Source organism: Notolepis coatsorum, assembly GCF_963971535.1.
Source record: "Notolepis coatsorum genome assembly, chromosome: 7".
Lineage (NCBI taxonomy): Eukaryota > Metazoa > Chordata > Actinopteri > Aulopiformes > Paralepididae > Notolepis > Notolepis coatsorum.
In genome coordinates, this window is record NC_140171.1 from 138,452,876 (window position 1) to 138,741,233 (window position 288,358).

Here is a 288,358-nt window from a genome sequence, read left to right on the forward strand (position 1 = left end):
TGATAGGAGGTGATAAAGTCCCCAGGGAACCGGGGGGGGAAAAACACAATCCTCCTATTTTACCCTCAACACGGCCAGTTAAAACAGGAAAACCTGTTAATGTGTGAACTCACTGTCCATTGTCATTACAGTCTGAGAAAGAACATTCTTTTACTCACTCGTCACCAAGCATAGCTTCATAGGTTAGTTGCCTTAGTAGTGAGTACACGGTACACATAAACACCATGATGTTTCTCACACAACAACCAGATCAATACATCACGACCTGCACGGAGAAGCTACTGCCAGTGACAAAAACAGCTCACACACAACCCGCAACGTATCTCAAATGCATTGCAACAACACACGTTTTGGGAAAAAACACCGTCATTCACAATACATTTAGCAAGGTAAAACCAGAAGACGTGTTATGAGGGTCTGGCCAACCCCGTACCTGCCCGGAACGCAGATCAGCGAAGTGCAGTCATAAGCCACCGTAGAACACAGCCCTCTTTGTTGACGCAATCCCCGTCTAGGCTCAGGCAGGGTTGACGAACATCCCCTGTCAAAGATGACGTCGTGGTCAAGAGTGTAAAACATGTTAAAAATCAAAGCACGTTCAACAGAATAGCATCAAGCTAACGGCTGCTCCAACCGTTCTGGTGCTATCGCTTCCGCTCGCGAGACGCCGATCTACGACGACGCACGCGATCAGGAGCGAGCTCCCGGCGGCGCGCGAGAAGCCTAAGCTACCCCGCGCCAGGCCACCGACCGGCTAACCGTAAGCTATGAACATGTAAACAATGACATAACACTCACCCAGACAGGCCGCCGTTCTGAACCCTCCTCACTTTTTAAGAGAAAAGAGAAAACAAGACGTCAACACCGCTTCACAACGGTGACATTAACACGTCCGGCGGAATCAGCACAGTACCAACTGGCCTGTATAGCTGACTTTGAACATGAATCTGCCGCTATCGCACATTACATGCACATATCCCCTCGTGAAGGAATACTCTCATTTGGATATGAAAGATGGGGTCTTAACACGGTGACAGAGAGAATCCACTCGTCCAGAACACACAGGGATCACCAGTGTCAATGGTCGCGGCCCACTAGTTAAAACTATAATGGTCGCCAGACCAAGGCCTTCTGTCGCCTAGACGGCTAAACAAAGGACCCTAGCCTGGGGCCGGTTTCCATAAACTTTGTCTAGTAGCCCCCATAGCACTAACAGACAAGTGGAGCCCGCCAGCAAACACTACTCACCCAACCTGGGACGCACCGCTCCTCACAACAGCGGCATGTCCGACAGTTCAGCTGTGGCCTGACAGGTTTCACCCCAACAAACACAGCAAGGAACTGCAGTTGAGAAGCATGCAGCGGCGTGCTCCCAATACGAAAACCGGTGGAGGGTTTGTAGAATGATCATCATCTTCTAGACACTCCAGTACGAAGACAATATCGCCGTATTTTCTCGAAAATAGTGAGAGAGAAAATAAAGATATGATGTCAACGTATCCTTGTTTCCCAAGCTGTTCCTAATCCAATTTCTTCCATCATGGTGTCAAGTGTGGGGATCTACCGAGGCACCTCTTCCTTGTGGTGAAAGCGAGAAGGAGGAGAGCAGGTGACCACACACCTGCTTATGAAGGTAAGCTGATGAGGGGTGTGGTCAGACTAATACTGGTATTAGAGGTACATTTGTGGTTTATTCAGTACGCGTGCACGTACGCGAGATAGTGCAGAAGGCGAAGCCAAGCTAAGCCACTAACGATACAGAACTGTCAATCCCTGGTCTCTGTGGTTAATTGCCTCATGGGTCGGCAGATTGCACCTGATTCAGTGCAGCTGTGCCTATGGCAATGCTGAGTCTATTTAAGTTTGGATCTTGCAGTGTCAACTGCTTATTCATTTCCTTGTGTGCATATAGACTCCCTTGGTGGAGGTTTATTGTTTTATGTTTTCAATATAAACTCTGTTTTTAGGAGTTGCCTTTGTGGCTTATTTATTTTTCTACAATACCTCTTTAATGAGTGTCGTCCTGTTTTTTGGACTTTACTTATTTTCTTAAATACCGACTATAAGGTGCACCTGAATATAAGCCGCTGCACCTAAATTGAATCATGTGTACATATAAGCCACACTGGACTATAAGCCGCAGGTGTTTTAATGGTTAATTACCATATGTAAGGGTTCGTGCACAGAGGGGATTGTCGGGAAAGAGATGGCTGTTTGAGGAAGCTCCCATTTATTAACATTTCAACATTCAACAAACAAGTTGCATATTTGTGTAGCACTTGTGTCACTTACTTGTAACAGCTGTTCGCTATGGGCACAGTTCTAGGTACGAATGAGGAGAGGAGTAATATGCACAATTAAAGAATAGTGGACCAGAGACAGAATTATAACAATAACGGTGTTTTATTCAATAAATGCGCGCTAGCTAGACATACAGACATACAGACGTAAAGTACTAAGTACTAGTTGAAGTATCCCTTTTAGGTTCTTTCTGTAACCTCTCCTTTAAGGAGGGTTGGTTTGATATCAAGTCCTAGATTGATTGGATCAACATATTAGGTTTGGTTCAGACGTCTCTGAGGTTATCTCTAGCTAAAAGCTAGGTTCAAGGTTGGATATTGGATGTATCCTTTTATCATCAGTAAACTCTATATCAGTTTATCATTTCAATAGGTAAATGTTTAAACATATTAATTAAAACTTTTAAATGTGCAGGGAACGCAAATACCTTATTAGGTGAAATGCTCCTTTAAACTCTTCCTTTGAAGGTGTAACACAACAAAAGTACCAAATGGAATATTCTAGGTTAGGGGAATGCACATACCTTATTAGGTGAAATTACCCTTTAAACCTTCTTTCTTTACAGGAGAACCATCAGTGATTCAACTATAATCAATGTCATCAATGGGTACACTTGACTCCCATTAACTTGTCCTGTTTACAAGAGAACATCAGTAGTTCAAATATCTTACTGGGTGTAATTACCCTTTAAGTCTCCCTTCTTATAGGAGAATTATCAGTACCCATATATCAAATTAAATCAAATCAAATACAAAACACAATATCAAAATAACAAAAGGTGAATGGGGTCGAAGCCCTTGGAATGTCCTTGTATTCTCGTTCAATCAGTTCAATCCGTGAAGACTCTGGAATAGTGACTGGATTATCGTTACTAGTGGGTTTCCTAGTCGGGGATAAGTCAGGACTTTTGGAGGTTCTCTGTGTCTTGTCGACCTTCTCGGGGGTTCATCTCTGACATCTCTTTCCTTTCCTTTTTCCACATCGTCTTGGACATTCTCCTGTCCATCTCTGACATCTCTTTCCTCTTCTCTTTCCACATTGTCTTGGACATTCTCCTGTCCATCTGGTTCGGTTTCTGGTTCATTCATGTTAGTATTGTTCTCCTCTGAACTCATAACTGGTCTTTTCAGGTAGGTTGTTCTCTTCCTGATCCATGTCAGGTAAGTATTTTCCCCGATCCGCTGTATCTGGGTCAGGTAAACTGCCTTCCGTAGGTCTCACTGCAGATGGGATAGTCTTGTTCAGTGTCGTCGGGTCATCAGTTGTCCCTGGAGCTCCCTCAGGAAGAATGACTGCGTCTGAGGGGTCTTCCTCGACAGTGGGCACTGGAAAGGGTTGTGTTTCCACCACTAGACCTCCATGGTCATAGTGATAAGTGAGATCAAGATAGTCATTTTGGGCCAATAGAATCGCTTTCGGACGAGGTCTAGGGTTCGGTCCACGCCCATGTGGCTCATGTCATCGTGAAGGCTCTTTAAGACCATAGGTCTCAGGTCTTCAGGCAGCACAAGTTGATGATGGGTCTGTGCGCCTTCTTGTCTCTTCCGGTACAGGACTCCGTCCAATACTTCTAACCGGTTCCACTCTCTTAGTAGAAGGTACAGTTCGGGGATTTCCTTTCTGAGTGTCGGTGGAGGTTTCTCCCCTGACTCCACAAGCTGTAGTACTTGACGGATACAGGTGTCGGCTCTTTGTTTTTCTCTCATTTCGGAGTTATCAGCGGAACTACGGGTAGGCCACCCAGCTGATCTTCTCCTTGGAAGCTGTCTGGGATTGCACTTGGGTGGAGGCAAAGTGATACCACCGATGCAATGCTGGATGGTGTCTCTTTAGAGCCGTTGTCGATCACTTCGCAAACTAAGTGTCTTTCGCAGATGGCTCTAATGATGTCTTCACTCATGTTTGCGTGCTCTGGTTCAGGGAGGTGTCTTTTCGCAAACTGTTGTATTCTTTCCATCTCTTTTCTCGATATTGGGTCATCAGCTGGTCTGCTGTGTGGTCGTCTGGACAGCCCATCAGCATCTTGATTCTGTTTTCCAGCTCTGTATTGCAGTTGGAAATCGAAGGTTGATAGATTGGATAACCATCTGTAGCTTGCGGCATCAAGCTTTGCAGTGGTAAGGACATATGTCAGTGGGTTGCTATCAGTGACAGCAAGAAATGGTCTTCCATAGAGGTAATCCTGGAACTTCTCAGTTACCAACCATTTTAAGGCAAGGAACTCCAATTTATGGGCAGGATACCTGGTTTCACATCTTGACAATCCGCGGCTTGCATAAGCGATGACCTGTCCTTGCTGCTCCTGGTAGAGGGTGCCGCCGAGACCTAGTGTGCTTGCATCTGTGTGCAATATGTAGGACTGTTTGGGGTCGGCGAAACCGAGAACAGGGGCAGTTGTTAGCTTTTCTATAATAGCGCTGAAAGCTGTCTGGCAAGCGGGGGTCCATCTGTCATTGAAGGGATCTTTAGGGTCGTAATACTTCTCGTTGTTCACTGTAGCTTTTCCTTGCTTCTTCGTTGGAGGGTATCCGGCAGTAAGTGCGTTGAGGTGTTTCACTATCTTTGAATAGTGTTTGACGAATCTACGGTAGTAACCGCAGAATCCTAGAAATGCTCTCAGTTCTTTCAGTTTGGTTGGCTTTGGCCAGGTTTTGAGTGTGGTTGTCTTTTCTGGGTCTGTTTCGACTCCTTTCTCAGACACTATGTGGCCTAGATACCTTACGGAGGTCTGGAAGAATTTGCACTTTTCGGGTGATAGTTTTAGCCCATACTCTTTCAGATGGCTCAGGACTCGCATGAGTCTCTCCTCGTGTTCCTCTAGCGTTGAAGAGAAAACGATCAGATCGTGCAGGAAAATGAGGGCTTGCTTCAAGTTCAGTTCTCCCACGCACCGCTCCATAAGCCTCTGGAACGTGCTTGGGGCATTTGTTTTTTTGAGGCATCCTATTAAACTCAAAGAATCCATACGGGCAGACAAATGCTGTCTTGTGCTTGTCCTTTCTTCCATTTCGATCTGGTAAAACCCAGATTTGAGATCTAGCACTGAGAACCATTTGGATCCAGTCAGTGCTGAAAAGGAATCCTCCAGGTTGGGCAGGGCGTATGAGTCCTTTACTGTCTGGAGGTTCAGTTTCCTGTAGTCTATGCACAGTCTGACATCGCTGTTCTTCTTCCTGACGACTACAATTGGCGACGAGAAGGGTGATTCAGATTCTCGGATGACTTCAGTGTCGAGGAGCTGTTGAATGTGGTTGCGCACAGCTTCTATATCTTGAGGGTGTATAGGTCTTGCCCGATGTTTGAATGGCGTCTTGTCATTGAGATTTATGTGATGCTTTATCTTGTCAGTGCATCTGAAGTCGAGATCGTCGTTCAGTTATCCTCTCTTTCCACTCTTGGGGTACTGGAGAGTCTCCAAAGTCAAACTTGAGCTTTGATTTTTGGTTAGGGTCTGTCAATAGTTCTGCGTTAAGTGTCTTGATGGACTGGACACTCATGACTGCATGTATCTCGGCTATCACAACCTTCGGAGACAGGGTGATATTGTGGTCGGACTCGTTCTTGAGGATGACTGGTATACAATGTGGCAGCTTTCGTGGTAGCTCTGCTAAGCCATCTGATACCAGTATTCCACCTGGCAAGGCTGTTGACCTTGGGGACTCTATCATCACCCATCTCCCTGCGTTGGTTGCTCTGCAACTCACTAATCCCTCAAGGACTTTGGTCTGACCTGGAGCGATAGTTTCAGGGTATTTGCTATGTAGTTTCACTTCGCCCATGCTGGAATCCGCAGACTGTTTATGTCTGGCTCCAAGGGTTTTCAAGACTACCTTGTAGCCGTATGGTAGGGAATGGTAGTTCTGAGATGTGGTGTCTGCGTACTGCTTGTACAGGATATCTAGGGTGTTTGTGCCTATCAGCGCTGATGACAGAGAGGAGCGCATATCAGGCACAATCAGCGCTAGGGTGGGCGCTTCGATGTCTACTCCGAACATGCTCTTGGGAAACTTGATTGTAGTTTCGACGTAGCCGAGGTAGGGAATTTCCTGACCGTTGGCTCTTTCCACTTCAAGCAGGTCGTATAAGGAGTGGATGGGTAGATGAGACATGTTCTCTTGATAGAAGGAATTCGGGATCGTTGTCACTTGGGAGCCTGTATCGAGTAAGCAGCTGCACTCTTTACCTTCAATGGTTACTTGTGCAGTGCATTTAGCTCCAACCAGTCCTTTTGGTAGGGCTACTTCTTTGGTATGGGAGGCCAAGCACATATTGGAGGCTCGCCCTTCCGTCTGGGACGTCTCTCTCGTGACTCAGTTCCCGCCTGTCCCTCAGCAGAAACTGTCTTTAGTTTAAATCAGGCTTGGAGGCTTTGTTTTCAGCGTCCCATGCATGCTGTTTCTCCTCTAGTAATTTCTTTTTCGAGACCACCAGAGAGGGGTTTGGTTCACTCTCGCAGTGGGGTCTTATGTGTCCATCTTCTCCACATCTGAAGCAATACCAGGGTCTTGGTCTATTGCTTGTGTAGTTCTTTGGGTTTGGAGTCTCTGACTTTTGGGACTTGGGAGTACCTCTGTCAGTCGTCGGCTTCGGTTTAACTGATGCCGGGGCTTCTTGCTTGGGAGCTGGCCTCGCTTGTCTTCTCTTGTTGTCGTTCGGTATTCTTGAGAGCTGTGTCTGTAGGTCTGCAACTAGAGCCTTTAAACTTTGGACTTCGGAGCTGGTGTCCGGAATCGGCTGTGAAGTGCATTCCTCTTCGCATTGGTTCCAGATGCCCTGGTAGTTACTCGATACCCTTGGCTTTGAAACGTTGAGGTGCTGTCTCATGCGGCATTATTTGGAAGAGCGCTTGTCTTCTGCTTTGCGGAGTAACAGGAGGAACTCTGCAAAGGTAGGTGGGTTTCTCTTTCTCTGTTCTAGCTGCAGCTCAGTTATCATGGAGTTGTCCCAGCAGCCTCTGATGAATTGTCTTAGAAATTGCTGATCAAGGTTGGTTGCAGCGCCTCCTCCTCTTCTGTAGGTGGTGTTCAGCATCACCTGTAGTCGTGGAAGGTAAGCTGAAGGTTTATCTCCATTGTTTTGCATTGTATGGAGGTACTTTGCAAAAAGGTCATCTCCATCTTCGACGGTTCCGAAGGCGGAGTCGAGGATCTCCAGGTACATTCCTGGGGGACATTCAGGTGTCAAGTGCCTTATGATGTCAATGGCCATGAGGCTATCTAGGAGTTTCCGGGACTTGTGTAGATCAGACAATTTTGTGTCTTTGAGAAGAAGCCCCACATTGGAATGCCATGTCTCGTAGTCTACTTCTCTGTCGGGCCGAGGTCTTCGCCCAGAGAAGAGTCTGAGTCTCAGTGATGCTTGGCTGTGCATGGCTGAGTCTTTGCTTCGCACTATGTGCTCCACAATCATCTTTTGCACCTCCGGTGGGTTGACATCGGAGAGTCTCAGAGCAGGTCGCGCATTCTCTTAAGAGCGCGCTGGTGAAGGAGACCGGCTGTGCTCTTGTCGGACTTGCTGCTCTGGGATTGTTCTGGGTGAGGGGCTAGCTTGTGGAACATGTTGGTCTGCCATTTCGAATAATTCCCCACCTGTTTCTTCGTCGAATAATTCCCCACCTGTTTCTTCGTCAGTTTGGGGTTCAGGATTGTTCAGGGTGAGGACGTCGCCGATGGTGGAGAGTTCTCTCCTGAGGACTTCCGCAAGGTCTTCGCCACTCAGTTTCGCTATCTCTTTTAGGTCTGAGAGATAAGTCTGTGTAGCCGTCTTGCTGACTACAGGTACATAAACGCTGGCTAAGTCTCTAATGAGGTAACTAGCGTTGGCCGTGTTTAGTCGGTAATTGGAAAGTGCTTGCACGGCTTCGCCACTGTCGTATTCTATAATAACACGTGGTTCTGGCTCTAACTCGGAAGGGTCTACGAGGAGCTTTCTCCGAATGGAGCCATGTTTCATCAGAAAGTCATTCAGTTCATCGTCAGTGGTAATATCGATTGTACCGCTGACTATGACCGAATTAGGGATTTTCACGCTGCTAGTTTGAACTACGTCCATCGCTACACGCTATTTAAGTTTCTGCCCTAAAGACTGGTCCAGTTAACTGTGATATACTCCTCCTGGCTGGCTCACCAAATTTATGTAGCACTTGTGTCACTTACTTGTAACAGCTGTTCGCCACGGGCACAGTTCTAGGTACGAATGAGGAGAGGAGTAATATGCACAATTAAAGAATAGTGGACCAGAGACAGAATTATAACAATAACCGGTGTTTTATTCAATAAATGCGCGCTAGCTAGACATACAGACATACAGACGTAAAGTACTAAGTACTAGTTGAAGTATCCCTTTTAGGTTCTTTCTGTAACCTCTCCTTTAAGGAGGGTTGGTTTGATATCAAGTCCTAGATTGATTGGATCAACATATTAGGTTTGGTTCAGACGTCTCTGAGGTTATCTCTAGCTAAAAGCTAGGTTCAAGGTTGGATATTGGATGTATCCTTTTATCATCGGTAAACTCTATATCAGTTTATAATTTCAATAGGTAAATGTTTAAACATATTAATTTAAACCTTTAAATGTGCAGGGAACGCAAATACCTTATTAGGTGAAATGCTCCTTTAAACTCTTCCTTTGAAGGTGTAACACAACAAAAGTACCAAATGGAATATTCTAGGTTAGGGGAATGCAAATACCTTATTAGGTGAAATTACCCTTTAAACCTTCTTTCTTTACAGGAGAACCATCAGTGACTCAACTATAATCAATGTCATCAATGGGTACACTTGAATCCCATTAACTCGTCCTCTTTACAAGAGAACATCAGTAGTTCAAATATCTTACTGGGTGTAATTACCCTTTAAGTCTCCCTTCTTATAGGAGAATTATCAGTACCCATATATCAAATTAAATCAAATCAAATACAAAAAATTTATATTCTAGACGGTATTTTCGTATGAATCTATGAATGAAAAAGTATAACGTTCCTATATCCTTATCGATTGCAGTTTATTCGTGATACACGCTATATTAAAAAATCCAACTGAATACGATCCTAAATGTTATGACTCATCATGCGCGGATGAACGGGGGGGGGTCGTTTATAATTCCGTGATCGTCAGTAAATGCTTTATGTAGTATGGGTGATATATTGATCAGAGTAGTTTGCATTAATAATAATAAACAATCACGCTGAAAGTAACGTTACTGTCCTCTTACCGTTCGCCGATGAGACTGGAGGAAAAAGATCCCACTTATTTGACGTAGATCGACTAGATCCATTTCCGGTTTGTATGGCGAAATAAACGCCCAAATCATATCGATTATTGAGTTATGGCAGCGATCCATATACACGGATGTGTGTCTAGAGTCCCGCAACAATATGTGACTGCCGGACGCATATCCCAGATGCACGGATATCACCAGAGATCCATTTCCGGTTGTAACTGGCCCGATCATCCAGCAGGCGGCGGTATTGAAGCGGTGCACGGTTGTGCCGAGACCCACTGTCTCAGCCAAGGCTGGGTGAGGGAATTATGAATACCATGGCGAAAAAATTTAATATGATCTCAATAACGTTGCACGCCGTGGAATGGCGGAATTCGCATAACCTTGAAACCCGTCGTAAGCCGTTTTTGCCGGTGGATGTGTTAATGTCTGCATAAGCAGTTTAGTCGTTATTCATACACGGATAACTTAGAGAGTCCCTATTATCTGCTCGTGACCCACACACACACGCAGCCCTTACACTTCCAACTGGACTCTAGAATCTTTCTCTCTGGTACCGTAATACTTTTTCTCCTCATCTGTCCTCATTCTCGAACGGACATACGTGAAAGTTACGAAGGAATTCCTTCGTAACTCGATTTACAAACTTATTTGGCATTCTCGAACGTCTTTGTATTTGATGATTTGTTGATTCGATATGTTATTTTGGACAAATGGGGGCCACTTGACCGCAAATTCCCGGGGCGGCTTTTTGTTGCCAGTCCGCCCCTGAGCTTAATTCAGTTATTTTGATCAGCAACAATGAAAACATTTTGAAATGTGCAAAGTGTTGATAACATCGAGTGCTCTTGGTTCACATGTCCAACTTTTTCTGGCCTGCTGGAGCATCAAGACGGTTTCATTATTGGCGAGTGGCGACTCATGTACCGGTAAGTGTGATTGTGATTTTAATTTAAAACCATAATAGTTAAAAATGTCACATTACGGCTGCTGATGTTGTAGAATAAATCCACCCCCCCTGCCTCTCCATGGCTGAATGGATGTAATGACTCAGGTCATGGTTGTAAATATTCATGAGTTGTGAGCTAAGGAGTACAAGCTTTGTTTATCAATGTTTGTTTTTCATAAAGGAGAGTTGGCCGTCCATTCCCCTTAGTATTCCTTCCTTTATTGAAATTATAGGAAGGCTGAGTGTAACATACTGTCTATAAGGGGAGTCAGGAGGGAAGCTTCTGGCAGGTTTTCAATACTAGCCCAGCAGGAGTATGAGTGGTTTCTGAGGCAGGAAATTCCACTACAATAATACTAATAATAATAACTTTATTTGTATAGCACCTTTCATACAGCGGCACGGTGGCGTAGTGATAACTCTGTCGCTTCACAGCAAGAAGGTCCAGGGTTCGATTCTCGCTTGGGGACCAGGTTTCCGCAATGCCAGGTACCCAGGTGGGTGATCTCCCAGGCCTTTCTGTGTGGAGTTTGCATGTTCTCCCAGTGCCCCCCCCCCCCCCCCCCCCCCCCCCCCGATAAGAGAAACCCAATGGAAAAACATGCATAACAACAGATCGCTAACGCTGTCGCCTCTGTGACGAAGATGGGCAGGAGCACTTGGATGGTCCCCGGGCGTGGGTCACGCCACAGCCCTCGTCTGCTCCTGGCTGCCCTTGAGGGGAAGGACGATAGTGGGGCATAGACATCCCAACAGGCCACCTTGTTTGTGGTTTGATTCAGTTTTAGTAGAATAGAAAAAACATGAATGATGAAATGAGCACATAAAGTGCAGACATACTATAAAATTACAGTTTTTTTTACAGTGCAATAAAATAGTTCTGGTTTATTGTTCAACAGTTCAAAGTCGTCTTTACTTTCTCTGTTTGGTATCCACAGTTTAAAACTACACAGGTTCACTCAGTGATGTACCTGAACGCGTTCAATGAACGATCGTTCGTGAACGCGTTCGTATTTTGGGCGAACGTGAACTGAACGGATCTTTTCCCCCCTAAATGAACCTAATTGAGAACACGTTAATTCTCAGCGCTGTATAACGGCGTTCAAAAGTGCGTTCATTCTCAGCACTATATTATAACGGCGTTCAAAAGTGTGCCAGATTTCATATGCCTTTCAGCCGAAAACCCAGTTAAAACACACCGTAAACAGGCTTTAAAATAATGCTGAAAACCACACAATCTGGCAACCGCTCTGGGTTGGGCTTCGGGGAGTCTGGTAGTAGAGCAGCAGCACTCGCACTTGGCTCTGCACTCGCTCAGAGTCAGACTCTACGACGTCGGTGTATAATATGAGCATTTAAAAGAGTTTTAGTTAAAGTCAGTAAATGTTTTGCACTTTTAATATTGAACTTTGAGGTACAACCTTAGTTTCATACCTCAGCCGATTCCTACCTTGTGTTGTGTTAGTACAGAGTTATGTCGGCACATGTTTATATGTTATATGTTTGCACAATGACTACTTTCACTTTTGGTACTTTAAGTATATTTAGATTATTATACTTAATAAAGACCATTCAAGCAGCAGGTTTTTCTTCATGTTTTTGAAAATATACTGTAGAGATGAAATCTGCAGCTGCTACAGTGTGGACTGAATGGGCGGCAGCAAAGCGTTATGGAAATGCCAGTATTCTGTGGTTCTATTATGGGTTGTGGCAATACATTTGAAAAATAATAGCTTGCAGCAACGTATTGAAAAAAGAACTATAAACTATACATTTGTTCATTTTTGAAACCATGAACTTTAGTTCAACATTTAGAATTTTGAACTATGAACTGAACTAGTTAATTTTAAAATTTGTGAACTGTGAACTGAACTAGTTCATGTAGAAAGTGAACTTTCCCAACGCTGGGTTCACTGCTCAGAGCCTCAGGTAATCAGCTCTCTGGCCCCTATTTATAACATGGACATGCCATAGTGAACCTATTGTTGTTGATATACCTATATGCATTAAAAGCCTTTATGCATAATGTCCATCATTGTCCATTGAAATAAGCTCAGCCCCCTTTCAAATGTCATGAATGGGGAGGTGTCAATGAACTCAGTACAGACTACTACTTGCATTGGTCTAGGCCAGGGGTGTCAAACTCAATTACCAAGCGGGCTGAAATGAAAAACACAGATGATTTTGCGGGTCGGAAACATAATAATAAAAAGGTGCATTTTTCTGAGGTCACTAGCTGAATTGGTCATTTTGTTTATCTATTCGTTTGTGCACCAGTTCAATGTTAGTATAAATGCACTTCCGTTCATTCTCTGGTGCCTCAGTGAATACAAGGAAGGCTGTTTCACCATGTGGTAGTGTGGTAGTGAAAGGGTTAAAAGGTGGGTAAGGAGGCATCATTTACGGATAATGATTTATTATAGATGTATTTCTTTATAGATTTGAATGACATATTGGAGAACAAAGTAGAATACTCTCGCATGCAGATTTCAGAGTAGGTACTATATGTCAAATTAATTAAAATAATGATGCATTTGCAAGCTAATCATACCTATTGGGTTTCAATTAATTAGTCCACCCACAAGTGGAGTTTGGAAGATTAGCAATTCTAGGTTAAACTGGTCCTGGACTTGGAGAACTAAGTGGAGCACGCATTCACACACACACACACACACACACACACACACACACACACACACACACACACACACACACACACACACACACACACACACACACACACACACACACACACACACACACACACACACACACACATACACACATACACACATACACACTCACTCACACTCACACACAAACACAAAATATATCTACATTTACATTTACATTTAGTCATTTAGCTGACGCTTTTATCCAAAGCGACTTACAAGTTCTGTGCGACAAGACAGCAAGAAGGGTATAACTCTATCAGCTGAGTAACAATGTTCATCAAAGTGTTGCGTGTTACAGTGTAGGTTAGTTTATTAGGACAAGTGCATGACATTAAAGTTAGTCGGGGTTAGATTTTTTTTTATTTTTTATTTTTTTATCATCATATCATATTTTTTATATCTCTCACCTCGGCATCTCTGCTTTCACTTACCTTGCACAGAACCAATTATTTCCATGCTTTTGATTTCAGAGTGGGTATGCTGAATCAGCAATAATTCCCTTGATAAAGTAAAATCATATGCAACCGAATAATACCGTCCCGAGACGAGTGAAAGCGGATGACTGAAACATGAAAGCAAATAAAAACACAAGGTACAACTGAAGGCTACAGTAAATACTCTGTCCTCCTCCAATGGCCCAAGGAAGCAGGGTCAGGCTATTGACTAAAAACACCACGCTCTGTGTGTTTGCTTGAAAAGTCGAGACATTTACAGTATTGTTTGTTGTGCAGAGAGACAGTTTAATTTGTATCACAGGCCAGTTGAATTGCCGCTAGGAGGCAGATGGGCCCTTTACCTTCCTTGGCACAAAGTCATTCTTTAATGATTCACAGAGTGACAGTCACCACACACACACGCACACGCACCAGCACACACACACACACGCACGCACGAAAAACGCACCCCGAGTACAGTGCCCAGAGCCCCTCCTCTCTGCATATCTTGCCCAATGCATGGAGCATTCCCCGGTAACGGATCTCTCGATATTTGAAGTCCCCAACTTGGCCTTGGACTTGCAGTCGAGTCTTGGTCACATCGATCGGGAACGTACCTGTAAGCAACACATTTGCGGAAGGAAACATACAACATCACAGACGATTCAGGTTTCAGGTGATGATATTAATAAACCACGCAGGCCTCTTAATGTATCACAGTAAGCCGCGCCACCTCCACACACTCACTCACCGCATTCCGCCGTCATAGAGGCCATTCCCCCGAAAACAAACGGTTTCCAGTTAGCGTTAGACATCCTCCTATCCCTGATTGATTACGCTACTATGATGATCAATATCTACCGGTGAAGTAGTATAGTAGCGCGCCGCAGGGTGATCAGTTTGAAAGGTTTGGACCAAAGACTCTATAGTCTCTTGCGTCAGTGGCTCCTCCTATGTTCAGTTGCTATTGCATGCACTCATCTGTGTTTCACTACACACTTGAGTGCATGCTTACCAACTGTTAGTCTGCGACACTACTATCACCGACATTTAAGAAGGGAGATCCCCCCTTGAATAGCCCTTCTAAGGTTTCTCTCCTCCACACTGCCTGTGGAGCATTTTTCCCTATTGTTAGGTTTTAGTGAGTTTTTCTTTACCTTCGCGTGGGGTATGTCTGGGAGTGCTTGCATTCTTTAATTTATTTGCATTTATTTTAAATTTGTTGGACCTTATGGTGTTCTTGTTCTGTTCTTGACTTATTGTTATGTTTTCTTCTTGACTTGTTTAAAGAAGACTTGTACGGCCCATGGGGACATTAACGTGTGTTGTCGGGCCTTATAAATAAATTTGATTTGATCCTCCCTCCTCCGCTTTTTCTTGTGTCAGCCTCGCGACACGCCCACAAGCCGGTTCTGACTCCTCCCATCTCTAGTTGCTAGGTAACCGTGCCAAAGAAAAGAGGGTCCCCCCCCCCCTCCCCTCCCCGTCTCTGAGCGCGTGCTTCCTGTAACTGAACTGAGCAGGCGGTAGTACGCGACAGCGCGGGAAAAAGACATTCAACGGGAGGTGTAGTGGTGACGTCATTGCCGTTTTTCTGTGTTCCACCCTCTGTCCAACGCAATATATTCCCCCATTGCCCATTTCTAAATCGTCTCGTTTAAAACAAATAAAGCATTAACATTTGCATGGTGTACCTTTCTGTGCTTATTCATCCACAATCTATAGCTCGACATGAAAATATTCGCAATTAATCATAAAAAAACACATTTTATTTCAACCAAAAATGCTTAAACAATAATGTTAGTGATAGAAGGGAACTCGTTTTGTGCAAAAATGGAAACTTTCCAATGTTCATGAGGCAGAATTGTTACAATAGCCGATAATCCATTTTCCCAATGGTAAATCCCTATACGGGTGGAACAACCAGTGACGTCAGACTACACCTATAAAGACTGTCACCCATACAAGAAATTCCTTCTGTAATGTACTGATTTCTTTTGATTTCTCTGTTTGATTGTTTTGTTTTGTTTGGCTTTGGCAATGTAAACGTATGTTTCCCATGTCAATAAAGCCCATTTTAATTGAATTTAAAAGAAGCAGAGAGCACACATCGGCGAATCACAAACTCCTATACAGTGTGCAGAGCTATTTTCGGCGCCTGTATGTCACACAGCCTACCATAAAGGTGTCGAATTTCGGGCATCCGCGGCCAAAATTTTTGAAAGAAAATGCGGTAATAATACTCTTGAGAAGGGGCAAGTGTAGCCTTCAAAAAGCACTATGGCCCTACCTACATGTCCTTTTTGAAAACAGGGAACTCAAGAGAAACTGTGTGTATATTCTGAGGAAGTGGCCTACATCAAAATGTATACGTTCATAGGCATGTAATAACAGGGCAACTAAATAGCACAAGGCCAATGAAACTCATAAAATGATACAATGTATGGGTTGCAAACATTTTGTTGGTATATGAAGAGACATCTGATTGTGCTGTGAGCAGGTACCCATGTACATGTCGAAATACTTCCCAAAGGTCAGTGAATACCATGCCCACAACACAAAAGGAAGTTCCACAAATCATGTGCAACCCAGATTCAGCACAAACAAGGGACTAAACATGTTTCGCAATTATGCCACATCAATGTGGAACGCCCTACCCACAGCTGTAAAGGAATGTGAATCACTACCCACTTTTAAAACCACTCTCAAGGAGCACCTACGGGAGACTGCAATTCGAAAACTGGCCCCTGTAAATGTCCTAACCCAACCCCCTCCAATGTACAGTAAATGTCCTAACCCAGTAATACACAAGACCCTCTTCTTGGGACCAAGTAAGGTTTCATCAATAATCCAATGTACAGTCCCCCCCCCCCCCTCCATCTGTCTAACGTTAGCGAATATTGTGAGATTGATGAATAGGACATAACTTTGCTGGACTATCCGACCTAGTATAATATTCCTCAGCGGTCCCTGCATCCCTAGGCTTTTGATTCAATGCTAATTTCGCTTGCTGACTGGCGTTACATTAGCCCATATCGTGACTGTGCTGCACGCCAACAGGGTTTGGACGAGTGAATCCACACTTGTGGTATTATTATTAGTCTTTTATTATGTAATGCTAGCCCGCTTCATGACTGTGATGCACGCCAACAGGGTTTGGACGAGTCAGCGTTACATAATAAACGAGACTACATTAGGCTACTCGTAAATTGGCTAACCTATTTTGTTTACTCATGCAGGAGTTCAGGTCATATGAACAGGTCTATGATCAAAAGAGCATAAAAGCGTCTTCATTGTTTAGCCACAGTTTTTATGGGCTACTATCACCAAGCCTTTCACCCCAGGCATTACAGAGCACTGCTCGATATAGCTAGCTAACGTTATACCAAGATGCCAACCGAATTTGCCTGGTGCCATTACCTTTCCTTTATTCTACTTTATGTAGCAGCCTGAATATTCTACAAAGTATTCAGTAGTGCTAACCAATGTTCCCTCTAATTATTTTTTGGTCTGAGCAAACACTCAAACCTCCTGAGCAGACATCAGCAACTACTGAGCAACATACGTCACCTGCCGATTAACCGGTTAGTTGATAAGTGGCGGTTTGTAAAAGATCTGAGAATCTTAATTTCCCTTAATGTCTAACATAAAAATATATACATTTTGCTGATACACAGAGAAATAATACAAAAAGGCATATTATATTCCTTAATCAAATATTTATTTGACCATTGATTGACGATACAGAGCATAGTCCTTACTTTGGCTGGGTTGGCGGCGGCGGTGTGAGTCGTGTCACTAACTTTTGTCTTTTTAGGAGGCTGACTCGTCATTATTTTATTAAGTGAATTATAATGCGACTTCAAGGGTGACCATATTGTGATTTCTTTTTAAAGAGGACACTCTGCCTTCAGCCTCAAGATACTTAATCAAAGTTTACTCAAAGATCCCTTATCATTATAATATATTTAAAGTATACCTCCTCTGTATGGATATAAAATTATTGTTTATATTATTTTATATAACAAAATAATATCTCTCTATAACCAAAGTTACTCAACATGCTGTATTATGCCTAAAGTAATCTATCTCTAATCTACCTATGACAAAATAATATATATTTTCAAGTCTTACTGGACAAAATAAATAACAAGAAAAATATGATGTAATGTTCTAAATAATACCTCTTCTGTATTAGAAAATCCAGCTTTAAAAAATATATCTTCATCTTTTCAATGTAATGTAAATTATAAAACAGTAACCTCACAAATATACTAATTTAAAAGTGTACTATGCAGTTTCAGATGTGTTGCAATTAGTGTACTAAACTAATTTATTACACACATAATCCTTAGAATGATTGTATCATAAGCATCTTATCAAACCAAAACATCATTTTGAGGCATCAAAATAGTTTTCAATAATTTTCTTTCTCTCTGTATAGCTGCATTCTTCAATCAATTCGGTCAACTTTGCCATCAAACTCTCGCCTTGCACTGCTTTGTTTGTAATGTTTTGCTGTGTCCATGTGAGCTTTGAGATCGCCAGAACCTTTATTAGACACATAAACATATGGTCAAGCTTTGCACGCGTTGCACTCCGCTTCCAATTAGTCTCGACTGGGATGATAAATTGGACATTTTCTCTGCAGTTCATCTGTAATGTACATTTTCGCGTTTGCATTGTGAGGAGCCAGCAATGCTGGTCGGATCTGTCCACTTCCTCATCTGTTGTGTGTCTGTGTGAGCGTGCAGTAGCGCTGCCCACAAAGCACTGAAAGCGGGGCTTCTCTTGGTAACGTCACACGCAACAGGTTACCGTTAGGGATGTCCCAATCAAATTTTTTTGCTCCCGATCCGATCCCGATCATGTGATTTGAGTATCTACCGATACCGATCTTTCCCGATGAGATCAAAAAAAATATATATATATTCCCAATTTCTCACATTACATTTACCCTGAATGTTGACGTTATCCAGGTGAAAAGTTAACTTCATTCAAGCGAGGCATTGCAATCCTTGACATAAATCATTTGATGTATAATTAAATCGTTAAAGCGTTTGGGTCTGAGATTGTGGCTGGTCTGCCATTTTGCAGCTGGATACTATTGGTTTGTTTTGGCAAAATTCTTCTGCTTTGTGTGACAATAAATAAATGAATGATGATATGCAATTTAAACCCAAAACTAAGGCCTCAGTATGAGTTTAAGACGTGAACATGGTCATGTTTGTTGAATAAAAAGAAAATGGAAAAAAAGAAAGAAAATTTTTTTTTTTCTTTTTGCGACCTATTTCAGATGTGCGCGGGAGCGTTTTGCCATGTGCGTGCGCACGGGCGCACCTTAGGGGGAACATTGGTGCTAACTAACTGTTACTTTCCCTGTGTGTGTATAACGTGTGATTTACAGTGTTCCTTTGGATAGACTAACAGTGTTCCTTTGGATAGCTCGCCCAGTCTAACGACGAGGTGAGGTGCTACTCCTCTCCAGATGCAGTATGGATTACTAGCAATAACATTGAGCCTTTGTTTCCCTTTCTGGAGCGGTCTTTGTGTGGGACCGGTGGAGGTTGCCAGCAGAGGGCGGAGTGCAGTGGTAGCAGGTGGAGCAGTGGAGAGAAGCAAGCAACGAGGAAGAGGGAATCACCTGGAGGTGAGGGGAACAGGAAGTTCTCTTCGGCGTTGGATGTAGCCGTGAACGGTTGCAGCTACAACGGGAGGTGCTTTGGAATAGCCCCGTTGAAGAAGTGAAGCCAGAGAGCCCCGCCGGAGCGAGCGACGGGTGATGAGACATACTTGCTAGTGACGGGTTATCCTAGAAGTATCCGTGATAGTGTCTGAGTAAGAGAAACCGAACCCAAGGACTAACGTCTAAGCTAACGAGACTAACATCTAACGTTATCGGGTTATAGTAGTTACTGTGTGCGGTATATTAGCATGCCGCTAACGGCTCCGTCTGACTTGAGTAGACTACCGGGCGCAAGGCGCTGAAGAGACTGGTGGTGTAGCCAGCCACGTTGCGTTAACAGTATAACCGAATAGCAGGAGGGTGCGCCGAGACCCAAAGCTTAGCTGTGTTTAAGGTAGCACCAAGTATTAGCTTGCGCGACGGAAGCAAGTCAGCAACAGCAGCGGTGGACGGTTCCCAGACGGTATAGAGGACGCCTCTTCCCACCAGCAGAGGACGCCATACAGCACGCTCTGCCCGCTAACCACTGCCTGCTGTTCGCCCAACCTGCTGGCCGTGCTTGCGGATTGCCGACGCCATCTTGTCATCCGGACTAGCGGTGACAAGAGTGGGTCCGCCATCTTGGCTAAGTACTAACAGTACCACGTGTGTATCAACAGCAACGTCCATTGAAGTGAACGCTAATCACCAGTGTCTAAGGGGTACCCCAAACAATTTAAGCCGGCTTAGGTTAGGTTTTCTTTGATAACGTTGGCCCACATTTATTGGTTATTTTTGTTATTGATTTATTGACTGTTTGATTCTGAGACTCCCAAAGTGTTTATGTTCTATGCCTGGGTTCCCCCAGTACAAGCGGGGTGGTTTAATGTATTGAGCACTCTGTGCCTATGGTGGGAAGAGCTTCCCCTACATTGGTTACAAGAGCACCCGGTGCCATATGAGTAGACATTAACGTTGTAATGTATAATCTGCCCAGGCTTCACTAAACATAGATTTAATTGGGATCATTGTGTGTGTCTCTTTCTTTGAGTTCCATTTGCTATTTTATTCTCTGGGTAAATATTGTGACGGCATAATTATTTAACCCTTACACCCCATTTACAGAATAGCATTTGAAGGGTCTATACAGGTGGTCAAGGAAGGGTACTGCTTAAAGGGAAGCCCAATAATACTATTGAACTGACAGTCACTGGGTGTGGGAGGGCTGTCGGAGGTACTGAGGGAGTGAGGGTGTGTGGGGAGCTACTGCTGACCGCCTTGGAAGGCGAGGGAGACCAGAGTACCAGTCCCCAGGTTAGTAATTCCTGGGGCCCATCCACTCCAGCTGCAAGCCCTCCAGTACGACGTTCCGGGCCAAAGACGGGGGTACTTATAGGTCCAATACTATAGTATCCTACTACCCAGTGTCTGTGTACTACTACTCCCACAAGCAGGGATAATCCACCCTTCTACATGTATTTCAATAATATGATCTAATATGGTATTGTTTTCATATGCCGTTGAATATGTTGGATCAGATGTAATGCATTGCATTACAAATATATTGCCTTCATGTATGTATTATGAATAATAATTTTCTTTTTTCATGTTCTCATTTATCAATTATGGTGAAGTGAGTGACGTCCAGCAGGATCTACCAGAAGTCTACCACAGTCAACACCTCAGAAGAGAGTACTGCAGCCACCCGCAGAAACCCTGGCACCCAGCTGGACACCCAAAGTGCCTTCCACACTTTTTCAACTCATACGTGGGGAATAATTGTGTTTTGTTGCACCGCTTATTATAAAATAAATGACAGCATTTATCAGTTTGAGTTCTCTTATTTATGCTAATCTTCCATGTGTAGGCCTATTGATTGATTGATTGAAAAGTTTATTAACAGATTGCAGAATGGGTACAGTACAGTACAGCTCAATACATACAATTGTTAAGGGGATGCAGACCAGAGAAAGACTTTCGTCTTGTTTACATCAGGGTCCCCCATTTTCAATTCATCATAACATATATGACATACATGACATACAGATAGACAGTACTGCTACATCTATACATTTATGACATATCAGATTTGCAAATACAGTACTGTTTGTGATACAAAAGTGTCCAGAAAAGGAGTGTATATACATTTGGCATAGAAACTGTACATTGGAGGAGGTTGGTTGGGTGGGGTTGGGTGGGTTGGGTGAGGGCTGTACATTGGAGGTGGGGGGGGGGGGGGGGGGGGGGGTTGGGAAGGGGACACACACACATTTTACACTGTACATTGGAATATTGACAAAGCCTTACTTGGTCATTTACTGTACAACTAGGTTAGGACATTTGTAGGGGCCAGTTTCGAATTGCAGTATCACGTAGGTGTTTTTTGAGAGTGTTTTTGAAGGTGGGTAGTGATTCACATTCCTTTACAGCTTTAGGTAGGGCGTTCCACATTGATGTGGCATAATTGCGAAACGTGTTTAGTCCCTTGTTTGAGTCGAATCTGGGTTTTACATGATTTGTGGAGCTCCCTCTGGTGTTGTGATCGTGGTATTCACTGACCTTTGGGAAGTATTTTGACATGTACATGGGTACCTTGGTCGCGTAGTGTATCTTGTAGACCAGGCCCATTGCAAGTTGCTGTACTCTGTCGTCTACTCTAAGCCATCCTAGGTTGTCAAAGTGGGCAGGGGTGAGGTGGGTTCTAGGAGTCAGGTCAAGTAGTAGTCTGACTAGCTTGTTTTGAGATGTTTGTAATTTGTTTTTTAGTGCCTTTGAGGTGCTTTGGTACCATGAGGTGCAAGCATAGTCGTAGTACCCTTGAATGAGTGCTCCTGCTAGAGTCTTCAGGGTCTAATCATTTGAGTTGTACAGTGAAATGTATAATCACAGATAATGACTACACAGCGTATGGTCATAAAACAAATTGAACATTTATATAAATTATCTAGAAGGTATTGTACTAAACTGCCATGTGTATTACAAGTTCTGAGGTCACATGTAACGTTCTGTGAAGTACAAAGAGGTAAGAACACAACAAAACATGTATTTGTGTGATTAGGTCTCTCTAGGCCAGGATGTGTTACACAAGCTTAGTATGTATCCACAAGTGTGTGACCAAGACTAATGGTAAGTATCAACAAATAAGATAAGATATTTCTTTATTGATCCCCTTGGGGAAATGCAGGCATCATAGCAGCATGGGGGGGGGTACAGGTACATGGTGAAAGTAGAAGACGTGATATACAGGTCATAAAATTATAGTGCAGTGGGGAAGTAAAAAAAGAAAATAGGCAGTGTAAATAATATCATCAAATCAAATCAAATGTATTTGTAAGGCCCAACAGCGTGAATATTTTAGGCAACCAACTTGTGTTTAGCGTTTCTCTGATTGGCCACTACGCCCATGTGACCGCGGCAGCGCGAGAGAGCTGCAGCGCGGAAATAGGCTGTCTATTGCCATTCTCTAAGACAAACTCTAACCTTAACCAGCTCCTTAACAGCGCCTAAACTTAACCCTTCTAACCATAACCAACTCCGAAACAATGCCTAACCTTAACCTTAACCTTAACCAACTCCGAAACAATGCCTAACCTTAACCTTAACCATAACCAACTCCGAAAGAATATTGCCATTCTCTAAGACAAACTCTAACCTTAACCAGCTCCTTAACAGCGCCTAAACTTAACCCTTCTAACCTTAACCAACTCCGAAACAATGCCTAACCTTAACCTTAACCAACTTCGAAACAATGCTTAAAGTTAACATGCCTAAACTTAACCGGTGAAAGAATGCATGATAAAAAAAGAAGAAAAAAAAAATTGAAGGGAATCGAACTTGTCACCAACAGACCACAGGATCCACGGCAAGGCAGCGCTACCAATTGAGCTAGTTCTCAATATGAAAAAAGGGGGGATTACTGCTACATAATGCTGCCGCGACAGAGCGCCGCGACGCTCTGCTGCTGCCGCGTCGCCGCGGGGGCGTGGCTAGACGCAAGTTGGGCGTGGCTAGACACAAGTTGGTTGCCTTTAATATTTAGGCGGCCCGACAACACACGTTAATGTCCCCATGGGCCGTACACGTCGTTACACGTCGTCTTTAAACAAGTCAAGAAGAAACATCACAATAAGTCAAGAACAAAACAAGAACACCATAAGGTCCAACAAATTTAAAATAAATGCAAAATAAATTAATGCAACCCTCCCAGACATACCCCACGCGAAGGTAAGGAAAAACTCACTAAAACCTAGCAATAGGAAAAAATGCACCACAGGCAATGTGGAGGAGAGAAACCTTAGAAGGGCCATTCAAGGGGGGATCTCCCTTCTTAGATGTCGGTGATAGTAGTTGTAGGAGCCAATTTAGAAATGTCATGTGACTACTTATGTTAGCTGGGTAGAAGGCAGCTCCAGTTTTGTTAATGGAACCAGGGTTCTTAGTATCGTCATAGGCGGCGGGTGAGATTAAGATCTGGGTAGGCAATATCGCGTGGAGCGCGCAACATTTTTCCTTTTTTGTCACACACCCACTAGGCTATGCGAGGCGAGCCCCACTCATTTAATATATAGTGCAAATTAAGTGTTCAAATGAAGGTATCCAATAATAGATTAACCATTGTCTTACCTTAATGCAGCAAAATTTGATGAACTCTGACTCTCATCATGTCCTCTTAGACTTAGAGCAAGCTCTTGTATGCCAAGATAACGCAACATACAGCCTCTGGTGATCCGTAGTTATGCCCAGGGGCAGCCCGGTGCAGCTTCTAAATTACTTTGTTTATATGCCTTGGAAAAATACCGTATATCCATTTAGCTTTTTGAAATTTGACTCAAAATAGTGCGCTGGTGTTCGCTACAAAGCGATTTTACTTTACTCTGCCTGCGGGATCAGGATGATCATGTGAATGATGTGATTGGCTACATTATTTAACCTAAGCCTATGCGTGATTGGTTAATGCCTGTTGTGAAGGATCAGATTAAACCAAATATGTATATTTATTTATATATATATATTTAATTGTATTTGTATATCGTTTGATATCCCCTGTATATTCCTTGTACAATATGCATTGAATATCCCTTTAGTCTACTAAACAGCCCATAATAGTTTCATTCTACCATTGGACGAGAACCTGGCGCCAGGTTGCCATACCTCTAGGTCCAAGTTCAATCGTGCCGCCTAACATGTCGAGGCAAGCCCCGGTTCCGCGCAGGAATATGTCGGGCGAAATACGTATGGTACTATTTGTTCATAGCGCATATATATATGGCGCAAGTAAAGTAGAACTTCCTCTTTTAGTCCAGTTCTTTACCCTCCAACAGAGTGACAGACGCAAAGCCTCCCCACGACGCACGTGCGGTGTAGTAAGGCCTACTTGGCCCAGAATAGGCATTGAGATATCGTGTAGATTAATAGTTGAATAGTCATAGTTTGGCACTATACCGTCGAGTTGGACGTATTCTATTAAGCTAATAATAGTCTATTTATGTATGGTGCATCGTTCGGTTAGAGTTCTAAAGTTATCAGTACCCCCATCGTTCCTGACGTTATCTGGACGCTTAACCAGGCTGGTCAGACCCCTAGTGGTGATTGCATCCGAGGAGCTCCGGGCCAAGAGCGACTGGACCTGTATATTGGATTACTCTACCCGGACGACGGCGAGCCTTCCACGGCTTGGATTATGCTTTGTGTGCTTTGATTATTCCATGGATAAAGGCCAACACTGCGGAGTGTTGGAATTACCCCCCGGAGAGGACTCCAGGTGAGACGGCGCTCTACACGTGAGGTCGCCTCACGTCTCTCCGTTGTGGACCGGCAGATACCGTCCACAGAGGGTCCAGCTGTATTCGTCTGCGGCCCGAGGTTCTGTGGGCACCGTGTCCAAGACTTTGGATTCTCCCAAGACACCGTCGGCCAGATGGGATACCGCCAGCGGCTTCTCTAACCCCCCCCTCCTACTGTCTTACAACCAGCGGGACCCCCCCCCCCCTTAGTGTATCCAGCTATAATCATTTAAGTACCATCGCTATCGTTTTCCTAAATATTCCAGGTTGTATACTTACTCCCTGCGCAACCAGAGATTGGACATTCAATGTTGATTTACCTACGAATACTCATTTGCCATAAAAGTGCATATTTCATATTTCAAATCATAAATGTAATTAAGTGATCGTTGTATACACCCTTTGCTGTATTAAACCTTCGATTTGGTACATTTGTGTGGATTCGTTTCATCAGGTGGGAAAGTGTTCATCATACTTATATCTTGTACTGGGTGGCCAGAAGTTAAAGTACATGAGGTAGTGGTATTAAATATCATATCTAACAATACAGTCAGGGAATTGTACCCCTCAGTTACAATGCCTGTACCTGGAATGTTAAACACCGCCACCTAGCCGATTGACATCTTGGCCAGCGGGCTGCAGCACAAGACACACACAATAGCCAGCAGCCTGCGCACATTATATATACATTTCAAGATTCCCAGCATAACGATTTGGGTAGGCCTAGCCCTGGTAGGCCTAGCCCTTATATACCCGCCGCCTATGAGTAGCGTTATAGTTTTTTGACCGTGCAAACAGCGATTTAACATGTTATGTTTTTCTTTTATTTATTAAATTGTAAACGGTACACTGTGGTCCGGTTGTGCGCGTTCAGACTCCCGTTATTGACCTACTCTGCTTCAATGGTGTGCGAAACTCAAAGACCTTCGGATGTGCCATTACCGGCTTCAACATGGACGGTCGCATTTTACCCAGCTCCCATAACCAACGCAACAGAACAACAACAAAAAAGTATTTTGCGCATTTTCTACTTTCCCTCCTGTGGATTATGGACTTACCTGAATTCACAACTCAAGCAACAACTCCAGACAGAAGTGGAGGGTAGCGAAAACGCAAATTAGCATTCCCATTGCGACTTCTACTTGTTAACGGGCATGGAGAGGAAACATCCAGCCTTCGGAGCCACGACTATCCACACAGTACTTACTGCGAATCCGGAACGAAAGAAATTACCCCCCAACAGGCAAGTGTAATAAGAAATCAATGTTTTTATTATATCTGCTCATGTCGGGTGACATACACCAGAACCCTGGACCCGTAATGACACGGAACCAGAGACTACAGTTAGATCTGCTGACCCAAGAAGCGGCGGCCAGCTTCGCCAGCACAACAGAACAACTGCTACCCACACAGACGGCGGCTAACGACATGATCAACAGCAACATTCCTCCTCTACCACCTCTGCAAATGAACCCACAAGAGGCCACAGCGAGAGGGAAGGAACCAGGGTTCATAATCGAGGCGCTCAGCACGTCGCGGGGCCAAAACAGCGAGGCATCGCTCCTCACACCGGCCGTCGAGATCAACAGCATCCACGTAACTGACGCTACAGCCAGCAGTTGCACCAGCCGACCAGCAAGCGGCGACATACCCTCACCGAAGCCCCTGCAGACGAGGCGAGAGGCGAGAGGGAGATGTCGAGCTCACCAAGGACCCGCCGGTTAGCTCGGCTGGCCCTACCCGGGCCAGGACAAAATGCACCCCCCCTCCCCCACAATGGAGGACTAACAGACACATCTGTAAACAACCAGCCCCCCCCCCACATCGCGGGCTTTCACACAGAGGAATACAGACTCCAGCAAAGGACAAAGGATCACCCCCTCCCCCCCTCCCCACTCACGGCACAAACAACAACGCCCCCCCTCCCCCCACCACAGGACAGGACACAAATGAACAGAGTGGGGCGGCGTGGCTCAGGGGTAGAGCGGGTCGTCCAATGATCGAAGGGTTGGTGGTTCAGATCCCGCTCAAGCCCATGTCCATCCCACTGCCGTTGTGTCCTTGGGCAAGACACTTAACCTACTTGCCTCGTATGAATGTGTATGCATGTGAATGAATGTTGGTGGTGGTCGGAGGGGCCGTAGGCGATGATTATTCGCCACGCTTCCGTGAGTCTGCCTCAGGGCAGCTCTGGCTGCAATTGTAGCTTACCACCACCGGTATGACTGTGTATGAACGAATAATGGACTCTGTAAGCGCTCTGGGGTCTCTGGGGTGTCACGAAGAGCGCTATATAAATCCAATCCATTATTATTTATTATTATCCAGTGTGACGACATCAATCAGATTACCAACAAAAATGGACTTCATATATTCCACCTTAATACAAACAGCCTGAGACCCAAACTGGCTGAAATCAAACAATTGTTTTTAAACGGTAAGGCTAACATATTGTGTTTCACAGAAACAAAATTAGACTCATCTGTACAGGATCCAGAGATTGAAATAGAAAACTACTCAATAGTCAGGAGGGATAGAAACCAGTATGGAGGTGGCGTCTGTGTGTATATACACAAAGATACCAAATTCATCAACCGTACTGACCTTAACCATGACGAAATTGAAACTGTTTGGATTGAAATCTTATTAGATAGGGCGAAACCAGTACTAGTAGGCACAATCTATAGACCGCCAGAACAGAATGGCTTCTATGACACACTTGATGGGTGTTTAGCTGGGGTGGAGGGGGTAGAAAAAATTCTTATTGGGGACTGGAACACGGATATGCTGCGTAAAGCAGCACCCGTCTTCAAGGCCTTCAGTAGATTTTCTGATCTACACGGTTTCAGCCAGCTAATCACCCAACCCACAAGGGTATGTGATTTGACACAAACCACCATTGACCTCATTTTGACCTCTGACAAGTCCATGATCTCCAATAAAGGGGTGATAGCATGAGGGTTAAGTGATCATTATATGATTTTCTGTAGCCGCAAAAAGCTAAAACAGAAGGCCGGCTGTCACAAAACAGTCACATCTAGAGACCTCAAAACTTACTCTAGAGAGGCCTTTAACCTAGAACTGGGGAGCTTGGACTGGTCAGATGAACTCAGTGGTACACAGGTTGAAGAAACATGGCTTGGATTCAAAACCAAATTCACAACAATACTCAACAACATGGCACCCCTAAGAACCACCAGGGTTAAAAATCGCGCTGAGCCATGGATGCACACTGAAATACTGGCCGCTATGAAAACCAGAGACAAAAAATGCTCTGAACTTCATAAAAGTCAGACAAAGCTTTCCAAAAGCTCAAACAGTGAACTCCAAGCCCACGTGGTTGAACAAAATTTCAAAGAAACAGAGTAAGAAATGACGTAAACACCATGATCAAAACCGCAAAAAGAAATTTCATCAACGACAAAACTGAGGAAAACAAAAACAAACCCGCGAACTTTGGAAATTACTCAATAATCAACTAGGCTGCAGTAAAAAACTTAAAACCAGATTCTCAAACATAAACATAAAGACGGACAAAACGCTCATCACAGACAAGCTGGATGTAGCCAATTACTTAAACATCTTCTTCACAAACATAGCCACAACACTGGTAAACAAACTACCCTCCCACTCCGGGCATTATGGGGTAGAACACATAGTAGCATACTACAAAAACCTAGGGGTCCACAAAGACGACTTCAAACTTGAAATGGTAACAACCGATGAGGTACTCAAAAAATTGAGTGCCCTCCAACCTAACAAGGCCACTGGCCATGACAACATCCCCTCCAAATTCCTCAGAGACGCAGCAGCCGCCATCACCCCAGTCATCACACACATAATAAACCTCTCTATAAAACAGGGGCACGTCCCCAAGGACTTCAAAATTGCGAGAGCGACCCCTCTGCACAAAAAGGGCAGCAAATTAGACCCAGGCAACTACCGCCCTGTTTCTATTCTTACCTCCATCTCGAAAGTCATGGAGAAAATAGTCTACGAACAGGTCGAAAAGTACCTGGCGGAAAAAAATCTAATCTACGAATTCCAATCTGGCTTCAGAACGTCCCACTCCACTGACACATGCCTCCTCTATTTGAACGACCACATCAAACAAGAGGTGGACACGGGCAAATACTGCGGCATGGTCATGCTGGACCTACAAAAGGCCTTCGACACTGTCAATCACTCCATTCTGATGGACAAGCTAAAAGCAATTGGTTTTGATAGCTTATCAGTGAGCTGGATGCAATCCTACCTGGAGGGGAGAGAACAGATGGTAGAGGTAAACGGTACTCTATCCCCCCCCTCACAGTGAGCTGTGGTGTTCCACAAGGAAGCATACTAGGACCGCTACTCTTCCTAATTTATGCAAATGACATGTCGTCAGCCTGTGACTGCAACTTGTTCCTGTTTGCGGACGACTCAGCCCTGCTGGTCTCTGACAAGAACAAGTTGCAGGTTGAAAAAACCCTCAGCTCAGAACTAGGCAAAATCTGCATATGGCTCGCTGATAACAAACTATCATTACACATGGGCAAAACAGAGTCCATTCTCTTCGGTTCAAATAACAAACTCAGCAAGACCGACGGCTTCTCAGTTACAGTGGGTGACAATATTGTCACAAGGAAAGACGAAATTACCTACCTGGGTTCCATCCTAGAGGCAAATCTTTCCTGTGACAAGATGGCATCCAATGTAATAAAAAAAGTCAACCAACGAACTAGATTCTTGTACCGGATCTCCTCTCTGATAAACAAGAATACCCTGAAGACTCTGGCAGGAGCACTCATTCAAGGGTACTATGACTATGCGTGCACCTCATGGTACCAAAGCACCTCAAAGGTGCTTAAAACAAAATTACAAACAAACTGGTCAGACTACTACTTGACCTGAACCCCAGAACCCACCTCACCCCTGCCCACTTTGACAACCTAGGATGGCTTAGAGTAGACGACAGAGTACAGCAACTTGCAATGGGCCTGGTCTACAAGATACACTATACGACCGGGGTGCCCATGTACATGTCAAAATACTTCCCAGGTCAGTGAATACCACAACCACTACACCAGAGGAAGCTCAACAAATCATGTTAAACCCAGATTCGGCTCAAACAAGGGACTAAACACGTTTCGCAATTATGCCACAACAATGTGGAATGCCCTACCCAAAGCTGTAAAGGAATGTGAATCCCTGCCCACATTCAAAACCGCTCTTAAAGAGCACCTACGGGAGGCTGCAATTTGAAACTGGCCACCGTAAATGCCCAAAACCCCCACCACCTCCTAATAGACAGTCTCCTCCCCACCGCATGTATATATTCCCTCCCCGCCGTATGTATATTTCTTTCCCACCCACCCACCCCCTCCTAATGTACAGTCCCCTCCCCATCATATGTATATACTCTGTCAGGTTCTAGGGGTAACAGTACTGTATATTTGAATACCGTTTATGTCACAAATGTATCAGTACTAAATACCTATATGTCCCTATGCCATAAATGTCATGTATGTTGTGTATGTCATAAATGTCATTATGAATTGAAAATGGGGGACCCTGATGGAAACAAGACAAACGTCTTTCTCAGGTCTGCATCCCCTTAACAATTGTATGTATTGAGCCGTACTGTATTGTACCCATTCTGCAATCTGTTAAATAAAGTTTTCATTCATTCATTCAATATGTGAACATGCTGTTCATTGTCATCACAGGCTGAGAAAAAGATTCATTCCTCAATCACATGTCACTAAGCATAGCTTCACAGGTTAATTAACCCTCTTAGTTGTGAGTTCACCCACGTTACAAACGTTACATGAACACACATGTTCTCATCACAATTAACCAGTTAATTTTTACACATGTAAAAAACAACACAGATTTTCTATGGAGAGAGAAGCTATACCAGTGACAAGACAATTCACACACAACACGCGTCGTATCCTCAATGTATTGCAGCAACACACGTTTTGGAAACATCGTTATTACAAAACATTTAGAAGGGAAGAAAATAAGAAGTGTTTAAAGTCCGGTCAGGACTCCTACCTTCACCCTGAGCGCAGGCCGAGAGGACTGCAACACTGGTCAACGGGACACCGAGTCGAACCCAGCATCTCCTGCGTTGGTGACGAGGGTAATGTCCGCTACGCCACCCAGCCGCCATTCTCCATGTTGACGAAGTCCTCGCTGGCAGGGCACCCGGGTGTAAGGTCGACTAACATCCTCTGTCAAAGATGACGTCGTAGTCAGAGTGTTTAAGGCATGTTATAGTCACAGTAACGTTCAACAGTGTAGCATTAAGCTAACAGCTGCCCGACTGATAGCAACAAGCTAACATTCACTAGCCTAGTGAACACAACGAGCTAGCGCTGCAGCTAACAGCTGACTGGCTAACAACAGTAGGCCACAAACTAGCACGCCAGCTAAGCACCAAAACCCCTGAACTGTACACAACAACATAACAAGCCACACTTCAGACAGGCCGCCGCCTGAGTCCCTCCCCATCCTTAGAGGGAAGAGAAAAAGAAATGTCAAACACGGTTTTCAACTGTGATTTACCAGACATACAGCGGAGCCGGCACAATTCCCATCCGGGCTGCAGCCGACTTGAGCATGGATCTTCCGATAACGAAGATCCATGCCCACATTTCCTCGTTTAGGGTGTACTTCCACATTCATGTGAAAGATGGGGCCTGCACGGGACAGAGAAGCATCCGCTTGTCCAGAGAATCCTGGGTTCAACCAGGTCTCGGTCGCGGCCCACTAGGTTGACCATCATGGGCGTCAGACCAAGATCCTCCGTCCGCCGTTTAAGAAGCCGAGCAGAGGACCCCAATCCGGGGCCGGCCTTTGTAAAATTGTCAGCTAACCCCCATAGCGTTAACAGACAACTAGTGCTCGCAAGCAAAACAGTACTCACCCAGCTCGGAAGCAAACCGGTTTCTCACAACAGCCAGTGCCTCCCACAGTCCAGCTGTATAACCGGAGGTTCAATACCTATCCAGCCGCAGCAAGGAGGACTGCAGGTGGGGAGTATATCAGCGGCGCGAGCCCCTAATACGAAAAAGCCGGTGGAGGTCAGAATGATCATCATCTTCCAGACACTCCAGTGACGAAGACAATATCGCCGTATTTTCTCGAAAATAGTGAGAGAGAAAATAAAGATATAATGTCAACGTATCTCCTTGTCTTCTGTTTTCCTCTCAACTTTCTTCAGCTTAACAACCTCGTCAAGTGATGTATATAACAGGCACTTCCTTGTGGTAAAAGTGAAGAAGGAGGCGAGTGTGTGGCCACACACCTGCTTATGAAGGTAGCGGATGGGGGTGTGGCCAGACGAATGTTGGTATGTAAAGGTACATTGTGGATTTTGATTCAGTGCATATGCACGAAGTGAGGTTAGTGCAGATGACACTGAGCGGAAGCTAGTATGATATAGAACAATCAGATGCTTTTGGCCCGCTAAGTGGTGTTCCCGCGGTCACATCGGAAAATGAAAACCACTACCGCGTTCCTTTTCAAAAAGTATGCACAATGTGCAAAACCACCTGGCGATCAGAGGCTAGGAAATATTTAGTATTCTTTTTATTACTCTTCTGTCTGTGGAAAATGCATGGGCTTGAAAAGTGATGCAGAGCTCATTCTATTTCTGCTGGGCAGGTAAACTCACTCTTGTGATTTTTTTCTGATGTTGCCTATTGCAGCTTTAATTTTGCATCATCACAAATAACAACATTGACATTGCCTTTATCAGCATGAGTTAGCTGAACCCTTTCACTACCACACTACCAAAGGGTTAACCCTTTCACTGCAACAGTACAGAAGGTTTCACTGCCACACGACAAAGGGTTAACCCTTTCGCAACCACACTACAGAAGGTTCTATTTCATTCTGGCCTCCGCTCAGCGTTAGTCTGCACTGACTTCACTTCGTGCACGTGCACTGAATAAAAAATTCCACAATGTACCTTTACATACCAACATTCGTCTGGCCACACCCCTATCCGCTTACCTACATAAGCAGGTGTGTGGTCACCTACTCGCCTCCTTCTTCACTTTCACCACAAGGAAGTGGGACGACCAATCAGAGGCCACGTTTCAGGACGCACTGGATGACGCCGACTGGGGAATGTTCAGGAGGAGTAACAGTGACGTCAGCGATTTCACAGACGCTGTGGTGTCATTCATAACAACACTGGCTGATAGTATCGTCCCCACAAAAAAGGCGAGGGTGTTCCCAAACCAGAAACCATGGGTGGACAGTACTATCAGAGCAGCCCTGAACTCTCGCACCACTGCTTATAACCGGGGCAGAGAGTCAGGAAACATGGAAGAGTACAAGACAACAGTCTACACTCTGCGCAAGGCTGTCAAGCTTGCTAAGAGGACGTATGCCGACAAGATGGAGGCACAAATGGCACAGAATGACACAAGAGGATTATGGCAAGGACTGAGGGCTATAACTGACTACAAAGTCAGCGCCCCCTCAATGGGGAGCGACGACGCCTCCCTTGCGGACAAGCTCAACACCTTTTACGCTCGGTTTGGTGCAAACAGTGGCACTGCTAGCCCAACGGCTAGTGACGTCACTGGTGCGCCGGCTGCTGTGGAGGGGGGGGGGCATCCGCGGGGGGGCGGGGACGCTCTCTCATTGACGGTACACAGTGTGAGAAGAGCATTTATGCAGGTGAACACCAGGAAGGCTGCTGGCCCAGATGGAATAACAGGACGCATACTTAAGTCCTGTGCCAACCAGCTAGCCCCTGTGTTCACCCCCATATTTAATCAATCCCTGGCGGAGTCGGTGGTCCCTGCCTGCTTCAAGATGTCTACCATCATCCCTGTACCGAAGAAACCCTCCCCAACATGTCCAAATGACTACAGACCGGTGGCACTCACCTCTGTGGTCATGAAATGTTTTGAGAGGCTGGTCAAGGACCACATTTGTGCCTCCCTCCCCAGTGATATGGACCCTATGCAATTTGCATACAGGACAAACAGGTCCACTGACGACGCGGTCTCCCAGGTACTGCACAGCACCCTCTCCCACCTTGACCGTCAGAAGGGGGGCTATGTGAGACTGTTGTTCATTGACTACAGCTCAGCGTTCAACACCATAGTCCCCACCAGACTGGTGGACAAGCTGATCGAGCTGGGTCTGAGCTCCGCCCTGAGCGCCTGGGTACTGGACTTTCTGAGTGAAAGACCCCAGGTGGTCAGGGTGGGGGGTCAGACCTCCAACACCATCACCCTGAGCATCGGGTCCCCCCAGGGCTGTGTTCTAAGCCCCCTGCTGTACTCACTCTACACACACGACTGTGTGGCCAAGTTCAGCTCCAACTCCATAGTGAAGTTCGCAGACGACACGGTGGTGGTGGGGCTGATCTCGGACAACGACGAGAAAGCCTACCGGGAGGAGGTTGAGGTACTGGAACGCTGGTGCCAGGACAACAGCCTGCTCCTGAACATTGGTAAAACCAAGGAGCTGATCGTGGATTATAGGAGAGGACAGCAGGAGACACACACACCACTGATAATTAACGGGGCTACCGTGGACAGGGTGAGCAGCTTTAAGTACCTGGGGGTCCACATCTCAGAGGATCTGACATGGTCAACACACATAGACACAGTAGTAAAGAAGGCGAAACAGCGCCTCTACCACCTGAGACAGTTAAGGAAGTTCAGAGTATCGGGGAAGATACTCCAGTATCTCAATACCTTCTATGCGGGGTTTGATGCTGGTAATAACAACACCAGCCCACAAGCCACGGCAATGGGGGGGGGGGTCGGCTGCTGATGGAGACGCAGTGTTCAGGGTAACAGAGCATGAGGTGAGGCGGACCTTGAAAAAAGTGAATATCAGGAAGGCAGCAGGTCCGGACGGCATCCCCGGCCGCGTCCTAAAAGTCTGTGCCGACCAACTGGCCCCAGTATTCACTGACATATTTAACCTGTCCTTAGAACAGGCTGTCATCCCCACCTGCCTGAAGAAGTCCACTATTATCCCTGTACCCAAAAAATCCAAGCCTGCTTGCCTCAACGACTACCGCCCTGTAGCTCTCACCTCCATAGCCATGAAGTGCTTTGAGAAGCTAGTAAAGGGCTACATCTGCTCCTCCCTCCCCATCAACATGGACCCCCTGCAATTTGCATACCGCCCCAACAGGTCCACGGAGGACGCCATAGCCCATGTGCTGCACACAGCAGCATCACACCTGGACAAGAGGCAGGGGAACTATGTGAGAATGCTATTCATCGACTACAGCTCGGCATTCAATACCATAGTCCCCTCCATACTCATAGCCAAGCTCAGGGACCTGGGCTTGAACTATGACCTCTGCCAGTGGGTCTTGGACTTCCTGACTGGCAGACCCCAGGTGGTGAGAGCAGGCAACTGCACCTCCTCATCCATCACCCTCAACATAGGGGCCCCCCAGGGCTGTGTTCTGAGTCCCCTCCTCTACTCCCTGTACACACACGACTGTGTGGCTCAGCGGAGTAGCAATACAATCATCAAATTTGCTGACGACACAGTGGTGGTGGGCCTGATCTCTGCCAACGACGAGAGGGCCTACCTGGAAGAGGTCAAGGTCCTGGCGGGATGGTGCCAGGAAAACAGCCTCTCCCTGAACGTCAGCAAAACAAAGGAGATGATTGTGGACTTCAGGAGGTCGGGGGTCAAGGACTACAGCCCCCTCAGCATCGACGGGGCACCGGTTGAGAGAGTCAACAGCTTTAAGTACCTCGGAGCCTACATATCCGAGGACTTGACATGGACCACACACATTGACAGTGTTGTGAAGAAGGCACGACAACGCCTCTACTTCCTCAGGCGCCTAAGGAAGTTCCAAGTCAGTCAGAAGATCCTTAAGAACTTCTACTCATGTACAATAGAGAGCATCTTGACTGGCAACATCACCTCCTGGTTTGGGAATAGCACTGCACAAGACCGAAGCAGACTACAAAGAGCGACACGTTCAGCCGAACGCACAATTGGAGGGGGGCTCCCCACCCTCCAGAACATTTACAACAAGCGTTGCAAGGGCAAGGCTAAGAGAATCATTAAAGACTCCAGTCACCCGAACAACTGCCTCTTTGAACTGCTGCGGTCAGGCAAGCGATACCGGAGTCTCAAGGCGAGCACAGAAAGACTCAGAAGAAGCTTCTATCCCCAGGCCATCAGGCTGCTAAACGAACAATGAACACTACACAACAACAACCACCAAACGCACATAGCACACACATCCACACGCACACACTCACTTTAAACAAACACACTGTAGCACCCACTCCACACACTTTATAGCACACACCCACTTTAAACAAACACACTGTAGCACCCACTCCCCACACTTTATATTTATTGATGAAGGATTGCACTACAACTCGTACACCTTACTGTAAATTGTACCTAAATTGTACCTCATCCCATTTCTGCTTTGCACTATATAGTACTGTACATTAGTACACTGCATAGTATTGTATATTATATGGTAACTCAGAACATTGTACATATGTCTATACCGAACACTGTGACCTCATTTTCTTCTTCTAAATTACATGCTATACTATGTTATTTGATACTATCTTGTCTTAGCACAGTCTCTGGAGTCAAGTCAAGTCAAGTCAAGTCAAGAGTTTTAATTGTCACGGCATACAGGTATACAATGAAATGCGGCTGGTCTTGCCCGCGACGATGTGCAATACAGTGGTACAACATATAATAGAATCCAATAAAATACAGTGGTACAACATATTAATAGAATCCAATAAAACAGTGCAATAAACAGGTACATGTTGTGCCATCTCGGTATCTGTACATTAGTATTTACAGAGCATATAGGACATGCTAGGTAGCTTTAGTAGTGCAATACACTGTTCCTGATGCTATACTACTTTAAGTGGCCTTTCCTCTGGCCATAAGTGTGCGTGTGTGCGGCATGAGTGTTAAAGTGGCTGCTAGTGTGTGAGCGTGCTCAGCGTGCGTGTCGTGTATGAGCGTAACAGTAAGAAGCATTTTGTATGAAAGTATTCTGTACTTCTGTATGACAACTATTAAAGAAACTTGAAACAGTCCTTCTACTCAGGAGCTGTAGAGAGCATCTTGACCGGAAACATCACTGCCTGGTATGGAAACAGCACGGCACAAGACAAGAAGGCCCTACAGAGAGTGGTGCGCTCAGCCGAGCCTACCACGGGTATTGCACTACCTCCCCTGCAGGTTCTATACAACAAGAGGTGCAAATCCAGAGCCTGCAGGATAATGAAAGACCCTCATCACCCCAATAACAGCCTGTTCCAGCTGCTGAGGTCAGGCAGACGCCTGCGAACCCCAGCTACTAGGACAGAGCGGCTTAGGCTCAGCTTCTTCCCCCAGGCCATCAGAGTCCTGAACAATGAACATTGAGTACCACTGTAACACTTTAGCATGAGCGGGCACACACTCAGGCCGCACGCACCCTCACTTATTGCCAAAAGGAAAGGCCACTTTAAATTAGTATTAGCAACAGTAACAGTGTATTGCACTACTATTACTACTACTGTTAACTGTCAACTGTTACCCGTCATTGCACAATTTTATTGCACACATTTTTTGTATTGGATTCTATTATATGTTATATGTTGTACCAATTGCACATCGTTGCGGGCAAGACCACCCGCATTTCATTGTATATCCGTATGCCGTGACAAATAAAACTCTTGACTTGACTTGACTTGAAGTGCCTTCGGTAGATACCCACACTTGACGAGGTTGTTAGTTGAAGAAAGTTGATACGTGTTTAAATTTTTCTTGCTTTTTTCTTCTCTCATATATTTCAAAAAGAAAAAAGCTAAGTCATAATGTCTACCTCGGAGGGTCGCGCTTGCAACACCACCCTTCACCAGCGGTTCTCCATTGCCGCCTCTGTTGTACGTCTTGGAGCGGGGTTGAGGCCTCTCTCGTGGTCGGCAGCCACGCCCGGTAGGCGTCCGATGGGTAGTTTGCCTCTCCAAGGAGCTGGTGCACCAGCGCCGTCTCCTGTGCGATGGCCTGGTTCCGGCTCTGGTTCCTCTGCTTCCGGGGAGTCGTCCGCTGTTGGACGGCCGGCGCCTTTGGTTGCGGGGGATTTGAGACGCAAACCTTTTGCGTCAGCTCGCTCCCATCGCAAGATGGTGGCTTGCAGACGCGAACGGCCTGGTTTTGGTGAGTTGCTGGAGCCGGAGGAGGATGCGTCTGTCTCTACATGGCCGATGGAAACAGAGGACTACATGATAGAGGCGGACGGGTTCTTGTTCGAAGGCCCGGTGGAGACATGTCTCCCGCCCGTCCAGGTAACGCTGGAGGGGGGTGAGATGTCTCCTTGGGGTTCCTCGTCCGCAGATGTTGGGTTAGAACCTCCGACTCGGCGGCGGGATGCCCTGCTATCAGCCACATCAGAATGTGGCTCCTTAACCAGTGGTCTGCTGCATGTGAGGGACGCGGGCTCGGAGGGGGAGAGTATGCAGGGGCAACTGCGTGCTTTGTTCCCCAAGCTCATGGCGGCGGCAGTCGCAAACGGCATGCCGCTGCCGCAGCCACTACCTGTTCCTGTCCCTGACGATCTCATAGGTCATCTATGGCAACGTCGCCCAGTGAGAGGGGTGGATGTTGTCTACCCATTTTTCCCTTCAATGGCGGCCTACGTCCGTCAGGGGCAGGTGGTCTCCCACATCATGGGCCTTACTACCGCCTACGTGGGTTTGGTAGACGGCATGAAGGAGGGCGTGCCTCGGCTTGATAGGCCGATGGCGGCGCTCCTTTGTCCTGAGGTGGTGTGGGAGCCGTTACGGAAGCCGGTTCCTCAAGGGAAATCGGCGAGGCGGTTGGCTTACTGGAGTGACCAGTCATTTATCTCCGCGACGCAATCTCTGGCTGCCACTTCCAACATCGCGCAGATGGCGAGATTCATGTCCGGGATACTGACGGGCGGCACGGAGCTGACTGATTTACAGCATGATCAGCTCGCCCAGGCGGCAGGAGCCATCCTGCATCTGATTCAGCCGCAGGCCATAGCCGCTGGGAAAGTGCGTGCCCTGGCCACTCTGATCCAGCGCCACCTTTGGCTGGATCAGGCGCGTGTGCCGGAGAAGAAGAGGACTCCACTTCTGACGGCACCCCTCTCCGAGGCTGGACTATTCGGGTCGGCACTGCAGCTGATGACCTCAACCTGCAGGGAGATGCAGGAGGAGCGCTCCGTGCTCCAGCCTCATTTCCCCCCGCCCGATGTTGCCGGTGGAGTCAGACGGCCGCCGCGTCGTCGAGGTTCCTCCGCAGTGGCCGCCGCTGCTACCACCGCCACTGCTGGGCCTTCGGCGAAGAAGGCCAGGAGGAGAGAGGGCGCCTCTGCCACTGCAGCCGGCCCATCTACGCCTGGAGGTGACAGTAGGGATCGTCGAGACCAGCCGCAGATCGTTTACCGTCCCTCCGGGGCTCCACGGGGTGGAAAACCCCGAGCGGCTCGTGGCAGGCGTCGCTAAGTTAATTGACTTTTTCCCTCTGTGGTCCCCCCCTGTTCCCTTCCCGGCCCCACTATGATTTTGTTGAAAAATAAAGTGTCCCTCCTAAGGAGGGACTGTATTTTTTGTTAACAAACTGTGTGTTTATTCACCAAACATATGATGGGGATGCAACGTGTGAATCTTTCGCTAGTATGGCTTTGATAGGAGGGCTAAACGTTACTTTCATGTTAGAGCTTAAGCTAGGCCTGCAGCCTACACTCGGTTGAAAAAGGGTTTTTTCTGCCTCGACCTGAATCTTCACATAAAGGTAGAGGTTAGTTGTGTACTCTGTTGCTTAAACAGTGATATTGAGCTGCAACACTTTTGTGTTGGTTTGCAGTAATGCTATCAGATTTTTCTGTGTCTTACAACATAGGGGTGTCGGGTTCACACATACACAACTTGGCCTTGCTATAAACCCTGTTCACAGATGTGTCTGTGGCTAGCGTGCATTGAATTAGCTTGCGCTATTCATTAGCATTGCTACTGAAGGTATCATATGGCTGTTGTTGTTGTCGTATGCAAGGGTTGGGCTTGCGAGGGGGTACCGGATAAACACCTCCTTCCCTCTTCTGATTGGTCAGGGGGTTTCTGGGACTCTCTTTTCATTCGGTCATGGCCAAGCTGTTAGGCAGCTTGGCACGGGGGGGGGGGGGGGGGGGAGGGTTTCCCGGACTCCGCACCTATCACAGGCGACTGAGTCTTGGGTTTCCCCCCGTCATAGCAAATGTCACTAGGCACGTTTCTATTGGACGGCGGCTTCCGTGAGTTTAGACCCATAGGGTCTGTTGTTGTCAAGTTGTTGGGGCAGAGCGTAGGAACTTACTGTTCTACTACGCTCGATATACGTGTAACTTGAGTCGGTTGGTCACATGACTCAATGTTACCGTGACTTTTCAATCTATGGCTCACGTGGGAAGTCTCTCAGAGGAGTTCCGTCTCTCCTCTGTGGTGAGGGTGGCGGGATGTAAAAATGTAAAAAAAATTACCCTCGGCTGCGTCACGTGGGATTCATGTCAGTCGGTGTTTTTTTCTTTTTTAATAAAAAAGAGTGGAGAATATGAAGCACGACAAAATTCTTGTCGTTCTCCCAGGCGACTTGAAGGATCAATGTGGGGTCTGGTTAGACTGTCCATTGTATGTTTGGGTCCCGACGCATACATAGTGCTGGCTCGGGGTGTTTCTGTTAAGAATCATGCGGGAGGCTGGTACACCTTGGTTGCTTGTTATTAAAACAGCGCTTTTATAGGGCAACTGGGATGGGGGATTTTTTCCTCTTCCGAGAGCCTGTTACTGGGTCTCGACGGATTATCGTTCATATCTGAGGGATGTTAACGGAATAGATCAGAACATAGGTAGAGGGGTCTCACGCCCTTGGGGTGGGCCTCTGAGCGCGGTATAAATAGGACCGTCTGGGTGGCGCCCTCTTTTCATGTTTTAGATCAACACGCATACCTACCCCCTCTCCTGGAGTGGGCATGTCGGCGTGGTTAGGGCACGGGACTGGTTCTGGTCGCGCTGGTCCAGGTCAGTTAACCCGTTGTCCGCCGGGGATGCAGATCTGCTGTTCTGGTACCCTGAGGGACTTGTGCTTTTTTCGGGGGGAAAAATTCCGGGTCGGCCCGAGTGTCACAGGGTTAGGCGTTATGGAGACCCTTTGTTGGGTACATGTTGTACCTGGCACTATTATAAGGGGCTGGTTCTCCTTTCTTTCGCTCCTCTCTCACGCATGGCGAAGAGGGGGCTGTTGGGGTGGTCTTCTGGACCTCCTCTGGTAACCCTGTGTGGTTCCCGAGCCGCCGGGCCCGGTCCGAAGTAATGTTTTGTTGAAACCGTAGGCCTGGGATAACTCTTTTTTCTTGAGGGATTATAGGAACAACCACCGTATGGGGTACCAAGAGGGTGGTTGATTCCCTGGTGTGTTGGAGCAGAGTCAACTCCCGGGTTACCTGGTCGAGTGTGCCCCTGCACGTTCATGACGTCTACCAATCGTGTCAGCCTTCTCTGCCTCGACCCCTCTGGTGGGTTTTTTTTTATGGAGGCTTTGTCATGGTGCGCAACAACGCCAGCATACGCCCCTTCCGCCGGGGGGGCTGTTTTCAGTTGACCCCTTTGGCACCTGTCTCGTCCGCAGTGCTCCAGGCTCGGTTCTACAGCCTGATGCCTGGTTTTCCCTGGTGCGCTGCCTGCTTCCGTTGGTTAACCTTTTGAATGCTTTATGGCCATGCTGACTGCCTGTGTTGCAGGGTCAGTGTGCCAGGCGGTGTACTAATGGGGGGAAAGGGCCCGCTCTTGGAGGGGCCCTGTCCGAATACGCTGGCGATGTGGGGGGCGGTGTCACTGAGTGACCGCCTGGTGGACCTCTCCGGGCCCCCCTTTTTCCAGGGGATCCAGTCCCTTCAGTGGGTCTGGGTCTTCCTTCACGCTCCGCTGCTACGGCCTTGCCACGGGGTTGAGTTTGCTCTTGACCCCATGATTTTGGGGGCAGTAACGAGGGTTGTTCCTTCCATTCGTTCCCTGGTGGCATGCGGGTTGTGCGTGTGCGTTGTCGTGGGGTCAAGCCACGATCTGCTCACCCTGTGCATTGAGTTGCTTGAGTTCCTCTTCGCACGGTCGGATCCGTCTCCCTCCCGTCCTCCAATAGGTCTGATGGTTGTGGGGGGCCTCAGCGGGGTACATTTGTCGAGCTTCTGGCTTCCGCTCAGCTCCTCTTGTGCAGACTGACGCTGAGCGGAGGCCAGAATGAAATAGAACGTAAGGTTATGTATATAAACAAGTTCTATGAATTCTGGTGACGCTCAGCGTCAGGACGGCGCTGCGGCCCTTGATCTCGCCTTGTGGTGAAAGTTTGGTAAGGAGGCGAGTAGGTGACCACACACCTGCTTATGAAGGTAAGCGGATAGGGGTGTGGCCAGTCGAATGTTGGTATGTAAAGGTACATTGTGGAATTTTTTATTCAGTGCACGTGCACGAAGTGAAGTCAGTGCAGACTGATGCTGAGCGTCACCAGAATTCATAGAACTTGGTTATATACATAACCTTACGTTAACCCTTGCACTACCACACTACAGAAAGGGTTAACCGTCTGTAGTGTGGTAGTGAAAGGGTTAACCTTCTGTAGTGTGGTAGTGAAAGGGTTAACCTTCTGTAGTGTGGTTGCGAAAGTGTTAACCCTAACATGAGTGTGCAAGGAGAGTGTGGAAAGGTGTTGTTTGTAAAGAGCACAGACCCTTTACATTCCTTGGCACAAAGTCATTCTTTAATGATTCAGTCACCACACACACACACACACAAACACACACACACACACACATGCACACACACACACACACACACACACACACACACACACACACACACACACACACACACACACACACACACACACACACACACGTACACACTCACTCACACTCACACACAAACACAAAATATATCTCTCACCTCGGCATCTCTGCTTTCACTTACCTTGCACAGAACCAATTATTTCCATGCTTTTGATTTCAGAGTGGGTATGCTGAATTAGCAATAATTCCCTTGATAAAGTAAAATCATATGCAACCGAATAATACCGTCCCGAGACGAGTGAAAGCAGATGACTGATGAGCTTTTAATAAAATGTGAAAGCAAATAAAAACACAAGGTAAAACTGAAGGCTACAGTAAATACTCTGTCCTCCTCCAATGGCCCAAGGAAGCAGGGTCAGGCTATTGACAAAAAACACCACACTGTGTGTTTGCTTGAAAAGTCGAGACATTTACAGTATATTGTTTGTTGTGCAGAGAGACAGTTTAATTTGTTTCACAGGCCAGCTGAATTGCCGCTAGGAGGCAGATGGGCCGTATTTGGCCCACAGGACTTAAGTCTGACATTATGTGATGAATGAATGAATGAATGAATGATGAATGAATGAATGAATGAATGAATGAATGAATGAATGAATGAATGAATGAATGAATGAATGAATGAATGAATGAATGAATGAATGAATGAGTGAATACTTTATTTAACAGATTGCAGAATGGGTACAATACAGTACGGCTCAATACACACAATTGTTAATCCCCACCCACCAGCTTCCCACCCATAACACTGCCAATTGCGTTAGTATGAACGACAAACCAAGCTGGTAGCAATGCCGATAGCTGGGCTCGAACCCAGCATCTCCTGCATTAGTGGCGAGCGCCTTGCCCACTGCGCCACTTAGCCGCCCCTGTTTTGAGTTATTTTCAGGTTTATTTTGCAACACTAGTCATTTGTTTAGGTTAGTTTAAACACAGAGTTTATGTTATGCTTTGCTTTTTCCACTCTGCAAGCGAAAATAAAACTTTTAAATGCTCTCAACACGAGAAGACCTGATTTACTATCAACAAGCACCACGCGTTGGAAAGAGCTTCGTACCATATTCCCTCACTGGCATCTTTTTGTTGTTCGGTTGCCCTTATATATTCTCTCCCCACGTATGTATATTTCTCTCCCACCCACCCACCCACCACCTCCTAATGTACAGTCTCCTCCCCATCATATATACTCTCTGTCAGGATCTATGGGTAACAGTACTGTATAATTGCATATCATATATGTCACAAATGTAACAGTACTATATACCTGTATGTCATGTATCTCCCTATGCCATAAATGTCATGATGTCATGTATGTTGTGTATGTCATAAATGTCATTATGAATTGAAAATGGGGGACCCTGATGTAAACAAGACGAACGTCTTTCTCTGGTCTGCATCCCCTTAACAATTGTGTGTATTGAGCCGTACTGTATTGTACCCATTCTGCAATCTGTTAAATAAAGTTTTCATTCATTTATAAGTGTAGTCTCCTCTGCATCTCGCCCTACAGCCGCTGCTTAGACACTCCACAAACTGGAAATGGTAACAACAGATGAGGTACTCAAAAAAACTGAGCGCCCTCCAACCTAACAAGGCCACTGGCCATGACAACATCCCCTCCAAATTCCTCAGAGACTCAGCAGCCGCCATCACCCCAGTCATCACACACATAATAAACCTCTCCATAAAACAGGGACACGTCCCCAAGGACTTCAAAATTGCGAGAGTAACACCCCTGCACAAAAAAGGCAGTAAATTAGACCCAGGCAACTACCGCCCTGTTTCTATCCTTACCTCCATCTCGAAAGTCATGGAAAAATTTTTATACGAACAGGTCGAAAAATATCTTGCGGAAAAAAATCTAATCTACGAATTCCAATCTGGCTTCAGAATATCCCACTCCACTGACACATGCCTTCTCTATTTAAACGACCACATCAAACAAGAAGTGGACGCGGGCAAATACTGCGGCATGGTCATGCTGGACCTACAAAAGGCCTTCGACACTGTCAATCACACCATTCTGATTGACAAGCTAAAAGCAATTGGTTTTGATAGTCTATCAGTGAGCTGGATGCAATCCTACCTGGAGGGGAGAGAGCAGATGGTGGAGGTAAACGGTACCCTATCCCCCCCCCTCACAGTAAGCTGTGGTGTTCCACAAGGAAGCATACTAGGTCCGCTACTGTTCCTAATTTATGCAAATGACATGTCGTCAGCTTGTGACTGCAACTTGTTCCTGTTTGCGGACAACTCAGCCCTGCTGGTCTCTGACAAGAACAAGTTACAGGATGAAAAAACCCTCAGCTCGGAACTAGGCAAAATCTGCATATGGCTCGCTGATAACAAACTATCATTACACATGGGCAAAACAGAGTCAATTCTCTTCGGTTCAAATAACAAACTCAGCAAGACCGACGGCTTCTCAGTTACAGTGGGTGACAATATTGTCACAAGGAAAGAAGATATTACCTACCTGGGTTCAATCCTAGAGGCAAATCTTTCCTGTGACAAAATGGCATCCAATGTAATAAAAAAAAGTCAACCAACGAACTCGATTCTTGTACCGGATCTCCTCACTGGTAAACAAGAATACCCTGAAGACTCTGGCAGGAGCACTCATTCAAGGGTACTACGACTATGCTTGCACCTCATGGTATCAAAACAAAATTACAAACATCTCAAAACAAACTGGTCAGACTACTGCTTGACCTTACTCCTAGAACCCACCTCACCCCTGCCCACTTTGACAACCTAGGATGGCTTAGAGTAGACGACAGAGTACAGCAACTTGCAATGGGCCTGGTCTACAAGATACACTACACGACCAAGGTACAGGGTGCAATCCACGGGGGAGCTGGGGGAGCCATGGCTCCCTTAGATCAGACATCAGCTCCCCTGAAAACATGATTTGTGATTTTTTGGGGGGTCTCTAAATTACTGAAAATAAATGCTACTTTTGCCATGCATTTCTCATTTTTCTGTAATTTTCTGTATCATCATCGTGTATAATAATAAACGTATGCTATTTTGGATGTATGATTAATGATTTGCGCACTAATTCACACACGTATTATGGCAACATGCATGCTATTCTTGCAATTACCATTCGGAGCGCGGCGGCGCTGCAGCCTGCACGCACGGCACAAATCAAACTTGACCCGCACGTTGTAACCTGTGACTTGTTGACTTGACAGTGATAGTTTTGACAGGTAAATAAGGTCATTCAGGAATGGATCATGTCTAAACGAAAAATGCAACAAGTAAGCCTAACCAATTTTGGTTTCACGATGAAAGTGAAGCAGCAGGAGGCGGGATCATCTACAGGCGACACCGTTACACCTGCTGCTGCTGCGGTGGTGGGGACTGCTGGCAGCAGAATTCGAGGAAGAGTAGAATTTTGCAGAACACCGGCGCCTGCTGCGGTCGTATCAGAACAGGAGTCTGAGAGATAATCACGAGATACTTGTAGAAATAATTGTAGACAGTGTTGGATCTATCATCTATCTAACTAAATGGATACTTTTTTTTATCATGGAATGTGCTGTGCAGACGGCCGGACCACAACTACATCAACAAGTGAGTTGTCTTATGTGTTCTGTAGCCTTGGTGGGCTCTAGGTCAACTCCTGAAAAGGGGGTCAATGTCAGACCTTGCAATCAAAAGTTAGGGGTGCACTGAAATTATGGCAAGGGTTATTAGCCCCCTAACTTTTGATTGCAAAGTCTGACATTGACCCCCTTTTCAGGAGTTGACCTAGAGCCCACCAAGGTCATGCATATCAAGTTTGGTCAATGTCAGACCTTGCAATACACTGTAAGGCACTGTAAGGCTCTAACCCTCCCCCACTTCCAGTGATGAAGCTAAGCTATGCTAACGGAGCGTCTATTCCTTAGGCTAAAATGCACGCACAGAGACAAAAAAGGTATGTATCTTCTTGTCTAACTCCAGGGAAGATGTTAAATAAGCTAATTTCCCAAAATGTTGGAGTTCCCCTTTAACAATTGTATGTATTGAGCTGTACTGTACTGTACCCATTCTGCAATCTGTTAATAAAGTTTTCATTCATTCATTATCGCCGAGTTTCACACACAAGAAGCTCTGCTTAGGACACGTCGGAGATTGAACCCGGGTCACTATAGAAGAGGAAGCCCAGGTGCAACCGAGAGGAGGAGGCGCAGAGGAGAAAACACTTGATCTGAGCCAAAAGGCCAAGAAAGCAATCGCCACAAACTGTCGGGCAGAACGAGGTGGTTCCCAGACAGCTCCCTCTCGACCGTGGTTTTTATGCAGAGAGACGATGTATAATGTCTCGTGTGTACGAGGGGCCATGCTAATCTTCTCTGTATCGTTCCAATTTAAAGTATATGTCTAGCCGAAGCTTCGACAAAGAGACCATGAAGCGCTGAGATATATATACCGTCAACCACAAGCTCCACGCTGAAGGACTGGAGAGGAAGTCTGGGAAATATGTAGATGAGGCTGCGTCCGCCTTGTTGTAGCCACCGGGTAAATCGCGATTTTTTTATTGGTTTGTCATGACAAACCAATTACATAATCCAACATATGTGTAAAGGCACAACATATTCCAGTTAACGGTATATTTTTTCAATGATTCGTTACGGCGCAATCAATACTTCCATTTGTATAAATTGCGTTCGGGACCTCCATGTTTTGGGGGTATTCATCAGAAAAATCGGATCCGGGATTCGGCTCCCATCAGTCGGGCAAGAACTGCAGGTTTTCAGCCTCTCTCCTCTCTCCTGGGCCCTCATTCATCAACGTGTCTTACGCACAGATATGTGCTTAACCTGTGCGTACAACCATTTCTAAGCAAAGAGTGGGATTTATCAATTTCAACTTGAACTTGACTTCGTGCTTATGTGTACGCACAGCTCGGAGCACACTTAGCTGACGCCCAGTGGTAGAATATATTATTACAACAAGGAAATGAGCTTCTGTGCATTAGTTTCAACACTGGCATGTTCTGTATGAACCGTAATTCATTATAGTTCATTGTAAAATAGCAACAGTAGTGTAATTATGGTCAAAACCCTATAAATAGCATTTGGAATAATAGATCTTTCTCTCAGAATGAATGCAGCATGGTTTATTTTGATTTGATTTGATTTGAAGTCTTTATTTCGAACATGCAATGAATACAACAAACAATAACAAAAAAGAAAAACAACTCAATCTGCATGTTCGAAAAGGAGTAGGAAGAAGTATACACTTATTTAATCCTACCCCTTTTCCACTACTCAAATGAGTGTACTATTTTAAACATAAAAAAGAAAAGAAAAGAAAAAAAAAAAATATATATATATATATATATATGCAAAACAAAAAACAAAAACGATATATGTATAAAATAAAATAAAATAGAAAACAAAATAAAAATGTAAACACCCGTGAATATCAAGTCCCTTCTTCATCCCTGTACCTTGTGAACATAATTTCCTTATACATCAGTTTGAATTGTCTCATGTTTGGACATTGCTTTAGCACCACATTTAGACTGTTCCACAGTTTCACTCCACATATTGAGATGCAGTGTTTTCTCATGGTAGTGCGTACGTTTAGCACCTTTAAATTGTGTTCACCCCTCAGATTATAACCCCCCTCCCTATCAAAGAACAATTCTTGAATGTTTCTTGGAAGTGCATGACTTTTTGCTTTATACATTAATTGTGCCGTTTTAAATTCCACAAGATCATTTAACTTCAATGTCTTTGACTCCAGAAACAATATGTTAGTGTGATCACGATGAATTGTGAACTATCCTTATGGCCCTTTTTTGGAGTATAAAAAGTGGTTGTAGTGTAGACTTATAATTGTTTCCCCAGACTTCAGCACAGTAATTTAAATATGGTAAAACTAGTGAACAGTAGAGAATGTAGAGTGATTTTCTATCCAGGATGTGCTTTACTTTACTCATGACTGAAATGCTTCGTGAGAGTTTAGATTGGACATGTTTTATGTGAGGTTTCCAACAGATTTTATGGTCTATTATTACACCTAGGAATTTATTTTCATAAACTCTTTCAATAATCACATCATTTATTTTTACTTGTACCTGAGTATCCAATCTACAGTTTCCAAACAACATAATTTTAGTTTTGCTCAAGTTCAATGATAATTTGTTTCTATCAAACCATTCCTTCAATTTCTTCATTTCAGATGTGATGACCTCTAAAAGCTGCTGGACATTCTCACCAGAAAAAAAAAAAGATTAGTGTCATCCGCAAATAAAATACATTTAAATATATTGGATACTTTACATATCTCGTTAATGTACAAGATGAACAGTTTTGGACCCAACACTGACCCCTGGGGGACACCACAAGCAATGTCCAAACATTCAGATTTATAATCTCTCATTGTCACAAATTGTTGTCTTTTATTTAGATAGCTTCTTACCCAGTCCAATACTACCCCCCTGATCCCATATCTCTCCAATTTCCTGATTAATATATCATGATTAATAGTATCAAATGCTTTTTTTAGGTCAATGAATACTCCAGCTACATGTTTTTTTTGATCTATGGAATTTGTGATTTTTTCAATGAGTTCTATTAACGCTAGTGATGTTGACCGGTGTGTTCTGAATCCATACTGGCTATCGGTGAGTAAATTATGTTTATCAATGAATTTATCTAATCTGTTGTTGAAGAGTTTTTCTAATATTTTTGAAAACTGAGGAAGTAGAGAAACAGGCCTATAATTTGTGAAGTGGTGTTTATCTCCAGTCTTGAACAGAGGTATGACTTTTGCTATTTTCATTTTATTCGGAAATCGACCAGTTTTGAATGATAAATTGCAGATGTGCGTGAGTGGTTTTGAAATCCCAATAATGACATTTTTTACTATTTTCATATCTATTTCATTACTGTCTGTAGATGTCTTGTTTTTACATTTATTAGTAGTTTCTATAATTTCATTTTCATCTACCGCTTCCAGAAACATTGAACTAGGATTTCTTTCAATGTAATTGTCTTTTATGTCTTCAGGAGTCACTGGATCTGGGATTTTTCCCGCTAATTCTGGTCCAATATTTACAAAAAATGTATTAAAGTTGTTAACCACATCATCCATATTGCTAATAGTTTGATCCTTTTCCATAAAATACTGAGGATAGTTTATTTGTCTTGATCCATTCCTGATAATACCATTTAATATCTTCCAAACACCTTTAATATTATATTTGTTGTTATCTAATATTCTACTATAATGATCCTTCTTACATCTTCTCATAATATTAGTCAACTTGTTTTTATATTTCTTATATTTATTTTCTGCCTCTTTAGTTCTATGTTTTATAAATTCTCTATATAGTGTATTTTTCTTTTTACATGCATTCTGTAATCCCCTTGTGATCCATGGGCTGTCTGAGTGTTTATGTTTACTGCTATATTCTTTTATTGGACAATGTTTGTGATATAGTAAGTTAAATATAGATAAGAATGTTTCATATGCTTTATCAGTGTCATCCTCTTTATATACTATCTCCCAATTTTGTAGTAGCAAATCATTTTTGAAAGCGTTCATTGATTCTTCAGTCCTTACTCGTTTAAATTGTAGTTTATTGTCCTGCTTGTTTTCTGTGTAGTTGTTGTCATAAACTGTAAAAACTGGTAAATGGTCGCTGATGTCATTTATTAGTAATCCACTCACTGTATTGTTTTCTATAATGTTCATAAATATATTGTCTATCAGAGTGGCACAATGGGATGTGATTCGGCTGGGTCTTGTGATTTTTGGATAAAGGCTCAAACTATACAATGTGTTGATGAATTCCTCAGTCATTTTATGTTTGTTTGGATTTAAAAGATCAATGTTAAAATCCCCACAGATGAAAATAGCCTTTTGATTATTGTTTATATACATTTCTTCCATCCATTAGTTTCCACACTGGCATGTTCTGTATGAACCGTAATTCATTATAGTTCATTGTAAAATAGCAACAGTAGTGTAATTATGGTCAAAACCCTATAAATAGCATTTGGAATAATAGATCTTTCTCTCAGAATGAATGCAGCATGGTTTATATAGCGTTATCGGAATATACGGGGTGTACTGACTGACTGCGCTCCGCGTAGCTCAACTCGTTATTATTTTGCGCACAGACCGCAGAAACACGGAACGTTTTGATTATATTTAAAAGGCTTTACGTTAAACGAAACAAGTGGAATTTCGAAGCTGTAAGCAGAATACAAGTCATATGAACACCCACGATATAGTGTTCTTCCCCCTTTTTACTGTATAAGAAAGAATAAAAAACGCATTGCAATGACACCAGGGTGTATGTGTATTACAAAACCCTTGCAATAATGTGTCTTAAATGAATGAAAAGCATACATGCTCTGGACACAGAGCATATCGTGTGGGTGATATGACTTGTATTATGCTTACAGAATTCCACGTATTTAGTTTTACAATGTCAAAGCCTTTTAATGTAAATCAAAACGTTCCCGTATTTCTGCAATCTATGTGCAAAATAATAACGAGTTGAGTTCTAACAAAGAACATATTACATGCTGGTATGCTGATAGAGTAAACTATTATATGAATATGATATGATATAAGGTATACACTGGTCCGTCGCATACACTGGTATGCGCAAGTTACTGTTGCATAATGTAGGCTATGGCTGCTATTATATGTAATTCATATAGGTTACCTAATAGTATATGATTTTTAGAGGCATCTATTTTGTTGTCGGTAATACCGACAACAAAATAGATGCCTCTAAAAATCATATAGCCAATCGAACACAACTAATAAAGGCATTCATATTACAGCACGGTTATAATGACACACAACCAACGCCAAACAGTGGTCAACGAACGGTCTTTATTAGTATTTTGAGCTGTCCAGGCAGAATTGCAGCAATGGTCTTAGGTAGCCGTTGATATCTGACATCACCGTTTACAAGTCCGCCTTTTATTTATCCCATAACACGCGTTGTGTCTTCTTGGTTCGACAGCAGTGAACAATCTCCGTGAAGTTTCTCAGAGTTCCGCTCGGGTCAGTCCATTATTTCACATCCCATGGGGGGTGTTTCATCATTTTCATGACCATATATGGATAATCATGCACGAGCATTGACGGTAGAACAAAGAGGTATTTAGCAACACGGAGGAGCATAGGACCTGTGTACGCACGGTTGATGAATCCCAATATTTCTGTGCGTGCACTGATTCTAAATTCTGTTCTTACGTGTGGAAATAGAACATTTTCTACGCCACGTTGATGAATGAGGGCCCTGGAGCTTATGGGGGAGCTTAGTATTCCTGCCTCTGAGGAGCGCGTCGCGGCTCATGCGCATGCGCGCGCTCGGCCAATCAGAGCAATTCAGAGCAACGCGGAAGGGCATGTTGGTTGCCGAAAGTGTTCACGCGTACCTGCAGGACAGAGGAAAGCTAGAGTCCAGGGCCCTCATTTATCAAATTTTCTTAGAAAGTATTCTACTTCCGTTTGTAAGCACAGAATTTAGAATGTGTGCACGCACAAAAAAAACTGGATTTATCACACGTGCGTACACAGGTCCTACGCACAGTTGTCTTGATAAATATCACCTTGCTCCTAAGCTGGAGCTCGTGCACTGTTTTAAGTATTTGCATACCAGAACCGCCCCGATTAACCATATACGGTAATGGAACACCCCCATGAAATGTGGAAAAGTGGACTAACCCGAGCGAACTCTGAGAGACTTCACTGAGAGCGAGATTGATCACCGAGGTCCAACCAACAAATTGAACGTATACAGCATTTCCCGTTGTGAACAATCTTATTTGGAAACATGACAGAATAATAGTATTTAGCGTTTTATTTTAAACAATATTTAATCGTATGATTATAGATATTTTTAGAGAATAAATAAATCCAATGAAGTTGCCAAGTTCACAGACAACTCCGCTGAGGAGGGAGCGTGCAGACTGCAGACTATCTTCGGTGCGCCAGCCAAGGATGTTGACTGACCCAGTCCTGCTACAGAACCAGCACATTGACAGAAATAAATGACAAGCTGACCCGAAATTAAGCACTGTAATGACTGAAATGAAATCAATTTCAGCACGCCAACTCTGCGCTCTACAATGCCTATTATGTGCGCTCGTCATGAGCCTGTGGTTCTGGTCAGAGTCATTATGGCTTCAGTGGATAACCCTGATCTGCATTTAAGGGATGTTTTAGATACCCCAGTAATAACATTACAATTGAATTAAATACAATTAGGCCTGAATGAGACTCCGGCCACCGGCACATTATCAGCCAAAATGCGCATCGCAGATTATCTGTACATTGACCGAGTGGAATCCCGTTCACATTACTGGATTTGTTTATTGATGGAGAAAACTCTGAGAGATTGTTCACAGAGGCGCTGCCGAACAAAGATATAATATGATGTGTATAATATAATGTGTGTAGAGGCATATGATACAATCTATTTTGTTGTTGGTATTAGGTAGTGAAGTGTATCTTCTTAATTCATGTATCTTTTATCTAAGTTCATTGATCGTATAGTGTTCTATTTCACCCTTTCCTCTGCATGGTTTTAGGTATTTTCAGATGTTCGGTTTCAAGTAAGAGGAGACTGACGATATGGTCAAAATCAACGGGCGGCGGTGTTTATTAATAAAACAGCTTTAGGAATTAAAACAGTACATCGTCTCTTTCATTTGGCTGTTGTCGTTTTCTCGGTGCTGTTCGCTGTCTTAAGTGGTCCCTGGCCAACACCGAGTCCTCTCTTGTGGTTCGCTGGTCTGGTTGTCAAGACAACCTGGTCTCCTCAGTCTCAGCGCTCAAGCAAGGAGCTCTTGATTTCATCTCTCTCCGTGGCAGGATCTCCTGCTGCGAAGCGATCTTCTGTCATTGGGTGTCAGTGGCTCTGAGTCTCCGGCTCGGCTCTCAAGCTCCGGTTGGTGATCCTCTCTCCGTCGGTGGAGGTTCTCAGTGCTCCAGTTGCGATGCGATCTCTGTCATCGTCTGTCCCCATGTCTCTGGGTCTTCAGGTCCTTTCTGGTGTGTCAGCGCTTCTCCTGATGCGAAGCGATTTCGTCTGTCATCGGGTCTCAGTCCCTCTGTGTCACGGCTTGGCTCTGCAGGGATCCTTCTCCGTCTCCTCTGAGTGTCACCGGGTGTGTGTGTCGCTCCAGGTCTGTCTGTCTCTCCAGGTCCCCTTTTGGTGTGAGTCCTCTGTCTCATGAGTCGCCATTCGCCCTTTTTATTAGCGGGGAGAGAGAGAGGGGGAGACAGAGAGAGAGAGAGGGGGGGGAGACCCTGCCTATTCCTGTCACATTCCAGCAGAACTTGTCTGAGGGTATCCTGTGACCACATGTTACACAATTTCCTGGGTCTTCTGACAACGGTTTTCACAGTTTGAATCTGCTGACACTTTAATCATTACTTAATGAGAGGGTAGTTTTCACTGAGTAATACAACATCATACTTGTGACTAAAAGGTTTACATAGTCTAGATAAGAACCAGACTACTTTTCCAGACAGTGCCCAGATAACAAACCCTATATATCCGTTCTTTAATAGAACACCTTATTTTCCTGATGAACATTTGACCAATACGGTATAGTTTTACCTTCTAGCTTTAAGAGTTTCTTTTCTTTATTGTGACTAAGTTATTCTAATAGTTTCTAAAAGTTTATGCCTACATGTAACCTTATTAGTTTTCTCTATATCCTGGATGCATTTTGAACATTTGGCCTTACTTGAGTGCTGCTGACTCGTCTATCTGAGAGGCTCTTTTTACCACTCCTTTTACTCTGTCCCCTAACCATTCTGCCATGTCGTAACTTGAAAGTCCTTACTTAGGGTAAATATGACCTTTTGATCTCCCTGTTATTTTCAGTTTGTTTTAGTTCCTTCCTTCTGTCTGTTATTACCAAATAGGTTCGACCGGTGGGGGCAAATGGGTCATTCTTGAGTAAGCTTTTGTTCCTCTTTTAGCTAGAGTCCTTCCTGCCTTATCTTAATATAGCCTGGAGGGCCCAGTAATTATCTTAAGGTCAGCCATCTGTTGGGGTGATGGGAGAGTCGACTTGGCTCTACCCTCTTTCTACCAACATGGTGTTTTTCCGGCTCTTTCTTATAACTCAATATTTTGGTACATTTATAGTTTGCTTTATTCATGTTTTCATTTAGAAATATACGACAATCCACCCTTAGGGGGTTTAATAACCTCCTATACAACATTAATATTCTAAATTAAACATGTTTAAAATCATTCTCATAATTTTTGCTAATATTTTCTAAAATTTTCAAAAAAATCCAAGATTTCCCCAAATCGAACTACAAAACCCTTTCCATCTGTACAGTTACAAAATCATCATTTCACCTACCTTTTCCTCCTTTCACAGTTTATACACATTATCAGTTATTATTATGACATCCAGTCTAGGTCCGTCTCTCTATGCAAAGAGATGATCGTACCATTCTCAGCTTCTTTTTGTTTAAGACTATATTTATCCATGTACTTAGCTTAAATGTCTATTTTGTGTAATGGACTCTGCAAGAAAAGATTAATACATCACACCACTAAAAGATTAACTCTCTAAACATTTGAGGGAAATTCAAACAAGCAACATAAATCATTTTTACTCCTTAAAAAGACCACTGAGGCCTCAATTATCCTTTGCTTTCATCCCTGTCAGTTATCCCTGTTTAAACCTCCTAAGGCCTTTACTGCTAACTCGTTTTTGACCGTTTTGTTTCTTCTTGTTGTATTTTGTGCTAATCACCGCCTTTTTCTTCGTTGTATGCAGGTCTCTGGTACTGCTCCGATTTTCCACAGAAGGAATCGATTTTCCCTCTGTCCTTTTTGCATTTTGGATTATTATTTACAAAACACACAATAGATTGGAAACATTTATTTTCACAGATACATCTTTACTGTTCTGCATTTTGACAATACATTTTTCTCCAATTCATTATCTATGTATTTCACAGCTTCTTACGTTAACATTCAATCAAATCATCTTTGTCTCATTTCTTTTTGTGCTGTACTGTTTTACTAGATTCAATATCTCAAGATCAACACAACTACCTCCACCCTTGACAGTGGAATAACTATTATTTCACTTCCAAATACCTCGTTTCCCGACAGCTCCTCGGTCCGGACAGTCAGCTCTAGACGAGGCCAATCACCAACAGATCCTATGTGCATGGTCAACAAACCACAGTCCCTTTAAACACACATCACACACACTCCACCAGCTTTCAACAAGCCGGTGCAGAGTCTTCCATAAGTCAATCATCAAATTCACATGTCTGCACCCTACATGAACACTAACTGGCCAAATTGCGACCAACAACCTACAGAGCTTTCTTATAGACAGAGAAATATGTTCCCCCAACACTTACCATAACCCAAAAAGTGACACAACCCTCCAGATTCTACATCTGGAGTCTTAATGAGCGGAAAACAACCCATGAACCAGCCCCCGTCCATTTCCAGTTTCCAGCTCATTATCTCAGACTTCCTACCAGTCCCGCTGTGTCACCACCACCTGCTATCCCTGACCGGCGAGAGAACTCCCCTCAGCCAGCCAGTTCCTAAAAAAATATAGTCAAACAAAAACAAAGAAAATCGTAAATAAACAAAAAATTGTGAGTGCCTACATGCTACACACCCATCCAACAGAATTAAACTATCATCTAGAGGCATAAATACCCCCGCAAAACTAAGACAGCAAAATTAAAAATCCAAAAAGAAATAAAATAAGTAATGAAATAATAATATTGTTTTTTTTTTTTTTTTTTTTTTTTTTTTTTTTAATTCAACCTTGACCACCCTTTGATCAAGTATTGTAATCACTACTATAAATAGTCCTTTGTTTCTAACTCTGTCTAATATTATGTGTTCCATTGTTCCTGTCTAAAACCAACTGTTTAACCCTTCTCTGACACCGTCTGGTTCAGAGTTCACATGACCACAAGAGCCATTGCGGTGACCATTTATCTCTCTCTCTCCAATCTGTGCAGCTGGGCCAGGCTGCACAGGTGGGAGATACCAAAAATCGTCCACCATACCATTCTCCCTTACGTTTTCCTCACTGCCACAGCAAGAGTTGATCAGACACACTGTAGCAAAAAGGAAAACCCATGATTTGTCTATTAATTAACTGTTAGTACGATTGGCTCATGCATCTGTCAGTCATCTCACCTCTCCCTGTTAGTTGCACATCCATCTTAGTCGCTTCCACTCATAATCTAATGTATCAACGCTTCTATATATTTTTTATTCTATTTTTATTCCAATCAGTCCTTCTTCCCATTTTAATTTATTAATAACTCTATTTTCCCGAGCACCTAAAAGACTTTGTTGGTGCATTTCCGCTTTGCTCTTAATTAACCTATGACCTATGCAGACACCCCCTCTGACAATGTCCCAACTCTCCACATCTTTCTGGACGTTCGCTGAGGCCTCCACCCTTTGTAACATGACCGAGCGAAATGGCCAACCTCCCCACAACCCCAGCACACAGCCGACGCCGGCCATCCCAGGGGTTCCAGTTCACCCAGTTTACCACGACTCCCACAGTCTCTCGGCTGGCCTCCCACCGTCCTCGCCAGGTCCACCCCTCTCCTGTCCTCTGGTCGCATGTCCTGTTGCCTGGAGGAGAGAGGGGCATACCTGTCCTTTTCTGCTGCCTCTCCTCGGGCCTTCTCTTGTTGGGAGGGGCCTGGAAACTCACCCCTCCTGCGGTCCTGTTCACCCTGTTGCGGCCCAGTTCCCTGTCCGGGCAACAGAGCACAGGGCATTCTTTGATCACAGCGGCCTAGGTCAGACGCCCGAAGCATGATCTCAACAGCTGTCGCTTCTAGTAGCACAGTCTTTCTCGCCAGTTCTCGTCCCAGTCTCTGAGTCTCGTGTGCGGCATGACCGATCTCCAGCTGTATCTTCATCAGATCTCGATGAACTGCCTCGTTTTGTTCGAACGCTGTCACAAACGCTCTCTGTTGTCTATAGTATGCTGCCTCTTCCCCCATCTCAGCACCGGCGGCTTGCCGTCCCTGGGTGGGCTGTAGAAACTGTTCGTGTATTCCATACCTGCTGTCGGTCTCAGTTCCAGCCCTCCGGCCAGAGTGGACTTCGTGGGACGGCTGTAACCTCAGTCTCTTTTTCTGCCCCTTGGTTAAACCGCAGTCGCCTGCAATGGACACTCCAGCTTGAATCGGTTCTGGTTGGAGTAACACCGTTGTCACTGGTTCACTCCCCTGTGTTGGAATCAAAGTCATCATTCCAAGTCCTTCTGTCGTACTGGTCACATGAGAGAAGTCCATATTCAAATCAATCAGATCATCACTGGTATAGTCTATCTGGGAAATGTCTGCAGAGGCCCTCGGCCTACTCCCCCCAATGGCCCGATCATTAAGGCCCTCTTCCATATTGTCGTTGTTGTTATTCTATTGTTATTGCATCTAACGCTTCAGTTGTTCCTATCAAATGTCCCACTAAAGTGAACTTCCTATGTTACTGTCATTCATTCCACTTTCAACACTCTCTTGTAATCACCGTTTGAAAAAACAAATTTCTCCGTCTTACACTATTTTCTACTTACTTGAGTTAAAACACTCACACTGTCAAATTTTTACTGTGCAGACAAGGATTGATAACTGGCTTATCATTCATACTTATACCAAGGCGCATTAAAGCCGTTTTCCCTAGATGGTTGTGGAAGTCGTTAGAGCATCTGTCCGGCCGAGCATCTGTATAGAAAGAAAGCAGAAATACACAACTAATACAGTGGCATTTCCCTTATTATTTCCACTCTTCGTTACGCATTGGAAATGTCGGGCAACACTATACTAATATTTTAAAGAGACACAGTGTGATTTGCTTGAAAAAATAACGATACAGCTTATCTTGTTTTTTGTCCGTTCCTTCAACAGGAACACTGGAGTTTTCCAATCCCCTGTGTGCTCTCTCCTCCTAGTTTCCTGGGAAATATAATCATTAATCCCCTTCCTATCCATTGTCTAATAATCCTTTGTAAACCTGGTCCTTCATCTGATTCTAATCTCTCTTTGCTTGATGAATCTGTTCATCCTAATCTTATTTCTTACTTTTAAATGCCCGATTAGCGTATCGACTAAATGTATTATTCGCTTTCGCTTCACTTCTCATACTACCGCTTTGACCCTTTTAACCTCCTTCCAGTTAAGAGTACCCTCCTCCCGTTCGGATGCACTCCTTCCCCTACTTAGATGCACCTCTCCCCGTAAGGTTTAGGCAGTCCGCTACGACGGTACAACCAGCTCCTTTCTTAGGACTGCTTGTCCGACGCCGGCCCCTCTCCCCCAACAGAGATGCAGGTCTCCACTTCCGGCGGTAAGGTCTCCTCACATGAACGGAAGAAGTCCCCTTATTTTACCTTCAGGTGCAGTTTAAGGCTGGGCCCCTTTCCAATCTTAGGAGAGACAATCCAGATTCCTCTGAATTGACACCCCTCATCCCTCTGCTTCCCAGCATTTTCTTTTCAAAAACACTGATCACAGAAGCACAACTCGCCTACTAACCCTGTATCGGCTAGTAAGGTTACTGTGGCCTGACTGTACATTGAGCCAGGTGCATTTATGGTCTCTGCCATAACGCTCTCCCAACCGGCTGACGACCCAGTCGATAGCGACCTCATAGTCCGTCATCAAGTCAGGACCCCAAGCGGCTGACTGTCCGTAGTACCTATCAGCCACTCAGTTTAGAAACCGACGGTCTTGTCCCCACCCCGCTTGCTCTGGGCATGGAAATATTGACCGTTTTCGCCAGCCTAGCCTGTTCACGGCAGGAGCTGTGCCCCCTCCGGTGCACCGCCCTGCTCCTAGGTGTGGACTGTCGCCCACGTACCACCCAGTGCCAACATTTACCTTACATGCGACATCAGGGCCGACTAGACGGTACCACAGTGGTATGTTATTTCATACCTCGTTACGCACGAGGGCCTTCAGTAACTCCCCAGCACTATAGTATGTGTTTAACGTGCGCCCAGACTCTTGCGAGCCCACTGCCGCCTGTTAAGGACTAGAGGTTCGGGGTGCCTAATCCCCTCCCTAATCCTTACACACAACCATTACCCCCCACAACACTTAATAAAAATTAATCAGTGTTGCTACTGCTACCAACCACCTAATCAGGGAAAACAATAAACTTTTAGCAACTTAGATCACTAAAACCCTGACCGACACATAGTACAGCTGGCCACGTTAATAATTTCATGGACACCCGCACTATGCCACCGCAATATCCTCCCAGTTCTCCGAATACACAAAGAACCGTCAACCCACAGCCCAAAGCGTCCTCCCTTCAGTTTCGAACCTGAACGGAATCACCCCAAGCTTCTACCACACCAAGAATATCACAAATCATCCTACCACCACCTGCACCTAGACAGGCCAGCGCCCATCCGGTACCTACTTCACATACATAATACCAACGCAGTACAAATAAATCTACAACCAAATGCCCACAACACGCCGAAATCTAGGGATGGCGAAATACAAGGAGAGACAGGGAAGGGAAAAGAAAAAAGGAGGGAGGGATACAGGGATCCAGGGACTAAGGGGAGGAAAGGGGGGGGGGGGGGGGGGGGGTCACACAATGCAACATTAACTACTACCACAACCGTCTAAATCAACCTTAACTTTAATCAGACCAAAAAAATGACCATGAATATTCCATCTATCCTTAGGTAATCCTATTTTAGCAAGTAACACTATATTAATATAACCAATACTCCAAACCCATGATGAATTGAAAATGGGGGACCCTGATGTAAACAAGACGAAAGTCTTTCTCCGGTCTGCATCCCCTTAACAATTGTGTGTATTGAGCTGTACCGTATCGTACCCATTAAACAATCCGTCAATAAAAATGTTCAATCAATCAATCAATCAGGCAATCTATACTAAACAAAAACTCCCTTTGTGCACCTGTCCCCTCACAAAGTTAAGCCGGGAGACAGGGATGGAGCGGAGGGGGGCGGGGGGGGGAGGGAGGAGGGAGGGAGGGAGGGAGGGAGGGAGGGAAGGAGGGAGAGAGGGAGGGAGGGAGGGAAGGAGGGAGGGAGGGAGGGAAGGAGGGAGTGTGAACGAGGGAGGAAGAGACAGAGGAAAAAGGGGGGGGGGGGGTTTCACGCCAATCCCACCAGCGCCATTACACCTGGCCCATAACAAATACATACCTATAATCAAACCAGTAAACACCCCCATCATCAACAACAGAAAAAACCGAACATAAAGAATTTATAAATCCCCACAAATGATCGCTTACTCAAAACCTATAATAATCACAAAACCCTTCTCTACTGCCTACTGCACCCCGTTTTACCTGTATAGGTGAAACTATAAAAGAGGCAACAGCGCCCTCCACTGGACCGTACGCTCATCACCACCAACGCACTACAGCACTCACCACTTCCTGTAGGAGGCGCCCACGCCTCCCCCGCAAGTGCGTCATCACGTAAACCACCCCAAGACGGGAACTCGACGTTCCACCTTAACCACAAAACTACAATTCCCAGAACCCTCTACACCGGAAGTACCTGTCCATCGCCTCTCTAAGATCCCGCACTAGCAAAGAGTAGCAACACGCGAGATTCCCCGAGAGTTCAATCATGCTATATTGTTAGCACAGGTAGCTTAGCATCTTAGCTTCGTTAGCTCAGTGCCGCTAGCACCAGCTTAGCTTAGCATCCAACATCACTTCTCCTAAACGGCCCAGTCCTGTTGACTCGAGCGGCACAACACATCGCGACGTTTACACAACCCCAGCTATACCCCCGCAACATAACTTTAATCCTATTAAGCCCCCGTTCACAGAACCTATATTATTATCCTTATTCTAGCATGCTCGCCCGCTTGGCCCCGCCTGACCGAAACACACAGTATCAAACGCACCCCAAGCTCCGACGCTTCCAGTGACGTCATCGGCTCTAAAATCCCCGTTTTCTTTGATCTTTACCACATTACTTTTAAACTTCTACAGCCCCGATTTGAAAAATTTCAACGCACATTTCATATCTCCTAGGTTCCATCTCACATGCCATTCATTCAATTCACTCGACAACGCAACACAGCGTCCACACGTTAGTCGCGTCGCGCTCAGCTAATGCTGGCAGGACAGGGGTGTGGTTTCTCCGTTGCAGCCTTGGCCACCAGCTGGTTCATAATAATACAAAAAATACCTTGACATTTACTCAGAGCTCCTAACATCCATCCATTCAAACACATATACTTAGCAAATCAATTTCCCATTCATAAGCACCCCATCCATTTGTACGCATTCCTTCCAAACGCATTCGCTTGCTTCATTTCACATAATATTCTTCCTATTGTTCTAATCCCCTGTGCAGTTACCCCACGCATTTCTCCCACAAGTGCATTATCTCCAAAGGTTACTTTCCCCCCCCCCCATCATTCCTCTTCTCAGCCTCTCAATCTTCATATTCAGCGCCGTTTGGGGAGCTTTTACCTGTCTCACCCCCAAATCGACCAAATACCTTCTCAAAAATCCGTACCAAAGGCGAATTTTTTAAGCAGATTCCGTCGGGTCACACTACAACAGATCTGTATGAAAACGTCTTTCTAAACTCGTCTGTTATACGTGCCGATTCTAAGAGTGAAGTCCGCGAATGATGGCGCGGAAAAAAAGCAACCAATTACCTCCCTGTTCTCTATTTCTCTTCGCGGAACCAGGCTATCCCTGAACTTCACCACGGTTATCCTATACTACTCTACACTCCGTTTTCTGTTCTCTTTTCTCTTCGTGGAACCAGGCTGCCCTGTGCTACCCCGGTTCTCCCATTAAACTCTCTATTCTCTTTTCTCTTCGTGGAACCCGGCTACCCCCGTACTACCACGGTTCATTTATTCTACTCTACCTTAAAATCTGACTACTCCTCTTTACCCTTCTTATGAACCACTACGTCACGCACAGTCCCACTTCCCGCTATCTGTGACTAATCTCCGTTCTACTGCTCCTACGCCGGTACCCTCAAATAATTTACCTAATCCCAAGCCTATCCCCTAAACTGATATAACTAAATACAGACATCTATTTCCTCTCCTCACTTGGCCTTGTACCAATTATAGGTATCCTAACCGAACATAAGTGCAGCGCCGGTGTGTGGCTGAGACCAGAGCCAGGTTGTGAAACCTGGACCCCGGTACCCCTCCAACACCAACTTTATCCTGGTCCATTTACAACTCATTTCTACCTAATGCAACAGCAACCCCAAAATGCGAGACTGCTTCGACCATTTACCAATCTTAAACACATTAGTACTACTTACCTATTCCCACTGGCCTCGGTCGCAACGGTGACGATCCTCAGTCCTCAGTCGTAGAGAGCATCGATGAGGGGGAGAGAACCTCTCCGCGTCCTTGAGAAGTGGCTGCTGTCGTTTTTCAACCGGTTTCTGGTCGAAATGCAGGACGGGTCATGGCACCAATTGAAGTGTATCTTCTTAATTCATGTATCTTTTATCTAAGTTCATTGATCGTATAGTGTTCTATTTCACCCTTTCCTCTGCATGGTTTTAGGTATTTTCAGATGTTCGGTTTCAAGTAAGAGGAGACTGACGATATGGTCAAAATCAACGGGCGGCGGTGTTTATTAATAAAACAGCTTTAGGAATTAAAACAGTACATCGTCTCTTTCATTTGGCTGTTGTCGTTTTCTCGGTGCTGTTCGCTGTCTTAAGTGGTCCCTGGCCAACACCGAGTCCTCTCTTGTGGTTCGCTGGTCTGGTTGTCAAGACAACCTGGTCTCCTCAGTCTCAGCGCTCAAGCAAGGAGCTCTTGATTTCATCTCTCTCCGTGGCAGGATCTCCTGCTGCGAAGCGATCTTCTGTCATTGGGTGTCAGTGGCTCTGAGTCTCCGGCTCGGCTCTCAAGCTCCGGTTGGTGATCCTCTCTCCGTCGGTGGAGGTTCTCAGTGCTCCAGTTGCGATGCGATCTCTGTCATCGTCTGTCCCCATGTCTCTGGGTCTTCAGGTCCTTTCTGGTGTGTCAGCGCTTCTCCTGATGCGAAGCGATTTCGTCTGTCATCGGGTCTCAGTCCCTCTGTGTCACGGCTTGGCTCTGCAGGGATCCTTCTCCGTCTCCTCTGAGTGTCACCGGGTGTGTGTGTCGCTCCAGGTCTGTCTGTCTCTCCAGGTCCCCTTTTGGTGTGAGTCCTCTGTCTCATGAGTCGCCATTCGCCCTTTTTATTAGCGGGGAGAGAGAGAGGGGGAGACAGAGAGAGAGAGAGGGGGGGGAGACCCTGCCTATTCCTGTCACATTCCAGCAGAACTTGTCTGAGGGTATCCTGTGACCACATGTTACACAATTTCCTGGGTCTTCTGACAACGGTTTTCACAGTTTGAATCTGCTGACACTTTAATCATTACTTAATGAGAGGGTAGTTTTCACTGAGTAATACAACATCATACTTGTGACTAAAAGGTTTACATAGTCTAGATAAGAACCAGACTACTTTTCCAGACAGTGCCCAGATAACAAACCCTATATATCCGTTCTTTAATAGAACACCTTATTTTCCTGATGAACATTTGACCAATACGGTATAGTTTTACCTTCTAGCTTTAAGAGTTTCTTTTCTTTATTGTGACTAAGTTATTCTAATAGTTTCTAAAAGTTTATGCCTACATGTAACCTTATTAGTTTTCTCTATATCCTGGATGCATTTTGAACATTTGGCCTTACTTGAGTGCTGCTGACTCGTCTATCTGAGAGGCTCTTTTTACCACTCCTTTTACTCTGTCCCCTAACCATTCTGCCATGTCGTAACTTGAAAGTCCTTACTTAGGGTAAATATGACCTTTTGATCTCCCTGTTATTTTCAGTTTGTTTTAGTTCCTTCCTTCTGTCTGTTATTACCAAATAGGTTCGACCGGTGGGGGCAAATGGGTCATTCTTGAGTAAGCTTTTGTTCCTCTTTTAGCTAGAGTCCTTCCTGCCTTATCTTAATATAGCCTGGAGGGCCCAGTAATTATCTTAAGGTCAGCCATCTGTTGGGGTGATGGGAGAGTCGACTTGGCTCTACCCTCTTTCTACCAACATGGTGTTTTTCCGGCTCTTTCTTATAACTCAATATTTTGGTACATTTATAGTTTGCTTTATTCATGTTTTCATTTAGAAATATACGACAGTAGCCTATATGAATTACATATAATAGCAGCCAGCCTACATTATGCAACAGTAACTTGCGCATATATAATAACACACAGCCCTGCGAAGCCTGCATACAGTAAACTAACTTGATCATTAATCTAGCTGTTGTATCTTTACGCTTATGAAAACATTAAATAATATGTATAGGCTATAGGCCGTCGCTTTAGCCTATATTCTCAAATTGCATTTAATGGCTATCCGAGTCCTCGATATCCTCGCGGACGGACCAGTATACCTTTATATCATATCATATTCATATTCATATAATAGTTTACTCTATCAGCATACCGTTAGGTTATGTATATAACCAAGTTCTGTGAATGCTAGTGACGCTCAGCGTCATATTGCATAAATCTCGCTTCAGTGGATTTACACTAAATACATTTCAAAATGTACCTTTACATGCCAGCATTCATCTGACCACACCCCCATCCGCTTACCTACATAAGCGGGGGTGGGACCACACACTCATCTCCTTACCAACAAATTTCACCACAATGAAAAATCGCGTCACTAGCATTCACAGAACTTGGTTATATACATAACCTAACGTTCTGTTTCATGCTAGCTGCCGCTCAGCGTCATATTGCATAGCAGGAGCTGAGCGGGAGCTAGAAGCTCGACAAATGAACCCCGCTGAGGCCCCCCACAACCATCAGACCGGGGAGGACCGAGCCCCCCGACCCTCCCTAATGGAGGATACCCCCCCTATTGGAGGTTCACGGGAGGGCGACGGATCCGACCGTGCGAAGAGGCACTCAAGCAACTCAACGCACAGGGTGAGCAGACCGTGGCTTGACCCCACGACTACACACACGCACAACCCGAATGCCACCCGGGAACGAACGGAAGGAACAACCTCGTTACTGCCCCCAGAAATCACGGGGTCAAGAGCAAACCCAACCCTGTGGCAAGGCCGTAGCAGCGGAGCGCGAAGGAAGACCCAGACCCACTGAAGGGACTGGATCCCCTGGAAAACGGGGGCCCGGAGAGGTCAATGACGCCAGGCATCAAGACCCCACCAGGTGGTCATATAGTGACACCGCCCCCCACATCGCCAGCGTATTCGGATAAGGCCCCTCTAAGAGCGGGCCCTTTCCCCCCAATAGCACACCGCCTGGCACACTGACCCTGCAGAACAGGCAGTCAGCATGGCCGTAAGCACACAAAAAAGGTTAACCAACCTTTATGCTGGCGTTGTTGCGTGACAAAGCCTCCATTAAAAAAAAACCACCCAGAGGGGTCGAGGCAGAGAAGGCTGACATGATTGGCAGACGTCATGAACGTGCAGGGGCACACTCAACCGGGTAACCCGGGAGTTGACTCTGCTCCAACACACCAGGGAACCAACCACCCTGTCGTTACCAGATGCGGTGGTTGTTCCTATAACCCCTCAAGAAAAAACTTTAAAACACACCTGCGGGCATACACTGGCTATACCGCAGTACAAGTGTTTCAGTTTTCAAAAAAGGGTTATTACAGGCCTACGGGTCGACAAAACATTACTTCCGACCGGGCCCGGCGGCACGGGAAGCACAGGGTTACCAGAGGAGGTCCAAGACCACCCCAACAGCCCCCTCTTCGCCACGTGTGAGAGAGGAGCGAAAAGAATGGAGAACCAGCCCTAAGCACACCGCACTTGGTATTCCCAGGCGGTCTCCCAACCAAGTACTAACCAGGACCGAACCTGCGTAGCGTCCGAGATCGGACGAGATCGGGCGTGTACAGGTTGGTATGGCCGTAAGCCATTACGATAGTGCAGAGTACAACATGTACCCAACAAAGGGTCTCCATAGCGCCTAACCCTGTGACACCCGGACCGACCTGGCATTTTCCCCCCCGAAAAAAGCACAAGTCCCTCAGGGTACCAGAACAGCAGATCTGCATCCCCGGCAGACAACGGGTTAACTGACCTGGACCAGCGTGACCAGACCATCCGGCGGAGCCAGCACAAGTCCCATCTGGGTTGCAGCCGACTTGAACATGGATCTTCCGATAACGAACATCCATGCCCACATTTCCTCGTTAGGGTATACTCTCATTTGTATATGAAAGATGGGGCCTACACGGTGACAGAGAAGCATCCATTCGTCTAGAGAATCCTGGGATCACCAGTTACTGGTCGTGGCCCACTAGTTGACTATAATGGGCTTTAAACCAAGATCCTCCGCCGTCGCCTAAAAGGCTGAACAGAGGACCCTAATCTGGGGCCGGTTTTCGTAAACATTGTCAGCTAGCCCCCATAGCACTAACAGACAAGTGGTGCTCGCAAGCAAACATTACTCACCCAACCTGGAACTCACCGCTTCTCACAACAGTCGGTGCGTCCTACAGTCCAGCTGTGTTGCTGGAGGGTCTTACCCCATCCAGCCGCAGCAAGGAGGATTATAGTTGGGAAGCATGTCAGCGGCGTGAGCTCCTAATACGAAAAAACCGGTGGAGGTGTAGAATGACCATCATCTTCCAGACACTCCAGTAACGAAGACAATATCGCCGTATTTTCTCGAAAATAGTGAGAGAGAAAATAAAGATATGATGTCAACGTATCTCTTCTGTTTTCCTTTCTCCAGCTAATACTTTATTCCTCGCCAAGTGATTGGTATACAGGCACTATCTTGTGGATGAAATTTGAGAAGGAGATGAGTGTGTGGTCCCACCCCCGCTTATGTAGGTAAGCGGATGGGGGTGTGGCCAGATGAATGCTGGCATGTAAAGGTACATTTTGAAATGTATTCAGTGTAAATCCACTGAAGCGAGATTTATGCAATATGACGCTGAGTGGCAGCTAGCATGAAACAGAACAGCATGTAATACGTTCTTTGTTAGAACTCAACTCGTTATTATTCTGTGCATAGATTGCAGAAATACGGGAACGTTTTGATTTAGGCTTTGACATTGTAAAACGAAATAAGTGAAATTCTGTAAGCAGAATACAAGTCATGATATCACCCACACGATATATGCTCTGTGTCCAGAGCATGTATGCTTTTCATTCATTTAAGACACATTTATTGCAAGGGTTTTGTATACACATACACTCAACAAATAACCTCAGTCTGTTCTCGTTGCAATGCATTTTTTATTCTTTCTTATAGGAAGGGGGAAGAACACTATATCGTGGGTGTTCATATGACTTGTATTCTGCTTACAGCTTCGGGGTTCCACTTATTACGTTTAACAATGGCAAAGCCTTTTAAATATAATCAAAACGTTCCCGTATTTCTGCAATATATGCGCAAAATAATAACGAGTTGAGTTACGCAGAGCGCAGTCAGTGCTTATTTCCGCGTTGTAAAAATATTCTACCACCGGTGCCAGCTACGCATGGTCCGACCTGTGCTTAAATATACGCACAAAGTCAAGCACAAGTTCAAATTGATAAATCCCACACTTTGCTTAGAAATGATCGTACGCACGGGTTACGCACATATCTGTGCGTACGCCACATTGATAAATGAGGGCCCAGGTGTGTAAAAGGGCTCTTTGTAGGGGACGACAAGGGAAGTCCCGCTTTCCTGGTTTATTATCCCGGTAAAGGGATAGTGCAGAAACACAGGCTAGTCAAGTTAGTCACAAAGACAACATGTGAGGGCGAGACACAGACAGAGGAGCCAGAGCTGGACTCCAGAGTAAGGTGTGTAGAAACCAAGACACATCAGCCCAGTGTACTTGGCACGGTTGTGGAGGCAGACAGTCAGCCACCCCCAGAGGGTGATGCCGAGTGCCCCAAGCAGTGGGAGGTACCCCTCGAGGGAACACAGACCCCCAAAGTATCTGACAGACTATGCTCGGAAAGGGAGTGACGAGGAGGACAGTACACCCATCACCGTTGATTACTGCTACAGGGTAGTCAGTGGGGTCCCTCAGACCTTTAAAGAGGCCATAGCGTCCCCTGAAGCAAGTAAATGGGAGAGAGCGATGGACGAGGAGATGAGGTCCCTAGAGGACAACCACACCATCACTCTGACCAAATTACCAGAGGGCAGACAGACAGTGGGAGGAAAATGGGTGTATTCAATCAAGGGAATTGAAGGCCACGATAAATACAATGCTAGGTTTGTAGCTAAGGGTTTCAGTCAGAGGGAGGGGATAGACTATGGTGAAACATTCTCCCCCACAGCCAATCTGACCAGTGTAAGGGTAGTGGTTCAGAAAGCAGCTGAGGACAATCTGATTCTACATCAGATGGATGTGAAGACAGCCTATCTGCACACACCCATAGATAGGGAGATCTATATGGAACAACCCGAGGGTTACGAAAAGGAAGGAGAGAAGTTAGTGTGTAAGCTGGAAAAATCAATTTACGGCCTAAAACAGTATGGGCGAAATTGGAACGAGATGCTTCATACATGCCTTATCAAAGATCACTTCCTACAGACCCTGGTAGACCCCTGTGATTACTCGAGGGAATCAAAGGAATCGGGGAAAGTGATCATCGTCATCTGGGTAGACGATTTGATCATAGCAGTGGACAACACCAGGAGCCTAGCTCAGGTGAAAGAGATGCTCTCCAATAGATTTAAGATGAAATACCTTGGGAGGTTAAAACACTTTCTAGGTATGGATTTTGATAAGTCTACCAATTGTGTAACAGTAGAACAAGGGATACACCATGTGATCAAAAGTTGGACTACCAGGAGGATGCTCAGAAACTGACAGATGTAAAAATTTACAGGGAAGCAGTGGGTAGCCTCATCTATTTGACGACATGTACTCGCCCTGACCTATGTTTTGTAGTGAGTAAGTTGTCCCAGCATTTTGCTGATCCCACAGAGGAGCACTGGATTACGGTAAAACATGTTTTTCGTTATCTTAAAGGACAGACAACTGTGTTTCAGAAAGAGCAGCGAGGGCCTAGGGCTTAAAGCCTACAGTGATGCAGACTGGGCAGCTGACACCACAGATAGAAGGAGCACCACCGGATATTGTGTGAGTTTGAACGCAGACAGCTCATTGGTTTCGTGGAAAACAAATAAACAGCCCACCATGGCTTTATCAACTTGTGAAGCTGAATATATGGCTCTAGCTATGACCATACAGGAGTGTATTTACCTGGAACAACTGCTCGAAGGGATGGATACCTATGTATATAAGAAGACTGTTGTTTATGAGGACAACCAGGGAACCATTGCGATTGCTAGAAACCCTGTGTGTCGGCAGAGATGTAAACATGTCGATATAAAATATCATTTCATTAGATCTGTCATCAGAGAAGAAAGGATGACACTGATGTATTGTCCCACGGACGACATGGTAGCAGACGCTATGACGAAACCTGCCACCAAAATGAAATTGAAGAGATTTGCATAGGCCATGTTTGGTGTGTAGATATTGACTGCCATGTTCTGTTGATGTTTTTGTGATTATATTATTTCCTTTGTAAAATGTTTTTCCAAGGAGTCAGCCAGTGTGCTAATACAAACCTAAGTGGGGGTGTTGAAGTCAGAGATTCTGTGTAGGATTGTTAGTAACTGTCTAACTGCACATATGTCTGTTTACACTAGTAACTGTTTAGTTGCATATATATCTGTTTCCACTAGAGCGTGCTCTAGGCGGAGCCACTCAGGTACACCACCTCGTGGTGAGTATAAAAGAAAATGTATCCACCCACTTCTTTCTCTCCCCCATGTCTCTCAGTAAGAGAATACCTATTGTGACGGCTGCTTAACATGTGATTAAATAAACCATGCCAGTTTGGGCTCAAGATAGAAACCATGCCTCTTGACCACATTAATGTCGCCCTATAGCCAAATTCTGTTAACAGTCTCATCTGAACCTCATCTTTCGCTCTGTCATCTTTCTCTCCCATTACAGACACTGACGTTGAACCTTCCCACTACATGCCAGCTGCACCCGATACCTTCACCACTCCTCCAGACCCAAATTTATTTTTTAAACACTAACCTTCATAATGTCTTTTACTATTATGCACTTTGATACTTAGGAATTTACTTCGCCTATACTACTACCTACTATGCCGCGTACTATGCCGCGTCCTAAAAGTCTGTGCCGACCAACTATCCCCGGTATTCACTGACATATTTAACCTGTCCTTAGAACAGGCTGTCATCCCCACCTGCCTGAAGAAGTCCACTATTATCCCTGTACCCAAAAAATCCAAGCCTGCTTGCCTCAACGACTACCGCCCTGTAGCTCTCACCTCCATAGCCATGACGTGCTTTGAGAAGCTAGTAAAGGGCTACATCTGCTCCTCCCTCCCCATCAACATGGACCCCCTGCAATTTGCATACCGCCCAACAGGTCCACGGAGGACGCCATAGCCCATGTGCTGCACACAGCAGCATCACACCTGGACAAGAGGCAGGGGAACTATGTGAGAATGCTATTCATCGACTACAGCTCGGCATTCAATACCATAGTCCCCTCCATACTCATAGCCAAGCTCAGGGACCTGGGCTTGAACTATGACCTCTGCCAGTGGGTCCTGGACTTCCTGACGGGCAGACCCCAGGTGGTGAGAGCAGGCAACTGCACCTCCTCATCCATCACCCTCAACATAGGGGCACCCCAGGGCTGTGTTCTGTGTCCCCTCCTCTACTCCCTGTACACACACGACTGTGTGGCTCAGCGGAGTAGCAATACAATCATCAAATTTGCTGACGACACAGTGGTGGTGGGCCTGATCTCTGCCAACGACGAGAGGGCCTACCTGGAAGAGGTCAAGGTCCTGGCGGGATGGTGCCAGGAAAACAGCCTCTCCCTGAACGTCAGCAAAACAAAGGAGATGATTGTGGACTTCAGGAGGTCGGGGGTCAAGGACTACAGCCCCCTCAGCATCGACGGGGCACCGGTTGAGAGAGTCAACAGCTTTAAGTACCTCGGAGCCTACATATCCGAGGACTTGACATGGACCACACACATTGACAGTGTTGTGAAGAAGGCACGACAACGCCTCTACTTCCTCAGGCGCCTAAGGAAGTTCCAAGTCAGTCAGAAGATCCTTAAGAACTTCTACTCATGTACAATAGAGAGCATCCTGACTGGCAACATCACCTCCTGGTTTGGGAATAGCACTGCACAAGACCGAAGCAGACTACAAAGAGTGACACGTTCAGCCGAACGCACAATTGGAGGGGGGCTCCCCACCCTCCAGAACATTTACAACAAGCGTTGCAGGGGCAAGGCTAAGAGAATCATTAAAGACTCCAGTCACCCGAACAACTGCCTCTTTGAACTGCTGCGGTCAGGCAAGCGATACCGGAGTCTCAAGGCGAGCACAGAAAGACTCAGAAGAAGCTTCTATCCCCAGGCCATCAGGCTGCTAAACGAACAATGAACACTACACAACAACAACCATCAAACGCACATAGCACAGACATCCACACGCACACACTCACTTTAAGCAAACATACTGTAGCACCCACCCCACACACTTTATAGCACACACTCACTTTAAACAAACACACTGTAGCACCCACTACCCACACTTTATATTTATTGATGAAGGATTGCACTACAACTCGTACACCTTACTGTAAATTGTACCTAAATTGTACCTCATCCCATTTCTGCTTTGCACTATATAGTACTGTACATTAGTACACTGCATAGTATTGTATATTATATGGTAACTCAGTTACGTCTATTCTGCATCGAACATTGTACATATGTCTATACTGAACACTGTGACCTCATTTTCTACTTTTCTACTTCTAAATTACATGCTATACTATGTTATTTGATACTATCTTGTCTAGCACAGTCTCTGGAGCGTAACAGTAAGAAGCATTTTGTATGAAAGTATTCTGTACTTCTCTATGACAACTATTAAAGAAACTTGAAACTTGAAACTATGCTACAGTAATATGTCTATTCTACTATGCACTCAAGACTGTAGCACTCAAGTTCTACACTGTTTGACCAACAATTGTACTTACCCTTGGCTGTCAGAGTTGTACCCTTCCTGCTGACTTGCCCTTTTCCTGTCAGTAATGACTGTTGCGTGAATGTGGATTTAAATAAAAAAAATTGCATTCGACTAAGAGGTTGGCAGTCAACTACGGCCCCTTTCAATCGATTAGTCGACTATTCGACTAGTCGAGGTCAGCCCTAATATATATGTAAGGGATAATGTACGAGGTCATTGTCGCAAAATAATTGACCGACACTGCGTTCTGGAAAACCGAGGCGCCGCGCCAAGGTGTTCTAAACGCAGTTACGGTCAATTATTTTGAGACAATGACCAAGTATAGCTATACATTATCCCACTTATTACAGGGCTAACTTACTAACAATATACGTAATTCATTTTACACCATCGACAAGACGAGATCAAATGCAGACGCAGTTGTTCTGTTGCTCCTCTGTCATTGGCAGGTGTGTGGACTTGATTGCACCTGATGTAGTGCAGCTGTGCATAATGGTAAAGCTTAGCTTTCGTGACTGCGATCAAAATGCTTGATTGTGATTGGTCAATAGCACTCTGTTGCCCCTAGCAGCGGTCATTATTGCACATTGCCCCTAGCAGCGGTGAATTATCGAGAAATAATTTACCGCTGCTAGGGGCAACGGAGCGCTATAATTGAACAATCACAATCAAGCATTTTGGCGAATGTTAAAACGCCATGTAATAAATATATATATTTACCTCTTCTGTATTATATCACTAATGTGTGTTATTTTCTGATTTTCAGGAAGCACTGATGGGGTGAGCCGCCATTTCATTGGGTATTGTTTTCTCCTGTTTTTGTTAGGTAATGGTTTAGGTTATGGAATGTAATGTTTTTTTTACCATAGATTAGGTTGGTTTGTTTTGGAGAATAGTGGTGTTTGTTTGTTGTTTTGGCCTTGGCTCACCCTTGAGTTACCATGTGCTTCATTTATGTGAATAAATATATTTTTTATTTACAAACCTGGTTATCCTTTCTGTTAATCAATGTTTATGTTACAGCCATTTTACCCTTAGACCTCAGGGGTCGTAACACACGAGTGCAATGCTACACAGGTCCACTGTTCAGAGCCTCAGGTAATCAGCTCTCTGGCCAGCACTGTTTGACGAACAATTTGACTTACCCTTGGCTGTACCTTTCCTGCTGACTTGTCCTTTTCTTGCACAGTCAGTAATGTCTGTTGCGTGAATGTGGATTTTAATGACACACTCCCTCACAATGTTATGCTTGGACTTAATTATACTGGTACACCCAACCAAAATAACTCATTCTTTTGGTTGATTAAAAACAAAACAAAAAAAAAGATAGTTTGATTCTTCAGGGATGTCAACTAAAGCCGTCACATACTGTTACTGTATGTGTGATATATTGTCGTGTTCATTTACATTGTCCCTCAATGGGGCTACATTTGAGTGACAGGTAGAGTGGTCGTCTGGTAATCAGTTAGATCCTGGCTCCTCCCAGCAGTGTGTAGAAGTGTCCTTGAGCAAGGCACTTAATCCATAACTGCTCCCGATGAGCAGGTTGGCACCTTGCATGGTTGCCTCTGCAGTCGGTGAATGGGTGAATGTGAGGCATAAGTTGTAAAGCGCTTTGGATAAAAACCCTATATAAATGCAGTCCATTTATACCATTCATCTTGTGTTTTGTACATTGCTGGATGACGGATTTCTAGCCATATCTTTATTATTAACATTATTTCTGCTATTCCTAATATAATAAAGCCAGCTACAGTCCATTTATTATCAAGTGAACTCAGCATTTCTCAATGATGAATACAGATTTATAAAGCCCACTTGTGACGAAAACCCAAAACAGATCCAAATTATCATTTTGTCCAAAACAATATGTAAATAGCCATTGTGACTTCTGAATGAAAATTAGTCACATTGATCAGTCACATCTAGCTGCTCTGATTGGCCCATCAGTCACAAGGTTCAGCACCATTTGAGGCTTTGAGGCATAGGTTATTTAACTCATTCACTGCCAACAACAAGTAAACTCGTTATTTCTTTTATTCGATATTTCTATTCATTAGAGGCACACAGACTCGGGGTTAACATGAGGAATCAGCCTGATAATGTAAAAGTGCATTGCCGGCCGCATCACGCTAGACGGCAGTATCGAGCCCCCTTTATACCCTTGTATCTTTCTCTGTGGGATGGCAAAACGTCTCCGGTTTCATGTGTCCTTGTCGGGCGAGGGCAGCCGTTCTGCCCGTTCCATCGAAGCGTGTCAAATAACCCTGATCCATATGTTGTGGTGGATTATGCCGTGGGCCAAATGGACATTGGATATATCAGATGGCCATCAGACAATTGGAATATTATTTTTGGAATACTCCCGATCACAGGTAAGAATGATCTGACGTAAATTTTTGCTTGATCCTGCAATGCTTTTACACCGATCGGGCTGATAAGGGTTTTTAGTGTTCAATGCGAATGCCGTTACTGACAATCAAATAATCAGAAACGACCCCCCCCCCCACCCTTTCATGCATTCATGATGGAACATAATACCTATGATGTAGATTTGATTTCGGGATATTAGCGTATACAGGCAAGAAATGGCAACGTCTATAATAGTGGAATCGACGTATAGGGCTTTAAATCATGAATGATTTCATGAATTACCCTAGACCGCTCTAAAACCATACTTATATTCACCACGGTATAACACGGGAACGTATGGATGGAAGAATTCATTCTTTCGTATACGATAGATAGGTGATGTCAAATGGGCCATAGTATTGTATCCATAGCTATAATATAGAATATAGTTATAGCTCTACAAACAAGGTGACTCAGTCCTATCTTTTAAAGCATGGCAATGCGACCACAAGGCCATGGCTAATCGCCGGCAGTCAATGAGTTAAGGGAACCCAGGGAATCTTAAAATATCTTTTACAGTGTATAGTGTCATGGTGAACAGAAGGCCATGCCCCCTCAGCCTACTGCTCAGAGAGGATGGACCAAAACAAATTAAAATGATGCACCTGAAGCTGAAAAATTATATTCATGACATTAATAGTCCACAATAAGCAATTTATGACTTCATTAAAAAATAATTGTACTGTATCTTTAAGGATGTTTGTCCAAAACCTTCATTTGGCATTATAGGCCGTACGGTGAAGGCTGTATCGCTTCATCTCGTTCCCACCTCGGCGGACTACACAATTATCAGTCAGGGTGAAAGATATATTGGTGTAGATTTAGGAACAAAAAGATCTCCATTGACAAACTAGCCATTTTGCGCAATCATAATTTTAAAGTCGGGACTAGATCTTTCCTCGCGAATGGATACTTGGTCACCACCAATGTTCCCCCTAAGCTGCGCCCGTGCGCGCGGGCGCACATGGCAAAACATTCCCGCGCACATCTGAAATCTGTTGCGCACAGAAACGTTTGTGTAAAATATGCATGTAGTTAAATTGACTGGCGCGTTGCACCGAATACTACGGTAACCTGTTGCGTGTGACGTTACCAAGAGAAGCCTCGCTTTCAGTGCTTTGTGGGCGTCGCTACTGCACTCTCACACAGACACACACAACAGAGCAGGAAGCACAGATCCGACCAGCATCGCTGGCTCCTCACAATGCAAACGCGAAAATGTACATTACAGATGAACTGCAGAGAAAATTCCCAATTTATCGTCCCGGGCGAGTTTAATTGGAAGCGGAGTGCAACGAGTGCAAAGCTTGACCATATGTTTCTGTGTCTAATAAAGGTGCTGGCGATCTCAAAGCTCACATGGACACAGAAAAACATTACAAACAAAGCAGTGCGAGGCGAGAGTTTGATGGCAAAGTTGACCGAATTGATTGAAGAATGCAGCTATACAGAGAGAGAAAGAAAATAATTGAAAACTATTTTGATGCCTCAAAATGATGTTTTGGTTTGATAAGATGCTTATGATACAATCATTCTAAGGATTATGTGTGTAATAAATTAGTTTAGTACACTAATTGCAACAAATCTGAAACTGCATAGTGCACTTTTAAATTAGTATCTTTGTGGGATTACTGTTTTATAATATACATTACATTGAAAAGATACAAAGATATATTTTTTAAAGCTGGATTTTCTAATACAGAAGAGGTATTATTTAGAACATTACTTCATATTTTTCTTGTTATTTATTTTGTCCAGTAAGACTTGAAAATATATATTATTTTGTCATAGGTTGATTTTGTTATTTTCTTGAGATTTGTCAGATAGATTACTTTAGGCATAATACAGCATGTTGAGTAACTTTGGTTATAGAGAGATATTATTTTGTATTATAAAATTATATAAACAATAATTTTATATCAATACAGAGGAGGCATACTTTAAATATATTATAATGATAAGGCATCTTTGAGTAAACTTTGAGTATCATTAAGTATCTTGAGGCTGAAGGCAGAGTGTCCTCTTTAAAAAAAAATCACAATATGGTCACCCTTGAAGTCACATTATAATTCACTTAATAAAATAATGACGAGTCAGCCTCCTAAAATGACAAAAGTTAGTGACACGACTCACACCAAAGTAAGGACTTTGCTCTGTATCGTCAATTAGTGGTCAAATAAATATTTGATTAAGGAATAGAATATGCCTTTTTGTATTATTTCTCTGTGTATCAGCAAAATGTATATATTTTTATGTTAGACATTGAGGGAAATTAAGATTTTCAGATTTTTCACAAACTGCCGCTTATCAACTAACCGGTTAATTGGCAGGTGACGTATGTTGCTCAGTAGTTGCTGATGTCTGCTCAGGAGGTTTGAGTGTTTGCTCAGACCGAAAATAAATTAGAGGGAACATTGGTCACCACAGAGTTTTATTTGACATAATTGGTGCGAGTTCGGTCACGTATCTTGCACTCGACCAATAGCAGCTCTCTTTGTTGCCAAGTTACAGACCACAAGACAATGTGATGTTATCATGTCATCCACGGAGTACATCTCGACGAAAATGGACAAAAAACACACTCTAACGTTCGCAAAATAGGCTTCTAAACAATGTTATATGCATATACGCTACTTGCTATAGGCAAACTATTGAATACAGCTGTGAAATGGGCCATAACATACGTGTTATTAACCATACTGTACATTTAAATCATATCGCCTTCTATCTACACCACACCACAACACAGCATTGCACACACCGATGCATGACGTCTTGTTGGGGAAATTATTCGATAAACCTCCATAAACACACAATCCGTGATGTATGCAGCACATTTGTATCAAAAACTATTTACCTTGTGATTCCCAACCTGCAATATTAAAGATGCTGGTACAATTTTCTAAAGATTGAGGTACACAAAACAGTTCAGTGGATAGTATAATGACAAAAATAATAGACCCACACAATTTTTATCAAGATAGTTAATCAATCAAAACACTACACCATCCCCTTAATTTGGAATAATGTCAAACAATTTACAAATCAATAAGTTACTCATTAACCTTTTTATTTTGCATTTAAAGACAAAATAGAATGCAGGTACAAAAATGTATTCAAGAGGTTTATTTGTCACATACATACACAAGTTTCAAGTTTGTTTATTATTTATCACAATAAAATACAGGTACTTTACGATGAAATGCTTGTTTCTGTATGAGCCCCTGAGAGTGTGCTTCATACAGTAAAAAAAAGTAAGTAAGTAAAAAGTAAAGTAAAGAGGAATATTCAATATATATATATACAATATACACTACAGAGTAAAATTGTGAGGTTTCTGTCCTTGCGCTCTCACTCGTTCTGTTCCTTTAACCACCCTCGCTTTGTTTTCTTTCATTTTCTGTCAATTGGTTCTATCCCCTCGTTCACACGTTTCTCCCCGTTGACGTCATCAGAGACGTCGCTGATTGGTTCTCTCACTTCCCCACGCTTTTCAATCACATTCCCCAGCTGTCACTGCTTTCTCCCCGTTGACGTCATCAGAGACGTCGCTGATTGGTTCTCTCACTTCCCCACGCTTTTCAATCAATCGATCCCTCATTATTTATACCCCGTTTCTCCCCACCCTAAGTTGTTGGATCGTCTTGTTTTGTCGCCTTGATTTGTCTCTGGATATTTTTCCCCGTTGCTGTTGCTGCTGCTTTTTTCTCTGTGCTGTTCTCCAGGAATTCCTAGAAGCCTTCGCTTGGATACCTGCTCCCGTGGCGCGCGCTCGCCTCCACTGTTGTTCCAGTTCCAATTACGCATCTCGTCTGGGTGAGTTATCTATTTGACTGTTCTTGACCTATACCATTTTTTCGTGTGTAAACTTACACTGAAGACTACCACCTTTTTGTCAAACAGTCACTCACCCAGCCATTATCTATTTTTGCTTGTTCCTTTATGGAATGATATTTTGGGATCTACCATCTCCCTCTGTGTGCTAGCTCACACCGAAGATATTATTCCACAATTGGACTGTGTGTTTTCATGAAGATATCCACTGTGTGTTTACTCACACCGAAGATATTATTTCACAATTGGACTGTGTGTTTACATGAAGATATTCACTGTGTGTTTACATGAAGATATTCACTGTGTGTTTACATGAAGATATTCACTGGGACTGTGTTTGGATTTCGCTCACTGTGTTGTTAACACGAAGAGTTTCACTTGGGCTGTTTTTGGAATTGTGCTCTCTGTGTTGTTAACACGAAGAGATTCACTTGGGCTGTGTTTGGAACTGTGCTCACTGTGTTGTTAACACGAAGAATTGTACACCCTGTTCTCCTGCTCGTTTAAGACTGCTCTGTCACTGACTCGTTCCCTCTCTCCCTCTCTCGGTCTCGCAACAACATCTGAGAACCCACCGAGAGGATTCTGCAGAGCGGTTCAGAAGTCCACACCTGCTTCCCAAGACAACCCTCACGGGAGAAGCTGCAGAGCAGCAGAACTTTGCCCCTTGATCATTGTACCTGTCTTGTTTGACTTGCTTTCCCTGTTTCTCTTATTCCTAGTACCAAATAAACAAGCCCTAGTATTTGGCAACTCTGAATCCTACTCTCTTGTGTCGTTGCGTTTGGGGTCGGTGTCAAACCTTAACAAAAATGAGGTGTGTGGAGAGATCAGTGTCAAACTGATCTCAACAAATATACAAACAAATCACACTACTTAAGCATTACATCACGCGCAGGAGTGTGTTATATGAATTAGATCATGCCTAGGGGTGGTTGTTAGGCGTTAGACCCCCTTAGGCATGATCTAATTCGTATAACACACGACTGTGATGTAATGTATTTTATACAATGGCAGAATTCATCCAACCTTATTGCTATACAATAAACACACAGTAATTGAAGCATAATGGACATTTATTCACAAAACCATCCGCAGAAAAAGTAGGTCAAAAAAAAAGAAGAAAAAAGTTGCCTCCGTGTCTAGAAGCAGGTGCGGTGCTTCAAAGCATGCCATCTAACAACAAACTTCATATAAATCCTGCAATGTATTATTGTTTTGACAATGGGTCATGACAAACCAATTACATAATCCAACATTGTGTAAACAACTATTATTCGTTACGAATATATCCATACTTCCATTGTGTCCGGGACATCCAGTGAAATCGCTTTGTGCGACAGTGTCCTTTTGCAGAGGCAGGTTGCTACAAAGCATGCCATCTAACAGTGAAGTTACCGGTTGTTATTTGATTGATTGATTGATTGATTGAACATTTTATTAACAGATTGCAGAATGGGTACAATACATTACAGCTCAATACACACAATTGTTAACAGTTTGAGTGCCAGGGACGCGATTTGTCGTTAGTTCATGCCGCCAGTTGAGTGCCACCAATGACATATAGCGTTTGTTTGTCGTATTTTTTTTTATTAGCGATTTGAATTCATATTTCATCAATCGAGCCTGACGCTAGTGTTGCAGACTCTCTCTGAGCTCAATTGGGAAAATACCGCCCCCTATCGTCTCTACTTGTGTAACTGCACCCCATTGGTTTAGACTGACAGTCCTGCCTCTTCATGTTACTTTTCCGGCGAGGCATCTGAAGAGACCCAAGTTGATCGCCGACCCTCAGAACAGCGTGGATTATGTATTTCCAGTACCCAACGCTGAATCAATAAAGTGATCGATATTTGGAATGGCGATCAGGAATTGGAATAATCTTTTTGGAGAACATCTGATATGAGGTAAGCAATTTATTTTACCAGTCTTGGGGTAATCGGATCTATTTTGACCTATATATCAATGTGTGCCCTATGTGTGTGTGTGTGTGTGTGTGTGTGTCTGTGTGTGCGTGCTGATCAGGAAATGAGAGAATATATTTTTCAGATCGCTTCTCTAGCGTGCATAAGTACACATATACTATCGATAATCTAGCGTTTATTTGAAAACGATTCATAAATAGGGCGAAAAATTACAATGTTTTTTGTGTATGCCAGAATATTCCAGTAAAGGGCGATTATCACGGAATCTATATATTTTCGTGAAAAACGAGTGCTTTTCAAAATGCTATAAAACGGAAATTAACTGATTAAAAAACAATCCGTCCCGACAATGTTGACAGCAAACAAGTTCATTGATAAACGACGGGCAGATTAGACACATTTAAGACAGAGATTATGCGTTTAGAGCGCTATCATTGAAGTGGGTGGTGGCATCCAACGATAAATAGTGCACGCCACGCTGGCAATCAAAGTGTTAAGGGGATGCAGACCAGAGAAAGACTTTTGTCTTGTTTACATCAGGGTCCCCCATTTTCAATGCATCATAACATATATGAGATACAGATAGACAGTGCTACATCTATACAAAGCATGCCATCTAACAGTGAAGTTAGCGGTTGTTATTTGATTGATTGATTGATTGATTGATTGATTGATTGATTGATTGATTGATTGATTGATTGATTGATTGATTGATTGATTGATTGATTGATTGAAAATGTTATTAACACTTTGACGACCGTTCGGCGCTGTCTAATATGGTGCTAGAGGACCAAGGTTTGTCAACAAACCGATGTGTCTTTGTAGAGCTATATTTATACTTTATAGTATTGCTATCTGTCCATTCTCATTGTCACTTGAGTTCATAAACTGTCCCTTCAAAATGGCTTAAAGAAAAAAAATCCATCAATAGGTTGTCATTTTATAGCGCCGTGAATATAAGCTTATAAATCCATTCACCCACAATGATACTGCAGTGGAGCGATGGCGCCCCTAAGAGGATCTGGCTGGTATTGCATGTTGCCGAGGGTAGATCTGCAGAGTCGATCGGGGAGTCAATCGGCGATCTTGATCCGGTTATTAATATGGAATAAAACAATAACAACTTGCCACGGCTATATACGTGCCTCTGGTCCACAACGCATGGATTCGAAACACGTATTTATACGTGGCTGGTCCTTAAAGTGTTAACAGGAGAACGAATGCCATCTAACAACACACTTCCCGCGATTTATATTTTGTTTCACAATGAGTCATGACCAACCAATTACATAATCCAATTGTGTAAGCAACTAACACATTCCACGTGACTTTATCGTTTTTGAATGAGTCGTTATGACGATATCAATACATCCATTCATAAAGATTATTGTCCGCCATCTTGGTTTCATTCAAAAAACACGAACGGCGGAGTGATTAGGAAAAAAAGTTATTCAGTTGTGGGCGGGTTCTGGGATCACGTGGAGTGTGTTATGAGAAATAACAACGTCTGAAAGAAGTGTTTCAGCCAATCAGAATCAAGAAATGTGCATGCCATTGTATAATACTGTATAACCCTAATCCCCTCGCCCTATATATCCCAACCCAAGTTTTGCAAACACACAGGAACATCTTCTAGTCTCACATTTGAGTTACCTTAACTCAAATATGTTCGGTTACTGTGACTTACAGTTCTTAGTTAAGGCAACTCAAATATGTTCGGTTACTGTGAGTTACAGTTATCAGTTAAGGCAACTCAAATGTGAGACAAGAAGATGTTCTGTTTCGTATTCGCTCTCGCTCGGCATCGCTCTCTGCACTATCTCGCATATGTGCACGCGCACTGAATAAAGACCACAAATGTACCTTTAATCCCAATATTCGTCTGACCACACCCCTATCAGCTTACCCATTATAAGCAGGGGTGGGGCCACCCACTCGCCTCCTTCTTGCTTTCACCACAAGGAAGAAGTGCCTCGGTAGATCCCCACACTTGACACCATGATGGAAGAAAGGATTAGGAGCAGCTTTGGGAAACAAGGATACGTTGACATCATATCTTTATTTTCTCTCTCACTATTTTCGAGAAAATACGGCGATATTGTCTTCGTACTGGAGTGTCTGGAAGATGATGATCATTCTAAAAACCCTCCACCGGTTTTCGTATTGGGAGCACGCCGCTGCATGCTTCTCAACTGCAGTTCCTTGCTGTGTTGTTGGGGTGAAACCTGTCAGGCCACAGCTGAACTGTCGGACGCGCTGCTGTTGTGAGAAGCGGTGGGTTTCAGGTTGGGTGAGTACTGTTGCTGGCGGGCTTCACTTGTCTGTTAGTGCTATGGGGGCTACTTGACAATGTTTATGGAAACCGGCCCCAGGCTAGGGTCCTTTGTTCAGCCACCTAGGCGACAGAAGGCCTTGGTCTGAAGACCATTGTAGTTTTAACTAGTGGGCCGCGACCATTAACACTGGTGATCCCTGTGTGTTCTGGACGAGTGGATATCTCTCTGTCCCGTGTTTAAGCCCCTTCTTTCATATCCAAATGAGAGTATTCCTTCACGAGGAGATATGTGCATGGATGTGCGATAGCGGCAGATCCATGTTCAAGTCAGCTACACAGGCCAGTTTGGTATTGTGCTGATTCCGTCGGGTGTTGGTAAAATCACCGTTGTAAAGCAGTGTTGACATGTTGTTTCTCTTTTCTCTTAAAAAGTGAGGAGAGGTTCAGAACGGCGGCCTGTCTGGGTGAGTGTTATGTCATTGTATACATGTTCAGGTGATAGCTGCTTAGCTTACGGTTAGCCAGTCAGCTGTTAGCTGCTGCGTTAGCCTGCTGGGATCGCTGCATGGCCTACTTAGGTTGGGCCTACTGTTAGCCAGTCAGCTGTTAGCTGCGGCGCTAGCATGTCGTGATCACTAGGTAACGTTAGCTTGCTGCTATAGGCCAAAGCCTGGCGCGGGGTAGCTTTAGCTCCTCCCGCGCCGCCGCGAGCTCGCTTCTGGTCGCGTGCGCCGTTAGCTCGGCGTCTCGCGAGCAGGGGCAGTAACGCCCGAACGGTTGGAGCGGCCATTAGCTTAATGCTACTCTGTTGAACGTGCTTTGATTATAACATGTTTTACACTCTTGACTACGACGTAATCCTTGACAGGGGATGTTCGTCGACCCTGCCCTGAGCCTGGACGGGGATTGCGTCAACAAAGAGGACTGTAGCGACTGGTTGGAGCGACGACGCTGCCCAGTTCGAGCAACACAAGATCGGCTGTGTTGTCTACGGGGTCTCGAGTCTGCACTTCGCTGATCTACGTTCCGGGTAGGACAAGGTTTGACCAGACCTTATAACACGTCTTCTGGTTTTACTTTTCTAAATGTTTGTGAATAACGATGTTTTCCCAAAACGTGTGTTGCTGCAATGCATTTAGGATACGACGCGAGTTATGTGTGAACTGTTTTTGTCACTGGCAGTTAGCTTCTCCGTGCAAATCGGGTTGTTGTTACAGATGTGAAAATGATCTGGTTGTTGTGTGAGAAACATCATGGTGTTTATATGTACCGTGTACTCACAACTAAGGTAACTAACCTACATTTAAATCATATCGCCTTCTATCTACACCACACCACAACACAGCATTGCACACACCGATGCATGACGTCTTGTTGGGGAAATTATTCGATAAACCTCCATAAACACACAATCCGTGATGTATGCAGCACATTTGTATCAAAAACGATTTACCTTGTGATTCCCAACCTGCAATATTAAAGATGCTGGTACAATTTTCTAAAGATTGAGGTACACAAAACAGTTCAGTGGATAGTATAATGACAAAAATAATAGACCCACACAATTTTTATCAAGATAGTTAATCAATCAAAACACTACACCATCCCCTTAATTTGGAATAATGTCAAACAATTTACAAATCAATAAGTTACTCATTAACCGTTTTATTTTGCATTTAAAGACAAAATAGAATGCAGGTACAAAAATGTATTCAAGAGGTTTATTTGTCACATACATACACAAGTTTCAAGTTTGTTTATTATTTATCACAATAAAATACAGGTACTTTACGATGAAATGCTTGTTTCTGTATGAGCCCCTGAGAGTGTGCTTCATACAGAAAAAAAAAGTAAGTAAGTAAAAAGTAAAGTAAAGAGGAATATTCAATATATATATATACAATATACACTACAGAGTAAAATGAGGTGTGTGGAGAGATCAGTGTCAAACTGATCTCAACAAATATACAAACAAATCACACTACTTAAGCATTACATCACGCGCAGGAGTGTGTTATATGAATTAGATCATGCCTAGGGGTGGTTGTTAGGCGTTAGACCCCCCTAGGCATGATCTAATTCGTATAACACACGACTGTGATGTAATGTATTTTATACAATGGCAGAATTCATCCAACCTTATTGCTATACAATAAACACACAGTAATTGAAGCATAATGGACATTTATTCACAAAACCATCCGCAGAAAAAGTAGGTCAAAAAAAAAGAAGAAAAAAGTTGCCTCCGTGTCTAGAAGCAGGTGCGGTGCTTCAAAGCATGCCATCTAACAACAAACTTCATATAAATCCTGCAATGTATTATTGTTTTGACAATGGGTCATGACAAACCAATTACATAATCCAACATTGTGTAAACAACTATTATTCGTTACGAATATATCCATACTTCCATTGTGTCCGGGACATCCAGTGAAATCGCTTTGTGCGACAGTGTCCTTTTGCAGAGGCAGGTTGCTACAAAGCATGCCATCTAACAGTGAAGTTACCGGTTGTTATTTGATTGATTGATTGATTGATTGAACATTTTATTAACAGATTGCAGAATGGGTACAATACAGTACAGCTCAATACACACAATTGTTAACAGTTTGAGTGCCAGGGACGCGATTTGTCGTTAGTTCATGCCGCCAGTTGAGTGCCACCAATGACATATAGCGTTTGTTTGTCGTATTTTTTTTTATTAGCGATTTGAATTCATATTTCATCAATCGAGCCTGACGCTAGTGTTGCAGACTCTCTCTGAGCTCAATTGGGAAAATACCGCCCCCTATCGTCTCTACTTGTGTAACTGCACCCCATTGGTTTAGACTGACAGTCCTGCCTCTTCATGTTACTTTTCCGGCGAGGCATCTGAAGAGACCCAAGTTGATCGCCGACCCTCAGAACAGCGTGGATTATGTATTTCCAGTACCCAACGCTGAATCAATAAAGTGATCGATATTTGGAATGGCGATCAGGAATTGGAATAATCTTTTTGGAGAACATCTGATATGAGGTAAGCAATTTATTTTACCAGTCTTGGGGTAATCGGATCTATTTTGACCTATATATCAATGTGTGCCCTATGTGTGTGTGTGTGTGTGTGTGTCTGTGTGTGCGTGCTGATCAGGAAATGAGAGAATATATTTTTCAGATCGCTTCTCTAGCGTGCATAAGTACACATATACTATCGATAATCTAGCGTTTATTTGAAAACGATTCATAAATAGGGCGAAAAATTACAACGTTTTTTGTGTATGCCAGAATATTCCAGTAAAGGGCGATTATCACGGAATCTATATATTTTCGTGAAAAACGAGTGCTTTTCAAAATGCTATAAAACGGAAATTAACTGATTAAAAAACAATCCGTCCCGACAATGTTGACAGCAAACAAGTTCATTGATAAACGACGGGCAGATTAGACACATTTAAGACAGAGATTATGTGTTTAGAGCGCTATCATTGAAGTGGGTGGTGGCATCCAACGATAAATAGTGCACGCCACGCTGGCAATCAAAGTGTTAAGGGGATGCAGACCAGAGAAAGACTTTCGTCTTGTTTACATCAGGGTCCCCCATTTTCAATGCATCATAACATATATGACATACAGATAGACAGTGCTACATCTATACAAAGCATGCCATCTAACAGTGAAGTTAGCGGTTGTTATTTGATTGATTGATTGATTGATTGATTGATTGATTGATTGATTGATTGATTGATTGATTGATTGATTGATTGATTGATTGATTGAAAATGTTATTAACACTTTGACGACCGTTCGGCGCTGTCTAATATGGTGCTAGAGGACCAAGGTTTGTCAACAAACCGATGTGTCTTTGTAGAGCTATATTTATACTTTATAGTATTGCTATCTGTCCATTCTCATTGTCACTTGAGTTTATAAACTGTCCCTTCAAAATGGCTTAAAGAAAAAAAATCCATCAATAGGTTGTCATTTTATAGCGCCGTGAATATAAGCTTATAAATCCATTCACCCACAATGATACTGCAGTGGAGCGATGGCGCCCCTAAGAGGATCTGGCTGGTATTGCATGTTGCCGAGGGTAGATCTGCAGAGTCGATCGGGGAGTCAATCGGCGATCTTGATCCGGTTATTAATATGGAATAAAACAATAACAACTTGCCACGGCTATATACGTGCCTCTGGTCCACAACGCATGGATTCGAAACACGTATTTATACGTGGCTGGTCCTTAAAGTGTTAACAGGAGAACGAATGCCATCTAACAACACACTTCCCGCGATTTATATTTTGTTTCACAATGAGTCATGACCAACCAATTACATAATCCAATTGTGTAAGCAACTAACACATTCCACGTGACTTTATCGTTTTTGAATGAGTCGTTATGACGATATCAATACATCCATTCATAAAGATTATTGTCCGTCATCTTGGTTTCATTAAAAAAACACGAACGGCGGAGTGATTAGGAAAAAAAGTAATTCAGTTGTGGGCGGGTTCTGGGATCACGTGGAGTGTGTTATGAGAAATAACAACGTCTGAAAGAAGTGTTTCAGCCAATCAGAATCAAGAAATGTGCATGCCATTGTATAATACTGTATAACCCTAATCCCCTCGCCCTATACATCCCAACCCAAGTTTTGCAGACACACAGGAACATCTTCTAGTCTCACATTTGAGTTACCTTAACTCAAATATGTTCGGTTACTGTGACTTACAGTTCTTAGTTAAGGCAACTCAAATATGTTCGGTTACTGTGAGTTACAGTTATCAGTTAAGGCAACTCAAATGTGAGACAAGAAGATGTTCTGTTTCGTATTCGCTCTCGCTCGGCATCGCTCTCTGCACTATCTCGCATATGTGCACGCGCACTGAATAAAGACCACAAATGTACCTTTAATCCCAATATTCGTCTGACCACACCCCTATCAGCTTACCCATATAAGCAGGGGTGGGGCCACCCACTCGCCTCCTTCTCGCTTTCACCACAAGGAAGAAGTGCCTCGGTAGATCCCCACACTTGACACCATGATGGAAGAAAGGATTAGGAGCAGCTTTGGGAAACAAGGATACGTTGACATCATATCTTTATTTTCTCTCTCACTATTTTCGAGAAAATACGGCGATATTGTCTTCGTACTGGAGTGTCTGGAAGATGATGATCATTCTAAAAACCCTCCACCGGTTTTCGTATTGGGAGCACGCCGCTGCATGCTTCTCAACTGCAGTTCCTTGCTGTGTTTGTTGGGGTGAAACCTGTCAGGCCACAGCTGAACTGTCGGACGCGCCGCTGTTGTGAGAAGCGGTGGGTTTCAGGTTGGGTGAGTACTGTTGCTGGCGGGCTTCACTTGTCTGTTAGTGCTATGGGGGCTACTTGACAATGTTTATGGAAACCGGCCCCAGGCTAGGGTCCTTTGTTCAGCCACCTAGGCGACAGAAGGCCTTGGTCTGAAGACCATTGTAGTTTTAACTAGTGGGCCGCGACCATTAACACTGGTGATCCCTGTGTGTTCTGGACGAGTGGATATCTCTCTGTCCCGTGTTTAAGCCCCTTCTTTCATATCCAAATGAGAGTATTCCTTCACGAGGAGATATGTGCATGGATGTGCGATAGCGGCAGATCCATGTTCAAGTCAGCTACACAGGCCAGTTTGGTATTGTGCTGATTCCGTCGGGTGTTGGTAAAATCACCGTTGTAAAGCAGTGTTGACATGTTGTTTCTCTTTTCTCTTAAAAAGTGAGGAGAGGTTCAGAACGGCGGCCTGTCTGGGTGAGTGTTATGTCATTGTATACATGTTCAGGTGATAGCTGCTTAGCTTACGGTTAGCCAGTCAGCTGTTAGCTGCTGCGTTAGCCTGCTGGGATCGCTGCATGGCCTACTTAGGTTGGGCCTACTGTTAGCCAGTCAGCTGTTAGCTGCGGCGCTAGCATGTCGTGATCACTAGGTAACGTTAGCTTGCTGCTATAGGCCAAGGCCTGGCGCGGGGTAGCTTTAGCTCCTCCCGCGCCGCCGCGAGCTCGCTTCTGGTCGCGTGCGCCGTTAGCTCGGCGTCTCGCGAGCAGGGGCAGTAACGCCCGAACGGTTGGAGCGGCCATTAGCTTAATGCTACTCTGTTGAACGTGCTTTGATTATAACATGTTTTACACTCTTGACTACGACGTCATCCTTGACAGGGGATGTTCGTCGACCCTGCCCTGAGCCTGGACGGGGATTGCGTCAACAAAGAGGACTGTAGCGACTGGTTGGAGCGACGACGCTGCCCAGTTCGAGCAACACAGGATCGGCTGTGTTGTCTACGGGGTCTCGAGTCTGCACTTCGCTGATCTACGTTCCGGGTAGGACAAGGTTTGACCAGACCTTATAACACGTCTTCTGGTTTTACTTTTCTAAATGTTTTGTGAATAACGATGTTTTCCCAAAACGTGTGTTGCTGCAATGCATTTAGGATACGACGCGAGTTATGTGTGAACTGTTTTTGTCACTGGCAGTTAGCTTCTCCGTGCAAATCGGGTTGTTGTTACAGATGTGAAAATGATCTGGTTGTTGTGTGAGAAACATCATGGTGTTTATATGTACCGTGTACTCACAACTAAGGTAACTAACCTATGAAGCTATGCTTAGTGACAAGTGAGTAAAAGAATGTTCTTTTCTCAGCCTGTGATGACAATGAACAGTGTGTTCGCATATTAACAGGTTTTCCTGTTTTAACTGGCCGTATTAAGGGTAAAATAGGAGGATTGTGTTTCCCCCCGGTTCCCTCGGGACTTTTTCATCCTCCTATCAGACATGTTGTGCACTAAATTGTGTCTTTTGTGTGGTAGGGATGCGATGTAACCCTTAGCTTGATTGCTGAGGTTGTGCTAAAACTGCTGGAGAAACTTTATTTTCCTAAACGAAAAGATTGTTTGGTCGCTGTCGTGTGTGCTTAGCAAGGCCTGTGGCCGATACTAATCGAGAATTATGTATTCTCTCATTATGAAAAACGGCGTTCCTCTGTAGAGTGTTTTTGCCATTTTTTGTAGGTGATGGTGGGTTGTGTGTGTCATGTGACCTACAACTAGGTTGGACTGGCCACAGAAGCACATGTGTATGTTGGACCGGGGCTCTTAGAGCCCTCTCTATTCTGTGTTTTTTCCTTAGTAAAAATCAGATAGCAGGTTAGCTCATGCGCTGTGTGGAGCTGTCAAACGCTTCATAGAGCTGACTATGACTGTGTCATATTCTCTTTTTGTCATTACATCGTATCATGGGTGTGGGGTCGTAAAGGGGTGAACTGGTAACCTTTCCTCTCCTCCTTGTTTCTGTCGGTCAGGGGTACACCCCCTGTCCTTCAAGGTTCCCGTCACATGGCGGTTCGGCACGTTACGGGGGGGGGGGGGGGGGGGGAGTTTCCTGGTCCCACGGCCTTGTATATTGGGCGTGTGCACCGCAGCAATTCCCCCGCCATAGAGTACGTCACCGTGCGCGTCTCTGTTGGTAGGTGTAACTGAGGGGTACAATTCCCTGACTGTATTGATAAGTATGGTATCATTAAACCACTACCGTCTTATGTACATTCCTACTGGCCATACAGTACACAGGTATCTAATGATGAACACTTCCCACAATGACTCGGTTCCACACAAAACTGGATTTAAGTATTTATTAGCAGTAATGATAGTACATAATATACTTTACTTTACTTTGGATGCGCTTATAAGGCAAAGGAATGTGCGTAGGCAAATCAATAACGAATGTCCATTCTCATATTACGCAGGAGATAATAATACAACCTGAATCTTAGGAATTATATCTATGGTACTCTGGTAATATAGCGGGAGATACTGGTAGGGTCCCTCCGGTCGTAAGCCAGCAAGGGGAGAGGATTTGTCGGTAGTAGAGTCTGGGTCAACGATGATAAGGAGACTCCAAGTACAGGAGACGGTGCAATAAGATCTTGATCCGCAGACGAATACAGCTGTTCTCCGTAGCATGCAGCTCCACATGGAAGAAAGCTAGCCGGCCTCAGGCTTCTGAGAGGCGGACTCGACGTGGCTCCTCACAGGGTAAATCCCACACAATTGTGGGTGTCGGCGATTCACCGCTCCATTAATTACAGGACCAAAAGCAAATATAATCCAGCCGAAAAGGGCTATGCAGTCGTCGGTAGGTTATCCAGTGTACATAATCCACACGGTCCTCGTCTAGGGCCCCTCGGGTGAAAGCGCCATGGTAAGCAGCCCAGCCTGGATAAGCACTCTAGCTGGTACAAGGAAACGTTGGTGATGCTGGTCACTGTAGAACGGTAGCCGCACGATACACTATACACAAATAGACTATTACTGACTTAATAGAATCGGTCGAACTCGACGGTACAGCGTTAAACTCTGACACTTCAGTTATTAATTCGCACGCGGTCTCAATGCTCTATTTGGGGCCAAACAGGCCATACTTCACCGCACGTTGTATCGTGGGTGAGGCTTCAACTTATTGGGTAACTCTACTTCTGTATTCACCTGCGCCGTATTTATACGTTAGGTGAACAAACTAGTACCAGCTTTATTCCTGTCTCATATCCTTGCGCAGAACCGTTCATGTCCAGGCAAGTCCCCGGCGGTGACTTTGAACCAGACCTTGGAGGTATGGCCATGGCGCCTGATGGACCGCTGTCCAATAGGAGAATGAAATATTATGGTCTGTACTAGGCTAAAGGGATATTCCGTGTATATGTACAAGGAATATACAAGGGATATCAAACGATATACAAATATTATGCAATATATATCAATCAATAAATATATATATTCGGTTTAATCTGATCATTCGTAACAGCCGCCTCCTAATTAGTCCCACCTAATTAGATAAGCAGAGACAGATTAACCGCACTGTCCACTACTCAATGTCTGTTGGGAGGGTAGGGCAGTTCACAAAGTCAGGGGGTCATGGTCGTCATCAATAGTATCGGGGAGCCTTGGCAACTCTATTAGCCTCGCCACGGGTCGGGTGTAGATCCGCCCTTGGACGAGCACTTCTGCCGATCTGACCTTTCCGTCGGCACCGGTGATCACTTTGCTTACGCGGCCGGCCGGCCACATAGCTCGGGGTAGTGACTGGTCGATAATCATGACGACTGTTCCTTCTGTCAAATTGTCTCTCTCTTTCACCCATTTCTGGCGGGTCTGTAGAGACGGTAGATAGTGGAGTAGGAAACTGTTCCAAAACTTGTCAACCAATACTTGACTGTTCCTCCACATTCTTCGGCCGTTCGCTTCTTCAGGCCTGTACACTGTCTGTGGTAGCGCAGGGTCCAGCCGCCCCATCAAGAGAGTGTTGGGGGTGACTGGGTCGACATCTGCTACATCACTTGAGACGTAACCGAGGGGCTTTGAGTTCAATACTCCCTCGATATCCGTGAGGACTGTCGTTAGGACTTCTTCCGCCACGGTCTGGGCCCCAAGCACGGCGTACAGGGCTGTCTTTATTGAACGTACTTCTCGTTCCCAAGTTCCACCGAAGTGAGGTGCATTCGGGGGATTAAACTGGAAATCAATCTGGTATGGAGCGAGGTGGGTCTTAAGTTCTGGACCCATAGCTTGGAAGCTCTCTCTCAGCTCTCTTTCTCCGCCTTTGAAGTTTGTCCCGTGATCAGACAATAATATAGACGGTTTCCCTTTCCGCGATGTGAATCTTCGGAAGGCCATAAGGAATGAGTCTGTGCTCATGGTTGGAAGGAGTTCTATGTGCATCGCTCGGGTGGTCATGCATTTGAATACAATACCCCACCGCTTCTCGGTCCCTCTTCCTTTCTTTACATACAGCGGGCCGAAACAGTCCATACCGGTGGAGTGAAAAGGCTTGTCGCCGAGTCGGAGGCGACAGGGGGGTAGGTCAGCAATCCGGGGTATACTGGGCTGTGCTCGCCATTTACGACAGTCTAGACAAGTCCGCTGGAAACGTCGTACTGCTTCTCTCCCTTGCAGTATCCAATAACGACGTCTGATCTCCGCGAAGACTCTCTCTGCCCCGGCGTGATGCACGTCCTCGTCGTATTTCTTTATGATAAGCTCTGTGACCTTGTGTCGGCTGTTTAAGACTATCGGGTACTTGACGTCATCCGGTAAGTCTGGAGCTCTCCTCAGACGACCACCCACTCTGATGAGATTATGGGCGTCGCTCTCGGGGGCTAGGTGGAGCAATCTGCTGTCTGACGGGACGGGCTTTGCTCCCTGTAGACAGTCTAGCTCATCGGGGAACAAGTCTCTCTGGGCTCGCTGTAGGAGAAGAAGTTCTGCTTCTTCGTAGTTAGCTGCAGTAATGTCAGTAGTGGGCTGAACCTCTGGGTGGTGCCACAGGAATGTCTTTAGCTGCACACTCTCAAGGGTGAGGCAGTCGTCTATGTTGGGGTCTGTGGGGACGAGTGTGTGTGTCAACCCACAGAACATAGATTTCTTGTTCTCTGCCTCCTCTTTACTCGCCTCCCGTGGGGTGGGTGTAGGCCACTCTTCTTCCGGGAGCTTGAGGAACTCTGGCCCGTCACTGTATAGATTGTGACGGGTGAGGTCATCATCATCATTAGGTGGCTTCTTCGTTCCGAAGGTTGCCTATCACTCTCCAACCCATTCTGTCCCCACTTCTTCTCTCCAACTCCGTGACTCCGCCTCTCACTCCACTCCAATCACAGACATCGTCTACCCAGCCTCTTCTTGGTCTTCCACTTCCTCTCTTTCCATCCACCTTCCCCATCACCACCTTCTTGAACATCTCCCCGCTGGATCCTCTCAGAACATGCCCGCACAACTCCATCTTTCTCTTTTTCAACCTCTCCAGCAGCTGTCCTCCTTGCATATCCGCTCTTCTCAGTACCTCCTCATTCTTGATCTTATCCTTACATGTTATCTTCAGCATCTTCCTCAGTGTCCACATTTCAAAAGAGTCTATCATCCTCTTTGCCTCTTCATTCAGCGTCCATGCTTCTGCTCCGTATGAAAAGACTGACATAACATACGTTTCCAAAATCCTGGTCTTCGTTTTCCAACTTATGTTTCTTCTCAATAATTCTTTATGGTTCCAGAATGCGCCCTTTGCAATTCCGGTTCTTCTCTTAATGTCCATGTTAGCTCTTCCACCTTCACTGATCCAGCTTCCAAGGTACATGTACTCCTTCACTTGTTCAAGTTTTTCTCCATCCACCTGTATTTTACAAACAGTTCCTGGTGTTTTTTCAATGATCATTACTTTAGTTTTCTTTGTGTTTAGTGACATTCCATAGTTTTTGCATTCGACATTCAGCTTATTCATCATGTCCTGTAGATCTTCTTGACAGTTACAGACTATAGCAGTGTCATCCGCGTATCTTATATTGGTGATGTTCTCTTCGCCAAGTTTTACTCCTTTCCCTCCTCTCAGACCTTTTTTCATCAGTGATTCACTGTACATATTAAAGAGTACAGGGGACAAGATGCATCCTTGTCTTACACCCTTCTCCACCGGGAAGTCTCTTGATTTCTCCTTTCCTATTCTAACATTACCCAGATAGCAAAAAATCGTTGAATCAACATTGTGTTTTTGTCAGGCTGATGATTGGAATCAACATTGATATCAGACATAGAAAATGGCATTGAAAGTGCTCGCTATGATCAACATGGAAAGAACATTGGATTTTCAACCAAAATTTTGAAATTTCAATTTGAAAGCCGACAATGAATCAACGTTGATTCAACTATGATATGAGCAACATTGAAATAATGTAGCATTGCATCAACATTGATTCAACTATATATATATATTGCATTATACATTGAAATAATGATATTATTGAATGACCATTTCAGCACTTTTTCAACCTTCCTCTGTATGTGATGTCACTGATAGACAGGCTTGGAGCAACCCCTGCAGAACTTTAAAACACCAAATAGAGCAAAGTGATTATTTTTGGCTTAAATGAGACATATTAAAAACATACAGAGGAAGGTTGAAACATGCTGAAATGGTCCATATGCTTTACTGCAGTGGTTCTCAACCTTTTTATACAAAGACCTCACAGGAAAAATATTTGGGGACTCCAAACTTGATTATAATTATGCCATTCTAGGTGAATATTCGAAAATATGTTGCAAGCTTGTAGATCGGCTATTTCAAATTTTTTTTTTCTTCAAGAAACCAAGGTTGAGAACAGCTGCTTTACGACATGCTCTATGAACAAAGAAACAGACAATTTATTGCTTTAACCATTTATTAAAGCCAATTAATTCGCATACATATTCTTTGAAATGCCTCTCTTTCTATTAGACTTCGATGCCAACTATGCACGTGGCTCCAGATCAGCTGACATTCAGCTGACTCTCCCATACAAAAATGACAGAATAATAAGTTATTGAAAATATTCATACAGAACTCTGAACCTTCGCACATACATATTCTCTTTGAAATGCCTGAGTTCAATTTGGATTTAGTATCACCAGGCGTGCATGAGAACAGATAATGAAATCTACTGTAATGTACAGTAGCTTTTTTATTTTATCAGGGTGGCACCATTGAAACTATTTAATGATGCGTGTCCCTTCTCTTTCTATTAGACTTCGATGCCAACTACGCACGTGGCTCCAGATCAGCTGACATTCAGCTGACTCTCCCATACAAAAATGACCGAATAATAACAGTTATTGAAAATATTCATACAGAACTCTGAACCTTCGCACATACATATTCTCTTTGAAATGCCTGAGTTCAATTTGGATTTAGTATCACCAGGCGTGCATGAGAACAGATAATGAAATCTACTGTAATGTACAGTAGCTTTTTTATTTTATCAGGGTGGCACCATTGAAACTATTTAATGATGCGTGTCCCTTCTCTTTCTATTAGACTTCGATGCCAACTACGCACGTGGCTCCAGATCAGCTGACATTCAGCTGACTCTCCCATACAAAAATGACCGAATAATAACAGTTATTGAAAATATTCATACAGAACTCTGAACCTTGAACCCCTATAGAATCTTCCAGGAAGTGTTGTTTTCCAAAATTCCAACGCAGAATCAAATCTAAAAGTTAAATCTATCTAAAAACACTTTTACCTATTGCTAAACTAAGTATAATACTTCAGAGTATTATAGAGACACATTCGAGATGTACATCTATATAATATATTCACATCCACACTATAAATAGCATCCATTAATCCATCATTAATCATCACTCCATTCAGACTACCGACTACTGACAACCTTCTGAACTTGAATAAGCATGCAAAACCAACAATTAGCATTTCAGGTGGCAGACTGCCTCTCCCGGGCGCACGTCAGCCCTGTGCACCCGGGCATCGACTATGCTGCCATGGCTGCTGACCAGCTCACCGACTCAGACCTTCAGGCGTTCAGGACGGCTGTGACAGGACTTCGACTTGAGGATGTGGTGTTTCACGTCGATTATCCGCTCCACAAATCACAGTACCAAAGCAAATATATATTCCAGCCGCACAGGGCTATGCAGTCGTCGGGTAGGTAATCCAGTGTACATGTCCATTCGGTCCTCGCCTAGATCTCCTCGGATGAAAGCGCCATGTGGTCGGCCCAGCCTGGATAAGACTCTAGATAACACGAGGAAGCGTTGGAGATGCTGGTCACTTTAGAACTCTAACCGCACGATGCACCATACACAATAGACTATTATTAACTTAAACTAGGGGGTGGTCCTGAGAGGGGCTGAGTCTCAACTAGGGGTGGTCTGGAGGGGGGCTGAGTCTAAACTAGGGGGTGGTCCTGAGGGGGGCTGAGTCTCAACTAGGGGTGGTCTGGAGGGGGGCTGAGTCTAAACTAGGGGGTGGTCCTGAGGGGGGCTGAGTCTAAACTAGGGGGTGGTCCTGAGGGGGGCTGAGTCTAAACTAGGGGGTGGTCCTGAGGGGGGCTGAGTCTAAACTAGGGGGTGGTCCTGAGGGGGGCTGAGTCTCAACTAGGGGTGGTCTGGAGGGGGGCTGAGTCTAAACTAGGGGGTGGTCCTGAGGGGGGCTGAGTCTAAATTGGGGGTGGTCCTGAGGGGGGCTGAGTCTCAACTAGGGGTGGTCTGGAGGGGGGCTGAGTCTAAACTAGGGGGTGGTCCTGAGGGGGGCTGAGTCTAAACTAGGGGGTGGTCCTGAGGGGGGCTGAGTCTCAACTAGGGGTGGTCTGGAGGGGGGCTGAGTCTAAACTAGGGGGTGGTCCTGAGGGGGGCTGAGTCTAAACTAGGGGGTGGTCCTGAGGGGGGCTGAGTCTAAACTAGGGGGTGGTCCTGAGGGGGGCTGAGTCTAAACTAGGGGGTGGTCCTGAGGGGGGCTGAGTCTCAACTAGGGGTGGTCTGGAGGGGGGCTGAGTCTAAACTAGGGGGTGGTCCTGAGGGGGGCTGAGTCTAAATTAGGGGGTGGTCCTGAGGGGGGCTGAGTCTAAACTAGGGGGTGGTCCTGAGGGGGGCTGAGTCTCAACTAGGGGTGGTCTGGAGGGGGGCTGAGTCTAAACTAGGGGGTGGTCCTGAGGGGGGCTGAGTCTAAACTAGGGGGTGGTCCTGAGGGGGGCTGAGTCTCAACTAGGGGGTGGTCCTGGAGGCTAAATTAGGGGGTGGTCCTGGAGGCTAAACTAGGGGCTAAACATATGCATGCACGCATGCACGCGACAGCTGCAACCAGAGATGCTGGAGATAAATGTTGCCCCTGGATCAGCTTCCAATGATCCAACTCCCATGAAACCCACTGTCCTCCAAACCATTTGTCCTTTTAAGTCTTTGTCTTTCTTCGTATCCCGCCATTCCTCTCAGGTGCATAACGCAGCCACTTCTGCAGTGCATCTCTGTATATCAAGTCAGTCAACTTGCGGTCAAATTGACGAGCAGCCGCTGGGAAAAAAGAAAAAAATAATACTTAAAGATAAACAAGAAAGCTGCAGTGGGCACTTTCCATTCCAAAGTGAACAGTGTCCTTTTTAGTGTACTAGATTTTCAGGTGGCCTTAGGTGCATTTTCAACCCCATAGTCATATAATTGATCCACATTAATGCTCGTAAAAAATCTTATTGTGAGCATTACAGAGGACCACTTATATGACGTTAAGGTTGGAAATGGGTGAGGTGTTTCTTTAAGAGTGGTTGCATGTTCCATCAGGCTCATTCCATTGTGATAAAAATGCATCCATTCGTATTTACTTGAGATAAAAGTGAAAATACTTAATTAAATGAAATATCCATCATCAAAATAGCTAAATCCACTGTAGTAAACCTAGTATTTTGAGGTGCAGATTGACTCACCAAACATGCAGTCCTGCATCAGTGTGTCCTTGAAGGCCCTCTTCGGTCCCTTTCCCGCCCAGTTGAAGATGCATGCTAGACAGTTTGTCATGGTAGCGGATAGCATTCGCCGGATCATATTTTCTGAGTTGGTCCCTCCGATTAATGCCAGGCGGGTTGTCTTAACAGATTGGAGAGGAAAAAAAGTGAGTGTGCTAAAGTGTACATTGTACTATGTCAAATGGACAGAATATGATGTTTTAAGTACACATTTTAAGACTTTTTTTTATTAACTCTAAAGAAAGACCATTACTGTGTCAAAACTCAACAAACAATACCATCAAACAAATTAGCTAAATGAATTGTCAAATATTGACTAAGAAATAAATATCATCCCGCATATCATTGCAAGGCTATTTTCACAATATTTCTATGCCAAGCACACATCCAAGCAAAAAACTAAATAAATGCCTCCACTCCTACAATTCAGACATTATAAACACTTAGATTTCAAACAATAAATTTGTAACAAAATACAAAAATGTTCACCATCTTTCGACGGACTGTTTCGTCCTTCAGTGCAGCTTCAGCCTCATCAAACTGCTCCTCATTGGTGAGTGGCAGCACGATGGGGAAGTTCTCTTCTCTCTGTGATTCAGGTCCAGCTCCGTGATCGTTAAAGGTGGATTTAGCCATTTCAGTCTTCAGAAACTGAACGTCATGTGAAATTTGCTTCACCTCCACGAGTAGCTCTGCAAGCATCCTGGTGTTTTTGTTGGCAGCAAGGTCTTGAAGAAAAACAATTGGTTTTACATTAAATTTCAAGGATAGATTCACCATTTCAATCATTTAGAATGACACTAAGCAATAAGGGCCTTCAGCACATTCAAATCACGTCTAATTAAAGGGATCATCACATGACAACAACGTTACTATTTACATTTAAATGTGACGCTTAAGTCTTTGCACCCCTAACTTATAGTAACCATTAAGTGCTTAAATATTAAGCCTATAAACACCATGACAAATTACATGAAAAAAAAAAAGTGACAAAGACTGTAAAGTCACAAGGGACATATGTTTCTCAATGCATCAGAAAATGATACTTGCCTTGTAACATTTGACTGGGCTCTCCATGGAATCTTCCCCGCGGCGTTTCAGGAGCTGAAGCTGAAGAAATCAACATGGCATCAGCATTGCACATTAGGTAATTGTGTATGGGGGAGGCGGGGGGTAAAGTGGAATATAGGCATCTTTACCCAGGCGATGTGAGTTGAAGTCAGCTGATCTGGAGCCACGGCTATAGTTGGCATTGAAGTCTAATAGAAAGAGAATAAAGGACACACATCATTGTTTACATTGAACACGAATTATGGAATTTTACCCAAAAAAACAACATTTAAGATGAGAAATGCATACCATTCCTTGCTCGCTCTGATGGCACAGTGTGGTAGGGGCTGGAGTTATACATTGGCTTTCCTAGAGAAAGAGCGACAGAATTAACAAAATAAGGTAAGCACCATCAAAGTATCAATGAGCACCATATACAGTAGCAAGCAAAAGACATACCATTCCTTACTTGTCCAGTGTGGTTCCCTCCTGAAATGGATTAAAATAACCGTAATTAGTCACTGTAAAATACAAGTTCTCATATAATATCATGCCAACATTAACAGCTCATTGCAAAATAGTGAGACACTGAATAAGCTACTCATATATGCACTCAACTTTACATTTCCACCCATTTAACTAACATTTCCAGTCAGTAAGGTATCCAGTAAGGCAGGACTAGTAATCCAACCGCCACCTATTGAAACAGACTGGAGACACAAGAGTGGCTGAGAGAATCACATAGCTATATCTAGTTTATTAATCTACTTACCATCATTGCAGTGGTCCATTGACTCCAACTGTGCCAAGAAGCTTCCACCAAAGCCTAAAATGAGAGAACACAACAAAACATGAACAATGAATGCTATCAAAAGCACATTTACAATCTGTCCACCGGCTCCACCCTGACTTAGTAGTGTGAAGTGATTCACTTACCATTATTAGGCTGGTTATTCTCCGAGCAGCTTCCTCCAGAGACCGAGCAGCTTCCTCCAGAGACTAAAAGAAGGGAACACAAGACATGAATAGTGGACACTGTAACTTTTGAACACATAACCTGACTGATATGTTTGGATGTATTGACAGAGGAACTAAATGCTTGTAAAGCTCTCATGCAACTACATTTTGTTCTGCTATGTTAGTAAATAATGACATACCACTGCTTGCATTTGATGTTGGCACCGAGGGGTACTGGCTGGATTCTGGCTGCACTGTATTAATAAATAAATGGAATTATACATGGCAATACTTAAAGTAGGTGTAGCAGTTAGTGTCATAACTGACAAGTGTCACCACTATACCTGGGAAATGAACATCAGGTGGCTTGGCATATCGTCGCGTCACCCTGTTGTCTGGCTCTTCATCTGACTCCACTGCGTGCATATGATTTGTCCTAAAAAAAAAAACATTTAACATTCCCAGGCTCCCAGGATAATTCAATTAATTGAGCAATCCTTGAGACACTGTTCAGGAGCCAGCCCATGGCCCATTTCTGTTTAACCAAAAACTATCACGAGGAATTCAACTGTACCTTGCTCTTCTTTTCCGACGTACATCTGCTTCCTCTTCAGATTCCAAATCAGTGGTTAGACATCCAGTAGTCACGTACTTGTCTTCATGTTGCTTGGCCTTTAGAAATGAGTCTGTAAAAGAACAAGCAGAAAATACAGCATGACATTAATAAGAAGTATGAGGAACAATTCACATCAGACAATAGCAGTGACTATACTTACCACAAGTAATTAAGAGCCGAATTTTGTCATATGTGGTCCATCCTTCACAGGGCATCATGTTTTCTTTAAGGGCCTTTGAATAATTTGTGTTTTTTGGGGGCCATAATAATGTACCTTCCGTTGGATTGAACCAGCTGGAAAGAACTGTTGCAGTTACGCCATTTGGAAACAGTACAACGCCCCAGAGCACCACCTCACTTTCCATTCTGTGTACAATAAATTAAATTAGAATATTAATGATAAAAAAATTATAATGACAAAAACATGAATCATAAGATGTCTACTGCAGATGAGCTATTGGAATAGCTATGAGGCTATTTCCCTCTGGATACAGAACACATTTACGTTTAATAAAGCTAATTTTACCAACCCCGATCTCATCACACAACTCTCTAACCTTGTATGTACCTATGAGGGAGGACTCGCAGGGATAAGTGTAATATAATTCTTGGTGTCTGAACTTTCTGTAGATCACATAGACCTCACCTTCTTCCTGGACTATATTCTGCACTACTGCAATTGTATCTCCCACCTGAATACAATTATCCCCCTGCTTTGTAGACAAGGTAAAACGACAACTGGAGACCTTTGTGTACTGTAGAGCAACACTGAAATGTTGAGGAAGTGGACCATCAGTATGAATGTGCTTTAAAACTGGTTGATCTGTTGCTAATGGAACCTCAACATGTGGCATTTCTGACAGCCTTTTGACTACCTGTTGTAGAGGTTGGTGTGGCTTGCGTAAAAGATGCTTTATTTGGCCAAGATAATTCTCAAAAGGGAACCCTGAAACATTATCTAAAGGTCCAAATTGTTTGTATTCATCTGCTAAATGTATAAGCTGGTGGACACTGAACACAATCTCACCCGTACCATACAACTGTCCAAAGTGGCCCACAAAGGATATCATTAATCTATGTGCAAATTCAACCATTTGGCCAGAAGTTCCAGGAGACAAAAACAAATACATGGCCACTGAAAACAACATGAAGTTGTCATAAAACTCACTGGGAAGGCAATCCTTCAGAACTACAGGACCCCAGTATAACATGAAGGATCGGAGCTCAGTAGCTTTCCAACGATCAAGCTCATTCAAACCTCTTGGCTTGCGATTGAATTCAACAGGGGTGTGGGAATGTAACACCAGCAGTTTGCTTGATATACTGTTAACTGTTTGTGAAGGAAGCCTAGTGGCTAGATTGCCCTTTAACCACATATGCAACAGTTTTCTCATCAACCCAAGACAACAGAGGTGCATATAATCTATTGGGAATGAAGAAACCATCTTTACTATCCCTGTTAAAGGACTGAGTTTCTGTTTCAAGTGGTGTTCCTCATCAATCATATCACAATAACTCGAATCCGTCCTGAGCCTGACATTTGTTTCTGGATACGTCATTTTGTTCCTCCACACACCCTCTTGGTCACACTTGTCACACCCTGAATAACCATTATGTGACTTAATATTCTTAACGTAGGATTGCAAGTATAGGCCAGAATTGAAGTCTTGAACTCCTAAAGAGGGGGAGACCATCTATATTGAACTGTAAAGTAAGAGTTGTGAGGTTCACTGGTAAACTTAAACATTTTAATCGTGAAAGTATTCCTCGCACCAATCCAAAATGATAGTACTCGCCACCTTGCATTTGAGTGGTTGCAACATGAGATTGTGTTCCAAGCAGAGTCCTTCCATCTTTAGGGAGCTTAGGGTGAAATAGCTTTAAGATGGACAGCAGAGCAGACAAAGCAACAAGACTAATGGAGTAGGATGTTGCCCAATATCTTAGGCTCCTTATAAGCAGATCCTGACTAGGCGGCTGCTCCTCATCGCTCTCATAGTGAGAATCTGATTCATCTTCATCATTGCCAGCTTCATCGTCTATATCATCATTTTCCATTTGCACATGATCAACTTCATTTCGAGCTACTGCACTACCATCAGAATGATCATTTTTCATTTGCACATCGGACTCAACTTCATCATTGCCAGCTACACTGCCATCTATATGACCATTTTCTATGTCTACATGTGAAGCTGGTAGTGCATCTAGTTGGGAAAAGTGTGAGCTTGTGAAGGCAGGTTCCCTATTCACACAGGGGTAAATATTTTCTCTTTGATTATGCAGAGATTCCTCATATTCCTTAAGGATATCTTTCTCTATGCCCCTTACAGTTCGAATGACTACGTCTTTTAGCCCAATACGATTCATAAGAAGCCATCTTAACCCATTAACTCCCGGATTGAAAGGTATATAATAACGTATAGGTTACAACAGGTCTAAATAGAAAAGAGGTGGTGCTGATTATAATTTTTTTGTTATTACTTGGCCTTTTTTTTGCAGTGAACCCTCCAGTCCTCTTCTCTTGTAGCACAACCCTGAAAATAGAGGGGAACAAATTATTAAAATAATATATGCATAAAACAAATATATATATCAGCCAAATTATTAATTTATCAGGTCCTTCCAACATATTTTAAAATATTTAACCTCTTCCACCCGGAGCCTATTTTCTGAAAATCCGCCTAAAATATATACCTAGGTAAATGGAATATTGCTCCACTTCTACAAGGGCCATTTGCATATTCTTGTATAGCGTCATCTATCTATCTAATGTATATTCACAGTGTCAGAAATATTGTGTCTATTACTAGGCTTGCTTAAATTGTGATGAAACAAAGGAGAATATTAATTATGATTTTTCTTTGCATCTTTGACAGTGAATAACACCATGCTAATAATGACCAAACATTAAAAACTGCCACTGATCTTGTTCAATACCTTCTTGAGTGTAAAATAAATAAAGGGAAGATTATTAAACAGAAGGTTCTGTAGATACTGTACTGAATTCTCCCATCCGGACCAATGTAATTTGAAATATTATCATAGAATATACAATAGCAGGCTCATAAATTACCTTATTATAGCCAATTCGCACATTTATATATATATACATATATTATCTTTCAAATGCCCGAGTTCAATTTGGATTTAGTATCACCAGCGTGCATGAGAACAGATAATGAAATCTACTGTAATGTACAGTAGCTTTTTTATTTTATCAAGGTGGCACCATTTTGAAACTTTTCAAATCTAATTGTTGCTGAATGCTAACAATAGGGAAGATAAACTAACTATGTTTCAATATTTGTCATAAACGTTACCTTTTGTGGTAGAATGATCTCGAATAATAGCAGTTATTGGAATCATTCTCGAAGTCAACTTCCTTTCTGTTTAACTTTCTGTCTAAGTGCATGTCTATGGCTTGGGGGGGAAACATACACTTTAGAATCACCAGAAAGGCTTTCGAAATAGTGAAATGCCATGTTGGCCTCAATATTTTCAAAACAAATTATATGAAAAGGTTATGAAATCAACAAGAATGTGGTAAAATATGTAATAAAAACAGAGCTCAACGCAGACATTTGATCAGTAGAAATCCATTTGTTTCCCCCATACAAAGATGGCGCCGTTCTCGTGACGTCAGAGTGTAGCTGACGTTAGCTTGCTAAGCTATCAGATTTGCATGGTCTGTATAGCTGGCTAAAGCTAGCAGACTCGCATGGTCGAGCTGACGTTAGCTTGCTAAGCTATCAGATTCGCATGGTCTGTGTAGCTGGCTAAAGCTAGCAGACTCGCATGGTCGAGCTGACGTTAGCTTGCTAAGCTATCAGATTCGCATGGTCTGTGTAGCTGGTTAAAGCTAGCAGACTCGCATGGTCGAGCTGACGTTAGCTTGCTAAGCTATCAGATTCGCATGGTCTGTGTAGCTGGCTAAAGCTAGCAGACTCGCATGGTCGAGCTGACGTTAGCTTGCTAAGCTATCAGATTCGCATGGTCTGTGTAGGCTAAAGCTAGCAGACTCACATGGTCGAGCTGACGTTAGCTTGCTAAGCTATCAGATTCGCATGGTCTGTGTAGGCTAAAGCTAGCAGACTCGCATGGTCGAGCTGACGTTAGCTGGCTAAGCTAGCAGACTCGCATGGTTGAGCTGACGTATAGCTGACGTACGTTAGCTCGCGCTGTTATAAGTTAACGCTACTTTCCAGGCCGGGGGTTTTGACATTTTCAAACCGTGAAACCGGTTACCGGCACATGCCTAATGTGAATAGCATAATACATTATATTGTCAAGGACTTACCAAAGACGTGTGCGCACTTGACTAGTCACGCTGAATGAAGACACCATGGCGCCAAGTTTTTCTTTTAATGCCTCAAGTCCCGTGAGATCTTCTAGCTGGCCTCGCGAGTTGCTTACGACCTACCCCCTCGAAGGGGAGGGGGGAGGGGAGGGGGGATTATCAGCACTACGTTGTAACCATGTAATTTCATTGTTGGGCATTTCAACATTGAAAAACAAGCATTTTTTCAAATGTTGAAATGGTGTCTGTAATTTAGATATTGAATAAACATAGCTTTTTCAACCTCAACCAAAAATAACCAATCTGACCAAAATCCAACATTTAATTAATGTCTTTTGCTATCTGGGTAGCCTTCTGCCTCCAGTATAAGTTGGCAATTATTCTTCGGTCAGAAACTGGTATTTTGAATTCTTCCATTGTTCTCATCAATGTTGTATGTTCAACTCTGTCGAAGGCCTTCGTGAAATCGATGAAGCAAATATACAGCTTCTTCTGTTGGTCTATCGATTTTTCACCAATGATTCTGAGTTGGCAGATTGCATCTCTTGTTCCTTTTCCTTTGCGAAAACCCATTTGGCTATCCGAGAGCTGATGTTCAATTATGGGTTCTATTCTGTTCTTGATGATTTTCAGGAGTACTTTTGATGCATGAGATATCAAACTGATAGTCCTGTAATTGTTGCATTCTGTGGCTCTTCCGGTCTTTGGGATCGGAATGAACATTGATTTTAGGAAATCATTTGGAATATTTCCTGAGTTATAGATGTTGTTTACCAGTTTCACAAGGAGCTCGATGCATCGGTCACCAGAGTTCTTAATCAGTTCAGCAGGGATCTCATCCTCGCCGGGCGATCTGTCCGTGGCCAGTGACTTCACAGCCTCTTCAACTTCTTTTTTCATGATCTGGACTTTTTCTATCTCTTATAGACTAATTCCTGTGTCTGATGTTCTGTTCTGGTCTTTGTATAGTGTTTCCACATACTCTGCCCATCTATTGATTATTTCCTTCTCGTCAATGAGGTCATCCAAGGACATTCCCTGGGTGATGACGTCAGCTGGGTTGTGTTTTGTGTCCACATACCTCCAGCTTGCTGCTTCTGTTAAATCTTGGATCTCTGTGATTCTGACTCCCACGAAGACCTTGTATCTACACGAATCAGACCGGATCCATGTGAGTACGGTCGTGGAGTCTGACCACAAGATTGTTCTTTGCACCGGGATGGTGAGTTCACGTTGGATTAACGTGGCGAGTTGCGCTCCTGCTAGGGCTGCGCAGAGCTCTAGATGCGGGATAGATTGTTGCTTGCGTGGGGCTATTCTTGAGCGAGCCAGGATGAAAGCAGTATGTATTCTCCTCCCTCCTCTCGGGCACGCAAGTAGGCCACCGAACCGTAGGCTACTTCGGAGGCGTCGCTGAAGACGTGCAGGTCCATCTGGCACGTCTCCGGCCTCACTGTGGGTGGGAAGTAGCTGCACCTGGGAGTGAGCTGAGTTCTGTCTCCCACTCTCTCCATGTGGAGGCAAGGTGTTCGGGTATGGGGTCGTCCCAGCCCTGGTCCTTGTCCCATAACGCTCTTACAATCATCTTTGCCCTGGTGGTGTAAGGTAGAATACATCCCAACGGGTCATATTGTCTGGCGAGTGTTCTGTATACACTCCGTCTTGTGGTCGGTAGTGCAGTCGACCTTCCCTGCTCCTTGGTCAGGGGTGTGTGTTTATAATGGAGTGAGTCTGTTTTGAAGCGCCAGACTAGTCCTAATGTCATTTCTTGGGCTTCTCCTGGGATGGTCGCCATCCAGGTCTCGCTGCTTGCTGCCTTGTCCTCTGGGGAGAGGCTGCGCAATACTTGAGGGTCGCTGCTAGCCCACTGCTGGAGATCAAAGCCGCCTTTGATCAGGGAGGCGCGGAGCTTGAGTAGGAGGGCCTCGGCTTCTTCTGGCGTCGAGACGCTTTGCAGACAGTTGTCCACGTAGAAACTATTTCCTACACTTTGTCGGACCTCTTCATCAGCTGCTGGGTCCTCTGCGACGTGTTTTTGCAGTGCAAACGTAGCACAGCATGGGCTGCATGTGGTTCCGAAAGGGAGGACTTCCCATTGATAGATGGTTGGTTGCTCGTCCCCGATCCTCTCTCTCCATGGGAACCGCAGCAGGGGCTTGTCCTCCTCCACTAGTCGCACCTGCAGGAACATCCCTTTGATGTCGCCGCTGATGGCCACCTTGTCTTGGCGGAAACGTAGTAGCACGCCTAGTAGAGAGGGGCCGAGTGTTGGGCCGGGCAAGAGCTCTTTATTCAGATTTTGTGATCCGATCTGGTAGCTGCAGTTGAACACAATACAATCCTTGCCGTTGTGGTGGACTTTGTGGGGCGGCACGTACCATGATTCGGTCGTCTGATCGGCCTCTTTAATGTCAATTTTCTTTATGTGTCCCGCTGTGATTAGCTTGTCAATCTCAGCGCGGTACACAGTCTCTTGAGCGGGGTCTCTGGCTAGGCGCCGCTCTGTGTTCAATAGATACCGCTCCGTCGCTTCTTTTGGGTTGTGGAAGGTAGGCATACCCTCTCGCCTCAGGAGTGGAGTTGCGTATCTCATCACTCCGTTGACTTTGACTCTCTTTGTCCCCCGCTCGAGGAGGGCTATAGCATAAATGTCTTCCTTGGAACGAATGTCTTTCTTTTCGTTCTTAAAGGGCATTGTCTCTAGTGTCCATAGCCTCTCGACATGCTGTAGGAGGGTGGTGTCTTCTTCTGTCACTCTGGAGTGGAGGCAGCTAGTGGCTGCTGTTCGGTTAAGAGACCTAGCGAGGGGGCCTTGTAGTGTCCATCCTAGGCGGGTCTCGACTGCTGCAGGACAGCCTCTGGGCCCTGTGTGGACCCGGTCCATCGGGACGATGAGGTCTGCATGGTCGGAGCCTATCAGCAGGGTCGGGGTGGCACCGTCTATGAGCGGTATAGGTAGTTGACGCAGGTGCACATATTTGTCCATCAGCTTGGCGATGGGGTAGGTGTACTGCGACAGGCCTATGTCTTGGCTGGTGAAAGCGTTAGTGATCCTATACCGTCTCTCTGGCTGCCCGCTTGCTGCGATAGTGAAGGAGACATTCTCGCCCTTTATCGTCTTTAGGTCTCTTCTTATTGTCCGAATCGTCATCTGGTCTTCGCTCCCCCGCAGCCCCAGCTGGGCCGCAGCGGACGCGAGGAGAAGGGTCTTCTCTGACCCGTCGTCAAGGACGGCGTAGGTGTCCATGACCTTGTCTTGGTAACTCAATGTTACGCGGACCACCTTTAAGAGCACCCGGGCGCCCCCGCTGCTGGCGGGGTCAATGTACATAACACTTGCCTTTGTGCTGCTTGAGGGTGCAGGCTTTCTTCTGTTACTGTCATGTAGGACGTCTAAGTGGGCTCCGTCACACCGACTACACCTCTTCTTTAAGCGGCAATCGGCTGCCATGTGACTGCGCGCACATCGGTAACAGCGTCGGTTGGACTTTATCCATTGACTCACCTCGTCGACGGTCATCTTCTTGAACGTGTCACAGTGTGACAGCCAGTGTTCCTTTTCGCAGTACGGGCACACCATCTTCCACTTCTCTTTCATCGAGGGGGTACTGTGGTTCTTGTTGCTCGGTACTGATTCTGCTTGGTGCATGACGGTCACCAGTCTGCGGCCATCGTTTGCTCTCCTAGGTGCCTCTCTGGAGCTTGGTGTGCTCCGCACGAACATATCCAACCGTAGGCTGTTGACTTCTCTCGCCAGGAAGTCGGCTAGGTCTAGGAGGGATGGCTCGGGACCGTTAGGATCACGGTGGTCTCTTTGCCGCCTGAAGCGCTCTTGTCGGGCGGGCGGGAGCTTCTCTAAAATCCTCTCGACATTAGAGTTTGCGTACAGTTCGTGCATACCCTTTTCCTTTTGCGCCCCCAGCATCCCTACCAGGGATTGCACCTTGATAGACAGGTCATCTAGTGAGCGATTGTCTGTGGCTGGGGGTAGACGGTCAATATTCCTTATCTCTTGTATTACGTAGTCCCATATGCGTCCATATCTTTGGTCGAGTGCTGCTAGAGCCGCGGTGTATGGGGTAGTAGAGGTGGAATATGCCAGCGCTATATTGTGCGCTCGGGGCACCTTGAGGTGCTTGAGTAGGATAGCATACTTGTACGGTTCATCAGTTACATCGGACATCATTGTCTCTAAGCACATTCGTAGCTCTGTGTACTGTGCTCTGTTCTCGTGTGTGAAGTCCGGGAACGTCGCTGTGCCAAGGTACGATGCCATGGATGGCTGGCATATCGGTGAGCGTTGGAGGAGAGGCCTCCTAGGCAAGTCTCCTCTTACGTGTCGTGGTGGGCTGGTACCTGCTGGGTACCAAGGCCCGCGTACCCAGGTGCTGTTCCTCGGGGCTGGTCGTGCGTCAAGCTCACCCGTGAATTGAGTCGGGGGTCTGTAGCGCAGAGCCGCGGGGGTAAAGCCTGGGCTGTACTGGACCTCCTGGTCCTGTGGAGTACTGTGATGCTGTTGGGCTTGACTCTCCTCCTCTCCCTCTTCTTCTTCCTCTGGCAGGTCATCTAGATCCTGTAGTCGTCTATTTAGCCTCTCCGCGGTATAGACCGGTTCTTCCCTGTAGCTGGGTCTCGCTTGGACCGGTCGGGGAAGGGGTTCGGAGAGGGGTATAGGCTCTCTCTGGTGGTCGGGCTCAGGGTCGCTTGATCGGGTAGGGGAGGGTGCCCTTGACCCTTGTCTTGACGAGGCCCTGGAGCCCCGTGCGGAGGGAGGGGGGGTTGCCCTGGTAATCAGCTGCTCCATTATCTGCGCTTGTAATCGGTCGCGCTCGGCTTCGCGCTTGGTGAGAGCGAGGTCGCGCTCTGCTTCTCGTTGGGCACCGGCGGCGGCGCGCTGGGCTTCGGCGGCGGCGCGCTGGGCTTCGGCGCGGTCTCTTCCCATATTCTCTTCCGTCTGGAGGCGTCTAATCTCCAGGCGTATGCGGTCTTCGTCACTCCGTTGCTGCGCTTGAAGGCGTTTTCTTTCCATGGAAGAATGTTCACGCTCACTAAGCGTCTGTGCTTGGAGTCGATCGCGCTCGGTTGAGGCTGCCAGGCTGCTCGTCCCTTCTTGTAGTGGGTCAAGTTCCATCCCTGGAGGGCTTTCTTTATCCTGGAGCTCTCCGGGGACTACTTCTTCGGTCTTGGCGGGGGGTAAGGTCATGTCAGGTCCCTCCTGGTCCCCACTGTGAGCTTGGTCAGTTACGTTAGAACCCACTAGGGTCTCTACTGGCGGGGTAGCCTGGTCGGTAGGGTCGGACATAATTTTACTATCTACTTTTTCCGCGTTTACCGTCTGTAGAAAGCTAGGTGGTATACTGGAAACGTAATCTTCCAAGTACTGAGGTGTCTGCCGTCTACGCTGCGGGCGATCTATTTTAGGAGAACCGTTTTGTGGAGTGTTCATCATTGGCCATGTCAATATTAATACCACTATATTAATATTACGCTAGTTACCCTCCGGCTCGAAGGACCAATTGTAACTGAGGGGTACAATTCCCTGACTGTATTGATAAGTATGGTATCATTAAACCACTACCGTCTTATGTACATTCCTACTGGCCATACAGTACACAGGTATCTAATGATGAACACTTCCCACAATGACTCGGTTCCACACAAAACTGGATTTAAGTATTTATTAGCAGTAATGATAGTACATAATATACTTTACTTTACTTTGGATGCGCTTATAAGGCAAAGGAATGTGCGTAGGCAAATCAATAACGAATGTCCATTCTCATATTACGCAGGAGATAATAATACAACCTGAATCTTAGGAATTATATCTATGGTACTCTGGTAATATAGCGGGAGATACTGGTAGGGTCCCTCCGGTCGTAAGCCAGCAAGGGGAGAGGATTTGTCGGTAGTAGAGTCTGGGTCAACGATGATAAGGAGACTCCAAGTACAGGAGACGGTGCAATAAGATCTTGATCCGCAGACGAATACAGCTGTTCTCCGTAGCATGCAGCTCCACATGGAAGAAAGCTAGCCGGCCTCAGGCTTCTGAGAGGCGGACTCGACGTGGCTCCTCACAGGGTAAATCCCACACAATTGTGGGTGTCGGCGATTCTCCGCTCCATTAATTACAGGACCAAAAGCAAATATAATCCAGCCGAAAAGGGCTATGCAGTCGTCGGTAGGTTATCCAGTGTACATAATCCACGCGGTCCTCGTCTAGGGCCCCTCGGGTGAAAGCGCCATGGTAAGCAGCCCAGCCTGGATAAGCACTCTAGCTGGTACGAGGAAACGTTGGTGATGCTGGTCACTGTAGAACGGTAGCCACACGATACACTATACACAAATAGACTATTACTGACTTAATAGAATCGGTCGAACTCGACGGTACAGCGTTAAACTCTGACACTTCAGTTATTAATTCGCACGCGGTCTCAATGCTCTATTTGGGGCGTGGGTGAGGCTTCAACCTATTGGGTAACTCTACTTCTGTATTCACCTGCGCCGTATTTATACGTTAGGTGAACAAACTAGTACCAGCTTTATTCCTGTCTCATATCCTTGTGCAGAACCGTTCATGTCCAGGCAAGTTCCCGGCGGTGACTTTGAACCAGACCTTGGAGGTATGGCCATGGCGCCTGATGGACCGCTGTCCAATAGGAGAATGAAATATTATGGTCTGTACTAGGCTAAAGGGATATTCTGTGTATATGTACAAGGAATATACAAGGGATATCAAACGATATACAAATATTATGCAATATATATCAATCAATAAATATATATATTCGGTTTAATCTGATCCTTCGTAACAGTAGGACTTCCGTGTGCTGTTCAGGTCCATGTGATGGATATGTTTCAGGGGGGTGGTCAGGGCTCCTCCTCACCAAGCGCCTATTCGGGCCTTCTGTGAGTTCGGACTCCTTCTTCCATGTGAGGGAGCCTCCATCAGAGTACAGAGCCTTCCTCCTCAGATTGTCAAAGTGAGTGGACCCTCTAGAAGGTGTCCTATTCTATTGTATATGTATTCGATTCAATTCGATTATTGAGTGTGTATGGGTTCAGTGCCTCTTCCCCGGAGAGCCCTAAAACCAATTTTTTACATGGCTCAAGGTGCAATATATTCTTTTCAATCTGTACAGCTCGCGTGGGAAGTCTCTCTGGGGATCCCCCTCTCCTTCCTATGGGAGGGTGGTGGGATGTAAAAATGTGAAAAATGTTTACCCCCGGCTGTGTAGACTGGGATACATACTGTTGATGCTTCCTTCTTTTCTATTCAAAAAGTGTTGGAGTTAGGAAGTGTCACACCCCTCTTGTCGTTCCCCTGGGCGCCTTGGGGATTCAATGACAGGTCTAAATAGCCTGTTCATTGATGGGGGTGTGTCCCGACGCACGTATAGGGCTAGCTCGCTGTAAACAGGCGACTGACTGGCACGCCTTGGTTGCTTGTGGTTAAAATGGCGTTTTTATAAAGCAACTGAGATGGGGGTTTTTCCTCTTCCGACGACCAAATCCCACGACCTGGGTTGGTTTTCGACGGATTCTCGTTCATGTCTGGGGGATGATGACGAAATGGATCTGAACATATGTAGAGGGGTCTCACGCCCTTGGGGTGGGCCACCAGGCGCGGTTCGCCCGAACGTCTGGGTGGCGCCTTCTTTTCATGTTAAGATCGACACGCATATCTGCCCTTTCTCCTGGAGTAGGCATGTCGGCGTGGTTAGGGCACGGGACTGGTTCTGGTCACGCTGGTCCGGATCAGTTGAACCCGTTGTCCGCCGGGGATGCAGATCTGCTGTTCTGGTACCCTGAGGGACTTGGGCTTTTTTCAGGGGGAAAAATGCCAGGTCGGTCCGGGTGTCACAGGGTTAAGCGCTATGGAGACCCTGGTTGGGTACGTTTTTACTCAGCACTGTCGTAATGGCTTACGGCCATGCCATTCTGTACACGCTCGATCTCGTCGGATCTCGGCCACTACACAGGTTGGTCCTGGTTAGTACTTGGTTGGGAGACCGCCTGGGAATACCAAGTACGGTGTGCTTAGGGGCTGGTTCTCCATTCTTTTTTGCTCCTCTCTCACGCATGGCGAAGAGGGGCCTGTGGGGGTGGTTTTTGACCTCCTCTGGTGACCCTGTGCTTCCCGTACCGCCAGGCCCGGTCCGAAGTAATGTTTTCGTCGACCCGTAGGCCTGGGTTAACCCTTTTTTGGAAACTGAAACACTTGTACTGCGGTATAGCCGGTGTATACCCGCAGGTGTGTTTTGGAGTTTTTTCTTGAGGGGTTATAGGAACAACCACCGCATTGGGTAACACCAAGGTGGTTGATTCCCTGGTGTGTTGGAGCAGTGTCAACTCCTGGGTTCACCGTTTGAGGGTGCCCCTGCACGTTCATGACGTCTGCCAATCGTGTCAGCCTTCTCTGCCTCGACCCCTCTGGGTGGGGGTTTTTAAATGGAGGCTTGGTCATGCAACACCGCCAGCTTACGCTCCTTCCGCCGGGGCGGCTGTGTTCAGCTGTCCCCTCTGGCGCCTGTCTCGTCCGCAGTCTCCAGGCTAGGGTTAATAGCCTGTTGCCTGGTTTTTCCCCGGTGCGCTGCCTGCTTCCGTTGGTTAACCTTTTTTGTGTGCTTAAGGCCATGCTGACTGCCTGTTGCAGGGTCAGTGTGCCAGGCGGTGTACTATTGGGGGGACGGGGCCCGCTCGGCTGAGGGGCCTTTGTCCGAATACGCTGGCGATGTGGGGGGCGGGGCACTACGTGCCCACCTGGTGGGGTCTTGATGCTGGCATCATGGACTTCTCCGGGCCCCCATTCCAGGGAGTCCAGTCCTTTTGGTGGGTCTGGGTCTTCCTTCGCGCTCCGCTGCTACGGCCTTGCCACGGGGTTGGGTTTGCCCTTGACCCCGTGATTCTGGGGGCAGTAACGAGGTTGTTCCTCCGTTCGTTCCCGGGTGGCATGCGGGTTGTGCGTGTGTGTAGTCGTGGGGTCAAGCCACGGTCTGCTCACCCTGTGCGTTGAGTTGCTTGAGTGCCTCTTCGCACGGTCGGGTCCGTCGCCCTCCCGTGAAGCCCCTAATAGGGGGGGTGCCCTCCATTAGGGTGGGTCGGGGGGGCTCGGCCCTCCCTGTTCTGATGGTTGTGGGGGGCTGTCAGCGGGGTGTATTTGTCGGCCGTTGGCTCTCGCTCGGCCTCCCTTGTGCAGAGAGCGATGCCGAGCGAGAGCGAATACGAAACAGAACGTTAGGTTATGACTATAACCAAGTTCTGTTAGTATAGCGACGCTCGGCATCCGACGCCGCTGCAGCCTTTGACCTCGCCTTGTGACGAAAGCTTGGGAAGGAGGCGAGTGGGTGGCCCCACCCCTGCTTATATGGGTAAGCTGATAGGGGTGTGGTCAGACGAATATTGGGATTAAAGGTACATTTGTGGTCTTTATTCAGTGCGCGTGCACATATGCGAGATAGTGCAGAGAGCGATGCCGAGCGTCGCTATACTAACAGAACTTGGTTATAGTCATAACCTAACGTTCCTGTGTGTCTGCAAAACTGCCATGTACAGATCTTTGTCAATGCCAAACCTGTGCAAATGTTTCTAAGGAAACTGAGGATATAGGGCTACATGGGATGATGACTCAGATGACAGTGGTGAGGATGATTAACGTCAGTGTTGCCTGGGAAGTGTGGTGGTGGATGTGGGGGTTCTGAAAGCTAACATACTTTAATTAAGCATTACATCACGCGCAGGAGTGGTTTGTGAACAATAAACCATGCCTAGGGGTGGTCGTTAGGCCCGAGGCGCAGCCGAGGGTCGTTAGACCCCCCTAGGCATGGTTTATTGTTCACAAATCATGACTGCAAGTGGTGTAAAGCTTTTATACAACTGCCAGATTCATCCAACCTTATTTCTATACAATAAACACACATTAATCGAAGATTTATTGAAAAAACCATCCGCCAGAAAAAGTAGTTCCCACAACTACAAAAAAGACAAGTTGCCTCCATGTGGAAGCAGCTTGAAGTGCATCCAACCAAACTAACACATCCAACTGTGTATTATTGGAATGATTGAGAGAAGTTGCCTCATGTGGAAGCAGCTTGAAGTGCATCCAACCAACTAACACATCCAACTGTGTATTATTGTGTAACAGGTTAATATGTCCCTCTTGTGAATTTCGCCAAAACACCCTTTTTTCATTGTTTTGTTTATTATTATTAATTTATTATCAAAAGTCTTTTGTTTTGAAACATCGTCACTTCCTGCCGAAGTGACGTATTTCCCCTTGCGTCTTTCATTTCTGAGCGTGCTTCCCTCTGGCGCCAGTTTCTCTCTGGTTGTTAAGAGGTAAGGACTGCTCTGTGGTGCTAGACATATCTTTGGGTTAAAAGAGCATTATTGTGGTGTAAATGTATGGACAAGTTGCTGGTCAATGAACCAGATTATATACATTAACTATCTATGGTGAAGAGTAACTTTTGTGCACTTTCTGTCGAGTTATTTAGAAGTGACGATCTTTTCTGTGTAACACATTGAGTAGGCTTCAAACCCTGACGTTATTATGTCTTCCCATTACAATCTAAGAACCAAGGCGCCATCTTGTGGCCAAAAAGGATAAGACCAGACATTGATGCCTGTGTGTATTTGGGTTTTCACAGGTAAAGATTGAATCTTATCAGTGGTTTTGTTTATTATTATAATGTATCTGGTTAACAGGTAATGGGTCCATCTTACTAGTGGTTTTGTTTATTATTTTAATGTATTTGTTTAATAGGTAATGAGTCAATCTTATTATTGGCATATTGTATTATTTTGTATCTGTTTTAACAGATGGATGAGTGACCCATATTGTATTATTTTTGGTATTGAGTTAGTGTATTATAAACTCCAATTGCTATTTCAATGTGAATTAAAATGAGAGTTTCTCTCTGGTTGTTAAGAGAACCAAGGCGCCATCTTGTGGCCAAAAAGGATAAGACCAGACATTGATGCCTGTGTGTATTTGGGTTTTCACAGAGAGGGTGAATAAACAACCTGAGATCCAGTCCGGCCTGATTCTTGACAGTACACCAGAACACAACGCAAGCTAAACCATCGGGTTACATTGGTGCCGTCGACCTTCGGATTCTCTGCCATCGATGTCGTCTCGATCGCCGAGGGAAGCTGAAGATCGCCTTCGTTTCAAGTTGGTCACTCTTGGCCGTGTGGGGCATTTTGAATAAGGTTTAAAAGAAAAAAAAAAGGAGAAAAGGAGAAAAGATTGACAACTGAAGAAAGGGGAATAATTACTTCAAAGTGTCGAATAGAATAAAGCAAATACTTTGTTAGATAAGGTTTTATACAAAAAAAAAAAAGGAGAAAAGGCTGAAAAAAAAGGAGAATAATTACTTTAAAGTGTCAAATAGGAACATTGGATTATTGGATATTGTGTGACTATATATATATGTACTTATGTACGTATGATTTTTATTTTTGTATAGTTCTTTGAATTTCTCAATTGGCATGGAACCAGCAGCTAACTCAGAAGGGGCTGGGGTCTCTGAAGGAGAGAGTTTATCTGGGGTGGGCTTTGGGAGAGGTTGGTTTTTGGGTGATGAAGGCCAAACGCCTAGGGTGGGTGGGTTGCAAACCCCACAGTTTTGTTCCACTGGTGACCAGGTCCCCCGGTATGAATTGCCAAGCCCACAAACAGCTTCTCATGTAGATGAAGGCCAAACGCCTAGGGCGGGTGGGTTGCAAACCCCACGGTTTTGTTCCACTGGTGGCCAGGTCCCCCGGTATGAATTACCAAGCCCACAAACAGCTTCTCACGTAGAGTTGAGTGCTCTCATCTCAGAGTTGGCCAGTCAGATTGGTCAGTCGATTGCGACCCAGTTACAGGGTGACAGGGGTGTTAATAGGTCCATGTCAGCAGAGAGCCCTAAATCGGAGCAGAGAGCCCCTGAGTTGAATTTGTCAGGTGTAAAGCTCGTCATGCAGTCCGATGTTAAGGAGCCACCAATTTTCAGGGGCGATGGCAGTGATAAATACTCCGTTCGTGAGTGGGTGGAAGTAATGGGGGTATATCTTATAAAGAAAAACACACCGAAACACCAACAGTCACAAGAGATACTGTCTAAGCTAATGGGGGGGGCGAAAGATGTAGTGAGAATTACGCTACGACACAACCCCACACTCGACCCCATTAAGACTCCCGACCTGATCTTTGACATTCTGAAGCAGCACTTCGGTGAGCTATCCTACTCATCCATGCCCATGGCTGACTTTTATAATATCAAGCCACTGCAGCGGGAGGGAGTGATGGAGTACTGGGTGAGACTGAACAATGCCATTGATATTGCAGACGAGTGTCTAAAGAGGCAGGGGCGTAGTGTGGAGGATCCAGGACGTGAAGTGTCGATGATGTTCATCAAGTACTGTCCAGACCCGGTCCTTTTTAACAGGCTCAGCATCAGAGCGGCTGAAGAATGGTCGACCAGCGAGGTTCAGGAGCGCATCGACAGCCACCAGCGTGAGCTCAGGTCATCGCAAGGCCGTTCTCAAGCCCCGCAGATACATGTACTGAGCCACACCCAGACGGCCATACCACAGCACATGGAGAGACCACCGCCAGTGCATGTCAGCACAGCTTCACATCTCTCAGCTGTCTCAACTGCGGCAGCATACAATGTGCCATCGGTCTCAGCACTAACCCCACAGCTTTCGCCCACAGCAGCCCAGTTCATTCCGGCTCCAACAGCCGCTCTCACTCCACAACTTCCCCAGGTGCTAATCGCCCCTCACCCGGTACCAGTGGCCACTGCTCAACCTGGTTTTGAGCCAGGTCATCGCCAGCCGGCTCCGGGCCTCACTGCAGAGGCCGACGTGGATGGCATGCGTGCTCTATTCAGCCTCTTGGGTCGCATGATGACACAGCAGAATGTGCAGGTGGCAGCCCATGCACCGGCACCGCCCCCGCCAAGACAGTTTGCTCCGGGTCCTTTTCAGACGAGGAACTGCCGGGTCTGCGGTGATACCGGCCACTCCACGCTCATGCACTGCAGGAGAGAGAATCTGTGCCTCTCATGCTTCACTCCAGGTCATTGGAAGAGAGACTGCAACAGGCGTGGACAGAGGCAGTCAGGTCAGGGCGACCCCAGTCGGGATCAGCCTTCGGGAAACTAGAACACCCACACTCAGAGAGGGGCAGTGTGGGGGGTGGATAGCAGACCCTCAGTGAAGATGAGTCAAGTCTCGAGCTTCTCTATGTTAACACCTGTTCAGCCATGCCAGAATGCGAAGTCGTGGTTCAAAGATCAGCAGAGGTGCCAGCTTTCAGTGAATTGTTCTACACTCAGGTCACAGTGAATGACAGAGTTGGACTGAAGGGCATGATTGATTCAGGATCCATGGCTTGCACCCTGAATGAGGAGGCAGAATGTAAGCTCAGAGAAGCTGGGGCCCTAGTGGGAGAACCTCAGTCAGCAGGAAGGATTATGCTGGTTGGCTGTGGAGGAAAACAGACTCACCCCAAATACATATATGACTTAACACTGACCATCTACGGAGTGAAATGCTTCGTCCCTGTTCTAGTGGTCCCAGGTCAGCGCGATGACCTCATCATCGGATCAAACGTTCTCAAGCACCTGATGAGTGTCATGAAAGGTAGTGACACCTACTGGAAACTCATATCTGCGGCAGGCAAGCATTCGCCGCCTGATCATGAGCAGTTCTTGGATATGATGTCATGTACCACCAGATGGAGGGGAGACGAGGCCCCCGACAGGATCGGCACTGTGAAGTTACCCCATGCCATCACGCTGCTCCCTCAACGCGAATACCTGGTGTGGGGCAGGCTGCCCAGCAATGTGCCAGTGTCTCCAGGAAGCACGGTCATCGTGGAGCCTTGCACCTCTAAGGCCAGACCGAGAGACGTGCTTGTTGGGCGGGTTATCACGCCAATGTGGGGAGATCGGTGGGTGCCTGTGAAGATGACCAACCTCTCACCCAGACCAATCACCCTGAAACGCAACTCCAAGGTCGCAGATGTCTCACCTTGCCTTGCGGTGGAAGACCTAGACATCCAGCAGGGCTCCTGCACGACGGAGGCAGGAAGGCCAGGACAGGGTATCAGGCCGTCTGCCACAGATACCGACCTCAGGGACAGGCTCTCCACCCTCGGATTGAGTGCCCTCGACATCGACTCGTGCCACGCCAGCTTCCATTCTAAGAAGGAGCTTGTTGAGCTTGTCGAAGAGTACCAGGATATATTCTCCAGGCACTCACTTGACTGCGGCAAAGCAGAGGGGTTTGTGCATCGCATCCGCCTGACAGATGACCGGCCGTTCCGCATGCCATACAGGAGAGTGCCCCCTGCCCACTATGAACATCTCCGGCAGGTGCTCACAGGGATGGAGGAGATGGACATCATCCGCAAATCCATCAGCGAATATGCATCTCCCCTCGTCATGGTCTGGAAGAAGGATGGTGGGCTGAGGATTTGTACAGACTTCAGATGGCTGAATGCTCGGACTCTGAAGGATGCCCATCCGCTTCCTCACCAAGCCGACTGTCTGGCAGCTCTCGGAGGCAATGCCTTCTTCAGCACAATGGACCTAACCTCCGGGTTTTACAACGTCCCCATGTGCGAGGAAGACAAAAAGTACACTGCCTTCACGACACCGATTGGCCTGTACGAATACAACAGAATGCCACAGGGACTCTGCAACAGTCCAGCTTCCTTTATGCGGATGATGTTGGATATCTTTGGCAGTCTCAACTTCACCAGTTTGCTCTGCTACCTGGATGACCTCCTTGTATTTGGCCCCACCGAAGAGGAAGCCCTTAGCAGGCTGCGAGTGGTCTTCCAGAAGCTGAGGGGCAGTAATCTCAAGCTGAGTCCGAAGAAATGTCATCTTCTGCGGGAGTCAGTCAAGTTCCTTGGTCACGTAATCGACCGGAGTGGTGTTGCTGTGGACCCAACAAAGGTGGATGTGATTTCTAACATGCCAAGGGAGGCCGTAATGGAGGAGGATGGCTGCACTCCCTCCGTGAAGAGGCTTAGGTCCTTCTTGGGCATGGTATTTTTCTACCAGAGCTTCATCCCTGGATGCTCCGCCATCGCCAAGCCTCTGTTTGCCCTGACAGGGGGCCAGAAGAGGAAGGGCCGTGGTGGAAGGAGTGCCGGCATGTTCAGGAAGTTGACCGCAGCAGACTGGAGTCCTGCATGTGAGGAAGCCTTTCATAGGCTCAAGAGGGAGCTCCTCAGCTGTGCTGTGCTGGCTCATCCAGACTTTTCGAGGCCCTTCATCTTGTCTGTCGATGCATCTCTGGACGGACTAGGGGCAGTCTTGTCACAGCTACCCGCTGGAGAGGATAAGGCACGCCCCATCGCCTTTGCCAGCAAAAGCCTCAGCAAGTCGCAACAGAGATATCCCGCCTATCGTCTTGAATTCTTGGCTTTGAAGTGGAGCGTTACGGAGAAGTTCAGTCACTGGCTGAAAGGGCACGGCTTCACGGTGTGGACTGACAACAACCCACTCACCCACATACTGACGAAGCCCAAGCTTGACGCCTATGAACAGCGATGGGTGGACAAGTTGTCGGCCTACAACTTCGACTTGAAATACATCCCAGGTCCAAAGAATGTTGTTGCAGACGCACTCAGCCGTGACCCCTTCACTTCTCCCATCAGCAGGCGTCTCATTCAGGAACCCTACAGTAGCTTGGTGCATGAAGCAGAGGGTGAAGAAGCTGGCAGAGTGCAGGATGCTTTCAGGCTTAGCATCCAGCATGTTCAGGTGGTCCAGGGATCTGAGTCCGCACCGGACATGGCTGGTTCCTGCGGCTCCTCTGAAGTAAGGGCTGCCCTGCTGCATCACAGTGACTGGACGGCTACTGCAGAGAACAGGGCTACTTGCCTCGTTCACCAGGTACAGCAGCTGCAACCTGCTGGTCAAGACACCTTGCCTTCATTCACCTTACGTGAGCTGGAGGATCACCAGCTTCAAGATTCTGCCATCGCCGGTGTGCTGCCATTCGTTGTCCGCAAGCGACGTCCTTCCAGGCGGGAGAGAAGTGGTATAGATGCAAGGTCACTGGCTGTGCTGAAACATTGGGAGAAGCTCAAGGTCCGAGACAGTGTCTTGTACAGGGAGACAAGAGACCCAGTAAGCAAGATAAAGAGGCTTCAGTTGGTGCTGCCGGCAAGTCTGATGGACAAGGCGTTGGAGGGAGTGCATGATTTGGCAGGACACCAAGGTCGGGCCAGAACCCTCCATCTGGCAAGGCAACGTTTCTTCTGGCCTAACATGGAGAGGGATGTGAAGGAGTACGTTCGGTGCTGTGAGAGGTGTGTGCTTGCTAAGACTCCAGAACCTGCAGCGCGAGCCCCGTTGGAGAGCATAAAGACCTCAGCTCCCATGGAACTCGTCTGCATCGACTTCTGGTCAGCGGAAGACAAGAACAAGAACTCTGTTGACGTGCTTGTGATAACTGATCACTTCACGAAAATGGCACATGCCTTCCCATGCAGAAACCAGACGGCCAAACAGATTGCCAGGAAGCTGTGGGACGGTGTTTTCTGTACCTACGGGTTCCCTGAGCGCATTCACTCAGACCAGGGTGCCAACTTTGAGAGTGAACTGGTGTCCGAGCTGCTGCAGTTGTCTGGTGTGGCCAAGTCTCATACCACCGCCTATCACCCCATGGGCAACGGGGGCACAGAGCGGTTCAATCGCACCCTGGGAAATATGTTGCGAGCACTCCCTCTCAGAGCCAAGCAAGAATGGCCTCAACAGATCCAGACGCTGACCTTTGCCTACAACGCGACCGTCCATGAGACCACTGGCTATGCGCCGTTCCACCTGATGTTTGGGCGTGTGCCGAGGCTTCCGGTGGACGTTGTATTCAGGTCTGCCCTGCATGATCCCGTTGTGGTGGATTTTAGCAGCTACTCTAAGACCCTCCAGACTTACCTGTCTGAGGCTGCCAGAATCGCTCAACAGCACACTGCCAAAGAGCAAGCGCACCAGGCTGGTCAGTACAATAAGAAGGTCAAGGGCGTCAGTCTACAAGTTGGGGATCGTGTGCTGCTGGCCAACAAGGGAGAACGGGGCAAGAGGAAGCTAGCTGATAAGTGGGAGCCTGTGGTGTACACTGTTGTCGAGAAAAACCCCAAGCTCCATATCTACAAAATCTGTGATGTTTCAGGCCGGCAGAAGGTCGTCCACAGGAACCTGCTGTTGGATGTCAGTTTCCTCCCTGTTCGTGATCGACTGGAGGATCAGTATTCAGACATCTCATCCGATGCTGGTGATTTCAGTGGCTTGGACGACGAGTCTTCTAGGGAGCGGACATCATCGTGGGTCCTGTCTGACTCAGACCGAAATGAGGATGGAAGCACAGTGGCAGATGTCATTGACTCGCCTCCCTCTGATCACGTGGATGACGCACTGACTGACACAGCCTCCACTCTGGCCAGTTGTCCACTTGACTCTGAAGAGACACAGACTGTTCCTGTTGTCGACTCGGACATGCCACAGACCTCTGAACACAGACATGACAGCCCTCAGCCCGACCTATCTCAAACCTTTAGCAGCCGACATGACAGACCACTCTCAGGGTTGCCCGAGCATGATTCTGTCCGAGTTCCGATTGCGGGTGGGGTAGTCACAAGGGCGGGGAGGATGGTCAAGCCAGTCAATAGGCTCATAGAGAACATGGTTCAGAAACCTGTTAATTGGGGTCTGTTGCCGCCTCGCAAGGCATGGTGTGGCATAAAGCTTTAGAGTCACTTCATACACGTATCTATAAATGGGACCGATAGGACGCTGTCGCATATGAGTGCCTGGGGATCGGGTGTAATGGGGTGTAGACTGCACCTCTATGTTCTTGAAGGGTTGGGGGTTTGATCAACCTGTAACGCCTTTTAATCTGTTTTACGGATAGTTTTTTTCAACTGAACTCAGAGATTAGATCTTTGTGTTGACTGATCCAGAGGGGTAGAATTGAGCGGTGTCTTATGCGCGTCCTTAGTGTTGAAGTGCAGCTTTGGTGCTAGGTGATTTTGGGGAAATTCGGGGGGGGTGAATGTAACAGGTTAATATGTCCCTCTTGTGAATTTCGCCAAAACACCCTTTTTTCATTGTTTTGTTTATTATTATTAATTTATTATCAAAAGTCTTTTGTTTTGAAACATTGTCACTTCCTGCCGAAGTGACGTATTTCCCCTTGCGTCTTTCATTTCTGAGCGTGCTTCCCTCTGGCGCCAGTTTCTCTCTGGTTGTTAAGAGGTAAGGACTGCTCTGTGGTGCTAGACATATCTTTGGGTTAAAAGAGCATTATTGTGGTGTAAATGTATGGACAAGTTGCTGGTCAATGAACCAGATTATATACATTAACTATCTATGGTGAAGAGTAACTTTTGTGCACTTTCTGTCGAGTTATTTAGAAGTGACGATCTTTTCTGTGTAACACATTGAGTAGGCTTCAAACCCTGACGTTATTATGTCTTCCCATTACAATCTAAGAACCAAGGCGCCATCTTGTGGCCAAAAAGGATAAGACCAGACATTGATGCCTGTGTGTATTTGGGTTTTCACAGGTAAAGATTGAATCTTATCAGTGGTTTTGTTTATTATTATAATGTATCTGGTTAACAGGTAATGGGTCCATCTTACTAGTGGTTTTGTTTATTATTTTAATGTATTTGTTTAATAGGTAATGAGTCAATCTTATTATTGGCATATTGTATTATTTTGTATCTGTTTTAACAGATGGATGAGTGACCCATATTGTATTATTTTTGGTATTGAGTTAGTGTATTATAAACTCCAATTGCTATTTCAATGTGAATTAAAATGAGAGTTTCTCTCTGGTTGTTAAGAGAACCAAGGCGCCATCTTGTGGCCAAAAAGGATAAGACCAGACATTGATGCCTGTGTGTATTTGGGTTTTCACAGAGAGGGTGAATAAACAACCTGAGATCCAGTCCGGCCTGATTCTTGACAGTACACCAGAACACAACGCAAGCTAAACCATCGGGTTACAATTGGAATGATTGATTGAAAATGTTATTACCAGATGCAGAATGGGTACAATACAGTACGGCTCAATACACACAATTGTTAAGGGAATGCAGACCTACTTTCCATAGAACTTCATTCTTAGATGCTTCTATATAAAGTAGGTAAAACAAATTAAAAAGTTTTCTTTGCCCTATAGGAAAAAAACGTTTTCTTCGCCCTATTCTTTAATTAATTTTTTTAAACCTACTGTAGAGGGCCTAAACTTAACCAGTTGGAAACCAAGCGTACAGTAATAAAATTAGCAATCAATCAATCAATCAACTCAATAGGCCATGCTCACTTAGAACAGCGCAGCACCCAGCTCTCTGACTATCCCCCGCGTTGCAGGCAGAGTGTGTGTGTGTGTGTGTGTGCGTGTGTGTGCGTGTGTGTGTGCGTGTGTGTGTGTGTGTGGGGGGGGGGGGGTGTGTGGCGGTGGGTGGAGACTAGAGCGAGCGCTGACAGTCGAAAGGAAAAAGAAATTGAAAAAAAAATTGAAAATTAATCAATCAATCAATCCGCGATTTTTCTTTTGTTACAGAATGATTCAAGACCCATCAATTACATCATCCAACATTGTTTAAACGACTAAGACATTCGCTGTGACAGAATCGCTTGATATTTAGTCGTTTAGTCGCTATCAACATATCCATTTGTAAAGATTATTGTCCACCTTCTTGTGATCCGGCGGAGTGATGTGATGTGGTTCGGTTGTGGGCGGGTCCTGGGCCAGCAGCGTGGAATTGTTGCCAATAAAGACGTGTAAAATGACTGTTTCAGCCAATCAGAATCGAGAAATTTGCATGCCGTTGTATAAACATCACTATGAACTAGCAGAGCTACATAAACATCACTCTAAACAATCAAACTAGATGGCATACAGTATCTGAAGAAAACTAGAATGCTAGTTATATAAACAAAAACACAGCTAAACTGTATCTCAGCACAGCATCAAATAGTGTATCCACATCTTGATTGATTGAAAACTTTATTAACAGATTGCAGAATGGGTACAATAGTACGACTCAATACACACAATTGTTAAGGGGGTGCAGACCAGAGATCAGGGTCCCCCATTTTCAATTCATCATGACATTTATGACATACACGACATAAGTTACAGATATATATTATGACATTTATGACACAAATCGATCTCTAAACAATGTGTGTATGTCTCCGCAATGGTATGATTCTGGCATGGTAGGTTAAGCCACCGTTCGACGCAGTTTCTATATCTATCCCACCGTGTCTGTGTAAAATCTTATAATAATAATAATAATAATAATAATAATAATAATAATAATAATAATAATAATAATAATAATAATAATAATAATAATAATAACTTTATTTGTATAGCACTTTTCATACAGAAGTTGCAGTTCAAAGTGCTTCACAACAGTAAAAATACAGGCATAAGCGAGCATGAGCAAGGTAAGGTAAATCACAGTGTTTCACATTAGGATCTAGCATCCCAATAGGTTCTCTGTTTACAGTTTCATTCAGTAATATAAAAAAATTGTTTAAAATGATTTAAAAATTTAAAGGTTTAAAAATTGTCTAAGAATTATAAAATGGAACAGACCAGTGATAAAATAGTAAAAATTTTAATTACAACAGAGCAGTGCTCTTAAAATTACAGTGCATCGTTATAGTAATATTCAATATTCAAGCGGGCTTTCACAATTATTACATTTGATAGTAATAATGGCACACAGTCATAAATTCATCTACATGTGCATTTGTTATCAGCAGCGCCAACGCAGAGGGGGGGGGGGTGGGGGATGGGACTGTGACTGGAGGGGCCAGGGGTGGGGGGGTGGGGGTGAGTGCAACGAGCCAAGTCTGGTTGTGGTAGGTGGTGTTGCGTAGAAGGAACGCTTTGTCTTCTGTTCTTATCTCTCGACTCCCCGACGTGACCTTGTGAGTTCCATAGGCTCCAGCAGACTTGAGAGTGGGGGGGGGGGGCATCAGGCCAGCAGAGAAAGCTTTCTGCATGCTGCGCTCTGCTTCCTTGAAGAAAAAAAATAAATACGAGCAATCGCTGCAAATGACCAGCTTACTAGTTGATCCATATTGAAGAAGGTAGAATCGACACATCTTGATCGGTTACAGGGAGGCAGTGAGGGCTGGCGATAGGAACGACCTCGACGGTCTAGGGAGTGGAGATGTGACTTGTCTCGGCAGAGAGGAGGGAGGAGGTAGTGAGATAAAATGTGCATAGAACCGACACATGAATTTGATAGGAATTGTCAATTAAATGCCTGAGCAAAGAAATAAGTTTTAAGCTGTCTTTTGAAGATGTTTAGTGAGTTGGCTTCCCTGATGTTTTGGGGTAGTTTATTCCATAGTTTTGGAGCATAGTTGATAAAGGCTGCATTACCGATCCTTTTTTGACTGTTTCTGGGAGCCTCTAGTAGTCCAGCAGTTGATGACCGCAGTGTTCTTGCTGTCCTGTAATTTATTAGTGTTGGTGATGTAGCTAGGTCCCTGTCCATTTAGAGCTTTGTATGTAAGGAGAAGGACCTTAAAGTCAATTTTAAATGTTACAGGAAGCCAGTGTAAAGTAGCTAAGACTGGACTAATGTGTTATCTCCTTTTGGTTCTAGTTATCAGTCTGGCTGCAGAGTTTTGGATTAGTTGAAGCCTCTCTGTGGTTTTCTTAGGGAGACCTGTGAAAAGTGCATTACAGTAGTCTAACCGGCTAGATATGAATGCATGAATTAGCTTCTCAGCATCGTTTTGATTAATAAATGGTCGTACTTTTGCTATATTTCTGAGATGGAAGAACGATGTTTTTGTCACTTTGTTAATATGAGAATTGAAGTTCAGTTCTGAATCTATGATAACCCCGAGACTAGTGACCTCAGATTTGGGGTTAGTCCACTTTATTACATGGCGTTTTCACATTCGCCGAAATGCTTGCTTGTGATTGGTCAATAGCCAGCGTCAGAGGTCCGTTATCACACAATAATGACCGCTGTGGGACAACAATGACCGCTGTGCGCAGCTGTTCGCAATCAAGCCCACTACAACACTGTATCAGTGCTGCTCAGCATATGCACAGCTGCACTCAGTCATGCAATCAGACCACAGACCTGCCGGCTGCCGATAATAATAATCACTTTATTTGGGCTGACAGAGCCACAGAACAACTGCGTCTTCATTTGATCTAGTCTTGTCGATGAATTAGGTATATTGTTAGTAAGTTAGCCATGTAATAAGCAGGATAATGTATAGCTATACTCGATCATTGTCGCAAAATAATTGACCTTCACTGACGTTTAAAACACCTCGGCGCTGCGCCTCGGTATTTTAAATTCTGTGTCGGTCAATTATTTTGCGACATTATCCCTTACTTATTAACGTTTCCTTTTTTGTTTTGGGGCAGATAATTAGAATTTCAGTTTTGTTCTCGTTTAGTTTCAGGAAGTTCTTACTCATCCATTTATTTATTGCTAGTAAGCAGTCTGTAATGGAGTTAATCGCTGTATCATTTTGTTCAGCAGATATGTACAATTGTGTATCATCTGCATAGCTATGGAAACCTACATTATGTTCTCTGATGATATCACCCAGCGGTAACATGTAAAGGGAGAAGAGTAAAGGACCTAAACAACTCCCTTGTGCAACTCCATAGTTGTTGTCATATATCTCAGACATGTGGTCTCCTAGTTTAACATAGAATTTCCTCCCTCTGATGTATGTTTTAAACCAGCTTAGCACATGATCTGAGAAACCGACAAGGTTTTCAAGACGATCGATTAGAATATCGTGATCAATTGTATCAAATGCTGCACTGAGATCTAACAGGATAAGGTTGCATTCTGAGACAGTTTTGGAGAGTATGTCTAATGTGATGCATGTGAATCTTCTCAAGGTTACATTGCGCGGTTTGCTGTAATCAGTTTTATTTCCATCATGAGTAATGCTGGCCCTGATCAAGGTTATTTTGTTGTTAACCTTAACCGTTGATGACTGAGGAGGTGTAGGGGCAGTGTTTAGTAGTAGATTAATAGTGGAAAAAATTATTCTGGAGTTTCCAGCGTTTTCTGTAATGATTTTAGAGAAGTTCTTTGCTAAGCGGATGGTTTTGTTATAGGCAGTTAAAGGAAAACTCCAACATTTTGTGAAATTAGCTTATTTAACATCTTCCCTGGAATTAGACAAGAAGATACATACCTTTTTCGTCTCTCTGCATGCATTGGGCTTAGGGAACGCCTGGACCGTTAGCCTAGCTTAGCTTCATCACTGGAAGTAGGGCAGACATCTAGCCTAGTTCACTACAGTCAGGAAATAAACTCCAAATACAATCAAAATACAACTCCCAAACGTTCGTGTAAACATGTTGTGACCTGTGTATTTACCACGTCTCCCAGTCACACAAGTCACATGAGTCTCCCAGTCACACAATTCACACGAGTCTCCCAGTCACACAAGTCTCCCAGTCACACAAGTCACACGAGTCCCAGTCACACAAGTCTCCCAGACACACAAGTCTCCCAGTCACACAAGTATCCCAGTCACACAATCCCAGTCACACAAGTCTCCAAGTCACACAAGTCACACGAGTCTCCCAGTCACACAAGTCTCCCAGTCACACAAGTCTCCAAGTCACACAAGTCACACGAGTCTCCCAGTCACACAAGTCTCCCAGTCACACAAGTCTCCAAGTCACACAAGTCACACGAGTCTCCCAGTCACACAAGTCTCCAAGTCACACGAGTCTCCTAGTCACACAAGTCTCCAAGTCACACAAGTCACACAAGTCTCCCAGTCACACAAGTCTCCAAGTCACACAAGTCACACAAGTCTCCCAGTCACACGTGTCTCCCAGTCACACAAGTCTCCAAGTCACACAAGTCTCCCAGTCACACAAGTCTCCCAGTCACACAAGTCTCCAAGTCACATGCTTCTCCCAGTCACACAAGTCTCCCAGTCACACAAGTCTCCAAGTCACACAAGTCTCCCAGTCACACAAGTCTCCCAGTCACACAAGTCTCCCAGTCACGACTTGTGTCGTTTAAATGTTTTTTAAAGTGTTTAACATGGGAGTCAATAGGGAAGTGTTTAGTCCCAAGGGTACATTGTGTGCAGTATATAGGGCAAACTATAGGGTTAAAAAAATATATAATAATGCAGACTTCATCATTTGCCCCTGAAAAACTGCCTGACTTAATTTCAGGGGATATGCAATAAATCAAGACAAGGTTATCCCAAGTACAGTATGTACATTATCTACAGTTGGGATGTTTTTTGTCCCAGGGGTGCAGGAAGGTAAGCTAATTTCCCAAAATGTTGCAGTTTTCCTTTAAAGCATCTTTGTATATATCACAGCAGATGGTGGTTTTTGTTTTTCTCCATTTTCGCTCCGCTGCACGACATTTCCTTTTTTCTTTGTTGACCGCATTATAGTTCAACCAGGGCGAGGCTCTGAATGGGCGTGAGATGCATATAACATTGTTTAGAGACCTTTTTGCGAACTTTAGAAGGTGTTTTTTGTCCATTTTCGTCCGTAACATTAGTCTGTGGATGTCATTTGTTGTCGCCCGACGGCTGTATCCTCGCAACAAAAAGAGCTGCTATTGGTCGAGCGCAAGATATGTGACCGAACTCGCACCAATTACGTCAAATAAAACTCTGTGGTGACCAAGTATCCGTTCGCGAGGAAAGATCTAGTCCCGACTTTAAAATTATGATTGCGCAAAACGGGCTAGTTTGTCAATGGAGAACCTTTTGTACCTAAATCTACACCAATATATCTTTCACCCAGAGTGAAAATAGTGTAGTCCGCCGAGGTGGGAACGAGAATCGTTTTCTAGCCACTTCTCAGCCTTCACCATACGGCCTATTAGTATTCTTTACAATTAAAGCAAAGTCTCAAGGCTCTGACCTTACATTCCGTCCACTGTGTCCTCCAGTTGAGAATGAACTGTTGTAAGTCTCCCACTACCCTCCACCCTCCTCTACCATATCGTAGTTCTGTGATACCCATAATCCTCCGGTTTAAGACTGCAGTGTAATTTTGTGTCACCCCCCTTGACCTCTCATCATCAGCATTTTCAACAAACTCTATTGCCCCCAGACCCCAATCCTACACCTTCGTTTTCCATTTATTACTGAACCCTTTACATGAAGCATGTAGTACAGAGAACCATTTTGATTAGAGAGAAACAACTCGCTCTGCCTTCCATATATTGGAGGATTGTTTTGGAATATCCCTCAAGGAACAGGAGAAGTGAAAACTGGAATATTGAATGGTGGTTGGGTTATATCATGACTAATCCTGCTACTCTGAAATTGGGGCCATGGCCCACATTTCTGTCAATTTATCTGTGAGATTAAGTGTGGGTACACTTCAAAGGAATCTGAGCATGTGTGGCCTTGGTGCCTTGAGCCATAATGTGAATGCCTACCTATAGGTTGGTGGGGATTCCACTGTGAGGAATGTGTTATCTGCTCACATGAGGCCAACTAGCTCACTCCAATGAGAAGAGTTAAGGTGGGAGATTTGAATTTCCCCCTCAAAAACAATCACTCTATATTTCTGTTTGGTTAATTAGGATCTCCATTAGCTACTACCCCTGTAGCAGCTACTTATACTAGCTAGGGTAAGCACCATTTAAGATCTACTGTAAGACAACTTTGATGCAGAATCAAAATTGTATTTGCTTGTATATATTTTTCTTTGACATCCCATGCAATATTGTCACGCCGTTCTTTAGTGAAAATGTGTTTTTATTCTAAACAAAATGCATATGTGGTCAATGATTTCGAGATGGTTATGTATCGGCCGTTAAGAAGATTTATTTACAGTGTTGTATGCTGATACAAAATCCCCACATGCAACATCAATTATTGTCTGGCCCAAATAACAGAGCTTGAGCTAAAGTGCTACTGCTAGTAGCCGACTAACTTATAGTACAGGCTCAAACAATAGAAGTCCAATCAGATTCCTTGGTTCCAGGGTCTGACCAGCCACCCCAGATGATAACAGGTCCAGACCCATGAATTGCTTATAATCAGGGAATATGGAAAAGGGCAGGCGTGTGTGATTCAAGAGGATGGCTTGTGATGCTGCCACAGTAAAGGAAACGCATGCTGCCTCAGTCAGGGAGTTCCTAGAGTTCATGCTGGAAGCCTGCAAACCCTGCAACGAAATAACTCAAAACACAGTTTTTGTTCATCTCTGGTTTGAAAGACAAGTTTTTTCACAAAAAACATGTGTCACAACACGACCAATGACTAACATGAATAACAAGTTGTTTTCCCTTGTCATCTCTGATAGAGAGAAAGACAGTGTTTAGCAGGCACATGCACACATAGAGCCCAAAGGGTGCTCGAGCACCTGCCCTTTTGTGCCTCATAAAAAAGTGCACTTTTTATGCCAATTTTTTTTTAAGTTAGTGATAAAAGTGTCTTTCATGGATAAGTGAGCTCCTGTACTGATTATTCTAGTTCAATATTCAATATTTGATCACCAAAACCCCAAAAAAGCATAAAAAGGGTGCCCGCGCCCAAAAGGGCCCCCAAAAATCGGGCTTGCACCTACCCTTCTAAAGTTCTGTGCATGTCCCTGGTGTTCAGTCAGTCTCTCACATGGGTGGCTTACAGAACCAGAGCCTGTGGCCCCCCTCACCTCTAGTCCAAACCCATCATCACAGCAGTTCTTCCCCTGTGAGGACGGCAGGATCCCCATTAGAGACACATGAAAGAGCCTCTAGTCCAGGGGTGGCCAGCCCGCGGCTCGCGAGCCGCATGTGGCTCTTTGCCCGTCAATGTGTGGCTCTTCCATCCATAAAAAATAAAGAAAATAAAAAATTATAGGCTATGTATATTTATTTTTTTATTTTATATAATTTTTTTTTGTATGTCACTCATTCCATAAGGACGTAGAATAAACATTTACAGATTTTTTTTTAAATGGTCCATTTGCATGTTCTTGGTATCTGAATCTAGGGACATCTATGGATCTCAGGGAATGTATTCCCAGTGTCAGAAATAGTGTGTCTGTTACTAGGCTTGAGTAAATTGTACTCTTGAAGATCTCCACCCATAGACGCCTACATAATGGATCAGTCAAAGCAGGTGCCCCACCACTATTGAGCTTGGGGGGGCAAACGTCTGCTTTTGCACCCCCACTTTTTGATCATATGAAAAATATGATATAGCCCCCCCCAATATATAAATCTAACCATAACTACGTAATTTCAATCAAATTAATAATACGCAATGACACTTAATAGCAAGTTTTTAAGTTTCCAAAGATTGCGACCCCCCCCCTGCCCCATATGGTTTGATCCAGTGCCTCCCATCCCCAGCAGACCTTGGCGCACAGTGCTGCAGCCTGCAGGTAGGCTGAGTGTAAATATCAAAGCCCACCGAGTGTGTCATAATATTGGTGGCAGACAGGCAGGCTTTTCCAGTAAGTTGTTCAAATAAAAGGATTATGTTAGACATGTCTTTACTATTGAGTGGTAGAAATTCTACGGTTCTACCACGCAATACAATAAAAGTGTTTCACGGTCCCGAAATGCGATCTGGTCATACCGTAAATCCTCTAATAAATAATAATAACGTTTCCCTCTGGTTGGCGTTAGCTTTAGTGCTAGCCGCTAGCTAACGTTATCTAGATATGTGGTGTCAGCTGGATGACGTTGATTTCATTTGCAAACGTTAACGCTATCTATATGGCAGACGAGCAGGGCCGGATTAACGACGGCCGCAGCCCGTGGGCCTTTAGTGACGAGGGGCCTCCACTTTTTTTTTTTTTTTTTTTTTTTTTTTAGATCGATGTCATGACTGTGCACTGCAGACTCAGGGAGGAGGCAGAGAAGGAGAGAAAGAGTTACAGGTAATGGAAATATATCTTTTTTCTCTTTCTTATTAAAAACTTGGCCTATTTGAAAGGAGATTGATTTAATAAAAATAAATGAGCGAAAAATCAATATACAGTGTATATACAGTATATATATATTAATATATTATTATTATAGTAATTGGCTATCATACTGCAATATAAACTGAGTTTTATAGTGAAAAGAGCAGCTTTATTGGTCAAGATTGAAGGCTCTATATTGCAGGAAATTGCACCTACAGGTTAATTAAATTAAAAAAATATCTGCCATGGAGGGGGTCGTGCCGGACCCCCTCCAAATAAAAAAAATTTAAAAAAATATATTAAAAAATATCTTGCACCCCCACTTTCAACTATTACTAGGCGGCCATGTCTCCACCCCCTTCTGAAATACATGATCACGACTCAACAAAGCCATAACCTCAAAAACACAACTGGACAAATCTACAAAATGCTTCAAGAAAAGAAAATTGAAGATTTAAGCTATATTAAAAATAAATGGGAGAAGGAACTGAAAACAAACATACCAGATAAGGAGTGGAATCAAAGCTTTAAAGATATCTTCCATTACATAAAATCACCCTTTTGGCAGGAGTATGCTTGGAAAATAAATATGAGGTACTTTAGAACACCATCGTATATGTCCAAATTCGCACAAAATGATCCCGGCTGCTTGAGGGAGTGTGGGGAGAAGAATGCTGACCATACACATATTTTCTTTACATGTAAAAAATACAAATCTGCTGGTCAGATATTTCAGACATAATGGAACAGATGTTTGAGGAAGTGGGTATAGAAAAACATGATATACTCTTAGGAACACGCCCCAAAAACCTACAAAAAGAAGAACTATACCTTTTTTTATTTTGAGAGCTGCAGCACTTAAACAAATTACAAGAGCTTGGAAAAAACTTGAACCCCCGAAAGTAAACAAATGGTTAGAAACTGTAGAGGACATATATAGTATGGAAAAGGTAACCTACAAAATCAATAAGAATAAAAATATGCTGGGAAAAAGATGGGGTCTCTTTAAACTATGGAGGGGTACTAGATGACAGACAGATCAGTTGTTACAAAGGATCAGATTAAACCGAATATATATACTTATTTATTGATATATATTGCATAGTATTTGTATATCGTTTGATATCCCTTGTATATTCCTTGTACATATACACGGAATATCCCTTTTAGCCCAGACCATAATAGTTCATTCTCCTATTGGACAGTGGTCCACCGGCGCCAGGGACCGGCCCCCGGAGCCAAGTTCAAAGTCACCGACACGACATGTCTGTACTTGCCCGGCCCTGCCCAGGGATACGGCGACAGAAATGAGAGTGGCACTATTTGTGCACCGTGCGTATAAATACGGCGCAGGTGAATGTAGAAGCCCCTTAGCCCCTTACCTCCGTACCCTTCGTCCTTTTAGTATGTTACCCACTAAGTGAAGCCTCACCCACGATACAATGTGCGGTGAAGTATGGCCTGTTTGGCCTCAGAATAGAGCATCGAGACCGCGTGCGAATTAGTAACTGAATTGTCAGAGTTTGGCGCTATACCGTCGAGTGCGACATATTTCTATTGAGTCTTTAATAGTCTATTTGTGTATAGTGTATCGTGCGGTTAGAATTCTATAGTGACCAGCATCTCTAACGCTTTCTCGTATTAGCTAGAGTTCTTATCCCGGCTGGGCCGACCGCATGGCGCTTTCACCCGAGGAGGCCTAGGCGAGAACCGTATGGACATGTACACTGGATTAATCTACCCGACGACTACATAGCCCTTTGCGGCTGGAATATATTTGCTTTGGTCCTATGATTTATGGAGCGGATAATCGCCGACGCCTGCACGTGTTGGATTTACCCCGAGAGGAGTCAAGTCGAGTCGGCGCTCAGAGAGCCTGAGGCCGCCTAGCTTTCTTCACTGTAGAGCTACAGTCTACAAGAGAACCAAGCTGTATTCGTCTGTGGATCAAGAGACTACTGCACCGGCTTCTGTACCTGAAGTCTCCCTAGTCATCGTTGACCAGACGTCCTACTACCGACAGATCTTCTACCCCCTTGCTGGCTTACAACCAGTGGGAACCCCTTCCAGTATCTCCCGCTATTACTAGTGTACCATAGATATAATTCCCTAAGATTCAGGTTGTATAATTACCTCCTGCGTAACCAGAGAATGGACATTCGTTATTGATTTGCCTACGCATACTCCTTTGCGTTACAAGTGCATTCAAAGAATAATGTAAAGTATCCTATGTACCTTTTGCTCCATTAAATACTTGATTAATACCTTTGACTGGAACCGATTTCATTGTGGGAAGTGTTCATCATATTCATATATCGTGTACTGTATGGCCAGTAATTAAAGTACATAAAGCGGTAGTGGTTTAATGATACCATACTTATCAATACAGTCAGGGAATTGTACCCCTCAGTTACAATTGGTCCTTCGAGCCGGAGGGTAACTAGTGTAATATTAATATAGTGGTATTAATATTGAAATGGCCTATGATGAACACTCCACAAAACAGTTCTCCTAAAGTAGATCACCCGCAGCGTAGACGGCAGACACCTCAGTACTTAGAGGATTACGTTGCCAGTATACTACCTAGCCTTCTACAGATGGTAAACGCGGAAAAAGTAGAAAGTAAAATTATGCCCGACCCTATCAACCAGGCTACCCCGCCAACAGAGGCCCTAGTGGGTTCTAATGTAACTGACCAAGCTCACGGTAGGGACCAGGAGGGAACTGGCACGACTTTACCCCCCGCCAAGACCGAAGAAGTAGTCCCCGGAGAGCTCCAGGAGAAAGACAACCCTCCAGAGATGGAACTCTGCCCGGTACAAGAAGAGGAGAGCGCCCAGGAGATAGAGCTCCAGGACTCCCCGCAGGAGAACGCATCTCCAACGAGTACTGCCAGGAGCGGATCACCTCAACCAGCGTCTTCCCCCAGCGAGGCGGACAAGATGCTGGCACAGGCGTTCCTCGCCAGCCTAGCAGCCTCAACAGAGCGCGATCGACTCCAAGCACAGACGCTTAGTGAGCGCGAACATTCTTCCATGGAAAGAGAACGCCTCCAAGCGCAGCAACGGAGCGACGAAGATCGTATACGTCTAGAGATTAGACGCCTTCAGACGGAAGAGAATATGGTAAGAGACCGGGCCAAGGCAGAGCGCGGCGCCGCCGAAGCGCGGCGCCGCCGAAGCCCAGCGCGCCGCTGCCGGTGCCCAAAGAGAAGCAGAGCGCGCCGCCGCCGAAGCCCAGCGCGCCGCTGCCGGTGCCCAAAGAGAAGCAGAGCGCGACATCGCTCTCACCAAGCGCGAAGCCGAGCGCGACCGATTACAAGCGCAGCTAATGGAGCAGCTGATCGCCAGGGCAACACCCCCTCCCTCCGCACGGGGTTCCAGGGCCTCGTCAAGACACGGGTCAAGGGCACCCTCCCCTAACCGATCAAGCGACCCTGAGCCCGACCACCAGAGAGAGCCTATACCCCCCTCCGAACTCCTTCCCCGACCGGTCCCAGTGAGACCCAGCTACAAGGAAGGAACGGTATACACCGCGGAGAGGCTAAATAGACGACTACAGGATCTAGAGGACCTGACAGAGGAAGAAGAAGAGGGAGAGGAGGAGAGTCAAGCCCGACAGCAGCACAGTACTCCACAGGACCAGGAGGTCCAGTACAGCCCAGGCTCTACCCCCGCGGCTCTGCGCTACAGACCCCCGACTCAATTCACGGGTGAGATTGACGCACGACCAGTCCCGAGGAATAGCACCTGGATACCCACCGAGAGGCGTAAGAGGAGACTCGCCTAGGAGGCCTCTCTTCCAACGCTCACCGATGTGCCAGCCATCTACGGCATCATACATTGGCACACCGACGTTTCCAGACTTCACCCATGAGAACAGAGCACAGTACACGGAGCTACGGATGTGCTTAGAGACAATGATGGCTGATGTAGCTGATGAACGCCACAAGTATGCTATCCTATTGAAGCACCTCAAGGTGCCCCGAGCGCACAATATAGCGCTGGCCTATGCCACCTCTACTACCCCATACACAGCGGCTCTAGCAGCACTCTACCAAAGATATGGACGCATATGGGACTACGTAATACAAGAGATAAGGCATATTGACCGCCTACCCCCAGCAACAGACAATCGCTCACTAGACGACCTGTCTATCAAGGTACAATCCCTGGTAGGGATGCTGGGGGCGCAACGAGAAAAGGGTATGCACGAACTATACGCAAACTCTAATGTCGAGAGGATTTTAGAGAAGCTTCCGCCCGCCCGACAAGAGCGCTTCAGGCGGCAAAGAGACCACCGTGATCCTAACGGTCCCGAGCCATCCCTCCTAGACCTAGCCGACTTCCTGGCGAGAGAAGTCAGCAGCCTGCGATTGGATACGTTCGTGCGGAGCACACCAAGCTCCAGAGAGGGACCTAGGAGAGCAAACGATGGCCGAAGATTGGTGACTGTCATGCACCAATCAGAACCAGTACCGAGCAGCAAGAACCACAGTACCCCCTCGATGAAAGAGAAGTGGAAGATGGTGTGCCCGTACTGCGAGAAAGAACACTGGTTGTCACAATGTGACACATTCAAGAAGATGACCGCCGACGAAGTGGGTCAATGGATAAAGTCCAACCGACGCTGTTACCGATGTGCGCGCAGTCACATGGCAGCCGAGTGCCGCTTAAAGAAGAGGTGTAGTCGGTGTGACGGAGCCCACCTAGATGTCCTACACGACAGTAACAGAAGAAAGCCCGCACCCTCAAGCAGCACAAAGGCAAGTGTTATGTACATTGACCCCGCCAGCAGCGGGGGCGCCCGAGTGCTCTTAAAGGTGGTCCGCGTAACACTGAGTTACCAAGACAAGGTCATGGACACTTACGCCGTCCTTGACGACGGGTCAGAGAAGACCCTTCTCCTTGCATCCGCTGCGGCCCAGCTGGGGCTGCGGGGGAGCGAAAACCAGATGACGATTCGGACAATAAGAAGAGATCTAAAGACGATAAAGGGCGAGAATGTCTCCTTCACTATCGCAGCAAGCGGGCAGCCAGAGAGACGGTATAGGATTACTAATGCTTTCACCAGCCAAGAAATAGGCCTGTCGCAGTACACCTACCCCATCACCAAGCTGATGGATAAATATGTGCACCTGCGTCAACTACCTATCCCGCTCATAGACGGTGCCACCCCGACCCTGCTGATAGGCTCCGACCATGCAGACCTCATAGTCCCGATAGACCGGGTCCACACAGGGCCCAGAGGCTGTCCTGCAGCAGTCGAGACCCGCCTAGGATGGACATTACAAGGCCCCCTCGCTAAGTCTCTTAACCGAACAGCAGCCACTAGCTGCCTCCACTCCAGAGTGACAGAAGAAGACACCACCCTCCTACAGCATGTCGAGAGGCTATGGACACTAGAGACAATGCCCTTTAAGAACGAAAAGAAAGACATTAGTTCCAAGGAAGACATTTACGCCATAGCACTCCTCGAGCAAGGGACAAAGAGAGTCAAAGTCAACGGAGTGATGAGATACGCAACTCCACTCTTGAGGCGAGAGGGTATGCCCACCTTCCACGCCCCAAAAGAAGCGACGGAGCGGTATCTATTGAACACAGAGCGGCGCCTAGCCAGAGACCCCGCTCAAGAGACTGTGTACCGCGCTGAGATTAACAAGCTAATCACAGCGGGACATATAAAGAAAATTGACATTAAAGAGGCCGATCAGACGACCGAATCATGGTACGTGCCGCACCACAAAGTCCACCACAACGGCAAGGATCGTATTGTGTTCAACTGCAGCTACCAGATCGGATCACAAAATCTGAATAAAGAGCTCTTGCCCGGCCCAACACTCGGCCCCTCCCTACTAGGCGTGTTACTACGTTTCCGCCAGGATAAGGTGGCCATCAGCGGCGACATCAAAGGGATGTTCCTGCAGGTGAGACTAGTGGAGGAGGACAAGCCCCTGCTGCGGTTCCTATGGAGAGAGAGGATCGGGGATGAGCAACCAGCCATCTATCAATGGGAAGTCCTCCCTTTCGGAACCACATGCAGCCCATGCTGTGCTACGTTTGCACTGCAAAAACACGTCGCAGAGGACCCAGCAGCTGATGAAGAGGTCCGAAAAAGTGTAGAAAATAGTTTCTACGTGGACAACTGTCTGCAAAGCGTCTCGACGCCAGAAGAAGCCGAGGCCCTCCTACTCAAGCTCCGCGCCTCCCTGATCAAAGGCGGCTTTGATCTCAGGCAGTGGGCCAGCAGCGACCCGCAAGTATTGCACAGCCTCTCCCCCGAGGACAAGGCAGCAAGCAGCGAAACCTGGATGGCGACCATCCCAGGAGAAGCCCAAGAAATGACATTAGGATTAGTCTGGCGCTTCAAAACAGACTCGCTCCATTATAAACACACACCCCTGACCAAGGAGCAGGGAAGGTCGACTGCACTACCGACCACCAGACGAAGTGTATACAGAACACTCGCCAGACAATATGACCCGTTGGGATGTATTCTACCTTACACCACCAGGGCAAAGATGATTGTAAGAGCGTTATGGGACAAGGACCAGGGCTGGGACGACCCCATACCCGAACAGCTTGCATCCACATGGAGAGAGTGGGAGACGGAACTCAGCTCACTCCCAGGTGTTAACATACGCCGCAGCTACTTCCCACCCACAGTGAGGCCGGAGACGTGCCAGATGGACCTGCACGTCTTCAGCGACGCCTCCGAAGTAGCCTGCGGCTCGGTGGCCTACTTGCGTGCCCGAGAGGAGGGAGGAGAAATACATACTGCTTTCATCCTGGCTCGCTCAAGAATAGCCCCACGAAAGCAACAATCTATCCCGCGTCTAGAGCTCTGCGCAGCCCTAGCAGGAGCGCACCTCGCCACGTTAATCCAACGTGAACTCACCATTCCGGTGCAAAGAACAATCTTGTGGTCAGACTCCACGACAGTACTCACATGGATCCGGTCTGATTCGTGCAGATACAAGGTCTTCGTGGGGATCAGAGTCACAGAGATTCAAGATTTAACAGAAGTAGCAAGCTGGAGGTATGTGGACACAAAACACAACCCAGCTGACGCCATCACCCGGGGAATGTCCCTGGATGACCTCACCCGTCACAACCCATACAGTGACGGACCAGAGTTTCTCAAGCTCCCGGAAGAAGAGTGGCCTACACCCACCCCACGGGAGGCGAGTAAAGAGGAGGCCGAAAACAAGAAATCTGTGTTCTGTGGATTGAACACACTCGTCTCCACAGACCCCGACATAGACGATTGCCTCACCCTAGAGAGTGCGCAGCTAAAGACATTTCTGTGGCACCACCCAGAGGTTCAGCCCACTACTGACATTTCAGCAGCTGACTACGAAGAAGCAGAACTTCTTCTACTACAACGAGCCCAGAGAGACTCGTTCCCCGATGAGCTAGACTGTCTACAGGGAGCAAAGCCCGTCCCATCAGACAGCAGACTGCTCCACCTAGCACCCGAGAGCGACGCCCATAGTCTCATCAGAGTGGGTGGTCGTCTGCGGAGAGCCCCAGACTTACCGGATGACGTCAAGTACCCGATAATCTTGAACAGCCGACACAAGGTCACAGAGCTGATCATAAAGAAATACGACGAGGATGTGCACCACGCAGGGGCAGAGAGAGTCTTCGCGGAGATCAGACGTCGTTATTGGATACTGCAAGGGAGAGAAGCAGTGCGGCGCTTCCAGCGAACCTGTCTAGACTGTCGTAAGTGGCGAGCGCAGCCCAGTATACCCCGGATGGCTGACCTACCTCCCTGTCGCCTCCGACTCGGCGACAAGCCTTTTCACTCCACCGGTATGGACTGTTTCGGCCCGCTGTATATAAAGAAAGGAAGAGGCACCGAGAAGCGGTGGGGTGTTGTATTCAAATGCATGACCACCCGAGCGATACATATAGAACTCCTTCCAACCATGAGCACAGACTCATTCCTTATGGCCTTCCGAAGATTCACATCGCGGAAAGGCAAACCGTCTATATTGTTGTCTGATCACGGGACAAACTTCAAAGGCGGAGAAAGAGAGCTGAGAGAGAGCTTCCAAGCTATGGGCCCAGAACTTAAGACCCACCTCGCTCCATCCCAGATTGACTTCCAGTTTAATCCCCCGAACGCATCTCACTTCGGTGGAACTTGGGAACGAGAAGTACGTTCAATAAAGACAGCCCTGTACGCCGTGCTTGGGGCCCAGACCGTGGCGGAAGAAGTCCTAATGACAGTCCTCACGGAGATCGAGGGAGTATTGAACTCAAAGCCCCTCGGTTACGTCTCAAGTGATGTAGCAGATGTCGACCCAGTCACCCCCAACACACTCTTGATGTGTACCCCGCGCTACCCCAGACAATGTACAGGCCTGAAGAAGCGAACGGCCGAAGAATGTGGAGGTACAGTCAAGTATTGGCTGACAAGTTTTGGAACAGCTTCCTACTCCACTACCTACCGTCTCTACAGACCCGCCAGAAATGGGTAAAAGAGAGAGACAATTTGACAGAAGGAACAGTCGTCATGATTATCGACCAGTCACTACCCCGAGCTATGTGGCCGGCTGGCCGCGTAAGCAAAGTGATCACCGGTGCCGACGGAAAGGTCCGAGCAGCTGAAGTGCTCGTCCAAGGGCGGACCTACACCCGACCCGTGGCGAGGCTAATAGAACTGCCAAGGCTCCCCGATACTATCGATGACGACCATGACCCCATGACTTTGTGAACTGACTGACCCTCACAGCAGACATTGAGTAGTGGACAGTGCGGTTAATCTGTCTCTGCTTAGCTAATTAGGTGGGACTAATTAGGGCGCGGCTGTTACAAAGGATCAGATTAAACCGAATATATATACTTATTTATTGATATATATTGCATAGTATTTGTATATCGTTTGATATCCCTTGTATATTCCTTGTACATATACACGGAATATCCCTTTTAGCCCAGACCATAATAGTTCATTCTCCTATTGGACAGTGGTCCACCGGTGCCAGGGACCGGCCCCCGGAGCCAAGTTCAAAGTCACCGACACGACATGTCTGTACTTGCCCGGCCCTGCCCAGGGATACGGCGACAGAAATGAGAGTGGCACTATTTGTGCACTGTGCGTATAAATACGGCGCAGGTGAATGTAGAAGCCCCTTAGCCCCTTACCTCCGTACCCTTCGTCCTTTTAGTATGTTACCCACTAAGTGAAGCCTCACCCACGATACAACGTGCGGTGAAGTATGGCCTGTTTGGCCTCAGAATAGAGCATCGAGACCGCGTGCGAATTAGTAACTGAATTGTCAGAGTTTGGCGCTATACCGTCGAGTGCGACATATTTCTATTGAGTCTTTAATAGTCTATTTGTGTATAGTGTATCGTGCGGTTAGAATTCTATAGTGACCAGCATCTCTAACGCTTTCTCGTATTAGCTAGAGTTCTTATCCAGGCTGCAAGGGAGAGAAGCAGTGCGGCGCTTCCAGCGAACCTGTCTAGACTGTCGTAAGTGGCGAGCGCAGCCCAGTATACCCCGGATGGCTGACCTACCTCCCTGTCGCCTCCGACTCGGCGACAAGCCTTTTCACTCCACCGGTATGGACTGTTTCGGCCCGCTGTATATAAAGAAAGGAAGAGGCACCGAGAAGCGGTGGGGTATTGTATTCAAATGCATGACCACCCGAGCGATACATATAGAACTCCTTCCAACCATGAGCACAGACTCATTCCTTATGGCCTTCCGAAGATTCACATCGCGGAAAGGCAAACCGTCTATATTGTTGTCTGATCACGGGACAAACTTCAAAGGCGGAGAAAGAGAGCTGAGAGAGAGCTTCCAAGCTATGGGCCCAGAACTTAAGACCCACCTCGCTCCATCCCAGATTGACTTCCAGTTTAATCCCCCGAACGCACCTCACTTCGGTGGAACTTGGGAACGAGAAGTACGTTCAATAAAGACAGCCCTGTACGCCGTGCTTGGGGCCCAGACCGTGGCGGAAGAAGTCCTAATGACAGTCCTCACGGAGATCGAGGGAGTATTGAACTCAAAGCCCCTCGGTTACGTCTCAAGTGATGTAGCAGATGTCGACCCAGTCACCCCCAACACACTCTTGATGGGGCGGCTGGACCCCGCGCTACCCCAGACAATGTACAGGCCTGAAGAAGCGAACGGCCGAAGAATGTGGAGGTACAGTCAAGTATTGGCTGACAAGTTTTGGAACAGCTTCCTACTCCACTACCTACCGTCTCTACAGACCCGCCAGAAATGGGTAAAAGAGAGAGACAATTTGACAGAAGGAACAGTCGTCATGATTATCGACCAGTCACTACCCCGAGCTATGTGGCCGGCTGGCCGCGTAAGCAAAGTGATCACCGGTGCCGACGGAAAGGTCAGAGCAGCTGAAGTGCTCGTCCAAGGGCGGACCTACACCCGACCCGTGGCAAGGCTAATAGAACTGCCAAGGCTCCCCGATACTATCGATGACGACCATGACCCCATGACTTTGTGAACTGACTGACCCTCACAGCAGACATTGAGTAGTGGACAGTGCGGTTAATCTGTCTCTGCTTAGCTAATTAGGTGGGACTAATTAGGGGGCGGCTGTTACAAAGGATCAGATTAAACCGAATATATATACTTATTTATTGATATATATTGCATAGTATTTGTATATCGTTTGATATCCCTTGTATATTCCTTGTACATATACACGGAATATCCCTTTTAGCCCAGACCATAATAGTTCATTCTCCTATTGGACAGTGGTCTACCGGCGCCAGGGACCGGCCCCCGGAGCCAAGTTCAAAGTCACCGACACGACATGTCTGTACTTGCCCGGCCCTGCCCAGGGATACGGCGACAGAAATGAGAGTGGCACTATTTGTGCACCGTGCGTATAAATACGGCGCAGGTGAATGTAGAAGCCCCTTAGCCCCTTACCTCCGTACCCTTCGTCCTTTTAGTATGTTACCCACTAAGTGAAGCCTCACCCACGATACAACGTGCGGTGAAGTATGGCCTGTTTGGCCTCAGAATAGAGCATCGAGACCGCGTGCGAATTAGTAACTGAATTGTCAGAGTTTGGCGCTATACCGTCGAGTGCGACATATTTCTATTGAGTCTTTAATAGTCTATTTGTGTATAGTGTATCGTGCGGTTAGAATTCTATAGTGACCAGCATCTCTAACGCTTTCTCGTATTAGCTAGAGTTCTTATCCAGGCTGGGCCGACCGCATGGCGCTTTCACCCGAGGAGGCCTAGGCGAGAACCGTATGGACATGTACACTGGATTAATCTACCCGACGACTACATAGCCCTTTGCGGCTGGAATATATTTGCTTTGGTCCTATGATTTATGGAGCGGATAATCGCCGACGCCTGCACGTGTTGGATTTACCCCGAGAGGAGTCAAGTCGAGTCGGCGCTCAGAGAGCCTGAGGCCGCCTAGCTTTCTTCACTGTAGAGCTACAGTCTACAAGAGAACCAAGCTGTATTCGTCTGTGGATCAAGAGACTACTGCACCGGCTTCTGTACCTGAAGTCTCCCTAGTCATCGTTGACCAGACGTCCTACTACCGACAGATCTTCTACCCCCTTGCTGGCTTACAACCAGTGGGAACCCCTTCCAGTATCTCCCGCTATTACTAGTGTACCATAGATATAATTCCCTAAGATTCAGGTTGTATAATTACCTCCTGCGTAACCAGAGAATGGACATTCGTTATTGATTTGCCTACGCATACTCCTTTGCCTTACAAGTGCATTCAAAGAATAATGTAAAGTATCCTATGTACCTTTTGCTCCATTAAATACTTGATTAATACCTTTGACTGGAACCGATTTCATTGTGGGAAGTGTTCATCATATTCATATATCGTGTACTGTATGGCCAGTAATTAAAGTACATAAAGCGGTAGTGGTTTAATGATACCATACTTATCAATACAGTCAGGGAATTGTACCCCTCAGTTACATCAGTCTTTGAGGATGATTTTAAGTAACATGAAACAGTGATGTCTTGATCTACTGCTCAATTGTTGGGGAACACCCCTTAGGCATACAGCTACACCTACAATGAAAATTCAAGCCTTTTTTTTATTATTATTTTATTTTTATTTTTTGTTTTTTGCTTGGTTTTTTTTTCTATGAATTTTTTATTTATTTGCTATTATTATTGTTGTTGTTATTTTTCGTGTGTGTGTATGTGGGGACGAGTAGGGATGGATGTTGGATGTGTACCGGTCCAGGATCTATACTGGTGCTCGCTCACCCCTTTGTTTGTGTTTTTGTCTCCTGTTTTTTGTAAAAAAAAAAAAAGTGTCAAGATTTAAAATATGCGTATGTACATTTGTGTGTGTATGTAAAAATTATAATGAACCAAAGGAGAATATCAATTATATTTAAAACATATTTTGTATCTTTGAGTGTGAATAACACCATGCTAAAATGTACCAGACCTGAAAAATCTAAACAAAGGGAAGATGATTAAACAGGTTTTGTAGATACAGTACTGAATTCTTCCATCTTTTCTATAATGTAAATTTCTCCACCATTTTTCATCATATTGCAACACCATTTTTTGCTAGACGTTCACAGAAAGGTAGAGAAACTAACTGTGTTTTATGGCAATAACGTTCAGGGTTGTGGGAGATAATCCCAAAAAATAAGACAAATAAAAAAGTAAATCCAGAAGTCAGATGATTTGCAGGGGCTGGCGTGAGCTGGGTATGGTAGTTTTTCCGAAATTCGAAAGCCCCGAGTCTCGTCCTTCAAAAGACTACACTCACTTTTGGCTGCTCCACTTCCTCCTGTCAATATGCGCCGGTTTCCGACTCAATGCCCTGAGATTTCTATAATCTTATATTTCACTAATAACAGTTAAAATCATTGGTAAACAAACGTAATGCTGAAAATATACACTTTTACTATATATTTCGGGCACAAGAGGTTAACCCTGTGAGGCCCAAATTAAAAAGACATTAGCAACTTCAGAGGGTGGGACATATAAACACATTTACTATCCAATAGCATTGTGAGGCTGAACAACAGGACCAATTGACTATACATGTGCTTAAAAAAATGTAAATAAACATTTACAGATTTTTTTTTTTAAATGGCTAAACATGATTTTGTAATTTTGCAACCGTGGGTCTCACAGGGTACTTTTAACCCTGTGAGGCCCAAATAAAAAAGACATTAGCAACTTCAGAGGCCAGAGGGTGAGACCTATAAACACATGAAGGGTGCCGTGACTGAAAAAAAAGGTTGAGAAACGCTGGTATATATGGTGTGGCTCTTTGTGGTACCACAATATTTTTTGTGGCTCTTAATCTCTGACTGGTTGGCCACCCCTGCTCTAGTCTTACTGGGCGCTGTTTTTGTTCTGATGTTACCAGAAGTGGCCCCTCTAGTGTTGTAACCATGTTCAGAAGTCATTTGCAACTGATGAGCCAAGCTAGATGGCTTACCAGTGCTGATAATGTTCTGCAGTAGAAGACTCACCGATAATTTCTTTTCAACCATTAGCCATGCCAGATGTTCATGCATAAAACTAAAACGAATACTTGTCCTGTATGAACAGCTTAGTGACAGACGAGCAGGTTTATTCTGAGCAACCTGTAACTTTTTCAAATCAGATTTTGTAGCTGACAACCAGATAACAGGGCAGTATTCTAAGTGAGTAATAGTAACTCCCAGAAGTGGGAAGCCCTGTGGGAACATAGGGCTGTGGGGTTACCCTAACCCTAACTCTAAGCATAACCCACTTCGAAAGAGGGCCAAAGCATAACCACTTCGAAGCAGAGAATATATATGTACAATTCGGACATTTCTATCCCAGAGCCCTTCGGAGCTAAACCAATCAGAGAGGGTCTTCGCTGTACGTGGGCTAGCCAATCAGAGAGCGTCTTCGCAAACAAAGGCTACGAAAAAAAATCACGCACCCCCTCCGATAGCTGCCTCTCAGTCTGCTGATAAGTCTGTTCTCTGCTAGCTAACTTTAGCTAGTCGGCTAACATTGACGCGCCAGTAGACGAGCTTCGGATAGTTATTCCTCAATACATAGACATTCAGAAGCTAATCTTCTGTATCACACCCCAGTGAGGTTCCCGGTTAGATTCTGGCTCCTGTCAAAGTGTCCTTGAGCAAGACAGAATGGAATCTTGGAACCTATTCTACACGTTCAAATGACTGGTTGGAGATGTAGGCTACTAACCAGAAAGCAAGGAAGCAAGTGACAGATGGTACCTGATCTGTCACTGTGTAAATGGAGTTTGACACAAATCATAAAGGCTTCTTAAAATGTTTTGACTAATCCCTTTACAAGACGCAAGTCACAATCCAAGCTGGCTTCAACTCTGAGCTCACTGACTGTCATCCTTAGCCTAGGTGAACTTAACCCGTTCACTACCACACTACATACGGTTAACCCTTTCACTACCAGTGTGGTAGTGAAAGGGTTAACCGTGTGTAGTGTGGTAGTGAAAGGGTTAACATAGACATTCTAAATGGACGCACATTTACTTCCTGTTGCAGAGTTTGCTAATATCAATAGCTGACTGGAAATAAACGTGGGCCCAAACTGTTCCTCTATCAACGGAATCCCATTGAAAAAGGTCTATAGTTACTAGCGTGCTTGTCCTCGGCAGGACTTGACCAGTAAAACATGCACCGACAAGGAGAATTCAAATTTAATTTCAACCTTTATTTAAAATCGTAAGCTTCTGAGGTTTCCCTCATTTACAGAAACGACAATTGTACAAATGTAAACAGTACATAATAAAAGCAATATTCACCGAAAATGAAACACAACAGAGCAAAAATTCAAAAAGTTTAAAAATAATTTAAAATAATCAGCTAAAACGGTTACAGGTCTGGAATCATACGTAAACATACCAAGGGAAGGGAGAACCTCCAACTTCAGAGAGAGTTGGAAGACATTCCATGAGTTAGAGGCATCAAAGGAGAAAGCTGACTCCCCTAGATCAGAACAAACTTGAGGGACCCTAAGAACATCCAGTAATTTGATCCAGTTGAATAGGTTCCAATATTCCAATCTAACAGTGAAGAGATATAAACAGGTTGTTTACCAATAAGGGCTTTAAAAATAAATAAATAAATACAGAATGTGAATGCATGAACACAAGCTGTTGTGTCCAAGCAGCTGGTATGCTGCAAAATCGCCTACTAGAATCTGTCGCTTTTCAGTGGAATCCTTTCAAACAGACACATACATAATGTTTCCTGGTGGATAACAAAGATAACCTATGAGACAGTTCTGACAGCCCATTTAAATAAAAAAAAAAAATACTTTACTCCATCTGTACACATGCTTCCTTAAAAAGTCGTAACTGTTGTGAAGGATCAGATTAAACCGAATATATATATTTATTTATGGATATATATTTAATAGTATTTGTATATCGTTTGATATCCCTTGTATATTCCTTGTACATATACACTGAATATCCCTTTAGTCTACTAACAGCCCATAATAGTTTCATTCTACCATTGGACAAGAACCTGGCGCCAGCAGCCAAGCCCCTTGGTTCAAGTTCAATCGTGCCGACGAACATGCCGTTACAAGCCCGGTTCCGCGTAGGAATACGTCTGGCGAAATACGAATGGTACTATTTGTTCACAGCGCATATATATATATGGCGCAAGTAAAGTAGAACTTTCTTTTAGTCTTTTAGTCCATTAGTCCTTTACCCTCCAACATAGTAACAGACGTGAAGCCTCACCCACGACGCACGTGTGGTGTAGTATGGCCTACTTGGCCTCAGAATAGGCATTGAGACATCGTGTGGATTAATAGTTGAATTGTCATAGTTTGGCACTATACCGTCGAGTGGGACGTATTTCTATTAAGTTAATAATAGTCTATTATGTATGGTGCATCGTTCGGTTAGAGTTATAAAGTGAGCAGTACCCCCATCGTTCCTGGCGTTATCTAGAGTCTTAACCAGGCTGGGCAGACCACGTGTGGTGCTTGCATCCGAGGAGCTCTGGGCCAGGACGAGTGGACCTGTACATTGGATTACTTTACCCGGACGACGGCGAGCCCTACACGGCTTGGATTATCTACGTGCTTTGGGTGCTTTGATTATGCCATGGATAACGGCCAACACTGCTGAGTGTTGGAACTACCCCCCCGAGAGGAGTCCAGGTGAGACGGCGCTCTACCCCGAGTGAGGTCGCCTCACGTCTCTTCGTTGTGGACCGGCAGCTACCGTCTACAAGAGGGCCCAGCTGTATTCATCTGCGGACCGAGGTTCTGTGGGCACCGTGTTCAGCACTCTGAATTCTCCCAAGAAATCGTCGGCCAGATGGGATATCGCCAGCGGCTCTCCTAACCCCCCCCCCCTACTGACTTACAACCAGCGGGACCCCCCTTTAGTGTATCCAGCTATAATCATTTAAGTACCATCGCTATAGTTCCCTAAAGAACCAGGTTGTATACTTGCTCCCTGCGTAACCAGAGATTGGACATTCAATGTTGATTTGCCTACGAATACTCATTTGCCTTACAAGTGCATTCAAATCATAAATGTCATTAAGTGAACGTTGTATATACCCTTTGCTATATAAAATATTCGATTTATACATTTATGTGGACTTCGTTTCATCAGGTGGGAAAGTGTTCATCATATCTACATCATGTACTGTGTGGCCAGTATTTAAAGTACATAAAGCAGGTAGTGGTTCAATGATACCATACTTATCAATACAGTCAGGGAATTGTACCCCTCAGTTACAATTGGTCCTTCGAGCCGGAGGGTAACTAGTGTAATATTAATATAGTGTTATTAATATTGAAATGGCCTATGATGAACACTCCACGAAACGGTCCTCCTAACGTAGAACGCCCGCAGCGCAGACGACAGCCACCTCAGTACTTAGAGGATTACGCTGTCAGTCAACTACCTAGCCTTCGACAAACGGTAAACGCGGTAAAAGTAGAAAGTAAAATTATGTCTGACCTTAACGAACAGGTTACTCCGACCACAGAGGCCCTAGTGGGTTCTAATGTAACTGACCAAGCTCACGGTGGGGACCAGGAGGGAGCTGACATGCCTTTACCCCCCGCCAATACCGAAGAAGTAGTCCCCGACCAGCCCCGGGAGGAAGACAACCCTACAGAGAGAGAACTCTGCACGGAAGAAGAGGAGGAGAGCGCCGAGGAAATAGAGCTCCAGGACTCCCCAACGAGTACAGCCAGGAGCGGCTCACCTCTACAACCGTCTTCCCCCAGCGAAGCGGAGAGGATGCTATCACAGGCGTTCCTCGTCAGCCTGACAGCCTCTACCGAACGCGATCGACTTCAGGGTGAACGCGATCGACTTCAGGGTGAACGCGATCGACTCCAAGCACAGATGCTTATCGAGCGCGAATGACTCCAAGCGCAGCAACGGAGCGAAGAAGAGCGCATACGCCTGGAGATGAGACGCCTTCAGACGGAAGAGAATATGGCAAGAGACCGGGCCGACGCCCAGCGCGCCGCTGCCGGTGCCCAAAGAGAAGCAGATCTCACCAAGCGCGAAGCCGAGCGCGACAGACTACAAGCGCAGCTAATGGAGCAGCTGATCCTCAAGGCAACACCCTCTCCCTCCGCCAGGGGTTCAAGGAACTCGTCGAGACAACAGTCAAGGGCAGCGTCTCCTAACTGAGCAAGCGACCCTGAACTTGACCAACAGACCAAGCCTATACCCCCCGCAGACCCCCTTCCCAGACCGGTCCAAGCGAGACCCAGCTACAAGGAAGGAGCGGCATACACTGCGGAGAAGCTAAATAAACGACTACAGGATCTAGAGGACCTGATAGAAGAAGAAGAGGGAGAGGAGGAGAACCAAGCCCGACGACAGCACAGTACTCCACCGGACCAAGAGGTCCAGTACAGCCCAGGCTATACCCCCGCGGCGCTGCGCTACAGACCCCCGACTCTATTCACGGGTGAGCACGACGCACGACCAGCCCCGAGGAATAGCACCTGGACCAGCGGGCCATGGTACCCTGCCGGTACCAGCCCACAGAGAGGCGCAAGAGGAGACTCGCCTAGGAGGTCTCTCCCCCAACGCTCGCCGATGTATCAGCCATCCACGGCGTCATACATTGCCACGCCGACGTTTCCAGACTTCACCTATGAGAATCGAGCACAGTACACGGAGCTCCGGATGTGCTTAGAGACAATGATGGTGGATGTCGCTGATGAACGCCACAAGTATGCAATATTACTGAAGCACCTGAAAGTACCGCGAGCGCACAATATAGCGCTAGCCTATGCCACCTCTACGACCCCATACACCGCGGCTCTAGCAGCGCTGGACCAGAGATATGGACGTATATGGGATTACGTAATCCAAGAGATAAGGCATATTGATCGCCTACCCCCAGCAACAGACAATCGCTCATTAGACGACCTGTCTATAAAAGTACAGTCCCTGGTAGGGATGCTGGGAGCGCAACGGGAAAAGGGTATGCACGAGCTATACGCCAACTCTAACGTCGAGAGGATTTTAGAGAAGCTGCCACCCGCCAGACAAGAGCGCTTCAGGCGGCAGAGAGACCACCGTGACCCTAACGGTCCCGAACCATCCCTCCTCGATCTAGCCGACTTCCTGGCGAGAGAAGTCAGCAGCTTACGACTGGATACGTTCGTGCGGAGCACACCAAGCTCCAGAGAGGGACCCAGGAGAATAAACGATGGAAGAAGATCGGTGACTGTCATGCACCAATCAGAGTCAGTACCGAGCAGTAAGAGCCACAGTACCCCCTCGAGAAAAGAGAAGTGGAAGATGGTGTGCCCGTACTGCGAGAAGGAACACTGGCTGTCACAATGTGACCTGTTCACAAAGATGAATGCAGAAGAAGTGAGTCAATGGATAAAGTCCAACAGGCGCTGTTACCGATGTGCGCGCAGTCACATGGCAGCCGAATGCCTCCTAAAGAAGAGGTGCAGTCGGTGTGACGGAGCCCATCTAGATGTACTACACGACAGTAACAGAAGAAAGCCTGCACCTGCACCATCGAGCAGCACCAAGGCAAGTGTCATGTACATTGACCCCGCCAGCAGCAGCGGCGCCCAAGTGCTCTTAAAGGTAGTCCGTGTAACGTTGAGCTACCAAGATAAAGTCATGGACACTTACGCCGTCCTTGATGACGGGTCAGAGAAGACCCTTCTGCTCGCGTCCGCTGCGGCCCAGCTGGGACTGCGGGGGAGCGAGAACCAAATGACGATTCGGACAATAAGAAGAGATTTAAAGACGATAAAGGGCGAGAATGTCTCCTTCACTATCGCAGCAAGCGGGCAGCCAGAGCGACGGTATAGGATTACAAATGCTTTCACCAGCCAAGAAATAGGACTATCGCAGTACACCTACCCCATCGCCAAGCTGATGGATAAATATGTGCACCTGCGTCAACTACCTATCCCGCTCATAGACGGCGCCACCCCGACCCTGCTGATAGGCTCCGACCATGCAGACCTCATCGTCCCGATTGACCGGGTCCATACAGGACCCCGAGGCTGTCCTGCAGCAGTCGAGACCCGCCTAGGGTGGACACTACAAGGCCCCCTCGCTAAATCTCTCAACCGAACAGCAGCCACTAGCTGCCTCCACTCCAGAGCGACAGAAGAAGACACCACTCTCCTGCAGCATGTCGAGAGGCTATGGACACTAGAGACAATGCCCTTTAGGAACGAAAAGAAAGACATTCGTTCCAAAGAAGACATTTACGCCATCAACCTCCTCGAGCAAGGGACAAAGAGAGTCACAGTCGGCGGAGTGATGAGATACGCAACTCCACTCCTGAGGCGAGAGGGAATGCCCACCTTTCACGCAAAGAAAGACGCCACGGAGCGGTATCTATTGAACACAGAGCGGCGCCTAGCCAAAGACCCCGCTCAAGAGAGTGTGTACCGCGCTGAGATTGAGAAGCTAATCACAGCGGGACACGTGACAAAGATTGACATTAAAGAGGCCGATCAGACGACCGAATCATGGTACGTGCCGCACCACAAGGTCCACCACAACGGCAAGGATCGCATTGTGTTTAACTGCAGCTACCAGATCGGATCCCAAAATCTGAATAAAGAGCTCTTGCCCGGCCCCACACTCGGCCCCTCTCTACTAGGCGTGCTACTGCGCTTCCGCCAGGACAAGGTGGCTATCAGCGGGGATATCAAAGGGATGTTCCTGCAGGTGAGACTAGTGGAGGAGGACAAGCCCCTGCTGCGGTTCCTATGGAGAGAGAGGATCGGAGATGAGCACCCAGCCATCTACCAGTGGGAAGTCCTCCCCTTCGGAACCACATGCAGCCCGTGCTGTGCTACATTTGCACTACAGAAACACGTCGCAGAGGACCCAGCAGCAGATGAAGAGGTCCGACACAGTGTGAAGAACAGTTTCTACGTGGACAACTGTTTACAAAGCGTTTCGACTCAAGAAGAAGCCGAGGCTCTCCTAATCAAGCTACGCGCCTCCCTGATCAAAGGCGGCTTTGATCTCCGGCAGTGGGCCAGCAGTGACCCGCACGTATTGCGCAGCCTCTCCCCCGCGGACAAGGCTGCCAGCAGCGAGACCTGGATGGCGACCATCCCAGGAGAAGCCCAAGAAATGACACTAGGATTAGTCTGGCGCTTCAAAACAGACTCGCTCCACTATAGACACAAACCCCTGACCACGGAGCAGGGAAGGTCGGCGGCGATACCGACCACCAGACGGAGTGTGTACAGAACACTCGCCAGACAATATGACCTGTTGGGATGTATTCTACCTTACACCACCAGGGCAAAGATGATTGTACGAGCACTATGGGACAAGGACCAGGGCTGGGACGACCCAATACCCGCACACCTTGCCTCCACATGGAGAGAGTGGGAGACGGAGCTCCGCTCACTCCCAGGCGTCAATATACGCCGCAGCTACTTCCCACCCACAGTGAGGCCAGAGACATGCAAGATGGATCTACACGTCTTCAGTGATGCCTCCAAAGTAGCCTATGGATCGGTGGCCTACTTGCGTGCCCAAGAGAAGGGAGGAGAGATACACACTGCTTTCATCCTGGCTCGCTCAAGAATAGCCCCACGAAAGCAACAATCTATCCCGCGTCTAGAGCTCTGCGCAGCCCTAGCAGGAGCGCATCTAGCCACGTTAATCCAACGTGAACTCACCATTCCGGTGCACAGAACAATCTTGTGGTCAGATTCCACGACAGTACTCACATGGATCAAGTCTGATTCATGCAGATACAAGGTCTTCGTGGGAGTCAGAGTCACCGAGATTCAAGAGTTAACAGAAGCAGCGAGCTGGCGGTATGTGGACACCAAACACAACCCAGCTGACGTCATCACCCGGGGAATGTCCCTAGATGACCTCACCCGTCGCAACATCTACAGTGACGGACCAGAGTTCCTCAAGCTCCCGGAAGAAGAGTGGCCTACGCCCACCCCACGGGAAGCGAGTAAAGAGGAGGCTGAGAACAAGAAACCTATGTTCTGTGGACTGAGCACAGTCGCCTCCACAGACCCCAACATAGATGATTGCATTACCCTACAGAGTGCGCAGCTAAAGACATTCCTGTGGCACCACCCAGAGATTCAGTCCACTGCCGACATTTCAGCAGCTGACTACGAAGAAGCAGAACTTCTCCTACTACAACGAGCCCAGAGAGACTCGTTCCCCGATGAGCTAGACTGTCTACAGGGAGGAAAGCCCGTCCCATCAGACAGCAGACTGCTCCACCTGGCACCCGAGAGCGACGCCCATAATCTCCTCAGAGTGGGTGGTCGACTGCGGAGAGCCCCCGATCTACCGGATGACGTTAAGTACCCGATAGTCTTGAACAGCCGACACAAGGTCACAGAGCTGATCATAAAGAAATACGACGAGGATGTACACCACGCAGGAGCAGAGAGAGTCTTCGCGGGGATCAGACGTCGCTATTGGATACTTCAAGGAAGAGAAGCGGTGCGACGCTTCCAGCGAACCTGTCTAGACTGCCGAAAGTGGCGCGCGCAGCCCAGCATACCCCGGATGGCTGACCTACCTCCCTGTCGCCTCCGACTCGGCGACAAGCCATTCCACTCCACAGGCATGGACTGTTTTGGCCCGTTGTATATAAAGAAAGGAAGAGGAACCGAGAAGCGGTGGGGTATTGTATTCAAATGCATGACCACCAGAGCGATACATATCGAACTCATTCCAACCATGAGCACAGACTCATTCCTTATGGCCTTCCGAAGATTCACATCACGGAAAGGAAAACCGTCTACATTGTTGTCTGATCACGGGACAAACTTCAAAGGCGGAGAAAGAGAGCTGAAAGAGAGCTTCCAAGCTATGGGCCCAGAACTTAAGACCCACCTCGCTCCATCCCAGATTGACTTCCAGTTTAATCCCCCGAACGCACCTCACTTCAGTGGAACCTGGGAACGAGAAGTACGTTCCATAAAGACAGCCCTGTACGCCGTGCTTGGGGCCCAGACTGTGGCGGAAGAAGTCCTAATGACAGTCCTCACGGAGATCGAGGGAGTATTGAACTCCAAGCCCCTCGGCTACGTCTCCAGTGATGTAGCAGATGTCGACCCAGTCACCCCCAACACACTCTTGATGGGGCGGCTGGACCCCGCGCTACCCCAGACAATGTACAGGCCTGAAGAAGCGAACGGCCGAAGAATGTGGAGGTACAGTCAAGTACTAGCTGACAAGTTTTGGAACAGCTTTCTACTCCACTACCTACCGTCTCTACAGACCCGCCAGAAGTGGGTAAAAGAGAGAGACAATTTGACAGAAGGAACAGTCGTCATGATTATCGACCAGTCACTACCCAGAGCTATGTGGCCGGCTGGCCGCGTAAGCAAAGTGATCACCGGTGCCGATGGCAAGGTCCGAGCAGCTGAAGTGCTCGTCCAAGGGCGAACTTACACACGACCCGTGGCGAGGCTAATAGAACTGCCCAGACTCCCAGACACTATCGATGACGACCATGACCCCACGACTTTGTGAGTTGACTGACCCTTACAGCGGACCTTGAGTGGTAGACAGTGCGGTTAATCTGTCTCTGCTTAGCTAATTAGGTGGGACTAATTAGGGGGCGGCTGTTGTGAAGGATCAGATTAAACCGAATATATATATTTATTTATGGATATATATTTAATAGTATTTGTATATCGTTTGATATCCCTTGTATATTCCTTGTACATATACACTGAATATCCCTTTAGTCTACTAACAGCCCATAATAGTTTCATTCTACCATTGGACAAGAACCTGGCGCCAGCAGCCAAGCCCCTTGTTTCAAGTTCAATCGGGCCGACGAACATGTCGTTACAAGCCCGGTTCCGCGTAGGAATACGTCTGGCGAAATACGAATGGTACTATTTGTTCACAGCGCATATATATGGCGCAAGTAAAGTAGAACTTTCTTTTAGTCTTTTAGTCCATTAGTCCTTTACCCTCCAACCTAGTAACAGACGTGAAGCCTCACCCACGACGCACGTGTGGTGTAGTATGGCCTACTTGGCCTCAGAATAGGCATTGAGACATCGTGTGGATTAATAGTTGAATTGTCATAGTTTGGCACTATACCGTCGAGTGGGACGTATTTCTATTAAGTTAATAATAGTCTATTATGTATGGTGCATCGTTCGGTTAGAGTTATAAAGTGAGCAGTACCCCCATCGTTCCTGGCGTTATCTAGAGTCTTAACCAGGCTGGGCAGACCACGTGTGGTGCTTGCATCCGAGGAGCTCTGGGCCAGGACGAGTGGACCTGTACATTGGATTACTTTACCCGGACGACGGCGAGCCCTACACGGCTTGGATTATCTACGTGCTTTGGGTGCTTTGATTATGCCATGGATAACGGCCAACACTGCTGAGTGTTGGAACTACCCCCCCGAGAGGAGTCCAGGTGAGACGGCGCTCTACCCCGAGTGAGGCCGCCTCACGTCTCTTCGTTGTGGACCGGCAGCTACCGTCTACAAGAGGGCCCAGCTGTATTCATCTGCGGACCGAGGTTCTGTGGGCACCGTGTTCAGCACTCTGAATTCTCCCAAGAAATCGTCGGCCAGATGGGATATCGCCAGCGGCTCTCCTAACCCCCCCCCCCCCTACTGACTTACAACCAGCGGGACCCCCCTTTAGTGTATCCAGCTATAATCATTTAAGTACCATCGCTATAGTTCCCTAAAGAACCAGGTTGTATACTTGCTCCCTGCGTAACCAGAGATTGGACATTCAATGTTGATTTGCCTACGAATACTCATTTGCCTTACAAGTGCATTCAAATCATAAATGTCATTAAGTGAACGTTGTATATACCCTTTGCTATATAAAATATTCGATTTATACATTTGTGTGGACTTCGTTTCATCAGGTGGGAAAGTGTTCATCATATCTACATCATGTACTGTGTGGCCAGTATTTAAAGTACATAAAGCAGGTAGTGGTTCAATGATACCATACTTATCAATACAGTCAGGGAATTGTACCCCTCAGTTACAGTAACCATGGCAATTCTTTACACCACCCTTTACACCACCCATTGAGGCACGTAACCGTTTAAGTTGTAGCCCTATTTTCAGAAATGTTGCCTAAAGCTACATGCCTAAGTAAATCGAAGATTTCTCCACTTCTACAAGGTCAATTAGCATGTTCTTGGTATCTAGGAACATCTATGGACCTGGGGGTATGTATTCCCAGTGTCAGAAATATTGTGTCTGTTACTAGGCTTGAGTAAATTGTAATAAAAAAAAGGAGAATATAAATTATGATTTTATTTTGCATCTGTGCCGGTGAATAACACCATGAAAACATTGAGGTTCTTCTGATTATGCTCACTGAGCTCATCCACCACCTTCTTGAGATCAAGTGTACAAAAGATCTAAGCAAATGAATAAAGGGAAGATGATTAAACAGAAGGATTTGTAGATACAGTAATAAATTATAATCCATTTTAACACATTGAGAGCCACGCCCATATGACCAAATTAGGCCGTTCCGTGCCAGCGCTTAGTCAATGGGAGGATGGGGAAATTTGCGAACGCTTAAACTATATCTTAAATTATGGCTATAGGTCTAATACACCCGTCGCTTATCAATGACTTGCTTGCAGTCAACATGTACGAAACGGATTGTTTTTTCATTGATACATTTCCGTTTTATACCGTTTTGAATACGAGTATAGTTTTAGAGATTTCTAGTAATTCCAGAGAAATCCACGATAATAGCTCTTTAGTGGAATACACAAAACACGTTGTAATTTTCCGGCTGATTTGTGAATCGTTTTAAAATAAACGCTAGATTATTGATAGTATATGTGTCCTTATGCACGCTAGAGAAGCGGGCTGAAAAATCGATTATCCATGACTTTGTCAGCGCTAACGTTACGCACACACACACACACACACACACACACACGCTCCGATGGCGGAGGAAAAAACATCTGATTAGCCCAATACTGGTAAAATAGTCCTTACCTCACATCAGATGTTCTGCAAAAAGATTAATCCAATTCCTGATCGCCATTCCAAATATTGATCGTGTTTATTGATCCAACGTTATAGTCCAAAACACATAATCAACCCTTCTCCCAGCCTCTGCAGTGAATGTGATAACACGATACTGCTTGCCTGAGAAGGGAAACCCCGGACCGGAGTTTTTTTCCTGATGCACAGTCCCATCCAATCCAATCCAATGATGTGCAATACCATCCGGCCATCCGGGAGACGATAGGCGGCGGTATTTGCCCTTTTCGAGCTCAGACCCATTCCCAATGATAACGTCAGGCTGGATGGATGAAAAATGTATGGATATCGCTAATAAAAGAAATAACAATTAAAACCTGAGTTTTCTCGGGTCTTGGCGAGTTAACCCGACTAATCTCGTGGTTGGCCCTGAATTAGTCAATTAAAAATTCATATTTGACCTTGAACTTGACCTTATTATGGCCAAATCCTACATCTATGGATAGGGGAAAGGCTCCCCTTTCCAATGGCAGTGTTGAATCTGGATTTAGTCATTTTCTCGCAGTTTTACGATAGAAAGAGATATAATTAGCATTTCTTTGATAAATTCTTATTTTTTCGGTAAATCTTATAAAACATTGGTAAAAATGAAAATATACGCTGTGACTGCTGTTTTGATAGGGTTAAGGTCTTTACTCTTGGATACATAAAGAAAATGTATTATAACATCCAAGGTGTGCCCTCTTGAGGACGATTCGCGACGCGCCACTTTGCTGACCTCTAGCGGCTCGGTGTGCATTTCTTTTAATACAATATATTCAAGCTCTATTTGTTGGCTGTCGATTGCCCTTTCAGTTGACAAAATCTGTTCAGCAGTCCTCGAGTTACATGCTGATATGTGAGGTGTGCGCCAAAGTACACATTACCACCCCCAACTCCCAGAGCTCTAGCTCCGTCAATCATTTGGCGATCTCGAAGAATTTTGGACAGGGTTGTAGCCAATGAGTATGGCTTTCCAATTTTTTATGATAAAGAAAAGCAGGGTCCCCTTATAAGGGGACCTTACAGCTTAACAGTTAATTAACTGCAGAGTAAATTTTGGAATCGCATTAATACGGTACTCTAGTTTGTTAGAGGGGATATATTGTTTTACACAATATACTATACACAAAACTTACTTATGGCAAATAGTAACTTGGTCCAACATTGTGTACATATTTGCTACTTAACTAACTAGTGCAATAGTTAAACTGCTAAAGAATGTTTAGAAAATCTCTCCATCCACATGACGATGCAAATATGATAAGCATGCTAGGTCAGTAGGTGGCGATGATGTGTCACGTCAAACACCATAGAAGAACATTGCGATTTCGGCGTCTTCTTGAGCAAGCAGCAATTTGGAACATGTCTAACGCAAAACAGAAAGCAGATGCATATGTTTGGATGGACAATAAAGTGGAGTTGCTGTTTAGTGTTACACTTGAATACAAAGTCAGCAAGTGGCAAGAGAACGTCAACTGGGAGTCAGTTAATTAGTATGACATTTTAGCTGCATCTCAAGAGCATGTGAGGGTGGTATTACTGTACTTTGAGTTATGTGAGCAGATTTGGGGTTGTTCGCCCGGCAACAAGCACCTTGTCACCTGGCCTAGAAACAACAGATGTTGATGACAGCATCAGCTTCCTACGTCAGTCTGGATTCTGCTTCCCCTGCATCTGCATCTGATCAAATCAAACAGGAAGGTGAGGCTTGCAATCTGTTCACAGCTGTCAAGGAACCACAGGATCTACTTGTAGGACGTCTAGCTGATTTTTCTTCAAGTTAAAACACCATTAGGCTACTGTTATGCAGTGGTGGAAGAAGTACAAGTTTCAAGTTTCAAGTTTCTTTAATAGTTGTCATACAGAAGTACAGAATACTTTTGTACAAAATGCTTCTTACTGTTGCGCTCCAGAGACTGTGCATGACAAGATAAGTATGAAATAAAGACATAGTAAAAATTAGAAGTAAAAAAAGAGGTCACAGTGTTCAGTTTAGACATATGTACAATGTTCGTAGACGTAGTTACCATACAATATACAATACTGTGCAGTGTACTAATATACAATACTATATAGTGCAAGGCATAAATGGACGAGGTGCAGTTTAGGTACAATTCACAGTAGGTGTACGAGTTGTAGTGCAAATCCTTTATCAATAAATATAAAGTGTAAGTGTGTTTGTGTGATCTAAAGTGTGGAGAGTGGGTGCTGCAGTGTGTTGTTTGTTTGAGTGAGTGTGTGCGTGTGGGTGTGTGTGCTGTGTGCATTTGATGGTTGTTGCATAGTGATTATTGTTCGTTTAGCGATTATTGTTCATTTAGCAGCCTGATGGCCTGGGGATAGAAGCTCCTTCTGAGTCTTTCTGTGCTCGCCATAAGACTCCGGTATCGCTTGCCTGACGGCAGCAGTTCAAAGAGGCAGTTGTTCGGGTGGCTCGAGTCCTTAATAATTCTCTTAGCCTTCCCCTTGCACCGCTTGTTGTAAATGTTCTGGAGGGTGGGAAGCCCCCCTCTAATTGTGCGTTCGGCTGAACGTGTCACTCTTTGTAGTCTGCTACGGTCTTGTGCAGTGCTATTCCCAAACCAGGAGGTGATGTTGCCGGTCAGGATGCTCTCTATTGTACATGAGTAGAAGTTCCTAAGGATCTTCTGACTGACTTGGAACTTCCTTAGGCGCCTGAGGAAGTAGAGGCGTTGTCGTGCCTTCTTCACAACACTGTCAATGTGTGTGGTCCATGTCAAGTCCTCGGATATGTGGGCTCCGAGGTACTTGAAACTGTTCACTCTCTCAACTGGTTAGAACTGGTCCCATACACAGTTCCTTTTACTTAAAGGGGAACTATTTGACTATTTCTTTCACTATTTGGGCACTTTTACACAATTCCTTTTTTTTTTTAAATGATTTTTTTGTATTTCTAATCAAGTACTCAAAAACAGCATTTTTCTACCTCAAGATCTTAAGCCGTTTTGAAGCTGGGCTCCAACCACTGTGTGGCCTGGTGCCAACTGTCACATTATTATGCAGCTGAGAAATCTCTGACATCACAGATATGCACATTTTCAGATGACTCAGTTCAGTGAGGGTCAATATTGTGAGAGGAGAATTGGAAGAATACGCCAACATGAGAATTAGAGACATAGATCCTATTAATATAAGTCCACATAGCTAGGAAACAATGCTAAACACTGAAAAAGGCCATTTATAAGATAGTTTCCCTTTAAGTAAAAGTAGAAATTCCAAGATAAAATAGTATTCTGGTAAAAGTAAAAGTCCTTCATTCTGAATTCTGCGAGAAAGTACCCCCAAAATCGCCTTTTTGCTTTTTCCCCGACGATATTGAGATTTTGTTATATTTAGCTTCCTTAACTCATTCATGGCCGAGGCCTTTCCCCATCTTGCTCTAGCTAGGCCAGGTTTCCATTACATAATTTCACTGTCATCTATATTCTATATTATAGCTATGGATACAATACTATGGTCATTTGACAGTAACTAGCTTCTGTCCAAGATGCAAAAAAAAAAAAAAAATCTGCTTGTCTAACTCCAGGATAGATGGTAAATAAGCTAATTTCCCCAAAAGTTGGCGTGTTCCTTTAAGAGTTGATGGTGTATCTACAGGTATATACATTGATGATAAACGGCTGTTTCTGAGCCATTTTCACAAATATATTCTAGGGCCAATTTCTGCAGGACTCACCAAAGTACAGATTGGTTTTCATTATATTGTATTGTATTGTCGATTTGTTGGGGGGGGGGGGGGGGGGGGGGGGGCACCGGGGGCACCGGTCTGAAGTTTTCCTCTGTAGTCTCTCTTTATCCCCCCTCAGCATAAAATAAAGTTGTGTGAAGAAAAAGGGGAGCTGTTGGGAGTGTTGTAACCACGTAGGTAAGGCATTTTCAGGGGAAATTCGTCAAGCATGAATGTGTGAATGAGGAGGTGGTTTTGTGGTTAGAAACGTTTTTTTCCTTTTTTCTTTACCTTTTTCTTTAACATGAACAAAACACATCCATGCAACAATACATCACAAAAAGGCAATGAAGGAAAAAAGAGAAAGAAATCTTTATAATAATATAAAGAAAGAAAGAAAGAAAGAAAAAGAAAGAAAGAAAGAAAGAAAGAAAGAAAGAAAGAAAGAAAGAAAGAAAGAAAGAAAGAAAGAAAGAAAGAAAGAAAGAAAGAAAGAAAGAAAGAAAACTTCACATAAACAGGCAGTTGCACTGATTACAGGCCCATGGCTCTATTTTTCAGTGACAGGCTACAAAAATAACTACAAACATAATACATTTAATAAACCAAACCGGATTCACACATAACAAGGTGGGTGGTTCAATTTGGCTCTAATATAAACCATAATAAGAAATTATTCACCTAGGGATATAAACCTTGAGAGCCTCCCAAAGTGTTCCCTTGGATTGATGAAAGAAAATACAGTCTTATTGCTCTCCTGGTGGTTGGTAAAATCTTCAAACAGTCATATCGGTAGTTTCTGCAATTTGGTCATCCCACATGAGCTCCATAAAAGAAGATGATTTTGTTAACAAAGGACATTGCCCATCGGTCACCAATAGCACGGGTACCTAGCCGCTGTTTGTTCTGGCTTACTTATCACAAGTCTCTGGCAGTAAAAAATTATAGAAGAAAACAAACCAAGGATGTGGATTCATCCAACCTAACACAGAAATCGTAGCCTTGTAGAAGTCCTTCACCTTGGCTTCCTCTTCACTGCATTGAAAGGAGCCGGGCCTGTGAGCTTGCTTATCTGCGCTGGTAGATCAGGGTATATGTTGAACGAGGTGCCATGAAAGATGAGGAAACCTTTCTCCCTAGCGAGGCACCACAATAATCTTTTTGTGCATAGTAGTGCAACTGGGTGATGATGGTCTAGGTCGCTCTCCTTTTTTGGGCTTTGGTGCTAGCGATCTATGGGCTCAGCCTCCAGAATCTCCAGGATAATCTCCTCCATAGATGTAGTGGGACTAGCTCCTTTTGCAGCCTTCAAGATCAAACCATTTCTCTTTTAGTCACTTCAACTCTTTCACTTTTGACTCGTCAATTTGCTCCATTTGTTGAATGTGATAAAGCCTGTGTGCCATATCAGCTTGCTCCATTATCACCTGGGCTTGGTCAAGGCAGATGTTTCTTATCTCCTCTCCAATTTCTTGGCACAGGCCTTCAAAACGTTTTGTTGTTTCTGATTGTATGGCCTCAATTTCTTATCTTAGCTCTGTGCGGAGGATGGACATTGTCTTTCATGGTCTTATTAGTCTCACGGGTGAGTTTGTGTTCCTCCTGGAGAGATTCCATTGTTTATCCGCCCTTCGCCATCTCGTTTCACTCGCTAGCTTTGCTGTGGTTTGCTCTTAGTATTCCCTGGTTTGTTCCCTTCTGGCTGCCAGAGCTCTGCGTCTGAGCTAGGTTAAGTAATTTATAATAATTTAACTATAGTAGCTGGAATGTGCAAAATAAGTGCATTTAAAACGGGATTCCTTGAGGGAGGTGCCAGGGGGGCCCCGTCAAAATGCAAGATTTCTCTAATGTTTTCATCACTGGAAGTTAGTACAGTGAAAGAATATATGAGAAGAGTTCTGACCGTTCACTCTCCTCTCCCCTCATACAGTACAGTATAGGATTCTGAAGCTATTTGCACAAAACCCCTTAAGTTAAGATTTTCCTTAAAATCTGAGTTAAGGTTTCCTTCAAATAAAATCTGTTGCACAAAACACCCTTAAGTAAGACCCTCGGTTAAGGATAAATTAAGCCTTAAGTGTCAAACTTAAGGTGTTTTGTGCAACCGACTTCTGGGCTGAACCAGATGTAACAACAGATATATTTTCAGATGAGGATCCTTAGGACAAAATCGCATCAATGGGGGTCCATGGTCTATTATATATCAGTCTGGGGGGGGGGGGTCCTTGGCATGAAAACGAGGTTCGAGGCTTGAATGCTCCCAAGCACTGGAATCAACACAAACAGCATACATAATGCATACCTTTATTTTCACCCAAAATTCAAAGGAATTTATTTTGCAATGTAATTGTAAATGTGCAATGTAATTGTAATTGTATGTAATTACACCTGGAGTGCTGTCTATCCATCCAGATTGTTTCAGTGTGATTTGCCTAGTTTAGGAGACATCTGCCTTCAGACGTGGCACTAAGAGCAAAAATACATTTGAAATACATTTGAAAAACTCAAAAGCAATGTCTCTCTTGGCAGAAATCATGACCTGGTGCACACGATAATCCACAGACTTGTATTGTTTCGGTGTGATGGAGATATCTGCCATCGAGATACCTGCCGTCACTCCAACACAATGGAGCTGAATGGCACACAAAAGCAATGTGTCTTTCCAGAAATCATGACTTTGTTATAAAATAATCCACTGACCTTGTCATGAGCAGTTTCATGTAGAACTAGTACACCCCCATTCATTATTATGAGGGGTGTAGTTCGATAGAAATGTTTTCCTATGTGAAACTGCTCACAACAAGGTCAGTGGATTATTTTATAACAAAGTCATGATTTCTGGAAAGACACATTGCTTTTGTGTGCCATTCAGCTCCATTGTGTTGGAGTGACGGCAGGTATCTCGATGGCAGATATCTCCATCACACCGAAACAATATGGATGGATAGATGGATAGATAGCATACCTCTGCCATACCTCTGTTATACCTGTTGTCTGGTGTGTTACTGTGTAGGGAACCTGTGGACACCTCCAAAAGATGATGTCAACAGTTTTTTGGGGCCTGGCAGCTGGTGCCCCCTAGTGGATGGCACCATAGGTGTGGCCAACATGGCCTATATGCCTATAACCGGCCCTGCACAACTTGGTCTGCTCACGATTCCTCATGTGGAAAAGATGCAAGCCTAATATAACATAAAGGTCTCTTGTCTTCTTCATGGCTTTTATTCAGACGTGCCACAGCTTCTTGTAAAGGTAAAGGAGTTGACCACCAGTGGCGGCGGATTCAGCCACATAGCCACACAGCCACATAGCCACACAGCCATGTAGCCACACATCCACACAGCCACACAGCCGCATAGCCACACAGCCACATAGCCACACAGCCACATAGCCACACAGCCACATAGCCACACAGCCATGTAGCCACACAGCCACACAGCCGCATAGCCACACAGCCACATAGCCACACAGCCACATAGCCACATAGCCACACAGCCACATAGCCACATAGCCACACTGCCACACAGCCACGTAGCCACACAGCCACACGGCCACACAGCCACATAGCCACACAGCCACGTAGCCACACAGCCATGTAGCCACACAGCCACACAGCCACATAGCCATGTAGCCACACAGCCGCATAGCCACACAGCCACATAGCCACACAGCCACACAGCCACATAGCCACACAGCCACACAGCCACATAGCCACACAGCCACATAGCCACACTGCCACACAGCCACGTAGCCACACAGCCACACAGCCACACAGCCACATAGCCACACTGCCACATAGCCACACAGCCACATAGCCACACTGCCACATAGCCACACTGCCACACAGCCACATAGCCACACAGCCACACAGCCACACAGCCACACAGCCACATAGCCACACTGCCACGTAGCCACACTGCCACACAGCCACATAGCCACACTGCGACGTAGCCACACTGCCACGTAGCCACACAGCCACACAGCCACACAGCCACACAGCCACATAGCCACACTGCCACGTAGCCACACTGCCACACAGCCACATAGCCACACTGCCACGTAGCCACACTGCCACACAGCCACATAGCCACACTGCCACGTAGCCACACTGCCACACAGCCACATAGCCACACAGCCATGTAGCCACACAGCCACGTAGCCACACAGCCACATAGCCACACAGCCATGTAGCCACACAGCCACATAGCCACACAGCCATGTAGCCACACAGCCACACAGCCATATAGCCACACAGCCATGTAGCCACACAGCCACGTAGCCACACAGCCACACAGCCACACAGCCATATAGCCACACAGCCATGTAGCCACACAGCCACGTAGCCACACAGCCACACTGCCACATAGCCACACAGCCACATAGCCACACAGCCACATAGCCACACAGCCACACAGCCACACAGCCACGTAGCCACACAGCCATGTAGCCACACTGCCACACAGCCACATAGCCACACAGCCATGTAGCCACACAGCCACGTAGCCACACAGCCACATAGCCACACAGCCATGTAGCCACACAGCCACGTAGCCACACAGCCACATAGCCACACAGCCATGTAGCCACACAGCCACATAGCCACACAGCCATGTAGCCACACAGCCACACAGCCATATAGCCACACAGCCATGTAGCCACACAGCCACGTAGCCACACAGCCACATAGCCACACAGCCATGTAGCCACACAGCCACACAGCCATATAGCCACACAGCCACGTAGCCAGAAAGCCACGTCAACTCACTATTCCACTTGATAAACCAGAGGTAATCTATGTGAATGAATGAATGAAAACTTTATTTAACAGATTGCAGAATGGGTACAAAACAGTACACACAATTGTTAAGGGGGTGCAGACCAGAGAAAGACGTTTGTCTTGTTTACATCAGGGTCCCACATGTCACATCTAGTAATGTAATAATAAATGCTAAACATAATTAAAACAACATATTGTTTCTCAAGGATATAGATTATAATGTTTTGGCTGTGTATACTGTAGTTACTTCCTATAAATACAGATTAACTTTATTAACTTCTACTAACCTTCAAGACCTTCTACTAAAAAAGACCAAGCATACTCTTAGTCCATTAGGAATTTAGCATTTGTTGTTGTATGTGCGTACAATAACTTTATTACAATAATATGATGAAGGACAAGTGCAGATGGTGGACATGACAAGAACTTGGTGTTATGACGGACAAAATCCAAAGAAAATGCAAAGCATAAAACCAAGCACTGCACTCCGGTTAAATGGCTGCAATCCAAAGCTTTGCAGAAGTCCTGCGGGAACCCACTTGTGAGTGTGAAGCACCAATGAAATATATTGATGGTTATGAATGTAACTAGTTATATGCATTAGCTTCAAAGCTACTCACCACCGAATCCTCTTTTATTTTTCTGAACTAATGAACCAAAGATTGAGACTTGATTGAGACTGAGTGAAGGGGCATTATACAGCCACCATGAGGGCATGGTTTTATGCATGTTTTACTGAGATTACTGGCTGTAAGGTATACAGATGTTCAGGTGTGCAATGCTGTTGGGATACATTACATCTGTACCTGTAGTGCAAGCGTTGAAGCTGCATGCTAACTCATATACCTAGAGTTACATTTGTAACCATTGCTTCTTACTGAAAGCAGAACTATATGTTTATTTGAATCCTTTCCCACATTCGTATATTTTGGCTTTCATATTTTTTACTTGCATGCATCCCATTATCCTATTTATGCTAATTTAATCTCCTCTCCATCAAGCCCCACCTCTGTTCACATTACTCTCTCTCTCTCTCTCTCTCTCTCTCTCTCTCTCTCTCTCTCTCTCTCTCTCTCTCTCTCTCTCACCGTCTCACCCTCTATCTCACTCCTTATGGATGACACAGGCCTGGCTTGAGTTGGGCTTCTAATAAGGGCATTATTTGTGAGAGAGAATGAGAATGTCTTTGAGGGTTAGAAATGAGTAGGTGGTATAAGTTTGAGAGTGTGTGTGTGTGTGTGTGTGTGTGTGTGTGTGTGTGTGTGTGTGTGTGTGTGTGTGTGTGTGTGTGTGTGTGTGTGTGTGTGTGTGTGTGTGTGTGTGTGTGTGTGTGTGTGTGTGTGTGTGTGTGTGTGTGTGTGTGTGTGTGTGTGTGTGTGCGTGCGTGTGTGCATGCGTGTACATCTGTGTGTGCCTGTGTTACCCACACGCACATTTGTGGTAGAGTGTGTGAAAGTGAACCAACTACTAACCAATAGGAAAAAGCCAGGGATGTTGTCACTTCCTGTCCTCGTCAACAGAGGGGATGAAGATGCAACTCACTGAACCACCTTATATACAGATACACATGTAGTCTCCAGTCCACAGTATGTATAGTCCACTCTCAAGCAGCTACAGTTGAAATGATTTAGTCAATGGGTCAGAGAGATGTATTTGGCAAATAATCTAGCAGAGTTTTCTTTTTCTGTATAAATCATGTTAAAAAAGATCTATTAGATACAACTGTTATTTATCTAGTGTCTAGTATGTAGTGTTTGAATTTGATGGGAGCTCTTGTTTGATAAGAAATAGTAAGATGCACTTTGTAGAGCGGCTAGGTGGTGTAGTGGGCAAGACGCTCGCCACCAATGCAGGAGACGCTGGGTTCGAGCCCAGCTCTCCGCATTGGCTGGTCGTTCATACTAATACAATTGGCAGTATTAGGGGGTGGGAAGCTGATGGGTGGGGATCGGACGTTGTGGACAGCGACTCCTACAGGTCGGTTGGTGCGCCTACGCAGCAGAATCAGGAAGCGACGGGGGCGGTGTGTCCCTCCCACGCAGACCCCCGACGCTGCGAGATCGCGCTGTGCAGGTGAAAAGATGCAACGGCTGCTTCCTCGAGTACCGGAGGGGACACGTGATGTAAGGCTTTGTCCACATTGCAGCCGGCTTGTGGGAGGCATGGCCTAACAGCGTTCGAGACAGGGGAGGGTAGAATTGGACGATACGAAATTGGGATGGGAGAAAAATTGAAAATGGGAGAAAAAGTAGATAAAAAAAAGGTGCACTTTGTATACCTGTACTGTAAAGAGTAAAACACACGTAGGCTATCTTTATCTTTAACTTTATTACAGATCCCCATTAGTCATCACCGCAGTAACAACTAGTCTTCCTGGGGTCAACACACAACAAAACAACATTATAGTAGCATACATTTAAAATACATTCCAATATTCCTACATATAAAGATTATTCCTTAAAGTGCTACTCCTCACCTACAAAATTTTAAATGGGCTTGCACCGCTCTATCTATCCGATCTCATCTGCCGATACTTGCCCGCTCGTGCTCTGCGCTCACAAAATGCGGGGCTTCTATCGATTCCTATAGGGTTAAAAAGAAATCCGCCGGCCACAGAGCCTTTGTCTACCGCGCTCCCTACCTGTGGAACAAATTACCTGCCATCATCAGGGGCGCCTGCTCTGTCGAAGCATTTAAATCCCTGCTTAAGACCCATCTTTTCTCTCTCTCCTTCAACCTACCCTGATCTCACCTGGTCGGGGACTGACCTTTAGATTAATCTGTCTAGTTTAGTTAGGATGTCTATTTTCCCCCATGTCTGCTTTTTTGCAGCACCACAAACATGGGAACTCTCTAACTCCTCCCCCCCCCCCCCCCCCCCCCCCTCCTTCCCCCATCTCTCTGAGTGCCTGTCTCCCAGTGCTGACTAAGGTGATGGATGCCTCGGGGTCTTGGCCAAGATTGCAGTGACTGCTCTACATGCACCACCGAGGCCATGGATCAGCTACTTACTGTCGTCTGTCCGTGGTCTTGTCAACTGGTCCGTCGATGCGGTTTCATTGCTGGGGTAAGTACTTCTATTCTATTCACATAATATGCTTACTTCATATATTTACTCTATTCACATATATGCTTACCACTTGTATCTATTGCTATGTCCGCACACTACAATCACGCGAGCTGTCTAACGCCTGTCCCGTCTCCCTGTCTCCCTGTGAGTTGCTGTCCTGGAGTGCTGACCGGAGTGTCGGACGTCCCGTGATGAAGGCCGGGAGGATGCGACCCTCTCTGCGTGCCCTCCTGTCTCTGGCGGTCTCGTAGTGGTGACCGGAGTGGTGGACGTCCCGCAATGATGTCGGGGAGGTTGCGACCCTCTCTGCGCCGCCCCCTATCTCCCTGTCTCCGGCTGTCTCAGAGCAATGACCGGAGTGTTGAATGTCCCGTGATTAAGACGGGGAGGATGCGACCCTCTTTGCGCCGCCCCTGTGCCTCGAATAGATTCGCTATCAGCTCTATCTTTAATCCTTCAAAAATGTTCAGTTGCTATCGCTATCAGCTCTATCTTTAATCTTTCAAAATGTTCAGTTGCTATTGCATGCACTCATCTGTGTTTCACTACACACTTGAGTGCATGCTTACCAACTGTTAGTCTGCAACACTACTATCACCGCATCTAAGAAGGGAGATCCCCCCTTGAATGGCCCTTCAAAGGTTTCTCTCCTCCACACTGCCTGTGGAGCATTTTTCCCTATTGTTAGGTTTTAGTGAGTTTTTCCTTGCCTTTGCGTGTCTGGGAGTGCTTGCATTCTTTCATTTATTTGCATTTATTTTAAATTTGTTGGACCTTATGGTGTTCTTGTTCTGTTCTTGACTTATTGTTATGTTTCTTCTTGACTTGTTTAAAGAAGACGTGTACAGCCCATGGGGACATTAACGTGTGTTGTCGGGCCTTACAAATAAATTTGATTTTAAATTTGATTTGATTCCAAATAGCATTACAGTAGGCCTACACAAATCAGATCACAGAAAATACAATAAAAGGGATTAATATCTTTACAGTGTACACTACAGTATATCTAGATTGCAGATCAGTGCCCTAGGAACAGTTAGAGCAGGGGTTCCCAAACTTTTTCAGCTCGAGACCCAAAAGAGAAATTTTGTGTTTCCCCGGGACCCAAACATACAAAAATACATCATGAATTGCCATAACATACATTTATAAACTACTGATAAAGAACACAACAAACCATGAATTTCAAATGTATATGAAATGTATTTATTTAATTATAAAAGTACATCACAGCAATAATCAGAGTGTAATGTTAAGTTGCTCACCACCTCATAACATATGTACATACAATTTTGTAACACTTTTAAATGGACAAACATGTTCTACTCTCCTTTCTATTTCTCACCCCTTTTTCAACTCTCTATTTCTTACCCCCCCCCCCCCCCCCGTCCCTCAACCTTAAACCCCAACATTGAGCAACATTCTGATTAATTTGTACTGACTTATTTAAAAATTCTACTGACCTGACATCATGCTAGAAGGGGTATAATATTTCATCTATGGCACAATGAAATCTAATGAGAGGTATGTGGCTGGTTGAAATGCTATTCTGAGGTCATGCTGAGCATGTTGTCTGTTACTGTATTTGTTTTTCAGGTATGCTAGAGTAGAAAACCCAGATTCACATAAGTATGTGGTGCCAAACTGAATCAACACATCTACAGCTTTTTTATAAAAATTTAAAATTTAAAACAATTTTGTTTAATTAATTTTCTTTTTTTATATTATTATTGGCGACCCATTTTGGATTGCGACCCTACGTTTGGGAAATGCTGAGTTAGAGGGTTCAGTGCAGTGGAGGCTGCTGACCAAATTTTTAGGTGAAGCACAAATTATTATATTATATTATATATTAAATAATATTTTTTAAACATCCCCAACGCTGCAACACCCCCATTCCTCCCAGGTGTCAGGCTCCTCATTCGCTTCCATTCATTTTGGGGACCATGTTTAAATATCATACTTGTCATACTGAAGTATAAACAAACTATACTGCTGTGACGATTTCAATAACACAGACTATTCTGAGTCAATGGTATGCAAAACTGTACATTGGAATATCTAACATGTACGTATCACCTTCCTCTGCACGAGGCCACAGATGGGTTTTATGTAACACAAGGACAATGAATGAATGAATGAATGAATGAATGAATGAATGAATGAATGAATGAATGAATGAATGAATGAATGAATGAATGAATGAATGAATGAATGAATGAATGAATGAGAGAGACAGAGAGAGACCACGGCGGGTTTATATTAACACAACAGAACTGAATGAGAGAGAGAGACAGAGAGAGAGAGTGTGTGTGTGTGTGTGTGTGTGTGTGTGTGTGTGTGTGTGTGTGTGTGTGTGTGTGTGTGTGTGTGTGTGTGTGTGTGTGTGTGTGTGTGTGTGTGTGTGTGTGTGTGTGTGTGTGTGTGTGTGTGTGTGTGTGTGTGTAATAACAATCATACTATAATCACAGGTGTATTATGGTGCAGTGCAGGGTCCATGTGTGTGGCTTGTGTCCAATAACAATAGTCCATGTATCTTTTGTGTGTGCGTGTGTTTAAGACTGTGGTCTTTGATAATGAGAATGTTATAGTTCTTCTTTCTACACATGAATGAATGAATGAATGAATGAATGAATGAATGAATGAATGAATGAATGAATGAATGAATGAATGAATGAATGAATGAATAATGAATGAATGAATGATGAATGAATAATGAATGAAAACTTTATTTAACAGATTGCAGAATGGGTACAATACAGTACGGCTCAATACACACAATTGTTAAGGGGATGCTGTGAGGTTTGGTTCGTTCCCCGCCACACGCTCTCCTGAGGTACGGTGCTGATTGGTGCATTCCCCGCCACACGCTTTTTGAGCGATTGCCACTTTTCATCACGCAGCTGTCATAGTTTGTGATTAGCGCCCCAGAGGGCTTTATATACCTGGACATTCCTTCTATCGTTGTCGGGTCGTTCTGGAATACAACTGCATTTGCCTGCTTTTTCCCCGTTGCTGTTCCTGGTCTACTTTCTCTCCAGGACCTTTCTGTGGAGAACCGCTGTTGAGAACCTTGTTCCCCGTTTGGAGCTGCGCCTCGTTTTACCCGCTTTACGCGTTGCGCTTGGGTGAGTGGAACCAAACCCCTCTGGATTATTCTGATTGTGTGTTTTAGAAGAGACACTGAAGATTTCGTTTTGTTTGCACTGACTCAGCTAAGTTGTGTGTTGTGGGGAACACTGAAGACTGTCACTGTCAATTGGTTCTGGACACTGCTAAGGGAGGAGGGAACCACACAGCCTCTGTGTTTCGTTGGACTGTTTCTGATACCTCTCTCTCTCTCTCCGTTTTCCACCTTGAGTTAAAGCTGGGAGTATCTGCAGAGCCGCTACAACGTCACATGCCAATTCCCCACCGCTATCACCAGGAAGATTCTGCAGAGATGCCGAAGGCAGTCTCCCTGTTTGTTTGATAATAGTACTTTACCCTTTTTTTGACTCTGTAAATAAATACGCCCTAGTATTTGGCTAACTCTGAACTACCTGTCTGTGCCGTTGCGTTTGAGGTCGGTTACAAACCATAACATTACGACCCGACCATGACGACCTCAGCCGACACAGACAGGGTCAGAACAGCGTTGGCGGTCCAGATTGAATTAACCAACAACCACAGCCTACAGCTAGGTGCAGCTGCGGCTGCTGTACAGGAGCTCCGAGACCAGGTCCTGCCTATTCAGGAGTCCCTTGGCTCTCTGGCTAGCCTGCAGACAGCCCAGGGTAATCAGCAGACTAATATTCTCCACCAATTACATGCGCTGAGTGAAGCCGTTAACACCTTGCTTGTAACCCCACCTACTACAGGAGCCTCGGCCGGAGCATCACGCGCAGCCGTGGCAGGCCCCGCGCCTCCCGATCCAGCACCTCGGGAGCCCCGTCTCTCCGAACCACGGTTGTTCAATGGTAACTTCGAGGATTGTGCCACATTCATCATGCAATGTGAGTTGGTTTTTCGTCATCAACCCAGCCGATTCACTTCAAGGGGAGCCCGAGTGGCTTACATGACTAACCTGCTCTCAGGCCGGGCAGCACAGTGGGTTACTGCCTCCTGGGCAATGGGGGCTGATTTCTGTTTTTCCTACCCAGACTTCGTGGCTGAGCTCCGCAGGGTTTTCCACCACCCAGCCCGTGGCCAGGACCCTGGAGCTCGGTTGGGCACCTTCCGGCAGGGCAGTGGCGGGGTCACCGACTACGCGCTGGAGTTCAGACTGGCGGCAACGGAGAGCGGTTGGAACGATCAAGCGCTTCGTCTCACCTTCATGAGGGGGCTCAACGACGCTGTCAGGGACCAGCTCGCGACCCGTGAGGAACCTGAGTCCCTCGAGGACCTATTCAGCCTCGCCATTCGCATCCACGGACGCCTCCAGGAGAGAAGACGTGAGAGAACCTGACCGGGACCTCCAGAGGTTCCTCAGACCCCCCGTAATCGTGACGGTACTGCGGTCCGCCCTGCTCCCAACACAACTGGTGGTTCCTTCCCCTCCCGTTCGGTGCCCGGGGAGGAACCCATGCAGCTGGGACGTTCACATCTTAGCCAAGCTGAACGGGAGGCAAGGTTCAGGTCCGGCCTTTGCCTCTACTGCGGTCGGGATGGACACCGTATCTCCAACTGCCCCACCCGGCCAAAAGACCAGGCTCGCCGGGACCCCGGGAGATCCTGGTGAGCCGTTTTTCTCGTTCCCAGAGCCGTGAACCACCTAGCCGTCTGATGAGCGTCACCCTGGCCTGGGCGGACCAACGGGCCACGGTGGAGGCACTCATTGACTCGGGTGCTGACGAGAGTTTCCTAGACTTCGAGTTTGCTACCCGGGCCAACATTCCACTAGAGGACCTCGTGAGGCCATTGGAGGTGTTCGCATTGGACCAAACCGCCTGGCTGACATCACTCAACGCACCTGTCCTGTCCTGCTCACCATTGCTGGTAACCACGTTGAGAGACTCCAGTTTTTTATCACCAGATCCCCTCTTGTCCCAGTAGTCCTGGGCCGGCCCTGGCTCGCGCTGCACGAGCCCCACATCGCCTGGTCCTCCGGTACCATCAGGGGGTGGAGCTCCTCCTGTCATGCCCAGTGTCTTCAGGCGGCGTCCTGTCCCTCGCCCCGGAGATCCGTTTGTGAGCCGCCTCCGGACCTCTCGACCATACCCCCCGAGTACCACGACCTCGAGGAGGTTTTCAGTAAGTCCAGGGCTCAGGCCCTTCCGCCTCACCGGCCTTACGACTGTGCCATCGACCTCCGCTCAGGGGCTCCCCTTCCCGGCAGCCGCCTCTACAGTCTGACCGTCCCTGAGAAGGCAGCGATGGATCAATATATCTCTGAGTCCTTGGAAGCAGGACTCATTCGGCCTTCCTCCTTCCCTGTGGCGGCCGGTTTCTTCTTTGTTGGGAAGAAGGACGGAGACCTTCGACCCTGCATCGACTATCGCCAGCTCAACGAGATCACCATTAAGAACAAGTACCCTCTTCCTCTCATGAACTCCACCTCCGAGCCTCTCACCCAGGCTACCGTCTTTACCAAGCTGGACCTCCGGAGTGCCTACCATCTGGTCCGTATCCGAGAGGGCGATGAGTGGAAGACCGCCTTCAAGACTCCCAGGGGCCACTACGAGTACCTGGTAATGCCGTTCGGCCTCACCAACGCTCCGGCGGTATTCCAGGCGCTCATGAACGACGTCCTTCGTGACATGCTGGAGGAGTTTGTGGTAGTATACCTAGACGACATCCTCATTTTCTCCAAGACCCTCGAGGAACACATCCAGCATGTCCGCCGTGTGCTGGAGCGCCTCCTCCACAATCGGCTCTTCGTCAAGGCAGGGAAGTGCCGATTCCACTCCGACTCCGTCGATTACCTGGGCTTCATCGTGGAGAGAGGCTTGACCCGAGCTGACCCTCGCAAGATCCGGGCCATGGAGGAGTGGCCGGAACCCACCTCTCGGAAGGAGTTACAGAGCTTCCTCGGGTTCGCCAACTTCTACCGAAGATTCATCCGGAACTACAGTCAGGTGGCGGAACCACTTACCAGGCTGACCTCTCCCGCCCTGCCATTCGACTGGTCCTCAGCGGCGTGTGCTGCGTTCCGCTCCCTCAAGAAGAGGTTCACTTCCGCCCCGGTCTTGCTCCATCCAGACCCCAAGAGACAGTTCATCGTAGAGGTGGACGCCTCGGATACTGGACTAGGAGCTATCTTATCCCAGCGGTCGGCAACGGACCAGAAGGTACATCCGTGCGCCTTCTACTCGCGTCGTTTCCTCCCTGCCGAGAAGAACTACGACATCGGCAATCGGGAGCTGCTGGCGGTTGTGGCTGCCTTGGAGGAGTGGCGTCATTGGCTAGAGGGGGCCGAGGAGCCATTTACCATTTGGACGGACCACAAGAACCTGACGTACATCCGTGCTTCCAAGCGCCTCAATGGCCGGCAGGCAAGATGGGCCAGCTTCCTCAGTCGGTTCGACTTCTCGCTGACGTTTCGCCCTGGTTCCCGCAACACGAAGGCCGACTCCCTGTCCCGGGTACACTCCAAGGGGGCTCCAACCACTGAGGACCCGACTCCCATCCTCCCAGAGGCCAGGGTGGTAGGAGTAGTCACCTTGGGCATCGAGGGGGTGGTAAGGCGTGCCCTACGCTTCCATCACGCTCCAGGCAATGTACCGGTTCATCGTCTCTTCGTCCCCGACTCAGTCCGGTCCCGGGTCCTCCAGTGGGGCCATACCAGCCGGTTCGCCTGCCACCCAGGCGTTCATCGCACATTCTCCTTCCTGGCTCGTCGATTCTGGTGGCCCACCATGAGGAACGACGTCAAGGAGTTCGTACTGGCCTGCGCAGTCTGCGCCCGCAGCAAGGCCTCCCACCAGGCACCCTCCGGGCTATTGCAACCGCTTCCCATTCCGAGCCGCCCTTGGTCCCATGTGGCGTTGGACTTCGTCACGGGTCTTCCTTCTTCCCAGGGGAACACGTGCCTACTGACCGTGGTGGATCGGTTGAGCAAGGGGGTTCACCTCGTGGCCCTTCCCAAGCTTCCCTCGGCGGCCGAGACGGTGGACCTCCTGACACGCCACGTGTTTCGCCTCCATGGGTTTCCCCAGGACGTCGTCTCGGACCGGGGGCCCCAGTTCACTTCCCAGGTATGGCGGGCTTTTTGCAAGGGATTGGGGGCAACGGTCAGTCTTTCCTCTGGTTATCATCCCCAGACTAACGGACAAACGGAGAGGATGAACCAGAGTGTGGAGTCTGCTCTTCGGTGTGTGGCTGCCGAGAAACCCGCTTCTTGGAGCCGCTTCCTACCCTGGGTCGAGTACTCCATCAACTCCATGGTCAGTTCCGCCACCGGCCTCTCACCTTTTGAGGTATCCCTGGGCTACCAACCCCCTCTTTTCCCTGCACAGGAGTCGGAGGTGGCAGTTCCCTCCGTACAGGACCACCTCGACCGGTGCCGTCGGGTCTGGGAGATCACCAGGACTGCGCTGCTCCGGTCATCGGAGCGCGCCAGTCGTGGGGCTGACCGGCGCCGGGTCCCTGCGCCGACGTACCACCCTGGGCAGAGGGTGTGGCTTTCCGCAAAGGCCCTTCCGCTTCGGTCCTCGGCCAAGAAGCTTAACCCCCGGTTCGTCGGTCCTTTTGAGGTTCTGAAGGTACTCAGTCCGGCGGCGGTGAGTCTTAAGCTCCTGCGTCCATGCACATTCACCCCGTTTTCCATGTGTCCCGGGTTAAGCCTGTCTCTCTCAGTCCCCTGATGCCTCCTGCTCCGGAACCACCTCCTCCCGTGATGGTGGACGGTCACCCCCAGTGGCAGGTCCGCCGGTTGATGGGCCTTCGACGGCGGGGTTGGGGGTTCCAGTACCTGGTGGACTGGGAGGGGTACGGCCCAGAGGAACGGAGCTGGGTCTCCCGCCAGCTCATCGTGGATCCCGGCCTAATCACCGACTTCCATCGTGCCCATCCGGGCGAGCCGGGTCGGGCTGGTTGCCGGGTGGCTCCCGTGGAGGGGGGGGTACTGTGAGGTTTGGTTCGTTCCCCGCCACACGCTCTCCTGAGGTACGGTGCTGATTGGTGCATTCCCCGCCACACGCTTTTTGAGCGATTGCCACTTTTCATCACGCAGCTGTCATAGTTTGTGATTAGCGCCCCAGAGGGCTTTATATACCTGGACCTTCCTTCTATCGTTGTCGGGTCGTTCTGGAATACAACTGCATTTGCCTGCTTTTTCCCCGTTGCTGTTCCTGGTCTACTTTCTCTCCAGGACCTTTCTGTGGAGAACCGCTGTTGAGAACCTTGTTCCCCGTTTGGAGCTGCGCCTCGTTTTACCCGCTTTACGCGTTGCGCTTGGGTGAGTGGAACCAAACCCCTCTGGATTATTCTGATTGTGTGTTTTAGAAGAGACACTGAAGATTTCGTTTTGTTTGCACTGACTCAGCTAAATTGTGTGTTGTGGGGAACACTGAAGACTGTCACTGTCAATTGGTTCTGGACACTGCTAAGGGAGGAGGGAACCACACAGCCTCTGTGTTTCGTTGGACTGTTTCTGATACCTCTCTCTCTCTCCGTTTTCCACCTTGAGTTAAAGCTGGGAGTATCTGCAGAGCCGCTACAACGTCACATGCCAATTCCCCACCGCTATCACCAGGAGGATTCTGCAGAGCCGCAGATGACTCTGCCGAAGGCAGTCTCCCTGTTTGTTTGATAATAGTACTTTACCCTTTTTTTGACTCTGTAAATAAATACGCCCTAGTATTTGGCTAACTCTGAACTACCTATCTGTGCCGTTGCATTTGAGGTCGGTTACAAACCATAACAGATGCAGACCAGAGAAAGACTTTCGTCTTGTTTACATCAATTCAGTGCCACATACACACAGTCCTCATATCCCTCCTAGTCCTAGTTACACACAGTCATCATTATCCCTCCCATACAATACGCACAACACAACAGACTAACTCGTCTTGCTCAATACTTGTTTATGAGTTTTAAGAGACAGCACTCTAATCTCTCTCAACCAAAGCTCTACTAGTTAACAAAGATCTCCACCTTGCTATCTGAAACACTGACACCATTATCAACCTAATAATATCAACCTGATAATATTGAAACATTATCAATATAACGTTAGCTACCAACTTTAGCAGGGCTCCTAATAACACAAGATACATTTCACTATGAATTGAAAATGGGGGACCCTGATGTAAACAAGAAGAAAGTCTTTATCTGGTCTGCATCTCCTTAATAATTATGTGTATTGAGCCGTACTGTATATTGTACCCATTCTGCAATCTGTTAAATAAAGTGTTCATTCATTCATGCCTTTTGAAAAGTGACATGGTCGATGTAGGAGTTATGATGCGGTTTCAATTCGGTTACAGTAAGTCAGTAACATTGCACAAACTGACATTCTAAAGCCAAGAAGACACTTACCCATAAAGACGGTATCTTGATCGATCTCATCTATCGTTGAATAGTGCAGCTTCTCCATGTGACGAGTCCGACTCGAGCCGCGTGCATTAATCCCATGGGAAATGTAAACAATATAGCATCGCGAGCCAGCTTGTTGCATCAAATTGATGTTTGGCTTTTGTGTCCCGACAGGTGGTCACTCAAGCGATTCACCCAAATAAAGTTTTCATTCATTCATTAATTTGTTGTCTCGTTATAACACAAACAGCTCACCATGAACCATGACAAGCTTAATTACGTTAGTTAGCATCCAAGCTAGCGTGATAACATTAGTAGTTATTATCATCTAAGCTAGAAACCGCTAGGCTGCCTGCTTATACCTGCAATAATGTTGTCATCCTCCTGGACAGATAGACTTGTTAAATCATAATATCCACAGGTGTGTTGTGCTGGTCCTCAGTAAATGTCCCGCCGCGAAAAATAAGTTGCTATTAAAGTGCTAAATGTTAGATACACTAATATAGAGGTTTCGAACATGGCTGCTCTCAGTGCTCTGTTAATAAAATTTTAAATCAATCAATCAATCCCGCGAGGGGAGAAACAGCTGTGTAGCTACAGAGCTGCAGACGTAGGAGCCATACTCTGATTGGATTTGCAAGGCTGCCAATCATTCAACCTCCGTGTATTGGATGTCAAGGGCTGTCAATCATTAAATCCTCCATTCAATGGCAAGAGTTTAACTGCACAGACCGTGCTTAGATGACATTAATAGCCTATTTTGATTGGCTATTATTTATTATTTATTTAACAATGGGTCAACCTGTGCAGATATTCTGCACCAATAATTACTGCAGGCAATACTGCAGTGCAGGCCTGCTCAGAGCTGACAATTTTCGCAATTTTTGAAGAAAAAAAAATTCACTGGCATTTTTTTACAGAGGAAAACATTTATAATAAAAAAAAAATAATAATAAAAAGGTATATATATATAGGTATATGTACATGTACATTATGTACATTTAACATTTATAATAAAAAATAATAATAATAATAATAAAAAGCAGGTTGGCTTACGTCTGAGAAGCTGTTGATTTGCCAGAGGGCTCCTGGTTCGAGGAATCGGGGATATATGGGCCAGTGATAGAAGACTCTTGGTGCCTACAAGCATTGCTCATGTGTTTTGTTTGAGATAGACACTGAACCAGTGGAGGTTTCTCTATGACAACACGTGAAATACAAATTCATAATTCATAATTATTATTAATTTACATATACCTATATATATAGGTATATGTAAATTAATAATAATTATGAATTATGAGTGAATTTGTATTTCACATGTTGTCATAGAGAAACCTCCACTGGTTCAGTGTCTCTCTCAAACAAAACACATGAGCAATGCTTGTAGGCACCAAGAGTCTTCTATCACTGGCCCATATATCCCCGATTCCTCGAACCAGGAGCCCTCTGGCAAATCAACAGCTTCTCAGACGTAAGCCAACCTGCTTGTCTGTGTTATCAACATGTGTGGTGAGTCATCGGCGCCAGGCAGTGGGGAGGATTAACCCCATGCTGGGTGTTTTTTCTTTTCTTTTTTTTAGACGTTTAGTCTTCTTGGCATTGTTTGAGTTAGTAAATCTGTATTTCACTTGCTCAGGTTAATTCAGGTTCATCACTTCATTGCTTGGTAGCTGTTGTCCTGTTTGGAAAAAAACAAACAAACTCAGGACCTAAGTGTAGGAGGCGGGGCAAACATAGACCAATGAAAGCAGATCTCCCTGTATTATTCCTATTACACTATTACAGTATCACACTATTACACTATGACACTATTACACACTATTGATTGATTGATTGATTGATTGATTGAAACAGTTATTTATTCTCAAAATTAACATTGAGGTTTACCCTCATTTGCAATGTCATCGAGATTACAAGTTGAAACAATTCAAGTACATATAAAAGGGAAAAAAACACATTCACATAAATAGGACAAAACACAAAGGGAGAACAAAGGGATCAAATTGAATTAAAAACAGTTACATACTGAGGGAGGGAGGTTTGTGATCATGATCCTAAATTACAAAACTGTTACATACTGAGGTAGGGAGGTTTGTGAATATGTTTTAAATTAAAAACAGTTACATACTGAGTTAGGGAGGTTTGTGATCATGTTCTTAAATTGTCCATAGGATAGTGGAGTGTAACGGTCCCCCCGGTCCTGCTCCACAACCCCAATTGGTCCATGGACATTTTCCCCCCGGTACTGCGTCACAACCCTCATCTGTCCATGGACATTTCCCACGCCTGAACTATGTCTCTCAACCACCAGGTGGACTAGTTCAGTGCATTCATCTTTGTTGTCTTTTATTTATTAATGTTCTGTCTGTCATCACCAATCTGTTGTGTGTTCATCTGTTCTCTTTACTGTGCCCCATTGTCTAATTTAGTTTTGTCTCCTTGTGTCTGTATCTATGTGCTGTTTGGTGTTGTCATGTTTTTATATATTTCCCCTGCTACGTTTCATGTTTACTTGTCTGCTTCTGGGTTCTACACACCACCATGCCATCTTAACGTGTGAATCGTAACAGTGGAGTATTGCTTTTTAGTGTGAGGTGAAGATCATTCCAGGAAGCTGGTGCATCAAAACAAAAGGACGACTTGCCAAGTTCAGACTGAACTCGTGGGACCTTAGGTGTAAGCCAATTGTTTGAGCGGGTCAGATAAGGTGCATAATTCCAATCAAGCAACATTGGGATATATGGTGGATAATCAATGGCCTTAAAGATAAACAGAGAACCCAACTTATCATACAGGATGCAATAATGAGTATCACTATCACCAGATATGAATCAAATATATTACACTAGCACACAAATACACTATTATAGTTGTAGTGGCCAAAATCCTAACAGGTTTGTCTTATAACCTATTTGAATCTTCCACTTGTAGGTTGGGAAGCAGTGTCAGACTCGCAGTCGCAGAACAGAAACCACAGCACGTTTTTGTTGTTCCTTTTGCTCTTTTAATGGTCCAGCAACTGGCAGCAAGAACAAAATATGAAAACAATATCGCACATAAAAGTAAAACAGGAGATCCTAATAATCTTAGTAACAAAACAAGAGATCCCAATAATCTCTAAACAAAAAGGTTGCGTCTGCGTTGCGTGTCAATGACAGTATTGCTGCTGCCTGCTGCTCTGCCGTCACACGCCGCACCTGTGGCTTATAGCGTTAGCCCCGCCCCATTCACCTGAGCAAAGCGCCCCACTCACTGCAACAGAGAAATGTATTAATACAGATTCACAATTAATCAAAACAAATAAGCTTGAATGCGGCTCTTACACCGGCCCCTAATTGTTCTCTAGGAATCAATTACTCAAACAAAATAAAGAGCCGTAAAACTATCAACAAATTAATTTAGAAAATATAGTATATACATTACATCCCTTGTTGAAAGAAGAACTGTGTGAGGCCAACTTACAGGCCATGCGGCTGGGGCTAAACTGTGTGAGGCCAACTTACAGGCCATGCGGCTGGGGCTAAACTGTGTGAGGCCAACTTACAGGCCATGCGGCTGGGGCTAAACTGTGTGAGTCTTCATTCTTAACCGTATCCTAGGGCCAGAGGTTACTAGCACATAGCCTTAAGGAGGGATCTTTATGATCGCTAGGTCAGTCAAATCAGAAAAAACTAAAAACTGTAATCCAAAGTGGCAAAGAGTGTATATCTCCATGTATCAGTCTATGGGTGTACGTCTATGTATTAGTCTATGGGTGTATATCTATGCATCAGTCTATGGGTGTATATCTATGCATCAGTCTATGGGTGTATGTATATGTATCAGTCTATGGGTGTATGTATATGTATTAGTCTATGGGTCTATCAATAATGGATGTTTTCGTCGTTACTCAAACTAAATAAAGAGCCGTATAACTATCAACAAATTAATTTAGAAAAATATAGTATATACATTACATCCCTTTTTGGCTGTTGAAAGAAGACCTGTTATTCTTCAATCTCCAGGAATGCGGCATAGCTTAGCTATGGGCCTATCAATAATGGATGTTTTCGTCTGGAGCTTCACTGCACGGGTCAGACCTCCTGCATCAGGCTTGGTCTCCTGTACTCTGCCTAGTGGCCACGACCCCCGTGGAGCGGTTGGGTCAACTACCAGGACGATATCTCCAATGTTAAAGTTTTTTCCTTTTTTTCTCACTGTGCTCCATTTCGGTCTTCCTTGGAGTAGCAGAAGGTATTCTTGTGTCCTGGCGTAGAGGTCAGATCTCTCGCAGAAGATGGTTGGTAGGCCTTCATCCAGTATAGGATCGTTTTTACTGTTCTTCTGCACTCTGAATGGAGCGGTTTCCAGCACTGCCATTTCCACTGGGAAGGATTGCTTTTGAACATAGGTGATGACTGACCTCTTCCACTGTGAGGAGCTGTCCACCAAGTGTGGTCCTGAAAGCGCCTAGCTCAGTGCTCACCTTTTGGCTGCTCGAGTGGGTGTGGCTGTGACCTGGGGAAAGCTCTTTGCGCTTTTTGACGGTCAACATCAGAGCATTCTTCCTAGTGTGCTCGTTACCAATGTACTTGAGTACTGTTTGGCTATCCCCGGCCCCTATGTGACCACATAACTCTGCTTGGCTATCCCCGGCCCCTATGTGACCACATAACTCTGCTCTCTTCATATCTGCTGGGGTCTTGTCCTCTGCCCTCTTCATGTCTGCTGGGGTCTTGACCTCTGCCCTCTTCATGTCTGCTGGGGTCTTGTCCTCTGCCCTCTTCATATCTGCTGGAGTCTTCTCCTCTGCCCTCTTCATACCTGCTGAGGTCTTGTCCTCTGCTGCCCTCTTCATGTCTGCTGAGGTATTGTCCTCTGCCCTCTTCATGTCTGCTGAGGTCTTGTCCTCTGCCCTCTTCATATCTGCTGGGGTCTTCTCTGCCCTCTTCATGTCTGCTGGGGTCTTGTCCTCTGCCCTCTTCTCCTCCGATGCCAGGCTTCTGGATTTTTCCTCACAGGGACTCTGGACCGGTGTGGTGAGAACAGGCGCCTCCCTATTGGCTGCTGCGATGGCCTCAGAACCATGTGGCCAAGACACAGGAAGTCCCCGTCTGAAATGCACCTGCGGCGCCTCCCGTTGGGCAGAAGGGTGGGCTCCGTACTTCTCTTGCGGCACGGCTTTTGCGGGAGAAGTGAGGGGCGAGGCCTGTGGCTGAGGGCTGTCGGTGAAAGGACGGGGCCGCTGGTTGACCATCGAGGTGGAGGACGGGAACTGGGCAGGGGGGTCCCTCGGGAACCGGAACTTCCTAAACGAAGACTGAGGGTACAGAGGCGTCGGTGACATGGGCATGACAGGTCGAATATTGTGCACTAGTTGGGGCTGGTGCTGGTCATTAATGTCATCTGGCTGAGCATCGGGCCAACTGTGAGCATTACCATCGTTAACATTAAAAAAGGGCAAGTAATGTGCTCCTGCCTTGCTCCTAACAGCACCTATGTCATATGGATGAATTGAAACATCTGGCTTGATTGATTGAAACAGTTATTTATTCTCAAAATTAACATTGAGGTTTACCCTCATTTGCAATGTCATCGAGATTACAAGTTGAAACAATTCAAGTACATATAAAAGGGAAAAAAACACATTCACATAAATAGGACAAAACACAAAGGGAGAACAAAGGGATCAAATTGAATTAAAAACAGTTACATACTGAGGGAGGGAGGTTTGTGATCATGATCCTAAATTACAAAACTGTTACATACTGAGGTAGGGAGGTTTGTGAATATGTTTTAAATTAAAAACAGTTACATACTGAGTTAGGGAGGTTTGTGATCATGTTCTTAAATTGTCCATAGGATAGTGGAGTGTAACGGTCCCCCCGGTCCTGCTCCACAACCCCAATTGGTCCATGGACATTTTCCCCCCGGTACTGCGTCACAACCCTCATCTGTCCATGGACATTTCCCACGCCTGAACTATGTCTCTCAACCACCAGGTGGACTAGTTCAGTGCATTCATCTTTGTTGTCTTTTATTTATTAATGTTCTGTCTGTCATCACCAATCTGTTGTGTGTTCATCTGTTCTCTTTACCAAATACACTATTATAGTTGTAGTGGCCAAAATCCTAACAGGTTTGTCTTATAACCTATTTGAATCTTCCACTTGTAGGTTGGGAAGCAGTGTCAGACTCGCAGTCGCAGAACAGAAACCACAGCACGTTTTTGTTGTTCCTTTTGCTCTTTTAATGGTCCAGCAACTGGCAGCAAGAACAAAATATGAAAACAATATCGCACATAAAAGTAAAACAGGAGATCCTAATAATCTTAGTAACAAAACAAGAGATCCCAATAATCTCTAAACAAAAAGGTTGCGTCTGCGTTGCGTGTCAATGACAGTATTGCTGCTGCCTGCTGCTCTGCCGTCACACGCCGCACCTGTGGCTTATAGCGTTAGCCCCGCCCCATTCACCTGAGCAAAGCGCCCCACTCACTGCAACAGAGAAATGTATTAATACAGATTCACAATTAATCAAAACAAATAAGCTTGAATGCGGCTCTTACACCGGCCCCTAATTGTTCTCTAGGAATCAATTACTCAAACAAAATAAAGAGCCGTAAAACTATCAACAAATTAATTTAGAAAATATAGTATATACATTACATCCCTTGTTGATGTTGAAAGAAGAACTGTGTGAGGCCAACTTACAGGCCATGCGGCTGGGGCTAAACTGTGTGAGGCCAACTTACAGGCCATGCGGCTGGGGCTAAACTGTGTGAGGCCAACTTACAGGCCATGCGGCTGGGGCTAAACTGTGTGAGTCTTCATTCTTAACCGTATCCTAGGGCCAGAGGTTACTAGCACATAGCCTTAAGGAGGGATCTTTATGATCGCTAGGTCAGTCAAATCAGAAAAAACTAAAAACTGTAATCCAAAGTGGCAAAGAGTGTATATCTCCATGTATCAGTCTATGGGTGTACGTCTATGTATTAGTCTATGGGTGTATATCTATGCATCAGTCTATGGGTGTATATCTATGCATCAGTCTATGGGTGTATGTATATGTATCAGTCTATGGGTGTATGTATATGTATTAGTCTATGGGTCTATCAATAATGGATGTTTTCGTCGTTACTCAAACTAAATAAAGAGCCGTATAACTATCAACAAATTAATTTAGAAAAATATAGTATATACATTACATCCCTTTTTGGCTGTTGAAAGAAGACCTGTTATTCTTCAATCTCCAGGAATGCGGCATAGCTTAGCTATGGGCCTATCAATAATGGATGTTTTCGTCTGGAGCTTCACTGCACGGGTCAGACCTCCTGCATCAGGCTTGGTCTCCTGTACTCTGCCTAGTGGCCACGACCCCCGTGGAGCGGTTGGGTCAACTACCAGGACGATATCTCCAATGTTAAAGTTTTTTCCTTTTTTTCTCACTGTGCTCCATTTCGGTCTTCCTTGGAGTAGCAGAAGGTATTCTTGTGTCCTGGCGTAGAGGTCAGATCTCTCGCAGAAGATGGTTGGTAGGCCTTCATCCAGTATAGGATCGTTTTTACTGTTCTTCTGCACTCTGAATGGAGCGGTTTCCAGCACTGCCATTTCCACTGGGAAGGATTGCTTTTGAACATAGGTGATGACTGACCTCTTCCACTGTGAGGAGCTGTCCACCAAGTGTGGTCCTGAAAGCGCCTAGCTCAGTGCTCACCTTTTGGCTGCTCGAGTGGGTGTGGCTGTGACCTGGGGAAAGCTCTTTGCGCTTTTTGACGGTCAACATCAGAGCATTCTTCCTAGTGTGCTCGTTACCAATGTACTTGAGTACTGTTTGGCTATCCCCGGCCCCTATGTGACCACATAACTCTGCTTGGCTATCCCCGGCCCCTATGTGACCACATAACTCTGCTCTCTTCATATCTGCTGGGGTCTTGTCCTCTGCCCTCTTCATGTCTGCTGGGGTCTTGACCTCTGCCCTCTTCATGTCTGCTGGGGTCTTGTCCTCTGCCCTCTTCATATCTGCTGGAGTCTTCTCCTCTGCCCTCTTCATACCTGCTGAGGTCTTGTCCTCTGCTGCCCTCTTCATGTCTGCTGAGGTATTGTCCTCTGCCCTCTTCATGTCTGCTGAGGTCTTGTCCTCTGCCCTCTTCATATCTGCTGGGGTCTTCTCTGCCCTCTTCATGTCTGCTGGGGTCTTGTCCTCTGCCCTCTTCTCCTCCGATGCCAGGCTTCTGGATTTTTCCTCACAGGGACTCTGGACCGGTGTGGTGAGAACAGGCGCCTCCCTATTGGCTGCTGCGATGGCCTCAGAACCATGTGGCCAAGACACAGGAAGTCCCCGTCTGAAATGCACCTGCGGCGCCTCCCGTTGGGCAGAAGGGTGGGCTCCGTACTTCTCTTGCGGCACGGCTTTTGCGGGAGAAGTGAGGGGCGAGGCCTGTGGCTGAGGGCTGTCGGTGAAAGGACGGGGCCGCTGGTTGACCATCGAGGTGGAGGACGGGAACTGGGCAGGGGGGTCCCTCGGGAACCGGAACTTCCTAAACGAAGACTGAGGGTACAGAGGCGTCGGTGACATGGGCATGACAGGTCGAATATTGTGCACTAGTTGGGGCTGGTGCTGGTCATTAATGTCATCTGGCTGAGCATCGGGCCAACTGTGAGCATTACCATCGTTAACATTAAAAAAGGGCAAGTAATGTGCTCCTGCCTTGCTCCTAACAGCACCTATGTCATATGGATGAATTGAAACATCTGGCTTTGAATATACCAGCGCCCATTTCCACTGGGAAGGATTGGCTGTGCTGGCTGCTATTTCACCTTGTAATTCTAATGTTTCTCTCCTTTTTTTTAATGTTTCTCTCTTTTTTTTTAACATTTGTTCCTGTTCTTCAATTGCATGTTTTTCTTGTAACATAGAAGATTTAGCCAATAAATATCATCTCTCTGCCTCCGCGTTGATGTGTAATCTTGATGAAGAGGAGGAGTGGTGGGAGGAAGAGTGAGACCTCGTTGAGCAGCCTGCTGCCATCCTATTTGGATGCGCGCAGCTGCGCCTCATAATGTCATTAACGGGCAGGTCTGCCTTATCTGAACTCGCCATTTTAATTCAGAATAAACAAATAAATAAATCCACAAGGTCTTCGACGTGTTTAGAAACAGTGGCTGGTTATGTCATTATCATTGTCTTTCTCAATTGTTGGTTCGGTTACAGCCGCACGCCAGGCCGGCGTTTCCTTGTCTCGATGCGCGCAGCTGCGCCTCATCCATGTCATTAACGGGCGTCTGAACTCGCCATATTAATTCAGAATAAACAAACAAATGAATCCAAAAGGTCTTCAACAGTGGCTGGTTATTTCATTATCCTTGTCTTCTCTCTTTATCCACGATATGTCACAAGCACAAAATAAAATATTCACTGTCCATAAACATCGTTATCAGAGGCGAAGTTTGTTTAGTGATAATCCATGCATTTATTCCAAACGAATAATTATTCATGTGGCGTTGGGTTTTGCAAACACATACCTCAATTATTTGTTTGCTTGCTTGTTTACAGCCGTCAGGCCAACGTTTCCTCTGTTTGTAGCCGCGCGTCGGGCCGGCGCTTGTCGTTCCTTTGGACCCGTTTGATCCTCCAATTCTTTTTTCGTTCCGGATCCCAATAATCCGTGCTCTTCAATCGCAGCTTGTCATTTGGCTTGGCTTCAGCCCGTTCCTTCGGATCCCAATAATCCGTGCTCTTCAATCGCAGCTTGTCATTGACTTGATGTAGTGGCCAAAATCCTAACAGGTTTGTCTTATAACCTATTTGAATCTTCCACTTGTAGGTTGGGAAGCAGTGTCAGACTCGCAGTCGCAGAACAGAAACCACAGCACGTTTTTGTTGTTCCTTTTGCTCTTTTAATGGTCCAGCAACTGGCAGCAAGAACAAAATACGAAAACAATATCGCACATAAAAGTAAAACAGGAGATCCTAATAATCTTAGTAACAAAACAAGAGATCCCAATAATCTCTAAACAAAAAGGTTGCGTCTGCGTTGCGTGTCAATGACAGTATTGCTGCTGCCTGCTGCTCTGCCGTCACACGCCGCACCTGTGGCTTATAGCGTTAGCCCCGCCCCATTCACCTGAGCAAAGCGCCCCACTCACTGCAACAGAGAAATGTATTAATACAGATTCACAATTAATCAAAACAAATAAGCTTGAATGCGGCTCTTACAATAGTGTTAGACAGTATTTCAAAGTATTACACTATTACACTATCACACACACAGTATTACACACTAATACACTAATGGGTGGAATAAACCATTAAAACCTTAAGTTCATGGACACCATGAGTCTCAATGACAAACGGTTCATGAGATATGAACGTTTATTTCAATGGACATTGATAGAAATGTATTATTTAAATAGAAAGATGTGCTCAGTAGCACGCAAATCTCCACCAGGCAGCACACCGGACATGCAAACAAACTCACAAAAACACTGACTGCTCTCCTTATAGTAATTAGCATTAGTATGCTAATGCTAACAGACACACTGGCCAACACAGATTGGGCAACGACAAGTATTTTATTAAAATACATTTCCATCATTATCCTCAGAGCCTCGGGTAATCAGCTCTCTGGCCCCTGTTTACAACATGGAAATGCAATAGTGAACCTATTGTCATTGATATATCTATGCATTAACCCCTTATGCATAGGGCACATTTAGCATAAAATGCCTGACAATTGCATACCAAAAGTAATTTGCGATTTATTCTTTAACCTTTTAACGTTCGACGGGACGCACGCACGTCACAGCACTTTGCTCTCGTCTGTCGGCTCCAGGCTGCAATTTTCGCCAATCATCCAATACACCATTCGAATGTTGAATTTGCCGCCTTTCGATCGCCACCACACTCAACCTATTGCATGCTTCGGGTGTCGAGTTACAAAACGAAACATCCGGCGAGCATCATTTGACAGGCCGTTCCGACAAGTGACCACATCCGACTGTATACGGTCCCGAACTGACCAGTCACCGCCAGTGTTGTGCTAGTTACTGAAAAATAGTAACTCAGTTACTTTACTAGTTACTTCATTTCAAAGTAACTTCGTTACTGTACTAGTTACTTACACCCAAAAGTAATGAGTTACTGTGAAAAGTAACTATTTAGTTATTTAAAAAAAAAAATAAAAAAAAAAGATTGCTCCCGAGTCCCATGCCCCAGATAGTATTCAAAATCGGTTGATCAACTTGACAGTTTCCATTCACATCACCGAACTCTGCTAAGCAATGTGGTCTAGATACAAACACAAATCTGACACAAACAAATGTTGTCCCGAGTCGATATAATAAGAAGTGCGGCGGTTGAAGGAACAGCCTTGATGTCGCCGGAGCGTTTCATTATAACCATTATAATTCAAGGGTACTTGAACTGTACTGCTGTACTGTACTGTACCCATTCTGCAATCTGTTAATAAAGTTTTCATTCATTCATTCATTCATTCATACTACGACTATGCTTGCACCTCATGGTACTAAAGCACCTCAAAGGCGCTTAAAACAAAATTACAAACATCACAAAACAAACTGGTCAGACTACTACTTGACCTGAACCCACCTCACCCCTGCCCACTTTGACAACCTAGGATGGCTTAGAGTAGACGACAGAGTACAGCAACTTGCAATGGGCCTGGTCTACAAGATACACTATACGACCGGGGTACCCATGTACATGTCAAAATACTTCCCAAAGGTCAGTGAATACCACAACCACTACACCAGAGGGAGCTCCACAAATCATGTAAAACCCAGATTCGGCTCAAACAAGGGACTAAACACGTTTCGCAATTATGCCACAACAATGTGGAACGCCCTACGGGTAACAGTACTGTATATTTGAATACCGTTTATGTCACAAATGTATCAGTACTAAATACCTATATGTCCCTATGCCATAAATGTCATGTATGTTGTGTATGTCATAAATGTCTATATGAATTGAAAATGGGGGACCCTGATGGAAACAAGACAAACGTCTTTCTCAGGTCTGCATCCCCTTAACAATTGTATGTATTGAGCCGTACTGTATTGTACCCATTCTGCAATCTGTTAAATAAAGTTTTCATTCATTCATTCATTCATTCACCATCTTGCAAGTTGCAACGTTGTTTAAGATATCAATCAAAGCATTGCAACGTTAGAATAGTTAGGATATCAATTGTGCATGAAAGGACTATTTATATTGTTTGATTAGTATTATGAGATTCCCTGGCAGATTTCGTACAGTCAAAATCCGTTGATCAACTTGAGTTTCAGTTGCACTCACCAAAGTCTGCGGTGGTCGAGATGTAGTAACGTTACGTTAGTCGACTCCAGCAGCGCCTCAAACATGTTCTTTATCTCGTTTCCATGTTGTATATTAATTATCTCTCCAAGTAGTTGCTAAATGGTTTGTTAGTTTGTTACTGCGTTCTTTTTATGTGGATTAATAGCGAGCGTTTGTTTTGTTTACAATAGAGAGGGTCTATTTCTTTCCGTAGCTGCATCTGGTTTGCGCACTTCTGATTGGCCAGTGGCCAGACTCGCCTCGTATCATTCTACGCGGGTGGGGATGAGGATAATAATAATCACTACCGCTCGCTATCAATCTACGCCGTATATAACGCAAATAACGCAGTGACGAACCATTCAGTAACATAAGTAGCGTTACTGAATTTCAAAAGTAATGCGTTAGAGTACTAGTTGCGGCAAAAAGTAACTTTGTTTCTGTAACGCGTTACTTTGTAACGCGTTAGTCCCAACACTGGTCACCGCTGATGGCGAAAATTATTTACCACCCGTTGTAGCTAAGGAGCATCTGCTCTGAAAGCGGGTGTTTGAGAATGGGGGAAGGTGACCAAGAAGTCCATTGTCCTGACTCGCTCATCTGAATGACTAAATGTAAATGAATGAAATGAATTGGACGGCCATTTTGGATAACCACGCTGAATTATTGCAGTACACACATTACAAAAACCTTTCTAAAAAAACATGGGTTTTTTATAAACTTTGGACTCTATGAATAATATAAGACTTCAGGCTATGGAACTGTTATGTATTCCAGCTCCTACCTCTCACCTGGAACCCAAAAACAGGCATCTGGCAACAAGTCAACTCAAAAGTAAGGAGAACATATTTTATTTCAGTGTCCTCAAACCTCTGTTTCTCTAATACTTTAGCACTCAAAGTGATTTTTCTTTATTGTGAAAGAAACTTCAGAATGTCAATTAATTCAATACAAGTTCAAGTTTCAAGTTTCAAGTTTCTTTAATAGTTGTCATACAGAAGTACAGAATACTTTTGTACAAAATGCTTCTTACTGTTGCGCTCCAGAGACTGTGCATGACAAGATAAGTATGAAATAAAAACATAGTAAAAATTAGAAGTAAAAAAAGAGGTCACAGTGTTCAGTTTAGACATATGTACAATGTTCGTAGACGTAGTTACCATACAATATACAATACTGTGCAGTGTACTAATATACAATACTATATAGTGCAAGGCATAAATGGACGAGGTGCAGTTTAGGTACAATTCACAGTAGGTGTACGAGTTGTAGTGCAAATCCTTTATCAATAAATATAAAGTGTAAGTGTGTTTGTGTGATCTAAAGTGTGGAGAGTGGGTGCTGCAGTGTGTTGTTTGTTTGAGTGAGTGTGTGCGTGTGGGTGTGTGTGCTGTGTGCATTTGATGGTTGTTGCATAGTGATTATTGTTCGTTTAGCGATTATTGTTCGTTTAGCAGCCTGATGGCCTGGGGATAGAAGCTCCTTCTGAGTCTTTCTGTGCTCGCCATAAGACTCCGGTATCGCTTGCCTGACGGCAGCAGTTCAAAGAGGCAGTTGTTCGGGTGGCTCGAGTCCTTAATAATTCTCTTAGCCTTCCCCTTGCACCGCTTGTTGTAAATGTTCTGGAGGGTGGGAAGCCCCCCTCTAATTGTGCGTTCGGCTGAACGTGTCACTCTTTGTAGTCTGCTACGGTCTTGTGCAGTGCTATTCCCAAACCAGGAGGTGATGTTGCCGGTCAGGATGCTCTCTATTGTACATGAGTAGAAGTTCCTAAGGATCTTCTGACTGACTTGGAACTTCCTTAGGCGCCTGAGGAAGTAGAGGCGTTGTCGTGCCTTCTTCACAACACTGTCAATGTGTGTGGTCCATGTCAAGTCCTCGGATATGTGGGCTCCGAGGTACTTGAAACTGTTCACTCTCTCAACTGGTGCCCCGTCGATGCTGAGGGGGCTGTAGTCCTTGACCCCCGACCTCCTGAAGTCCACAATCATCTCTCATCTCTAGTACTGTCATTGGTCTAGGTTAACCACGCTCCCATGCTTAAGTGTGTAATAGTGTAATAGTGTGTATAGATGGTCTCTGCATTTGTTGTAAATATTGTAGGTGTATTTGTTTGCTCTGTGAGAAAGAGAGAAGAAATGTGTGGCCTCCTGGTGGAGATTTGCACTCTACTGAGTGCACCTTTCTAGTTTCTAGAGTATTCTGTGGTTTATTACAGCTGATGTGAATGCGTGAGGAAGCAAATCAAAGTCATCTTTACATGATGACACATCAATCTACAGATTCCAGATGGAAGCACGCTTTTGAGGTTTCTATCTTTGGGACTGATATCCATTGATTTCGAGCATAATATACTGATGGACTGAACTGTAACATGCTGAAATGTGTTTTTTAGTGTGGCTCTGGCTCTCTGACTTGTTAGAAAAAATGTAGCACTTATGTCACTAACAGTAACAGCTGTTCGCCACGGACCAGTTCTAGATTTGAATGAGGAGAGGAGTGATATACCCAGTAAAAGGAATAGTAGACCAGAGACAAGGTTATAACAGTGACCGGTATTTATTCTTAACAGTGCTAGCTAGACAATTGCAATACATACAATGAGTAACGTGAGGTAGTGTGAAATATCCCTTTTTAGGTTCTTTCTCTAACCACTCCTTCTTTCAAGAGGGTTAGTTCGATATCATGTTATAGGTTGATTGGATCAACACATTTGGTTCGGAACGACTCCTTCTCTCAAGAAGGTTAGTTCGGTATCAGGTTCTAGGTTGATTGGATCAACACATTTGGTTCAGTTCAGACGTCTCTGAGGTTATCACTAGCTAAAAGCTAGGTTTAAGGTTGAACATTAGATGTATCCCTTTTTCGTGAGTTAACTTGTTATCTTTTCTTCTGCAAATGCAGATCAGTAAACTCTATATCAGTTTATCATTTCAGTAAACTCTTTATCAGTTTATCATTTCAGTAAACTCTATATCAGTTTATCATTTCAGTAAACTCTATATCAGTTTATAATTTTCAGTTTGGTAGGTAAGTACCTTATTAGGTGCAATGGCCCTTTAAACTATCTTTCTTTACAGGAGAACCATCAGCGATTCAACTATAATCAATGTGTTATCAATGAGATTCAAGTATCTTATTGGGTGCATTGACCCTTTAACTCTCCCTCTTTACAGGAGAGGTATCAGTATTCAAGTATCTTATCTTGTAAAAGAGATCCTGGATCTCAATTGGGACAAACCTGGTTAAATAAAGGCTAAATAAAAAATTCAATGTGCATCAATCAAATATCAAAATACAATATCAAAATACAATATCAAAATACAAAAGGTGAAACGGGGTCAAAAGCCCTTGGAAGTCCTTGTGTTCAAGTTCAATCAGTCTGTATCATAGAAAAGGATAGTATGACCTTCATATCCTTGGAAGTTCTTGTGACTCAAGTTCAATTAGTTTGTTAATGCCTGATCCACTTCCTCACTGGGAGTGAGGAAGGCAATTCACAATCCTACCCGATTGTTGAGGCAACAGGGGTAACAGATCAGGCCCCTGGGTATAGCCCTATATCTAAGGTTCTTTGGGTTGGCTCGCCATCTTGTGTCGGTCCGGCACACTGCGTCGTCCCGCGTGGGCACACGTGATGAGTGGTGGTCGGTCGGGACTCCTGGGAACTCTTCCCGGGGGTGGAAAAACAAGGCCTGCATAACAGGCATTCAGAAAATAAAAGCTATTTATCATCTTTCATTGCTTTTAGAATGGATAATCAATCAGGCTACTTTTGGCTATGCTAAGCTAAAGTAGGCTACAATGTCACAGCATGTGGGAACATCCATTTTAATTATGATAAATTAGGCTAAAGTGCACTAGCACATTCCTCACATTCCATATTAATTAAACTCTCAAAAGCAACCGAAATGTATATAGACCATGTTCTTATCATACAGCACATCAATACAATTATTTTACTTCTGAAATGGTTTCTTTCTAGTTTTCATTTAACCAAATTGAGCTTGGAGCTTCGCTAGCATGACTCAGGGTGAAGCTACATTGTTAGCTAGCAATACAGTTTGCCAACGTAGCTCGTGTCGTGTGGATAAGGTTGTTAGTCGATTAGCATTGAGCTAGCGATATTACACATTCGACAATGAAACAGCACAATATTGATGAAACTCACCAAAACCGTCTTTGGAAGTGGTATGTTCTTTAACAGCAACAACCTCTTCGGTTTTGTAACTGGGGGAATCTTTTATGACTGTTTGATAACTATTTCGTGGTGCTACTTCATTCCGGATATATCAGCATTCAGTATCTGCGTCAGTCTCCGTCAATCTATGATCTCCTTCTGCATAAGGTGAGGCGTGAACTGCTCACCTAACTCACGTTCTGAGGTAACTTAAAGGAAAACTCCAACATTTTGGGAAATTAGCTTATTTGCCATTTACCCTGGAGTTAGACAAGAAGATACATACCTTTTTTCTTCTCTGTGCATGCAGTAGGAGTAGGAAGACGCGTACCGTTAGCCTAGCTTAGCATCAGTCACTGGAAGTAGGTTCCTCCATTAGCCTAGTTCCCAACGTCTTCCTACTCCTACTGCATGCACAGAGAAGAAAAAGGTATGCATCTTCTTGTCTAACTCCAGGGTTCCCAAAATGTTGGAGTGTTAAGATACAGTACATACCTTTTTCCTCTCTGTGCATGCAGTAGGAGTACATTACATTTACATTTAGTCATTTAGCTGACGCTTTTATCCAAAGCGACTTACAAGTTCTGTACGACAAGTCATCAGGAAGGGTACAACTCTATCAGCTGAGTAACAATGTTCCTCAGAGTGTTGCGTGCTACAGTGTAGGTTAGTTTATTAGGACAAGTGCATGACAGTAAGGTTAGTTAGGGTTAGATTTTTTTATTTATTATTATAAAAGAATTTCAGATAATGGTTGAAGCAGTGCGTCTTTAGTCGACGGCGAAAGATTGGACGGGTTTCAGCTCTCCTAACTGGGGTGGGTAGTTCATTCCATCATTGTGGGGCAAGGACTGAGAATAGTCGACTTCTCTTTGATGACCCTCCCGGAGCTTGGATAGGAGTAGGTCTGAGGTGGCCAGAAGATGCAGATCGTAGGGGTCTTGAGGGTGTGTAGTTAGAGACCATTGACCGGAGTTAGGCGGGAGCGGTTCCCTTTGCCGCACGGTATGCTAGGTCGAGGGCCTTGAAGCGGATTCGTGCAGCAATAGGGAGCCAGTGCAAGTCCCTAAGAAGTGGGGTGACATGGGCCGACTTCGGTAGGTTTGAGATCAGGCGGGCCGCTGCATTCTGAATGAGTTGAAGAGGCTTGGTGGCAGTGGCCGGGAGGCCAGCAAGCAGTGCGTTGCAGTAGTCGAGGCGGGAGATGACTGTTAATTGGACGATGAGTTGGGTGGCTTCTTTTGTCAGGAAGGGGCGGATCCTTCTGAAGTTGCTCAGGAGGAATCTGCAGGTTCTGGTTGTCGCTGCAATGTGAGCAGAGAAGTTCAACTGGTCGTCGAGGACAACACCAAGGTTCTTGGCGGTCGGGGACGCGGTCACAGCTGCATTCTCGACTGTGATGGAAAGGTCGTTCAGGGGGGAGTATTTGGCCGGCAGGTGGAGCAATTCTGTTTTGCTTAGTAGGAAGGAGTAGGAAGGAGTAGGAAGACGTGCACCGTTAGCCTAGCTTAGCGTCAGTCACTGGAAGTAGGTTCCTCCATTAGCCTAGTTCACAACGTCTTCCTACTCCTACTGCATGCACGTATGTATCTTCTTGTCTAACTCCAGGGTAGATGGCAAATAAGCTAATTTCACAAAATTTTGGAGTTTTCCTTTAAAGGGGCAGTGAGGCAATTCAAACATGAACATACATATAACCAAATAACATTAACTGTTTATGTTTTTACTAGGGATGCTCGATATTGGCTTTTTTACCGATACCGATATTGTCCAATTCTTAATTTCCGATACCGATATCAACCGATATCAACCGATACCGATATATGCAGGTGTCGTCGTCGTCCCCCCCCCCCCCCCCCCCAAAAATGGAATAATTTCAGGTAATTAACATTACATATCTCTTGTTGTGGAATTAACACAACATTATGCATACTTTTGACAATAAATTAAATCAGAATGTGTTCTTACTTGCTTTCCTGGGTAAATAAAGTTTATAGAAATGTAAAAATAAATTAATTTTTTTTTTTTTTTTTTAAACCGATACCGGTATTTTCCGATATCACATTTTAATGCCGATATCGGCCGATAATATCGGTAGGCCAATAATATCGGACATCCCTAGTTCTTACACAATAGCATTAACTATTTATGTTCTTATTCAATGGCATTAACTATTTATGTTCCTATAACTAAATAGTTATGAATTTGAAACCTGGGTTACACACACACACACACACACACACACACACACACACACACACACACACACACACACACACACACACACACACACACACACACACACACACACATTTTAGATGCTTTATTTATGTCCACATAAATACAAAGTACATTAACACTTTGCATGCCACGCGCAAGATTTCTCTGGTTTACCCCCCGCGGGTTGAATGCCCACTCACGAGAATTCTCGTATTTTCTCTTTTTTATTTATTTTTTGCGATCTGAAATCATATTTCATCAACCAAGTCTACCGTTGGAAATTCAGCTACCTCAGGCGCTCAGATGTGAAAAAAGCGCCCCCTATCGTCTCCCAGGTGGTAATTCACCCTTTTGGATTGAACTCAATGAAAATGAATGAGAAAAAAAAACCTGCACTCCACATTTTACTTCTCACTCACGCAGCCGGCATCTACCAGCTTCATGCTGGACTCTCGGAGCCGCGGGGAATATGTGTTTTACTGTATACACGGTGAATCAATAAAAAGATAAATTTTTTTGAATGCCGATCAGGAATTGGAATAATCCATTTGGATACCATCTGATCTCAAGTAAGGAATCTATGTTACAAGTCTAAGGATAATCAGACTCGTGTTCACGGATATATAAGCTTTTATGTGATTATGTGATATGGCTGTTTGACTATGCGCGCCGTCAGGAAATAGGAGAAGCGATTTTCAGCGCGCGCCACGAGCGTGCATGCGTACACATTATACTATCGATAATCTAGCGTTTATTTGAAAACGATTCATAAATAGGCCGAACAATGACAACGTTCTAGAATATTCCAGTAAAAAGCGATTATCATGGAAACCTCTTTTTTCTCCGTGAAAACGAGGGGTTTTCTAAATGCTATGAAACGGAAATGAACCGATAAAAAAACAATCTGCTTCGACAATGTTGACTGGAAATAGGTCATTGATAATGCGACGGGCAGATTAGACACAGCCATAATTTAAAACATAGATTAGGCGATATTAACGTTAACATTGAAGTGGCCTTGGTCATTCAAGGGGGTAAAAAGGAATTAAGCTTGGGCAGTCAAAGTGTTAAGGACATAAACACTAACAGTGCAATTAGCTCATTGGGAGTCATTCAATTACGTTTGTGACTGTGCAGCATTCATCGTACACATATAATATTGACACAGATTATCACGGTTGTGTTTGGAACCCAATGTGGAGGCAAGGAGACACGGTAGGCAGAACTGAGCAAAACCCAATATGGGTATATTTAATAGGGTGGTCTAAAGTTATGGGTCTGTACATCGGGGAAATTCTCATAGTGTCCAGCATATACACGGTAGTGTTGTCAAAAATATCGAAGTATCTTAGTTTACATGTAGTTTGTAAACAAAGCTATTAGCTAACGTTAACTAGTCCGTTAGCTCTGTCCGTTAGCTCCGTTAGCTTATGCTAGCTAGCTGGCCACCTTTATAATTACTTCATGGAAACGGAGTAACGTTAGGTCAAGTTCATTCATACTACACTAGTACACGTATGAACTCGACATAACGTTACCCCGTTTCCAACGTTAGGTCGAGTTCATTCATACTACACTAGTACACGTATGAACTCGACATAACGTTACCCCGTTTCCAACGTTAGGTTGAGTTCATTCATACTACACTAGTACACGTATGAACTCGACATAACGTTACCCCGTTTCTAACGTTAGGTCGAGTTCATTCATACTACACTAGTACACGTATGAACTCGATATATTATTTTTTTATTTTTTTTCATACAGTCAACATATTCTTAAATAATAGCGCTGCCCGAGGCTGGGCATGATACAGTCAACATATAGCAAGAGAGAGAGCGAGAGAGAGCTCCCGTTCTACAGTCAATATACAGTGTACAGAGAGAGAGAGAGAGAGAGAGAGACACATTGGAAATAAATTGAAATGCTATTTGGCCCTAAACAGAGAGTACACAGTGGCAGAATACCTGAGCACTGTGACTGAAGATCCTTGACTAGGTACAGACTCAGCAAGCACAGCCTAGCCATCGAGAAAGGCAGCCATAGGCAGACTGTGTGTGTTAGAAAGAGAGAGCATGTGTGTTTGTCGTGTGTGTGTGTGTTAGAGAGAGAGCATGTATGAGAGAGATAAGCAAAGATGAGCCCCTAAAAGGATATTCAACTTTTAATGGAAGAACAAAACAGAAGGAAAATATAACTTCACAAAGGCAACATGAATATACATAGATCCAAAAGGACAAAGATCAACACTTAAATCCAAAGAGAAGAGGGTCTATACCAGAGAAAACAGCTAAACAGCATTCAGCTAAATAGGCTAGCCAGGTACTGACACCAGGACACACACAGCTTTGGCCAACGGCCCAACGCTACCCAAGCTACACAAACGACCAAGACAATTCACACACAGCACATGTCGTATCTCCAAATGTTGTGAAGTAACATATTGTTTGCCTGGACTGAACCACACTTAATATTATAAGGTAGCTAAAGCTAACTAGCTGTCCCTGTCTTTAGCCGGGATGGCTAGCCTGACTGAACTGTCTAACATGCAACAACTTTCATCTTCAGTCCATCTGCAGAACGATGTCTCTTCATCTTGGCTGGCATAACCTAGGCTCCAATGCTGCACGCGCGAATAGTCAGACCGTAGTGATGGGTCGGTCATGAGCAACTCGTTCATAAGAGCCGATTCATTGCCGTGAGCGTGAGTCGAATCGCGCACGTCTGGCAATGAGTCGGTTCACCCCCCCCCCCCCCCCCCCCCCCCCCCCCCCCCCCCCGCCAGAGCACACACAATGAACTCAACAGACGCTACCATACCTGGCTGTAACCCCTCCCCTCATTGAAACCAATTCTGCTGCCTGCAGAGCCTCAGAGCCAGGAACGTGTCTAATGTGAAATATATAAGCATATAAGCAAAACTAGATTTTAGGTCTGTGATGAAAAAGGTCCTCGCGGGAAGGGGGCCTCGCATTTTTTTTTTTTTTTTTTTTTTTTTTAAAATAAAAATAAAAAATATTTTCTTTTTATTTATTTTATTTTTTTTTGTGCGAGACCCCCTTCCCGCGAGGCCCTGTGCGACCGCACTGCTCGCACACCCCCTGAGGCGGCCCTGTTTCCAACGTTAGGTCGAGATCATTCATACTACACTAGTACACGTATGAACTCGACATAACGTTACCCCGTTTCCAACGTTAGGTCGAGTTCATTCATACTACACAGTACACGTATGAACTCGACATAACGTTACCCCGTTTAATGAGCAGCAATCTTGTTGAAAATGTAACGTTAATAAATGCTCCGAGATCTCTCTCTCTCTCTCTCTCTCTCTCTCTCTCTCTCTCTCTCTCTCTCTCTCTCTTCTCTTCTCTCTCTCTCTCTCTTTCCTCTTTCTCTCTCTCTGTCATGAAAATGGTTGTAGTTGTTGTTTTAACCAAATAAAAAGCAGCAGCACTATTGCATAACTGAGTCATGTTTGCTATGTATTTCTTTCTTAGGGGAGTTTGTTTCAGTTTTAGCATGATGTTTTATAGATGGCTAGGTTAAACAGGTTTTTGTTTTTAAGAGGGTTTGATTTAGATTAGTTATTTTTAAATGTGTGATCTAAAGATAAACAAATGGTTTTAAAAGTGTTATATTATCTTCTCTTATAGTACCATAGAGAAGCTGAGGAGATCGACCAGCAACAAAGCTAAATTTGTTTAAAAAAAAGAAATAATAATAATAATATTATTATTATTATTATTTAATCTTTTTGGTATCGAAATGGTATCGAAGTATCGATACTTTTCAAGGTATCGTATTGAAGTCGAAATTCCAGTATTGTGACAACACTAATACACGGGGGCATGGATGTCATACAGACGAGGTGAAAAGCAGGAACAGTTGTCGTCAGCCGGGCGTAGGTCAGAGCAGTACTTTGTGAGCCAGGCCAGTGTCTCCAGGTCTTAGCCGGCAGGTCAGTGTCTCCAGGTCTTCACATGCAGGCTAGGAGAGAGGATGAGAATAGAGATTAGAACAAGGTTGTGAGCAAGGCCAGTGTCTCCAGGTCTTAACCACCAGGCCACCGTCTCCAGGTCTTTACCGTACAGGCTAGGAGAGAGGATGAGAATAGAGGTTAGGTCAAGGTCAATGAACAAGAAATCCAGGGGAACAACTTGTAAGCAACAGAGTAGAGACAAGAGCATAGTAACATGACTAACGTGGTACGAGCGTTTACGAGGTGACAGCTTCTCTACGTCTGGGGCGGGTTTATATACCCAGAAGGACTCTGCCTCCAGACCGTAGATCAGCTGCCCTGTGACACACCACCTGTAACTAGTTAACTAGTTAAATGAGAGCGGTAGAGTGGGGAAGAGAACAGAGAGAGGCAGGAGTACACGCACGCACGCACACACGCACGCACGCACGCACGCACGCACGCACGCACGCACGCCGCACGCACGCACGCGCACACACACGCACACACGCACACACACACACACGCACACAATAAAACACACTCACTTGTTTTGCACTGTGCACACACATACACTTGGAAAGAGGTACATTACTGCCACACTGTGGATATAATTCTCTGCATCCCAGTATTTACAGCCATTTGAAATTGAATGGGGCAGTAATTATTGCATCATCCATTATTCATATTGTTTAATCTATCATCTCTCCATTTCCTATGGTGGGTGATATCACTTGCTGTAATAGTTCATTATCCAATCAAAGACATTTGGGGTTGTTGCCCAAAGTGGAAAATCTAATGCTAGGTAGTGATTTCATTTAATTTCATCACAGACCCATAGGGCACGTGTTGATTTCTCACAGGAACATCACTGGCATGAATTAATTTAGAGCCTTTGTTTTATCTGCATTGTTATCGCTCAGTGTTCAGAATGGGGGTGTAGTGAGTTGTCTTTAATTAAAGGTCCACTGTATAGCTGTATATATACTGTCAGCTGAGAACCAATGTATTTCTTTCTCCTTGGAATTTCTGTGAAACAACCCAATGTTATAATGTGGAACACGCCACTTATCACTACAGTATCAACTAGATTGACAGATTTGAGTATAGTGACTATTTTTATAGTTTCACTGTGTGAAAATAATTTTGTCACTCTCTCCCAAAGGAACTTGCTCAACATTAACACTTTCAGCGCTGGACCCGAGTATAGTCGGGTTAACTCGCCGAACGTTCGGCGCCAGACCCGAGTATAGTCGGGTTAATGGGCATGGTCTACAAGATACACTACACGAATAAGGTACCCATGTAGATGTCAAAATACTTCCCAAAGGTCAGTGAATACCACGGCCACAACACCAGAGGGAGCTCCACAAATCATGTTAAACCCAGATTCGGCTCAAACAAGGGACTAAACACGTTTTGCAATTATGCCACATCAATGTGGAACGCCCTGTAAAGGAATGTGAATCACTACCCACTTTTAAAACCACTCTCAAGGAGCACCTACGGGAGACTGCAATTCGAAACTGGCCCCTGTAAATGTCCTAACCCAACCCCCTCCAATGTACAGTAAATGTCCTAACCCAGTAATACACGAGACCCTCTTCTTGGACCAAGTAAGGTTTCATCGATAATCCAATGTACAGTTACCCCCACCCGCGTCTACCCATCCCCCCCCACCCCACCCCACCCACCACCCTCCAATGTACAGTCCCCCCCCCCACCCCACCCACCCACCTCCAATGTACATCCACCCCCCCCCCCCCCCCACCACCCCCCCCACACCTCCTTCAATGTACAGTTTCTTCTTCAAATGTATATACTCTCTTTTATCTATTTTTTTTAACTGTTTTTGTATCACAAACAGTACTGTATTTGTAAATCTGGTATGTCATAAATGTATAGATGTAGCAGTACTGTCTATCTGTATGTCATGATGTATGTCATATATGTTATGATGAATTGAAAATGGGGGACCCTGATGTAAACAAGCATAGCTGTCAACCCTACCGTTTTTCCCGGGATTCTCCTATTTTTTCAACCCTCTTCACGCCCTGTTCACGGTTCACGTATTGGCACGTATTTTGTACTTATTCATTTTTACAAAATGGCTGCAATTCCCCTCCGTGACGACAGGTGGCAGCAGTGTAGATTAGAACGTTATCACAGGAAGTCAGACCGGGAGACGGTTGCGACCCGAATAAGAGAACAGCGACCGGATAAAGCTCAGAGCTCAGGGGAGAGACTGATGCACCGAGGGTGTCAAATCTACTTAGCCAGTGTCTCTTGATTGCCCACTCTGTGGCTTTTGTCTCTGGAACAAAGGGTTTGCAAATCTTCTGTGGATAAAACAATACAAAGTTACTGTATGTGATGCAGGAATGTGTAAATGTGTGTTGGTGAACAGCCGTTTGCTCTGCGCCTCCATGTCGTCCCCTAAGGTTCACGCGTCCCCTCCTCCCATTCCTCCACGGAGAGCATGCCTTCACTCTGACGCCCAATTTCCTGAATGCGATTTATAAATATAAATTGATCCGTTTTAAAAGTTGGCGTGAATTGTCATGGTATGACAAATACAGTTACTGGTAACTCGCAGGCATTGCAGAGATATTGAGGAAAAACACAAAATCGCATTGTGTAACTGAGGGGTACAATTCCCTGACTGTATTACTAGATATGATACTTACTACCACTACCTTTGTACTTAATATTCGGCCACCCAGTACTCGGCATAAATATATTATGATGAACACTGTCACGTAGATGAAACGGATCCAACACAAATGTACGAATTAGAAATAGGTCTTTATTTCTACACAGCGATGGTGTGTAGAGCAAGCACTTAATCAAATCAATCACATTTATGAATGGGAATTAGTATGCACTTTTATGGCAAGAGTATTCGTCGGTATATCAATAGAGAATGTCCAATCTCTGAAGGCGCAGGTGGTACATATACGACCTGGAATAGTTTAAGGAATAACAGCAATGATACTTGAATGATTATATACTGGATACACTAGGGGGGGTTAATCCGGTCGCTTGTAAGCCGACAGGAGTAGGAAGGGGGGGGGGGGGTAGAATCCGGCTGCCTCATCCGGCCAAGGGTATCCCAGGTGAACCCACTGTAGTGCCGTTCAATGCGCCGGCGATCCTTGGACCACAGATGAAAGCAGGTGGACTCTTTGTGGGCCGGCGTCCTCCGGTCCACGGAGGAGAGACGTGAAGCGACCTCGTCTTGCAGAGCGTCTCCTCACCTTGCGTCCTCTCCAGGGGGGGGGGTTCCAACACACGGCAGTGTCGGGGGTCTTTATCCATGGAATAATCAACGTATACAAAGCATAATCCGTGCCTGGGAAGGCGGGCTGTCGTCGGTAGAATAATCCGGTATACAGGTCCACTCGCTCGTCGGCTCTGGGGCTCCTCGGGTGCAGCTTCACGTGGGGTCAACCACCCTGGATAAGCAGCCAGTTCTCTGCCCGAAACGATGGGGTACTGACTACGGTAGTATTCTCACCGCACGAAGCACTATATATTAACAGACTATTATTAGCTTAATAGACTACGTCCAACTCGACGATATAGTGCCAAATATGACTATTTAAATATTAATATACACGATGTCTCAATTCCGATGGTAGGCGAACTTGGCCTTACTCCCACACGTGGCGTCGCGGGGAGGCTTTACGTCTGTGACTCTATTGGAGGGTAAGAAACTGGACTGAAAAGGAAGTCCTACTTTAGTAGCGCAGTATATATACGCACTATGAACAAATAGTCCCATTAGTGGTGCGGTAGCCAGATTCCTACGCGGAACTAGGACTTGTTCGTACATGTTGAGCGGTACGTTTGAACTGGGTCTGAGGGGTATGGCAGCCTGGCACCAAGGTCTCGACCAATAGTAGAATGGAGACTATTATGGGATGTTCAGTAGGCTAGAATGGATATTCAATGCATATTGTACAAGGAATATACAAGGGATATCAGGGAATATTAGAGAATATACAAATACAATTAAATATATATATATAAATAAATATATATATTCGGTTTAATCTGGCCCTTCACAACAGCCACCCCCTGATTGGTCCCAGACCTAATCAGTTAAACAGAGACAGATTAATCGCGTTGTCTATTTACACATAAGGGTTTGCTGTAGGGTCAGTCAACTTCACAAAGTCATAGGGTTATAGGGTCATGGTCATCATCGATTGTGTCTGGGAGTCGGGGCAGTTCTATGAGCCTCGCCACAGGACAGGTGTAACTGCGACCCTGGACAAGCACTTCAGCTGCTCGGACCTTGCCGTCGGCACCGGTGATCACTTTGCTTACGCGGCCGGCCGGCCACATAGCTCTGGGCAGTGATTGATCAATAATCATGACGACTGTTCCTTCTGTCAAATTGTCTCTCTCCTTTACCCACTTCTGGCGGGTCTGTAGAGACGGTAGGTAGTGCAGTAGGAAACTGCTCCAAAACTTGTCAGCTAATACTTGGCTGTACCTCCACATTCGTCGGCCGTTCGCTTCTTCAGGCCGGTACATTGTCTGGGGTAATGCAGGATCTAGCCGCCCCATCAGGAGTGTATTGGGGTCTGCGGAGATAACAGTGCTCAATCCACAGAACACAGACTTCTTATTTTCCACCTCCTCTGGACTTGCTTCCCTCGGGATAGGCATGGGCCACTGTCCTTCCGGGAGTCTTAGGAATGCGGGGCCGTCACTGTAAGCATTGTGACGGGTGAGGTCATCCAGGGGCATCCCCCGGGTGATGACGTCAGCTGGGTTCTGTTTTGTATCAACGTAGCGCCACTCTGTTTCTCCGGTTAACTCTTCGGTTAAGTCTTGAATCTCGGTGACTCTGACTCCCACGAAGACTTTGTACTTGCATGAGTCCGATTTGATCCAGGCGAGTACTGTCGTGGAATCTGACCACAGGATTGTTCTAGACACCGGTATGGTGAGCTCACGTTGGATGAGCGTGGCTAGGTGCGCTCCGGCTAGGGCTGCGCAGAGCTCTAGGCGTGGGATAGATTGTTGCTTGCGTGGGGCTATTCTCGAGCGGGCGAGGACAAATGCTGTGTAGCTCTCTCCCCCCCTTTCTTGGGCCCGCAAGTAGGCTACTGATCCGTATGCGACCTCTGAGGCGTCACTGAAGACGTGTAAGTCCATTTTGCATGTCTCTGGCCTCACCGTGGGTGGGAAGTAGCTTCGGCGCATATTAACGCCTGGGAGTGAGTGGAGCTCCATCTCCCACTCTCTCCAGGTGGATGCAAGGTGTGCGGGAATGGGGTCGTCCCAGCCCTGGTCCTTGTCCCACAATGCTCGTACAATCATTTTTGCCCTGGTGGTGTACGGTAGAATACATCCTAGCGGGTCATATTGTCGGGCGAGTGTTGTGTACACACTCCGTCTGGTGGTCGGCGCCGCCGCCGGCCTTCCCTGCTCCGTAGTCAGGGGCTTGTGTCTGTAGTGAAGCGAATCTGTTTTGAATCGCCACACCAATCCCAGGGTCATCTCCTGGGCTTCTCCCGGGATTGTAGCCATCCAGGTCTCGCTGCTGGCTGCCTTGTCCTCGGAGGAGAGGCTGCGCAGTACTTGCGGATCGCTGCTGGCCCACTGCCTGAGATCAAAGCCGCCTTTGATCAATGAGGCGCGGAGTTTAATCAGGAGAGCCTCGGCTTCTTCCTGGGTTGAAAGGCTTTGTAGACAGTTGTCTACGTAGAAGCTGTTCTTTACGCTGTGTCGGACCTCTTCGTCCGCTGCTGGGTCCTCTGCTACATGTTTCTGTAGTGCAAATGTAGCACAGCAGGGGCTGCACGTCGTTCCGAAGGGGAGGACTTCCCATTGGTAGATGGCTGGGTGCTCATCTCCTGGCTTCTCTCTCCATAGGAACCGTAACAGGGGCTTGTCCTCCTCTACTAATCTCACCTGCAGGAACATTCCTTTAATGTCCCCGCTGATGGCCACCTTTTCCTGGCGGAAGCGGAGTAGAACGCCGAGTAGGGAGGGGCCGAGTGTGGGACCGGGCAGTAACTCTTTATTCAGATTTTGGGATCCGATCTGGTAGCTGCAGTTAAATACTATGCGGTCTTTACCGTTGTGATGGACCTTGTGGTGAGGCACGTACCACGATTCAGTGGTCTGGTCAGCCTCTTTAATGTCCATCTTTGTGACGTGTCCCGCTGTGATGAGCTTCTCAATCTCAGCGCGGTATACACTCTCTTGGGCGGGGTTCTTGGCTAAGCGCCGCTCCGTGTTCAGCAGGTACCGTTCTGTGGCGTCTGTCTTGGCGTGGAAAGTAGGCATTCCTTCTCGCCGCAGGAGTGGCGTAGCGTATCTCAACACGCCGTTGACCGGGACTCTCTTGGTCCCTGTCTCGAGGAGGTGAATGGCGTAAATGTCATCTTTAGAGCGAATGTCTTTCTTTCCGTTCTTAAAGGGCATTTGTTCCAAGGTCCATAGCCGCTCTACGTGTTGCAGGAGTGCGGTTTCTCCCTCCGTGACTCGGGAGTGGAGACATCTAGTGGCTGTACTTCGGTTGAGAGATTTGGCGAGCGGGCCTTGGAGAGTCCATCCCAAACGGGTCTCGACTGCTGCAGGACAGCCTCGGGGTCCGGTATGGACCCGGTCTATCGGGACAATGAGGTCTGCATGGTCGGAGCCTATCAACAGGGTCGGCATAGCATTGTCTATGAGCGGGATCGGTAACTTGCGCAGATGTGCATATTTCTCCATCAGCTTGGCGACGGGGTATGTGTACCGCGACAGTCCTATTTCTTGGCTGGTGAAAGCGTCTGTAATCTGGTACCGTCGCTCAGGCTGGCCGCTTGCTGCGATAGAGAATGAGACATTCTCGCCCTTTATCGTCTTCAAATCTCGTCTTATTGTCCGAATTGTCATTTGGGTTTCGCTTCCCCGCAGCCCTAGCTGGGCCGCAGCGGAGGCGAGCAGAAGGGTCTTCTCTGACCCGTCATCGAGGACGGCGTAAGTGTCCAGGACTTTATTCTGGTAGCTTAGTGTCACACGCACTACTTTTAGGAGTACTCGGGCTCCACTGCTGCTGGCGGGATCGATGTACATGACGCTCGCTTTGCTGCTGGATGGTGCGGGTGAAGGGCGCCGTCTGTTACTGTCGTGAAGTATGTCCAGATGGGCTCCATCGCACTTGGTGCACCCTTTCTTTAAGCGGCATTCGGCTGCCATGTGTGAGCGCGCACAGCGAAAACAGCGCTTGTTGGACTTTATCCATTGACTTGCTTCCTCCGCGTTCAGCTTGGGGAAGGAGTCACATTGCGCTAGCCAGTGTTCTTTCTCACAGTAGGGGCACACTATCTTCCACTTCTCCGTTCTGGAGGGGGTACTGTGGCTCCTGCTGCTCGGTACTGACTCCGATTGGTGCATCACAGTCACCGATCTTCTTCCATCATTTAGTCGTCTGGTTCCTTCTCTGGAGCCAGGGGTGCTCCGTCCGAATGTATCTAGCCGTAGGCTGCTGACTTCTCTCGCCAGGAAGTCCGCTAGATCGAGGAGGTTCGGTTCGGGGCCATTCGGGTCTCGGTGGTCCCTCTGTCGCCTAAAACGCTCCTGTCGAGCGGGCGGCAGCTTCTCCAAGATCCTTTCCACATTTGAGTTGGCGTAAAGTTCATGCCTCCCCTTCTCTCTCTGCGCTCCCAACATCCCTACCAGGGACTGCACTCTGATGGACAGGTCGTCCAGTGCTCGATTGTCTATTGCTGGGGGTAAGCGGTCGATGTGTCGGATCTCCTGGATCACGTAATCCCATATGCGCCCATACCTCTGGTCCAATGCTACCAGCGCTGCTGTGTATGGCGTGGTGGAAGTCGCGTAGGCGAGCGCTATATTATGTGCGCGGGGTACCTTTAAGTGCTTCAGTAGGATGGCGTATTTATGGCGTTCATCCAATACATCCACCAACATGGTCTCCAGACACATGCGGAGTTCTGTATACTGGGCCCGGTTCTCTTGGGTGAAGTCGGGTACCATAGGCGTGCCAATGTATGACGCTGACTGTGGATACATCGGCGAGCGTTGGGGGAGAGGCCTCCTAGGCGAGTCTCCTCCCGCTCCTTGGTATGGGCTGGTACCGGCAGTGTACCATGGCCCGCTTGTCCAGGTGCTGTTCCTCGGTGCGGGTCGTGCGTTGTGCTCACCCGGGTATAGAGTCGGGGGTCTGTAGCGCAGCTCCGCGGGAGTATAGCCTGGGCTGTACCGGACCTCCTGGTCCGGTAGAGTACTGTGCTGTCGTCGGGCGTGGTTCTCCTCCTCTTCCTCTTCGTCTTCAGTTAGGTCATCCAGTGCTTGTAGTCTCTGGTTTAGCCTCTCCACAGGATATGCTGCTCCTTCCCGGTTGCTAGGTCTCGCTTGGACCGGTGGGGGGAGGTGGTCTGTGGGGGGTATAGACCTCGTCTGTTGGTCAAGTTCAGGGTTGTTTACTCGGCTAGGGGATGCCGCCCTGGAGGTGTGTCTAGACGAGTTCCTGGAGCCTCTGGCGGAGGGAGAGGGTGTTGTCCGTCTGATCAGCTGTTCTATTAGTTGCGCTTGCTGTCTGTCGCGCTCTGCGTCCCGTAGAGCACCAGCAGCTGCTCGCTGGCTGTCTGCTCGGTCTCGGGCCACATTCTCTTCCCTTTGAATGCGTCTTATTTCTAGACGTATATGCTCTTCTTCGCTCCGCTGCTGGATCTGCAGTCGGTCGTGTTCAGCAGCGGCGTTCAGGCTGATGAGGAAGGCCTGCTGTAGGGTCCTCTCTGCCTCGCTGGGAGAAGGCGGTTGTATAGGGGAGCCTTCCCTCGGGGTACTCCTTGCGGAGCCTTGGAGCTCTATCTCCACGGTGCTCTCCCCGTCTTCTTCCGTGCCGAGTTCTCTCTCGGTAGCGTTGTATTCCTCCCGGGACTCATCGGGGACTACTTCTTCAGTACTGGCGGGGTGTGAAGTCATGTCTGGTTCCCACTGGTCCCCACCGTGAACTTGGTCAGTTACATTAGAACCCGTAGGGGCCTCTATGGTCGGGGTAGTCTGGGCGTTGGGGTTAGACATACTTTTACTTTCTAGTTTTACCGCGTTTACTGTTAGTAGAAGACTAGGTTGTTGACTGACAGCGTAAGCCTCTAAGTACTGAGGGAGCCGTCGTTCGCGCTGCGGGCGTTGGTTAGGAGGATCGTTTCGTGGAGTGTTCATCATAGGCCATTTCAATATTAATAACACTATATTAATATTACACTAATTACCATCCGGCTCGAAGGACCAATTGTAACTGAGGGGTACAATTCCCTGACTGTATTACTAGATATGATACTTACTACCACTACCTTTGTACTTAATATTCGGCCACCCAGTACTCGGCATAAATATATTATGATGAACACTGTCACGTAGATGAAACGGATCCAACACAAATGTACGAATTAGAAATAGGTCTTTATTTCTACACAGCGATGGTGTGTAGAGCAAGCACTTAATCAAATCAATCACATTTATGAATGGGAATTAGTATGCACTTTTATGGCAAGAGTATTTGTCGGTATATCAATAGAGAATGTCCAATCTCTGAAGGCGCAGGTGGTACATATACGACCTGGAATAGTTTAAGGAATAACAGCAATGATACTTGAATGATTATATACTGGATACACTAGGGGGGGTTAATCCGGTCGCTTGTAAGCCGACAGGAGTAGGAAGGGGGGGGGGGGTAGAATCCGGCTGCCTCATCCGGCCAAGGGTATCCCAGGTGAACCCACTGTAGTGCCGTTCAATGCGCCGGCGATCCTTGGACCACAGATGAAAGCAGGTGGACTCTTTGTGGGCCGGCGTCCTCCGGTCCACGGAGGAGAGACGTGAAGCGACCTCGTCTTGCAGAGCGTCTCCTCACCTTGCGTCCTCTCCAGGGGGGGGGGTTCCAACACACGGCAGTGTCGGGGGTCTTTATCCATGGAATAATCAACGTATACAAAGCATAATCCGTGCCTGGGAAGGCGGGCTGTCGTCGGTAGAATAATCCGGTATACAGGTCCACTCGCTCGTCGGCTCTGGGGCTCCTCGGGTGCAGCTTCACGTGGGGTCAACCACCCTGGATAAGCAGCCAGTTCTCTGCCCGAAACGATGGGGTACTGACTACGGTAGTATTCTCACCGCACGAAGCACTATATATTAACAGACTATTATTAGCTTAATAGACTACGTCCAACTCGACGATATAGTGCCAAATATGACTATTCAAATATTAATATACACGATGTCTCAATACCGATGGTAGGCGAACTTGGCCTTACTCCCACACGTGGCGTCGCGGGGAGGCTTTACGTCTGTGACTCTATTGGAGGGTAAGAAACTGGACTGAAAAGGAAGTCCTACTTTAGTAGCGCAGTATATATACGCACTATGAACAAATAGTCCCATTAGTGGTGCGGTAGCCAGATTCCTACGCGGAACTAGGACTTGTTCGTACATGTTGAGCGGTACGTTTGAACTGGGTCTGAGGGGTATGGCAGCATGGCACCAAGGTCTCGACCAATAGTAGAATGGAGACTATTATGGGATGTTCAGTAGGCTAGAATGGATATTCAATGCATATTGTACAAGGAATATACAAGGGATATCAGGGAATATTAGAGAATATACAAATACAATTAAATATATATATATAAATAAATATATATATTCGGTTTAATCTGGCCCTTCACAACACATTGGCTTTTTTTCTATCTCACATTTCTCTGTAGACACACACACTGTTCCAAAAATAATATTCCCACTGCTAAATTAATGACCATAGGTATTTTTTATAGCTTTAACGAGTTGTAGTATTAATATGTAGCCTACAGTGATGAAGGTTTAAGGCACTATGGTAATACATTGATTGATTGCTAAATTTAACAGATCCTTGGAAACTCTCTGGCTTGGGCTGTGCATTGATCTAAAAAGTCCGGTCCGAGGTTTCCTTGTCGGGCAGGACAAGCGTTTATAACGCATGGATTGAGTAGAATCATGCACTCCCGGTTCATGTTCTTTGGTGGATTATGTTGGCAACATGATCGACATCAATACTTGGAATGGCGATCAGATAATTGAAATATTCTTTTTGGAGTACATCCTAGTCAAGGTAAGGGCTATATGGTATCAATCTTGCTACCATATAGAATCCATTCACACGTATTCCGTTGGTGGCGATCGAAGCATGTATAAACATAAGATTCAGAAAACTTGCAATATATTTTTTCTTAGTTTATATGCCTATTAGGGGGTACAGTAATCGGTTGTGTTGAGTTTGTTACTACACTGTTTGTAGCCTGTGTGTAGTTCTGTTCAGTTCAATAAGATCATTATTATTATGTGATTCAGTTATCAGGCATGTGTTTAGGTTGTCTATTACTAATGGTTTGATTGGGTGTTGTGTTTGTAAATAGCGATTTCAAATAAAAATGTATGGCATTTTACAATACAGAACTTTGAAGGCGTTTTCCCCAAAAAATAAGTCATGCGTTTTTCTTACACACAAGGGTAGACATACATGTGAATGAATGAATGAATGAATGAATGAATGAATGAATGAATGAATGAATGAATGAATGAATGAATGAATGAAAACTTTATTTAACAGATTGCAGAATGGGTACAATACAATACGGCTCAATACACACAATTGTTAAGGGGATGCAGACCAGAGAAAGACGTTTGTCTTGTTTACATCAGGGTCCCCCATTTTCAATTCATAGTGACATTTATGACATACACAACATACATGACATTTATGGCATAGGGACAGTTATTTAGTACTGTTACATTTGTGACATATACGATATTCAAATATACAGTACTGTAGGGCTGACAACTATTAGTCGATTAGTCGACTAATCGGTCGAAAGGAGCCGTAGTCGACTGGCCAACCTCTTAGTCGAATATATATAAAAAAAAAAAAAAAAAAAAATATTTTTATTTTTTTATCATTCTTTCCAAAATAAAAGAGGCCTAGAAGTGTGGCTAACGCTAATGGCATGCATACCAGAGGCTAACTGCCTATGAAAACAGGCACAGAGGCACTGAAAGAGGATTTCACCCATTTAAAAAAATATTATATATATTTTTTTTGTCTACCAATAGTCGACTAACGGCAAATTTTGGCCAATCATAGTCGACCATCCAAATCCTTAGTCGGGGACAGCCCTACAGTACTGTTACCCATAGGTCCTGACAGAGTATACATATGATGGGGAGGGGACTGTACATTAGGAGAGGATGAGTGGGTGGGAGAGAAATATACATATGGTGGGGAGAGATTGAATATAATACATACAGTGGGGAGGAGACTGTACATTTGGAGGGGGTGGGTGGGTGGGAGATAAATATACATACGGCAGGGAAAGAATACATGCGGTGGGGAGGAGACTGTCTATTAGGAGGGGGTGGGGGAGGGGGGGTTTGGACATTTACGGTGGCCAGTTTCGAATTGCAGCCTCCTGTAGGTGCTCTTTAAGAGTGGTTTTGAATGTGGGTAGAGATTATGGTATCAAGTAATCGTACAAGCTAATATGACTCTATAGTAAATAGGTTACAAATTGGTCAGAAACAGACCTTGAGTAGATTCAGCTGTGGAGCAAGCCCTGAAGGACAAGCTTTTGTCTGCAAAGCTAAAACAGATGGTTTTGTCAGATAAGGAAGTTAAAACCATAAAGAAACTCAACTGAACTCAGTTGGGACGGAGGTCAGTAGATTACCTCAGAGGATACGGCCTTAGGTCAACGTTGTAACACGAAAGTGATACCCTGGTGAGCTGACCACAACAGCCAGGCACGGAAGATAAAAAGGTCTAACCTTGTGTTTATGGTCCTAGAGAAAGCTGTGGCGAAACAGTTACTTTCAGAGGCTCTGCCCACCAAAAGACAGAGAGTGTTTTGATTACAAGCCATATCTAGTTAAAATTAAACAATAACAAACGCTAATAAATAGGAGGACTGTTGGCTTGTCCATCTGAATGGAAGGATATCAAACACTTGGTTTGTACTAAAACCAGAACTGGAATTATTGAGCAGATCGTTTGGTATCGTTTGATTCAGTGGATAAGAGGGGCTGAAACATTACTCCAGCACTGACATAATTTCCAAATATGCTGTTATAGTCCAACTGCTTAAACAAGTGTATTTTAATCAATCAAAGACATTGTGTGACAACACAGTCACATTAACCTAGACTAGAGGGAGGTTTCCTTCTCTGGTATGCATTCCAGAGAGGGCTTTGAAGTGCTGGGTACTGTTCTTTAACTGTTTTTTAGCTCAAATCAACAGTACAAAGAATAAAAAAAGGGTCCATACTTGGGGGTTTGGGAGTTAGAGACTAATCTCCTAATTCTAATTTGGAATCATTAATCCAAAAGGCTTTAATTGGAAGAAAACTATTCTCTTAGAGAAACTAGTAGAGGGAGGATCTTCTTTCTGAAATCACAGGCCAGAGACGGCCTTTGGTGTGTTTTGATTGGCTGAGGGTGTGTGTCCATCTTGATGACACGACAAGCACGGGGGCGGGCCTGGATGGTTTAAATGCCTGTGCCCGGGGGATGGGACACACACACAACAGACAGAATGCAGACTGAACGAGATGAAGTTGATGAAGAAGCAGGACCAGTAACTGAACGCTGATGAAGGCCCTCCGCTTCTCCATGTCAATCTGACAAACTGCTATGCTGAATGCCAACGAAGACCAAACCTGCCGAAATAATGCTTTTGTAACACTGGAAACCATCCAGAGAAAGAGTGTGTATTATGATAAATTCAGAGAGCATTAAGACGACCACCTCCAGGGAATCTTTTAAATAAAAGCTTGACAGAATACCACTCCAACTTGCGTGTGTGAACTCCGATTCTTCTGCACAAAACACCTGCACCAGAGACCGGTGGTCGACCCAGACACGTAGCCATAGAAGAAGCAGAGTACTGACCGAGATATACATCAGGATTCACATTCCTTTACAGCTTTGGGTAGTTTCAAGTTTCAAGTTTCTTTAATAGTAGTCATACAGAAGTACAGAATACTTTCATACAAAATGCTTCTTACTGTTACGCTCCAGAGACTGTGCTAGACAAGATAGTATCAAATAACATAGTATAGCATGTAGTTTAGAAGAAGAAAATGAGGTCACAGTGTTCGGTATAGACATATGTACAATGTTCTGAGTTACCATATAATATACAATACTATGCAGTGTACTAATGTACAGTACTATATAGTGCAAAGCAGAAATGGGATGAGGTACAATTTAGGTACAATTTACAGTAAGGTGTACGAGTTGTAGTGCAATCCTTCATCAATAAATATAAAGTGTGGGGAGTGGGTGCTACAGTGTGTTTGTTTAAAGTGGGTGTGTGCTATAAAGTGTGTGGAGTGGGTGCTACAGTGTTTTTGTTTAAAGTGAGTGTGTGCGTGTGGATGTGTGTGCTATGTGCGTTTGGTGGTTGTTGTTGTGTAGGGGAGGATCTATGGTGGTTGTTGTTGTGTAGTGTTCATTCATTGTTCGTTTAGCAGCCTGATGGCCTGGGGATAGAAGCTTCTTCTGAGTCTTTCTGTGCTCGCCTTGAGACTCCGGTATCGCTTGCCTGACCGCAGCAGTTCAAAGAGGCAGTTGTTCGGGTGACTGGAGTCTTTAATGATTCTCTTAGCCTTGCCCTTGCAACGCTTGTTGTAAATGTTCTGGAGGGTGGGGAGCCCCCCTCCAATTGTGCGTTTGGCTGAACGTGTCACTCTTTGTAGTCTGCTTCGGTCTTGTGCAGTGCTATTCCCAAACCAGGAGGTGATGTTGCCGGTCAAGATGCTCTCTATTGTACATGAGTAGAAGTTCTTAAGGATCTTCTGACTGACTTGGAACTTCCTTAGGCGCCTGAGGAAGTAGAGGCGTTGTCGTGCCTTCTTCACAACACTGTCAATGTGTGTGGTCCATGTCAAGTCCTCGGATATGTAGGCTCCGAGGTACTTAAAGCTGTCGACTCTCTCAACCGGTGCCCTGTCGATGCTGAGGGGGCTGTAGTCCTTGACCCCCGACCTCCTGAAGTCCACAATCATCTCCTTTGTTTTGCTGACGTTCAGGGAGAGGCTGTTTTCCTGGCACCATCCCGCCAGGACCTTGACCTCTTCCACATTGATGTGGCATAATTGCGAAACACGTTTAGTCTCTTGTTTGAGCCGAATCTGGGTTTAACATGATTTGTTGAGCTTCCTCTGGTGTTGTGGTCGTGGTATTCACTGACCTTTGGGAAGTATTTTGACATGTACGTGGGTACCTTAGTCGTATAGTGTATCTTGTTGACCAGGCCCATTGCAAGTTGCTGTCGTCTACTCTAAGCCATCCTAGGTTGTCAAAGTGGGCAGGGGTGAGGTGGGTTCTAGGGGTAAGATCAAGTAGAAGTCTGACCAGTTTGTTTTGTGATGTTTGTAATCTTGTTTTTAGCGCCTTTGATGTGCTTTGGTACCATGAGGTGCAAGCATAGTCGTAGTACCCTTGAATGAGTGCTCCTGCCAGAGTCTTCAGGGTATTCTTGTTTACCAGAGAGGAGATCCGGTACAAGAATCTAGTTCGTTGGTTGACTTTTTTTATTACCTTGGATGCCATTTTGTCACAGGAAAGATTTGCCTCTAGGATGGAACCTAGGTATGTAATTTCATCTTTCCTTGTGACAATATTGTCACCCACTGTAACTGAGAAGCCGTTGGTCTTGCTGAGTTTGTTATTTGATCCGAAGAGAATGGACTCTGTTTTACCCAGGTGTAATGATAGTTTGTTATCAGCGAGCCAGGTGCAGATTCTGCCGAGTTCAGAACTGAGGGTTTTTTCAACCTGTAACTTGTTCTTGTCAGAGACCAGCAGGGCTGAGTCGTCCGCGAACAAGAACAAGTTGCAGTCACAGGCTGACGACATGTAATTTGCATAACTTAGGACCAGTAGCAGTCCTAGTATGCTTCCTTGTGGAACACCACAGCTCACTGTGAGGGGGGGGGGGGGATAGAGTACCGTTTACCTCCACCATCTGTTTTCTCCCCTCCAGGTAGGATTGCATCCAGCTCACTGATAAACTATCAAAACCAATTGCTTTTAGCTTGTCAATCAGAATGGAGTGATTGACAGTGTCGAAGGTCTTTTGTAGGTCCAGCATGACCATGCCGCAGTATTTGCCCGTGTCCACCTCTTGTTTGATGTGGTCATTCAAATAGAGAAGGCATGTGTCAGTGGAGTGGGATGTTCTGAAGCCAGATTGGAATTTGTAGATTCGATTTTTTTCCGCCAGGTACTTTTCGACCAGGGCCCCGTTCCCCGTACCTGGCTAACTGAGTTAGCCGGATAATTTCCAGCATAGCTTGACTTAAGCCAGACCTTTCTGTTCCCCGAAGTCGGATTTTCTAAATCACCATGGTAACAGATCAGAAAGTTTGAACCTGGTCCGGAGCAGGGTTAAGTTCAGTTAGCTGGATAACCTGCATGGCCACGCCCTCGCAAAGAAAAGCCAGCTCGCTTCCTGAAATATTTCTCACAGTCTAGATGCCATTATACCATTCTGAATTATGTTTTTGTGCTTCGTTTTCCTAGAGGGGGCTTTTGAAATGTATAATAATAGAACTAAATGCTGATAATAAATCATATTCAGCCTATAGATTTACTTTGTCCTAAATAAAATAATGCACGTCATATACGGCGCTCGGAGTCGCGATACACGCTGCATGTGGTTATTTTAATAACGGCGCATTGCAAATGTAAATCCTGCGGGGATATTTTTAATGAATGAAACCGTTTGGCTCTGATTAGTTTCATATATTCTCCGCTGTAGATTTGCTTAACGGAGCGCCCGGATTGTGTTTCATTCAAGCATAAAATTGAAGTGTCTATGCGTGGATTGTGGTCTTTGTGGATTATGAATTACGAGGAATCTGAGGATTGTTGAATTGTATCATCACTCACACGTTATTGTGATATTGTAACTGGGATTAAAATGTCTGATGAGAATGAGATGCGCTGTTTGACGGATTTGAGCAATTGAATGAGCCGTTGACGTCACATTAATGCATTTGAGAATAAAGAGATAAAACTTCATTCAAAAGAAAAATATTCGAAACACGGATCTCTTGTATTGATGGATACACAATGGATATATCCCGTGTGCAGGGCCGCCTCAGGGGGTGTGCGAGCAGTGCGGTCGCACAGGGCCTCGCGGGAAGGGGGGCCTCGCAAAAAAAAAAAAAAATATTAATTTTTTTTATTATTTTTTTTTATTATTTTTTTTATTTTATTTTTTATTTATTTTTGAGGCCCCCCTTCCCGCGAGGCCCTTTTTCATCACAGACCTAAAATCTAGTTTTGCTTATATGCTTATATATTTCACATTAGACACGTTTGTAGAATGACTTGTTCCTGGGTCTGCACCTGGGTCACTATTGGAGCTCTGGTGCTCTGCAGCAGGCATTGGTTTCAATGAGGGGAGGGGTTACAGGTAAGGTAGCGTCTGACTATTCCGCGCGTGCAGCATTGGAGTTTATGCCAGCCAAGGTGAAGAGGACATCGTTCGGCAGATGGACTGAAGATGAAAGTTGTTGCATGTTAGACAGTTCAGTCAGGCTAGCCATCCCGGCTAAAGACAGGGACAGCTAGTTAGCTTTAGCTACGTTATAATATTTAGTGCTAACGTGTGGTTCAGTCGGGATAGCCATGATGATGTCGGCTAGTAGCTAGCTTAGCTAACGGCTAACTAGCGTTAGCTAACCTATCCAGAGGAGCGAGGCGAGGCGAGTGGATGTCTTTTCAAAAGAAGGAGAAGAGAACTTGTGAACTGTTAGGCAGCAATACGCCGAAAGGTGTCCAGTCTGCCGGAAAGTACTTGAAGAAGAAGAAGAAGAAGAAATTACACCGTGGGCCAAGTCTCCTTCCAACTTTACCATTGGCGCCGGCCGCGCCGCATTCATTGATACTGCGTTATGGTGAGTCAACCTATGATTATATACCCGCCGTGGACCTGACCTATCTATCTTTCTCTCTCTCTGGAGCCAAACTGGTCGACTAGCTAATATATAGTACTACTAGTAGCTAACTGTGTGTGCCTGGTGAGAGCACCTGGCTGTATGTAGACAGTAGCCGCATAGCTTGTTAGCTGTTAGCTAACGCAGAAGCATGCTATGCGGCTACTACATACAGCCAGGTGCCTGATTGAGCTAACTGTTAGCCAGTTAGCTGTTTAGCGTCAGCTGGGAACGTTCGTTTGATGCTATCAGTTAGCCTTGAGAATAGCAGGCCCTGGCACTCTGACTACGACATCATCTTTGACAGAAGATGTAGTCGGGCCTGCACCATGACAAGGCTCTGGCCATAGCTTTGTCCCGACAGCGAGAGGCCTTTCGTCAACGTGGAGACCTGTGTTGCGGCCTTTCGCCCTGCGTTCCTCGTGCAGGTAACGTAAGATTAATGAAAATGTCATGACATTACCCCACTCTTCCTTCCTTCCCCTCCCAAATGTTTTGTTAATAACGATGTTTTTTTCCAGGCAAAACATATGCTACTTCACAACATTTGGAGATACGACATGTGCTGTGTGTGAATGGTCGTTTGTGTAGCTTGGGTAGCGTTGGGCCGTTGGCCAAAGCTGTGTGTCACGTGGCCTGGTGTCACAGTACCTGGCTAGCCTATTTAGCTGATGTCGGCCATTGGCTCCTTGCTGCTTTGGTTTCTCTGTTGACCCTCTTCTTGTTGGATTTAAGTGTTGATCTTTGTCCTTTTGAATCTCTCATACATGCTATAGTCTCTCTCTAACACACACACACATGACAAACACACATGTTCTCTCTCTCTCTCTCTCTCTCTTTTTAACACACACAGTCTGCCTATGGCGGCCTTTCTCGATGGCTAGGCTGTGCTCAAGGATCTTCAGTCACAGTGCTCAGGTATTCTGCCACTGTGTACTCTCTGTTTAGGGCCAAATAGCATTTCAATTTCTTTCCAATGTGTCTCTCTCTCTCTCTCTCTCTCTCTCTCTCTCTCTGTACACTGTATATTGACTGTAGAACGGGAGCTCTCTCTCGCTCTCTCTTTTGCTATATGTTGACTGTATCATGCCCCGCCTCGGGCAGCGCTATTATTTAAGAATATGTTGACTGTATAAAAAAAAAAAAAAAAATATATATATATATATATATATATAATTTTTTTTTTTTTTTTTTTTTACCTTTGGGGGGGGGGGGGGGGGGGGGGCTCGCGTTAAATCTCGCACAGGGCCTCGCATTTCTCCCAGGCGGCCCTGCCCGTGTGGCACAGTGGTGCAACGGTTAGTGCTCACTCCTGTCAAGCAGACGACCCTAGTTCGAAACCCCGCGTTTCCAATATAATATTTTTTGGAATATAATATTAAGACTATACGCAAAAGTAGCCTAGTTTTAAGTTAAAATATTATAAATCTACATGCATTGAGGATGTCATTCTTTATATAGCTCTCAATGTGCGCCAAATTGAAATATTTACATTGCAAAAATAAAAAAGAATTAGGGGGATTCGAACGCGGGTCGTCCGCGTGAGAGACATAAGGACCATCCATCACACCATGGTGCCAGACAAATAAAACATCCACCATACATCCATCAATGGATAAGAGAGCCGTATCCTAATTCTGAAAGAGTTGAACTAATTATTTTCGCTAGCAAGATCTCATTTGATTATTCAATCCATAAACCTACTGCCAGCAGGCACGTTTAAAGAAATATAATCTGATTGATTGGGGTAATGAGGGACTTAATATTAGCCTATAGATTATGCATTTAACTTGTCTGCGAGGCTATTGAGCCGTACTGCATTGTACCCATTCTGCAATCTGTTAATAAAGTTTTAAATCAATCAATCAATGCCGTTAGGAAATCAGGATTTCTGCTATCGTCACCTGCTGTCTTTTCAACTGAAGCGGCCGTGCGCAATTATCCTGAGTCTCAAGTCTGGTTCGAATGAACGAGACTGAATCAGCGTTCGAGGAACAGGAAAATCCCGGATTCAAACATCGGGTTAATTGAATCTGGACAATGGGACTCTTGATCGACTTAGTTGAACCAGGTACGGGGAATAGGGCCCTGTTTGTAGAATATTTTCTCCATGACTTTCGAGATGGAGGTAAGAATAGAAACAGGGCGGTAGTTGCCTGGGTCTAATTTTCTGCCCTTTTTGTGCAGAGGGGTCACTCTTGCAATTTTGAAGTCCTTGGGGACGTGTCCCTGTTTTATGGAGAGGTTTATTATGTGTGTGATGACTGGGATGATGGTGGCTGCTGTGACTCTGAGGAATTTGGAGGGGATATTGTCATGGCCAGTGGCCTTGTTAGGTTGGAGGGCGCTTAGTTTTTTGAGTACCACATCGGTTGTTACCATTTCTAGTTTGAAGTCGTCTTTGAGGACCCCTAGGTTTTTGTAGTATGCTACTATGTGTTCTACCCCATAATGCCCTGAGTGGGAGGGTAGTTTGTTTACCAGTGTTGTGGCTATGTTTGTGAAGAAGATGTTTAAGTAATTGGCTACATCCAGCTTGTCTGTGATGAGCGTGTTGTCCGTCTTTATGTTTATGTTTGAGAATCTGGTTTTAAGTTTTTTACTGCAGCCTAGTTGATTATTGAGTAATTTCCAAAGTTCACAAGGTTTGTTTTTGTTTTCCTGAGTTTTGTCATTGATGAATAATTTTTTCCGGTTTTGATCATGGTGTTTACGTCATTTCTTAGTCTGTTTCTTTGAATTTTTTGTTCAACCACGTGGGCTTGGAGTTCACTGTTTGAGCTTTTGGAAAACTTTATCTGACTTTTACGAAGTTCAGAGCATTTTTTGTCTCTGGTTTTCATAGCGGCCAGTATTTCAGTGTGCATCCATGGCTCAGCGCGATTTCTAACCCTGGTGGTTCTTAGGGGTGCCATGTTGTTGAGTATTGTTGTGAATTTGGTTTTGAATCCAAGCCATGTTTCTTCAACCTGTGTACCACTGAGTTCATCTGACCAGTCCATGCTCTCCAGTTCTTGGTTAAAGGCCTCTCTAAAGTAGGTTTTGAGGTCCCTAGATGTGACTGTTTTGTGACAGCCGGCCTTTTGTTTTAGCTTTTTGCTGGTACAGAAAATCATATAATGATCACTTAACCCACATGCTATCACCCCTTTATTGGAGATCATGGACTTGTCAGAGGTAAAAATGAGGTCAATGGTGGTTTGTGTGGAATCACATACCCTTGTGGGTTGGGTGATTAGCTGGCTGAAACCGTGCAGATCAGAAAACCTACTGAAGGCCTTGAAGACGGGTGCTGCTTTACGTAGTGTTCCAGTCCCCAATAAGAATTTTTTTCTACACCCTCCACCCCAGCTAAACACCCATCAAGTGTGTCATAGAAGCCACTCTGTTCTGGCGGTCTATAGATTCTGCCTACTAGTACTGATTTCGCCCTATCGAATAAGATGTACCATTTCCCTAGCACCAACACACACCATACTTTCCACATTTCTTCCTACTGTATATATACCCTGCATCTTTGTCTAGAAGGGTTTGTTGATATATCATTCATAGCCTGATTTATAGTACATTTATACCAAAAAACCTGTCGAAAATAGCGTTTGTATGACTGTAGACAGCATTTCCTGATTTATGGGATGATAAAAAGACATAGCCACAATCCCTTCTGAACAAAGTGCATTGTGTTATGTGTCAACATAATGATACCATTTATTTTTTTATCTGGCATCATCCAATGTTGGTATATATACCCTGGCGACATATACAAATTAGTGCATATTTAATTAGGTAATGCCTGTGGTTATATATTAAACAACAAGAATATATGAATGAATGTCTGGAAATGATGTCTGCAATGATTGGAAATTATGTCTGGCTATCATATAACGCTTTTATAGAGACCTAAAGCACTTTATGATGTTGAGCAGAGCAGACTTGTCCTCCTCCACCTAACTTATGTGTATAACAACACGCCGCCAGGCACACAACACACATAAACAATGCCTGAACCGCTCGGGAGACAAAGATTGATACCAGCCAATTAAGAAGAGGAAATAGATGGCCTTTATGTCTTTATTAGCCTAAAGCATCATGCATTCCATCACAATATTCATCTGAACAAATACAAATACTGGTAATTATCACCACTTTCATTTAATTGTTGTACATCTGTGGTGTAATAAAAAATGAATGGGAAAAAACTGTAATAAAGCAGTACTACAGGATACTTACTACATGGTAGTCAGTGTTGTGCTAGTTACTGAAAAATAGTAACTCAGTTACTTTACTAGTTACTTCATTTTTTTTTCATTCATACATTTTTTTGTTTCGTACATGGGGGTACAGTTCATCTTTGCACAATATCACCAACATCTTTTATTTTTTTAACATGATACACCCATGGCCGAAAAGGAGCAGGATGAAAAAAACGTGTTTCCTGCCCCCTTCCAAACTTTATATTTATTTTAACATAATGGTCAGCTCAAGTGCACCTTGCAGCTTCATACCATATAATAATAATAATAATAATAATAATAATAATAATAATAATAATAATAATAATAATAATAATAATAATAATAATAATAATAATAATAATAATAATAATAATAATAATAATAATAATAATAATAATAATAATAATAATAATAATAATAACGGTAATAATAATAACAATAATAATATTGCTAGATACCAATAAACAAAAAAAAAAACAACTTGCGTCACAAGCCTCAGATGCGTGGAAAAGAGAGAAAAAAACTAAAAATAAATAAGATCAAATACAGAGAAATGTATACCTGCTGTTCATATGTTCTCATTGTTCTGTCTTTAAAATACTTTTTTAATTGGAAAATATTTTTACAGTACTTCAACTCATTATAAAGAGAATTCCAGAGTTTGACCCCCACCACTGAGATACACATCTGTTTCAGGGTTGTTTGTGCACACTTATGTTTAAAATGACCTTCCCTTCTATGCTCTCCATTCTGTGATATGAGGACAAACCTGTTTTATAGATTGGCTGGTAATGCTTTACTTTTGGCCTTGTGCATAACTACTAATGTCTGTAATTTAGCTCTTGCAATTTCAATAATCCAGAATTAATACATAATGTGTTCTCGATAGTCTGCTTTACAAATAATCCTAATAGCTATCTTCTGTAGGAGATACAGTGGTTTTATATTACTCTTATAGGTGTTACCCCATACTTCCACACAGTAATTAAGATAAGGCAATATGAGTGCACAGTACAATGTTTGCATTGCTTTGTTATCTAATACATACAGTATTTAACTTTATTCACGATAAAAATACTCTTAGAAATTTTTGTTCTTGAAATTTCATTTAAAAGGTAACTCAGTTACTTTACTAGTTACTTACACCCAAAAGTAATGCGTTACTGTGAAAAGTAACTATTTAAGGCGAGACAGCACCCCCAAAATCGCCTTTTTGCTTTTTTTCGACGATATTGAGATTTTGTTATATTTTGCTTCCTAAACATGTCTTCTATGAAACTAGTGACAATAAAACGTCAATAACACACATTTCGTTGTTTATTTGACTTCATTTTGCCTGATTGCATCCATAAATGTGCACATATTTAATGGGGAAGTGCCTCATTTGCATATATAAACATAAAATTCAGAAAACTTGCAATATATTTTTTCTTAGTTTATATGTATAACAAACTGGGAACGTTTCATATTACACTGTTACTACACTGTTACTACACTGTTTGTTTGTAGCCTGTGTGTAGTTCTGTTCAGGTCAATAACATCATTAATATTATGTTATTATGTTATTCAGTTATCAGACATGTGTTTTGGTTGTCTATTACTAATGGTATGATTGGGTGTTGTGTTTGTAAATAGCTGTTTCAAATAGAAATGTATGGCATTTTACAATACTTAAACTTTGAGGTTGTTTTCTGAAAAACTAGTTTTTATGCATTTTACTTACACACAAAGTCTTGGAACTCCATTTCCCTAGTACCTACACACACCAAACTTTCCACATTTCTTCCCATCCATATTATGCTTCTTTCTATAGAAAGGTTTGTTGATATATATCATTTATAGCCGGGTTTATAGTACATTTTATACCAAAACTAGGCGAAAAATCTTTTTTTGTGTGACAGTAGACAGTATTTCCTGATGTATGGGCTGATAAGAGGACATAGCCACAAAGTCTTTCTATACCAAGTTTCGTTTTGAATGTATCAACAAAAGTAAACAAATTTTTTTAATCTGGCATTATCCATTTTGGTGATGCGAGTCTTGGCGATACATGCAATTATGTGCATATTTAATGAGGGAAGTGCCTCAGTCATTTGCATATATAAACATCAAATTCAGAAACCTTGCAATATATTTTTTCTTAGTTTATATGTACATAACAAACTGGGAAAGTTTCATAGTGATATCTATTCAAGTATTTTTTTCCCTATTAGGGGGTGCTGTCTCACCTTAATTACTTTAAAAAAAATGTATTGCTCCCATTAATGCCCTTACAGATTATTACAGTCAACATCTGTTGATCAACTTGACGGTTTCCATTAACCTCTCTCTCCTATAGTATGTCTCTTGCTCTCTGCCTCTCATTCTCCCCCTCTTTCTCCCTCACTCCCCACCCCTTCCTTCCTCCCTCTCTCTCTCACACACACACACACACACACACACACACACACACACACACGCACGCACGCACGCACGCACGCACGCACGCACGCACGCACGCACGCACGCACGCACGCACGCACGCACGTTTAAAGTCATCTTTTCACCTTTGTTTAATACACAAGGCGTTGTCTAACTGATAGCTCCTGATATCATCAGTTTGTGCTGGCTGGCTAACTAACGTGAGCTAACGTTCGCTGCTAGCCACAATGCTATACTGTTATACTGGCATATTCCATTCACGTTAGCATGTAAGCTAACAAAATCGGCGCCGATGAGACTAAACTCCGCTCTTAGTGGTCAATTGTGTTTATGTTAGTTTTGTTTCATCAACAAATGAGAGGCAGAACACACAGTGAATGTATCCGTTTTGTTTATTGCACTTTAATTGCTGAAAAATAAGTGCTACAGTGGCTAAATAGCACACAGAGGAATTTAAAGATGGCGGCTTATTGATATTTTTTTGCAGGAAGTGTATTGGCACATTCAAGTTCTGATTGGTTGAAAATTGCCTTCATGTTTGCCACTTACTGCCACCTACTGCTTTGGCATTGTACTACATCACTGTGCTCAGGAGGCAAAACGAAAGTGCTCAGGTTGAAAAACGAATGTCTAACTCGGCTGCCACTACGTTGCGACCGGGAAAGCGAAACTCAGCTCGAAAACACCCTGTGTGTAACTCCAGCCTGAATCTGGGATTGAAGTGTAGAGCATTTTTTAGCTATATCTCTCTCTCTCTACAATATCTTACTTGCGGTCTCTCTATCTCTCCCATTCTCTCTCTCCCACTCTCTCTCTCTTTCTCCCTCCCTCCCTCCATCTCTCTCTCAATCTCTCCCTCTCTTTCTGAATACACACACAACACAAATACATACACACACACACACGTGGTTGCCTGTAGGAGGTCTGGTTTGATGAAGAATATTGAGAGATGGCTCTGAGCCCCCTTCCTGGTAACATAATCAAAGAGAGAGAGAGAGAGAGAGAGAGAGAGAGAGAGAGAGAGAGAGAGAGAGAGAGAGAGAGAGAGAGAGAGAGAGAGAGAGAGAGAGAGAGAGAGAGAGAGAGAGAGAGAGAGAGAGAGAGAGAGATAGTGCAGTAGACTTCTCACTCCAAGCTAGCAGTCGGCCCTAAAAAGAAAAGCAGGCCAGTTGCCTGCTGTTGCCTTTGTTGTTGTTACATTTGTTCTGTGATGTTTGTTCATTGATTAAATACCTTTATACCTTTATACCTCTGAATAACTTTATATATTTTTTGTACAAAAATGCAATCATTTGCTATCAGTTGTTGGAACATACAGGGTCTTTACTCTTCAACATTCGGCCTGAAGAGTAGAGACTCTGATTTTCTACAGGCTATAACAAACAATGACCTTTTAATTCTAACTGAAACATGGTGTAGAGAGGATGTAGCCACACACTGTCCTCCACATTTCAAGTCATTTTGCCATCAAATAAAATAAAACATATTAGTCAGGGCAGAGACTCAGGGGGATTGATAATTTGGTACAAATCACAACTCCACCAGTCAATACAGATTCTAAAATCCGGGAACAATCATATTTGGTTAAAACTAAATAAAGAAGTAATCCCCTCTCAAAGAGATCTTTTTATCTGTGGAATATATGTACCACCCTCTGGGTCTCCATATTACTCAGAGGACATCTTCTCCAACCTTGAGTCAGAAATATGTTTTTATCAAAGTTGCCTTCATGTTCGCCACTTACTGCCACCTACTGCTTTGGCATTGTACTACATCACTGTGCTCAGGAGGCAAAACGAAAGTGCTCAGGTTGAAAAACGAATGTCTAACTCGGCTGCCACTACGTTGCGACCGGGAAAGCGAAACTCAGCTCGAAAACACCCTGTGTGTAACTCCAGCCTGAATCTGGGATTGAAGTGTAGAGCATTTTTTATCTATATCTCTCTCTCTCTACAATATCTTACTTGCGGTCTCTCTATCTCTCCCATTCTCTCTCTCCCACTCTCTCTCTTTCTCCCTCCCTCCCTCCATCTCTCTCTCAATCTCTCCCTCTCTTTCTGAATACACACACAACACAAATACATACACACACACGTGGTTGCCTGTAGGAGGTCTGGTTTGATGAAGAATATTGAGAGATGGCTCTGAGCCCCCTTCCTGGTAACATAATCAAAGAGAGAGAGAGAGAGAGAGAGAGAGAGAGAGAGAGAGAGAGAGAGAGAGAGAGAGAGAGAGAGAGAGAGAGAGAAGGTTCTAGGTTGAAAATAAGTGCACGCTAGGTTGAATGAATGGCCTTGATGTCGCCGTTGGAGCGTTTCATTAGAAGCGCCTTGCAACGTTGGTTAAGATATGAAAATACTTGCCACTTGCAGTAGTGTAAGGATGCATTAGCCATTAGCTAGCTTACTTACAGAGACTTGTGGTGGAGGTTGTAGCTGTGTTCAACTTCTGAACGAGCCCGTCAGCTTGATTTCAGCCAGGCAGAAAACAGGTCCAGAAACGAACGTTTTAATCCACACCACAATATGTAAACAAAGGTTTTAACCATCCACAACAGAATACTGCAGTCCAAATGTATTTCCGATGCTTGATTCTTCTCTCAGACCGACGCAATGTCTTGAAACTATTATGTTTATTGGCGAAGTGAGTGTAGTAGCAGAGTGTAAACAAACACACCCACATCGTTTCTCCGCACACAGGAGCCAGGACTGCTCGTTATCGCTTGCTACCAATCTACATACAAATAACGCAGTAAAGGCCTCTACATGCTACAGCAACTTGACCCGAGCCACTGCGGACGAGACAGGCGCCAAAGGGGTTAACTGAACACAGCACCCCGGCGGAAGGGGCGTATCCTGTCATTGTTGCGCACCATGACAAAGCCTCCACCAAAAAAAACCGACTCTCCAGAGGGGCCGAGGCAGAGAAGGCTGACACGATTGGCAGACGTCATGAACGAGTCATCAACCGAGTAACCCGGGAGTTGACTCCACTCCAACACACCAGGGAATCAACCACCCTCCTGGCACCATATGCGGTGGTTGTTCCTATAACCCCTCAAGGTAAAACCAAGGAGCTGATCGTGGATTATAGGAGAGGACAGCAGGAGACACACACACCACTGAGGATTAACGGGGCTACCGTGGACAGGGTGAGCAGCTTTAAGTACCTGGGGGTCCACATCTCAGAGGATCTGACATGGTCAACACACATAGACACAGTAGTAAAGAAGGCGAAGCAGCGCCTCTACCACCTGAGACAGTTAAGGAAGTTCAGAGTATCGGGGAAGATACTCCAGTCCTTCTACTCAGGAGCTGTAGAGAGCATCTTGACCGGAAACATCACTGCCTGGTATGGAAACAGCACAGCACAGGACAAGAAGGCCCTACAGAGAGTGGTGCGCTCAGATGAGCGTACCACAGGTATTGCACCTCCCCTGCAGGTTCTATACAACAAGAGGTGCAAATCCAGAGCCTGCTGAATAATGAAAGACCCCCACCACCCCAATAACAGCCTGTTCCAGCTGCTGAGGTCAGGCAGACGCCTGCAAACCCCAGCTACTAGGACAGAGAGGCTTAGGCTCAGCTTCTTCCCCCAGGCCATCAGAGCCTTGAACAATGAACATTGAGTGCCACAGAACACTGAACTATCCACACACAAGCACACATGAGCACACACACGACACGCACGCTGTGCACTAGCAGCCACTTTAACACTTTAACATGAGCGGGCACACACTCATGCCGCACTCACCCACACTTATTGCCAAAAGGAAAGGCCACTTTAAATGAGTATAGCAACAGTAACAGTGTATTGCACTACCAAAGCTACCTAGCATTGTCCTATATGCTCTGTAAATAACTATGTACAGATACCGAGATGTCACACCATGTTACCTGTTACCTGTTATTGCACAATGTTGTTTTTATTGGATTCTATTATATGTTGTACCACTGTATTGCACATCGTTGCGGGCAAGACCACCCGCATTTCATTGTATACTTGTATGCCGTGACAAATAAAACTCTTGACTTGACTTGACTTGACTTGAAGAAAAAACTCCAAAACACACCTGCGGGTATACACTGGTGTTTCAGTTTTCAAAAAGGGGTTATCCCAGGCCTACGGGTCGACGAAACACAACTTCGGACCGGGCCCGGCGGACCGGGAAGCACACAGGGATGCCAGGGGAGGTCCATAAGACCACCCCAACAGCCCCCTCTTCGCCATGCGTAAGAGAGGGGCGAAAAGAATGGAGAACCAGCCCCATTTATGATAGCACAGGGTACAACATGTACCCAACAAAAGGGTCTCCATAACGCCCAACCCTGTGACACCCGGGCTGACCCGGCATTTTTCCCCCTGAAAAAAGCACAAGTCCCTCAGGGTACCAGAACAGAAGATCTGCGTCCCCGGCGGACAACAGGTTAACTGACCTGGACCAGTGTGACCAGAACCAGTCCCGTGCCCTAATCACGCCGACATCCCCACTCCAAGAGAGGGGGTAGGTACGCGTGTTGATCTAAAAAATTAAAGAGGGCGCCACCCAGATGGTCCCATTCGTACCGCGCTCAGTGGCCCACCCCAAGGGCGTGAGACCCCTCTACCTATGTTTTGATCTATTCCGTTAACATCCCCCAGATATGAACAAGAATTCGTCGAGACCTAGTAACAGGCGCTCGGAAGAGAAAACCTCCATCCCAGTTGCCCTATAAAAACGCTGTTTTAATAACGAGCAACCAAGGCATACCAGCCTCATGCGTGATTCTTATCAGAAACACCCCGAGCCAGCACTATGTACGCGTTGAGACCCAAACACATCAATGGATAGTCCAACAAGACACCAGACATTGTTCCTCCAAGTCGCCTGGGAGAACGACAAGGAGCTGTCGTGCTTCATGTTCTTTCCTCTTCTTTATTAAAAAATAAAGAAAAACACAGACTGACATAAATCCCACGTGACGCGGCTGAGGGAAATCTTTTTTCATTTTTACATCCCGCCAACCTCACCACAGGGAGGAGACGGGAATCCTCAGAGAGACTTCCCACGTGAGCCATGAATTGAAAAGTCACGGTAACATTGAGCCATGTGACCAACAGACTCAAGTTACACATATATCGAGCGTAGCAGAACATCAAGTTCCTACGCTCTGCCCCGACAACTTGACAATAACAGAACCACACATGGGTCTGAAAAAACTCACGGAAGCCGTCGTCCAATAGAAACGTGCCCAGTGACATATTCTATGACGGGGGGAATCCCATGACTCAACTGCCCGTGATAGGTGCAGAGTCAGGGAAACCCCCCCCCCCGTGCCAAGCTGCCTAACAGCTTGGCCGGACCGAATGAAAAAGAGGGTCAAAAACCCCCCGACCAATCAGAAGAGGGAAGGAGGGGTTTATCCGGTACCCCCTCGCAAGCCCAACCCTCAAATACGACAACAACAAATAGCCATATGATACCTTAAGTAGCCAGTATGCTAATGAACAGCGCAAAGCTAACTCAATGCACGCTAGCCACAGACAAGTCTGTGAACAGGGTTTATAACAAGGCCAAAGGTTTATATGTGTGAGCCCGACACCCGTGTTTATGTTGCAAGACACAGAAGATTTGATAGAGAGAGAGAGCGGCCTGAAAGACCGCGGTACCTTTACACACGCGAGCATTACTGCAGACCAACACAACAGTGTTGCGGCTCAATATCACTGTTTAAGCAACAGAGCACACAACTACCTCTACCTTTATGTGAAGAACCTAATCTTCAGGTCGAGGCAGAAAAAACCTTTTTCAACCGAGTGTAAGCTGCAGGCCTTGCTTTAGGTCTATAACATGAAATGTAGCGACCAACAAGACTATAAGTCTAGCCCTCCTATCAAACCCACACTAGCGAAGGTTCACACATCGTATCCCCATCATATGTAGTGAATAAACACACAGTTTGTAACAAAATACAGTCCCTCCTAGGAGGGACCTTTTATTTAGACAAAAAATCATATGTTGGGCCGGGAAGGGAACAGGGGGAACCAATAGAGGGAAAAAGTCATTAGCGACGCCTGCCACGAGCTGCTTGGGGTTTGCCACCCCGGGGAGCCCCGGAGGGACGGTAAAGGACTGGAGGTTGGTCTCGACGATCCCTACCGTCACCTCCGAGCGTGGATGGGCCAGCTGCAGTGGCCGAGGCGCCCTCTCTCCTCCTGGCCTTCTTCGCTGAAGGGCCAGCAGTGGCGGTGGTACCTCGACGAGGAGCCTTCCGTCTGACTCCACCGGCGACATCGGGCGGGGGGAAATGAGGCTGGAGCACGGACCGCTCCTCCTCCATTTCCCTGCAGGTTGAGGTCATCAGCTGCAACGCCGACCCGAAGAGCCCAACATCGGAGAGGGGTGCCGTCAGAAGTGGAGTCCTCTTCCTCTCCGGCACACGCGCCTGCTCCAGCCAAAGGTGGCGCTGGGCTAGAGTGGCCAGGGCGCGTACTTTCCCAGCGGCGACGGCCTGCAGCTGGATCAGATGCAGGATGGCTCCTGCCGCCTGGGCGAGCTGATCACGTTGCACTTCGGTCAGCTCCGTACCATCCGTCATTATCCCGGACATGAATCTCGCCAGCTGCGCGATGTTAGACGCGGCAGCCAGAGATTGAGTCGCGGAGATGAATGACTGGTCACTCCAGTAAGCCAACCGCCTCGCCGATTTCCTGTGGGGAACCGGCTTCCGTAAAGGCTCCCACACCACCTCAGGACAAAGGAGAGCTGCCATCGGCCTATCAAGCCGAGGCACCCCCTCCTTCATACCTTCTACCAAACCCACCACCCTCGTGACTCGCACGTAGGCGGGGGTGAGGCCCGCGATGTGGGAGACCACCTGTCCCTGACGGACGTAGGCCTCCATCGAGGGGAAAAATGGGCAGACAACGCCCGTCTCTCTCACAGGACGACATTGCCATAAATGACCTATGAGATCATCAGGGACAGGAACAGGCAGTGGCTGCGGCAGCGGCACGCCGTTTGCGCCTGCCGCCGTCGCCATGAGCTCGAGGAACAAAGCACGCAGTTCCCCCTGCATACTTTCCCCCACCGAGCTCGCGTCCCTCACATGCGGCAGACTACTGGACATCGCAGAGCCACATTCCGATGTGGCTGATAGCAGGGCATCCCGCCGCTGAGTCGGAGGTTCTAACCCAACATCAGCGTACGAGGGACCCCAAGGAGACCTATCACCCCCCGCCAGTGTAACCTGGACGGGAGGCAGACATGTCTCCACCGGGGCGTCAAACAAGAACCCATCTTCCTCTACCATGTAGTCCTCAGTTTCCATCGGCCACGGAGAAGCAGACGCATCCTCATCCGGCTCCAGCAACTCCCCAAAACCAGGCCGTTCGCATCTACAAGCCACCATCTTACGACGGGAGCGAGCAGACGCAAAAAGCTTGCGTCTCAAATCCTCCGCCACCAGAGGAACCGGCCGCCCAACAGCGGACGACTCTCCGGCGGCAAAGGAACCAGAGCAGGAACCAGGCCATCTCACAGGAGACGGCGCTGGTGCACCAGCTCCTTGGAGAGGCAAACTACCCACCGGATGCCTACCGGGCACGGATGCCGTCCACGACAGTGGCGTCAACCCCGCTCCAAGACGTACGGCAGAGGAGGAAATGAAGAACCGCTGGTGAAGGGTAACGTTGCTAGCGTGACCCTCCGAGGTAAACATTATGACTTAGCTTTTTTCTTTGTAAAAGTATGAGAGAAAGAAAAAAGCAAGACAAAATTTAAACACGTAACTCAACTTTCTTCAGCTTAATACCCTTGTCAAGTGGTTGGTATACAGGCACTCTCTTGTGGTGAAAGTGAAGAAGGAGGCGAGTGTGGGGCCACACACCTGCTTATGAAGGTAGCGGATAGGGGTGTGGCCAGACGAATGTTGGTATGTAAAGGTACATTGTGAGTTTTTATTCAGTGCATATGCACGAAGTGAGATATGTGCAGAATGACGCTGAGCGGAAGCTAGTACGATATAGAACTACTGGATCCTTGACTTCCTCAACAAGAGAACCCAAAAAGTCAAGGTGAACAACCTCACCTCCCACTCCCTGACACTCAGCACTGGTGCCCCACAGGGCTGCGTCCTCTCCCCCTGGCTCTTCTCCATCTACACCAACCAACTCATCTCCCTGGACAGCTCAGTAAAAATCTTTAAATATGCAGACGACACCACCATCCTCGGCCTGATCACAAACACGACAAGACCTCATACCGGTGAGAGGTGGACAGAGCAGTGAGATGGTGCTCCATCAACAACCTCCCGCTCAACACCTCCAAAACTACAGAAATAGCCATAGACTTCAGATCTGCCAACAAAACACACAAACTCCCACTATAAATCTCTGACCAATCCATAACTCTGACGGACTCACTCAAATTCCTCTGCACCCACATCAACAATAACCTAAAATGGGACACTAACATCACCTACATCACAAAAAAGGCCCAACAGCGCCTGTACTTCCTCAGGCAACTGAGGAAGTACAGGGTCAAACGCCACCTGCTGGTCCAATTCTACACCGCCATCATACAAAGCATACTCACCTCTTCAATCACAGTCTGGTACGGTTCTGCACAAAAACTCTCCATTCAAAAACTTCAGCGCATCATTAACAAGGCCTCCAAAATCATAGGATGTGACCTTCCCTCCCTGGACTCCATCTTCACCTCCCGCACAACCACCCGCGCCAGAAAAATTGCTAAGGACCCCTCACACCCAGCACACCCCCTGTTTCAGCCCCTGCCCTCAGGTAGGCGCTTTAAGTCCATCTTTTCAAAAACCACCCGCTTCAAGGACAGCTTCTTCCCTACCGCCATTCGGACCCTGAACTCCCTTGGCCCCCCTCTCCCCCTTCCGCCCCCACACTAACCAAGCTCCTGACCGATGGACTAGATTCTTCTGTGTGTTATGTTGTGCTGTGCCGTGCTGTGCTGTATTTATGGATTTATTGTGTCATGTTGTACTGTTTTATGTATCCACTCTGTACCGATCATGAATACCACCAACCTGGTTGTGTGGCAATAAAGGAAACTTGAACTATATGATACTACAGGGCGCTACATAGTACTATGATACTACAGGGCACTACATAGTACTATATGTATATTTCATTTATTTTTCAAATGTTGTTTTACCGGACAATGGTAAATGTAGCCAAACTAACACTGTGGTTTGAAATAAAACTATTGAATCTTGAATCTTGAATCTATGTGATGGTGCGATAAAAACCACCTGCAGCTAAATGTGGCGAAGATCAGGGAACTGGTGGTGGAGCTGGGGAGGAGGAGGAGTGCACCTGTAACCCCCGTTTCCATCAGGGGAGTCGATGTGGACATGGTTGAGGAGTACAAATACCTCGGTGTGCACATCGACAACAAACTGAACGGGTCAAAACATGCAGAGGCACTGTACAAGAAGTACCAGAGCCGACTCTACTTCCTCAGAAGGCTGAGATCCTTCAATGTTTGTAGAAGGATGTTGAGGATGTTCTATGAGTCGGTGGTGGCGGGCGCCTTCTTGTACGCTGTGACCTGCTGGGGCAGCGGACTGAGAGCAGGGGACACAAACAGGCTGGATAAGCTGGTCAGGAAGGCCAGTAGCGTGGTTGGGGTGGAGCTGGACTCCCTAGCGAGGGTGGCGGAGAGGAGGAGCCTTGCTGAGCTCCAGGCCATCAGGGAAAACCCATCCCACCCACTATATGTAACCGATGGTTTAGCTTGCGTTGTGTTCTGGTGTACTGTCAATAATCAGGCAGGACTGGATCTCAGGTTGTTTATTCACCCTGTCAAAACCCAAATACACACAGGGATTAATGTTTTGTCTTATCCTTTTGGCCACAAGATGGCGCCTCGGTTCTTAGATTCTCTCAACACTTCCAGAGAAACTCCATTTTAATTCACCTTGAAATAGCACATGAAGTGAATAATACAATAACTCAATACCAAAAATAATACAATATGGGTCACTCATCCACCTGTTAATACAGATACAAAATAATACAATATGGGTCACTCATCCACCTGTTAAAACAGATACAAAATAATACAATATGCCAATAATAAGATTGACTCATTACCTATTAAACAGATACATTAAAATAATAAACAAAACCACTGATAAGATTCAATCTTTACCTGTCAAAACCCAAATACACACAGGGATTAATGTCTTGTCTTATCCTTTTGGCCACAAGATGGCGCCTCGGTTCTTAGATTCTAATGGGAAGACATAACAGCGTCAGGGTTGAGGCCTACTCAAATGTGTTACAAAAGAAAAGATCGCCAGTTCTATATAACTCCACAGAAAGTGCACAAATGTTACTCTTCAACATAGATAGTTAATGTATATAATATCAGGTTCATTGCCCTGCAACTTATCCACACATTTACACCATTATAAAGCTCTTTTAACCCAAAGATATGTCTAGAACCACAGAGCAGTCCTTACCTCTCAACACTTCCAGAGAAACTGGCGCGAGAGGGAAGCACGCTCAGAAATGAGAGACGCGAGGGGAAATACATCACTTCGGCAGGAAGTGACAATGTTTCAAAACAAAAGACTTTTGATAATAAAATAATAATAACAAACAAAACAATGAAAAAAGAGTGTTTTGGCGAAATTCACAAGAGGGACATATTAACCTGTTACATATACACAGACTTGGCTGACATGAGGAGCATGTTCAGTGCTAGGCTCACACTACCTAAATGCAGCACTGAACGGCACAGGAAGTCCTTCATTCCGACAGCGACCAGACTATACAATGCATCACTGTGCCTCACTGCATCACTGAGCACAGAGTGACAGTTACCATCTTCCTGGACTCTTACTTTTGAAACAGCACTGTGCAATATTACACCTACTGTAGACTTCAGTATATTTTTACTATATTTATTTACTGTATATTTTATTCCATTTTTATTCAATTTTATTCTATTCTGATCCTAGGCAATTTGATTTGTTATTCTTATTCGTGACCTGTTCTGTCTAAATGTTTAATGTTGAGCGATTTGCAGTGTCAAATTTCCCTCAGGATAATAAAAGTATTTCTATTCTATTCTATGATACTACAGGGCGCTACATAGTACTATATTATACTACAGGGCGCTATATAGTACTATATGATACTACAGCGTGCTATATAGTACTATATTATACTACAGGGCGCTATATAGTACTATATGATACTACAGCGTGCTATATAGTACAATATGATACTACAGCGTGCTATATAGTACAATATTATACTACAGGGTGCTATATATTACTATATGATACTACAGCGTGCTATATAGTACAATATGATACTACAGCGTGCTATATAGTACAATATTATACTACAGGGTGCTATATATTACTATATGATACTACAGCGTGCTATATAGTACAATATGATACTACAGCGTGCTATATAGTACAATATGATACTACAGCGTGCTATATAGTACAATATTATACTACAGGGTGCTATATATTACTATATGATACTACAGCGTGCTATATAGTACAATATGATACTACAGCGTGCTATATAGTACTATATTATACTACAGGACGCTATATAGTACTATATGATACTACAGCGTGCTATATAGTACAATATGATACTACAGGGCGCTACATAGTACTATATTATACTACAGGACGCTATATAGTACTATATGATACTACAGCGTGCTATATAGTACAATATGATACTACAGCGTGCTATATAGTACTATATTATACTACAGCTGGACGCTATATAGTACTATATGATACTACAGCGTGCTATATAGTACAATATGATACTACAGGGCGCTATATAGTACTATATTATACTACAGGCTGCTATATATTAATATATGATACTACAGGGCGCTACTTACAAAGTACATGGCGGCACTCGCTACTGTACAGTGTCCTTGTCACTGTAACACTGTTACACTGTAACAGGAGCATTGTTACTGCCAAGTCCAGTGGACAGAATGTCTCCCTGCTGGACAATACATCCACTTTCCAACAATGACCAATCGTGAGCCCGTAGCTCTACCTATGTAGCCACGCTGCTGAATAAACAACGGAAAGTCATTGTTGTAATGTTGTGCAGGGAGCTAGGAACTACAGCATGAGCTATGAGTTGAGGCACCTACTGTGTAGAGGACTGAGGTTCAAGCGTACGCTCCGTATGCTAAGCCCCTTCATTTGAAGAGTCTTTATGAATTGATTATTAAGGAAGAGACAACAGGGAATATGAAAAAGTCAAAAATGGTTAGTGTAACTTTATCAATGATAAGTCAACTAATAGTTCAACCCAGTGGCGGACTGGGACACAAATTCAGCCCGGGACATTCAGACGCACCAGCCCACACACCGGCCCACACACCGGCCCACGCACCGGCCCACGCACCGGCCCCGAAACCGGCCCACACAACGGCCGTTATGAAACACTTGTCCACTATTAAACAACCCAAGGCTGTGGCTAAGGAGTCAAAATCAGGGAGACCAACTCTACACACCGCCCCTAGATGTGCACTCATGCACAGTGCACACACACACAAACACACACACAGAAACACACATACATATACCGTTACTTCCTGTCATTGGCATATGTTTTTTTTTTACTAACATCTTAGTGCCTCATTAGCCTAGGGATTAAGGATACATGAAGTATTAACTACACCATAATAATATTGAGGTTTTGATCCATAGAAAGTAGGGATGTCCGATATTATCTGCCTACCGATATTATCGGCCGATATTGGCATTAAAATGTGATATCGGAAAATATCGGTATCGGTTTTAAACATTTCTATAACCTTTATTTACCCAGGCAAGTAAGTAAGAACAAATTCTGATTTTATTTATTGTCAAAAGTATGCATAATGTTGTGTTAATTCCACAACAAGAGATATGTAATGTTAATTACCTGAAATTATTCCATTTTTTGGGGCGGGAAACCCTGCATATATCGGTATCGGTTGATATCGGTTGATATCGGTATCGGAAATTAAGAGTTGGACAATATCGGTATATCGGTAAAAAAGCCAATATCGAGCATCCCTAATAGAAAGGTCTGTGCTACACAATTTCAGTTAGATTGGATTTATTGTCCTTTAATTTGGCACTCATGACATTAGTTGCTTGCCGTTTAATCAACATCGAAAGACCCCCCACTTCCTCCCAGACACCCATTCCAAGAGCCTGCTCTCTCTCTCTCTCTCTCTCTCTCTCTCTCTCTCTCTCTCTCTCTCTCTCTCTCTCTCTCTCTCTCTCTCTCTCTCTCTCTCTCTCTCTCTCTCTCTCTCTCTCTCTCTCTCTCTCTCTCTCTGTGTATGTGTCTCTCTGTGTGTGTGTCTCTCTCTCTCTGTGTCATTCCCTCTCTCTGTGTGTCTCTCTCTGTCTCTCTCTCTCTGTGTCTCTCTCTCTGTCTCTCTCTCTGTGTGTCTGTCTGTCTGTCTGTCTGTCTGTCTGTCTGGACTGGGCTCTCTCTCTCCCCTCAGGGTCAGCTGTGCTGGACTGGGTGCTCTCTCTCCCCTCAGGGTCAGTTGTGCTGGACTGGGCGCTCTCTCTTTCCTCAGAGTCAACTGCATAAGAAGAACATCAGCAATCAATAATAATGGCTTGAATTCATACAGCGTTTTTCAGCCTTTTGAAAACACCCAAAGTAGTAGTAGTAGTAGTAGTAGTAGTAGTAGTAGTAGTAGTAGTAGTAGTAGTAGTAGTAGTAGTAGTAGTAGTAGTAGTTTATTCAGTCATCATCTCACACAATACAATATACACCATCATTTAACAATATTTGATTTTACAGTGACTGAAAAAGTACAGACTGAAGCATAATGCTTATATATGCCTGTCCTATATTCTTAACACATTTTTTTTAAATTAAGACGCCAAAACAGTATTCTAAAAGAAAATAGCAAAAAAAAACAGTATTATTGACCCTTGTAGTTTTCAAAAATAGCTTTACAAACCATTTTCTTAAAAACCAAAAGCGAATTACTCATTCTTAACTGTATCAGCATTGTTCCACAAAGCGCTTCACAGAAACCATCAAGCATTCACACTCGCTACTGGTGGTCGTGAGCAGCATCAGCAAACACAGCTTCCCTGTGGCAGACTGACAGAATCATGTCTGCTAATCAGCGCCAACCACCATCAACAACCTTCATAAATACATTCAACATGAATGGAATAGGCTAACTACCAACTTAGCTGTAGCAGTTAGCTGTTATATGCAATCACATTTGTTTAACTACGGGGTAGTAGTTGACCTAGTTGTTAGCTTAAGCTAGTTAGCTGTGGTTATTTACAAACATGTAGATGAGACTAATCATATACAGATCGAGAACATGGCTAACAGTTGGGAATTCTAAGGTACATCTTATTTAAGAATGTAAAATGGCAACTAATCAATTCAATCAATTAGATTACCAATATTATATCAACATGAAAATTTGGAAGGGAACATAATAGTATTTTATTTGAGTATTTACTATTATAATATTAGTAGCCGATTAATTTGCAGCCCGTCCTAGGTTCTGATTGGCTCTCTAGGTTAGCACTTTAGCTTCTGATGCTGTGGTGGGCACTAGTCCTAACATTGCTAACTAAACTTTTAGTCAGAGAAAAAACGTCACGAGTCACGACTATTTAAGTCCACGTGCTGTAAGGAATCAGGAATACGGAAAGCACATTGTCTTGTAATAGACTGCAAGAGCTAGTATAGGCTAGCTAGCCCTCATGAACCGGCAGATACCAACAGTAGAATATGCACTAGGCTACAGCACGCACCTGTCATGTTACTGTTGGTTCCTTCCACTTGAACTTCATCATCATTAGCAGCAGCAGCTACTATAACGCCAGCCCTTCCTCTACTAAACATGTCTGTAATTTTAGAACATTGTTCTGCGTCTTTTACTAGCAATTTTAGTTTTTTAATTCTAGCTTTTTCAGCTCCACCCGTTCTTTTTTTGCATTCTCCATTTCTGCGCCTCTAGGCCTACTCGCGGTTGGGAGGAAACGTGAATCTCATTCACTGATGTCTCATGTCTCATTCAAGACTGGCTAACAAAAGCATGTCTTTCACTTAACACCAAGAAAAACAGTGTGTATGATGTTCACAAAGTCACCAGTAGAGGTCACTCACTCTAATGTGTTTCTGGGAGAGGCGGAGCTGGACATTGTACATTAATTCAAGTATCTTGGGGTCACATTGGACTCTACATTGACCTTCAAAAAGTCATGTGAAGAAAGTGACAAACACAGTCAAGTTTAACATCAAAAACTTCACGCAGATCAGGCCCTGCCTGCCAGTTAATGCTGCAAGGATGTTTCTGCATTCAATGATTTTATCACACATCGAGTACTGTTTTATCAACTGGTCTCTTTCATATGTCACTACTCTTACACCAATAGAATTACTCTACAAAAAAGCCATAAAAGTATTTGATAGGAAACCAATTTCATTTCATCACTGTAATGTTTTAGAAAAACATAACATGCTAAGTTTCGAGAATTTCCAAGTTTTCAAATATACTTGCTTCATGTACAAGGTTCTGCATGGACTTGCCCCTCCCCCATTGAATGAGTTCATCCAACAGAAAACAGACACTGGCATTACCACCAGGGCCATCAGTAGAGGGGACTGTAAGGTGCCTTTTCGGTATACTACCATTGCAAAAACTGTGTTCTCTGTTAAAAGTGGTAACTACTGGAATAGCCTACCAGTTGTGATTAGAGAGTGCCCTACATACTCCATGTTCAAGACCCATCTTAAACTGCATCTTAAGGCAAACCAGAACTGTGATAATTTTTAATCTGATTTAGTTTATGCAACTTGTTTATTGTTTTATTGCCGGCCCACACACTGGCCCACACACCGGCCCACATAATGGCCCACACACCGGCCCACATACGGCCCACACACTGGCCCACACACTACACCGGCCCACACACCGGCCCACGTTAGTGGCCCACACACTGGCCCACATACTGGCCCACACACTGGCCCACACACCGGCCCACACACTGGCCCACATACTGGCCCACACAACGGCCCACACACCGGCCCACATACTGGCCCACACACTGGCCCACACACCGGCCCACACACTGGCCCACATTAGTGGCCCACACACCGACTCACACACTGGCCCACACACCGGCCCACAGACTGGCCCACATACTGGCCCACACACCGGCCCACACACCGGCCCACACACTGGCCCACATTAGTGGCCCACACACTGACTCACTGGCCCACACACCGGCCCACACACTGGCCCACATTAGTGGCCCACACATCGACTCACACACTGGCCCACACACTGGCCCACACACTGGCCCACACACTGGCCCACACACCGGCCCACATTAGTGGCCCACACACTGGCCCACACACTGGCCAAAAAAAAAAAAGTTAAAAAAATTTTTTTTTTTTTTTTTTTTTTTTTTGGATCAGCCCACTTTGGTTCCGGCCCATCGGGATTCGTCCCGAACGTCCCGATGGCCAGTCCGCCACTGCAACCCTTGCAATAGGCATTATGCCACGAAAAGATGAATAAATCATCTACCTGTACAAACTGTTTTGCTTTATTATAGCATTTGAACATTCATAAATAATTCAGATGAAGATCCACCCTAAAAATAGAATTCACATGTTATGTATATAATATTGTACAGCTCAGTTTAAATGTGTCAATATGAGCAAGTCGCTCCTTAAACTGAACACCAAAGAGAAAAGGCTCTAGTGATGATTTCATCAAGAGACAAGTGCTGGAGCTCCATATACAGTGAAACGTGGAACAACTTGTATGACAGAACCCATGGTGAGTTAACCCTTTTCACTACCACACTACCAAAGGGTTAATAATAATAATAATAATAATAAATTTTATTTGGTGGCTCCTTTCACAACACCCAAGGTCACCTTATAGATCATAAAAAACACAGCAAGGCAATTAAAAGTCTAGGTTAAAAACAAAACAAACAACAGGAAGTATAAAACAGTGAAGTTAAAATAACTAAACAAACAAACAGCAGGGGGTATAGAACAGTGACACATGTTATAGTGAATATGCAAGTTTAAACAGACAGGTTTTTAGTTGTGATTTAAATGATGATAGGGAGTCAGACTGTCAGACATGTGGGGGCAGGGAGTTCCAGAGTCTGGGAGCCGAGCAGCTGAAAGCTCGAGCACCCATGGTGCTGAGGCGTGAGCTGGGGATGGAGAGGAGTCCAGAGTAGAGGATGAGTGGGGGGTGCACCCATGGTGCTGAGGCGTGAGCTGGGGATGGAGAGGAGTCCAGAGTAGAGGATGAGTGGGGGGTGCACCCATGGTGCTGAGGCGTGAGCTGGGGATGGAGAGGAGTCCAGAGTAGAGGATGAGTGGGGGGTGCACCCATGGTGCTGAGGCGTGAGCTGGGGATGGAGAGGAGTCCAGTAGAGGATGAGTGGAGGGTGCACCCATGGTGCTGAGGCGTGAGCTGGGGATGGAGAGGAGTCCAGTAGAGGATGAGTGGAGGGTGCACCCATGGTGCTGAGGCGTGAGCTGGGGATGGAGAGGAGTCCAGTAGAGGATGAGTGGAGGGTGCACCCATGGTGCTGAGGCGTGAGCTGGGGATGGAGAGGAGTCCAGTAGAGCAGGGGTTCCCAAACTTTTCAGGCCGCGACCCCCAAATAACGGTGTCAGAGAGCCGCGACCCCCACTATTATAGGAGGTAAAAAAAATATAAAATAAAAAAAGAATAATTTTTTTTTTTTTTTTTTTCTTTTTTTCTTTTTTTTTTTTTTTTTTTTATAAATGGAAATGTATGGTTGAAACATGCAAACGTTCAAACACACACACACTAATAAGCATTGGAGGCTTTTAACCAGGGCCGGACTGGGGAAATCATTCAGGCCAGGAAATATAGTGCAAAATATAGCCCCAGTGAGGCCACTTTTTAAGCAGGGGGTCTGGGGGTCCCCCACCAGGACATTTTTTGTTACAAAGACTTAATTTCTTGCATTCTGGTGCAGGAATTATTTTATTTGTACCCTTTAAATGCCAGTGTTTGTGATGGCATCACAAATTATTGTTAAAAAACAGGCTAGCATATGTATGATTAGCAACAACACAGATTTTTATGGATTTTAAGTTTTTTTGTAATTGATAAAAAATACAATCTTATTCAACTTCAGCCTTGATCATAACACCACATATTCATTTTATAATTCTAACCCTTTAAATGCCAGTGTGTGTGATGGCATATATTTGCAATATATCAAATGCAAAGTAGATTTTTCTGGGGGGGATTGTTACAGGCTAGCATGTGTCAATGATTAGCAGTTTTTTGTAAGGGTCCCGCCTCCACCAATCACATGTGGCTCCCTTGTGTGTGTGTGAGAGCAAGAGAGAGAGAGAGAGAGATAGTTCTCCAACTTGTGTGAGTTGCAGTGATCTCCTGGTTGTTCCCCACCTATGTTATCTAACTATTGCGCTGGTGCAACTAGAAACACTGGCCTGGCCTGCTTCTAAGTTCAGTGGCCTGACAGACTCACGACCCCCGCGGCGGCTCGCGACCCAACCGGGGGTCGCGACCCTGACTTTGGGAACCCCTGCAGAGTAGAGGACGAGTGGAGGGAGCACCCATGGTGCTGAGGCGTGAGCTGGGGATGGATAGGAGTCCAGTAGACTAGAGGATGAGCAGAGGGTGCGGGAGGGGGTGTATTCCTGGAGGAGGTCAGTGATGTAGATGGGGGCTAGATTGTGGAGGGCTTTGAAGGTGAGTAGGAGGTTTTTGTAGTGCACAGGGAGCCAGTGTAATTGAATGAGGACGGGGGTGATGTGGTCGGATGAGTTTGTGCGGGTGATGATCCTGGCAGCAGAGTTTTGCATAATTTGGAGTCTGTTGAGGAGTTTGGTGGTTAACCCTTTCACTGCAACAATACAGAAGGTTAACCCTTTCACTGCCACACGACAAAGGGTTAGCCCTTTCACTACCACACTACAGAAGGTTAACCTTTTCACTACCACACTACAGAAGGTTAACCCTTTTACTACCACACAACAGATGGTTAAATGATTACAGACGGAATTAGGTTAACCTTCTGTAGTGTGGTAGTGAAAGGGTTAACTGGGATATGAGTACATTTTCTGATTCAGAGCTCCCCATTTATATAAAACACATTTGGATGTAATAGCTCAAAATTAGGATGTAATAGCTCAAACAAATTCATTACACCCGCTCTGGTGAGTGGGGATTCCAATCACTCCTCTATGTTACATTTACATTTTACATTTAGTCATTTAGCTGAGGCTTTTATCCAAAGCGACTTTTGTATGACAAGTCAGCAGGAAGGGTACAACTCTATTAGCTGAGTAACAATGTTCATCAAAGTGTTGAGCGCCACACTGTAGGTTAGTATATATATTAGGAGGACAAGTGCGGTTAGGGTTATTTTATATAAAAAAAAAAATTATTTCAGATATTGATTGAAGAAGTGTGTCTTTAGTCGACGGCGAACAATTGGTCGGGTTTCGGCTGTCGTAACTGTGGTGGGAAGTTCGTTCCACCATTGTGGAGCGAGGACCGAGAATAGAATTCTCTTTGATGACCCTCACGGAGATCGGATAGGAGTGGGTCTGAGGCGGCAGGAAGATGCTGAGAGGTCTGTGTGTCCGTATTTGCCATAACTTCCACAGCTCTGATCCCATTTTGGATGAAACTGTGCACATGTATACCAGTGGCGTCGTTAGCCCTGGTATACTCCTAGCCCCGGATCAAAAAAAAAAAAAAATTGTTTAAATTTTTTTTTGTTTTTTTTTTTTTTACTTTCCTTTTTTTTTTTTTTTTTTTGTCAGCATCTCCATTGTCTGTGCTGAATGTTTGTTCGTGTTTGGTATTTTTTGTTGGTTTTTAGTACTTTTAAACATCCATTTTTAGTAAGTAGTTTTCATTTGATCCTATAATTCTTTCATTCACCGATTTGTGGACTTTTTTTTTAGTGTCCTGAAAGGCGCCTTATAAATCAAATGCATTATTATTATTATTATTATTATTATTATTATTATTATTATTATTATTATTATTATTATTATTATTATTATTATTATTATTATTATTATTATTATTATTATTATTATTATTATTATTATTATTATTATTATTATTATTATTATTATTATTATTATTATTATTATTATTATTATTATTATTATTATTATTATTATTATTATCATCCAGGAGGGAAAAGACACTTTGGATAGTAGGGACTGCATCTCTGCCTTTCCTGACCAGGAAACACTTTGCAACTGTGATCTCCTCTGGCAATAGTTGGATATTGTAAATAATGTATGGCGAGGGGTTGCAGCAATTCCACTGAGAGAAACTGGTCTGAGGCTGGATAACATGCCTGTATGCCTCTCATAAGTTGTTATCCAACTCATGAGAACCTGCTCTCAAGCTCTTGCAGCATTCTGTCGACGACTGGATAGAACAGTCTCTGTCTCAGCTGATCTCCTGAGCTGAGGTCTGAGCTTGTGCCACAAGATGACTCAACTACATACTCGTCCATCCTTTTCTGCTTCCTCCTTTGGCTGGTAGTATGTTCCTCAATCCAAAGGCCATTACATATGGCCTTTGTCTTGTCATACATGTCCACTGCCATCTCTGAGGTGCGATAACCTTTGAGTGTGTCCTGCACTGTGCTTTTAAATAGTACAGATATTGAAGTGGTGCACTTTAACGCAGCAGCACCTGGAGCCATCCATACCCATGTCCAGTGTCCTATAATAAGCTTTAATCGAACCCTGGTTCATTTCCTTGGATAGTCCAGTTGGTTTGGGGTGGTGTGAAAGCTCATTCACTCTTGCAAGTGAACCCTGCTGCGGTTCATTTGAGATGTGAATGCCAAGCGGACCAAAGGCAGGAAAAGACCCAAAAATCTAATATTTTTTTTATGAGAAGACTGAAACATATGTATATAATGAAACACACAATACAGTTTTTTTTTGATTGCCTAAGCATGATTTTGAAAACGGGCCCGGTGTTTCAAAACACACAATTAGCACAACCACACACACAATTATCAGAACACATCAGATCCTTTGCTAAATTAAACACTTGTCAAAACCATACACTAATTTATAAAAACTACATTTTGTTACCATATGAAACACACGTTTCATATGACTTAATTCTGTTTGAACCAGTTACGCACACTGCTGTGCTTAACCTAAAACACATTTAGCAATTCTACTTCTCAGTGATTAGAGTACTGTAAGTGAAGTACGCAGAGAATGTGCAAATATACAATAAATTCACCAAACACTACACAAGACCAATGCTGTGATGAAAATATAATTTATTTATCTACATATACCCAAATCAATGATGCAGACTGATGAAAGAAATAACATTTTCTCTCCATATACCCAAATCAATGATGCAGACTGATGAAAATATAAATGTTCTCTCCATATAACCAAATCAGTCAACATTTCAACATGGAGAATCACAACAATACATGTCCCAGTTTTCATGCTACTATGTGCATAACACTGTAAGCTCAGAAAATATCAGACAAACATAAAATACTGTATCCAGTACAGGTTAAAATGACAGTAAAACAAAATTTTCTTTGAAAATATTTAAACAGAAAATACTAGACATTATCTCTTTGCCTAGCTGGATCTGGCAAGATAATTTCTTGTTGTGATTCTCCATGTTGACTGATTTGGGAAAATGGGAGAAAATGTATATTTTCATCAGTTTGCATCATTGGTTGTCTTGTGTAGTGTTTGGTGAATGTATTGTATATTTTCACATTCTCTGTGTACAGTACTTCACTCTCCTTCCATTTTGGTTGAAGACAGGTGAACTCACCTGCTGCATTTTTATAGTGCTTAAACCTGATTGGTGTATCTACAATTAAGCAATGGTGTGTTTGTGCATCTGATGGCTGTGTTTAACCAATTGGCTCATATGTGTGGTAATTTGACATTCTGTGTCTAATGTAATGCAAGTGTGTTTAGTGTTTTGCAAATCACTGTGTGTATTGTTTTGCAAAAAGTGTGAGGGGTTGTAGGGGTGCAAATCTGGGCCTATATTTTGCTCCTTGAGTGTAAGGTTTTGATAATTGTGTAATACTTTTGATTTGAGTGTTTATGCAATTGAAGAAAACTGTAAAGACTAGAGATGAACTGTTTATTTCTTTTGTACATAGGCTGTGCATATGTTTGTTTGTTTGTTTGTTTGTTTATTTGCTTATGTGTATGATTCTTAACTGTGTTTTTATTTTGTTATTGGTGTATATGTGTGTATGTATGTACAGTATATGTATATATATGTATATATATATATATATATATGTATATATATATGTGTGTATATATGTATATTTGTACTCCTGTTGGGGCTTCTTGGACCAGATCAATGTTTTATCTGGCTAAATAAAGGTTAAATAAATAAATAAGAAAGTGATGATTTGGTCCTGTTAACTTTGAATTTTCTATGGGGACTGCCCAGATCCCTCTCATGGACCTGGACCTCACTTTGAGAACCTCTAATGATTCTAGTTATTCAGTATTCATCTCTAATTACGCTAAAATTGCGTATTTCTGTGTTAAAAAAAAAACAGAATATGCCAATCAAATTGGTCAATGAAAAGTATTTTATTTAAGTTTCCACCATTGTCCATTGAAATCAATACTGAGGGTAAACTTGACGGTAACATTTTGAACGCATGAGGGTGTCTTTTGCATGTGTGTCTGCTAGGGCTGACCCCAATTAGTCGAATAGTCGACTAATTGATCGAAAGGAGCCGTAGTCGACTGCCAACCTCTTAGTTGAATGCAAAAAAATTAAGAATAATAATTATATATCATTTTTTGTATCATTCTTTACAAAGGCAAAGAGGCCTAGAAGCGTGGCTAACGCTAATGGCACACATACCAGAGAGGCTAACTGCCTAAGAAACGGGCACAGAGGCACTGAAAGAGGATTTCACCCGTCTAATGAACACACTAGACTAGACAAATATCAAGATGTATCCATCAGTGGACCAATTGCATGCTTTCGCAGAGGACAAGAAGCCTTCAGTCGACTCCTTCAGACATTAAGCACCCCCCACAGCCCAAATGGAATGATATCAACTATCTGCAAATTACAGCCAATTAAAGTCGACTATACAAATCCTTAGTCGGGGACAGGTGTCTGCTGTGTGTGTCTGACCTGAAAGTGTGAAAGTGTCCTGCCCTGCCTCCTCCTCAACCTGGGTGGCAACCCGTCAGACATCTCCATGGACGTTGTCTCTGCTTACCTGTTATCTAACTGCAGAGCCGAGGAACAACACAGACTGAACAGGAGAGTGAGACAGACTGAACAGGAGAGTGAGACCTGCAGAAAATATCACTGCCATCTTTTTTTTTTGTGATCACATTTTCTTTATTTTCTCCTTTTTCTCCCACATATAACAAGAGATGACACAATACAGTAATACTAATACTAATAATACTAATACTAATACTAATAATAATAATAATAATAATAATAATAATAATAATAATAATAATAATAATAATAATAATACACAAGACATCACAGGACAGTACTTCAACAATAATAATAACAAAAATAACAAGATCATTCAATTCAATTCAATTAACCAGTAAAGCAGTACTATAAATAATATAAATTAAGGAATAGTGAAATACCATCCCATCCCATACATACAGAGATAGATTAGAAATAATAAAAAATTATGAAAACAGATATAAAACTTCACAATAAAACATTATTATACCCTCAGGACCAACATCCCGACCGCGCTTCGCCGCTAGATCATTGATTTTACTCTCTCAGCCGCTGAGGCCCACAACCCAATGTTGGATTATATCACTGCCATCTTTGATGGACATAATCAACCAACTGCTGCATCTGCAGAGCCTCCAGTATAACCAGTGACCCCTTTCATCCCACAGCCTGGTTTCCCTCATGCAGTCAGGGAGAAGGTACAGGAACATCAAGGTACACAATGCTACGAAATAGCCTTTTCCCCAACAAGGCAGTCAGACTCCTCAATCTAAATGGCTAATGTGAACTGATGTATGTGAACTGCACTTCTGTTACAGCCACAGCCAGGGCCTTTCTCTCCCCTGTCTGTCAGCAGGTTCCCATGTGTGTGCTCCGTTTGGCTAAACGATATGAATGGTCTGGGTAGGCAACACAGTCTCATCAGAAAACATAAATAAAGTACTAATCGACCACAGGTAAAATGGTATGTTATGTTATGGTCATATGGTCATATGGCCAAAGCTGTAAAGGAATGTGAATCACTACCCACTTTCAAAAACACTCTCAAAAAACACCTAAGGGAGACTGCATCACGAAACTGGCCCCTGTAAATGTCCGAACACAACCCCCTCCAATGTACAGTAAATTACCAAGTATGGTCTTGTCAATAATCCAATGTACAGTGTTGTTTGTACAGTTGTACAGTGTCCCCCACCCACCCCTCCTACCCAACCCCCCCCCCCCCCCCCCCCACTCCTAACCAACCCCCCCCCCCCACCCTCCCAACCACCTCCAATGTACAGTCCCCCCAAACAGTACTGTAATTGCAAATCTGGTATGTCATAAATGTATAGATGGAGCAGTACTGTCTATCTGTATGTCATGTATGTCATATATGTTACGATGAATTGAAAATGGGGGACCCTGATGTAAACAAGACGAAAGTCTTTCTCTGGTCTGCATCCCCTTAACAATTGTATGTATTGAGCTGTACTGTACTGTACCCATTCTGCAATCTGTTAATAAAGTTTTCATTCATTCATTCATTCATAAGTAATATATTTTCGATTTGTACCAAAACAAATCACTCGAACTAACAATCAAGTCAAGTCAAGTCAAGAGTTTTAATTGTCACGGCATACAGGTATACAATGAAATGCGGGTGGTCTTGCCCGCAACGATGTGCAATACAGTGGTACATATAATAGAATCAAAAGAAGGAAACAACATTGTGCAGTAACAGGTAGCAGGTAACATGGAGTGACATCTCGGTATCTGTACATAGTTATTTACAGAGCATATGGGACATGCTAGTTAGCTTTGGTAGTGCAATACACTGTTCCTGTTATTCTAATTTAAAGTGTCCTTTCCTTTGGCCATAAGTGTGCGTGTGTGCGACATGAGTGTGTGCCGGCTCATGTTAAAGTGTTAAGTGGCTGCTCGTGTGTGAGCGTGCACAGTGTGCGTGTCGTGTGTGTGTTCATGTGTGCTTGTGTGTGGACAGTTCAATGTTCTGAGCACTCAATGTTCATTGTTCATGGCTCTGATGGCCTGGGGGAAGAAGCTGAGCCTAAGCCGCTCTGTCCTAGTAGCTGGGGTTCGCAGGCGTCTGCCTGACCTCAGCAGCTGAAACAGGCTGTTATTGGGGTGGTGAGGGTCTTTCATTATCCTGCAGGCTCTGGATTTGCACCTCTTGTTGTATAGAACCTGCAGGGGGGGTAGTGCAATACCCGTTGTACGCTCAGCTGAGCGCACCACTCTCTGTAGGGCCTTCTTGTCCTGTGCCGTGCTGTTTCCATACCAGGCAGTGATGTTTCCGGTCAGGATGCTCTCTACAGCTCCTGAGTAGAAGGACTGGAGTATCTTTCCCGATACTCTGAACTTCCTTAACTGTCTCAGGTGGTAGAGACGCTGTTTCGCCTTCTTTACTGTGTCTATGTGTGTTGACCATGTCAGGTCCTCTGAGATGTGGACCCCCAGGTACTTGAAGCTGCTCACCCTGTCCACGGTAGCCCCGTTAATCATCAGTGGTGTGTGCGTCTCCTGCTGTCCTCTCCTATAATCCACGATCAGCTCCTTGGTTTTACCAATGTTCAGGAGCAGGCTGTTGTCCTGGCACCAGCGTTCCAGTACCTCAACCTCCTCCCGGTAGGCCTTCTCGTCGTTGTCCGAGATCAGCCCCACCACCACCGTGTCATCTGCGAACTTCACTATGGAGTTGGAGCTGAACTTGGCCACACAGTCGTGTGTGTAGAGTGAGTACAGCAGGGGGCCCAGAACACAGCCCTGGGGGGACCCGATGCTCAGGGTGATGGTGTTGGAGGTCTGACCCCCCACCCTGACCGCCTGGGGTCTTTCGCTCAGAAAGTCCAGTACCCAGGCGCTCAGGGCGGAGCTCAGACCTAGCTCGATCAGCTTGTCCACCAGTCTGGTGGGGACTATGGTGTTGAACGCTGAGCTGTAGTCAATGAACAACAGTCTCACATAGCCCCCCTTCTGACGGTCAAGGTGCGAGAGGGTGCTGTGCAGTACCTGGGAGACCACGTCGTCGGTGGACCTGTTTGTCCTGTATGCAAATTGCATAGGGTCCATATCACTGGGGAGGGAGGCACAAATGTGGTCCTTGACCAGCCTCTCGAAACATTTCATGACCACAGAGGTGAGTGCCACCGGTCTGTAGTCATTTGGACATGCTGGGGAGGGTTTCTTCGGCACAGGGATGATGGTAGACATCTTGAAGCAGGCAGGGACCACTGACTCTGCCAGTGATTGATTAAATATGGCGGTGAACACAGGGGCCAGCTGGTTGGCACAGGTCTTGAGTATACGTCCTGTTATGCCATCTGGGCCAGCAGCCTTCCTGGTGTTCACCTGCATAAATGCTCTTCTCACACTGTGTTCCGACAACGAGAGAGCGTCCCCCCCCCCTCGCGGTTGCCCCCCCCCCCCTCCACAACAGCCGGCGCGCCAGTGACGTCACTAGCCGGAGAGCCAGCAGCGCCACTGTCTACACCAAACCGAGCGTAGAAGATGTTGAGCTTGTCCGCGAGGGAGGCGTCGTCGCTCCCCATTGAGGGGGCGCTGACTTTATAGTCAGTTATTGTCTTCAGTCCCTACCATAATCCTCTTGTGTCGTTTTGTGCCATTTGTGTCTCCAGTTTATCAGCATATGTCCTCTTAGCAAGTTTGACAGCCTTGCGTAGAGTATAGACTGAAGCCTTATACTCCTCCATGTTTCCTGACTCTCTACCCAGGTTGTAGGCGGTGGTACGAGAGTTCAGAGCTGCTCTAATAGTGCTATCCACCCACGGTTTCTGGTTTGGGAAAATCCGCACCGTTTTCCTGGGGACAATACCATCGGCTATTGTTGTGATGTAACTCACCACTGTGTCTGCTAGCTCACTGACGTCACTGGCGCTTCCTTTGAACATATCCCAATCCGTGTCTGCAAGCACGTCCTGGAGCGTGGCCTCTGATTCGTCGTCCACTTCTTTGTCTCACGTGACACGACGGCGTCACGTGATCTCTGTTGATATGCCGGAAATAGCAAGATGGAGTCGTGATCGCTCGAGCTTGTGGACCCCGTTAATGGCGGAGCGGCTACTGCCTTGTAACCGGCTTTGAACGGGGAATAACAGTGGTCGAGTGTGTTTTTCCCTCTGGTGGAGCAAGCGATGTGCTGAAAAAAGGACGGCATCACTTTCTTCAGGTTGGCCTGGTTGAAATAGCCGGCCACTACCATCGCTGCGTCTGGGTGTTTGATCTGGTGTCTGTTGAGATGATCGTGTAGTTCGCCCAGCGCTTTGCCCGTATTCGCGTGTGGGGGGATATACACGGCAGTCATGACGACCGCGGTGAATTCCCTCGGGAGGTGAAACGGACGACACAGGATAGAAATATGTTCCATGTCCGGCGAACACGAGTTTGAGAGAACCTGCACCCCCTCGGGATTAACCCAGGAATTGTTCGTGATGAGGCAGACTCCGCCGCCGATGGTCTTTCCTGAGGCAGCGGTACAATCTGCACGTAAGACTGTGAAGGCATCCGAGGGAGATACGCTTTTGTCCGGAGTCGTCGACGTGAGCCATGTCTCTGTGAGACACATAATGTTGATGTCTCTCATCTCCCGTTGGAACCGGACCCTCGCTCTCAGGTCATCCATCCTACCCTCCAACGAACGGGCATTCGCCAGAAAGATGGATGGAATTGCTGGGCGGTAAGCAGCTCTTTTTAGTCTCAATCTGATACCTCCACGTCTCCCTCTGTGTCTCCTCCTGCCGTCGCCTTTGTTCTTTTCCTTGCCGCCATTCTCCCGTCTGATTTCTGCTGGCCATTCTAGGTCAAAAGTTGCTCCAAACTCCTCTTTGAGCCCGGGGTTCAGGTCCATAAGTGTCTGACGGTCGTATGACGTACCCGCCAGTGTTGCTTTAAATAAAAAAGTAGAAAAAACAAACATAATAGCTAAAAGTGAGTACATCGTTGCGGAGCTAAAACCAGAGGCGTCTGACCAGGGTCGCGTCCTCTACAATGTTTGTGAACAATGATTGTGGTCATGAGTAAGTTCTCTCACCACTAGACTAAGACACCCACCCACCCTGATACAAACACAGCAATATTATTATGATGGTTCTTTTTAATCTTTAATGGGTATGGTTAAGATATAAAGTTATAGTTACGGTTAAGATTAGGGTTAGGGTTAGAGATAAGGTTATGGTTAGTTTAAGGTAACAGTGTGGTTAAGGTTAGGGTTAGGGTTTGGGCGAGGCTATCAGAAGAGTGTGTCTTGGTAGTCTTGAGGGAAAGGCACTTGCCTCCCACGGGGGTTGTTCCCTAGTAGTTAAAGTTATAGAAATTGAAATATGTAATATATATTTATATATACTTACGTAAATATACAGTGTGTACCTATTATAAAAAATAAGTACTATTTATAATACATACACATTGTAAATGTACGTAAATACGTCAATATATTACTTATGGCTATAACATAACACATACACATAATATGTGTTAGGAATCAACGTGAGCCCCGCCCCGGGGACCAATCCATGTGCTCCTGTCCATCTTCGTCAAGGACGCCACAGCGTTAGCGATCTGTTGTGAATGTTCTTCCATTGGGTTTATCTTATCGGGGGGAAACCCTTGCGAGCACGGGGAGAACATGCAAACTCCACACAGAAAGGCCTGGGAGATACCCCACCTGAGTACCTGGCATCATGGAAACCTGGTCCCCAAGCGGGAATCGAACCCTGGACCTTCTTGCTGTGAGGCGACAGTGTTAACCAGACCACCGTGCCGCTCTACAAAGGAAAAGTACTGAGAGAAACAATTTAAGGAAAAGCAATAGAGAATAGGGCAGTGAGAGATCCGACTTCTCGACCTTAACACATTGGTTGCCAACAACGAGATTTCTCGTTATTTCTCGCCATGCGTTGGTTGCCAATAACGAGATTTCTCGTTATTTAATCGTTATTTATTTTATTAGCGATATCCATTCATTTTTCATCCATCCAGCCTGCCGTTATCATTGGGAATGGCTCTGAGCTCGAAAAGGACAAATACCGCCCCCTATCGTCTCCCGGATGGTATTGCACATCATTGGATTGGAGTCGATGGGACTTCAGAAAAAAGAACTCGGGTCCACATTTTACTTCTGGGGCATGCAACCTGATACTACTGAATTCATTGTGGGACTGGAAGCAGCGTCGATTATCTGTTTTGGACTATAACGTTGGATCAATAAACACGATCGATATTTGGAATGGCGATCAGGAATTGGATTCATCTTTTTGCAGAACATCTGATCTGAGGTAAGAACTCTATGTTACCAGTTTTGGGTTAATCAGAGTTTTTTTTCACAGCGTTCACAACGTGTGTGTGTGTGTGTGTCTGTGTGTGTGTGTGTGTGTGTGTGTGTGTGTGTGTGTGTGTGTGTGTGTGTGTGTGTGTGTGTGTGTGTGTGTGTGTGTGTGTGTGTGTGTGTGTGTGTGTGTGTGTGTGTGTGTGTGTGAGTGTGTGTGTGTGTGTGTGTGTGGCGTTAGGAGCTGAGCGCGACACCAGTAAATGATTTTTCAGCCCGCTTTTGTATCGTGCATAAGAACACAAATACTCTAGCGTTTATTTGAAAACTATTCATAAATCAGCCGGAAAATGACAACGTGTTTTGTGTATTCTAGTAAATGGCTATTATCGTGGAATCTTTTTTTCTTTCTAGAAATCTCCAAAACTATACTCGTATTCAAAACGGTATAAAACGGAAATGTACTGATGAAAAAACAATCCGTTTCGTACATGTTGACTGCAAGCAAGTCATTGATAAGCGACAGGTGTATTAGACCTATAGCCACAATTTAAGATATAGTTGAATCGCTCGCAAATGTGCTTGTCCTCCCATTGATTATTGTGCTGGCATCCAATCGATAATTCGTCATATCCGGCTGGCAACCAAAGTGTTAAGCAAAGATAACTTTAAATCATAACAACGGGCGAGATATCCGACTTCTGCCCGTGGACGGCTGTTCCCAGTAACACTGCTGAAGAACCGACAAAAATAGAGAGGCAAGGGATTACTATAAAGGCCTCGACCCAGCCCGCAGACTTAATCAGAACCGGTGACACAAAACACAGGCAGGTGACAACAATCAGGGATAATTACAGAGACAGAGTGAGAATTCCAGGATGGCAGCAGAGCTTCCAATCCTGAATAGGGAGAGAAAGCCCAGACGTTACAGTACCTCCCTCCGACGAACGGCACCTGACGTTCATCTGGGTGCCTCGGGATGCAGCTGACGATAATCGTCGATAAGGCTGCGATCTAAGATATCCCTTTGAGGCACCCAGGAATGCTATTCTACCCCGTACCCCTCCCAATCCACCAAGAACTGGAACCCCCTACCCTTCCGTCTACAACCCAAGATCCTCCACACCGTGTAGACAGTTTGACTGTCAAGAATGCGGGGCGGCAGAACCGCAGGAAGTGGCGGGGACAAGGACAATGAGAGGAATGGCTTCAACAGGGACACATGAAACGTCGGATGAACCCTCATAGAGGCCGGGAGCCGCAGCCTGTAAGCCACAGGGTTCACCCGACAAACCACTCTAAAGGGTCCTATGAAGCGGGGAGCTAGCTTCCTGGATTCTACCCGGAGAGGGAGATCACGGGTGGAAAGCCAAACCCGCTGCGGTTAGCCTGGTGCTGAGCCTTAACCGAGGCCTTCCGCAGCGCCATCCTGAACCCGGTTCCACGTCCTGCGGCAGCGAACCACGTCGGCCTGGACCGATGGTACTTCAGCCTCCTGCTCCTGTTCGGGAAACAGAGGAGGTTTAAATCCATATTGACACTGAAAGGGAGACATACCAGTAGAGGAGGAGAGGAGGGTATTATGCGCATACTCAGCCCAGGCCAACCTCCTACTCCACGTCGCCGGAACTTTGTAATTCCTTGAGCGATGAAGGGCGTGGCCAGTCCAAGACTGCACTCACCTTGGCTGGATCCATGCGAAGATCACCCTTTGTCAACACAAACCCCAGGAAGGAAACGGTGTCAGTGTGAAACACACACTTCTCTGCCTTAACAAATAGCTGATGCTTGAGGAGACGCTGTAGCACCTCACGAACATGCATTTGGTGCTGCACCATATCGCGAGAAAAAATGAGGATGTCATCTAAGTACACAAACACTGACACCCCAATTAAATCCGGCAGCACATCGTTAACCAGGGCTTGGAAAACTGCCGGAGCATTAGCTAAACCAAAGGGCATGACTAAATACTCATAATGCCCGTTGGGCGTGTTAAACGCAGTCTTCCACTCGTCCCCCTCCCTAATCCTGATTAAATTGTATGCATTACATAAGTCAAGTTTAGAGAAGACTTGTGCCCCTTGTAAGCACTCAAAGGCGGTGTCCATGAGAGGTAGAGGGTAGCGGTTCTTGATGGAAACGTTGTTTAATCCCCTATAATCAATGCAAGGATGCTGGCTACCATCCTTTTTATCTACAAAAAAAAACAGCGCCTGCAGGGGAGGTAGACGGACGTATGTGCCCCGCGGCCAGTGCTTCCTGAATATAGGTGTTCATAGACAGTGTCTCAGGGCGAGAGAGAGAAAACATGCGACCGCGGGCGGAGTGGTACCAGGTAAAAGATCTATGGTACAGTCGTAGGGTCTATGAGGTGGCAGTGCTTTGGCACACGTCTTACTAAAAACCTCTGCCAGATCCCAGTAAATTTCGGGGACCCCCGTTAAATCGGAATTAGGAAGTACTGTAGACTCAGCAACGCCAACCGCCACCTATCCAATGAAAGTTCACCCGTCGACCAGTTAATGCTAGGGTTGTTAGCTGCCAGCCAGGGGTGGCCCAGAACAATGGGTGAATGGGGAGAAATAACAACAAAAAAATACAATAGTTCCCACTCACCCCCAGCCACCTGCAGACGCAGCAGCGCCGTGCGCTGGGTGATGAGCCCATCACCCAGAGGTTGACCGTCCAAGGATTGCCCAGGAATGGGGTTCTCTAAATTCTCTAAGGGCACCCCCCACTCCTGTGCTAACCCCACATGTATCAGGTTGCCCGCTGCCCCCGAGTCCACTAAAGCCCGAGCCTGTTTGAGGTACCCCCCCCCCCCCCCCCCCAACCGTGACATCAAAAAAAGTGCGCGACTCATCGGTGACAGAGGAAAATAACCCACCCGCTAGAACCCCTCCCCAGACTAGCGAGCCCTCCCGTTTCCCGATAACCCAGGACAGGTGTTGAGACGATGACCAGTGCGCCCACAGTGAAAACAACGTTTCTGCTCGATGCCTCTCTGTGTCCGAGAGACGCATAGCCCCCAGTTGCATTGGTTCATTCCCCAAAGTCTCCCATGAAAAATTAAATGAAGTGTCGTCACCGTGAGGAGGGTGGGAGAGTACCTGAAACGAAGCCTCCCACTCGCGGCCTCTCTCATGGCGGCGATTGTCCAGACGAATCGCCAGGTTGATGATTCCCTCCAGCTGCTCGGGGAGCTCTCGTGACGCCATCTCGTCCTGCATTCGCTCGGTGAGCCCCAGCCCCTGTAGAAACACGCAACACGACACTTCTGCCCAGGTTGCCTTTCGGGCTGCCTGTACGTTAATGCCAAGCAAGCAGTGCAAAAATGCTTCCGCATTCGTCACCGCACGCTAGTGCGGTAAAGCGCCCTTCTTTTCAGACAAATGCTACCGTGCGTGCACCGGCGGCGGCGTGCTCGCTCAGGTGCGTGCGTGCGCCGGCGTGCTCGCGCGAGGTGCCCGCGCATGCGCATGAGATCCGACACGAGCGGAGCTCAATATATATAAGTCACCGCCCCTTATTCAGTATCTAGCAATAGCTCAATTGGCAAGGACACATGGCTGTGGATCCTATGGCTTGTTTGCTGGCGAGTTCGAATCCCATCGAAAATATTTTTTAACGTGATTTTTTTTTAACGTGTATTCTTTCGCCGGTTAAGGTTAGGCATGGTTAAGGTTAAGGTTAAGGTTAGGCATTGTTTCGGAGTTGGTTAAGGTTAGAACGGTTAAGTTTAGGCGCTGTTAAGGAGCTGGTTAAGGTTAGAGTTTGTCAAAGAGAATGGCAATATAATTTCTATGGTTAAGGTTAGGCATGGTTAAGGTTAAGGTTAAGGTTAGGCATTGTTTCGGAGTTGGTTAAGGTTAGAACGGTTAAGTTTAGGCGTTGTTAAGGAGCTGGTTAAGGTTAGAGTTTGTCAAAGAGAATGGCAATAGACAGCCTATTTCCGCGCGACCTGGGCGCTGGGCGGCGGAAAATGAAAGGCGCATTACTGCATGCCACTACGGTAAATTTTTGCACTGCTTGCTTGGCATAAAGCTACACGCTTTCGGGCTACGGAAAGTCGATGGCGTAGTCCGCCACAGAGCGACTTCCCTGTCGGCAGGCGGTGAAGCAGAGCTTCCAATCCTGAATAGGGAGAGAAAGCCCAGACGTTACACATATGTACCATTTTCCTGTGATAAGTACTTACATATTTACACATTTTAAGCGATATTGGCCTGGTGTATAACATTATGGTGCATAACGCACATTAACCCTTTCACTACCACACTACCAAAGGGTTAACCATTTCACTGCCACACGACAAAGGGTTAACCCTTTCACAACCACTGTAGTGTGGTAGTGAAAGGGTTAACCTTCTGTAGTGTGCTAGTGAAAGGGTTAACCTTCTGTAGTGTGCTAGTGAAAGGGTTAGGCTACTGTCACAGTACACTATTCTACATTGTCAATCAGCAGGGAATGAGAATCCAAACCAGGAGATTTTGTACTTGCTTTAAAAGTGAAATACAAATACTTCTGATGATGAGGCCAGTCACAGCTGTAGAAGTGGAATTGGATGTGGCACATTATCGTGCCGTTATCGTTCATAAACAGAGACATTACAGGTCCTGTGAGTGCAGTGAGTCCTGAGCACAGCTGTCAGACAGTGGTTCCAAAGTTAAAGGACATGCAGGCAGATTATAGCCTAATTTTCACAGGTGTTCACAAAAGATTAAACTGGACTTTTTGAAGTATTGTATTCATTGATGCACGCATTGACAATGTCTCGTCATGCAGTGGCACACACACAGATAATTTTCTTCTTGGGTCGCCGATGAAATGTTCCTCTCTGTGTTTGACCCATCCCGTTGTCCTTCCCCCCAAGGGCAGCCGGGAGCAGACATGAACTGCGGCGTGGGGCCACACCCGGGGACAAATCCAAGTGCTCCTGTCCATCTTCGTCAGGGACGTGACAGTGTTTTAGCGATCTGTTGTGCATGTTTTTCCATTGGGTTTATCTTTTCAGGAGGGGAAACCCTTGCGAGCACGGGAAGAACATGCAAACTCGACACAGAGAGGCCCGGGAGATACCCCACCTGGGTACCTGGTCCCCAAGCGGGAATCTAACCCTGGACCTTCTAGCTGTGAGGCGACAGTGTTAACCACTACACCACCGTGCCGCATTGGTGTACATAGCTGATGTTACCCAGATGGGTAGGGCTTTGCATCTCTCCTTCTCGTTGTCAATTAACTATGTTCAAAAAGTGTCACTTGATGGCATCACAGATTTGAGTCTTGATGCTTTGATTTTCCAGGATAGGGAGACTATGTTTATATATTGCCTTAACTATCCAAAATGATTGGAATAGAACAATGTACCTTTAACAATAGCACAGCCGACAAGGGGTCAAATGACCCCTAGGCATTCTCAATAAATGTATCCCTGTCACTCGGTCGAGCTCCAGCTCTGTCACTCAATGACTTTTCCTAAAAGTACCCGTTTTATCTGGCACGGTTTCTGAAATTTCAAAATGACTTCAGGAAAATGTAATTAGAACGTTATTCCACATAATGGGCCGTTGGAACAGATGAAAGTCACAGCACTTTGCGAGCATCTAGCGCAGGGGTGGCCAACCGGTGGCTCGCGAGCTGCATGTGGCTCTTTGCCCGTCAATGTGTGGCTCTTCCAACCCAAACAAAATTAAAGAAAAAAGATTTTTTTATTATTATTATTTTTGTGTCACTCAAACCTACATTTCATTGTGGTAAACCTCACATTTGTATATTCAGAGGTAATTATATAGTGTACACTGTTTATTTTTCTCATATTTCTCATATAAGCTGTCGGGTCATCTGACCCCGTTCCTGGCGGGAATTAGTGGCATGGCTGTACTAGTGTTAAGCTACTTGTGTGTTATTTTTCAGACAGTATTTTCAGATACATGCTTGTGATGATTAAAAAATAAATATATACCATGACAGACAAATATGACGATTAGTCATGCATTTAAGCTCTTAGGCTGAAGCCCAAATCATATAAGCCATTTTTCGTGCGATAATAAATGAACTCTTCCTGCTCAATTTGGAGCCCTGGCACCTCTAGTCTATCCATCGATTAGAAATGTGCTCAATAATTCAACAAAAGCATGGGAAAAGAACATGCACTTCATCATCAGCCACGTCATCCTGATGGAAGCCAATGACCCTTAGCGTCTCTGCCCCTTAAGCTGGCTGGCCATCTAAATCATCCTATGACATTATGGATGGGGTCGTTTATAACAATGTCAGTCCATGATTACTATTTTGTTACCATGGATCCTCGTGACCTCACTGTAAAGGGTTTTTCCTATTGTGAGCTACAACATACAAGATAACCCCAATTACATATGTGGGTCATTCCTGACTATTGGTGACTTTTCAATGTGCTAACCTTTGGGGGTAATCATTTATTCTTTTTCGTTTTTAGAATTATATCAGGTAAATTACATGTTTAACCTTAAGGTACTTGTATTGGTAGAGCTCAAGCACTTAAGCACTTAATAATAATAATTATTATTCGTGGATTGTTCAGCCATCGACCGTGAGAGAGTTCCACCCTGTTATGGACATATACATAGCTATTGTAAAGAGTTAATAATGTAAATATTCAACATATTCCCCTTTTGTTGTCGTAATTTTGAGGGGGGGGGGGGGTGCGGGGTGCAAAGCTCTGGCTCCCCCACCTCCCCCGCCCTCTACCTATGGCGGAAATTAACAATGGTTTCCTTCATCCCATCTGGGGTGTGACGTAAAGTGATGTTTTACAGGTGGGATTATACGTCAAGAGCCACATGTCTAACACGAAAGGAGCAGATGTTGCATCTCCGTCGCGCCGTCACTATGAGAAGGCACAGAAGCTGGTGATGTCAGGTGATTTGGGCTGGAATGCTATAGTCTTGGCAAGCAATTTTCCTTATTTATTTTTATTTTTTTATTATTGATGCTTTTAAATTCCAAATCCCCTGCATACCTTATCAAACAGAGAAATCAATATTAGAAGACAAGGCAAAGAGGCTGTGGGAAGCACAGACAGCTAGGGGCGACCTTTTAATAACCCGTTCACTTACCCCGTGGAGCCGCAGGTGACAGGTGGAGCCAGGCCGCCTTATTTTGGGCAGAAAATTACAACAAACTGAAGAGGTGAACCCTTTCACTGCCGCACTACCAAACGGTTAACCCTTTCACTGTAACAATACGGAAGGTTAACCCTTTCACTGCCACACACGACAAAGGGTCTGTAGTGTGATAGTAAAGGGTTAACCTTCTGTAGTGTGGTAGTGAGAGGGTTAACAGGGTTCCTTCGGTCTGTATGAGTCAAGAATGTACAGTACTTACTGTAACACGTCCGTTTTCCCAAGGAGTTATTGAGGAGGTCAAGTTTGACAACGGATCAATGCTACAGTGTGTAGTGATTTGTAGGTGTCTATATAAAACGTACTGTATATCCCAGATTTATATGACATATACAGTAACCAGGTATACAATGCTGTCAAACTCAAAGTAGAGTCAATGAAAAATTAAGGAAAGCAAAAGAAAGAACAACCACGTCACGTGTACAGTAAGTACTCCAACAAAATGTAATAACCACCACGTTCCGAGCCATGTGCACTTCCTCAATTACACCGTGCCAGTGGGGGGCAGAGAGGAGAGAGAGAGAGAGAGAGAGAGAGAGAGAGAGAGAGAGAGAGAGAGAGAGAGAGAGAGAGAGAGAGAGAGAGAGAGAGAGAGAGAGAGAGAGAGAGAGAGAGAGAGAGAGAGAGAGAGAGAGAGAGAGAGAGAGAGAAACACAAGCATGAAACGTGTCCCACAGTGCACCTATATATATTTAGTATATATTTATAGATCTCACACCCTATGCCTGCCTATCTACTCTCTCTATTATTCTCTCTAATTACAGATGCAGAGTCAGGTGTGTGTGAGCTCTGGGGGCAGCTGGTGGACATCTGTGTGCTGATTGCTGCATCTACTTAGACCTGGCTCATTTCTAGTCAATCGTATTTCCGTGTTCCTTGTCTCGTGTCTTACCCTGTTCTGTCTCTCCTTTTCCCAGTCCCTCATCTGGCTCCCCGTGCTCTCCCTACTCCTGGATCTCTCTTGCCTGACCTCTGCCTGCCTGACGACTCTCCTTGCCTACACCCCGGACCGTATGAGGAACTCGCTACCATGTATGACCCCCCGCCTGTCTGACAACCCCACTCCGTGCTCTAACCCTGAACTACTTGAGTATCCGATTCTGTATATGACTTCCTGCTTGTCTGACTACCCTGCTCCTACTCTTAGCCCCTGGACAGTACAAGTATCCCCTTGGCTTTACCAACCACTGCTTGGACGGTTATACAATAAAGTACCTGTCTTTTGGGTTATACCAAGTCCTGTCTGCTGTCTCTGTGTTTGCATATTGGATTCCACTAGTTCAGTTGTGACAATAGATGCGTTTCCCGACTCAGGGCTAGATCCACAAAGAATGGATTGCACGGTGCAAGTTGCACCCTTACTTACAATTCATTATGAATTGAAAACGGGGGACCCTGATGTAAACAAGACGAAAGTATTTCTCTGGTCTGCATCCGCTTAACAATTGTGTGTATTGAGCCGTACTGTATACCCATTCTGCAATCTGTTATTACAATTTTCATTCAATCAATCATCGTGCAGATTGATTGATTGAATGAAATTTTATTAACAGATAACAGATCATATTAATATGATCTCAAAATTGTATTAGATTCAAATGTATTGTCATTATACTAACAGCACAACTACAATACAACATCGAACCAGAGTGCAAATGTAACAGTAAACAGTGAAATTCACCCGCCGTTACTAGTAGTGTGATTTTAAATGACGTTAGGGTTCCACTGTAAGAAAAAAAGCTGCAAGAAAACGGTAAATGTCTGGCATCAATGGTTGCCAAATACTTACTGTCAAATTACAGTAAATCAGAAGAAGTAGAAAAACAAAAGTAACCTGTAAAATAATACAGTGAATTTCCTGTGAAAAAAACATTTTTTTTTAAAAGTATAGGGTTCATTTTAATCTTTGTTAAGTCATGAGAAAGGAAGATCCCACAGGCTGCTCTTGGTCAGCATCACACTTTAATGATCACAATAACGTTTCTGTCCCTCCAGACATTCATCAATCGCTTTGATCTTTTGTTAAAGGGGACATGCATTGCTATTCCTAGCACTATTTGGGCAACTTTACACAATTCCTGTGAGTCTATGGAACACCTCTGTAAGGTTGTATTAAAAAAAAATCATTGTTTTATATTTCTAATCAAGTACTCAAAAGCCACATTTTTCTCACTTTGGATTTAAGGCTATGTTGGCCCCGCCCATAAGCACTTTGAGTGACAGTCATCCACACAGTCTGCGAGTAGCAGACAGAGAGAGAGAGAGAGAGAGAGAGAGAGAGAGAGAGAGAGAGAGAGAGAGAGAGAGAGAGAGAGAGAGAGAGAGACACGGAGCACTGTGTAAACAAAGCTGCGTGTGTGAGATACGCAGGTCCCCTTCTGTTTCTCTCTCTCCCTCTCCCGTTTGAGGAAGTCTTCCACTGTGCGCTACAGCCATAGACGGGGTGTTAGTTATGCTCCCGAATCGAGAGAGAGATAGAGAGGGGGAGAGAGAGAGACAGAGAGAGAGACAGACAGAGAGACGACAGCGCGGCACGCGTGTGTGTATGTGTGCTCAGTCACGAGGGTGTATCTGTTTCTCCCTCTCTCTCTCGCTTGCTCTCTGTCAAACCCCGTTTGATGAAGTGTCGGGTTACACTATGCGCTACAACCACAGAGCCAATCGGATCACTATCCGCTCCATCCTCGCCTCGTTACGTCACGATGCGAGTCAAATCAGAATGACCTAATTAACTCGAGCAGGAAATGGTCGGACATGAATGAGACCAATCCGCCAATATGGTATTTAGAGACACAGACACATTGATACTAACTACTATTACTATAATACAATGCTAGACACTGAAAAAACCCATTTATAATGCATGTCACCTTTAAGTGAAAGTCGTGCCCTCCGAGGTGATGGTTTTGAGTCATAGTTACAGAGAAAGGTAGGGCTTCATCACAGCAATGCTCACCATCATTCCTGGAGTGCCTACATGACCCACACATGTGTTCTCACTGTCAGCTGGCATCATGAGTGAAAGATTGAATGATGAGTGACCTTAATTTGCGACTGATAGCCCGCGGCAGCAGTCTGCAGCACTGTGGGAAATGTAGAGAGAAAGAAAGAGAAAAAAACAGACTGAGATGGAGAGAGCGCGAGAAAAAGGGAATTTCACCCCATTGTTACTCTATATCGCCCTCCAGGTCCCCTCGATCACTTCCCAGACGAGCTGGACATGCTTCTAAGCTCTTGCCCAGAAGATGGCACTCCCCTCCTTCTAATGGGCGATTTTAACCTGCCTGACTCGTCTCAGTCAGACACAGTGGTCTCTCTCCTACAATCCTTTGACCTGACTCCCACTGTCATGCTTCCCACTCACAAAGCAGGCAGCTCCTTGGATATCATATTCTCCCGTAACTCCAGCATCACTTTCTATGCCACTCACGGCTTTTCTCGGATTTCCGATAGTTACGTTGAAAGCCACTCACGAGATTTCTCTGATTTTATTTTTATTTTGAAATCATATTGCATCACGCGAGCGTACCCTAGCCTACCCAAAGGCCGCCGGCGATCAGATGTGAAAAAAGCGCCCCCAATCATCTCCCAGATGACATCAGGGATTTTGGAATGGACTCAATGAAAATGGATGGGGAGAAAAATTATTCCAGTCCTCATTTTCCAGTCCACTGATGCAGCCGGGGTTACCAGAGTTCATTCTGGAGACTCTGAGCCGCGGCAAGCATGAGATCTACTGTATACACGTTAGATCTATACACTTATCGATTTTTTCTAATGGTGATCAGGAATTGGAATATACCAGTTGGATACCATCTGATGTCAGGTAAGGAATCTATGTTATCAGTGTTAGGATAATCAGAGTCGTTTTGATGAAGATATAAGCTTTTTTCTGATATGTGCTCCAGCGGTTTCACTGTGTGGTAACATTGACTGTATTTCATAACTAATATGTGTGAATAATTAGAGAAACCATATGCAATACACTGGGGTGCTCTAAGGAACTGTTTTGAACCCAGATGAAACCCCAGCGGTTGTTGAAACTGTATTTAGATAAGCCATTCTCAACCCCCACTCTAACAGATGTAATCAGTGGAGAACAAAGACTGTATGTAAATTAGGGATGTCCGATATTATCGGCCGACCGATATTATCGGCCGATATCGGCAGTAAAATGTGATATCGGAAAATATCGGAATCGGTAAAAAAAAAAAAAAAAAAAATTTTTTTTTTTTTTTTTTTTTTTTACATTTATTTAACCTTTATTTACCCAGGCAAGCAAGTAAGAACCAATTCTTATTTTATTTATTGTCAAAAGTATGCATGTTGGTTTAATTCAACAACAAGAGATATGTAATGTTAATTTTTACTTTTTTAATTATCATATTTTGCACAGATAATGCTTACATTTAGAAAGCCTTTTGAATGCATCCAGTGAAATTATTAGTTACCTGAAATTATAAAGTTTTTTGGGGGGGGAAACCCTGCATATATCGGTATCGGTTAATATCGGTATCGGTATCGGTATCGAAATTAAGAGTTGGACAATATCGGAATATCGGTATCGGTAAAAAAGCCAATATCGAGCATCCCTAATGTAAATATAAGTCACGCCCAGCGTCTAACATATACAGGCAGAGAAACACAGACCAAACTTGCTTTTGCTAAGAGTTCATGGAAACTAATTCACAAACAAGTTATCTATTAATCAACTGTTTAGTATCAAAATGGAAGCCAAGAGTAAAACTGTGATAATATTCGAAGTGTGTAAATTCAGGGCGGTTAGGTGGCGTAGCGGAGATTGCGTTTGTCACCAACCCCGAAGCTGTGAGCTGGATTCGCCTGTTCGAATCCAGCTCACAGCTCCGGGGTTGTCACCAGCTTGACTGGCCGTTCACACTAATACAATTGGCTGTATTAGAGGGTGGGAGAAGCTGGCGGGGTGGGTCCGGGTTGTTGTAAACAGCGACTCCTACAGTTCGGTCGGGGCGCCTGCTAAGCGCGGATAGGACCTGAGTGGGATAGTGTGATCCTTCCACACGCTACGCCCTCTCAGGGAGGATCCGCGCTGCCAGGTGAAAAGAAGCGGTTGATTGGCTGGACGTGTGTCGGAGGAAGCACGTGATAGCCTCCACTCTCCCAGATGATCTGACTGTGGGGGGTAAGTGCGCAGCGACCAGGAAGGGATTGGGAATTGGCATACAACTAACATTGGGATGGGAGAAAATCGGAGGAAAATGGAGGGGGAAAAAGATAAAAAAAAAAAAAAAAAAAAAAATGTGTAAATTCATATACACGGGAGATACATCTGGTAAAATGTTTATTGGAACATGCCTCTGTGCTCATCAAGAGGCCACACCGACGGGGGCCATGGGCCCCCCCTCTGACGCTGGAGGAACACCGACGAGGAAACCAGGGGGAGGGGGGACCGCCCCCAGAAGACCACCTGATTGGACCAAAACGTACTACTAGACTGTTATGATTGGGGGAAAATGATAGTATTTTAGATCGAACACAGTGTTAATTCAGAGAGCCCAGACCGCCCCAGGTCTGCCGCTCCCCGCTCCCAACCCAGAGAATGCTGTCGGCTGATTTTCATGTGAGTAAGCTGGATGGAGTAGTCACTGTTTGTGATATATAGATTTAGATGCTTATCTTAGAAACCAGGCTTACTCATGTGTAAAATGCTTACAGTAGATTCTCTATTTTCATTGATGTTAAACATGACTGTTGTATGTAATCCTTTGTACAAACATGTGTTTAATGTCCTCTGATAAGCAATTTTCTAATTCACTCTGAGCAGACCAGGCTGCAGAAACAAATTAGTGGGGGGGCATAACATTTTCTCGGGGGGCACAATGGTTTTTCAACACAAGTTCCCTTTTATACGTTTCAGCTGGGACAGCGGCGCTGTGGCTTGCTTGGCGCTGCCCACGGTGCTGAACTAAACAGCAGAGAGGCAATTGAAAAATCTAATTTATCTCTATCTTAAGAACTTTCACTTGTACAAAAACAGACTGAACGGATATATATAGCAGACCTGCTGGGGCAGCGGACTGAGAGCAGGGGACACAAACAGGCTGGATAAGATGGTCAAGAAGGCCAGTAGCGTGGTTTGGGTGGCGGAGAGGATGAGCCTTGCTAAGCTCCAGGCCATCAGGGAAAACCCCTCCCACCCACTATACACAGACTTGGCTGACAGGAGGAGCATGTTCAGTGCCAGGCTCACACTACCTAAATGCAGCACTGAACGGCACAGGAAGTCCTTCATTCCAACAGCCATCAGACTATACAATGCATCACTGTGCCTCACTGCATCACTGAGCACAGAGTGACAGTTACCATCTTCTGGACTCTTACTTTTTAAACAGCACTGTGCATTATTACACCTACTGTAGACTTTTTACTGTATTTATTTACTGTATCTTTTATTCTATTTTTATTCTATTTCATTTTATTCTATTCTTAGGCCATTTGTTTTGTTATTCTTATTCGTGACTTGTTCTGTCTAAATGTTTAATGTTGAGTGATTTGCAGTGTCAAATTTCCCTCAGGATAATACATTTCTATTCTATTCTATATCTTTGAAAAGTCTCCATTTATTCAACACTTCTGAATTCACTGACTGACACTGACAAAAATAAGGTGCATAAAAAAGCAAACAAAATTCCTCCACAGGCTACTCACCATCATAAGTAGAGCGGCAAGCAGTGTTTGGGGACAGACTGAATCTTCTTAAAACACTGCCCCTCCACTCATTCCTGAACTTTTTTGTTAAGTCCTTCTCAAATGCCAACTGAATTAAATTGGCCTTAGTTGCGTCGATGAAGCATACTAAGGTGATGTTCTGTAAAGACGTTCTTGAGGGTAGAAAACGAATTCTCACAGACTGCCATGCTAGCTTCAGTAGTGTTGTTGTTGACATCAGTGCCCACTAGGGCTGTCCCCGACTAAGGATTTGGATAGTTGACTTTGATTGAAAAAAAAAAAAAAAAAAAAAGATTTACCAGGGTGGGCACAGCTGACTCAGTGGGCGGGCCCGGCCCCCTAATGCCCGCCCATGGCGCCGGGACTGCTCTGAGCCGCCGAGGCAAATAAATGAGTTTGAATCATAGTTCCTCTTTTGTCTGGCTGCACAAGCTTATTTCTCATCTGACTAAGTCAGAGTGAGGAGACCATTTGAATCATTGATGACCTTCTTTCCTCCTTCCAGATAGCAACCGCATTGTACTGTAAAATAACCTTAGATATTGAGTAAGAATATACCACAACTGTAAAATCCATGAGGAAATGAAAACGGCTATTATCAGCGCGTATGTGCGTGCGTGTACGTATAATATTGATCATCTAGCGTTTATTTGAAAACGATTCATAAATAGGCAGACAAATATCAACGTTCTGGAATATTCCAGTAAAAGACGATTATCACAGAATGGCCCAGAATGGGCTGTTTTTTAACCTCAAAACGGGTGCTTTTCAAAATGCTCTCAAGCGGAAATGAAGCGATAAAAAACCAATCTGCCTTGACAGCACTGACTGGAAAATGATTCTTTGATAAGCGACGGGCAGATTAGACACATAGCCATAATTTAAAACATAGATTAGGCGATATTAAGGTTAACATTAGTGCCGATGGTGGCATTCATGCACTAAGTCGTGCGCCCCCTGGCGGCACTGAAAGTGTTAACCACGGTATCTCCAAAACCATTACTACTGCCAAAGCTTCTTTCTTTCACTATAAGATCCAGGCCTCAGCTAAGCACCTTTGCAAACTGCACGCCACCATGTCCTCCCTCCTCACTCCCCCTCCTGCCCCCTCCTCTCTCTCTGCCGAAGACTTTGCGATTTTCTTCAAGAAAAAAGTGGGGAGCATCCCAACCCCCGCCTGCAGGGACGTGCACAGGACTTTAGAGGGGCAGGTGCTCAAAGGCTGAAAAGGGCACTATACCTGTGTGTGTTTCAACCGCGCGCACAGCGCGCAAGCCAGATTTTTTACCTGTTAAGCCTGTAGGTCCCCCAATTGGGGGACCCTGCTTTTCTTTATCATAAATCGATCAATAGAGACCGTACTAGATCCCCAATTATCATATCATGGGTATCTTTGGAAAGCCACACTCATTGGCTACAACCCTGTCAAAGAATTCTTCGAGATCGCCAAATGAATGACGGAGCTAGAGCCCCCGGAGGTCGGGGATGGTAATGTGTACTTTGGCACACGCCTCACATATCGGCATGTAACTCGAGAACTGCTGAACGGATTTTGTCACCTGAAAGGCCAATTGACAGGCAACAAATAGGGCTATAATTCTATCTATATATTGTATTAAAAGAAATGCACACCCGAGAGTAAAGACCATAACACTATCAAAACAGCAGTCAAAGTGTATATTTTCAAGAACATGCAAATTGGCCTTGTAGAAGTGGAGCAATCTTCCATTTACTTACGTAGGAATGTACCTTTAGGTGAGGTTTCTGAAAATAGGGCTACAGCTTAACAGGTTTTAAGGGCCCTTTTTATGCTTTTTGGGGGGTTTTGGTTATCAAATATTTAATATTGAACTATAATAATCAGTGCAGGAGCTCACTTATCCTTGAAAGACACTTTTATCACTGACTTAAAAGGTCCATACATCTCCATAAATGTCCAGGAGGGAGGGAATAAGTGCTTCCCCTACAGACCCCAAGAAGTGCTGTATATTCTGTATTGTTTAATATAAATACATTTTTTATTCCAATCCCGATTTGTATTTGAGATTCCCAAATCCCATCGGACTTGACTTCTTCGTGTCCCTCAGTGAGTGTAATACCAGCATTCAACTGTATGCACCACAGTGGTTTCTATCATCATCATCAACCCCAACCACGCTATGCATAAAATATATAGGTCCGCGGAGAGGCACGCTGAGGAGGCCATGCAAACTGCAGGAATACGGGGCATCTCTCTCTCTTTACCTACTATTTAGATTCTATCCTGACATTTTTCAGTTGGAAGGGCAGTCTATATGTGTAACGATAATTATTTTTTTTTTTTTTTAAATGGTTTTTTTTAAATGGCACTTTTTTATGAGGCTCAAAAGGGCAGGTGCTCAAGCACCCCTTGGGCTCTATGTGTGCACATGCCTGCCCACCTGTTCCAAATGCTGAGTCAATAACATCATCCTTTACGTCGAACCGTCCCACTACATGCCAGCTGTACCGGATACCCTCCCCACTCCCCCAGAGTCCATAGCACCAGACATCCTCCCATTCCTAACGGCAACTATCAACTCCTCCCTCAACTCGGGGGTGGTCCCCACCTCCCTAAAACAAGCCAGAGTCACACCGCTCATAAAAACAACAACAATGAACCCCAAGGTCATAGACAAATATCATCCTGTCTCTCTTCTCTCCTTCCTTTCTAAATCCCTTGAACGTGCTGTATCCAACCAACTTACTGCTCATCTCTTACAGAATGACCTCCTAGACCATAATCAGTCAGGCTTCAGGACTGGCCACTCCACAGAAACGGCCCTCATTGCGGTCACAGAGGCTCTTCACTTCGTAAAAGCAAAGGGTCCTGATTCTCCTGCCTTCGACACAGTCAACTATCAGGTCCTCCTCGCATCCCTCACAGGAATGGGAGTGACTGGCTCTGCGCTGGCATCGCTGACATCCTACCTCGACGACCGCTCCTACCAAGTATCATGGAGAGGAACCTTGTCGGCCCCCCGCCCCCTTCGGACTGGTGTCCCCCAGGGCTCGTTCCTTGGGCCCCTCCTCTTCTCCCTCTACACCAAATCTCTGCGTAAAATTATTATGTTGCATGCCTTCTCCTATCATTTCTATTCCGGTGATACTCAACTCTCCCTCTCCTTTCCACCCTCAGATATCCATGTCTCTGAGCGGATCTCGGCCTGTCTATCCGATATCTCCGCCCGGATGACGACCAACCACCTCAAACTGAACCTAAGCAAAACAGAATTGCTTCACCTGCCGGCCAAATCCTCCCCAAACTTCCCACCACAGTTAGGACAGCCGAATCCCGACCCGATCTTTTGCCGTCGACTAAAAACACACTTCTTCAATCAATATCTGAAATTAACCACTAACTTTCTTACTGTCCTATACTACCTTGCTCTCTTCCTACTATACTAATATGTCTTTACTACTATGAACTCAACACTGCAGAGTGTGTACCATACCGTACCGAACAGCTGTGTACCAAACGAATACACCGGTATGTTAACCACTAACGACCGCCCACCGGGGGCTGTTTTTTTTCACAATCTAATATAATTATTATAATTCAAAAAAAATTACAAGTCGATTATTCATTTCAATATAGAATATTCGTTGACAGCCCTACAAGTACAATTAGTTACTGCACACTACATCAACCCTGAGTTGAACATGGAAAGCCAAACTTTCCCCCACTGTACCAAAAACCCGTACCGAACCTTGACTTCAAAACCGAGGTACGCACCGTACCGTGGTTTTTGTGTACCGTTACACCCCTAATTTCTTGCCTTTGCTTGATTGTACCCAATAAAGTGTTCCATCCATCCATTTCCTCTACCTGTGACACACATAGCAGTGTGAGCTATGATTGGTTTACTTTTGTGGGGACATACAGACATACAGACAAACCCTGATCTTAATAGATTTTACACGAGATTCGGAGCGAACAGTCACTGGCGCGCCGGTTGTCGCGGAGGAGAGGGGGTCCTCCGCAGGGGAGGAGCACACTCTCCAATTGACGGAACACAGCGTGAGGAGAGCGTTCTTGGGGGTGAACACTGGAAAAGCTGCAGGCCCAGATGGGATAACAGGACGAAGCTGGCTCCAGTGTTTACCACTATATTCAACCTATCCTTGGCCGAGTCCGTGGTCCCTGCCTGCTTCAAGGTGTCCACTATAATCCCTGTGCCAAACAACTCCTCCCCAGCAGGCCTAAATGACTACCAACCGGTGGCACTCACCTCTGTGGTCATGAAATGCTTTGAGAGGCTGGTCAAGGATCACCTCTGTGCCTCCCTCCCCAGTAACATGGACCCATTGCAGTTTGCATATAGGACAAACAGGTCTACTGACGACACGGTCTCCCAGGTACTGCACAGTGCACAACATCCTTTCTCACCTTGACAGTCAGAAGGGGGGAGATTGCTGTTCATTGACTATAGTTCAGCTTTCAACACCATAGTCCCCACCAGACTGGTTGACAAGCTGATTGAGCTGGATCTGAACACCGCCCTGAGCGCCTGGATCCTGGACTTTCTGAACGACAGGCCCCAGGCAGTCAGGGTGGGTGGACACACCTCCAACTCAATCTCCCTGAGCATCGGGTCCCCCCAGGCAGGGCCGCCTGGGAGAAATGCGAGGCCCTGTGCGAGATTTAAATGCGAGGCCCCCCCCCCCCCTAAAGGTAAAAAAAAATAAACAATTAAATGTTTTATACAGTCAACATATTCTTAAAGGGGAACTATCTTATACATGGCCTTTTTCAGTGTTTAGCATTGTTTCCTAGCTATGTGGACTTATATTAATATGATCTATGTCTCTAATTCTCATATTGGTGCATTCTTCCAATTCTCCTCTCACAATATTCACCCTCACTGAACTGAGTCTTCTGAAAATTTGTGATGTCAGAGAGACTCAGCTGCATAATAATGTGGCCCCATGTGCTGAGACTCACACCCACTCCACACAGTCAGCTCAAAACGGCTTAAGATCTTGAGGTAGAAAAATGCTGTTTTTGAGGACTTGATTAGAAATACAAAGCAATGAATTAAAAAAAATAAAAAATTACAGAGGTGTTCCATAAACTCACAGGAATTGTGTAAAAGTGCCCAAACAGTGAAAGAAATAGTAAAATAGTTCCCCTTTAAATAATAGCGCTGACCGAGGCTGGGCATACAGTCAACATATTCTCAAATAATAGTGCTGCCCGAGGCTGGGCATGATGAGAGAGAGAGAGAGAGAGAGAGAGAGAGAGAGAGAGAGAGAGAGAGAGAGAGAGAGAGAGAGAGAGAGAGAGAGAGAGAGAGAGAGACCTACAAAGAGCCCCTTTTGTCAACTCATAATGAAACTGGCTGACATCTCACACTCTGACATCACAAACCCTAGCCAGCCATTACATCCTGGATCCTGGTTGATTCCATTGTGTATTGGAATCAACTCACACAATCACAACACAAATTAGAAACACATTTGGCCCTAAACAGACAGTATACTGTGGCAGACTACCTCAGCACAGTAACTGATAAGAATCTAAGAAAGAATCTGACAAGGTACAGACTGAGTGACCATGGTTTGGCGATAGAGAAGGGCAGACTCAGACAGACCTGGCTGCCCAGAGAGGAGAGGTTGTGCTGTCTTTGTGATGAGGGAGCCGTAGAGACAGAACTACACTTCCTAACCAGGGGCGGAGCTATAGGCGCGGCAGGGGAGGCAGCGGCCTTAGGGCCCGCCCACCGTCTGGCGGGAGGGGGGGCCCGGGCCCCGGCCCCCCCTCCGGCCCCGGGCCCAGGCCCGGGACTGAATGGAGTTGCCGTTCGCGTGTGGGACTGGATCGAACACAACTGGTGGTAACGGCAACTGGGACTGGTGCGTTTGTTTTGATTCTAGGCTCCTCCCGTTTTGCCAGTACTGTGGTACGAGTACGACTGATAGCGTGTGGTTTAGGAACAGGGCGTTTTGCACAAATCCAGCGCTCCCTTTCCTTGGCTGTGACGTAGCCACGTAAATCTCACAAGCAGCGCGGAGGTGATATTTTTCTCTGATGTCGCGTTCACGTTACGTGGGAAGAATCGGAAGAATCAGCTTCCGACTGGGAAAAACCATTCACGTCAGCCTCCTAGTTGTAATTCCTACTAGGACATATGGGATTTTTTATAGACCCCGATATCTCCCACTTCGCGTCACGAATTGCGGAAGTATGGATGTGGGCGTTTTGATCGAGTCAATGCGTGAAGGCTTCCTAGTTGTAGCAACGAGATGTCCTCTGGTTCTTCCGCTTCTTCCCACGTAACGTGAACGCGACATCAGAGAAACACAACATAATAAGTCACCTGAAACATGAATGAATGAAAACTTTATTAACAGATTGCAGAATGGGTACAGTACAGTACAGCTCAATACATACAATTGTTAAGGGGATGCAGACCAGAGAAAGAGTTTCGTCTTGTTTACATCAGGGTCCCCCACATCACCACCGTGGTGTATTAAAATCCGACGACGCCGAGCAGCTAAAGGGGACATTTACCAGCACAAAGTGTGGATATATTATGATTTAACAAGTCTTATCTGTCCAGGACGATGACAACATTATTGCAGGTAAGCTACCTAGTACTACTAACGTTATCACGCTAGCTTGGATGCTAACTAACGTAATGTGAATGAATGAATGAAAACTTTATTTAACAGATTGCAGAATGGGTACAATACAGTACGGCTCGTTAAGGGGATGCAGACCAGAGAAAGACGTTTGTCTTGTTTACATCAGGGTCCCCCATTTTCAATTCATAGTGATCATAGAAAACATATACGTTACCACCTAGCCACAATCTATGGTATTTCTAGGTTACCACATGGGTGGCGCATGTGAACACTTTGTGAATTATGTGAGGGTGTATCATGATGATGGTAATTTGGCACTTAACGAACGTTACCTATCTCTTTGCCGTTTTGCATAGTGCACTGCATAGTACCAGAGATGACAAAAGTTATGTGGTAACATAGGTCGCATCACTGCCAGTAGTCGGCATATTACCCAATTCTGACTCTGGTATTAGTCAACTAACGTACTGTTAGCCAGCTACTGTAATAACGAAACTGAAATATCTAATGATGATAGTCAATCATAAAGACAGAAAACACTCTCATCACAGACAAGCTGGATCTGGCCAAATACCTAAACATGTCATGGTGAATGAATGAAAACTTTATTTAACAGATTGCAGAATGGGTACAATACAGTACAGCTCAATACATACAATTGTTAAGGGGATGCAGACCAGAGAAACACTTTCGTCTTGTTTACATCAGGGTCCCCCATTTTCAATTCATTATAACATAATGACATACAGATAGACAGTAGTGCTACATCTATACATGACATACCAGATTTGCAAATACAGTACTGTTTGTGATACGAAAAGAGTCCAGAAAAGAGAGTATATACATTTGACGTATTATTATTGTATTGTGATATGTTTTGTTTCATGTTGGATTTTTTTTTTTTTTTTTTTTTTTTTTTTTATAATACAATAAATATCGGGGGGGGGGGGGGGGGGGGGCCCGAGCTGTCAATCTCGCCTCGGGGCCCGTGGGGCATTCCAACCGCCACTGTTCCTAACACAATGTGAAAATTACAGAAATATTAGGGAGGAATTCTTTCCAAAAATTGAAATAGTTTCCCCAGAATTCCAAAGTATGACAGAAGTGCAGAAATTGCCAATCCTCCTGGGGGAACAGAAATAATGTGCAGTTTTAGCTGCAAAATATGTCAATTCATGTCACAAGAAAAGGGACAACCAGTAGGACACATACTGTATATACATGTACTGTTGTGAAGGATCAGATTAAACCGAATATGTATATTTATTTATATATATATATTTAATTGTATTTGTATATCGTTTGATATCCCCTGTATATTCCTTGTACAATATGCATTGAATATCCCCGTTTCTACTAAACAGCCCATAATAGTTTCATTCTACCATTGGACTAGAACCTGGCGCCAGGTTGCCATACCCCTAGGTTCAAGTTCAATCGTGCCGCCTAACATGTCGAGGCAGCCCCCGGTTCCGCGCAGTAATATGCAGGGCGAAATACGTGTGGTACTATTTGTTCATAGCGCATATATATATGACGCTCGTAAAGTAGAACTTTCTTTTAGTCCAGTTCTTTACCCTCCAACAGAGTGACAGACGCAAAAGCCTCCCCACGAAGCACGTGCGGTGTAGTAGGGCCTACTTGGCCCAGAATAGGCATTGAGATATCGTGTAGATTAATAGTTGAATGGTCATAGTTTGGCACCATACCGTCGAGTTGGACGTATTCTATTGAGCTAATAATAGTCTATTTATGTATGGTGCATCGTTCGGTTCGAGTTCTACAGTTATCAGTACCCCCATCGTTCCTGACGTTATCTGGACGCTTATCCAGGCTGGTCAGACCCCTAGTGGTGATTGCATCCGAGGAGCTCCGGGTCAAGAGCGACTGGACCTGTATATTGGATTACTCTACCCGACGACGGCGAGCCTTCCACGGCTCTTGGATTATGCTTTATGTGCTTTGATTATTCCATGGATAAAGGCCAACACTGTCGAGTGTTGGAATTACCCCCCGGAGAGGACTACAGGTGAGGCGGCGCTCTACACGTGAGGTCGCACCACGTCTCTCCGTTGTGGACCGGCAGATACCGTTCCACAGAGGGTCCAGCTGTGTTCGTCTACGGCCCCAGGTTCTGTGGGCACTGGGTCTAAGACTTTGGATTCTCCCAAGACACCGTCGGCCAGATGGGATACCGCCAGCGACTTCTCTAACCCCCCCCTCCTACTGTCTTACAACCAGCGGGACCCCCCCCCCCCTTAGTGTATCCAGCTATAATTATTTAAGTACTATCGCTATCGTTTCCTAAATATTCCAGGTTGTATACTTACTCCCTGCGCAACCAGAGATTGGACATTCAATGTTGATTTACCTACGAATACTCATTTGCCATAAAAGTGCATACTTAACATTTCAAATCATAAATGTAATTAAGTGAATATTGTGTACACCCTTTGCTGTATTAAATATTCGATTTGGTCCATTTGTGTTGGTTCGTTTCATCAGGTGGGAAAGTGTTCATCATACTTATATCTTGTACTGGGTGGCCAGAAGTTAAAGTACATGAGGTAGTGGTATTAAATATCATATCTAACAATACAGTCAGGGAATTGTACCCCTCAGCTACAATTGGTCCTTCGAGCCGGAGGGTAACTAGTGTAATATTAATATAGTGTTATTAATATCGAAATGGCCTATGATGAACACTCCACGAAACGATCCTCCTAACCTAGAACGCCCGCGGCGCAGACGACAGACACCTCAGTACTTAGAGGCTTACACTGTCAGTCAACTACCTAGCCTTCGACAAACGGTAAACGTAGTAAAAGTAGAAAGTAAAATTATGTCTGACCTTAACGACCAGGTTTCCCCGACCACAGAGGCCCTAGTAGGTCCTAATGTAACTGACCAAGCCCACGGTGGAGACCAGGAGGGAATTGACATGCCTTTACCCCCCGCCACTACTAAAGAAGTAGTCCCCGACACGCCCCGGGAGGAAGACAACCCTACAGAGAGAGAACTCTGCACGGAAGAAGAAGAGGAGAGCGCCGAGGAACTAGAGCTCCAGGACTCCCCAACGAGTACCCCCAGGATCGGTTCACGCAGGAGCGGCTCACCTCCACTACCGCCTTCCCCCAGCGAAGCGGAGAGGATACTACAACAGGCGTTCCTCGTCAGCCTGACAGCCTCTACCGAACGCGATCGGCTCCAAGCACAGACGCTTAGCGAGCGCGAACGTCTCCAAGCCCAGGCGACCAGCGAGCGCGAACACCTCCAAGCACAGCAACGGAGCGAAGAACAGCGCACAAGTCTGGAGATGAGACGCTTCCAGATGGAAGAGAATATGGCAAGAGACCGCGCCGACGCCCAGCGCACCGCTGCCGGTGCCCAAAGAGACGCAGAGCGCGACAGACTACAAGCGCAACTAATAGAGCAGCTGATCAAAAGGACAACTCCCTCTCCCTCCGCCAGGGGCTCAAGGAACTCGTCGAGACAGCAGTCAAGAGCAGCGTCACCGCAACGAGCAAGCGACCCTGAACTTGACCAACAGACCGAGTCTAGACCCCCCGCAGACCCCCTTCCCATACCGGTCCAAGCGAGACCCAGCTACAAGGAAGGAGCGGCCTACACTGCGGAGAAGCTAAATAAACGATTACAAGATCTGGAAGATTTGATAGAAGAAGAAGAGGGAGAAGAGGAGAACCAAGCCCGACGACAGCACAGTACTCCACCGGACCAGGAGGTCCCATACAGTCCAGGCTATACCCCCGCGGCGCTGCGCTACAGACCCCCGACTCTATTTACGGGTGAGCACGACGCACGACCAGCCCCGAGGAACAGTACCTGGACCAGCGGGCCATGGTACCCTGCCAGTACCGGCCCACAGCGAGGCGCAAGAGGGGACTCGCCCAGGAGGTCTCTCCCCCAACGCTCGCCGATGTATTCGCCATCCACGGCGTCATACAACGCCACGCCATCAATCCCAGACTTCGCCTATGAGAGTCGAGCACAGTACACGGAGCTCCGGATGTGCTTAGAGACAATGCTGGCGGATGTCATTGATGAACGCCACAAGTATGCAATATTATTGAAGCACCTGAAAGTACAGCGAGCACACAATATAGCGCTAGCCTATGCTACCTCCTCGACCCCATACACAGCGGCCCTTGCAGCGCTGGATCAAAGATATGGACGTATATGGGATTACGTAATCCAGGAGATAAGGCATATTGACCGCCTACCCCCAGCCACAGACAATCGCTCACTAGATGACCTGTCAATCAAAGTGCAGTCCCTGGTGGGGATGCTGGGAGCTCAACGGGAGAAGGGCAGGCATGAGCTGTACGCCAACTCTAACGTCGAGAGGATTTTGGAGAAGCTGCCACCCGCAAGACAGGAGCGCTTTCGGCGGCAGAGGGACTACCGAGATCCCGACGGCCCCGAGCCATCCCTCCTTGATCTGGCCGACTTCCTGGCGAGAGAGGTCAGCAGCTTACGACTGGACACCTTCGGGCGGAGCACGCCAAGCTCCAGAGAGGGACCCAGGAGAATAAATGATGGAAGAAGATCGGTGACTGTCATGCACCAATCAGAGTCAGTACCGAGCAGTAAGAGTCACAGCACCCCCTCGAGGAAGGAGAAGTGGAAGATAGCGTGTCCCTGCTGTGAGAAAGAACACTGGCTGTCACAATGTGACACATTCACAAAGATGAATGCAGAAGAAGTGAGCCAATGGATAAAGTCCAACCGGCGCTGTTATCGATGTGCGCGGCCCCACATGGCAGCCGAATGCCGCCTAAAGAAAAGGTGCAGCCGGTGCGATGGAGCCCATCTAGATATACTACACGATAGTAACGGAAGACGGCCTACACCTGCACCACGGAGCGGCACCAAGGCAAGTGTCATGTACATTGACCCCGCCAGCAGCAACGGAGCTCAAGTGCTCTTAAAGGTAGTCCGTGTGACATTGACCTACCAGGATAAAGTCATGGACACTTACGCCGTCCTTGATGACGGGTCAGAGAAGACCCTTCTGCTCGCCTCCGCTGCGACTCAACTGGGACTGCGGGGGAGCAAGAACGAAATGACGATTCGGACAATAAGAAGAGATTTGAAGACGATAAAGGGCGAGAATGTCTCCTTCACTATCGCAGCCAACGGGCAGCCAGAGCGACAGTACAAGATCACAAATGCTTTCACCAGCCAAGAAATAGGACTCTCGCAGTACACCTACCCTGTCACCAAGTTGATGGATAAATATGTGCACCTGCGCCAATTACCTATCCCGCTCATAAACGGCGCTACCCCGACCCTGTTGATAGGCTCCGACCATGCAGAACTCATAGTCCCGATTGACCGGGTCCACACCGGTCCCCGAGGCTGTCCTGCAGCCATCGAGACCCGCTTAGGATGGACATTACAAGGCCCGCTCGCTAAATCTCTCAACCGAACCGCAGCCACTAACTGCTTCCACTCCCGAACGACAGAAGAAGACACCACTCTCCTGCAGCATGTCGAGAGGCTATGGACCCTAGAGACAATGCCCTTTAAGAACGAAAAGAAAGACATTCGCTCTAAAGAAGACATTTACGCCATCCACCTACTCGAGCAGGGGACAAAGAGAGTCACAGTCGGCGGAGTGATGAGATACGCAACTCCACTCCTGAGGAGAGAGGGAATGCCCCCCTTTCACGCAAAGAAAGACGCCACGGAGCGCTATCTACTGAACACAGAGCGGCGCATCGCCAAAGACCCCGCTCAACAGAGTGTGTACCGAGCTGAGATTGAGAAGCTAATCACAGCGGGACACGTAACAAAGATTGACATTAAAGAGGCCGATCAGACGACCGAATCATGGTACGTGCCGCATCACAAGGTCCATCACAATGGCAAGGATCGCATTGTGTTTAACTGCAGCTACCAGATCGGATCCCAAAATCTGAATAAAGAGCTTTTGCCCGGCCCCACACTCGGCCCCTCCCTACTAGGCGTGCTACTGCGCTTCCGCCAGGACAAGGTGGCTATAAGCGGGGATATCAAAGGGATGTTCTTGCAAGTGAGACTAGTAGAGGAGGACAAGCCTCTGCTACGGTTCCTATGGAGAGAGAAGATCGGAGATGAGAACCCATCCATCTACCAGTGGGAAGTACTCCCCTTCGGAACCACATGCAGCCCGTGCTGTGCTACATTTGCACTACAGAAACACGTCACAGAGGACCCAGCAGCAAATGAAGAGGTCCAACACAGTGTGAAGAACAGTTTCTACGTAGACAACTGTCTACAAAGCGTCTCGACTCAAGAAGAAGCCGAGGCTCTCCTAATCAAGTTACGCGCCTCCCTAATCAAAGGAGGCTTTGATCTCAGGCAGTGGGCCAGCAGTGACCTGCACGTATTGCGCAGCCTCTCCTCCGCAGACAAGGCTGCCAGCAGCGAGACCTGGATGGCGACAATCCCAGGAGAAGCCCAAGAAATGACACTAGGATTAGTCTGGCGCTTCAAAACAGACTCGCTCCACTATAGACACAAACCCTTGGCTCCAGAGCAAGGAAGGTCGGCGGCGATACCGACCACCAGACGGAGTGTGTACAGAACACTCGCCAGACAATATGACCCGCTGGGATGTATTCTACCTTACACCACCAGGGCAAAGATGATTGTACGAGCACTATGGGACAAGGACCAGGGCTGGGACGACCAAATACCCGCACACCTTGCCTCAACATGGAGAGAGTGGGAGACGGAACTCCGCTCACTCCCAGGGGTCAACATACGCCGCAGCTACTTCCCATCCACAGTGAGGCCAGAGACATGCGAGATTGAGCTACACGTCTTCAGCGATGCCTCCGAAGTAGCCTACGGATCGGTTGCTTATTTGCGTGCCCAAGAGATGGGAGGAGAGATACACACTGCTTTCATACTGGCCCGCTCAAGGATAGCCCCACGTAAGCAACAATCGATCCCATGTCTAGAGCTCTGCGCAGCCCTCGCAGGAGCGCATCTAGCCACGTTAATCCAACGTGAACTCACCATTCCGGTGCATAGAACAATCTTGTGGTCAGATTCCACGACAGTACTCACATGGATTAAGTCTGATTCATGCAGATACAAAGTCTTCGTGGGAGTCAGAGTCACCGAGATTCAGGAACTAACAGAAGAAGCCAGCTGGAGATATGTGGATACCAAACACAACCCAGCTGACGTCATCACCCGGGGAATGTCCCTGGATGACCTAACCCGTCACAACATCTACAGTGACGGACCAGCATTCCTCCAGCTCCCGGAAGGAGATTGGCCTCCGCCCACCCCGAGGGAAGCAAGTAGAGAGGAGGCTGAGAACAAGAAGCCTATGTTCTGTGGACTGAGCACTGTCGCCTCCACAGACCCGAACATAGATGACTGCATTACCCTAGAGAGTGCGCAACAAAGGACATTCCTGCGGCACCACCCAGAGATTCAGTCCACCACTGACATGTCAGCAGCTGACTACGAAGAAGCAGAACTTCTTCTACTACAACAAGCCCAGAGAGACTCGTTCCCCGATGAGCTAGACTGTCTACAGGGAGGAAACCCCGTCCCATCAGACAGCAGACTGATTCACCTGGCACCAGAGAGTGACGCACATAATCTCATCAGAGTGGGTGGTCGCCTGCGGAGAGCCCCCGATCTACCAGATGACATTAAGCACCCGATCGTCTTGAACAGCCGACACAAGGTCACAGAGCTGATCATAAAGAAATACGACGAGGATGTGCACCACGCCGGAGCAGAGAGAGTCTTCGCGGAGATCAGACGTCGTTATTGGATATTACAAGGGAAAGAAGCAGTACGGCGCTTCCAGCGAACCTGTCTAGACTGCCGTAAGTGGCGCGCGCAGCCCAGCATACCACGGATGGCTGACCTACCCCCCTGTCGCCTCCGAATCGGCGACAAGCCATTCCACTCCACAGGCATGGACTGTTTTGGCCCGTTGTATATAAAGAGAGGAAGAGGCACCGAGAAGCGGTGGGGTATTGTATTCAAATGCATGACCACCAGAGCGATACATATCGAGCTCCTTCCGACCATGAGCACAGACTCATTCCTTATGGCCTTCCGGAGATTCATATCACGGAAAGGACAACCGTCTACATTGTTGTCTGATCACGGGACCAACTTCAAAGGCGGAGAAAGAGAGCTGAGAGAGAGCTTCCAAGCTATGGGCCCAGAACTTAAGACCCACCTCGCTCCAGCCCAGGTTGACTTCCAGTTTAATCCCCGAACGCACCCCACTTCGGTGGAACCTGGGAACGAGAAGTACGTTCTATAAAGACAGCCCTGTATGCCGTACTCGGAGCCCAGACTGTGGCAGAGGAAGTCCTAATGACAGTCCTCACGGAGATCGAGGGAGTATTGAACTCCAAACCCCTCGGTTACGTCTCCAGTGATGTAGCAGATGTCGACCCAGTCACCCCCAACACACTCCTAATGGGGCGGCTGGACCCCGCGCTACCCCAGACAATGTACAGGCCCGAAGAAGCGAACGGCCGAAGAATGTGGAGGTACAGCCAAGTACTAGCTGACAAGTTTTGGAGCAGCTTCCTACTTCACTACCTACCGTCTCTACAGACCCGCCAGAAGTGGGTAAAAGAGAGAGACAATTTGACAGAAGGAACAGTCGTCATGATAGTTGACCAGTCACTTCCCAGAGCTATGTGGCCGGCTGGCCGCGTAAGCAAAGTGATCACCGGTGCCGATGGCAAGGTCCGAGCAGCTGAAGTACTCGTCCAAGGGCGCACCTACACACGGCCCGTGGCGAGGCTCATAGAACTGCCCCGACTCCCAGATACTATCGATGATGACCATGACCCTATGACTTTGTGAGTTGACTGACCTTACAGCGGACCTTGAGTGGAAGACAGTGCGGTTAATCTGTCTCTGCTTAGCTAATTAGGTGGGACTAATTAGGGGGCGGCTGTTCTGAAGGATCAGATTAAACCGAATATGTATATTTATTTATATATATATATTTAATTGTATTTGTATATCGTTTGATATCCCCTGTATATTCCTTGTACAATATGCATTGAATATCCCCGTTTCTACTAAACAGCCCATAATAGTTTCATTCTACCATTGGACTAGAACCTGGCGCCAGGTTGCCATACCCCTAGGTTCAAGTTCAATCGTGCCGCCTAACATGTCGAGGCAGCCCCCGGTTCCGCGCAGTAATATGCCAGGCGAAATACGTGTGGTACTATTTGTTCATAGCGCATATATATATGACGCTCGTAAAGTAGAACTTTCTTTTAGTCCAGTTCTTTACCCTCCAACAGAGTGACAGACGCAAAAGCCTCCCCACGAAGCACGTGCGGTGTAGTAGGGCCTACTTGGCCCAGAATAGGCATTGAGATATCGTGTAGATTAATAGTTGAATGGTCATAGTTTGGCACCATACCGTCGAGTTGGACGTATTCTATTGAGCTAATAATAGTCTATTTATGTATGGTGCATCGTTCGGTTCGAGTTCTACAGTTATCAGTACCCCCATCGTTCCTGACGTTATCTGGACGCTTATCCAGGCTGGTCAGACCCCTAGTGGTGATTGCATCCGAGGAGCTCCGGGTCAAGAGCGACTGGACCTGTATATTGGATTACTCTACCCGACGACGGCGAGCCTTCCACGGCTCTTGGATTATGCTTTATGTGCTTTGATTATTCCATGGATAAAGGCCAACACTGTCGAGTGTTGGAATTACCCCCCGGAGAGGACTACAGGTGAGGCGGCGCTCTACACGTGAGGTCGCACCACGTCTCTCCGTTGTGGACCGGCAGATACCGTTCCACAGAGGGTCCAGCTGTGTTCGTCTACGGCCCCAGGTTCTGTGGGCACTGGGTCTAAGACTTTGGATTCTCCCAAGACACCGTCGGCCAGATGGGATACCGCCAGCAACTTCTCTAACCCCCCCCTCCTACTGTCTTACAACCAGCGGGACCCCCCCCCCCCTTAGTGTATCCAGCTATAATTATTTAAGTACTATCGCTATCGTTTCCTAAATATTCCAGGTTGTATACTTACTCCCTGCGCAACCAGAGATTGGACATTCAATGTTGATTTACCTACGAATACTCATTTGCCATAAAAGTGCATACTTAACATTTCAAATCATAAATGTAATTAAGTGAATATTGTGTACACCCTTTGCTGTATTAAATATTCGATTTGGTCCATTTGTGTTGGTTCGTTTCATCAGGTGGGAAAGTGTTCATCATACTTATATCTTGTACTGGGTGGCCAGAAGTTAAAGTACATGAGGTAGTGGTATTAAATATCATATCTAACAATACAGTCAGGGAATTGTACCCCTCAGCTACAATTGGTCCTTCGAGCCGGAGGGTAACTAGTGTAATATTAATATAGTGTTATTAATATCGAAATGGCCTATGATGAACACTCCACGAAACGATCCTCCTAACCTAGAACGCCCGCGGCGCAGACGACAGACACCTCAGTACTTAGAGGCTTACACTGTCAGTCAACTACCTAGCCTTCGACAAACGGTAAACGTAGTAAAAGTAGAAAGTAAAATTATGTCTGACCTTAACGACCAGGTTTCCCCGACCACAGAGGCCCTAGTAGGTCCTTTTTTTTGATCAAATTTTTTTATTGACATTCTCACGAAACAAGACAACACATTAACCACAATCACAATACATAGAACTTCACAAGAAAATAACAAAAACAATAATAATAATGACTAACAATTATACAGACAAAAGAAAAGAAACCAGAGTTCAACCTACTAAATTAATTCCAAGGGGTACTATCTAATAAATGGTCTTTCCCAGTGTTCAGTCCCGATTCCCGGCCGTGTGACCCCATATTAATAAAACGTACATCTCCAACCCACCACAAGGACCATTTTTTGGGGGAACACGACCTGAAACCAGAGCAATGAACCTTCATGAAAAAACAAAAACCTGTAGGTGTTCCATAG